General features: G+C 32.7%; 1 protein-coding gene and 1 pseudogene across 5 annotated transcripts; both read left to right on the top strand.

Annotated features, from left to right (window-relative positions):
- Positions 1-61,722: 61,722 nt before the first annotated feature.
- On the top strand, positions 61,723-269,792 carry Col11a1 (collagen type XI alpha 1 chain). Of its 5 annotated transcripts, none has more exons than XM_076863343.2 (68): positions 61,723-61,890; positions 62,376-62,571; positions 84,005-84,172; positions 89,795-90,008; positions 93,769-93,931; positions 132,434-132,562; positions 137,846-137,962; positions 138,548-138,640; positions 140,756-141,007; positions 141,670-141,732; positions 142,376-142,417; positions 143,406-143,468; positions 144,919-144,993; positions 146,193-146,276; positions 148,632-148,688; positions 151,387-151,440; positions 154,096-154,149; positions 154,269-154,322; positions 154,487-154,540; positions 155,680-155,733; positions 155,852-155,896; positions 157,814-157,867; positions 158,396-158,440; positions 158,700-158,753; positions 159,237-159,281; positions 162,842-162,895; positions 164,045-164,089; positions 165,699-165,752; positions 165,834-165,878; positions 172,051-172,104; positions 173,863-173,970; positions 176,625-176,678; positions 181,522-181,575; positions 181,710-181,754; positions 181,875-181,928; positions 182,060-182,104; positions 185,974-186,027; positions 189,877-189,930; positions 194,345-194,398; positions 197,848-197,955; positions 198,358-198,447; positions 198,701-198,754; positions 212,530-212,637; positions 218,611-218,718; positions 219,619-219,672; positions 223,070-223,123; positions 223,651-223,758; positions 228,279-228,332; positions 230,564-230,617; positions 231,819-231,872; positions 236,162-236,215; positions 236,598-236,705; positions 236,967-237,020; positions 237,579-237,632; positions 238,816-238,869; positions 249,467-249,520; positions 249,657-249,764; positions 250,244-250,297; positions 256,566-256,619; positions 257,504-257,611; positions 258,134-258,187; positions 258,296-258,331; positions 258,423-258,476; positions 260,147-260,396; positions 263,662-263,774; positions 265,133-265,201; positions 266,903-267,136; positions 268,120-269,792. In XM_076863343.2, the coding sequence occupies exons 2-68, from the start codon at positions 62,466-62,468 to the stop codon at positions 268,264-268,266; spliced, it is 5,418 nt and encodes a 1,805-aa protein (XP_076719458.1). In that variant the 5' UTR covers positions 61,723-61,890; positions 62,376-62,465; the 3' UTR covers positions 268,267-269,792. The 5 variants fall into 5 exon arrangements, with proteins under 5 accessions (XP_076719458.1, XP_076719460.1, XP_076719463.1 ...); XM_076863345.2 differs by lacking the exon at positions 61,723-61,890 and adding an exon at positions 62,130-62,160; XM_076863348.1 differs by lacking the exons at positions 61,723-61,890; positions 137,846-137,962 and adding an exon at positions 138,225-138,362 and having other exon boundaries at positions 62,139-62,571.
- On the top strand, positions 134,866-134,943 carry LOC143405390 (U4 spliceosomal RNA; annotated as a pseudogene).
- Positions 269,793-288,358: the final 18,566 nt, after the last annotated feature.

Raw genomic sequence — 288,358 nt, 5'->3', positions numbered from 1 at the left:
TTTTCTCCTCTAAGTTATTTTTCTCTTGTATTTTGTCCCTGAGATGGAAAGCTGATTAACGTAAATAGGGTTTCTCGAATGGGATATTATTGGGATTTGGAGTTGCATAATTCCAGGTGGAGATTAATCAAATGGGTGCTCTGTGCAGTATGGGGTGGTTATAAGCACACCTTGCCTCTACCTACTAGATGCCCTTAGCACCTACCACTCACGGAAGGCTGAAATGTTTCCAGGCAGTAACCTCACATTTAGCAATAAGTGAGACCAGGAGAAAGAACTACTGGGTTAACAAAAGACAGCAAGAAAGAAGGGAGGAAGGTGATGAAAAGGGAAGTGATCTCTGTACTTTAAAGGACCCCAGGCCTCCCCAGCTAACAGCTGGTCCGGAAGCTGCATTCTTCTGGAGTCCTGGCTTTCATCTCAAGGGCTTCTTCCAAAGGCTGTTTCTCTCTGTGCTCCTTTTAGCAGGGAGCTCTCCCTTCACATCAGGCTGCTGGTAGTGCCTGGGTAATTAATTCACCAACCCTTTCTAGTTCCTTAAACTTGTACACTCCTGTCAATTGTCCCTTTGTTAAACACTCCTCAACTGTAACCTGTGAAATAACTTATTTCCTGTTCAGTCCTGATTAAATATTGCACCTTTTTAGAGCATAGCTTTTGTGTCCAGTAAGCTAATAATTTTGCTAATTAGTTTCAGATATTTCTCTCTCTTAAAATGTATATTCAATAGAGCATTGACTTAGCACCATTTAAACTCCAATACACTCTCTACAAGACTCCTTTATAACTTTATATCTTTCTTTTTCTCCAAAGAAAACATCTGTCTTTCCATTCCTTTATATGTGCTTGAGTTCCTGAGCCACATGATTAAATAACCTCTTCACTTCATCCATATTCATCTCAAAAGGCTTTGGGTCAATTTCCATGTCTACAAGGAACATTTTTATCACCTCCGACCTGATTGAAGTACAAATAATTATTATTTCAGAATTAGATCTCTGTGCTACCCACACGGCTCCTCAGCTCTATGAAAATAGAGATCAGCTCTCATAATTTACTTAACTTTATCACAGGGCCTAATGTTGTGCTAGGCATTTGAATGATGTATAATAAACATTTATTGGGTTGTCTTTAAAATAATTTTATAAATTTTATACATTCAGAGATGTGTTTTTCAAATTGCAATTTTTAATCTTTTTTTGTAAGTACAATGATCATGTGACTTGCTTTAAAAATGTATTGACTATGTATGTAAACTGAAATTGCCCAGTGAATGGTTTAAAACAGCTATTTTTAATGTAAAATGTAAGAAATGACATTGTGAACAGTGGATACTAGGTAAAACACATAAATTTGAAGTACAAATACTAATTTCAAATTCATCATGTTTATTCTGAATTGCTGAACCAAAAAATTAAATTCTGTATTCCATCATATTGTATATCAAAGAAAAATTGCTAGAATAACCATTAGTCCTTGAACGAGCATTTGTTGAATATTATTATAGTTCTAGCAAAGTCGTCAATATATGACTTAAACAAATATAAAAAGTAATTTTTTGAAGAAAGTACAACCCAAAGAAAACTTTGAATATATTAAGTAATGCAATAAATCACTGCACATTATCTGATCATGTTTTATGTGATGAATGAGGTATGATAGTTGATAGCTCTACCAAGTAAGCAAACCAGTGTTGGAATACAGCATGAGTCCAGCCTCTGTGGAAACAAGATAGGGTTAGAATGAACATCAAAACTTTATGCAGTAAAATAATAAGAGGCCATTGTATGCAATGGAGGGTAAAGTAGAAGTGTGCCACCTAGGTGGTTCATGGAAGCTTAAAAGAAACTCATGTATTTATGGAGCATTTAGATAATTTTAGATTCCAAAATCATCTAGAAAATTATCGTTTTAGAAGGAAATTCAATATAATTCCAGGTGTGATCTGGGTTGGTACACAAACTGTAGTATGAATGAATTGGATTTGCCACAGTTGATCTTGAAGACAAAAAAAAAAAATCATTCATTCATGTATTTAACATACGTAAATATGTGTATGTTCTTGTGTGTATATACACATGTATAATTTGTTAGATAACCAGCACTGTTCCAGGTGCTCAGGATGTATCTAAAAATAACATAAATACTTTGATCTTATAATGATACATGCAAATTACCCTGGGTGGGCATGATTCTTACATTCATTTGTAGAATTCCTTTAGTGTGAGAAAGATTAAGAAAATCTCAGCTAAAGTCTCATACGGAAGTTTCTTATTTGATCCTAATCTGCTCTTAAATAATCTATTTCTGTTTAGCTTTTATTATTTATTATTTGTTTAAATTTTTGAGGTGTCAGTTGCTTTGGAAAACTCCAAAATATGGGAAACCTGGATTTTCCTGCCATTTATTTCCATTTTAGGGCTCCTTCCCCCTTTTATTTCTCATTAAGTTACTTTCAGTGGGAAGTCACCTGTTTTTAGGTGAATCAAGTTTAACAGAAATTATTTGAACAAAGAAAGACTCATGAATGTGGCTTCATTTAGAACCAGAAGCTCAGAGAACTCCACCCAGCAATGTGAGCAGCGAGCTTTTGCCAGCCAAACACCCAAGCAAAGGATAAAAATCGCCCCATTGCAGACTTCTGGGCTATGGCTCTCAGCAGGCTTCTGCTAGGCAGTTGCCTTATTTGGGCATGGTATGATAAAGCATTTGCTCTATTTGGAACTGGTGTGGTCAGTTGGTTGCCTCTGATTGGCTAAAGATCAACTACCTGTGATTGACTAAAACCCAGATATTTGTTATGAATAGGCACACACACACACACACACACACACACCCCTAACTTGTTTTTCAGTCTGCTAATATATAAGTTGTTTAGAAACTTAAAGTACAGAGACAGTCTCAGATATTAGAAAACAGAAACATTGTATTTTGCAGGTTTGAATCTTGAGTCTTCCAATTACAATTTTATATCTTGTTACCTAAATGTCTAAGCAAACAGTAGGAAGCTGAGAGTGTTGTTGAGGAAAAACCAGCTTGGGAGTACTAATTTTTCAAGAGACTGAATATAAAGCAAGGAACAGAATCGGGTAGAATTAATTGTTCTAGGAGTGATTACATACCTCTTCTCTCTGCTACCTATTGTACAACTTCACTGAGTTCTTCTTAGCAGGTATTGTATCTCAGGAGAAGGTTACAATACATAACAAAAACGGAAAGCTTCTTTCTAAAGGTGAGGTTTTCTAGAGCAGCCAGCCCATTTATTTTGTGGTAAAGATTACCATCACACATCCAGGGCTTTGCTTGCCTGTAGTCAATTTTTGTGGTTCCTGTAGTTGGAAAGTAATCAGAAGTAGGGAAGGCAGATGTTGGTCAGGGCTAAACATTATTCAGCAGCAGCAGTCTCACATGTTTGAAATCAGGCTGTGGTTTTTTCAGTTTGATTTTTATTGTCTGTTTGGACTAAAACCTTGCCACTCTTGTTGTGAAGCTAAGGATAATAAAGAGTAGTGTTCCTTAGCATCACATTGCTTTAATACCACACTGATATAATTAATGCCATCTGGAAAGCTTTCCAAAGAAGGAAAACATTGTGATGATACTCAGGAAAATTTCATAGGTCCAGGGTCCAGTCGATTTTCAAGACACCACCCTGAGAGGTTCATTAGCTGTAAAAGAAGGTAAAGCTTACCGTTCTGAAGTATTTACAGGTAATTCTCAATGACTATGTCAATGAAAGTCTGATATATTTTGCATGAATATAATATACAGATAATTCCCTGTTCTTAAATCCTTTTTACCAACAAGTGTTCACTATAAAATATTAACTTCAATAGTATATCTGTTTTTGAATTTTGTCAAGTAACATTATTTATGCCGCCTTATTGTGTATGAATTCTGTGACTTTGAATATATTAGCTAACCATTTACTTATCTGAGAATTGTTTTCTGATTTATAGGTTTGTGATTGCCAATAATCGTGAAAAGGCTGATACTTAACCCTGATTTCAAGCTTACATGTTATACCTTATTTTCATGTATGCTGGCAGAAGGTACATGATCAGTGGGTAAGAGAAATAGAAAAGTTTATTATGCACAACAATAATGGGAGCTAGAGATCATCATTTTCAAGTGCCAGTACCCCAAGTTTCAATTCACAAAGAGTGATGCAGTTTTCAAAAATCCAGGAGTAGAAGAGACTTTCATGTTGATATTTATTTAATCACCTAATTTTTTTAACAGCAGTGCTTCATGCTCATCTTCATTTTTTGCCTGTATCTATGAGTAAAGATATTGTTTTATTCAATCTATCCATATTCTTTTACCGAGAGTGGTGGGGAAATTTGCCTGGTTTTTCAAATTGAGGAAAGACACAGAGGGTCCAAGTGTTCCTTACAGACTTTACATTTATCAACATCTTTCCAGAAGTAGCAGGTGCTTGAGCCATAAGACCATAAGACTTAGTGGATTCTTCTGCATGAAAGTCTCACTTGTGGACTTCCTCTCTGTAGACCTAGGTTTTGTTTTTTTCCCCTATCTTCTAACCAAGCATCACTTTCCATCCATTTTCTGGCTACTAGAATTTTATCAACATGACATGTTTGTTCTTAGATTGATGGCCTCTCTTGTTATCTTTGTAGATTTATGTCTATTTCTGTTCCCTTATTGTTTTGATCAGCTTTTTTTGCTGCGGCCACTAAAAGACCTGATCAGAACAACTGTAGAGGAGAAAAGTTTATTTGTGGGTGCACAGTATCAGAGGTCTTAGTCCATAGAAAAATGGCTCCATTTGGAGCTAGAGGTGAGGCAGAACATCATGGCTGAAGAGTGTGGCGGAGGTTATGTGGCTCACATGATGATCAAAGAGCGGAGAGAGACCCCACTCTCTAGACACAAAATAAATACCCAAAGCCATGCTGCCCAAATGAACCACCTTCTCCAGCCACACCGACCTGCCTCCAGTCACCACTCAGTTAATCCCATCAGGGATGATTATCTCATTGATTAGATTAAGGCTAAAAGCTAATCCTTTCTCCTTGATCAAAACCCTTCTTGCATTGTCTCAAACAAAGCATGTAAGCCTTTTGCGGACACAATAACACATCCTCAGGTAAATCAGTTTTCAGGAGGAAACACAGCTTAACATTTTGAAGCATGTCTTCAGAATTTTGTGTTCTTAGATACTATGAGTGTTTTTTACATTCTTTAAAGTCAAAAAGTATTACTTTGTGAACACAAATCTAAATAAATGCTTCCAGAGTATTAAATTATTTTACCTTCAACGAAGATCTTGGCACAAATACATATTTTCTAAATCTTTAAAAGAACAATTATTTAATCTTTAGGGTAAATTTAATATCATGTGCTCTTTTTTTAATTTTTTTTATTGGTAGTTCAAAACATTACAAAGCTCTTGACATATCATATTTGGGGTAAAAATGGGAGTTCATAACCCACTTGAATCTAATGTATGAAATATGATATGTCATGTGATCTTGTGTAAAATTCTTATCCTGACTTCCTCCAATGTCTGGATTGGATATTTTGTTTTGTTTTGCTTTGTTTTTTTCTTCATGTGTAAGGCATTCATTGCTTTTGTGAAAATCCAGTGAGATATTACACATATTAAAATATTTGACTACAGTGATTTATATTTATATTTATATAAACATTAGAGATTATTTTTAAAAATTATAGCCAATTACATAATTTAATCATGCTATATGTATTCATATCATCAATTTGTTAGTTTTTGGTATACTATCCAATTCCTTGATATTTTTATTGTTATTATTAAATGTACTATATACAGTTACATCCCAGAGACTTTTAAAATTAGCTTAGCAATGCCAAATACACTGATCTTTGTTCTCATTTATTCCATTAGCATTTTCTTTCCAGGATTTCATTAGGTTTTGAAGTACATGTGGAATTCCATTTTAACAAATACCACTGTAGTGTCCAGTTCTCCAAGAAAATATTTTTATTTTCCAAAACACATGAAATAGGTGTATGAAAGTTCAAATATTATTTTACCAACTTGAATACAGCAATGAATATTAAATGGAAAACCCTATGCATTAGACATATTCAGACATCCTGTTTACCTAATGATATTTCAAATGCAGACATTGATGTTTAAGTATTAGATATAGAAGAAAATTGAGTGAAATAGCAATTGTCATTTAGTACCATATTTTTGAATTGTTTACTTTAGATTTAAATATATTCTTATATACACCTTTAATACTATGGCTGTTTTGTAGTTAGGAAGAGGGTAATTGACCCAGTCAAAGAACTGATGGTTCAAATGGTTATAAACCTAGAATTTAGAATGTGTGGAATTGAGTAATTGAGTAAATCTAAATCCAAAATGCAAAATGCTCTGAGATTTTTTATAACAGCTTTGTATCTTTTGTTAAATTTATTTTTATTTTTAAAAAATTTAATTTCTTAACTCAAGGTACACAAAATAGTTTGAGATGTGTGTGTATATGTGTATGTATTATGTGTGTGTATATATACATATTGTGTTGTGTACACACAATATATTGCATAATGATAACGACAAATTAATTAATATATTCATCACTAACAATGCTGTACACTAGATCTCTAAACGATCAATCTATCTGATTTCCTCCGTTTATCCCCTAATCCCTGGTACCACCATTCTATTCTTTGTTTCTATGAGTTTTACTTTTTTAGATTATATTTGCAAATGAAACTATATAGAATTTAACTTTATGTGTCTTTTTACTTTACTTATCATAATCCAGGTTCCTCAATGTCTTCATAAATGGCAGAATTTTATTTTTCTTTTTGTGGGTGTGTGTGTATATATGCACACATGTATACTTAAGACTTTATTAATTTATTTATCTGTTGACATCTATTTCCATGTCTTGGTTATCATGAAAAATGCTGCAGTGAATGAAGAAATTCACATATCTCTTTCAGTGACTAATTTTGTTTTTTTCATATATGTCCAAAAATGGAATTTCTAGATCATATAGTGGTTCCATTTTTATTTCTGAGGATACTCCATACTATCTTCCAGAACTCTGCTAATTTACCTTGCCACCAACAATGTGTAAATATATATTTTTAAAAAATCACATCCTCAAAATAATTCTTCTCTGTTATCTTTTTGGTAATATCCATCCTAACAGGTGTAAGGTAATATATCATTGTGGTTTTGATATTGTATTTGTATTTTCCTGGTTATTGGTGATGCTGTTCATCTTTCCATGTACCTCTTAGATATTTGTGCATCTTATTTGGCAGAAATCTATTCAGGCTTTCTTATCATTTTTAAATCAGTTTGTTTTTACATTTTGAGTTATATGAGTTCTTCATATGTTTTTATGTTAATGTCTTTTCTGTATATGGTGTTTCCCTTTATTTTACATTATTCTATAGTATACCTTTTCAATTTGGATGATTGTTTGCTTTGCAGAAACTTCTTACTGTGCTGCTGTTTTGCTTATTGATCTTGTTATTGTTGCTTATACTTTTGGTGTCAAATCAAAAAGGTTATTGCTGAGACCAATATCCTAAAGTTTTTTCCTTTATATTTTCTCTAGGAGGTTTACATATTCAGATCTTGCATCAAATCTTTCATAAATTTTGAGTTAATTTTTTGTAAATGTTGTAAAGTAGGACTCTAATTTGATTTTTTTGGCATGTGAATATCTAGTTTTTCAAATACTATTTATTGAATAGACTGTACTTTCTCCATTATGTAAACTTGAAATCTTTGTGGAATAATTGACCTTATAATATTTCTGAGCTCTCAGTTTTGCTTTATTGATGCCTCCAACTTTCTTCATCTTTCTCAAGATTACGTTTGCTATTTGGGGTCTTTTATGCTTCCCTGCAGATTTTAGGATTGGTTTACAATGTCTTTGATGAATACCACAGAAATTTTTATCAGGACTACATAGAATCCATACATTTCTTTGAATAATGTGGACATTTTAACAATATTAAATCTATCCATTAACACAAGACATTTATCATTTATTTGTGCCTTCTTCAATTTCATCAATGTCATATATTTTTCAGGGTTACAGATCTGTCACCTCTTCAGTTAAGTTTAATATTATATATCTTTTTAGTTTTGATGACTTTACAAGATAGGGTTATTTTCTTTATTTCTTTTTCAGATAGTTTGCTTTTATTTATTTATTTATTTTTTATTGGTTGTTCAAAACCCTACAAAGCTCTTGACATATTTCATACATTAGCATACATTAGCTTCAAGTGAGTTATGAACTCCCTTTTTTACCCCAAGTAGAGATTGCAGAATCACATGGGTTACACATCCACATTTTTACATAATACCATACTAGTAACTGTTGTATTCTGCTGCCTTTCCTATCCTCTACTATCCCCCCTCCCCTCCCCTCCCATCTTCTCTCTCTACCCCTTCTACTGTAATTCATTTCTCACCTTGTTTGTTTTCCCATTCCACTTACAACCTCTTATATGTAATTTAGTATAACAATGAGGGTCTCCCTCCGTTTCCATGCAATTCCCCTTTTCTCTCCCTTTCCCTCCCACCTCATGTCTCTGTTTAATGTTAATCATTTCTTCCTGCTCTTCCTCCCTGCTTTATTCTAAGTTGCTCTCATTATATCAAAGAAGACATTTGGTATTTGTTTTTTAGGGATTGGCTAGCTTCACTAAGCATAATCTGCTCTAGTGCCATCCATTTCCCTGCAAATTCCAAGATTTTGTCATTTTTTAGTGCTGCGTAATACTCCATGGTGTATAGATGCCACATTTTTTTAATCCATTCATCCATTGAAGGGCATCTGGGTTGGTTCCACAATCTAGCTATTGTAAATTGTGCTGCTATGAACATCGATGTGGCAGTATCCCTGTAATACGCTCTTTTAAGATCTTCAGGGAATAGTCCAAGAAGGGCAATAGCTGGGTCAAATGGTGGTTCCATTCCCAGCTTTCCCAGGAATCTCCATACTGCTTTCCAAATTGGCCACACCAATTTTCAGCCCCACCAGCAATGCACAAGAGAACCCTTTTCCCCACATCCTCGCCAGCACTTGTTGTTGTTTGACTTCCTAATGGCTGCCAATCTTACTGGAGTGAGATGGTATCTTAGGGTGGTTTTGATTTGCATTTCTCTGACTGCTAGAGATGATGAGCAATTTTTCATGTACTTGTTGATTGATTGTATGTCCTCCTCTGAGAAGTTTCTGTTCAGGTCCTTGGCCCATTTGTTGATTGGGTTATTTGTTATCTTATTGTCTAATTTTTTGAGTTCTTTGTATATTCTGGATATTAGGGCTCTATCTGATGTGTGAGGAGTAAATATTTGTTCCCATGATGTAGGCTCCCTATTTACTTCTCTTATTGTTTCTCTTGCTGTGAAAAAAAACTTTTTAGTTTAAGTAAGTCCCATTTGTTGATTCTAGTTATTAACTCTTGTGCTATGGGTGTCCTATTAAGGAATTTGGAGCCCGACCCCACTATATGTAGATCGTAGCCAACTTTTTATTCTATCAGACGCAGAGTCTCTGATTTGATATCAAGGTCTTTAATCCATTTTGAGTTAACTTTTGTGCATGGTGAGAGGAGGGGGTTCAGTTTCATTTTGTTGCATATGGATTTCCAGTTTTCCCAACACCATTTGTTGAAGATGCTATCCTTCCTCCATTGCATGCTTTTAGCCCCTTTATCAAATATAAGATAGTTGTAACTTTGTGGATTGGTCTCTGTGTCCTCTATTCTGTACCATTGGTCCACCCGCCTGTTTTGGTACCAGTACCATGCTGTCTTTGTTACTATTGCTCTGTAATATAGTTTGAAATCTGGTATCGCTATACCGCCTGATTCGCACTTCCTAATTAGAATTGCTTTTGCTATTCTGGATCTTTTATTTTTCCATATGAATTTTATGATTGCTTTATCTATTTCTACAAGCAATGCCTTTGGGATTTTGATTGGCATTGCATTAAACCTATATAGAACTTTTGGTAATATCGCCATTTTGATGATGTTAGTTCTGCCTATCCATGAACAGGGTATATTTTTCCATCTTCTAAGATCTTCTTCTACTTCTCTCTTTAGGGTTCTGTAGTTTTCATTGTATAAATCTTTCTCTTCTTTTGTTAGGTTGATTCCCAAGTATTTTATTTTTTTTGAGGATATTGTGAATGGAGTGGTTTTCCTCATTTCCATTTCAGAAGTTTTGTTGCTGATATACAAGAATGCCTTTGATTTATGCGTGTTGATTTTATATCCTGCTACTTTGCTGAATTCATTTATTAGTTCTAGTAGTTTTTTTGTAGACCCTTTTGGGTCTTCTAGGTATAAAATCATGTCATCCGCAATTAATGATAATTTAAGTTCTTCTTTTCCAATTTTTATGCCTTTAATTTCTTTCGTCTGTCTAATTGCTCTGGCCAGTGTTTCGAGAACTATATTGAATAGAAGTGGTGATAGAGGGCATCCCTGTCTTGTTCCAGATTTTAGAGGGAATGCCTTCAATTTTTCTCCATTCAGAATGATGTTAGCCTGAGGCTTAGCATAGATAGCTTTTACAGTGTCAAGGTAATTTCCTGTTATCCCTAGTTTTTCTAATGTTTTGAACATAAAGGGATGCTGTACTTTGTCGAATGCTTTTTCTGCGTCTATCGAGATGATCATATGGTTCTTATCTTTAAGTCTATTGATGTGGTGAATAACATTTATTGATTTCCGTATATTGAACCATCCTTGCATCCCAGGGATTAATCCTACTTGATCATGGTGCACAATTTTTTTGATGTGCCTTTGTATCCGATTCACCAGAATTTTATTGAGGATTTTTGCATCTAGGTTAGATAGTTTGCTTTTAGTGCATAGAATACAAGTTATTTTTGTTTGGAGATTTTACACCCTGTGACTTTACTGAATTCATTTATTAGAACTAAAAGCTTTTTGGTGGCAACTTTATAATTTTCTATAAGTAAGACCATAATGTTGGCAAACAAGTAATTTCATATTTTTCTTTCTAATTACTTCCCCCACACACTTTTTGTTGTTGTTGTTGTTGTCATGTTGCCCTGGCTAGTATTTCAAAAATTATGGTGAACAGAAATCAATACATGTTGTATGCAATAGCTTCCACATCGCAAGTACACTCTACCTTAAAAGCAGGGAGAATAGTTCCTCAATGTTGTTTTTCATGGTTATTATATCTTTAAAACATGGTAAAAAATGTTGTAATGCTAAATTCATGCAAAGGTGAGGTCTATATCAATTTATTTTGCACCCAGACAAAGTCAAGACAACAAAGTATATAATAGAATTGATGGTGTGTGACTTCTAAGACTAGCTCACGGAAGGCTCTACAGATTTCATTTTATTGACCACACTTCCTTTTGGATACCTGAGCCATTATGTAAGAAGTCCTGCAACCCTGAGGTTGCCATGTTATAAGGAAGCCCAAGCAATGGGGGAAGACCACATGAAAACATTTTGGCTGATAGTTCCAGCTAAACCCAAACTTAAGTCACCTAAGCCTAATAAAAAGATAAACGAATGAAAATGCCTCCAGATGATTCCAAACCTCTTCCAGTCAAGTCATCTCCAGAAATTTTAATCTTTCCATTTGAGACCTCAGAGTTCACAGAGCAGAAACAAGCTATCCAAAATGTGCCCAATCTAAGTTTGTGACTCAAAAATTTGTAAGCATAATATTATGGTTGTTGTTTCTATCACTAAACTTTGAAGTTTTTTTTTGTAATACTCGATATCAAACTAATCATAAGTCAGCAATAAAAGTGTTTCATTCTCTGCTATGTAAAGTTCAAAATTAGCATTGGATAATCTTTGGCTTAACCACTTTGTAGATCCAGGACAGAAAACAAAAATTACCTTTTAAAATCACAGGATGTACTGTAATGCTGTTATGTTTAATAATAAATGATTTGGACATATGTTTTTTGGCTTTATATAAACGTATATGCACCTTTAAAAATTATAGCTTCTTAGAAATATATGCACTTTATGATATGTGAAATAAATTATATTAATAGACAATAGAGTAAAAATATATCAGAATTTTCAACAGAGATCATCATGTATCACTTACAAGATAAACTTCGAAATGTATACGATATCATATTTGGAGATGAAGAGTGGAAATTAAGAGATGTTCCCCAAGATATAGCTTAGCTATTGGCATTTTTTAAATCTCTTATGTACAATTTTTATTTTGCAAGGTTTTCCTTGTCCAAAGTCTTTTTTCTTTTTCCCTCTTTTCTTGAATATTTGCAAACTACAATATTCTTTATTTTCAGAATGCCTTTATGAAATTATGTATATTTCGGGTATATTTATGTGGTAGCAACAGCAGCAACTACAACTCGATGCTATTTCCTTGGCAGGAACTAATGGAAAGTAAAGATATAGCTACTGTATTTAAAAGATATAAAAATTAGATTGTCTTTGGAGAGACAATGTTCATTCAAAAATTAAAAAAAAATATTTAACTAAGATTACTCACTTCTTTTTTGAATGAGACAAATTTAGTTAGGAAATTTTCAGGTAAATTTTCTGGCAACTAGAATGAATAAGAGTTTATGTTTCTTAAGAGAATACCAAATAAATAAACAAAACATTTTTACAGGGTCAGGCTGCAGATCAAGTTACAGGTTAGATATTAGCAATGATACACTCAGAAATTCTTATTGATTGGTAAGCCCATGGCAAGGCACCTTGATATATTGGAGTCTAGGCCATCATCTTTAACACTTATTCTAAGATATATTTAAAAATGCTTATTTCAACCTGGCCCTGTGGTGTGTACCTGTAATCTCCAAGATTTTGGAGGCTGAGGCAAATTCAAAGCTAACCTTGGCAATTTATCAAGACAAGGTCTCAAAATACATAAGAAAGGGCTGAGGATATAGCTGAGTGACACAGAACCCTTGAGTTCAATCTCTAGTATCCACACACACACACACACACACACACACACACACACACACAAAATGCCTACTTCAGGAAATACACGGTTATATTCAAATGAAAAAATTCCTGGACCTTTGCTAAATTTTAAACACATGACATCAGTTAAATTTTACCACACCTGTGGATAAATTTATTGTATCAGTTTTATCAGTGAGGAAATGAAGAGTATGTAATAGCTAATAATTAGTAATTTTTGTCTCACAGATACACAGCAGTTTTTGTTAGCTTCCTATTTCTTATAATAACCATATAAATTGGAATCATCTTCTTCATTTTGTACTTGAGGTGACTGAGGCCAAAAAAAGTTTGGATGCCTTCTCCTTAAGTATGTTTTATATATTAATGTTCTACAAGCAAACCTTTTGGGGAGAAAGAGTTTGAACCCAGATTCACTGACTTTAGAGGCTGTGTTGCAGTTATGGCTTTCAGTACCCCTGAGTTAAGATCTAGAGGTTAGGTAATCTGGCCAAGATTTCAGGGCCAGAATGTGGCAGCAGGGAGGGCTTGATTAAAAGTGTTTTGAATTTAAATCTCCAACATTTCTATGTTCTTTTAAGAATAAATCCCCAAATCTCCTTCCCTTATTACCCATTTTCACTCTTACTGTGTGTTCTTTGACATGTCTCTCAAACTACATATGAATTTGGTCTGGGACATACAATTTTATCTTGGCCTCATGTTACAGACCTAAAATTTTCTGCTGCTTCCCATTCCGGGAAGCATTTGTTCCTGTGGAGATTTACTCTATAGAAATTAAATCGTACATATAACTCTTCTGTCAAAAGCCTCACTAACTTATGGAAAAAAATGAGTTAATGTTGTCAGTTTTGCCATCAAAGGTTCTCTTGAATCTAATCATGTGTTTTCCACTTTCACCACCACTTATCTTCAAGCTCACATTATTGCTGTCATGAATAATTTATTTGCTCTTTCTTTGTCTCCAAAAACCTAATCTGGCACACCTTCAATCTGTTCCCATGCTAAAATAAGGGCAAAATTTTTGAAATGCAAATATAATTTTTACATCCTATTTAAAAATCTATTATTGGCTTTCCATTGCTCTTATAATACCTTGACCAAGAAGTTTTTACATCTTTCATCCCCTACTTATCAACAGAGCCTTATTACCTTCTGTTTTTCTCAGTCAAGATATACTAGTCTTCTTCCAGTTCTTTCACATCCCTTCCTCCCTCTAGCCATGTATTGATATCCCTTCTAGAATTATTTTCCTTGCTCTTTTTGCCTATAACTCCTACTCCCCCATGGATTTCATTTCTAATACCACCTGCTAGAGACACATACACTGTCCAGTTCAAATGTTCCACTTTAGCATTATAACAGCCACAGGTCTTGTACAGCTCTTATATTTTTGTGCATATTGAAATCTCTTCTCAAACAGACTGGGTACTTCATGAAGGCATATGCAATTTTTTTTTAATATTGGTAGATAATCAAAGCCTGGTTTAGTGTATATACCCGAGTAGGAACTATTTGATTGTTGACAAATAATAATGTTCCTTGATGAGATACCAATTTCAGTCTTATGGGACTGAAACTCATCATTCTTGCATCACAGTGCTTAGAAAACCCTCTGTGGACTCTCAGATGTGGTAAGTTATGAGGATATAGATATGCTTACCTGACCAGAACATTAAAAAAATGTGTACAATTATCAAAACATCACATGGCACTCCATAAATATGTACAACTTTGTGTGACAATTAATAAAATAAAAAATAAAGAAATATAAATAAATAATGCCAATGGAAAATTTTTATTTATACTAAATCCATGAGTTAGGTTTTACAGTTTATCAAACTAGCATTAGATGACATTTGGGAAGGAAGAGGATTAGTTGAAGGTAAGTTGAATCTCGAGACTGCAAAATTTACTGAAGCATTCATTCTCAGGGTTAGAAAAGTGAGCAAACTTCAGAGTTAATGCCTTTTTAACATTAGTGAGTTAGAGAGAAATGGATTCTTTCATCTCTTTCTATTATGTAAATAAAAGGCGAGTGGGAGTTCTAAAATTCCTAAAGAGCCACAGTCAGATTCAATTTCATGTTAGGACTCTACATGTAAATTAGGAATATTTATTTTTCAAAATATTGCTTGAATAAAAGTGGAAAATATGCTTTATTTACTTTTTACAAGTCTAGGTTAAGGTTTTTTTTCAGTATCTAAAGATTTTTTTTGTCATTGCTGTTCTCAATATTTTTTATTTATTCAAGCCATGTGACAAAAGAAAGGCAGGTAGAGAATAGATGTCGTAGTTGGGATGGGGAACTTCATCTTTTACTTTATTGAAAGTTATGAATAACTAAATGTGCAGCAAGATTAAGTGAACTCTAGATAGGGCAAAGGGGAAAAGCGGGGAGTGGAGGAGGCATAGGGGTAGGAAAGACGGTGGAATGTGATGGTCATCATTACCCTGAGTACATGTATGAAGACACAAAGGATGTGACTCTACTTTGTGTACAACCAGAGATATGAAAAATCGTGCTCTATAATTGTAATGCATTCTGTTGTCATATATAACAAATTAAAATTTAAAAAAAAATTTAAAAAAGAATAACTAAATGTAATGTGTCCAGATGTAATTTGGAATGAACTGAAAGCTTTCTCACTGAATATTTTAGATATTGGAATTGTTAAATTATTTTATCATCAATAAGTAACTCTGAAAGTTTGGATCTAGCTGTTCAAAATAAGGTACTTACAGGAGTAATTGTCTGGTACTTTTTTCCTTTAATTTGAAGGTGAGCAGCTCCTCTGCTACTATGTGGAGGAGAGAAAGGTGAGAATCCACAGAGAATGTAATAGAGTTAACAAGAATGCTGGATATGAGAGGTTTGTTTTATTCTGTTTTGTAATGCTGAGGAACAAATCTGGGATCTTTTGTATATATTCATCTACCATTAAGTACTCAATGACCTTTCAGTAGAGTATCCAAGAATGCATTATTCTAGTAAGGTTTTAATGACCAACCATCCTGGTTGTGAATTCAAGGGTTTTGGGGTCATGGATATTTAATGTGAATACCAGGACAATTCCAGGCAAATCTGGATAAATGGTCATTACTGCTATGGAAGACTAATTTGCCCTAGGCTAAATTCAGATCTCATCTAATAAGTTTCAAACACAAGAACTGAAGTGAATTATTTCAAAATGGCCATGTCACAAATAAAAGCTCAAATATATATATATATATATATATATATATATATATATATATACACACACACACACACATACAGACCCATAAATATTCTACACCCACCAACATAAAATTTACAATGTCTTTTATGTAGAGATAAAAATTAGAATGTCTGAGATGTAAAATAATCTAGACCTCCTGTTTTAGTTCTCACATAAAGAAAGCTTATAAATTGTCATGACAAAGCAGTATGAAGATTCCTCAGAAAACACGGAATGGAACCACTATTTGACCTAGTTATCCCACTCCTCAGCACATACACATAAAATCAGCATACTACAGTGACACAGCCACATCCATGTTTATAGCAGCCTAACAACTCACAATAACTAAAATATGGAACCAACTTAATGCCCTTCAACAGATGATGGCTAAAGAAAATGTGGTATGTATACACAATGAAATATTACTCAGCCTTAAAGAAAAATGAAATTATGGCATTTGCTAGTAAATGGACAGAACTGGAGAATATTATGCTAAGTGAAATAAGCCAATTCCAAATAATCAAAGGCCTAACATTTTCTTTTTTATTTTATTAATTGTCGGATGCTAATTCAGAGTGGGAGTTGGGGAGAATAAAGGTACTTTGGATTAGACAGAGGGGAGTGAAGAGAGGGCAAGTGGTATGGGCATAGGAATGATAGTAGAATGAATCAGACATTATTACCCTATATGCATATATGATTACATGACCCATGTAACAGTGCATCATGTACAACCAGAAGAGTGAGATGTTATACTCCATTATGTATGTTGTGTCAAAATGCATTCTATTGTCATGTATAACTAATTAGAACCAATAAAAATAAATAAAGAAAGAAATTGTCATCACTCCACTTACCATAACAAATAGCAAAAACTGGGAAAACTGTAAGTACTTTACTTGGACTGATTTCAGGGCACATAACAAACTTCCACTCTGAAAGGGAGATATGGGCACATTCAGAGAGATACATAAACTGACATCTGCTTACTTGAAGTAGAAGCAGCCCCTAGAACAGTAAGCTCTTAGGAACACTTATGGTGATTGTGACAAACTACTAGAGACTGAGAATGGACAAATGTGAAAGTGAGAAATTCCTTTGTGCCATAGTCTTACAGAGTCCCACCCACTCTCCTGGGCTTTCCCTCTAGGAACTCCATCAGGTTCTCACAATCAGAAAGTGATAAAGATTCCTGGTGGCCTTGACAGGGGGAGGTGAAGAGTAAGCGTCATCAAACACATCCACTGCCTTCTCCAACATAAAGGCCTATTTTCCAGGGGAAAAGACTTCACTACAGCACAATTCCAAAACCCCAGACCTGATGAAGAAATGGAATTCCTACCCCATTCAACCCCTCAACCCTCTGGTCTTTTCTAAATCAGAAAAATATAATCACTAGTAAATAAGTCTCCAAATACTAGAAAAAGGGAAAGGAGCAAGATCAACAACAACAATAACAACAAAATAACAGATATGTGCTGGAAGAAGGACACAAAAACATATGAAGGGCAGGGAGCTGCTGGGATTACAGGAGTGTAATCCCAGCAGCTTTGAAGGCTGAGGCAGGAGGATCGCGATAGCCAGCCTCAGCAACGGTGAGGCGCTTAGCAACTCAGTGAGACCCTGTCTCTAAATAAAATACAAAATAGGGCTGGGGATGTGGCTCAGTGGTACAGTGCCCCTGAGTTCAATCCCTGGTTCCACCCACCGCAAAAAAAAAAAAAAAAAAATGAAGGCCCTGAGAGGAGAGTTTACTGGAAGACTCAACTTGGCAAATATTGAGCACAGTCTTTCACAACCTGCACAAGTTTCTCTCTTTCACATTTGCCCACTGTCAGTCTCCAGTTGTGTGTCACAATTAGCATGCAAGTGGTTCTATAAGTTTAGGAGACCCCAGTACTACAGCTGTGTATTATAGTTGACTGCAAGTCAAAGACTCTCTCCAAGGTACTGTACACAGAAAGCTCCAAAGCCAAGAAGAGATGCTAATGGAATTTGAAGCCTCTGGTTCCTGTAACTACAACAAATATTATGTAGCCTAACTCCCAGCCAAATTAGTGTAAAAATTTACACTAAAAAGACAATTTTCTCAGTTCTTATGATGCAAAACAACATTTCTGACTATCATTAAAAATGAATAAGACAGGGAAAGAAGCAAGAAAAAACATAGACTAAATTAAAAAAAAAGCAGACTTGACTAAGATGCTGGAATTATTAGATAAGAAATGTAAAGTAATTGTGATTACTACTTTAAGGGTTTCTATTAGGAATCTCCAAAAGAATGGAAGAAATCTAAGATATCAATGAGGATATAGATATGGATATAGAAGAGATTTATTAAGGAAATTTACTTATATAGAGACTGAGATAGTTTATGTCAGGTCATCTTCAATCAGAAGGCCATGGGATTCCAGCAGTGTGATTCAGTGTAATTCCACAAATCTCACAACTAAGGGAAGATGGTGGTGAAAATCTCAGTCCAAAGCTAAATGCTTAAGAACACAGGGGGCTATAAAACTTGGAGTGCAAAGGAAGTAGAGCCTGGAGTTCTGCTATCCAATAGCACAAGAGGAAGGGTGTCCCAGTTCTGAGAGACAGTTGGAAAGATAGGAAGAGAAAGATTTCATCTTTTCTCCACCTTTTTCTTCTGGGTACCCAGCCCACTGTCTGGAGCATATACACATGAAGGTGAATATTCATCACTCAGTCCAACTAACAACCAATTTCCTCTGCAAACACCCTCACAGACACATGTAGAAATAATGTTTTATCAGCTATCCAGGTATTCATTAATTCAGTCAAATTGACACCTAACAGGAATCATCACAGGGCTCTAATTAAACATAAAGGAATAAATGGACAATATAAGAAGATAGTTAGATTAAAACCTTAAGAAAATGTGAAGAAATGTTATAAATAAAAAATAGTTACATAAATTAAAAATGTCTTTAATAGCTTCCTCAGAAGACTAGACATAGCTGAAAAATGAGTCAGTGAGTTTGAAGAAAAGTCAACAGGAACTTTTCAAACCAAAAATCACAGAGATCAGTGGCGGGAGGACACAATATCCAATAACTGTCAGCATATCACAAACTATAAAATACACATGAATAAAATAACATGGCTAGAAAAATTGAAAAAGTTGGCAGTAATATATAAAGTAATAATGACCATGATAGGATAGATTTCCTTGATCCAAGAAGTGCAGAGAACTACAAGGAAGTTACATACCAAAAACAAACAAACAACAACAACAAAACCCCCTACAAAAATATCATATTTGTAGTGTGTTATGTCTCCCAAAAAGATATGGTCAGTTTCCTACCTTCATTAGGAGTGTGTGTGTGTGTGTGTGTGTGTGTGTGTGTGAAATAGACCGAATGAATCTTTTTTAGATTCTGGTATCCCCTAATCAGATAGTGTTCTTACAAAAGAAGGGATATTTGGGTACACATGCAGGGAAGGAAGATTTGTCATGAATGCAGAGGAAACACACAGGGATAATGCCATGAGACCACACAGGCAGAGATTAGTGATGAATTTGCAGATGAGGAATGTCAAAGATTGTCAGACACCACAAGAAGCTGGGAAGAAGCAAGAAAGAATTGCTCCCCAGAGCCTGCAGAGAAAGGATTTCTCTGTTGTCAACTTGATTTCATAATTATAGGTTCTAGATCTGGGAGAGCATAAATTTATTATGTTTTAAGGAAACATTTTTTGGGCTGGGGATGTGGCTTAAGCGGTAGCGCACTCGCCTGGCATGTGTGCAGCCCAGGTTCGATCCTCAGCACCACATACAAACAAAGATGTTGTGTGCACTGAAAACTAAAAAAGAAATAAATAAAAAAAAAGGAAACATTTTTGGTACTTTGCTATAGAAAGCTTAAGAACTAACAAAATATCCTAATGGTAAAAAGTTCAATTCAAAAAGAAAACCTTCAAAGGATCCAGGTACCTTACCTATAAAGGAGCAAGGATAGGAATTATAAACAGAACTTTTCAAGAAGCATGCTGGCAAAAAGAGAATTAAAATATTTGAAGTCTTGGAAAAAAAACCCAACCAACATAAAACACTATATCCTATGAAATTATCTTTCAAAAGTGAAGAACAACAACAAGTGGGAGAGAAATAAGCACTTTTTTGGTTAAAAAAGAATCCATACTATTTTAATGCCAGTTTTTCCCACTTGATCTGTGACATTATTGTTTGTTGATATGAACATGGAGCAAAACAAACTCTCATTTTTCGTTATTTATTTATTTATTTATTTATTTTGTGGTGCTGGAGGTTGAGATCAGGGCTTTGTGCATGTTGGGCAAACATTCTACCTCTGAGCTACATCCCCAGCACTGAAACACTTTTTCTTGTTGGTAAAAATAAGTAAAAAATCAAGCCAGTTATTTTGTAGATATCAATAAAGTTATTCTACAATTTATATGCAAAAGTAAAGCATCTTGAAAAACCAGCATAATACTGAACAACAACAAAGTTTGAGAACACCTAATACCAAATTTCATGACTTATTAAACAGTAGGAATCAAGAATATATTATTTTTCACAGAAAAAACATATAAAATAATGTGACTGAACAGAAATTCTAGAAATAGACCACAATAGTCAGATAATTTTTACAAAGTTTTAAAGCAATTCAATGGGAAAAGGGTAGTTTTTTTGAACAAATGGTGCCAGGAAATCTATCAATATGCAAAAAAGTAGTACTAGAAACATTATTATATCTTACAAAAAATCAAAGTATATCACAGATCTATATTAAAGATACAAATATTATTAAACTAGGAAAACACTTGGAAGAAAGTCCATGTGACCTTGCATTTATTGACAAGATTTTAAATACAATATCAAAAGCATATCCATGAAGAAATAAAAATGTTTCTAATTTAGGCTTTATTAAAACTGAAAACTTTTCATCTGTGCAATACAGTTAAGAAAATTAAAAAGACAAGTCACAGACTGGAAAACATTTAAAAAACACATGTCTGATAACTTACTTGAATAAAAAAAATTGTTACAGCTCAATTAGTCTATGGAATAGATTTGAGTATACTTCTTACCACAAAAGATACACAGATAAAAGACAATGATTTTAAAAGATGTTTAACTTTTTTTTATTTTTTTAAGAAGTGCTAGGTAAAACAATAATTGCATAACATTATACACGTATTAGAAAGGCTGACACTATCTATTTTTGACAAGAATGTGAAACAGAAGAAACTCATTTCTTCTTGGCACAATTAAAAACTGATACAGGCACTATGAAGCACAGTTTGGCAATTCCTTCAAAACTACTCTTACAAAATAGTCCAACATTCGCATTCCTCGTCTTTTACTAAAATGATTTGAAAACTTATAATGACACAAAAACCTGCATAAGAATATTCATAGAAACTTTTTCATAGTTTTCAAATGCTGAAAGCAGTCAAGATGTCCTTCAATAAGTGAGTGGTTAAAGAAAGTATGGTACATCTCTATGGTGGAATCCTACTCAGCACTAGAAAGGAATAATTTACAAAATCACATAGAAGACATATAAATACATGCAGCCAAATGAAAAAAGCTAATCTGAAAAGGATATCTACTGAAAAGTCATTCAAAATGCATTTCAGAATATGGACATTCTGAGATTCCAGAACAGATGGTAAATAAATCAATGGGAACTAAGGGTTTAGAAGGGAGGTAGGTTTGAGTGGGTGAAATAGGACATTTTAGAGAATTAAAATATTCTGTATGATATTGGAGTGGTATAAAGATAATATTATACCCAGCGAAAAACTTATATAACTACACAATTAAAAAAATCAAACTCAGTGTGTGCAAATTAAAGAAACATTTATGAGACTGCAGGAACCTCAAGATAGAATGCAGAATGTGACAAAATAACTGACTAGGTTTCTAATAGGTGTGAAGAATTCTGAAACTACTGCTACTACTATTACTACTACTACTACTACACACACACACACACACACACACACACATTTATATCTGAAATACACAATTAAGGAAAATAAGACCCTATTGTGCATGAACAATGATAGGAATCAGGGATTCTTAGGAGAAAAGGTTCATTCTAGGGCTAAAACATATTATAGAAGAAGATCCTGGAGCATCTTCTAGGGCCAAAAATAGGGATGTGCTCAAAAAATATATATGGGGCAGGGTGAGAACAAACAATGGGGATTTGTCAAAGGGAAATATTATGTAATAAATGTTTGTATATCTTCTTGTATCATGACTAGAGTTAATCTGTCTCAACATTCAAACCAAAAACAAGCAACAACCAAAAGAGCTCTAAATAACTAAGGCAGGATAAACTGGAGCAACAAAATAATAACATATAACCTTGATATAAAGTGCTAAGAAGTATATCTCCATTTCGTCTTCCTCTAAACCTATAATTCCTGTCAAATTTTGTTGGAAAAATAAATCAGAAAAGTTCAAGTTGAAGAACCTTCTACAAAATACAAAATCGGTACTTTTCAAATATGTAAAGATCAAACAAACAAACAAACAAAATCATCAAGGAAAGTCTGAGAAACCATCATAGTCTAGGGGAACCTAAGGAGACACAGTAAGTAAATGTAGGGAGCTACCCTAGGTCAGATCCTCTAATCAAACACATGGGATTTAGTTAATAATAATGTCTAAATATTTGTGTATTCATTTTGACAAATGTATAAAACTAAAGAATGTTAAATAAAGGAACCTGGTTGTGAACTAGATTAGAACATTGAGTATTATTTCACAACTCTTCCACTGTTCCAAATTTTTTTTTAAGTTTATTTTGAGAATGCACTTGTTAGGATGAATGGCATATTATATATTTTCAAATAAATTATCAGTGAAGTTGGAAGTAATAAAAATAGAGACTCCCCTATAATATATATGTAATCTTCAGTCGAAGATGGAAAGAAGGGGATATAAAAAATTCTAAGGATGTAACAGCATAAAATTTACGATACTTAGGTTACAATGGAAACAGAATACTCAATGAACCACATTACAAGAAATGATGAATTTTTAAAGGTACTTAGAGATTAAAAGATATATTATACACAAAAGTAAGATTGCTAGTAGATATTTTGTTGCAAGCACTTCAAGTTGGGGAAATATCTTTCACATACTGACTTCAAGGAAAAAATGAGTCTAAATTTTTATAGGGAGTTAATATATCTTTCAAAATTAAAGCAAAATCAAGGGGTTTTCAAACAAACAAAACCTGTGATAATTCATCTCACAAACCCATTTTTTTCTAATTTTGTATTTCTAACAAATTACCACAAATATGACAGCTTATAGCAATATAGTTTTACTATCTTCTAATTAATCAAAAGTAAAATAATGAAACCTATTTTATTCTAACATAAATTAAGGAGATGTTAACACTAATAGAGACCAAGTCTATTTCATAAAGGAATTGAGATAAATTCATAAAGTCGACATGCAAGTCCATATGTCTAAGCACCTAAAAAAATAGAACTTCAAAATACAAAAGTAGGGGCTGGGGTTGTGGCTCAGTTGTAGAGCACTTCCCTAGAATGTATGATGCACTGGGTTCAGTTCTCAATACCACATAAAAAAATAAAGTTATAAAGAAAGAAAAAGAATTTTTAAAAATACAAAAGCAGAATCTGACCGATGCTAGGAAAAATAGGCAATTTCAAAATTAAAGTCCTAATTTCAATATTATTTCTTAGTAACTGGTAGAACAGTTAGATTTGTAGTAAAGACTTGAAGCAGTATCTTGATTAAACATGACATTTATAGAACATGGTATTCTACAAACACAAGAATGCTCAGTCTTTCAAGTGTACATGACTGATATTAAGATAGGTAATATTTTGGGCATAAAACAAGTTCCAAAAAATTTTAAAAGACTCAATTCATACAATATATTTAATTGATTATGCTAAAATTAAAATGGAAATCAAAACTGAAAATCCTTGAAATGTCCTCAAATATTTGGAAACTAACATGCTGCTAGTTAGTTTGCATAATGTATAAAGTTGAGAACGGTTGCACAATGTATAATATCAATTTTTATATACTAATAAAAAAGTAGAAATTAAAAGAAAATACCATTCTCAATAATATCAAAATAAATGAAATACATAGGTGCATGGCTAACAAAACTGAGAAAAATAGAAAATAAAACCAAATAACATTTATGAGAGAATAAAAATGACCTAAGCAAGTGATAAATACATCATATTTACTAGTCACATGATATAATATTATTGTCACATATCAAACTGATCTAAAGATTCAAACACAATTCCAATCACAACCCAGCTGTCTTTCTGGTAGAAATTGGAAAGCTTATCCTAAAATTTATAGAGAAAGGCAAGAGTTCTAAATAGACCAAAAAAATACTTTGAATAAAAATAAAGTTGGAATATGTTCTATCTGATTTCAAGGTTAATAATAATAATGATATCTAATAATAACTAGTAATAGTCAATACAGTCTCATTTGAACATTACCATTGATGAAACAGAATGGAGAATCCAAAAATAGACAAAATAGACAAATATATATACAGTTAAATTTTACAAAGACACAAAAACTATTCAATGAAAAACAATGGTCTTTTCAACAAGTTGTGTGATTATTTGCATATCCACATACCAGTCTGAAAAATCAGAATCATACATAACACTATATAAAAATTAATTCAAAATGCATTGTATATTTGATATATGTAATAAACATAAAAGTTAAACTATGAAATATCTAAAATAAAACAGAAAGTCATTGTGACCTTGATTTAGAAAATCATTTCTTATAAATCCAAATATATATATATATATATATATATATATATATATATATACACACACACACACACACATATCTGTGTAATATAAGGAGAACCATACTACAAAAAAATTATAAACAATTAAGACAAATGTTACAAACAATGAAATTAATTGGACCCATACTACTGATAACCATCTGAGATAGATCGTGACCAATTAAAAATAGTATTTAAAAGTTCATGGTTTTGATGACATTTACCTTAACTAATATTTATCAAAAAATAAAATAAAATAAAAAAAAATAAGTGTGCATTTAAAATACACCATCCTACTGGAACTTTCAAACACTGCTAGTGGAAGTATCCATTTGTGCAACCCATAGAGAAAAATGTTTTCACTGTCTACTAAATTGAACATACACACACTCTATTGCCCAGCACTTCTATTCTTGAATATCTACTCAACAGAAATTCAGATGGAATCACTTAGATATTAACATGTTTGTAATAGCCAAAAATGGATAGACCTAAATTTTTGTCATGGATAAATAAATTATGATAAATTTATAATAAAATATTATACAACAATGAAGATAAACAAACTAAAATTATACGCAGTTGTACATATAGATCTCACGAGTATACTAATACATGAAATAAGACACAATTAATATAAAATATAATATTTCATTCCTACCCAGTTTTAAAAAATTAGGTGAAACTAATTTGTGCTATTAGAAGTTGGCATAGTAGTTCTCCTTGAGGAATGAAAAATGATTAGAGGAGGCATCTTGGTTTTGTTAACATTGTATTCTTTACCTGAATTTTTGCTTATGTATATAATTTCACTTTGTAAAAAATTCTTGCAACTACAAATGGTTTATGTAGTCTATATTTGATACATAAATTTTTGAAAATTGAAAAAAAAACTCCACCACTACTTTGTATATACCAAAATCATTTGGTAAATGTAGAAAAATTCATACATGCTTTTCTTGGTATTTTGCCTATAAGAAAATTAAGATAATGGTCAAATTGTTCAACAGTCTGTTTTTAGTTTTTCTCCACTACTTACTAATATACACAAGAACATTAGTAAGTGGAAGAATTATACAGCATAATAGATTGGGCTACAAATTTATTGTGTTGAAATTTTGAGAAGAAACAAATTGAATTTGTTTCATCTAGCTGGCATTTAGTGAGATTTTCTTTTTCTGTTTTGTAAAAATGAACAAACATGAAACTCTCTTAAGTGTAGATTGAGTGAGTATTCATTGGGAATTCAAAAATTGTTTTGGTGTTTATTCTTCAAACATAATAAAATCAACAAACTTCTTACATCAGAGAAATACAATGACCAAAAACAGGAACAGTGTAATGTTTTCTTTACTTTTTTTTCTTTTCTTTTCTTTCTTTTTTTCTGCCCTTGGGATTAAACCAGGGCCTTGCTCATGCTAGCCAAGTGCTACCACCACACTCTAAGCCCAGTCTCTGTGTGTTTGGTATTTATGAGTTTTAGAATGAACCATCTTGGGCTGGGGATGTGGCTCAAGGGGTAGCACACTTGCCTGGCATGTGTGCGGCCCGGGTTCGATCCTTAGCACCACATACAAACAAAGATGTTGTGTCCGCCAAAAACTAAAAGTAAATATTGAAATTCTCTCTCTCTCTCTCTCATCCTCTCTCTCCTCTCTCTCTCTAAAAAAATAAAAATAAATAAAAAATAAATAAAAAATAGAATGAACCATCTCAAAAGACACTGTTTGTCATAATATAGTAAAGTAACACCACCAGAATCATTTAAAAACTCTTTTTTACCTTCAGAATGTTTCTGCAGTTGGATCAATTCTCTCATTCATTTCAATCACCTAGCCCAAGATCCCATCATCCCTCACCTTGAATTCTACAGTAGCCTTGGAGTGGTGCTTCCTGTTTCTGTCCTTAGTCTTTTGGCAGTCTATTCCCAATAAAATAGCCAGAAAAAAAATCTCAATCTTCCTCCAAGGTTACAGAAATGATAATTAGTTTGAAATATACAAAAGATCAGTTCTTTTCAAGGGTGAGGCTTAGTTTGAGGTCATTAGGTGATGGGGGCATTACCCTTAGAAAGGATTAACATTGGTGTCTTGGAGCAAGTTAGCTCTCAAGAGGGTAGATGATTAAAACATGATGCTTTTTCACATGCTTGCTTCTATTTGTCCATCATATTGTAATGTAGTCAAGAGGAACATTGTCATGCTGTTTAGATACTCCAGCCACCAGAATAACAAACAAAATTATCATCTTTTATGTATGAAATCACCTGGCCCAGAGTATCTCCTTGTGGCAACAAAAATTAATAAGATATTTTACCAGAGTCTAACTTGTATCTTTATCAAGGACTAACTAGCCAGTGGCTATGAGGGAAGCAAATAGTTGATCCTAGAACATTTTAACCATTCTGTCCCACCTTGGTGGAGAAAAAAAAAATTCATAGTCCAGAAACGCAGGCTCATTAAAGACTGAAACCCACTATAGAGCACTTACCCTCCCTTCATACCTCAGCGCCTATCATTGAAGATCTATTGACCAGAGTCCTTACACAATACCTCCTGCCTGGCTTTCACCAAAATACTATAATTAAAATTGTTAATTAAAATTGTTAAAGAAATGTCAAAGGATTCTTGGATTAACCTTTGGTTTGGCTTTTTCTAGGATGTTCCAAAAGAAAACAAATTGAGTGATAGTGTTGGGTATACTGAAAGTGGTTTAGATAAAGGAACATGAAATTTAAACTATAAATCTGTTAGTCGGCTCTTGTCACTGTGACCAAATATCTGACAAACATCTTTAAAGGATTAAATTGTGGCTCAGTGGTAGAGCGCTTGCCTAGCACTTGCCTAGCACTCCCAGGGCCCTGGGTTCAATCCCCAGCACCATATAAAGATGGATAAGGTAAAGGTATTGTGTCCAAATACATCTAAGAAATAAGTATTTAAAAAAAAAAAGATTTATGTGGGCTCACAGTTTCAGAGGTTTCAGTCTATGAAGCTTGGGCTTATGGCCGATGGAAAGGCAGAACATCATATTAGGGATCATGTGATAGATAAAAGCCAATAAATGAAAAAAATACAGATAGAAGTGGCCATCGTGTAGGGACCAATCCTTTACCATGAAAGCCTTTGGGGGAACATTTAAGATCCAACTCATAACAAAATAGGATAAATTAAGATAAATGAAGCCTGGTGTAGTGGCACAATACTAAAATCCCAGGGGCTTGGGAGGCTAAGGCAGGAGGATCACAAGTTAAAAGGCAGCCCCAACAAAGCAAGGCCCTAAGCAATTTAAAGGGCTAGGGATGTGACTCAGTTGTTAAGTGCCCCTGGGTTCAATCTCTAGTACAAACAACAAAAAACAAACAAACAAAAAAGATAATTAAGAAATTACTAATGGAGAAAAAATAATGAGATACAGAGAGTCAAGTTTTTTTGTGAAATTGAGTAAATTGTAAACAAATAGATTTTTGAAAAAGAGATGGAAAATATGAGGCTTTAACCAGAGATATGATATCTAAATTTGACTTTTGCACATTGAGAAGGTCTAGAATATCTCCGGAAATTTTGTCTGTAGGAATTAAGAGGGGAAAAACAAGTACTAATATTTATGTTTGACTATGTATTCAGTAGAGTAGTAGGCTATATTTCTTATGTGTATTTATTCCACTAAAGAAAATTTTGTTTGGTTTTTTTAAATATAATACTTCATCTAGACTGGATTTTACAGTTCTTCTGAAGAAGGCTGGGGGTAAAGTGGAGCAGAAATGATGAAATCTTCAGTAATCTGGGTGTGTAGCAGCAAAATAATGAGGAGGAGCAGAGAACCCAATAGTTCAAAAATTAAAAGCCTCAAATGCGCATAAATTTTTGTGCAAAAATGGACAATTAATTATCTGCAGGCAGTGTTTCAAAAACAAAGGAAATTAACTTTACCTCCTGGCCCCACGTCATGGAAATATCTAAGACCCAACATCAGTCAGGCAAGGAGAAGAGGACATCTTATGCCCAGGATGAGAGTGAAGGAGAATTTCCATCTTCCTAAAAGTAGGCTTCCTGGAACACAGGGTAAAGATGGTGAAGACCAGGAGCAGTTGGAGGATGTAATGAAATGTATATTTAGAAGGAGAATGAGCAAGGATACAGAAGTGCAGATTGTTAAAATGCCTGAAAGATTTTTGAAGAAACAGGTTCAGTGATTGTGTGGTGTATGGGTTATAGTGGCATGGTCTCTAAGGGCCTCAAGGAAGTCTTTTTTTTTTTTTTTTTTTTTTTTTTTTGTCCTTAACTCTCTTTATATCTATGATTGATTTTGTGGCCATAAGAAATAAATATGTTTCAGTTTGAGGTATTTGGAGAAAATTTTTGTAGAATTTGTTTGTTTGTTTTTGAAAGGTTTTGTTTTGTTATGTTTGCTTATTTGTTTTGTTTTGTTGAGAAAAAAAAAACAGACTTAGCTGGTTTCTGGACTGAGTTCCTAAATACATCTTGTGACTCAGAGTGAGAGATATTGACCTCATTGAACTACTAACCTAATGTCAATAATCATTGCATACCAATGATTGAAAAAAAAAAAGAACACTACTTTCCTTTTTTAAGTGACTCTAGTTCATTTTTGTATTACTTGAAAACAGAATAATTCTATCTGATATATTTCAGGATCTTCTTGGGGAGAGTTCATTGTTCCCTTTTTATACTTCATTAAGTAAAATTCCTTTTCACACCTGTCTTGAAGGAGGTACACATTATATTATTAATTATTTTCTGGCCTGAGCAGACTAAGCATTCTTCAAAAGTAAGGACACCATTACACTATGTTTGTGGTGCAAGACCTTATCATAATATTTGGCACATGATATAGGAAGTCGATAAATGTGTTGAATGAGTGAATAGTGAGTATAGTAGGGATTTAAAGTTTTATATCAAAGACCCACTTCTGGGAATTTTCTTTGTTTTCATATACATGGATATTATGACCTCTATTCCACTAAATGAAAATAAAAATTTAAAAATCTCTGCCAGGAGCAGTAGCATACACCTGTAATCCCAGAAACTCAGAAATCTGAGTCAGAAGGATCATAGATTCAGTTGAGTCTGAGCAATTCAACAAGACTCTTGTCTCATAATTAATAATGATAAGTACTGGGGATGTAACTCATTAGTAAATTACCTCTAAGTTCAATCCCCAGTACCAATAATAATAATAACAATAACAACAATAGCCGGACTCAAAAAACTGACCCAGAGACCTTTTATTGCACCTATGACATTCTTTCTCTGGGAATTTGGAATGTGGAATTTGGAGAAAGTGATATGTTGAATTGTGGCAGCAGAGTCATACTATTTACAGTACTCCAGTTGAATAATTCCTGAGTTCATTGTTCTAAGGATCAAAATCCACCTTAGTTCTCATGTTTCCTAATGCTGGGCTGATTACTTTCTGCTTGGATTATGAGAGATACTGATGATACCTTTCAAATAAATTTCTCTGTGTTTTAAATTAGCCAGAGGAAATACTTATTTCTTGCAATAAGATGAATTTCAGTAATTAGAATACAAAAAGTTATAGGCTGGATATGAAAGCACAGGGGTAATTTCCATATCTGGTGACTATTGCTCAGGGTACTTACAAGGGAACGTTAAAAAAAATAGAAATAATACATTTTTTAGGGTTTTGTCATAAAAAGTTGTGATCTGGGGGACACATTTAAAATAAAAGCTTAGCTCCAATTGTGTAGGAAATCAAACACAAGTCTCTAATACTACTTTTGAAAAGTGTTGATCATTCCCAATACCCAGTTCTCTGTAGGCAAATCCATATATGACCATATAAGCAGCTATCACTAAGCACAGGGTTTGCCAGGGATTAAGTCAGAAATAGAAGTCAAGAAACCGGGCTACAAGTCCCACTCCAACCACTAACACCACTCCCTTCCTATAGTACAGTTAGTGTGAAATCGTTTTTTAGGTTTCCCTTTCATGTTTGCAGTGAATTGAAGTAGGGTGGAAAAATTAAAAACAGGCCATGCACTAAAAATTCATTTTTCCCTTCCATTTAAGGATCTCAAAATTAAAAAAAAAAAATATTAAAATATTTTTGGAAATTAGAAACCAAAAATGTAGTTTTCTTCTACCAATTTTTTTTTGTCTTAAAAAAAATACTAGAGCACTTAGAAAATAACCAGAGGGACTTTTCATCTGAATATGAAATCTGACAACTTTTCATCTCTTTCAGAAATAGCATCTTTTAGAGAGGGACTATAAAGGATTTATTTACTTCAGATTCTTTAGCTAGACAAATCTTGAAAAGGTTATTAACTAATTTCTATGTTTTAAGCTATATTGAACCATTAGTTTGTTGTATGCTTTTAATTATTCCAGTATAAAGGTAAATTAGCATATTTCCAAGCAGAGAATTCAGAGGTAAAGGCAATTTGGTGTCTGCAGATTCAGTAATTCATGAAAGAGCCTCTTTTTCTCCTTCTATTTCCTGTTTTCGAACTTCTTCCACTAGCTCCATTCAAGCAAAGAGTAACACTGTGCTTCAGCTCAAATAGCTAAAAGTGACATTAATTATTTTATTTATTTACTTTTTGTTTGTTTGGGCAGCCCGCCTGTAGACAGTGGGACTTGGCAAACTCCGTTGCCTTGTGGATGTGCTAACTTTAATTTTTTTTCTGACAGAGATGATAACTTAATGATGCTAATTTAAATTAGACAGGAGGTATGATTCCTGGAGCACTGATTGAAAATATTTTCCTGAGTCAAGGCTAAGTGTTCAAAATAAAATTCTCTGTGTTCATATATTTATCATGTCTTGAAAACTTAGGAAGAAACAAGTGATTCAATGTACATTTTTTTTTTAAATTCAGCATTATACCACTATCCCAACAAAATCCATTTTGTTTTACAAAAAGATTGTGATATTTTAACATGCTCATCATTGCACACTGCTGCTTTTCTTAAAATGTGTCTCATGTTCCCATAAGTATGTTTATGCCAATGCTAAATAAAATGAATAGTCTAGTTAGTAGTAACTAGAAATTGCTTTTCAAAAAAATAATGAAGTCTCTTCAAACTAAATATTTTCATTAAAAAGAATTTTGTATGGAAGAAAAAATTGTGATTAAAACCAAGGATATGAAATTTATCAATCATGAGTAGTAATATTCAGTACATCCTGAACCTGAAAAGGGTCATTCTAGGGTATGGCCTTGATTCCCCAGGTTCATGCCTGGAGTAATTGACCTTGGTATTTCAAACCTCACATTCTTTTCGTTACCTCAGACCAGCTGAGCTTTCAAACCTTTGAATTCCTCTTTCATAATTTCAGTTCTTCATGGTGCTTTGAAATGAATATTTTCCAGAAATAGATCATTAGTCACAAAGAAAGGAGTTAGCTTGGTTTCATGGTCAGAGTTTTCCCCCCATACTTAGGTTGTCCCATAATAACTGATCTTTGAAGCAATGAAACTGAATTTGTAGGCTCACTCTGTCCTGAACGGAATTTTCCACATCCCCTTTACCTGCTTAGAATGTAGTTTCTGGTAACAGTTCTACTTTGTTCATTTTAAGGCTTACTCAGGAAGGATATATTTAATTTTAATATTAAATAATTTTCCATTGCAATTCATGCTTTTATGATATACTATAGTCTGTGACATATTTTGATAAGGATTTTCTGGACATAGTAAGATTAATTTGCCAATTAGAATATCGAGAAACTGTGAATTTATTAATGCAAAGATTTTGTTGTCCTATTTTTATTTTAAAACCCTGGGGGTAATTCACTGTGCGGCACATAGTCAGTCTGCAATGAATATTTGTCGAATGCTTGAATGAATAATAAATCAATAAATATTTCTATAATTTGACATAAATATTTTGATAATGTAGCATTTAGCCATGATAGTCCTTATTGCTGTTGGAAATATTAAAGAATTTACATATAATAGTTCTGAGCTAAAAAGGATGTTAAAGATTTTAAAAATTCAATTAACTTAGTTTAGAAATGAGAGAATAAGTATTAAATTAGCCATTGATGTTGAACAAATTTACTTATAGCAACATATTTTGAGGAACTTGTATTAAAATCCACATCTCTTTAAAAGAGTGTCTTCAGCCATAGGAAAGTCTTTCCCTTTCATACTTTATAATCTAGGAGAAAGTTTAAAGTTACCACAGTCTCACACACACACACACACACACACACACACACACACATACTCACATTTTTATAGGAAAATAGTTAAAGTCATGTTTCTTTTACTTAAACCATATTTTCCCAGTGACTACATACGAATAAAAATTCAAGTAAATAGATTTTTTTAGTTAAATCATATTTTCCCTTGACTTCAAATCAGTGTTTCTCAATCTTTTTCAGTCCAAGACACATCTATGAGCATGCCAAGGTAAATGTGGGAGAAAAGACAATTTTATTCCTTAACCTCATTAAAAGATAACCATGATATTGGTCGCTCCCACTATAAATGTACCCTACATGCATGAACACTCCTCCATTTCCTCCCTAAGTGTTTCCTCACACAGTTTACAAATTATTTTCTCTTTCTCCATCAAAGATTGCCAAAGTGGGATGGAAGAAGCCCATGACACCACCATATGCAGATTAATTTAAGGTTTTTCTTAAGTGCAGTTGAAAGTACTGACTTCATTTATGTACCCAGTTATACCCTAACACAAGGAAAAAGATGACCTCAAATTATACCATGGAAATGCAATAAACTTTTCAAATATTCTCATATGATGAAGGTAGTGATAGTTTCTGAAAATGTAATTAAAATTTTCCCAGATTTGATAACATTCAAAATGTACCTCTCTCAGTCTTACTTCACAGAGAAAAATGTGCTTTTGAATGAATTCTTTGTTTATCTTTTAAAGACCGTTTCATTCAGCTTATTCCTTAGAGTATTAGTTGAGATTTAACCATTCCAAGTATTAATTCTCTTATTAAATTTTAAGGTTTTCACCTAAATGTTATAGATTATTTAATACACAATTGTGTTTGTTTTAACATCATTTAATATTTTAAAGCATGTGTGATGGGATGGGTTTTTCCAGAGGATTCAAAATTCTTTCACAAGTACTCATTATTATTACCACATTAAGTTTCAACAAGTGTTTTCTTCTGTAAAGTAGTAAAAAAAAAGTTGTTATGAAATATTTTTTAAGATTATATATTTTTGGAGGTATATAAGATCTTGTATCATTGTATTCATTGCTAAGTTTTCAACAAGTATAGTTAAGAGGGCTTCAAACTCAAATCTTCCAGAAGTTACTGTATTTCAGAATTTAGAAATAAAGTAAGCACTTGCAGCTAGAGTACTTGGAGAGACAGGCAACATATGGCTGATGCCTCTTTTTACCCTGTTAGTCCATTCCCAAGCTCTCTTCTGAAGCTTTCTGTGTTCTTTTTTTTTAAATTGAGTTTTTTTTAAAATAAATGACAGCAGAATGCATTATAATTCTTATTACATGCATACAGCACAATTTTTCTTATCTCTGGTTGTATATAAAGTAGGTTGACACCAATTTGTGTCTTCATATATGTACTTTGGATGATGATGTCTATCATATTCCACCATCCTTGCTAATCACCTGCCCCTTCCCTTTCCCTCCCACCCCTCTGCCCTATCTAGAATTCATCTATTCCTCCCATGCTCCCCCTCCCTACCCCATTATGAGTCAGCCTCCTTGTTTCAGAGAAAATATTCAGCATTTGTTTTGGGGGGGATTGGCTAACATCACTTAGCATTATCTTCTCCAATGCCATCCATTTACCTGCAAATACCATGATTTTATTCTCTTTAATTGCTGAGTAATATTCCATTGTGTATATATGCCACATATTTTCATCCATTCATCCCCTGAAGGGCATCTAGGTTGGTTCCACAGTTTAGCTATTGTTAATTGTGTTGCTATAAACATTGATGTGGCTGTGCCCCTGGAGCATGCTGTTTTTAAGTCTTTTGGATATAGACCAAGGAGAGGGATAGCTGGGTCAAATGGTGGTTCCATTCCCAGATTTCCAAGGAATCTCCATGCTGCTTTCCATATTGGCTGCACCAATTTGCAGTCCCACCAGCAATGTATGAGTGTACTTTTTTCCCCCCACATCCTCGTCAACGCTTATTGTTGTTTGTTTTCAGAATAGCTGCCATTCTAACTGGAGTGAGATGATATCTTAGAGTAGTTTTGATTTCCATTTCTCTTATTGCTAGAGATGATGAACATTTTTTCATATATTCGATGATTGATTGTATATCCTCTTCTGAGAAGTGTCTGTTCAGGTCCTTGGCCCATTTATTGATTGGGTTATTTTTTTTTGTTTTTTTTTTTTTTTTGGTGCTTAGCTTTTTGAGTTCTTTATATACCCTAGAGATTAGTGCTCTATCATTATCTTATAATAGACAAAGGTGCCAAAAACTTGTATTGGAGAAAAGATAGCATCTTCAATAAATGTTGCTGGGAAAACTGGAAATCCATATGCAACAAAATGAAATCAAACCCCTAACTCTCACCATGATTTATGGTTGTTGATTTTATATCCTGCTACTTTGCTGAATTCACTTTCTAGTTCAAGAAGTTTTCTGGTGGAAATTTCTGAATCTTCTCAATATAGAATCATGTCATTGGCAAACAGTGATAATTTGAATTCTTCTTTACCTATTTGTATACATTTAATTTCTTTCTTCTATCTAGTTGTTCTGGCTAGAGTTTCAAGGACAATGTTGAATAAAGTGGTGAAAAGGAGCATCCTTGCCTTGTTCCAGTTTTAGAGAGAATACTTTCGATTTTTCTCCATTTTGAATTATGCTTGCCTTGGGTATAGAATATATAGCTTTTATGATGTTGAGGTATGTTAAGGGGTGATGGCCAATGTCTCACTCTGGGGTTCTTCTTCCTGTCGAGGAGGGTGTAAGCCACCTGAGAACTTAAGCTCTAGAACAATTAATGAAGAACAAAAGACAAAGAGTCAAAAATATATTTTCAAAAGGGGATCCCCTGATAAATCCAGTCCACATGGGAGCTGGAATTAAATGGGGCAAAATGGCTACAGTAGTTTATTTAAGGGGATACATCAAAGGCAGGGACAGGATTCAAGGGTAGAGTTTTGCTTCATGGTGTCTTGCAGTCAGCAGGTCGATTGGCACCTTGGCAGGTCACACCCATCTCAGAAGCTGTGTGGCTACAGCAGGTCACCCCATCTCAGGTGCTGTGTGGGACCTTTGGCAGAGAGAGGTAGAAATTCACAATGTGTCAGAGCAATTAACTAGAGGAAATGTTCACTGGTCATTCCCATATACAGATGTTTCTTTCTCTAGGCTTTAATGTACAGTGGTTCTCACAAAGCCCATGGATAGCTTGGGACTGTATGTTCCTACTACCCCTAGTTTTTCTAGTGTTTTGAACATGAAGGGGGTGCTGTATTTTGTCAAATGTTTTTTTCTGCATCTATTGAGATTATCATATGATTCTTGTTTTTAAGTCTAGTTATATGATGAAATATGTCTATCGATTTCATACGTTAAATCAACCTTGCATCCCTGGGTGAATCCCACTTGATTGTGGTGCACGATCTTTTGAATACGTTTTAGTATGAAATTTTTGCCAGAATTTTATTGAGAATTTTTGCTTCTATGTTCATCAGGGATATTGGTCTCAAGTTTTCTTTCCTTGATGTGTCTTTGTCTGGTTTTGGTATCAGGGTGATATTAACCTCATAGAATGAGTTTGGAAGAGCTCCTTCCTTCTCTATTTCATGGACTACTTTGAAAAGTATTGGAGATAATTCTGAGGTCTTGTAGAAGGTCTTGGCTAAGAATCTATTTGGCCTTGGGCTTTTCTTGATTGGTAGGCTTTTGATGGTGTTTTCTACAATTTCATTGCTTAAAATTGATCTATTTAAATTGTGCATGTCCTTCTCATTCAGTTTGGGTAAGTCATATGTCTCTAGAAAGTTGTTGATGTCTTCAATATTTTCTATTTTATTTGAGTATAAATTTTCAAAATAATTTCTAATTATCTTCTGTGTTTCGGTTGTGTCTTAGTGGTATTTTCTTTTTCAGTACAGATTTTAGTACTTTGACTTTTCTCTTTTTGTCTTCATTAGCATGGCTAGGGTATTATCTATTTTATTTATTTTTTCAAAGAAACAACTTTTTGTTTTGTCAGTTTTTTTAATTGTTTCTTTGTTTAAATTTCATTGATTTGAGCTCTGATTTTAATTATTTCCTGTCTACTCATTTGGTGTTCATTTGTTCTTCTTTTTCTAGGGCTTTGGGATGTAATGTTAGGTCATTTATTTGTTGAGTTTTATTCTTTCAATAAATTAGCTCAGTGCAATAAACTTGATTCTTCCTACTGCCTTCATACTGTCCCAGAAATTTTGCCATGTTGTATCAATATTCTCATTTACCTTTAAGTATTTTTTATTTCAACATTGATTTCTTCTACTATCCAATCATCATTCAACAGTGTATTATTTATCCCCATGTGTTAGAGTGACTTCTATTATTTATTTTACCATTGATTTTTAATTTTATTCCATTATGGCCTGATAGAATGAAGGCTATAAACTGTTTTGTTTATTTTTTTTTATTAAGAGTTGTTTTGTGGCATAAGATATGGTCTGTTTTGGAGAAGGATCCATACACTTCTGAGAGAAAAGTGTATTCACTCATTGATGAATGAAATATTCTAATATATCTGCTAAGTATAAACTATTGATTGTATTATTTAGTTCTACAGTTTCTTTATGTAGTTTTTGTTTAGAAGATCTTTCTGATAGTGAGTGGGGTGTGTTAAAAGTTACCCAGTTATTGTGTTGTGATCTATATATTATTTTATTCTTGAAATTGAGAAGGGTTTGTTTGGTATACATAGATGCTCTATTGTTTGGAGCATAAATATTTCTAATTGTTATTTCTTACTGATATATAATTACCTTTAGTAGTATGAAATGTCCTTCTTTATCCCTTCTTATTAACTTTGGCTTGGTGTTCACTTTATCTGAAGTGAGGATGGAAATCCCTGCTTGTTTAAGTAATTGATGAAAGTGATGTGTTTTTTCCCATCCTTTCACCTTCAGTCCTTGGATATCTTTGCCCATGAGGTGAGTTTCTTGGAGACAACATATTGTTGAGTCTTATTTTATAATCCAATCTGTCAGTCTATGTCTTTTGATTGATAAGTTTATGCATTAACATTCAAGTTTATTATTGAGATATGATTTGTATTCGCTGTCATTTTGAACTATCTTTGTCAGCATTCAAAAGTTTCTCAGCCCTGTCTCTGACTTCTCATGGGATTGCCAGGCACAGATCAGCCCTCATAGACCCATTCACTATCCATGGATGTGGGCTTCAGGTACCCTAGTCTTGGCCACACTGCAGTCCCAAAATTTCAACAGTTGCTTCAATTTGCAGAGAAACCACCAGGGATAAAATTACACAAAGGAGTGACCCTGAGAAGCAGCAGCAAGATGGTGGCCACCAGCACTCCCAGCAGGAAGACCACAGGCACAGCCAAACCCACAGGCACCCCAACACTGGAATTCTGGGTCTTAGCTGGAGTCCCCAGACTGAGGCAGCTGTGCCCAGAGATAGTGGTGGCAGCAAACCTACTGGCACCCTGCCCCCCAGGCCCTGGCCAGAGTTCCAAGATGGATGCAGCCATGTGGAACCAAACCTGGTATCTCCCTGGCAGCACACCTCTGGGTGGTAGTGACAGCAACAATGATGGGGGTCCGTGGCAGTGGGTGCTGTGGCTGCGGTGGCAGTGGCACCCAGAGATGAAATCTCCAGGTGGCTTCACTGTGGCAGCAGCTATGTCAGCAGTGGTGGTGTAGGTGGCAGACACACCCAGAGAAAAGACCAAACTTAAGTTTGGCCTTTTCATTTATCTCATAATTCTTGGAAATTCTATTCAGGAATTCTTACCATCTTCTCTACATGGTCAACTTTATTTTCAAGATTACATATTCTGTCTTCATAGCATGAGAAAAGACCCACATTTCCATTTTAAATGCACATTCAATTTTTTTTGTATTTATTCGGTTCAATAATAGAATAAAATAAATACCTTATTCAGATTCCTATCTTTTGAAAAGAAATCAGTACCTTGCTGAACAAAAGTAAGCTCAGTGAGCTAAATCCTGACTAAATTATGCTCTTGTTTCTTTGGAATCCTTCAATTTACTTTCTAAGGCAAAATAGTTACCTAGAGAGCAATTCCCCAGTGCTCTTTTAAAAGTGACAAACATGTCACAGCTACTTCTTAAGTAGCACTCATCTAATCATAAGTTTAACTAAATGTCTGCTTTATCATTATGAAAAAAAGATATCATATCTATGGAAAGTTAGCGGTTAATTCTGTGGTGCAAGACACTTAGCAATTTTATATTGTTTGGATTATACACAGTTCCTATAATTGGGAGACATTTATTTCAGGGGGAAGAAAAGAACACAGAGGTAGAGATGAGGATTAGACACAGATACATATATATGAGTTAGTATAGTTGCATGCTGAGCTGTTGTGTATGTGAATGTCAAAGCAAATGCATGGATGACACAAACTGATATTGACATCCATTTCTTCAGGAGGGCCTGCTGAGTGCCTCTGACTCTTGAGTTTCTGGAGGAGCTTCTTAAAAATTTGGAAAAACAGCACCTCATTAATCTAATGAAAGTGTCTTTTTCGGCCCCTGAGAAATTCAATGTAAATTATTCTTTTTTTACACTTTCCAATATTGTGTGGTGTTACTCCTATAATCTGCCAGTGGGCAGATTCACATGTGCTTTTATTGCAATTAGACAGATATACGAGTTGTCTTTGAGAAAGTTGATTTATAATTTGTAATTATTAATGTGGGTTGAGGCTATCTTGTCTTTCAAAACAGCACTTTTTAGATTGACAAGTCCACAGTATATATCTATGTATATGTCTGTGAGGGAAGAAAAAAGTTGATTTTTTTCTTAAATATGGATAGGTATAATAATATTTTTACTCTGAACATATAGAATAAATATGTCCTCTATATATGGGCATTTCATTTTAAATATTCTCTTTTTAAATATATAAGCACTATATCATTATGGATATACTTGATAGATGAAATAAATGTGAAATAGTCAAAATATAGTCCTTTGAAACAATGAAATTTATATGTGTATAAAGCCATAAATAATATAAAAACTTGCTAATAAAGCATTTTAAAATTTTGTGCTCATTTTAGTACTATTATCTTTATTATCATACTATCAGTTTAATTGATATTATACATTTAAATAATATTTTTATTTTCCCTAACTTCAGTGTTTGTCCAGGTACATGGTTTAAATTATCTTATATAATATTTTCCAGTAATCCTCTCTTGATACATTTTAAATTCTCTCCTAATACCTCTTACTGTATATTTTTTATAAAAACCTAAATCAGTTGTGACATTCATAGATTCATTGTCAAAGATTTATCAGTTTTCTGAGTAAAATTTGCCACAGGTTTACAGTGCTTGTACCTTATAACTGAAACCCAGAAAATCATTCTGACACTGTTAAATTTGATTCTGCTTTGAGAAAACAAACTTGGAATTGAACATTATTCTGCATGCCAGAAACATCCCCAAATTTGTGAGAAAATATCAGTAACTTTCAACTCAGTAATAACATATTTGCATACAGACCCAAGAGAAATTAATTTCTAGCTTTGATCATTTTAAAGTTATCTCTATTTAGTTGTTTTATTACATCTCATTTGCTTTATAGTTTCTAAATTTGATTTTTATTGAAAATATAGACTTTTTTTCATAAGAGATATACAAGTTAGGTGCATTTTTTCCAAGATCTATCTCATGTGCTATTTCCTGCCTGCATCTAAAAGCTGTCCACATTGCATAATTCAGTTTGCTGGCAGATTTGCTGTCTTCCAGAAAAGCAATAACCTATATATTTCATCAACAACTTTTTACTCTTTACTTACAGAAGTATCTTGGTGACTTACATACAGAATTTGAATATAAACTTTAATTTTTAAGTCATTTATAATTTTCTAAACATTTACATCATGTTTGAAATAATTTCATTTGTATAACATTTAATTTTTTCATGAATGACTTCACAGGCTCTACCACTTAAAGCCTGGCCATTTCTCAAAAGAATTTGAGGTTCCTACTGCAGTTCTATATCTTTGCCTATTTCACTTGAATTTTCTGTAAACTCAACATGAGTGAAGCTTAATTTGTCAGTATAGATATTGATATCGAAATTTGTATCATTGGAAAATTATTTAAACAATTTTAGCCAACAAGAATCTATTGGGTTAAGATATAACATATATTTAAAAGAGAAATAATTTAATTTAGGAAATTGATTACACAGAGTGGTTGATCTGTGAAGTTTAAGAGACATCCTAGAGATTGGTAGACACTTGAGGTATCATCCCCATTGCCAGGAATACCAGCAGAGAGAGGAGAAAAATTACCCTGGATTCTCCTTATGCTCTGTTCTCCTTATGCTCCTTATGCTCAACTAATGCCTGCTGTAGGGAGCAGCAACTAAATTGTGAGTCTTGAAGTGTCCTGTGACAGAAGCAATGCCTCTCTTGGGGACTCTTGTGCAGTAGGGTTGATTTGAGACTGCCCAGTTGCTATGCTGACACCCTGTTCAATAGGAGGTTCTGTGCTGGCCACAGAACTATCAGTACTTGACATTCAGGTTCAGACACCAGCTCCTCAGGGTTAAAAAATTATGGGTGCTAACTGATAATCATAATCAGACTGCTCATACTCATGACCTTGGTTCTGTCTACTTTGAAGAAACTTTCTCAACAATAATCCTTTTGATGTTTATATTTATATAATAAATGTGTGGAGTTTGTTATGTGTCACTACCTCCCTACCAAGGAGTAGTCAACCCCTGAGACCCAGCTTTTTCTTTATTTGTTTCTGTTTGTCCTTTTTCCATCCCTTCACCACCTGGTCCTGGAACCTGAATTGGCGTCAGGGCAGGTCATGACTGCCTGCCATTCATTAGCTATATCAGCCAGAACCTGCTGATAGAGGAGTTTGGGAAATGCTATCTGAAGAGGTCAGTTCCCCTGTGCAACAAAGAGCTGCCATGGGAATGATTCTCTAGACAAGCCAGACAGAACCAACAGGGACTGAAAAAAGAATCAGCTTTGGAAAAAATGAAACAAAGTTATACCTTCAAATTATACCAAATAGCTAAAAATCTATTAGAACTGATAAAAACAGTTCTATATGGACAAAGATAAGTTTTTTGTTAACAAATGCTAACTTGAAAATAGAAAATAGGAGGAGATTCCATTTCAAGTGAATATATGCTACTTTTTCTACCCTTAATTCCAACTAATAGGATTTATCTTGCTCTACTCCTAATTCTCTTAATACTATACCGTTTATGTTACCACTATGACTCATAGCCCATGAGAGTGATAAACACCAAAGGATACCCTACTGATAGATGGGAAAATCTTCCATTAAGAAGGTAAAAAAAAATTAAAATTTAGGAAAAATGGGACTTGCACTAAAAACTTACCATCCTCTTAGATTTTTAAAAATTAATTTTGTTTAAAAAGTCCCATTCATACTAAATAAGCTTATAGATTTACTATAATCTCAAACAAAATTTAGCAAAGTGGTTTTGAAATTTATCTGGAAAAATATAAGGGCAAAAATATCAGAGATATTAGTTTTTAATTAGAAATTATAATAGGGACTTATTTCACATGCCATTGCAGTGGAGTATGTACTCATTTACCCATGAAATACTTGATGAGCCCCTTACTAGACAATGGCAAGTTATATCTCAGAAACAAACAAACAGGAAATGTTTCTCCCTTCATAAATCTTTGAATCTATTGAAAAGACAGAAAATATAGGATCATCTAATAAGTAAGCAATATCATTACAGACTAGGGTAATTTCTATAAATTATAGGAATATATCACAGAATGACCAGGCTATATCTTTTGAGGAAGTGACATTTGAGCAGATTCATCAAGATGCAAAGTGAGAGTTAGACAGATTTTTGTATAACTGAGGAAACAACATTTTTCTTACTTCTAGATGTATGACTTAAGGCAAATGTCTTAATCTGTCTTGTTCTTCAGCTGAAAAATTAGTATGTTGTGGTAGTATCTTTCTCACTGAAGGGTTAGAAAAATAAATTTCGATGTGTGGAGTACATAAAATAGTGACAGAAATGTATTACATTTCAGTGAATATTGACAAGTTTTTAATAAGAAAAGTCATGAACCTTCATTAAAAATAGATATAAACAGAAAATTTAACTAAAAATAAATAGAATGAATAATCCCATTTTATGTACACTTCATTCCCATTGACCATTCAAAAATTTTAAAAAGTCACATGAGTTTGTTCTTTATACACATTTAAGTCATTCTATTTAAAACAATGTAGAAGAACACAATGAATTTAAAAATTTATTAAGTTTCAAATGTCAGAATGACTGCATGGGCATATCTTAAATCTTGGAGCAATGTGCATTTTAATATACTTAATGCTTATTAAGATATGATGGACACCAGTGAAATCCAGTTATTGGAACATGAATCAGGAAGCAGGAAATCTATAGTTGATTACAAATCTTCACACTGATTTTTTCTGGCTGGCACCTTGAAGCTCATTGAGGTTTTCATATTCTTATAATCAAACAATAAGTAAATAGTAAACATAATAATATGTTAGAAGAGAAAGTTTAGAAACAACATTTCTTAGTAAGAAATCCTTTGCATACTTTAAATCTGAATTGTAAACAAAGGTTTTCAATGGCTTTCCAAAAATAATTATTATATATACATTTGGGGAAATCATAATAGGGTGTTTAGATGAGAGTTGGAAAAATAAATTCCTAAGTGTAACAAGGAATGCTCATATCATTTGAGACCTGATTGTGAGATTTTTTCCCTTTGAGATTACTAAATCAATGTTAATTATAGGGGACTACAACAATACATCTTCTCTTCAAATACAACTGAATAATAATATAAAAAAATGAAAGGAAAATACATACATAGTTCATATATCATTTGGGATCTTCACTACTCTAGGGATCCAAAATGAGATGTATGGCAAATCCTGTGTGAATCGCATGTCCTTTGTGAGATTTCTGCCAATTCCTGAAGGCTGTCACTGTTGAGATCTCTCTAATAACAAGGAAAGAGCACTATTTTCCCATGGGCAACCTGTATCTAAGGATTCTATTGCAATAGAGATATAAAAGTCATACTAACCCAATTCTAAAAAATTTGTAAAGTCCATCCTTGCTCCAGCATTCCCTGGAGAATTATTTGAGTTCCTCCTTATATTGGCACTGCAGTTTAACAATTATGTCAGCCCAATCTTCAGGCCTTCATTTGTATAAAGTCTTTATTTTGAAGGAAGTCTCCAAGGAACATTCTATAAAAAAAAAAAGTCTCTGTTTAAATCAGTTTTCTGGGACCCTTATCTAGAAGGGCCAATATCAGAAGTGATTCAAAGAAATGGGAACTAAAATGGTATTTTTTAGTTGAATCAGCAGGTGGTTATGGTGATGAAGACCCTTTTGCTGGCAGTAGGTAAGGTATGATTTACCCCCAGCCTGATGTTAATGTTGTAATTGTTAAAACTTTTGCCTGTGATCAACTTGAATGAAATACTGGTGGGCATAAGTACCCTGTCAGGTGCCGTATCCCGAGCATATCAGATCAGGGAAAGTGAGAAATATGAAATTGAATGATTGTTATAAGAGGCAATTGTGAATTAGAAAAAATAAATGTCTTAGATGATTTACCACCAAATTAAAGATTATGCATGGAGGCCACATGGAAACAAAGTAGCAAATAAAGTGCTGCTTTTTCTTTCATTCTATGACAAAACAAAGAAACAACTGAGCATCAAGCCCAGCATATAAGAGTGGCAGATTTGCATAGGAATTTAAATACCCAAACTGGGAAAATGAGATATACCAACCAGTATCCTGAATATTAAAATGTTAGGTGATGAAGTGTAGGATGGGTACATCTGACTCAATAACCAAGGCGTGGCAGGTTGCAGCCAGAATGGCCTCCATTTTGGCCTGGTTCTGCTCACTTTCTGTAGTTTTCCTTGGCAGATGTTCCTTGTTACTCGTATCTCTTAATCCTGGGGTGGGGGTCTCCATTGCAACTTTGGCTTCTATTATGGTTTAGATATGAAATGTTCCCCCGAAACTCATATGCAAAATAATGCAAGAAAGTTCAGAGGAGAAATGATTGGGTTATGAGAACCAAAACCATCAGTGCATTAACTCACCAATATGGATAAACTGGGTGGTAACTAAAGGCAGGCAGGGTGGGGCTAGAGGAGATATGCCTTTGAGGTATATATTTTGTCCCTTGTGAGCTGAATGCTCTCTCTGCTTCCTTGTTGCCATGTCCTGAGATGATTTTGTCCTTCACACCCTCCAGTCATGATGTTCTATCTCATATCAGGCCCAGAACAGTGGATTTGGCCACTCTGAAACCATGAGTGCCCAAAATTTTTTTTTCCTCTTCTAAAATTATTGTTGCTAGGTCTTTTGGTCACAGTGCTGAAGTAACTGACTCAAACAGCTTCCTTCTCACAGCTTCATGCATTCCCCTTTCAGGAACTGCCCACAAAGATTCCAATCCTGCAATACAATGTGTGGCCTCACAGGCCTTCTTTTGAAATCTCAGTAAAATCTTCCATGACCCTTTAACTCCAGTATCCCACATTTCTGCAGAATCAGCACCATAATGACTAGGCCAAAGTCTGCTGCCAGGTCACCTTGGACTATGGCAACTGCAGTCTCTGAGTGGTTAGGCATCTGAGTCCAATCCAATGCTAGGGAAACAGCTTTCTAGGTGGCCTTAGCACTCTCTTCTTAAAGCAATGCCTTTCAAATAAGTTTTCACTTTTTGCAGCTTTGAGTGTATAATTGGTGTGTTCTTGCTGATTCCTGAGATGCTCTCAAAATCTTTCCTATCATATCTATGCAAAGAACTTCTCTTTAGTGGCAGTGATCTATTTAGTAATCTCATCTTCCTTGACCTTGGTTATACACATGGTTTTCCAGCCAAACTTCAAGTTTTAAAATCTTTCTTCTGGACCTTGTGCTCCCAATTCTCAAGGTAACCTGGACTAAAGCATCCAGCAATACCATCTGGCCATTCTGCAGTATATCACATTGGTCCCTTATATCCATAATATTATATTCAATTGAATACTCATGGTTTCACCTATGTTGAAGATCTTGATAAGTCATAAATGCTACATAGAATGGGGGATAAAAATATGAAGATTCAGAGCCTGACATATCAGTAAAGAGTTTCAGGGTCCTATTGCCTGTTTCATGGCTGGGCATCTCCTCCAAAGTAAAAGAATACTTATTACATATCATGCATTTCATCATTAAGAAAGAAGACAATAACTGTTGGTAAACAGTGTATTCCACACTATGGCTGCTAATCCAGTCAGCTTATTGGGTGATTCAAAAGAACGCTTACTTCAGATAAGGTTCAGAGCAGGAAAAGGCCCTGCAATACATCTAAGTCCTGATGCTTGGACTTTAGTACCAGAAGCCTTTATTGTATTAGAATATCAACAGTGGCAAAATATTCTGTGTAAGCCCTACTAGAGGAATATGGAGCTATTGGAATAGAAACACTCTTTCAAGATCATTCTATTGTATATTAATATATTCAAGAGTACATCCCCATGAATAAAGCACTAAAAGCTAATTAGACTAAATGACATGGCCAGGTGACAAAAGCCAGTATCTATAATTGGCTCCCCCAGTGCTGGCACAATGGACACAATAAACACAATGACAAAATCCATGATGTTGAAGCAATAATTAAAAACAATAATGATGAAATGAATGAAGGCTATGCATAGCCCCAATAGTTGCAGTTAACTAAGGCAGTTAAATTGTTGCTATCGATGATATCCTATCAAAAGCATGGCTAGTGCTAAACCTCAGAGAAACCAATCAGCATTTTGTGGCAAGTTGAATACATTATATTGCTTCCACTTAGAGTGGCAGCAATTAATCTTGATTGTATGACCTCTGCTGAACTTCTTGTATAAACAGATGTATGTAGTAATGTGCATATATCTCTCTATATACAAATATATACATATATAAATCTTAATACTAGATTTTTGTGTATTTTATATTAAAAATATTACAAGTATATACAAAAATAAATTTAGAAAAATGAATTGGACATAGATGGAATAACATTAAAATTTATTATTATTTCTTAATATTTCTTTCCTAATGTATTAATGTTTAGTCTAAATTATAAAAAATTAATGTCAGTGAGACATAATAGAAATGGATTCATTATTTTTGAAAATCTTTATATGTTGATTCAAGAAACATATAATATATGGTTATATTTAAATTATCAGAATACTTTGTTTCAATGTCTATAAGTGGAATAAGTCTACTCTCCCTAACAAATCATGGTGTTCACCCATCAGTCCTATCCACAACCCAAATAAGTGTTTTTCTTAAAATTGGCAATGTTCTTGAAACTCTCATAAAGTATTGCATCTTTGTTTTTAAATAAATTACTTCAAACTCACTGAACATCTTTTTTTTAATAAAATTTTACTGATTATAAAAGTGTAAAATTGTAGGTTTAATCCCAAACCATGCAAATATGGTTTCAGACACAGAAATTACAGAGTGACAGAAACATTTCCAAATGTGTATTCTCAGAATTATTTTTATATAGAAAATTCTGTATTAAAACACTATTTATTTTTTAGTTATCGTTCAACCATCTTCTTTACTTTGCAGTAGTATTTTAATGTGAAAAACTTTATTAAACTATTTATAAAACTGACCAATACTAATAGCCATTTATCATCAAAAATGTCTAGTAAATTAAAATTTGTTTGTAGGATGATAATAGAAAAAAATGTGTGATTTTAATTCTGCCCACTCCTCTCTTACATACTTTGCCACAGGTATTTTCCTGGTCACTTCCCATCTCATTATGAAGCATTATAATACATCACTGTATTTTGTGTGTATTCAAATAAAACTGTATTTATTAAAACATGTGGGTTACTGTTTTCTTATCATTTTGTGTTTGGATAAGTCATAAGGATTGCTTTGTGTATATTGCAAGCAAAAGAGAGAAAATAATGGCATATTCTGCAGGCTGCCATATTTTAGCCTCTTTTTAAATTTTCCACATTGATGGCAACTTGTGCTTCTTAGCTTCTGTGGCTGTACAGAAATTGCTTACTATGAATCATTCCAGGAATGATTATTTCATATAGTAAAAACTCTGAGCATAAATTAAAAACCTATTTTTTCTTTAATGTAATTTTTAGCAGGCAAACTAAAATAGTTATGCTTAAATATTTTTGTAAGTAATATTTTTAATTAAAGATTCTTTTAAATAATTCCCAGTATTTCTTTCTTTTACTGACCACATACATAAAAATCCTCTTTGATGCTTTATATTGAGACTGATTCTTCAAAAATCATAAACCGAGATGTTAGAAGCATCTGTACTTCCCTTCAATGGTAAAACTCTGGCACTATTAAATTTTTATTAATTTATTTTTTCCAAATCTCCAATAATATTTTCTGTTTCCTATAAGGTTTACTGTTAAAATTATGCATTTCAGAATTTGTGCCATATGCTTTCCTAGTAGAATTTTGGCTATATTTACTATAGCAAAAAGAAAAACATGTTTATCATGCTATGAACTTTTTAATTTGAGGTAAAATTTATATAATTTTTGGACAGGAACAATTCCATGGCATTTAATAGAATCACAATGTCATAAAACCAGCCATATCTATCCAGCTCCAAAATATTTTTCTCACCCCAAAAGAACATCCCATACTCATTAAACACTTACTCCTCATTCCTCTTTCTCTCCAGATGCTGGTAACCAAAAATATACTTGCTGTCTCCATGGATTTAACTCTTTTAGATATTTCATGGAAATGAACCAGACAATATGAGACATTTTGTGCCTGGCTTCTATCATTTAGCATCATGTTTCAAAGGTTTATTCATATTAGAATAATATGGTAATAAATTTACTTACATGTTGTTTCTTCATTTCATTTTATGGCTAAATAATATTTAATTTTATGTATGTATGATACTTTATTTATTCAGTCATCTCTTTTTTTTATCTTTTAACTATTGTGAATATTGCTACTATATAATTCTGTACCTGTTCCATTTCTTTTGTGTATATACTTAGGTTTGTAATTGCTGGGTTATATATGAATACTGGGAAACCAGCAAACTAATTCCCATAGCAGTTATAAGTTTATTTCCACCATGAAAGTTCTAGATCCTCCATATCATCATCAACATTAGTTATTTTCAATTTTTTTAAAAAATATAGCTATTCTAGTGGTTTTCAAGTAGTTTCTCATCATAGTTTTGATATATGCATTTCCCTGATGACTGATGATGTTGGCACACTTGTATGTGCTTGTTAGCTCTTTGGATATATTCTTGAGAGAAATGTTTACTCAAGTCATATGCCTATGGGAATATTTATTGTGTGTAAATGTTCTTTATGTAGTATATACTAGACCCTTATTAGATATATGATATGTAGATATTTTCTTTTATTCTGTAAGTTGTCTTCACTTTCTTGATAATGTATCTTTTAATGCATAAGTTTTTACTTTGATGAAGTTGGATTTTTTTCACTTTTTGCTTATGATTTTGGTATCATATCTAAGAATACATTGGTAAGTCCAAGATCATTAAGATTATGCCTATGTTTACTTCTAAGAGCTTTTATCATTTTAGCTGTTAAATTTAGTGGGTCCCTTTTAAGTCAATATTTGTTTATAAGGTAATATACAAATTTCTTATTTTGTATATGGCTATCCAATTGTTCCAGCATTATTTATTTGACAGATTATTCTTGGCCAAGTGCTATGGTGCATGCCTGTAATCCCAGCGGCTTGGGAGGCTGAAATAGGAGGATCTCATGTTCAAAGCCAGCCTCAGCAAAATGAGACACTAAGCAACTCAGTGAGATTCTGTCTCTAAATAAAATACAAAATAGGGCTGAGGACGCGGCTCAGTGGTCAACTGCCCCTGAGTTCAATCCATGGTACCAAAAGAAGAAAAACAAAGAGAAAAAGTACTCTTCTTGTCCCCATATCATTTCCACTAGTACACCTTATTTCATTGAATTTTAACCTGTCTGGGAGTTATTGAAGGACTGATGCAAAGTGGCTATTTGTTTATTTATTTTTATTTTGTTTAAATCAGAATCCAGTTTTTGGTGGTGGGAAGTAAATAAAAGTTCCACAACATCATTTAATTATGTTGCATCTTTCTTAATTCAGGCTACTTGTATTTCTGTAAATCTTGGTTTTGCAAAGATTTAACAAAATTGATTATGATAATTTTGATATAAAAAAGTTTTCAATTTTTCTGGAGAAATAGGCCTTTACACTTGGTTGCTCTGCCAAGTTTACTGACTTTTGATTCTTCTTTGAATTTTTGTCTTTATTAAAATTAAAATGTCAAAAATGTTTCTAAATGTGATTTGTTGAACTTCTGAAAACTGCTTAATTATCCCTAGAAGTTAAACATTTCTGACAAAACTGGAAGGTATTTTCCCCCTATTTTAGATGTTTAACTTACTAGTCTTTGAAAATTTAAACAACCAACTTCTCTTTGGTGAGAACTCTCACAGTAAACATACATTTTAATTGATTTGATTGCTACATATCCTATAGGGTATTTTATAAGACAACCCAGAGATAACTGGTTTACTGTGCTACTTACTATGTGAAATGAGTAACCTGTATGTTTCTAAATTCTCTTAATTCCTAGTCAATAAAACGCTAGAATTTTATTGCTGTCCTACTTGAAGTTACATGTGTATGTCTATCTTGTATATGTAAATATAAGAATATTCTTGTTCTTAGTTGAGCTAATTATAATTTCTTTTATTATTGAAAGAATAGATCTATGATATAGATCTACTGGTACATCTATAATCATTCATCATTCCTAAAATAACCACTTCAGAGAATTCAATATCTGTACTAAATTTTCCAATGTAGTAAAATTTTCTTTGTATTCCACTGTAATTATAGTTTAATATTTGTGGGAGAGTAATAATTTATTTTAATATTGTTACATGAATATTGATTTTGCTACCTATGCATTTTAATTCATTTTTGCATCATTTAAACAAATATTAATTATATTTCACTGTTTTTGAACAAAATTTTTGGGATAATTTGGAGAAAGAATATTTATATGAAAGAGCTTTCACAGCATTTGTATAGACTAAAATTTGACTATGTAAACAAAATACTAAAAAAATGGATTTGTTTGAAGTAGAAGATTGCAATAGTCATTAGGAAAATATAATTGACATAGATGATAGTAAAAAGTTGTAGACTTTAGAATTTGGGGGGATCATATGTTTGGGTATATTTGGATAATGCTAGTGACTGACCAGTCTAACCAACTTGAATGAGATAGATGAGATAGCAAATTTATTCTTTACTGCTTTTCTGTAACTGAAAAAGCGTTAGTTCAGAGTTTAGGAAAACACTCATAGCTGTAGCTCTTACTTTTCAACAAACTCAATCTAGTGCAATATTAAAACTGCAAACTCTGATTCAGTCTGACACTTGACCACTTATTTTGCTCAGGCCTAATTTGGGCTGGGAGATTTTAGTGAGAGAAGTTCACGGTTTTCTTCAATCTCTCTCTTTTTCCTTACTTCATAGCTGTTGAATAGGATCTCTCTGGTTTTAAAGATGGAAATGAAGAAGAGAAAAGAGACTGAAGATGTTTCACTTAGTTCAAAACTGTAGCCTGGCACTGATTTTCTCTAAGTGTGGTTGGTTTTAATTGGTACTTGAAAGCAGGGTGTTATGTAACATAAAACTGAAATACCTGACATTGGCTTTGGGACTTTAGCTGAGGGATGAAAGGATAGCAGGGAAATTATTTATAAAAGTTGGAACAAGAGTGAGCAAATTGCTAAGGGAAGCTGGAGAAAGGATTACCCATGGTGTGCTGTGGTAGAGAGTGAGTGAAGCCCATTATGTGCAAGAATTAGGAAGATAAAGTATTTTATTGGTGAGACAATAAAGGAAAAAATAAAGTGTCTTTTCTGCTCTCACGCATCACTCATCTCAACACATATGGTATCAGAGGTGTGAATATGTTTTCCCCACACATCAAACAAACTGTCAATTCTCTGTTGGACCCCAAATGAATATCCTACAATTTAACTCAATTCTGATGCCATCAACCCGAGCTAACATCAGATCCCACAAGTTAAGGGCTCAGTTTCTAAAGACTTCCCATTTCAGATGGAATTGCAAACTCCACATTGAGAGTAATGCTTCTGATGAGTGACTCTATCTTTGAGGTTCCTGCAACCATTTCTTGGGTTCAATTAATTTGCTAGAGTGGTTCTCAGAATTTTAATTATGATCATCAATTTATTACAAAAGAGACTCTAGATACAGATGAGCAGCTAAGTGAAACACATGAATGGGACAAGATATGTGGGAAGGAGTTTGCAGTTTTTGTATCCTATCTGGGTGTGCCATCTTCTAGACCTATCCATGTGTGTGTTTGCAGTAGTGGGGATTGAAGAGAGGGGTGCTTTATCACTGAGATACAAATTCAACTCTTTTTGGTTTTTCTTTTGAGACAGAGCCTCACTACGTTGATATGAGTCCGTAAACTTGCAACCCTTCTGCTTCTGCCTCCCAAGTCCCTGCCATTACAGGCCTGCTCCACCACTTGGGGCTCCATGTGTTCTTTAAAAGACTTTCAAGATAAGAGATGATCTTAGAAAAATCAAATAGACCATGTGCAGCAGTGAAGTGGGCCTCAGACTAAGTCAAGGCCAAATAAAGTCTGTATCTGTAAAACCTTTTGAAAACCTCATAAATGTTTAAGATATTGTTTTATGTAGCCTCTCAGCTAAACAAGGTTTTTAAGAGCATTGTCTCAGAAAGCAGAATTGGCCAAATTAGATAAAAGTCTGCCTGAGAAAAATTATGGATATGGCTTTGGTGAATTAAATGAAGCCCAATGAGATTGACAGGAAATTCCACAAAGGATTTAAGAAAAAATTTGTCAGCAAATATGCCACTAATGGAATAAACACACACACACACACACACACACACACACACACACACAAAAATATAGGCCAAAATGAAGGAGGCCATAAAAAGTTTTCATCTAAGCTGCAATCACAAACCTTTATGGAAAAAGAAGTTTTCTCAAGGTACATAAACATAACCCAGAGAGCAAAGAGCTGTGGAGAATAACAAATTATCAGACAACCCTCAGATAACATTCTGGTTGAATTTCATTACTTTTAAGGACTAGTGATTTCTGTGCCTTCTCATTCTCCCTGTTTGAAGGGGACTGTCTACAGTGAGAAACAGATGTCTTTTTAATTCACAAGTGTCTGGATTAAGAGGAGATGCATTGCCAAATCTTATCTGCATTTGAATCTTATTCAGATCAGAAGTTATTGTACTTTGAGACTGATGCCATAATTAAATGAGGTCTAGGGGACCACGAGAAGGTTGGTGCAGTTTACACCAGAGACCAGAGGGAGTACATAAATGACTTCCAAAGATGGCTACTGCTAATTCCCACCATGCCTGTACATATATATTACTGTTTTTCTCCCACTAAATCTGGTCTTCCCTTATTATTGGTTTTGACCTAAAGAATGCATCAGAGGTAAGATGGTGCCATGTCTGTGCCTAGGCTGGAAGAAACCTGCAGTTTCTAATTCTGTCCTCTTGAACCCCTGAGGTAATATTTAGAAAGCCTGACTGACCTGTGAAGAGAGTAGGGTCCATGCGGTGGCACATTTGTAGGCACCTCAGCAAAAGTGCTAAACATGCCATTGAATCCATCTCTTGTTTCAGGTCTAGTCAGGCCCCAGTTCCTTGCAGTTGTGTGAATGACCCTGGCTGAGCCTAACAAATGCACAGACTCATGAGAAATCATTTTAAGAAGTTGTTGTAAGCTCCTAAATTATAAGTTGGTTGGTTATGCTTCTTGGATAATTAACACAGAATGCTAATGGTGGTTCTTTTGTATTCTGAGATACTGGAATTTCTCATCTGTAAGTCCTTTTGACGTGAGTGATACTTATCCAGTGGTCTTCTTACAGACCCCTATTTAGATTTTGTATTTTATGGTACACCCCAAAACACTTGTAGTCAAAGTTATCTCCTTCCAGCACAAAGACTGTAAGTTCTGTCGGAGCCAAACTATTTGGCAACTAAACGTTTCTCCTTGAAGCAGGAGATAGGTGTACTTAGGAAAACGCCTCATGAAACAGCAATTCTTAGACTGCTCTCTTGGCAGCTCCTCCCTTCCTCAGCACTTCTCCTTTGTACACACTTCTACCCAGAACTCTTTCCTGTTTCCCTGAGCTCTCTCCTCATCGCTTTTCTCTACCAGTAAGTGCCCTAGCATTTTCTCTTGAGAGGTACAATTTTCTCCCATGCTGATTGCTTTGCTTGAAAAATACTTACCCTTTTATCTTCTAACCCATGAGATTTTGAGGAATAAAATTCTAAAATTCTCTAGCAATTCAAGATCCAGTCTAAAGTCTTAGTAGGAGATCTGGAATGTATGGAAGCAAATACATCCATAATCATGTAATGGAGAATATTATGCAGGAATATTGCTAAAAATTAGGGTAGAATACAGAATGAACTTGTTTAAATAACTAGTGTTATTTCTATTCTACAGTTAGAAGCTAAAAAAACTATTCATGTCTTCTAAACATTATAATATCCATCATTGAATGTATGAATAATGTTTGCATTCATTCAGGTATTTATTTGAGCTACCAAGACAATTATGTCTCTATCTATATGTGCATGTATATTTGTATGCATGTGCTTAAAATATTTCTGATCATCACATTATTAAATTTTATCTGTGTTATAAACCCAAGTAAACTTCTATTTAAGACAATACTAAAAATGTAGATTTTGTAAAATTTGTTTGCAAATTCTGGTTTCTTATAGAAGGTGACTTCCCCCCCCAGGTAATTAATTAACTAATTAATATGTTATATTTTTTTCAGGAATACAAATAAGGTTTCAGGATTTAAGACAATGTCCTATACAAATATTTATGAAGTAACTATCCCCATATATCCCATATTTTTTGAGGATAACTCATGATACTATTTTTGTTGTTAAATATGTTAACATGAAATAAACATAAAATTTTGGGGTTATCATTTGTAACTTCCAAAGTTGACATTCTAATATGAATTCCTTGATTTTTTTTCATATTGTTATCTACTTATGAAAATTTATCAGAAATCCTATTTTAGAAATAACAGAAAAGACAGTGTAGAGACTACAAGAAGCAGTTTATTTTTGGTTTTCAGAGTCAAAGTTTATGTGACCATAAACAGAAACTACAGAATCCTTAATGTCCTTTGAAGTTGCAGAGATGAGGAAGAGAAGAGACCTGAATTTGATGCGAGAATTTTGGTGAAATTCTTTTGGTAGAATGCAACTTTTCTGAAGTTTTGAACACTGATTTACCCAATATATCAATCCTTCTCTTGATTTTCCACACTTTAATTTATAGGCAGTCCAGGTGTTAAATCTCTGTTTTTGGTTTCTGGAAGCCCCATGATATTAACAGTAGTGTCCTGTGGTTCCAATCCAAGCTTGGGTGTCAGAAACACAGTGATTCATATTAAAGATCCAATGTTTTAAATTATTGGGGGGAAATAACTTAAATTAGCTCTTGTGTTTGAAAGCCCAAATTAAAGTGAGTAATTAACATAAAATGCCAACAAAATTAAATGGAGCACAATTAAAAGGGGAAACCAAGACACTGAAGACACAGTTTAGACGGAGGGTTTCTGTTCTCATTGAATTTTTAGTATCAAAATAAATAATCATTTCAGACTTGATATATCTTCTACTTCAAAATTTTAATGTTTTGGCTTAGAAGTTTTTACATAGAAATGACTCTTAAGGTGTTTTAGATATTTATAAAATATTAGCATAATTATGATTATATTTCTTTTTTAATACATTGAATTCCTTTTTTCTATTTTCTTCTTGGAAGGTATAAAATGATATGTACTTTCATTACTATGTTTTTTCATTACAAAAGCATACAAATTATGAATGAATTTTAAAATACCAAGTCAGTATGGAATTTGAAATTGCTCATCATTATATATCTTTAAAAACAGAGTGAGTTTTTCTTTTCATACAAACATATATCCATAGATATAACCCTTTAACCAGATCTATTGAAAATTCTAATGTATAAATATAGTTCTGACATTACCTTTCCTTATCTTAAGATTCATAGTACTAGGTATCTCATTCATTTTAATAGGGAACCTATAAAGATATAAGCTGTATTCTAAAACTGTAGCACTTACAAGGTCATAATTAATAATGAGAGAAGAAGTGAAAAAATATAAATGTTTTTCACATACTCTGTCTGATCCTGTAATTGTAATTTGAACTTCTAATGTCCCAGATCTTAACTTAAAACGAAGCTTGCCACATTCCTACCTCATAAAGATGTCATGGAAGCTAACAAACAAAGTATTTTTAAAAATTGCTATAGTGACAAATGTATTTTATTTTTAATAAAAAAAATGTTTTAAATACTGGTTGTTTTGCATCCATTTGTATGTATATGTGGTTTTCCAATCTTTATAGGTTAGATTGTGAAAATTTTTGACATAGTGTCTATTGTTTGTCCATCATTTGAATGTACAATAATTTTACCATACCAGATCTGGCAGAAAATAAAATATTGGGAGGTTATTACACATTGAGAATCTGCAAAACAAATTATGCTGAAGTTATTCAATACAGATGTTTTAATAATCACAACTATTTTGATATTCAACCATATTCACTAGCTTTAAATCTTATATTTGGCATCTTTTGTGGAATGTATAAGGCTGTCATATAAAAATAACAGAAATATGGAATATGCTTCAGAAATATTTTTTATGTGAGTTTTCAGATTTTTGAAGCACATGAGTTTGGTTTTAGAATTAAATGAATTCGTTTAAACGGTGGAGGCACAAACCAATTACATTTGGTTGTCTGGAAACAATATTTATTGTAAGTCAAGAACAGTGTCAAATGGCATTGGTGTGGATGAATCTGTGAAGACATGAGAGAGGTGGAAAAGAATATCTACTTACTTGAGAAAGTGTAATAATACATTTCTCACCTTGTTACCTTTTATTTTGTATATTATGAAATAGTGTCAAAGAGAAATTACTTTTGTGTTGTGATTTCATTGCCAAAATTAAATTGTAAAAATGTGTGAAATGGTTATAAGTAAATTCTTAGGAGTAAAAAGTAAAGAATTCCTTTACGTAAGTTTAAATCTACCTTCAGAAATCTTGTTTTGTTAGAAATGGCCAGTGTGAATCAAAACGTCATTACTCATAGCAATAGCTGTAAAATATCATTGTCATATTATTAGTGTGGCACTTCCTTTTGTGAGGGCATATGTTCACTAAAAGTTTACAATTCATTCTTCTGCCTCTACTAATAAAGATGTTAGTGCCACTTTGTACATCTCTCTCTCTCTCTCTCTCTCTCTCTGTGTGTGTGTGTGTGTGTGTGTGTGTGTGTGTGTGTGATTATTATTGGTACTGGGGATTGAAACCAGAGTCTCTTAAACACTAAACAACATCCCCCCCCTTTTTATATTTTATTTTAAGATAGGGTCTTGCTTAGTTGCTTAAGGCCTCTCAAAATTGCTAAGGCTCTATTTGAACTCAAGATCCTCCTGCCTCAGCCTCCTGAGCCTCTGGGATTACAGGCATGAGTCAACACACCTGGCCTACAAGTTTTATTATATTTTTAAGGATACATATATTTTCAGGACATTCCAAGAGCTATTAAATGTCAAACTTACTCATAAAGTAGAAAAAAAATATCTTGACAAAGGTTAAAATAACTGCCTATTTTCTAAAGTTTTACCTCGGGAATCACTCTATTCTCTCTTTTTCCCTTTTATCTCTGATTGGAAAAATACGAAAAAGAACCCTGATAGCTTTCTGTAAGTATAGCTAACTAAAGGATTCTAAAACTAGAGAGAGTGTACTTGACCACTTTGGTTGTTTTTTGAGAGTCTATTTAGATTTTATTTGATTTTAGTTTCTAAAATAAGAAGGGTCTATCATTTATAAATAAAAGGGGTCTGTCTTCTCTAAATTGGCTCATTCAACTTTCCAAGAGAATCAATTTTCAACTGAATATTCTGTTGTATCAGGGAAATTGGTCTAAATTTATGATCCTCTGAAGTTCTGCAAGTTATTTCAGAGTAAAGTTGAAAAAAAAAAAAAAAACCAATCATTACTGTGGAGTTCTTATGAGCATGGCTAGACTATGGAAATAAACTTCTCTGTCCCTTCTCCGTCCTTGCTTTCTACAATACAATGGCCCATCTGTGAGGTAAGAAGGACTAACTTCACTTTTAAAGAGACTAATTTCTACCACCCAAGTAATAGAAAAACTGTAAAATAAATGTCAAACTGCTTAGTCATGTCTTAAAATAATTGACCTGAAGTTCAGAGAAGGGTGAGAGAGGCAAACCATTGGTTAGAGTAAGACAGGGATTACATTCAAGAGCAACTTTCTTTTATATATTTTTGAGTTGTGCATGTGTTCTCCCTAGTAATATCTCATTCAGTAAGTCAAATTTGATGCAGTAATTTTAATTATGGTAAAGGATTTGAAAAAAAATGTCTAATTTCTATCTATCAAAAATAGAGAAGACAAAGCTTCAGAATGAGGCCAAGAGAACAAAGGTCAAGTGATTTAAAAGGTGACATATCATTTCTAACATCATACTACTTAACCTACTTCTTCTTTCCCCTAATTCTACCTGTAGCAATTTAAGGATTATTAAGTAGTTATCTCTACCTCTGATCCTCCAATACTGTTTGTATTAGGGCTGTCTAGCTATGGACAATATGTCTTCAATTTCCCTTTGGTCATTGAAGTTTCAATGTTTGAAACATTGGGTCTGAATCTGAGGCTTGTGATACCTACAGATATGTGAAGACATTAAGGGTAACCTGTGAGCTTTTTACAATATTTAATAAAGTTCTATGGACTCTGAAGTTTTTTTAGAACATGTAAGATTCCTTCATTGTACCTCTCATTCATTTATCAATCTCAGTTTCTATGATAAGTCTATGTGGACAAATGGTCAATTTAAAACATTTCTGCAAAGCAGTCACCAAATTTTTTTTTCTCTATTTTTTTCCATTTCTATTTTTTTAAGGCATGCAAATCAGAACTGATTTCACAAGGTTGAGCAAATATCTTTAAACATTGTTGACCAAATGGAAATGCATCACTAATTGTGCTTCAAACTAAATACCTATATCAAGGATATTATCATATCCTCTTACATTTTGATTTTGTGTATAAATAATTAGCAAAGACTGTCTGAAAGGTAGCCCCAGTCATAATTTCCCCAGAGTTCTCCAGTGCAAGACTGAAGGTGGCTGAGGTGGGTCTATTCTGGTTTTTCTCTGCTTCCTTTGTTGTTTGGTATTATCCTTCCCTTCATTGAGCTTACTTATCTCCTGTAAATTCATGGGCAGATTTCAGGGTACTCTAAGTCTGACAGCTGGTTACAGGTTAGAGAGGTTAGAAATAACTACACTTCACCATGAGTCTACTGTTTCCTTCCAGAGGCATTAATTCAGACTCAGGTTATGCCTAGCTGGGCAGCAGCCAGAGGAATTCAGACCACAGAGTACAGAAAGTATAAGGTGGTAATAACTCTATTCACCCAAGATGCTTTGCCTGAAAGGACCCTTTCACAAGCAAGGAGAAAGTCTGAGATGAAACCAGAAAGTAGTGTCTGCTAGATTGACTGCATCATTTCTCACTTTCTAAAATAGTATCAGGTCATAGAACTCTCAAAAAAATCAGGAGAGCTATTGAGAAACAATTTGGAACACCATCTCTATACATATGTTATAAGCATTGTAACTCTATTCAACTGAAATAAAAGTTTGAAAACCTCTCAAATATGTATTTCTAAAGTTGTAATCACTATACCGTTTTGCATTTAAAAGAAGACCTAGAAAATAATTTTACATATATAAAGAGAATTGAACAGTAAAGTCAGGTTTCAAAAAAATTTGGAGTCCACAAATATATACAAATTTTTCATTTGTGAGAGGATGAAGAGTAATGAAGATAGTAAATTGACTTATGTCCCATTGTAAAGTTCTTAATTTGTAATTATACATTCTAGGTTCACAGGACATCAAATTATTATATTAAATTATGTTAACAATTTGAGGTTGTACTTTGAAGAGCTAGTTGGTCATAATTCTTTGCAATTGATTTGAGGCATCCCAAACACCCTGCCAGCAACATTATAAAAATTTATTAGATTTTTAACCTGTGATCTAAAAGATAAACTGTTGGTGAGGGAGTGGTTCTTTGTCACAGAGAGTGACATTATAGATGCTTTCATCATTTATATGCCTCATATAAAAGGTTTTTCTAGTTGCTTTCCTCATTTTATATGCCTTAATTTCTGTTGTTGAACAATTTCATTTTGGTGCTCAATCGAGTCTCTAATGACTTTTCTTCCAGCTCTTAAATTATATGAAGAAAATATTTGATATAATCTAATGGGTCATGTGTCCTATCTTGGTGATTAATAGAATATTGGGGGCAAATGTAGAATGAAATATATGTATCTGGTAAATTCAGTTAAAGGCCATTAAATAGTCAAACGTCCTAAAAACTTAAAGTAGGACCTGGCTAAGGTTTCTAGTCTTTGTCAACAGAAAAATGTATTTATTCATTCAACACATTCTATTGACTGGTTAATGTATGCTGGCACTGTTACACATGGTTCTAGAAAATCTTTGCAAGAAATATCTGAGGAAATATTAAGAAAAGGAGAAGTCAATAGGATAGTGTAATTTAAATGTGGAATAAACGATGAGGTATTCTAAATTCCAGGTTTAAGAGGATTATCTTGAGGATGGGGTAAGTAAAGAGGGAATTTAGAAGCTTGTCTCTCCTCATTACTTTCCCTGTGGAGTGACCATGTTTTCAGTCCCTGAGGCCCAGAGGGCCAGGGCCAGGGCCAGGTGCCTTATTTGGAGCAGTGGGCCCAACCACTTGAGATTTTCTGCTAGTTGCTTTCTTTTTCTTTTCTCCTCCCTCTGTGCCACCCTCATCCGGGATCAGGACAGAATCAGCTGGAAAATTAAATTACTCACCCCTTAATGTCAGCTCCCATAAATTTCTTTCTCCTCCTCCCTCAGAGTACAGTTCAACTCTTTGAGGCAAGCCCCTGAATGAACCTATTGCTGAGTTTAAACAATTACAGAGAAACCTGTCAATCTCAGATGTTCAATGAGTTTATAAACTCATGGGTTTTGACCTCTAGGGTCTCTCCACGCCACCTTCATTCATTTCTTATTCTCGGTTTAAAAAATAGTAAAAATACTTGTCGGAGCAGTCAGCGCAATGAGTCCGCTGATTCCACGTCTGCCACACGGAGCAGATTTTTTGCAACAAGGATAAGGTTACTGCTGCCAGCCCAGAACTCCAGCGGTGTGGCCGATCAAACGCTGCTGGCCTTCTCCCCTCCCCCTCCGACGAACGAGAGGCTAACAGAAGGGTGCAAGTAGACAAGTAGCTGTTTTTATTGAATACAGAAGCTCCTTGAAAACTCCGTGTGCTCTGGGGGCTCTCCTGCAATTCCTTTCATTCCCAAAGTGCAGGAGCCAAGCACGCGTCCCGCGTAGCTCCCTCCCATTTCTTCTCGCCGATTTGGGTAGGAGAGGAGGGAGGAGAGGAATGGAGAGTTGGGGGGTTAGTTGGTGGGCTGGGCCTGCAGAAGTCCTGATTCTTGGGCAGAGGGAGAGGGGGGCGGGCTCCGGGCCTCCCGAGAGGCATGTGATTGGGTCTGACCCTCAGCCTGCTAGTCAGTTTCGCCCGGGGTAGGGCGGGTGGGGGCGCCGGGAGGGCGGGGAGGGGAGTGGGCGGAGGAGGGGGCTGCCCGGAGCTTCTCGTCCGGCCCACTGACGGCATGAAACCTTTAGGGGTACGCAGTGCTCTCAGCTTTTTGGTTGAAGCCCCTCATCTGCTTTCAGTCTGAAGGCAGGGCCCGGCCGAGGACGGATTGGAGGGTCCCAATCGGTGGGGCCAAGTGAGAGGGAGAGGAGGGGGCGAGAGACAGGAAGGAAGCAAACCATCAAATTTAGAAGAAAAAAAGCCCTTTGACTTTTTACCTCCTCTCCCTCCCCAATGGCTGTGTAGCAAACGTCGGCAATATATTGGAAGGGACGAAGTCGGTCTGCAATCGCAATTCGTGGGTTGAGTTCACAGTTGTGAGCGCGGGGCTCGGAGATGGAGCCGTGGTCCTCTAGGTGGAAAACGAAACGGTGGCTCTGGGATTTCACCATAACAACCCTCGCATTGACTTTCTTCTTCCAAGTTAGAGAGGTCAGAGGAGGTAAGGAAAATGGATTTGGGGGGTGGGTGGGATATTGCCGTCGGTCTTTCTCCTTTTTTTTGCGCCCCTCCCCCTTCCCCCTCAAAAATTCTCTTAAATAAAATCCAGATTGTAGCTGCCACCAGGTTGGAAGTGGAAACTGGAGCCTTGAGAGATGGATGTAGGCGGGACAGTAATGGGAGAGGAGGTAGGTAGCAGGGAAAAAGATCTGTCAGGCACAGAGCTGGCTGAAAATGCCTTTCGCCACTTTCCAGTCTCTTTGAAAAGGAGGAAAAATATTACCTTGAACAGAGGGGCAGTTGTACAAAGCTTTTTGTTTGAGGTACAGTTCTCAGACTGCCCTTTGAACAAATCTTTTGGTTTCTTCAGGTTCTAACTAGTGGGAATATCTTTTTAAGGGTGAGCTGAGGAGAAAATATAGAGAAAGGGTATAAAATGAACCTTGATAAAGTTCTTTGTCTGCAACGAAGTGAGAAACAGGCTGTTTTACTTTGGGGGATATAAGAGAAACCTGGGGGGAGGGATAAATCTGGAAGATTGAGAACACTTTGTGAGTGGTGTATATGTGTGTGTGTGTGTGTGTGTGTGTGTGTGTGTGTCACTTTGAAACGATTTTCAGCGGAAAACACTCCACAGATTATAAGGAAAGGGCTCAAGATAGGGAGAACACTTTTCTCTGAATTTCAGCCCCCTCCTTCTATGAGATCCTCCTCCCCCGCGCCCCCAAATACTTCTTCTTGCAGGTTGGACGTGCAGTTCTTTTGGAGAATGATGAAAGTCGCCAAGCAAATGGGGTGGGGGTGGAGGAATAGGGATTGGGAGGGAAGGGGAGGGGGCGTGGGGGGGTGGGAGGAGAGAGGTAAGGAAAAGTTCCTACGTGGCACCACCAAATATTGAATGACCAGACCTGCTCAGAAGACTGCAGCCCTGTCAGTACCCAAGGAGGGAAAGCGACTTCACTCCTCCCCTCTGCCTCCTCCCTTCCTGGCCCCTCCCTTTCCCGAAAAAGCATCTGGAGGCAGCGGTCCGTTAGGTGCTGTAGACTCGGCAGGCAGGCGAAAGCCTTTGGAGTTCTGGGAGCGCAAGCAATTTACAGTAGGAAGCAAGCTTTTTCAAAAGTGCGGAGAGAAGCCCGGGAATAGGAAGGAGGTTGGGGAAGAGAGGATAAGGGAGAAACAAATGAAAAAAAAAAAAAAAAAAAAAAAAGCCAGCCCCAAATGGGCAGTTTAGCAGAAACCCGAGCATGGTCCTGGGTCAGATGCCAAGATCTGAGCTCTCCCCAATGAAAGTTAGCGCTCCTGGAAGTCACACCCTGCCACCGCATCGGTATTCCTACTGCACGCTTTGGTTTTCACCTTCCAGAGTGTGGCAGGCAGCGCTAGATTACTCTTGCCTGTGAAGTTTCCTGGTGACTACAGTTAGAACTTCTAATGACGACTATATTTGAATTTTGAAATGCGTTGTATGGATTATGTTACTTCAATTCCACATTTTAAAGGACAAATAGGCATCTTTGAGAGTAGAATACATAAAAAATTTTGCATTTTACCTTTGGTACCTGGTCACCACTTGGATTGGTCAATCCTGTCAGCAGTTCTGCCCTCTGCTGGTTTTGTTTATTATTTGGAATTCAAACATCTGCCACAGTAAAAGGCCTCCTAAATTCCCTCTAACTATAGAGATGCTGGGAAAGAACACTTGATTAAGGAAGAATGGATATAGCAGTTCTTCTTCAGCATGTTGCACACACATGTAGACATGAGTACTTTAATGGCAGCTGTTTATTTAAAAATGTGAAAACTGAGAAATTCTTCAATGAAGACTGATGAACTAAATGTTCAAAGCACATTATTCTATGAATTTGCCAAATGGATTATTTAACTGGAAATACAGATTTTTCTTTCCACATTGGGCCTTCAGTAAAGTTCTAAGAATATCAGAAAAAAAAATTTCTATGCTTTCAATTTTTTATTTTAAAAATGGGTACATACCTGAAACACTTGTAAACAAACATCTCAGTAGCACACCAGATAAATGATAGAAAAATAAACTTCTGTTGTATAAAGCCAAGTAATATGAGAAATAGTGAAGTATAAGGATCAGATGCTGTTGGATTTTGCTTCTCATTTTTAATGAAATATCTTGAAAATTATATGACACTTTAGATATTCATATTGCACAATTTTAGCGTTTGGTATATTAAGACATTTGGTGCTTTTTGCTTTGTGAGAGGCATATTTATTTACATCTATTCTTGTTGCCTGATATATGTCCAAAAATAAATTATATTACATTAATGCTTAAAGGAGGAACACTGACTTCAAATTCCGAATCAATACATAAGGGAAAAATAAACTCAGTGTCAAGTACTAAAACAAGTCTTTATATTTGTAGTTGAGGAATGAGTAAGATTTTATACCAGTTTCTAAATAAAGGTATTATACTCTAACATCATACTATAACTTATTGATTTCCCTGAGGTGCAGTTGTGTGGTTCAGCTACTAAACCCCAAAATAAATTTCAAACAGTCTTTTTCATATAAAATTAGATCATTAGAGACTGAAAAAGTTCTGGGTTCATAATAAAGTTAAACTCTAAAGAAAATAATGCAAGAGAAATATCTTGGAAGTGAATGGATAAAATAAATTGATTTTGCATAGTCATTTAGTTTGAAAATCCAAACTAGGGAAACTTTAATACATATGTATTTAAAAATTTTAATCTTAACTAAGATTTAGTGTAAAAAGATTAGGTAAAGATTAGGTGGAATTTTAAGAAACAGGCATTTATATCAGCTTCAATTTTATGTTTCATATATTTGTTTTATCTCAGGACTGTGTGTCTGTGTGTGTGTGTGTGTGTGTGTGTGTGTGTGAGAGAGAGAGAGAGAGAGAGAGAGAGAGAGAGCGCTCACGCTAAAAAGACAGTTAGGCCATGACTTACTATAGATAGGACCTGAGATTTTCCTAGAATTTATAGTGACTACAGTATGATTGTATTAAGAAAAATGATTTTTTATATGAGTTTTAGCAGCTGTTTGAATAAGAGCTATCTATAATTGAATACTAAGAAAATTAATACCTAATTGAAGCTTTTTTAAAAAAAAATTAGAATGGTATTCAGCTTTTGGTAAGTAAGCCAATATATCTTAAAAAATGTTGATAAAATTTTAGAAAAAAATTTAGAAGGAATTTTGGTAGCTTGTCAGCTATTGGTACTAAACCTTGCTGAAGTGTTGTTTTGAGTGCCCAGGATCAGCAGGTGAAATGGTGCTGGCTTCCAGAGTATGTGCTAATCCAACCTTGCAAGGAAAGCAGATTTGTTCCCTTCGGTTACTTAATTAGAAATCAGTTACAAGATGGTATGTGTCTGTGGTAACAAATGCAGTATTTGGTAGGATTATTAATATTGTGTCTTACCATTTGTTTTTTTAAATTCAAACTTGATGAAATCTATAATAGAGAAAAAGTAAAGTTAAAAGTTAGCTCCTGGGAAATACCTCCCTACATGTGTTATGCAGACAGTGTGATTTTAGGTGGCACATACATTGTCAGTTAGTTACAGACACTTTCACTTAATTGTCTATTAGTTTTGAAATTGTTTATTAATATCTCAAAGTGACAATTTGCTTCATAGTATGAGGACTCTTTAGGAGATATCTGTAGAGTTTTAAAATTATGAAGTAGCAAAATGGGAAATGTATTTCTATAGAGTATGATTGCTTACAATTTAATTTTTTAAAGATTCCTTAGTTATTTTGACTAATGATTAAATTAGAAAGACTGTATTGTTGGTCAAGTTAAGTTAGCCCTAAAATGCAGCACAGCAAACCGCCTCTTTTTATATCTGTGTGTTGGCTTTTTATCCGATAAAAATGTGTAAATAGTTACCTTTCTTTTCTAAAAATGTTCTTGCCTGAGATAAGTTTTGCTCTGGCCAATTTATAAAAGCTCTAGTTTATTTGTCATTATCTATCAATTGATAACAAGAATACAAATCAAGCTTGGTTGAACCAGTTTGTGTAATAAAAAGATAAATCTTTCAAAGAAAAGGTGTGTTGATGAGATTTCTTTCTTGACAATGCTAGAGCCAGGAATTCTAGTAATTGCTTATCAATCCTAACTTCTCATTTACTAATGAAGAATCTAAGGTACAGAAGGTTGTTAGCTGAATATTTTCTCATAAAAATATAAGAATATTTTTATAATATTCAAAGTTTTTCTGAGGGTGTAGGGTGAAGATCTGTAATAGTGATGAGAAATAGCTTCTATGATACATGTATGAGACTTGATAGATTGACCGAATATTATCTAATGGTATGTTTGCTGGAGTTTAGGTAAATAAGAAGGTGGATTAAGAGAAAACATCTGATTTAATAAAAATCAGATAGATAGGGAAATAGTGTTACAGAGTGCATTTCAGAATACCTCAATTTTCTAAGTTTGGAGAAAGACAATTTTTGATCATTTCATCATAGAAATATTGTTAACATACCTAATTGATTCTATAAGGTTATATGCATCAGATTAGAAAGGGTAATAATTTCTGTTTTTTTTGTATATGTTTATTGTTGGAGTAAGAACTTAGGTTTTTTATTTTTTTTATTTTTATTTTTTAATTCTCTGTAAAGTTGTTGACAGAGGACCAGGTCTGAATTTGAATTTTCAAGAAGCTAAGAAAATAACGTATTTTTATAAACAAAGAAAATAAATGGTCTGATGTTAATTTTAGTTGATTTTATATTATATTTTATGTCATATAGCCTTGATTCATAAGTCAGATGATCATTAGGATGTTATGCACTCATTATGTGTTAACAACCATTTTTCTTATACATAGTCAAATTTAGAAAGAAAACAAGAGATAACTTAATAGTGCAAATTCCAATTGAAGTTTGTATTTTGGATTATCTAAGCAGCTGAAACTACATACCTTTTTTTTGTCAATAAAGGGACAGTTTATTTACAGGAAGTACTCTTAATGGATTACTATGATATCTGTGATGCTATCATCATTTCTGACAAATTTTATCATCACATATGAAATTATGAGGAAAGAAAGAAAATTTTTACTTTATATCTCAACATTTATTTCTCAAAATCCTACCGTTAAGAGCTAGTGTTTCTAATAAATTAAGAGTCGTTCCATCCTTAGGGTAAAGCAATGTCCTTAAGGTCCTGAAGATGATACTGTGGAAGCATTTACTATGAGTTATCGTGGGGATTAACAATTTATATAAGCATGGTGTTTTATAAATAATGAGGCATCTCCATCATTTCACATATTTTTAATGATTAGGTTTAGGTATATAATAGTCAAAATTTCACTGGATCCTAGATACACTTTTCTTAGCTCTCCATCTTTGGAGAAATAATTAAGGACAGTTGGTTTGTTCATTAGGAATTCAAGGCAGCTACAAAGTGTGGATTGCTGGTCTGCATTTCTGCTTTCTTTACTCCTTCATTTCCCTCATTTAATACTGGGGAAATGTGACCTGAGCTGGGAGTGGTGAGAGGAAACCAAAGTTGTTTTTTTTCTTTTCTTTCTTTTTCTTTTTTTTTTTTTTTTAACCATTGAAGCTTTCTTTGCTAGCAAAGAAGAAAGTAATGCAAAAATGTTATAAAAAGTTGAAATGTCCCCTAAATTCTCTCACTAAAGAGTCAACTTTAAGTGCAGTTTACAGTGCAGCTTTTAGTATACACTATTGCCTTCCTAAATTTAGACATTTTTCTTCTAATTTCTCTTATAATTTAATTCAAAATCTTGGTCTTTTTTTCCCTTTATTTTGTGAATTGCTTTCTACATTTGGATGCATGTAATACATTTCTTTTTCCTGCTTACAAACTGTAATATAATTTTATTTTACAGGTAAATGTTTTTTTTCTCCTTTCACTTTTGTTAGGATTGCATGAATAATACTAGTTTATAGAGAAGATGAAAGACAATTTTAAAGTGATTTAGCAAGTAATATCTATTTATCAGTTGCAGTCTTTGGCCTACTACTGACTTGGCTAGTGGTTCTTTAGACATTGGCTGATCACCAGACCTACTGTTATCTGGTAAAATAAACTCTTTGCTTGCTGTGCATGGAATTAGAGACAGTGCTATTAATTTAGGAGAAAGAACTCAGAGAAAAGAAAGGTTATCATATTTCAGAGTAAGAGAGCAGCTTAAATACGACGTGACAATTGAGAACTAAAACAAACCTGTGTAAAAGTGCTTTAGCACAATCAACTTTTGCAATCCCTGCAAACCTTCTTTTTTTTTTTCTTAAAAAGCATTTCTTTCTTATTTTAACCAAATTTAATTGCTCTTGAATGGCCTGGGACTGAACAGGAAAATGAAGGTCCCTATTCATAGAACTTGAGCTCATAGAGTATCAGTGGAAGCTTCCTTCCTCTGTCTGACTGGTAAACTGACATCCGGGCCTAAAGGAATGAATCTTAGACAGTGTGAGGCAGTTGGCTTTCCTTCCTCACTTAGAGTTTCACATACAACTTCCTGAAAGGATGACTGCCAGAAAGAGCAGTGGTTGCGATCCTTGACAAGGCTTGTAAGAATTCTAGTGCGTACTTGGTGCTCTTAGCTCTGCCGAAAACAGGATGTTGAAGAGATGTCTTTGGTTCTCTCTTGATTAGTCTAACAGTGGTGTGCTGGCTATCACTCTTCCTTTTGAATGCTGGTGAGTCTTCACAACACTTTACTGACTTTGAGCATAAATTGTCTGAATGGCTGGGCATGACACAGAGTGCCCTTCAGTGTGTGGCCCCTGTGTGTGTCCTATGACCAGACATTTCTCACCTCTCCAGTGCCACTCCTATTGACCCAGCACATCAGCCGTGTTAATCTCCTTGCTTGATTTTTTCCTGTCTTGGAATTCTTTCCCTGGAATATCTGTTCTCTTCCCATCCATCAAGTATTCACTTTCTCTCAATTTATATCTCAGGATTTAACTCAATGTCGCAGATCCATGAAATCTTTCCTCATATCTCCAGGAAGATACAGACAGTGAGAGCTAACATGAATACATACACATTGTGTACCAGGTTTTCTGGTAACTTCATAGAGAATCCCGTTTTGTTCTGACAGTTGTCTTGGAAATCAGCTGACACCAGAATATCTTTTTTACCCATGAGGGACCTGAAAAATAGATAATAAAAAGTTAATTATTTTGTTTAAAGTCACACAGTAAGTGATAGATCCTGGATTGAAACACAGATAATCTTGCTCCAGAGTCCTGGCTTTTAACCACTTTGATGTTTACTTTTTTAAAAAAATTAGAGCTTCATAGTTATACATAGTAGTTGGGTTCATCCTGATAAACTCATTCATGCATGGAAATCGATATCAGTTCACAATGCTCCCCTATCCGTCCCTCTTTCCCCTCACATCCACCCTGCCCTAGCCCAATCTCCTTTCTCTACTAGATTTCCTTTTAAACTGCTTTTGCACAGAGCTCTGGATTTGTCTTTTGAGGACTATGCTCTGGGGCCTAACATCGAAGCTTAAATCATGCAGCTGTAGCACAGTAAGCCTCATGTCAACCGTGTGAATAACTTGAGTCTACAAGGAGAGATGTAAAGAGGCCTTGGGAAAGGCTAATTTTACCATTCAGATAGCTCTTCATCCTACATTTAGGTTCAATAGTGGAAGCCATATCAACACTTAGCCATTTTACCAACAAACTGCTGCACAAGAGGTGAGGGAAAAGAGACAGGGAGTCGCTGAGAGCCATCATTAATTACTTTTGTTCCTTTGATTTATTTAAGAAGTTCATTGATGTGTCCATTGAAGTTCAAGGTATAGACTGGGGTTAACTTGGTTAAATTAAGTATCACATTCTATCAGAATTCATGGCAGGGAACATCAGGTCTTATTCTACTTTGGGGGATTGATGTATATATGTTTGCTTATTGCTTTCAATATAAAAATATCAGACCTGATTATCCAAAAATTATTTGGAATATCATCAACTAGGGGAGTATAACTGAAAGACACATAGCTTACACAAAATAAACCTTACAGTTTTAAAAAATTACTCATTTATATGCCAGCTTTCCTCTTGAGGTGGTTGGGTAGCTATAAGTGTGACTTCATTTTATCTGTCTCCCTAGTGTCTGTCACAATGACAGAATGTACAGTATATAATTGCTTTTATTTGGGTCATTAATTGTCTTTCTTTTTCACTAAGTGTACTGGAGCAAAGTTAAAATCTAATTAACTTGGAGTGATGTGAAGTTAAAGTTTGGGACCTCCTCTCATGTCATATTATTATCAGTGATTATATATCCCCTGCCCCCCTTTTCTTTACTCAATCTCAAAAGTAAATAAGTTGGAATTTATTTCTAGCTTTTTCATCTGGAAAAATGTTTTGGACATTCTCTCCAAAAATGCTTCTGAATATTTTTACCCATTTATATTATCTCTAAGATTGTGGTTTGCTGTAAGATATGAAGTGATATATGTGTGTGTGTGTGTGTGTGTGTGTGTGTGTGTGTATATATATATATATATATATATATATATATATATATATATAAAATAAATTATCATTTTCATTTTTACTGGTGAATGGGAAAGGAAAGTATAATTCAAGAAAATGGTAAATTTGAAATATTTTATTTAAAATGGCTAATTTGAAATATTACTGTCATGTAGTCATTTTTGAGTCTTTAGTTTGTGTGTATTGGAGTTTAAATGTCTGACTTTGCTTAATAACAGAGAAATGATGACCTACCTATGTATAATAATTTTTAAAAAGTAATTATTTGGATTAGAAGTAATTTATATAATCATATTATATTATGAATTAGTATCTTCAACACAAGTTTCAAGTGCTTATAACATTGATAGACAGTAGTTGTAGAATTGTTTTGAAAAGCTGGGCACAGTGGCACACACCTGTAATCCCAGCAACTTGGAAAAGTGAGGCAGAAAAATTGAAAATTTGGGGCCAGCCTCAGCAACTTAGCAAGACCCTCTCTCAAAATACAATACAAATAGGGCTGGGGATGTGGTTCAGTGTTTAAGCACCACTGGTTCAATCCCCACTATCAAAAAAATTGTTTTTATATTCTGTTCCTATTTTATATTTTAGTTACATCAAAAGCACCAAGATGTGTGCTTTTATCTATTTTAATGTGTCCAAAGTGCATAGAGCAAGCCATGTAATAGGCATTGGATAAGTCTTTACGGAAAGACTTATTCTTTAATTACCTAAACAAAAACCACAGATGTGATACATATGGTGATGTGTATGAATTGCTGTCCAGGTTTATATAAATACATTGAGCCTATTTCTGCTGAAGTTGTTATGATCTCCTAAAACCATCTATGTCTGGTTGCCTCCAGGCCACCTGTGATTCTACCTTGATCGTATTTCCAGTTTGCTGACCATTGCTTTTTCTCTAGACTTTATCTCCTTCAGGAATACTTCTCTGCAACCTTGAAGATGGGGACGTTGGCTTTGCACAACCTCCTAAAGCACACTGTACTTACCCCAAACTTGAATACTTATCACAGAATATTTTTGATGCAGTAAAAGCAGGAAACCCATCTCCTTTTCCTATGTAACACTAGCATTTAGCACCATATGTGGAGCATAATAGATGGAAAATAAAATGTTTGTCAAAAGAATTAATGAATGAATGAATTCATAAGCAAAGGCTTTTCACTAAAGAGGACAGGGAAATGATTGCTGGCTTAGAATCACAATTATTTCCAATCTTAACCCTGAGGATTTTGATTGAGTAGATTTTGAATGGAATCCAAGACTGGATGCTTTATAAAGTTATGTAGATAATTGGGAGGCAAAGCCAAGGGTTTATAAACCATCTGTAATAGAAAATAAATATATCCAAAAATGAGAATGTGCTTCACTTGTATAACGAGACACTGTGAGTTAAGTGGAAGATAATTATTGCTGTGTGCAAATCTTTTGATAAATACTGTATCACCAAACTGCATTGGCTCTGAAAGAACTGAATTGAGTAGTTCACTTGATTATAATACAGAAAATAATTTCTTTTAATCCTCGTCTCCAAATCATATAACAGATTAGATGTCAATGAACATTGTTCTTGTCAGCATGAAAACTGAATGGCAATATAATTTTAGTGTTTAGTGATTACCTCTTTAAAAACCTTGACTATTTTTAATCAGAAGTGGTGTACTTTTCAAACATCCACTCTCAACTGGCTGTTCTTTCTTTTCTTCACCATACGTGGAATTTTGGTGTTATTTTTGCTTTCAAATTTCTGTCTGTGTAAGTATTTTGTTATAACAAAATTAGGGATAGAGTATGTCAATAACTTCAGATTTTAAATGACTCTCACCATCTGGGAACCGCCAGTATGTTAGGTGCCACAGCTACAAAGACAGTATTTCAATTTCTGTTTTCATGGAATGTGAATATTGCTATAACAGAGGCATGAAAAGCTGATTAATAGAGTCAACCATTAATTTATTTATTGACAAATATTTATCAAAGTCCTCTTATGGACTTATGCTAGATTCTAAGCTCATTCATTCAATCACATATCCAGTTAGAGGTTATTATGCTAGAGGTTATTATGTGCTCAGACTAGTTGCTAGGCAAAGTTAGTCACAATCCTCCCTCATTGAATTTATGATCTACTTGAGAAGACAGTAATCAATCAAACAGTCATGCAAGTGCATACACAAGTATAATGCTAGATGCTTTGAAGGAGAGGTGCATGGTTTTAGAAGAACACAGAATAGAAACTCAGTAAGGCCGAAGAAGGCTTCCCTGAGAAATAACAATTGAGCATTGAATAATCAAATTAAGTGAGGAGGAAAGAATGTTCCAGGCAGTGACATGAGGGCTTGAAGCAGAAGGGCAAATGACTCCACAAAGGACCCGAATAAAGGACTTGAAAAAAGGCAGGCTGGCAAGAACAGAAGAAAAGGGGTATATGTGAGGTAAGGTTGGGGAAGTGAGCAGTGCACACATAACACAAGATCATATGGTTATATTTTTCTGCATGGCATGGAATCTCATGAATAAGTAGAAAGTACAGAAAGGCTGTTTGTTCAGTTGGCAGGGTCAGTGCATATTTGCTGCCTCTACGATCTTAGTTTATTGTCACCATCCGATCCTCTGACAAAATAATCAGGCTACTGGGGCTATGCTCCTTTTTCTGGAATAGTCAACCATAGTAAAATCACCAGGCGTTCTCAACAATTATAGGACATTTAAATTATACTTCATCATAGACTTGGAAGTATATAAATAAATAAGTAATCTTATTTATTTATATAAATAAGATATAAATAAGTAATCTTCCTATTTTATAAGGGAATACATGAAACAAAAGTATTTACACATTTATAAAAACTTGTAAGACAAAAAGAAGTGACTTAACATCTCTAAGTCTTATGTGACAGTTTTGGCAATTAGCCAAATTACAGTATCATAGGATAACATTTGTGATTTTTTTTTAATTTCTAAGGAATATTAGACTATGTTCTCTATTTTAATTGAGAAGACAAAATATTTATTGTAATAATTTTTAGGTCATAAAAATTTCCTTCAAGGGAAGACACATCAAATAGTTTTTAGGTAATACCATAATTAATTAATTACAGATTTGAATAAACTTTAACCTTTCTATCATTAATAATAAAGTTTTACTTAACCCAGATCTTTCCCCTGAATTATATATATACTTGCATAGTTGACTCTATTCAGTTGTGCCCTAGTGGTATTTAAGTCATCTCAGATTCCTCTCCTAAAACCTGTCTCTTTCAGTTTTCTCAATCTGTTATGGCAACACAATCGATCATGATGGTCAAGTAAAAAACTAGGTCAGCTGTGACTCTTTTTCACTCATAGCCTGTATTTAACCTGTGAGCAACTCCTGTCTGTTCAATCATCAGTATATATTCAGAATCTGACCCCGTACTTCAGTACTTCATTGCTCAGTCCAAGAAAGTCATCATTTCACATGTGGAGGATTGCAAGTACTTCCTAACTGCTATAGGATTCTGTTCTAGTGCCCTTTCAGTTTGTCTCAACATAGCAGTCACAGAGGTCTGATAAAATAAGTTGAGTGGGAAGTCTCTGTTCCTTCATTTCAATTTTCTATGAAGCTATACCTGCTCTGACAAAATAAGTCATAGAAACAGTTGATTCATATCACCTTTCCCCCTTTAACCTTTCAATGGTTTTCCATCTCACTTGAAATGAAATCAAATGTCCTTGGACTAATATAGTTCACCTTCAATAGACCCTCATTCTCACTTTGCTGACCTCACCTTTTATATCCTTCTTACATCTTTTGGATGAGACAATGTCTTCTTACATTTTTTCCAACATTCTGAGCCAATTCTTATGTTAGTTCTTTGCACTTGTTATTTTTTCTTAGAATCTTTTTTTTTTCAAAAACATTAAGGTATATGAGCCCCCTATGACTGTCCAGATTTTATGTAAATAATCTTTTTCAGTGAGTGTTTTCCTTGCCTTCTTTATTTGATATCACACTCCACACCTTTACAACCTTCCTTTGTGCTGTACTATTTAGATATTTGTACTGTATAAAAAATAATGATTTATTTAAGTTATGGAGATTTTGTTTTAATGTTTTACAGAAAATTTTGAATTAAATGTTGAATTATTTTATTTTGGAGTACAAATATTGCCTTAAATTATTTGGATTTTTAGATGCTGGCAGAATTTAGGTCACACATGTCTTATAATTCCCACAGCATAGTTTAATTTTTTAAAGTATGTATAATTTTCACATAGTTACCGTGACAGTCAAATCCCACATACAAAAACATTTTTCTTATTTGATAGATGCCATGGACTTAGATCCAGCTGTTCTAAGACATGGTGGCTGTAAATTGCAGTGCTAACTTTACTTTATTTCACTGGTTTAAGAGAGCAATGATGTTGGTACCCTGATAGTAGGTAGGAGACATTTTCAGCTAAAAGAACTAGAAAGCAATTATAATTACATATTGTCAAGGACATGTACCTTTATGCTGATGTTCAAGAAAAATTCTTTTATTGTTTCTTATTAAGGATAAATTTAGCATTGCCCTCAAACGCTGGATAGGTCAAAATTAGAATAATGAATAGTCCATAATTGGATGTGGATTCAAATGATTTTTGTGGGAGTCACTTTTTTTCATTAGTTCTATTTCAGAATATTTTACTGTTTCTTTTTTTTTTTTTTAAACCTTTGAACTGTGGGTTTCACTGTGAAATTGACTTTTTAAAGCTGGTATTTTCAGAACAGTGCAAATAGGCTTACCAGGTGCTTGATTTGAGAAATTAATCACAAAATTCATAACACTCCATGTTACTGTTTTATGTTGCCATTGTCCTTGACATTTTCAATTTGAATATTGGACACTCATTTTCTTCCAAGATGTCTGTCAAAATCTAGAACTATGAGATACCTATATTTATGATATTTGTATTATCTCTCTGTGTGTATGTACAATGAAATATATTAAGAAAACATAGTCTTATTAATGGCAATACATTTTATTTGATTATAAAACCCTATGGGGGAAAACTGAATTCTAAATAGTAGTATGGAACAGGTCCCATATCCAAGAGTAATTAATGTAAACTGTACAACTATGAGAGTTTCTCATATAACATTACAGTTTTCTAATGTATTTAATCAAGTCATTTTTTTCCATTTTGTTCTGCTTTGATGAAGATTAGATTACAGAATATTAATAATAATTCTGGCCATTGTAGCTAAAATGGTTGTATTGGGACATAGGAAACACCTATGATTTCTATTGAAATTATTTGCCCACATGATCTTATGAAGGTAAACTTACATACTCTTAATAGTGATATGTATATTTAAAATAAGTGAAAGAATAGTACCAGAGGAAATACTATATATTAAATTTTAAATTTTTTAATAAATAACTCACATCAGGGTTACTATGTTTATGTTTTATCAATTTCTATCAATGCAAACATAAAATAAAAGGAAAATGCTAATGGTATCAGCATAATAATTTCAATATGAGCATGCCCGGGAGATTGCTAAGCAATACATAATTTTCCTGCATAGCATGTAATGTACATTTAGAGATAGTAAACTGCTCAGTATTCTACTCTATTACAAAGGGATTTTCCCAAGAGAAAATAGATAACAGGAAAAAAGTTAATTATAGCTATGTGGAATTGTGGAAGTTACTCACTGAAACTACGTGTTCAGAAAGATTGAAGTTTCCAGGGAATAATTTTTTTTTCTTTGCAGTACTGGGGACTGAATGTTGAACTTGGGACATTCTTATTACTGAGCTACATCCCCAGGCCATTTATATTTTATTTTATGATCTCACTTATTTGCCCAGCCCACCCTTGAACTTGCAATCCTCCCACCTCAGCCTCCTGAGCAGCCTGCATTACAGGCATTATTTACTATGGGTTAGACACAATAATTAACTGCCTTCGAATTTTCTCAGAGATTAAAATTCCTTATCATATCTAATTCTCAAAGTAAGATTGAGTTGAGAAAACTAATTCTTGGTGGGGTTAGTAATTACCCAAATTCATACAGAAAATAAATCCTTAGCTTGGTTAGAATTTGGGCAGTTCAAACTGCAGAAACTGACATATCGATTGCTATTTATACACTTGTCAGATCCCAAGTTGTAGATTCTTTATCAAGAGATCTCATGATTTTGAAAGAGAGTAGTGCATTGCTAGTAGGTCAGTTACAATGAATAATCACTTTTCTCTCCTTTTCAGTCCTACATTCCCTATCGCATACCCACAGTAGTACTCTTGATACTCCCCTGGGGCAGCAAAGCATTTTGTGACTGGGCAGGAGATGGTTTAGAATCCTTTAAAAAATTTCCCTTCCTTTCTTTGATGATACTTTTCATATATTGCCTTTGATGTGAGGTATAAGGTGAGGGTAAGTGAATCTCTAAAATTTGAGACAACATCCACATTAGAAAGGCCTTTTTACACCTGTTTCTTATCTTACCTGAATTGAACTTGGAAATCTCTTCAAATTATTATTGGTTAACGTCACTTCCAACCTTCTTCATTTCCCTTTTAGATTGATGGGAAAGATATTTCAACTCAGAGGCTGGATGTAGCTACTCATTCATTTATTTGTGAAATATATCTCTATTGATTATTTTCTGTGTTTCAACTTCTATCCCTTGGCAGTATAACAGTGAATATGAATATCACTGTTCACTATCAGAGGGTTAACAATTTATCAGGGGAGACAAATGTTAATAAACTCTGAGAGAGAAAGAAATGAATTAAGTAGTGTGTGCAAATAACCAGAAATCATATTATTTTTTAGATTGTGTCCAAGACCATATTGTGCAGAGTCATGATTATAAAATTAGGAAAATGAAATAACGTGGTGTTATTCAAGGGGAATATAGGCTACTATGAGAGAGGGCCACTGCCTGGGAAAGTAAAGGTTTCCTAGAAAATGTTATACTTAGGTTTAGACCAAAACATTGACTAGTTCGGGATCTACCTGTTTTTATCCCTGGTTGCACATTATATTCAGCTGGGAAAAATTTAAAACATGGATGATGCTTGGGCCTCACCACAGTCATTCCAGTTTGTTAATTCTGGGGTGGGACACAGGCATATGGATGTTTTAAAAGCTCTCCAGGTGATTCTGTTTTTTCTTTTCTTTCTTTTTCTGGTACGGGGGATTGAATTCAGGGGCACTTTGTGACTGAGCTACATTCCCAGCCCTTTTTATTTTTTATCTGAAACAGAATCTTGCTAAGTTGCTTAGGGCCTGGCTAAGTTGCCCAGACCGGCTTTGAATTTAGGATCTTGCCTCAGTCTCCTGAGTTGCTGGGGTTACAGGAATGTGCTACCATGCCCAGCTCCAAATTATTCTAATAACAGGGTTAAAAAAAATGAGTCAACTATTCATAGCCAATGAAGGAAGATAAAGAGATTAAAGTACATTTTACAAACTGAAAGAAGTTTATTCCAATTGGGACAATAAATCTGGGGGTGAGGAGTGGAAATGTATGAAACAAATATTTTTGAGGCCCTGGTATGTCTTTTCTATTGACCTAGAGATGGCTTGCTTATGGCAAGTGAATTTATGACAGAGGTGTAATGTTTGTCCAGAGGTTTCAGTAGCATGGTACATCTAAGGAGAATTTGAACAGCTGAAGGTGTTTAATGTTGGTCTTGAACAAGAATGACTTCTTTCCTTTCCTTGAACTCTGTACCTTGCTGTATCTGTGTTGCCATATTGCCATTTCTTTCTTTCTCCTCTTCACTGATTAATCCTACTTAGCCTTTAGGACTTAGCATAAGAAGGTTGAATGATAAATATGTCAGCCATTGTGGGCCATACAAACTCCTTTGCAACTGTGCAGCACTGTCATACTGTGAAAGCAGTTATGAATAATAAATGAATAGTGTGGCTATGTCCCAATAAAATATTTATTTATGAATGCTGTAATTGAAATTTCATATAATTTTTTTTTGTGTGTATGGTTCTGGGAATTGAACCCAGGGCCTTGTACATGTAAGGCAAGCACACTACCAACTGAGCTATATCCTCAGCCCCAAATTTCATATAGTTTTAATATCTCATAAGATATTATGCATTATTTTGAGGTTTTGACTATTTACAAATGTAAAATCATTCTTATTTTATGCACCATACAAAGATAGGCAGCAAAAATATCTTAATCCAAAGGCATAGTTTCCCCAACCACTATGCCATTCGAAGACATTGTAACAAATAAAATTTTGTTCTGGCAGAAGCTCTTTGAGGTAAATATTTTTGTTATTCTCATTTTACAGATGTAGAAACTGAGGCACAGAGCCGTTAGGTAATATGTCCAAATCATATAGATACTAATGGAATTCAGAAGCAGCCAGGCTCTTTAACACCACGTCATGCTGTCTTCATTACTGTCATGGACGTGTGTGAAGAAGATTAGATGAGAAAATAAAGAAAAACAGTGAAAGCATTTTGAGGTGTTAGATCAATAATCTGTAGGGATGCTGATATAACAGGGAAAAATGACCAGAGGCCCACAACCAAAGTGATTGATGACTGAGTGAGGACATTCAAGAGTCAATGGAATGCAATAGAGAGGATATATTTGGACCTCAAATTTTTAAATTTTATGACCAAGCACTCCTGTGACCTTCAGAGAAAGTTGCTTCTAAATATTTCCACACATGTCATTTTCAACCACCATTTTATGTAGTTCAAGTGTGTGTGTATATGTGTATTTACAAGAGAGTAGGCTTCCAGAAAGTCTGCTTCAGTGTGGTAAGAGCACTGAGTGAGGGTGGAATTAGGGGGTAAGGAGAGATCATAAAGGACTTTATGCAGTGGAGGATGGAACTAGAAGGATAAGTGTTATTTTGGTTCAAGGCTCCATTCCATGGTCATTTGGCTCTATCATTTTTTGGCCTGAGGTAAGGCAGCGCATCATGACTACAGTATGTGGTAGAGAAAATCTGTCCACTTCCTGGCAGCTGGAAGCAAAGAGAGAAGGAGAAGAAGATACTGGGGTACCAAATTCCCCTCAAGATCATGCCCCCAGTCACTTAAATTTCTTCTACTAGGCCCCACCTCCTCAAGTTTCCAGTACCATCCAATAGTGTCTGTGAGGGACATTCAAGCTCCAAACCATAGCAAATGGCCTTTGTAGTAGAGTAATGGGCTCTGATGTACTGTTCTTCTATTTAAATTTACCAACGATGTGCATTAAAAGGCAGGAAGATATTATTGAACAAAATATACTGAATTGGATACGTCAGAAATGTTTATAATGGTCTTTGATATCGGTTAGAAACAGAAATAATGAAAATATTAAGGGCAATTTCAGAAAAAAAAATTAATTAAAATCTTTATAATATGTTCCTGTTTTTTACCATTTTTTGAGGAGAGATTTATGGTTTTGTATCATGGACTCCATAAAGAACTTTGCCAGACTTTAAAAGGAGAACCTTCATTTTGAATTCTGTACAGAGATTGTGTTTTTACCACATTCATTTCAGAGCAGAAAGGAACAAATGTGACAAAGTTTGTGCCCTTGGAAAAGGTCATTGTGTTAAGAGATATTATAGAGAAAAGGAAATTTGTGATCATAGGTCTGCTGTTTACCTATGCCTAGTTTTGACCGTGACCATGGGGCTGCATTGTTTTCTTCACTAAATTACAGACTTCATGGCTGTGTTCATGTCTGTTCTGGAGTCTTATTCAGCTCTGCTTTTGAAAATGGCTTTTCACAAAGATAAAATAAAATAAGCAGATAAGATTGTGGCTTTCATTAACGTTCTCCTTTGTAGTAATTTATATCCTGGAACATGAATTGAGTTTAATTTAAAATAAATATCAACATGAGGAATCAGTTAACTGGCTCAAGATAATTTTAGACTATTATGTGTATGTTGTAGGTCTTTTTTTTTTTTTGTAGTTTTCCTTGGTGGGTATAGCAGTGAGGGTGTTGCAGTGGAAAAAGCATACACTTGATATTTACATAGATCTCAGAACAATCTTGAATTTTCTCTTTTATTCTAAATTCTCTCATCCATAGCTTGGGGATACAAAAGTAGGTTTGTGAGGGTCCATGCCCATAAAGGACCTAGTCTAGTGAGCAGTGCATGCATATATTAGGCTGTCTGGATACGGCAGTTACTCTAATGGCTATTTTCTTTGTTTAATGATAAGAGAAAATTAGATAAGAAGAATAGTCAGGTATTCCACTGGCCTAAAAAATGGCCATTGTAAACAGGGACTAGTGAAAAAAAAGTTTCCAAACACATTATAGTTTTAAAAAATTCCAAAATTGAACTAAAAAATACCATACTTAGTACTGAGTTAAAGATTCCTCTGAAATGTCTGATTTCTATAAAAAACATTTTCTTTTTAAACTTGGAAAAATGTGTGTTCTACTGCATAGTGTATGGATTTCCATTCAGAAGCTTGATGTAATCAGTAGAAGGACTTCATTATTAAAGGAAATTATATCTATCATACTGTATAAGGCAAGTTATATAAAGCTATGTCACATGTTTGAAAATATAGAAGTTAGTATTTCTGAAAAAGTAATGAACTAAGGAAAAGATAAGATGCACAATGTTCACAAGCCCAAATTCAATCATTCATTCATGCATTCTATGCCAGATTGATAATTACTGTAAAAATATTGGTTGAAATTGTAATTTTCAAAGAATAAAATCCTGTTGTAGGTCAGCCTCTTCTTCATGGGGTATGCTAAATTAAGGTGATGGTATTTCCTGATTCCAAAATCAGTCCCATTTTCATGAAGTCATCCCAGAAAAAAATATGTTTATGAAGCAAATTGTGTTCTGAAATGTGATGACAATTCTATTCTACTATAACTTTTTCAATCAATAACTTTCATTCTTCCTTTCAGACACAAATGAGGCAAATAGTGCTATTTACACCTATATAAATGTAAATGATGTCCCTTACATAGTTACTGGAACATAAATAGTGTCTCCCCAATTAGAATTTAAAGATATATACTAGTCATTTTTTTTCTCCACTGTGACCAAAATACTTGACAAGAACAAACTTAACAGAGGAAGGTTTGTTTTGGGCACACAATTTCAGAGGTCTTAGTTCCTGGTTGGCCAACTCCACTGCTCTGGGCCCGAGATGAGGCAGAACATCATGACAGAAGGGTATGGTGGAGGAAAGCTGTTCAGGTCATGGGATCTGAGAAGCAGAGAGAGAGAGAGAGAGAGAGAGAGAGAGAGAGAGAGAGAGAAAGGGTGAGGTACAGATATAGTCCCTAACGCCATGCCTCAAGTGACCTAATTCTTTTAGCAATATGCAACCTGCCTACAGTCCATTCAGCTAACAGTGGATTAATCCAACCAATGAATTAGGCCCTAATCATTGTCTAAAAATCCCACTTATGAACCTTGATACATTGGGACTCATGCTTTCAACACATGAGCTATTGGGGGACATTCAGATACAAACCATAATAATATGTGACATAAGAACTATATGTAAGTCATGCTGAGTGACACATTGGTCAGCACATGGCCTACTTTCAATATTCTTTTTAGAACACATACAGAAAGCCTGTAATCATAAGTACATTGAGTAATATAGTTTCCAGAGTCCATTTTTATAGTAGTATTTACACAAATCAATTAATGTTTTGACTTAGTGGATTAAATAATGGATAGCTGTGGACCAGAGAATTCGGAGGTCAAAAATATCCAGTTTGTCCTTTTTTGTCTGGTGTATTTCATGTAACATAATGATTTGAAGGTTCATCTAGGTTGTAGTTGATTCCTTATTTCATGGTCTGTTTCCAGTGTGGTGGTGAGATAATTTGATGTGTCATAACTTAAATGCTTTCATACCTTGAAGGAAACCTGATTTCTTTCTACCTCTGGTTATTATGAAACTGCTGCAATTGGCATACAACTCTTCATCAAGTCCTGAATTTGAGCCTTTGGGGCATGTACCTAGTAGTTAAATTGTTGACGAGTCATTTTTACTTCTATGTTTAGAGAAATATTGTTTAGTTTCCTTTACATTAAGTTTCTAGAATAGGCAACTTCATAGGGACATAAAGTGGGTTATAGCTTACTACAGGTAGGAGAAGAGATATGGGAATGGGAAATTATTGCATGGTGGTTACAAAATTGCTGTTTGAAGTGATAAAAATGTTTCAGAAATGGATAATAGTGATAATTGCACAACACTGTGAGTGTAATTATGACTACTGAATTGAAGAATGGGAAATGTTTATGTTATATATATTTTACTGTAACTTAAAAGAGATGGTATAATATGCCACAAACCATTGAATTGTATACTGTATGGTATGTGAGTTTTATACCATTGAAGCTGGTTATCCAAATAAGACACACTTGGAAAAGGAAAGTTGAAGATTCCAAACTTATTTTATGTCGACTCTACACAGTAGTTGGAGATAGAATGAATTGGATTTGGGAAATGGATGCTTCCGTCAAAAGTAACATTAAATACTATAGGGCTACGTGGGGCCGGGGGGACTATCAATTCCAGGAGTTTCAGTTTCTACTGTGAAGCATAAAGCAATGTCATAAAATAACTACAAATTTAGAGGGTAAAAATCTATGTATAGATACCTAATATATACTCACACAGATACATGTACATGCATATATACATATACTATATAGACAAAATTAAATTTCAAATACACATACCAACACCTTCTATTTTGTGTATTCATAATTTTATTCTAGATTTTGCATTTGAGAATGTTCATATGGTTTCTATTATGATCTTTAACCCCACTCCATAGACACTCATCCATATGCTTGAGGAGGTATGGTAAACAGTAGATTTGAAGGATGGAATGACATAATATTTTCTGTATTAAAATATTCCATTTTATATTAGATTGTCTTTTTAATTATTTTTTAAACTTATTTTTCAGCTGCTCCAGTTGATGTACTTAAAGCACTAGATTTTCACAATTCTCCAGAGGGAATATCAAAAACAACAGGATTTTGCACAAACAGAAAGAACTCTCAAGGTTCAGATACTGCTTACAGAGTTTCAAAGCTAGCACAACTCAGTGCCCCAACTAAACAGTTATTTCCAGGTATGTTCAGTTTATTATGAGTCCTACTATTACTGCTACTGTTGTTACTACTAAGTCTCCTTCGACTATTTCTTTGCTAATGACTATTTCTTTTTACCATTCTATATAATACTCAATTCTAGGTTGAAATATAATTTGATCATATATCAGTTACCAAATACGTTGTGATCACCAAAGTGAGGAAATGAAAATAATTATTGCCAATCTTTTAATTCAGCACAATCACACAAAATTTGCTTATTTTAACACTTAATAATTCATAATTTCAACATGACAGAATGTGAAAGCAGCATTTTATGACTTATTCCATTTTTGTATGTGATCATGTAGAACTTTTTCATTGGGGAATTGGGAATTGGAAGGAGACCTTACTCTTACTGACTAGTTTGTTTAATAGGCATGTGGATTTAGACATAATTAATGTGTATTTTCATAAGACTAAAACTTAGTACTGTTTCTGTTGAAAGAAACACTTCTGTGGTAGATGTTAATTTTGCATTAACTTTGCATGCTATTCTTATCTGAAATATAATAAAAGCTAGTCACATCTCATAGTTACTGGGAGTTCTGGGACTAGAGATTTTCTAAGACTTCACCTAGCAGGGTTTCATAATGGTACGGAAAAATACATGATAAATAATTTCTTTTCTTCTCTGAAAGTACTAATTGATCTCATAACACTAATTATCTAGAAATTATGATACTGTGGGAAAAGGGAATTGAATGGTGAATGAAAATTTCTGAGTATCAAGTTTTCTAAGCAGATAGCTCCTTGCACCTACTTGCAGTTGATACATGACAAATTATTTATCCTTATAAGTTTAAGTTTGGTGTCCTAATCCCTGTTAAACAGAGTTAAACAGTTTCACAGATGCTGTCTGACTAGACCAAGTTATAGACGGATCAATAGTTAATCCACATTTTTTTCTCCAAGGCCAATATTTCATATATTGTCAAAATTTATTTCTGATGCGTTAGAATCTTCTCAGCAGCAGTTTGCAATTAATTTCTTCATATTGTCCTATACCTTCTCGATCTCAAGAGATTTAAATTTTCTATTTTTAGGTAAAACTTTTACTAACAGAAAGATATGAATCAAGGAATTAAACAATTATAAAACAACAAAGCAAACTTTTCATGCAAAGACATTTTAAAGTATATTTCATATATTTTGATTGTTCATTGAATTTTCCAATATGTTTTGTGCTTTGCTATTATTTGTGATAAACAAAAGTTACAATGTATATATAACAATGAAGCCTAAAATTTCTGACTTTAAAAATTAAAAATTAAGTTATAATATATTTTAAAAATCCAATTTAAAATTTTCAAATAGTAAAAGTCATTACTTTTTAATTTTCTATTGCATTTCTATTAGAAAAAGTGATGGGAATTTTCAAGAAAGAAAAAGTAGAGAAAAAAATAGACTAATGGAAATATTTTAGAAATACTCATGAAGTTATTGTTTATAATTTTTTCTATAATTGGGTCATTATCAGGGTCTGTTTATCTGCATTCCAGGATGATAGTTAGCTAATTTGATTAATTTTATATGTTATCTTGTTTTACTCATGAAGAAAGAAAATATTTTATGTCTATAGGATCTTCTTTCATTCCAGTTAACAGAATTTAACTATATGAATGTTTTTACTCCTCACATGATTGAGTCTGAGGCGTGATTCTAACAGTGAGCATTTCAGATAAGAGACACATATTATAGTTAACATCATGGAAATGATTACAAGCTTGCCATTTTGGAGGGTAAAGTTTTCTGTCCATTATGCAAAATGATAGTAAAAATTAGTCACAACAGATTACCATTAAAATATTAAAATAGTAAATATTAATTATAAAGCAGTAAAAAACATCTTTGAAAAATATATTTGGAATATACTATCATGCATTATAAGAAGATATAAAAGCAATTTCTTTTCTAAAGAATAAGCGGAAGGACTGGAAACTTTAGTATTCATCAATGGGGCAGTGAGAAGTTGTCAGTTGGATACAGTCATTAAAATATTCTAGTAAAATTAAGGTATGTGTCTTTCAAAGTCCCAACTTGAAACCTTTAATTTAAATTTCTGAAAATTGGAGCTGAATGGAAGCCCTTTAGAGCCCATGCCATGAGACAGACTCTGTACAAGAAACTTTACATATATTGATCTATATCTTTATAACAATCAGAGGACAAGTAATATTAAAATATTAAAAAGTTATTATGCCTTTTTCATTTCAAAAGTATTACTGGAGGCAACATTTAATGATCTTAAAAGCTTGGTTTAACAATCACTATTGAATTTGTTATACTAACAATATGTCAAGATTATTATTACACATATATATATGACTTTTATAAACACATACAGTAAGGAATAATAGCACTTTTTAACAAGTCATTTAACATGCTTTATTCTTAATCTATTTATATATTTCAAAATGTGGATTAAAATGTAAAACCCCATATTTTATCTTTACTGTAAATTCTCATCACTTATTTCTGATGAAATTTTACATTTTCAGTGAATGTGTTTCTGTTGTGGAACTAATATCTGTCTGATTAATTCACTAAGTTATGAACAATATTAATTATCATAGGAAGGAAACTAAGGTGGGTGTCTAGGTTAGACTGGAAATTTTGACATCAAGTCATGATTTTCTTAGACAGCTTATTTTATTTCTGAAAGGTCAGAACTTAAAGATTGCAATTAAAATCCTTAATGTTTAACTTTAAAATGGGAAATAGACATTTTAATGGACAGATTTTAGTGATTTGTATAGTAAGAAGCCAGAGATTTTCAAAAGTTAAGGTGCATATATTGGATGGTTAATTAAAATTTTCATTCTTTTAGTCTTGTATGAAGGTATTATTCCCTGGAATTCCACTTTCCCTAGATGTCTCTATGTAGACATTTTTATAAATGTCTAAAATAATGGATAAGGCATTATTTTCCACTAGCTCATAATATTTTAATATCAATTTATTTCACTGAATAAAATCTTTGAAAAATTTAGATGCAGTTACAATGTCTTGTTGTTCTTAGTATTCTGAAGTACTTGTTTGAAGAAAAAGTTTGTTTGCCATGGACCTTCTTCAATAATGAACTGGATTACCTAGCTATATAATTATAGTGTGAACTGGCATAAGCATTTTTTTGGGGGGTTACTGGGGATTGAACTTAGGGGCACTCAACCACTGAGCCACATCCCCAGCCCTATTTTGTATTTTATTTAGAGACAAAGTCTCACTGAGTTGTTTAGTGCCTTGCTTTTGCTGAGGCTGGCTTTGAACTCGCAATACTCCTGCCTCAGCCACCCAAGCTGCTGGGATTACAGGTGTACACCATTGCACCCGGCAGCATTTTATTAGTTGATTTGTTTTATTATCTTTTGATTTTCTTCTTATGACTACTTTCCTTCTATTGATTTTCATAAATGTAAAATTGTTTCTGTGATATTTAAATCCAATTGAGGGCTGAGAGTTTAGCTCAGTGGTGGAGTGCTTGCCTAGCAGGTGCAGTGCCCTGGGTTCAATCCCTAGTACCACAAAATTTAAAAAAATAAATCAAATTGAACAAAACTATATGTATAAACTGAATTGTAACTAGATAGATGGATTGATTGATTTGCTGTGATGCCATTGAAAATTTTTACACATTTTTTTTTCAATTTTGAGTTTTGTATTAGTTTCACTTAATTATATACATATATATTTTATACATATGCATGGGTGTATATATATATATATATATATGTATATACAAATATATGTGTATATGTGTATATACATATATATGAGATAAGAGCAGAATAGCCCACATTGATTGCTCTCTTGTGTGTGATATACTCTCATTTAATTTCCAGAACATCCTGGTGGGACAGATTATCTTATTAATGGTTTGAAAAACCAATTAAGAGGTTTTTCAATTATTTACCAAGAACACATAGTAAGAATGTCAAAGGGCAGAGATATGACCCAAAACCTTCTGCTTAATTATTCTATGCACATATTTTTAGTATAAAATGTATTTGCGTGGCTTGTTATTTTTCCTTCCATAATATATTTTAAATAATTTCCATTTAGTCAAACATCTTTCTGTTACATACTTTTATTTATGTATTTGTTTACTGATACTTGGGCCTGAACACTAGGGTGATTTACCATTGATCTACATCTTCAGCCATTTTATTTTCTATTTTAGAACAGGGCATTGCTAAGCTATCTGTTACATTCTTTTAAGTGGTTTCATAGGATTCCATTATGTAGATAATCTGTATTTTATTTAACCAGTCTCAACCATTGCAACCCATTGTAATATTTTGTCATTAGAAAGAGTGCTTTGATGACAAAATCATTTCTTTACATACAAGTGTCTGTAAATTCTTAGAAGTGGAATTGCTGATCTTCTGTAATTGAATGTGAGTGCATGACAGACACATACATAATGCCTTTATTATTTTATACTACTCCCTGTAATAGAATTTGCAATCAATGGATTGTACATGAACTCTTAATATTGGTCCAGGTATTATCTATCATACATGCACATACACCTGTTTTGCAAATGGACATATTTTTAAACTAAACTCATCTCTCAAATAATTTTGCCTGTTTTACTTATATGTCAGAGTAGTAAGAGTGCTGAGAGCCATAGCTAAGTAGGAATGACCCATGGCTGAAAGGTGATGGTTGAAAGGTGATGCCAGCAAGTCATTGAGATGATAATGATTATGTTAAGATGTGCATTCAATTGGAGATTAGACCCCTGCAGTCCTCCTCACCCTGCTACTTTGGAGCTCTCCAGGGACTCCCGGAGAGTTCCCATTGGTTGGGGAAGTGTGGTAGGAGGGAATTCCAGAGGAGGGATTTCCAATTGGGGTAGTGTGTGTCCCGGGAGAAGCCCTCATGCGTGGCATTCGCGGGAGTTTTGGAAATAAAGTTTGTTCCTGCTTGAGTGGTTTGTGATTTTGTGCCTGCCAGACTGCGGCATAAGAGGATTAAATTTTATATATATACACATATATATGTATATGGAAAAAAAGATACTATGTCTTCATGACTTTAGAATCAAATTAGCTAAGTACCTGATACTTTTTATTGATAAATATGTATGCTTCTTATATGTGAAACTGCATCGTGTGGTGTCAAAAACTGATCAAAACCTCTAACTTTTGAAGAGATGATAAAAAATAATATCTTTATATAATGTCATTAAAATGCCTCTTTTAAAAAATATATATATAGCTTTAGACTAGACACAGCCAGAAAATAGAGACCTTTTGCCACAATTAGTGCTTAAATAAGTGTTTCAAGAGTTACTGTTATGTGTTTGATATTGTATTGGAGCCATGATCATGTTTTCTTACTTTGAATTCAATTTCTAATAATCATTATGCTTTTAAAGGGTGACTTTAAAGTTTGCACATAACTTGGATCACTATTACGTGGGAAGTTAATAGAGTCATAGAGTGTCCCCCCACACCTACCTCATATGTTTGTTAAACTGTTTACTTTTTGAATTTAGATGATTCATTAAGGCCACATAGAAAGTTCAAAAATAATGCTGTGATCTAAGAACAATTTGGAAATATAGAATTTCTAACACATTGGACTTCTCTTTTCAGGTGGAACTTTTCCGGAAGATTTTTCAGTATTATTTACAGTAAAACCCAAAAAAGGAATTCAGTCTTTCCTCTTATCTATATATAATGAGCATGGTATTCAGCAAATTGGTGTTGAGGTTGGGAGATCCCCTGTTTTTCTGTTTGAAGACCACACTGGAAAACCTGCTCCAGAAGATTATCCCCTCTTCAGAACTGTTAACATCGCTGATGGGAAGTAAGTAGCCAGTGACCAAATGTGTTAGCTATGCTGAAAACAATACTTTCACTTAATCATTCAACAAATATTTATGAAGTGTGATACAGTTTTTTCTAGGGTCTGGGAATGAAAAAACGAAACAATGAAATGCCTACCTTGCATAATTTATCTTGCAGTCTAGGCAGGCAAAATATTTAGAAATACATTAATAAAGACTATATAGATATAAGTGAGACAGAAAAATAGTGCAGAGGAAAGGGAATGTCAGTGGGCAGAACAATTTTAAAAAGTAATGTCAGAAAAATCTCTGTAGGAATGAAACATGTCAAGGAGGTGAGGGACATGCCATGCTGAGAATCACAAGCATTCTGTTCTAGGAGGAGAGGAAGCCAATGCAAAGCCTCTGATTCCAATGTGTGCCCCATTTGTTCCAACATGGAGGAAACCAACATGGTAGGAGCAGAGTGGGATGGTGAGCATGGAAAAATTCTTGGGAAGCCAGATGGCATAATACATCCTAGGAGGCTACAAACTCTGTTCTCAGTGAAATAGGAAGTCAGTGGAGCATATTAAGTAGGGAATGATCTAATTTGACTTATTATTATTATTTTTTACCAGTAATAGTAATATGTGATCATAGAAGCCTTATTTAATAATTGATATATGTTCATACTGTTCTAAGCACTTAACACGTAGCTAAATTATTTAATTATTTGCAATCACTTTAAGAAGATAATGTTAATAAATATTACCGATAAGGGGACCAAGTCACAGAAAGTTTATTTGATTTGTCTAAACTCATAAAGTTGAAAGTGGCAGAGGTAGCTTTGGGATTTAGGTAGTTAGGCTCAAACTACAGTCTTCTGAAACTCTGCTGAATTCTGTGTTGTAATGATTGCCTTTTGCTTAGGGAGCCATTAAACACAAACAAATGTGCATTAAATTTTACTACACTTTTAATTGCTGTATTTAGACCCCTAAAATAGCTTTATCAGATGTAGAACATTTGGCTATAGACAGAAGAATAGGGAAGTACAGGTGGAAAAAATAATTCATATACATTGTGTCTTTGTCAGGACTCGATAGAAACCTGCAACTCTCAGTGCCAGAAAAAAATAGACTTTCACAAGTAATTTAAATTATTATCCTATAGAAAAGTAAAATATTATACCACATTATGTTTCTATTTTTGACCATTAGCCAACACCAAGGTAAAATTTAATTCATATTTAGTATTTGTTTAAGACATTTTTAATTCATCTTATTATTCAAACATTGTTTTACTTTGTCTTATTTATCCTTATTAGGACGCCTTCTTAATTGAAAAAATTAATTTATCATGGCCAGCATTCTATTTGAAAACAATAGGCAGTGCTTAATTTGAATAAGTTATTAAAATAAAACGTGGGAAATGCTCAAAAAACATTTTTATTGATTATCAAACAGAACAATAGTTATATTTACATGTATCACAGTGGTAAACTATTACTGACAGTATATTGGATTAAATAAACACCTTTCATTCATATATTCATTCAATCACAATTTATTAAGTGCTTACCACGTTCCGGCACTGTATTATTCATTTGATACTGTTAAAATGTGACATATTTGTTGAACCCAACTAGCATTACAATTTCAATGCAAAAATTATTGGTATTTAAGCACACTTTGATTTGTTAAACTACATTTCTCATGACAGGCTATTCAATCTGTAAGTATTTATCCACTACTTGACTAGACATCTACAGGGCACGGGTGAGGCCATGAATAGCCCATGTGAAGTCTCTCCACACCTGGAGCTTAAATTCTGATAGAAAAGATCAACAACAGAAGGGGCAAAAATACACGAAGTGCTGATAGTTCTCTGAATGAAAATAAATCCAAGAAATAGATGTATTCAGTGTACTATTTTAGACTGGGCAGTCTTTTTGATGATGTTGTATTGAGCAAAGTTCAGGGAGCAGGAATTGCCCTGAGGGGATGTGGAGGAAGAGGTTCTTGCAAAGTGGAGAACACTGGGGAGCAGCAGCTGGAAGGAGGCAGGAAGGCAGTGTGTGGTTGGGACCCAGGGAGTCAGAGTGTGAAAAGTCAGACATGAGATCAGAGAGGGCCTGGGCACCCTGTTATAGGAGTACTTGATAGCTTTTAGTAAGATGGAGACTTGATCTGTCTCATATACTAAAAGGTCGCTGTGGTTCTAAAGAGTGGAAACAGCAACCAGTTGGGAGGCTATGTGAAAGAGGTGACAGCTTGGACTAAGTTGAGAGACACTGGATTTTGTTTATACTTTGAATATAAGAACCGAGGAGAGTTTTCTGAGGATAAAAATGTATGAGAGAAAGGAAATAATGGAGAAGGGCTTCAAAATGAAGTGTTAATTTATTTTCTTTCTAACAGTATTTTGAATATTACGTGATACTGTGATTTTGATGTTTCATTATTATCACAGCTTAAATTAATTCAACAAAAATGCCATTTAGAGTTCCAATCAGCTTTTCACAGTTGAAGTCTTTTTTTGTTTTCTGCTAATGAAAAGCACATACCTATGACAGTAGGAATGGTTTAAGTTAAGACACAGGCAGCTTGGCATGAAGTATGTGTAAATTTTACTCTCACTGTATTAAGTGGCTCCTTATATAAATCTGCTCAATTCAAACCAAGCAGATGCCTATGCTAGTTGAATGTGCTTGTGGAAAGACCAAAGATTAAGTGTATATGGAAATATACTTGGTCCTCATCAGTAGCCATGCCAAGTATCATGAAACAGACATCTTAGGAAGGCTCCTGCAACTTTTTGGGTACTTTATTTTATGGATCTAGTCCTAGACACTTCTGGAATATTAATCTAGCCTCTTTTTATTTGAGAAAAAAAATAACATATAAACCAGAGTGGCTTGCAGAATCCAAGTGAGCTTCACTTAGTGGTTTATGTTAGCACCAGATATTGTTAATAAACTCTTCTTTTCACAATATTGCTAAGATACCTATGTTTCCAAAGGGCTGGTCATGTCTCCCCCTCTAAGCCTGTCATCACCATCCTGCATTAGCTGGAGCAGTAGCTGCAGAATGAATTGAGACTCTCCCTGTAGGCATGCACTGACTGCTTTCTTTTAGTGCTCCCACTTCCTGCCAAGAGTGGGAAGAAGGAGAGATACTGTGTCTCAGGCTTGGATCCTACCCACAGTAGTGATCTATAACTGTCTTGAAATTAAAGTGGGAAAAGAAATTGAAAGCACTTAAAATAAACGGGAATAAAGACAGTGCAGTGCATTGTGTTTTACAGTTCAAACGTTGAGTTGCTCCAGATGGAGCAGTCATTCAGTTAGAAGGTCCTTTTTTGTTTGTTGGTTGGTTTGATTTTTTTTTGTAGGTGGAAAGCATTTTCTTTGAAAGAAAGCATTTGTGTACATAGAAACTACTGCTTATACCCTGTCCCTTTCTAATCTCTATCAAATACCTTCATCAGGATGCAGTGAGATTATGCTTTTGTTGCTTCGACATAAAGTGAAGCAGAGAATGGGCATGTCCTTATCAGCGTGGACAGATCATCTTAGGCTGCTAGTGTTTTTTTTTTTTTTTTTTTTTTTTAGTACCTAGCACTATGCTGGGTAAGCAGTAAGTTGTCACGAGCGAAACAATTGATCCCTAAGCTTACATTTTAAGCCATTTCAGCTCACTTTTGTAATTTAAAATATACTGTATGTGAATAATGCTTTGGCAGCCAATGTTATTGAAGCTTACAAAAGAATTACCTGGATTTTTTTTTTTTTTTCAGGTGGCATCGGGTAGCAATCAGTGTGGAAAAGAAAACTGTGACAATGATTGTTGACTGTAAGAAGAAAACCACAAAACCACTTGATAGAAGTGAGAGATCAATTGTTGATACCAATGGAATCACGGTTTTTGGAACAAGGATTTTGGATGAAGAAGTTTTTGAGGTAAAAATAAACTTTTAAGCTGAATATTATTAAAGCAGATGAACTAGGTTAATAACAGTAACAATCAATATCTGTTATGAAGCAAAGTTGAAAACTGTAAAGAGTGACCCACTTTCTAATCCTGTGGGTGTAGCAGTGATGTTTTGTATTGTATATTAAGAGAATGACCAGACAATGGTGACTGAAGTGGCTGGGGAACCTTTACAGAGATTGGTTGATTTGAACACAGGCACACTATTCCCTGGGAGGGACAAATGGCTCTTCTCTTAGTACTTTGTATTATTTTCTTTGGAGAAAAGAACATTTTCTTCTCTTCCTTCTCTGGAAGATTAATTTCGAGAAATGTACAAGTCTTTATTCTGACTTGCTTTGTTCTTTGTGAGTATTTCCAAGGTAAAGTAAAGATCATATTGCAAAAAGATGAACTTTTAAACTTTTAAATCATAATTTTAAAAATAATATGAAGGTCATGGGAAGCAGTCTCTTTCAATTTTATTTCACTAATTATGATAATCACATTCTTTCCTTTAATTCTTTAATCATTGGACCTGGTAATTTGTGCTTTTGTTTTTAGTCATTTTTTAACAGAACAAACAGATCTCAGTCTTCTGACCTCATAAAGAGAAGTATGCACTCCTGACACATTATTCATTACTTTCATGATTCTTTTAACATAATTTCTGAGTCATTTAATTTTCAGAGTGAAACAGAGTAAAACTGTGCAATATAATATAGATCGAGACATGTTTCCTATGGGAGATTTGCTGTATTCTGTTGATGTGTCAAAATATATATATATATATATACACATATATATGCACATACATATGTGTACACACACATCTATACATACAGTGTATATTTGCATTGAAAATACAGTGTAAATTAGAGTATTAGCTAGGCTATCATATTCTTGTAATTATATACATAACTAAGGGTAAACATAAATAACACTCATGACATTTTCAAATAATTTATTTAGAATATATTTTTTTCTGATGTTTTTCACTTGTGTGTATTTAAGTCTTTGACTCTACATAAGATATTTTAATTTGTGATATGTCTGGATTAAATGATAAACTGATTCTGGTAATATATATTGGTAATGTAGACCCAGGTCATTCAATGTAATTCATTGATTGCACACACTATGATAAATAACTACTTATTAAGCAAATGAATATTATAAACAATTAGTATAATTTCCAGTCTTTTAGAATCTTATTTTAAAATTAGACTATCCATAAACATTTGTTTCACAGGCATAATGCATATTTTTAACCCCAAGATCCTTATTTTCCAGGATCATAAATGAATAATATAGGATTTCATTCCCTGGCCCCTGCCCTTTATTCCTCTTTCTCTCTCTGTCTCTCCCTCATTTAAATTTATAATACCATATACCATATTTTACATCCTAGAATAACTCCAATCATTTATCTGGAGGAGCTATTAAAACATTAAGAAAAAATAATTCTGAAGAAATTGTTTAATGGCACTTCTAGTGAATTGACAATGTGTGGTGAAAAGTACATTTATTAAACTGCTTCACATTTTGGAGTTTTATGAAACTCTTATGAAGCTTTAAATAGAACATTTATTTGCTAGGAAGCGTGAGTCAGTTTTTTAAAATGTAAATGAAGAGAGCACCTTTCACTATCAGATTATCCTCTACCATCTTTGACCAGATAAATAGGGAAACTTTATTTTTACTTAATAAACTGTTTGAAATGCTTTAGAACAAAATTCTTTTAATTGGCTGAAATTTTGTATTTGTCTAATTCACATATCCAGTCATCATATGTTAAATTAAGGTTTTATTTACTAAATTGTGTTACTGTATGGCTATATAAAATTTCTAAACTAATATAGTCTCTTTCCATTTAAAAATAGAGCATGAAGAGAAAAAATGATTCAAACACACAGACTTTTAAATTTGAATTAAATTTTCACAGCTTTTGTGAAATTAGCTCATCCTATCAGAATATAATGTTAATATATCCTGGTCTAAAAATTTTCTCAAAAAATTTTACTGTCATTTTGGTTTATGTTGTCATACACATATCAACTTTTAGATCTCTGTAAGTGAATATGTAGAAGTAAACTAAAAATGAAAACAGACAGAATGACACCATATACATATCATTTTAGTTTTTGATAACAGTTGTGATGATGAAGATGTTCTGATAACATCAATGTTTCATTAGCCTGAAAACTAGAAATGTCACTTTTTCAATAATACAGTAATTTGTATTTAGATAAAGATTTGTTTAATGCATTTAATTTCACATATATGCCACCCTACACTTCTGGAATGGAACTTTCATCCCCCAAAATATTAAACATGGCTATATTTAAATTGCAGTCTGATAACGTAAAAATTCATCAGTAAACAGATAGAAGCAGAATCGAAAATTTTAATTTTGACAAGAACAATTTACATGAAAATGCCAAGATGACAATATAGACCCATAAGGCATATTATATAATTTTAGCATATCAGAGTGAGTATATATGCTTTGATTCTGGAATGAGAAAGATCTGATTTTGAATGCCATCATCAAGCTTAATTTTCACTTTTCTCTCTGTAATTAATTTATATATGTTTCAATCTCTCATTCTTTACATGAGAAATATAATAGAATCTCCTTTATTAGGATCATGTAAAGTGCTTAAGGTATTAGTATGAATCTATGTACCTACATTCATAGGTAACACATAAGCAGTTACATGTATTAATTATGTATTAAGGCATAGTTTTCTTTATTATTATTACTTTTTAAATTAATTTCTAGCTATGGTGTTTCAAATATATTTGTATGCATTTTATATTGGTAACAAACAGTGACCCATGTTTAAGTCAAAACTCTTAGTTACCTTTTCCTGGGTTATTGCTAGTTTACAAAGTACATTGTAAAGATTGGGTAAATCTGTCCCCTAAACAGACATAGCTGAGTACAGGCCTTTATAAGTGGAAGATGGTCTGAGTGGGTGCACACTTTTATGTAAGCACAATGTGTCCAACCAACACTGATCAGAACTCTTGGTTTTTCCATTTGACAATATGCTGCAAAGATGTAAGGAAAAATAAAAACGAAGAACCACATTGCTTGTGTTTATTACCAATAAAATAATTTTGAAGACTTTTAAACAGGAAAATTGCCAAATAACAAGATATAGCCATTAGAACTCAAGTTTTCATAGCATCTGTTATGGTTTGGATGTGAGGTGTCCCCAGAAAGCTCATGTGTGAGACAATGCAAGGTTCAGAGAAGAAATGATTGGATTATCAACCTGACCTAATCAGTTAATTGATCCCTGATGGGATTAAGCCAGCAGTAAAGAGGCAGGTTGGGTGTGCTTGCTGGAGGAACTGGTTCAATGGGTGCGTGGCTTTGAGAGTGGAGACTCCCTATTTTTGCTTTCTGATCAACCAACATACGACTTCTTCCCTCCTCCACACTCTTACACCATAATGTCCTGCCTCATCTTGAGTCCTGAGGAATGGAGCCAGCCTCTTGTGGACTAAGATCTCTAACACTGTAAGACCTCAAATAAACTTTCCTTCCCTTAAAATTGCTCTGGTTGGGTCTTCTAATCACAGCAGAGAAAAGCTGACTAAAACAGCATCATTAATTTTAGTCTTTAATTTTTTACAAGTATCGAGAATCATAGCAGATTATTACAAGTCTTTTATATTTTTAACTAACATTTATGCCTTGGGGAGATTCATTCATTGAAACAATTAGTGAAATATGATGGCAATTAGATGGGAAAAGCTTCTTGATGAAAATTTTGCGTTTTTCCTTACTCAGAAAATATTTTTAAATTCAGTGTTTTTTTTTTTTTGTGTGTGTGTGTGTACAGTGTGTAGAAATCCATGCAGAGAAGTAACAATATATACAAGCTATGCTTTCTTTGTTTTTTTTTTCTTTTGTTTCTATTTAAATTCCTGGGATTGAATCCAGGGCTTCTCCCATGGTAGGCAAGTGCTATGCCACTGAGCTTTACACTCAGCCCTCAGCCCATTTTACTTTTATTTCAAGACAAGGGCTTGCTAAATTGCTCAGGTTGGCTTGAAATTGCAATGCCCCTGCCTTAGCCTCCTAAGTAGCTGGATTCATAGGCTTGTATCACCTGGCCCTGCAAAACTATACTATTTTGGTAGTTCTGCAAGACCTGAAAAATAAATAATGATAATGAATCGGTAAATCCTACCTTATATACTAGTAGCCATTCCAAATAATCCATTAAATTCTTATCAGGTTAAGCTGGGCCTCAGTAACCCAACCTGTAATCCCAGTGGCTCCAGAGGCTAAGGCAGAAGGATCACAAGGTCAAAGCCAGCCTCAGCAACTTAGTGAGTCCCTAAGAAACTCAGTGAGACTCTGTCTCTAAATAAAATGTAAAAAAGGGCTGAGGATGTTGCTTAGTGGTTAAGTGTCCCTGGGTTCAATCGCTGGTACAAAAAAAAAAAAAAGTCTTATAAAAAAAAATAAATAAAATTAAGAGTTTTATTATTGACTTGTGATGTCCTTTTCTCTTTCTACTGTGTAGATTTTCCAGTGGTACACGTTTTAAACATCATAAGACAGTAGATATGGATGGAACTATGTGGTAGGATAGAGGGAATTTTCCAGTATTCACATTTGCCAGTTTGAATGTATTTATATTCATGGCCCTTGAGAATTTTGTGTATTTTCCTATTTACATAGTGTTTTAAATAGTCATAAGTATTTTAATGTTTTAAGTGAAAAAAAACCTTTAAAATTTTGAGTCTATATTAATGAGAGATATTGGTCAATGATTCTTTGCATTTTTAATATCTATCAGAATTTGATATTACAATTATGCTGTCCTCATGCACTGAGCTGGACAGTAGTCTTTCCATATCTATTTTATGAAAACTTCTATGTATAATTGATATTATTTCTTTCTCCAATGTTGTATAAAAGGCCCTAGTGAAGCTGGGCATGGTGATGCACACCTTTAATCCTAGCAGCTCAAGGTGGGTTGAGGCAGGAGGATTCTAAGTTCAAAGCCAGCTTCAGCTAATTAATAAGGGCCTTAACCAATTTATTGAGACCCTGAGTCAAAATAAAAAATAGTGACTCAGTAGTTAAGCAACCCTGGGTTTAACCCCTGGTATCAAGAAACAAATAAAATGAATAAAAAATAAACAAACAAAAAGCACCAGTGAAAAATATCAGCCTGAGGTTTCTTTTCAAAGTTTTTTTTTTTTTTTTTAATTGCTCGCCATGGTGGCACATACCTGTAATTCCAGTGACTCTGGAGGCTGATGCAGGAAGATCAAAAGTTCTAGGTCAATATGAGCAATTTAATGAGACCCTGTCTCAAAAAATAAAAAGGATGGCCGATGTTGCTCAGTGGTAAAGTGGCCATGGGTTGAATGACCAGTACCCAAAGTATAAACATTAAAAAAATAAAATGACAATAAAAATTTGCCTAAAAAGGTGTTTTAACATACTCAATTTCCTTAGTAAATATATTTTGTTGATATATTTAACAGATCAATTTTAGGCTTACTTGATTCTTGACTATTTATTATATTTAACTTTATTTTTACATAAAATTTGGAAACAGAAAATTTCTAGATTCTCAAAGTAGAAGGTCAATATTTTAAGATTTATTTCTTCCCACTACATGAATTTTAAATTGTACATTATTTTTTTAAGTGAACCTATTGGAATTAGCCTGTTGGATATTCTTGTTTTTGAGCCCCTTTGTTTCTTCCTTTTGATTGATGTGAAGAGACTAATACTTAAAATACATTAAGAATTGCATTAAATGTTGATTTCTTATTGCTATGGCTTGATATAGGTCTACAATTTTTGTATTCTCTTTGCTTTCTGATCCTTTGTACATCACCCACTTCCTCCAACTTTTTTGTTTGTTTTTGGTGATGGGGAGATTGTTTGAATACATTTTAATGTTGTATAGTATTTTATCTGTTGGATTACTTTGCTAATTTTTAATTTGTGGTGAGTTTAAGAATTCCAAAATATATACTGCATTTTATGATCTATTTCTTATTTTATGCCATGATATATATATAATGAGAAAACCTTCCTTCCAGTCTTCTTCTACACTGATCTTTATAGTAGTTTGTTATATGTATTAGATATACATACATTGAAAATATCACTAGATGTTATAATTTTTTTTTAGAGAGAGAGAGAATTTTTTTAATATTTACCTTTTAGTTTTCAGTGGACACAACATCTTTATTTTTTTATTTTTATGTGGTGCTGAGGATTGAACCCAGCGCCCCGCGCATGCCAGGCGAGCGCGCTACCACTTGAGCCACATCCCCAGCCCCTAGATGTTATAATTTTTACTTTAAATAGTCATAAATATTTTAAGGTTTTAAGTGAAAAATTTCATATTTATCATTTATGTTAATCTTTCTTTATTTTTATTTTTTGGAACCAGGAATTAAACTCAGGGGCTGTCAACACTGAGCTACATCCCCAGACCTATTTTGTGTTTTATTTAGAGACAGTGTCTTACTGAGTTCTTAATGCCTCACCATTGCTGAGGCTGGCTTTGAACTTGTGATCCTCTTTTCTTGGCCTCTGGAGCTGCTGGGATTACAGGCATGCGCTACAATGCCTGGCTTAATCTTTTATTTTTATTTTTTTTTTATTTTTATTTTTTTAAAGAGAGAGTGAGAGAGGGGGAGAGAGAGAGAACTTTTTAAATATTTATTCTTCAGTTATCGGCAGACATAACATCTTTGTTTGTATGTGGTGCTGAGGTTCGAACCCGGGCCGCGCGCATGCCAGGCGAGCGCGCTACCGCTTGAGCCACATCCCCAGCCCCAATCTTTTATTTTTTAAGGTCCAAATTTATTCTCTTAGTTTTCCTGGGTATGAGATGTTGTTCTCTCCATTCATTACAGAAGGATGTTTTCACTGGCAATAGAATTCTGCATGGAGCGTCTATTATTTTAATATTGTAAAAAAGTTTCACATGCTTCTGACCTCTATGCTTTTGAACACTAAATCCACATTCAATTCATTGTTCTCATATACCATTTTTTAGCTGTTATCAAGATTTTTCTTTATATTTGCATTTTAGCAGTTTGGTTATAAATTAACTGGGAATGAGTTTGTTTGAATTTATTATTGTGGGGGACGTATAAAGAATATCTTAAATATGTAAATTAATGATTTTCAACAAATTTAGGAAATTTTTGGCCAATTTTTAAAGTGTTTCTACTTTACTGTGAAGTATTCCTATCTTTTCAGCATTGTATCTCTTCACCCCTTGGAGAAGAATTACCAGCTATTTAAAAATTTTTGAGAATTTCATCTAGTTTCTAGTTCATCTCGGAGTTGGCATCTGTGTATTGTCTTTGCTGCATGGTATTATCTCTGTACCTTTCTCAATGATAAGTCCATTGTATTCATTGTGGATCTTTTCCTGGACTTTCTGGTCTCCATTGATGCCTTTATGGTTCTCTTACTAATAAAGGCATGGTTCTCTTACCAATACCATACTGTAGCCATGAATGTTAACATTATAGTAAATATTGAAGTCAGGTAGCTCTCTTCATTCAATATTGTGACTTATTTGACTATTCTAGATCTTTTTCCTCTAAAAATTTAGAATCAGTTTGTCAAGATCTACAAAATAATATTTCGGTAGCTTAATTAGAATTGTGTTGAATATTTAGATTGAATTGGGGATAAAGGACATATTGAATATTGATTCAGTTTCCTATTAATGAACTTGGAATACTTCTTCAGATATTTTCTTTCATATCTTATCAATTTTATAGTTTTCATCATATAAATCATATTTTTTTGTTGAAGTCAAACATGCATAGTTCAATTATTTCAGTGCTAACAAGGGAGATATTGAGTTTAAAATTTCAGTTGCCAATTTTTCATTGTTTTTAGGAAAGTGATTGGCTTTTGTATATAAAATTTGTATATTACTTCAACCATACAGTAATCTCTTCTTAGCAATTTGTTTTTGTTTTTTAAATCCTTTTGGGTTTTCTACATGGATGATTATGTCATCTACAAATAGTTAAGTTCTTTCCCAATTTACATATATTTTATTTCATTTTCTTTACTTACTGCATTAGCTAGGGTTTCCAGCATGATTTTGGAAATTGAGAGGAAATGCTTGTCTTGTTTCTGATCTTAGTGGGAAAGTTTTGAGTCTCTCATTATTAAATATGATGTTAACAATAGTATTTTTGATTGATGTTCTTTTTGAAGTTGAGGAAGTTACCCTGTTTCTGTTTTCCTGAAGACTTTTATGGTGAATGCCTATTGGATTTTGCTAAATGGTTTCTTCAATGTATTGATAAGATTATTTGGGTTTTCTTCTTTAGCTCTTTGATATTATTATGTTAATTGATGTGCAGTTGTTAAATCAGCCTTTTATACTTGGTGTAAATCCCTCTTGGTCATGATACATAATTATTTCCATACATTATTTTTTGATTGTAATATTCTGTTACGGATTTTGGCATTTATTTTTAGGAGAGATATTGGTCTCTGGTTTTCTTTTTTCTTTTCTTTTGAGGGTTATCTTGGATTGAACTTAGGGGTACTTGACCACTGAGCCACATCCCCAGCCCTATTTTGTATGTTTTTAGGGACAGGGTCTCCCTGAGTTGCTTAGCACTTTGCTTTTTGCTGAGCCTGATTTTGAACTCGTGATCATCCTGCCTCAGCCTTCCAAACCGATGGCATTACAGGAGTGTGCCACAAGACCTGGCATCTGGTTTTATTTTAATGTCTTTATCTGGTTTTAATATTGAGGTAATGCAATTTCACAGAATGAGTTAAGAAATATTACTTTTATGACTATAAAGCCTTAACTTAAAAAAATATATTTCTTTTATCTCTTTATTCTGAAAGAAATTATAGAGAAATAGCTTACTTTATTCTCAAAATGTATGTATAATTCACTAGTGAACTTGTCCTGTTATTGTACTTGCTCTTTTGGAAAATTACTATTTTTTTAATTCAATTTCTTCATTGTATGTAGGTCTATTCATATCTTCTATTTCTTCCTGTGGGAGTTTTTCCATATTGTGCCTTTCAAGGAACTAGTCCATTTCATCTAGCATGTCAAATTTGGGGCATAGAGTTCTAAAATATTTCTTTATTATTCATTTAATGTCCAATCAACCTACAGTAAGTTTCCATCTTCCATTTCAGATAATAGTAATTTGTATTCTCTTTCTTTTTTCTTAGATATTCTGACTCAGGTCTTGTCAATTTATTGATATTTTCAAAGAACAAACTGTTGTTTTTAATGACATTCTATATTGAATGTTCTGTTTTCTATTTAATTACTTCTACTCAAGTTTAATTATTTCTTTTATTCTGCTTACTTTGTTTTATTAAATATTTATTTTTTAGTTGGACACAATAACTTTATTTTTATGTGGTGCTGAGGATTGTACCCAGGTTCTTGAATGTGCTAGTTGAGCGCTCTACCGCTGAGCCACAAACCCAAGATTTAACTTTCTCTGCTCTTCTTTTTTTTTAGTTTGTTAAGGTGTAAGTTTAGATGACTGATTTTTATACTATTTCTATTTTCTTTTTTTTTTTATTGTTGGTTGTTCAAAACATTACATAGTTCTTGATATATCATATTTCACACTTTGATTCAAGTGGGTTATGAACTCCCATTTTTACCCCGTATACAAATTGCAGAATCACATCAGTTACACTTCCATTGATTTATATATTACCATACTAGGGTCTGTTGTATTCTGCTGCCTAATGTGTACATTCAGTGTTATAAATTTCCTTTTAAAGTAAATTTCATTGTCTTTTCCATTTTGTCTTATTTTAGATTTTCTCAGAAGATTTCTTGCTTGACCTGTGTTTAGAAATGTGATTTTTAACATCCAAATCTTTGAGGAATTTACAGCTATCTTTCAGTTACTATTTTCTTGTTTAATTCCTTTGTTCTCTGGTAGATATTGAGTGATTTATATTATTGATTACTCAGCAAATATTGCTGTGACAAATATCTGAGGTAATTAACTTATGAGGATAAATGTTTATTTTGGCTCATGGTTTTAGATGTTGAAGTCCATGGTTTCTTGGCCCCATTGCTTTGGCCTGTGACAGGGTAATATATCATGGAGCTGGGAGCAAGTGGTAGAGAAATCTGCTTACTGCATCATGGTTGGGAAGCAAAAGTAGAGAGTAAAAGGAGCCAGGGTCTTAATATTTTCTTCATGTCCCTCCGCTAAGCTACACCTCTTAAGGTTATGATCAGAACTTTTGTACCTGGCCTTTGAGGGTTATTTATGATACAAACCGTAATATTTTTGTCCTCGGCTTCCAAAGGCTCATGTGCACCTCAAAATGCACAGGACATTCAGTTCATCTCTAAGAGTCACCAAAGTCTTAACAGTTTCAGAATTGCTAAACAAATCCAAATCCAAAGTCATGTCTGGGTCTCAAGACAAATTCCTAGCTGTCAATGTCTATAAAAATCAAAAGAGCAAATTTAATATGTCCCAGATAGGATGGCACAAATTAAATACTCCAATCCAAAAGGGAAGAAAAGGGAAACAATTAAAAATCGAACTAAAGCAAGACTGAAACTTAGTTGAACAAATATGAAATCCTATGGCTCCATGTCCAGTATCCAGGGCACATGGTGGTGGGGTGTATGACCTCCATAGTCCATGCAGGTGCAGCCCAGTGGTCTTGTTGGATAAAGCTCACATGGCCACTTTCTGGGCCTGGTTATGCTCATTGCCTGCAGCTTCCCTCAGCAGTCATTTCATGTTCCTGGCATCTCTAACCAAGTTAATATAAGACTTCTTTATTTTTAAAAAAATTGTCCTAATTAGTTATTCATGACAGTTATTCATTTTGACACATTATAAATAAATGGAATATAACTTCTCATTCTTCTGGTAGTACATGATGTAGACTTACACCGCTTGTGTAATCATCTAAAAACATAGAGTAATAATGTCTGATTCATTTTAACGTCCTTCTTTCCCCCAAACCCCCTCCCCTCCCTTTACTCCTCTCTGTATAATCCAAAGTACCTCTATTCTTCCCTAACCCCAGCCCCATTTATTGTGAATTAGCATCTGCATATCAGAGAAAACATTTGGCCTTTTGGTTCTTTGGGATTGGCTTAACTTTGCTTAGCATGATATTCTCCAGCTCCATCCATTTACTGGCAAATGCCATAATTTTATTCTTCTTTATGTCTCAGTAATATTCCATTGTGTATATATACTACATTTCCTTTATCCATTCATCTGTTGATGGGCACCTAGGGTGGTACCATAGTTTAGCCATTGTGAATTGAGCTGCTATAAACATTGACATGGCTGCATCGCTGTAGTATGTTGATTTTAAATCTTTTGGGTATATGCCAACGAGTTGGGTAACTGGGTCAAACGGTGGTTTCATTCCAAATTTTATGAGGAATCTTCATACTGCTTTCAGTAGTGGTTGCACCAAATTCCAGTCGCATAAGCAATGTAGAGTGTACCTTTTCCTTTACATCCTCACCAACATTTATTGTTGCATCTGTTCTTGATGATTGCCATTCTGACAGGAGTGATTTGAAATCTTAAAGTAGTTTTGATTTGCATTTTGCTAATTGCTGTAGATGTTGAACATTTTTCATATATTTGTTGATCGATTGTATTTTTTTTTTCTGTGAAGTGTCTGTTTAGTTCCTTAGCCCATTTATTGATTTATTTGTTTTTGGTGTTCAGTTTTTTGAGTTGTTTATATATACTGAAAATTAATGTACTATTTGTGTTGCAGTTAGCAAATATTTTCTCCCATTCTGTAGTCTCTTTCTTCATGCTATTGATTGTTGGCTTTTGCTGTGAAGAAGCTTTTGGGTTGAATCCATCCTATTTATTGATTCTTGATTTTACTTCTTGCACTTTAGGAGTCTTGTTAAGGAAGTCAATTGCTAAGCAAATATGGTAGATATTTGGGCCTAATTTTTATTCTATTAGGTGCAGGGTCTCTGTTCTAGTGCCTAAGTTCTTGATCTACTTTGAGTTTTGTGCAGGGTGAGATATAAGGATTTAATTTCATTTTGCTGCATATGGATTTCCAATTTTCCCAGCACCATTTGATGAGGAGGCTATTTTGCTTCAATATATGTTTGTGGTGCCTTTGTCTATTGTGAGATAATTGTATTTATGTGGGTTTGTCTCTGTCTTCAATTCTCTACTATTTGTCTATGTGTCTATTTTAGTGCCAATACCATGCTGTTTTTCTTACTGTAGCTCAGAAGTATAATTTAATGTCTTATATTGTGATGCTTCCTGCTTTACTTTTCTTGCTAAGGATTGCTTTGTTTATTTTGAGTCTTTTATTTTTACAAATGGGTTTCATGATTGCTTTTTTAATTTCTTTTAAGTATGTCATTGGTATTTAAATAGAAATTGCAGTAAATGTGTATAATGCTTTTGGTAGTATGGCTATTTTGACACCCTTAATTCTGCCTAGCTAAGAGCATGGGAGATCTTTCCATATACTAAGATTCTTTAATTTCTTTCTTTAGTGTTATGTAATTTTCATTGTAGAGGTCCTTCATGTCTTTGGTTAGATTGATTCCTAAATATTTTATTATTTTTTGATGCTATTTTGACAGAGGTAGTTTTTCTAATTTCTTTTTGAGTAGATTCATCACTAATGTATAGGAACACACTTGATTTATGTGTGTTAATTTTATATCCCTGCTACTCTGCTGAATTCATTTATTAGTTCTAGATGTCTTATGGTGGAGTTTTTTTTATCTTCTAAATATAGAGTCATGTCATTACCAAATAGTGACAGTTTAAATTCTTCTTTTCTTATTTGTATCCCTTTAATTTCTTTCTTCTGTCTAATTGCTCTGGCTAGAGTTTTAAAGATGATGTTGAATAAAAGTGATGAAAAGAGGCATCCTTGTTTTTTTCCTGTTCTTAGAGGGGATGCTTTCAATTTTTCTCCATTTAGAATGACGCCTTGGGTTTAGTATATATAACTTCTACAATGTTGAGGTATGTTCTAACTATCCCTAGTTTTTCTAGTGTTTTGAACATGAGGGGTACTTATTTTTGTCAAACGCTTTTCCTGCATCTATTTAGATGATCATTGATTCTTGTCTTTAAGTCTATTGATGTGATGAATTACATTTATGTATATCCATATGTTGAACCAACCTTGGATCCCTGGGATGAACTCCAAAGATAGTGGTGCATTATCTTTGAATATGTTTTTATATGTGATTTCCAGAGTTTTATTAAGAATTTTTGCTTGTATGTTTATCAGGCATATTGTTCTGAAGTTTTCTTTCCTTAATGTGTCTTTGTCTGATTTTGGTATTAGAGTGATACTAGTCTCAACATGAGTTTAGAAGGGTCCCTTCCTATGTTATGGAATAATTGAGGAGTATTGGTGTAAATTTATCTTTGAAGGTTTTGAAGAACTTGGCTGATAATTCTTCTGGTCCTGGGTCTTTCTTATTTTGTAGACTTTTGTTGTTTTCTATTTCATTGCTTGAGATTGATCTGTTTAAATTGTGTATGTCCTCTTAACTTTGTTTGGGTTACTCAAATGTCTCTAGAAACTTGTCAGTGTCTTCAAGATTTTCTATTTTATTGAAGTATACATTTTCACAATGGTTTCTGATTATCTTCTGTATTTCAGTAGTGTCCATTAACATATTTCCTTTTTCATCACGAATATTAGTAATTTCAGTTTTCTCTCTTTCTCTTCACTAGTATGGTTAAGAGTTTATCAATTTATTTTTTCACAGAACCAATTTTTATTGTGTCCATTTTTTGAATTGTATCTTTTGTTTCAATTTCATCTCTTATTTTAATTATTTATTATCTTCTACTGCTTTTGGTTTTGAGTTGTTCTTCTTTTTCTAGGGCTTTGAGGTATAATGTTAATTCACTTATTTGTTGACTTTCTATTTTTTAATGAATGAGCTCAATGCAATTACTTTTCTCTTAGCCCTGCCTTGACAGTGTCCCAGAGATTTCGATATATTGTATTACTATTCTCATTTACCTCTAAGTATTGTTTTAAATTTCATCTTTGGTTTCTTCTGATTTCCATTTTTCATTTAGTAGCATATTATTTAGTTGTTTATGTAGCTTCTATTTTTAATTTTATTGTTGATTTCTAATTTTATTCCATTATCATCTGATAGAATGCAGGGTATTATTGCTATTGTTTTGCATTTACTAAGAGTTGCTTTATGGCATTAAGATCTGGTCTTTTTTATAGAATTATCCATGTCCTGCTGAGAAGAAAGTATATTCACTCCTTGATGGAAGAATTACTCTAAATATTTCCATTAGGTCTAAATTATTAATTGTATTATTTAGTTATAATGTTCCTTGGTTCAATATTTTTTCTGCAGGGTCTATCCAGTAGTGAGAGAGCTGTGTTAAAATCACCATGTATTGTTGTGTTGTGGTCTGTTTGATTCTTGAAGTGGAGAATGCATGTATGTAGATGCTGCATTGTTTGGGGCATAAATATTTATGATTGTTATATCTTGTTGATGTATAATTCCTTTAAACAGTATGAATGTCCTTTTTTTGTCCCTTCTGATTAACTTTGGCTTGAAGTACACTGTATCTTATGTGAGGATAGATATCCCAGATTGTTTACACAATCCATGTGAGTGATAAGTTTTTTCCCAACCTTTCACCTTAAGTCTGTGGATGTCTTTGCCTATGAAGTGAGTCTCTTGGAGATAGCATATTTTGGGTCTTGTTTTTTAATCCAATTTGCAGTCCATGTGTTTTGATTGATGAGTTTAGACCATTAATGTTCAAGGTTTTTATTGAGATGTTTTGTATTCACAGTCATTTTGGTTGATTTCTGTTTTTAATTTGATTGAGTTCTCTTTTGATTGATTATTCCTTTAGTGTAGTTTTTTCCTTTTTTGGTTTTCAGTTGTCTTTCATTTCATCTTCATGGAATCTTTTATTGAGAATATTCTGTAGTGCAGGCTTTCTAGTTGTGAATTCTTTTAACTTCTGCTTATCTTGGAAGGTTTTTACTTCATCTTCAGATCTGAAGCTTAATTTTGCTAAATACAGATTTCTTGGTTGGCATCCATTTTCTTTCAGAGCTTAGTATATGTTATTTGAGGACCTCCTAGCTATCTGGGTCTGGGTTGAGAAATAGGCTGTTATCTGAATTGGTTTTCCCCTACACATAATCTGATATTTTTTTTCTCAGCCTTTGAGATTCTATCCTTATTCTGTATGTTAGGCATTTTTGTTATGATGTGTCTTGGAGTGGGTCTGTTGCATTTTTGTACATTTGTGGTTCTGTAAGCCTCTTGCATTTGATTTTCCATTTTATTCCCTAGGCTTGGAAAGTTTTCTGGTATGATTTCATTGAAAAGATTGTACATTCCTTTGGTTTGTATCTTCTCACCTTCATCTATCCTGATAAATCTTAAATTTGACCTTTCCATATTATCCCATAATTCTTGGAATTTTTCTACATGGTTTCTTACCATCTTCTCTCTGGGGTCATCTTTATTTTCAAAATTATATATTTTGTGTTCATTGTCTGAGGGTCTGTCTTCCAAGTGATCTAGTCAGTTGGTGGTGATTTGCATTGAATTTTCAATTTGGTTTACTGATTTCTTAATTTTGATTTCTGCTTTAATTTATTTTCAGAACGTCTATTTCTTTATTGAAGTGATTTCTCACCTCCTGAAATTTATCTCTGATTTCACTCCTTACATCGTCCTTTACGTCGCAGGTGATTTTAACTATATACATTTTAACCTCCTTCTCTGATAGTTAATCTACTGTGTTGTCAATGGATTCTATTATTTGAGCATCTTGGTTTGTTTGGGGTGGTTTTTTCCCTTGTTTTTCATGTTGTGTGTGTCTGCCCATCTAGTACTATGGATCTGAGGCAGTACAGATTCTACCTTATAGACTTACATTATGTCTGAAGTTCCAGTTCCTTACCTTTAAGGGGAGACAAATAATAACAACACCTTAAATAAAAAAGATCTTATTAAATCATCTACAGTTTTGTTGCAATAAACAAATGTTATATTCATGTCTACATTATTAACAGTAAGTTTTCAGAAGGGTTTGCAAATTCAAATGGTGGACAAAGAGAGAATAGATGTGGTGTAGGATGATGTGATATTTATGAGGAAAGAAGAGAGAAAAGTAGAAAATTATACAAAGAGTAAAAGAGGAATTAATAGAGATTGTCTGTCAGCAAGAAGAAACGGAAAAAGAAAATCCAGGGAAACAGATAAGTTAGGGGAAAATATATATATAATGTACAAATTTTAAAAAATGGAAATTTTAAAAGAAAAAGAAAAAAATAAAAGTGAAAGAATACACAACAAATGTGTAATATACTCTTCAGATATCCCAGTCCTCAGTAACCTGATGCATGAAAAATACTTGATGTCAAAAATGGTAGAAATATGAGAGGAAAAAAAAGGGATATTGATGAAAATATTGTTTCTGTTGAAGTTCAAAAGTTTCTTAGCTTCCCTTTTCAGAAGTTAAGTGTGGTTGTTTGGAGTATGATGCTAGTTGTACCTTCTGGATGGGAGAGGTTGCTATGGTGAGAGGGTTAATCCTGGAGGCAGAACTCCTGGATGGGAGATTTAGGCTTAGGAATGCTCTAGTTTCTTTGCTGGGTGCCAATTGGTCTAGAGATTTCAAGTCAGTGCTCATCAAAGGCCCAGCAATTGTGGGTCCATATTGGAAAACTGTACCCCAGGAATCTCCTTTGGGTTCCACTCTGTCACTGCACCCCAGGAATCTTTTTTGTGTTCCACTCCTATGGTATAGGAGGCTTTTCTTTGTCCACTGCTTTGCCTGTGGACCCCACAATTCCTGGTCTCTGATTCAGTCTCTGACTCAATGTCTCTATCCTCTGCCCATTTGAATGGCACTTCTCTCTCAGCTGGTCCTGCAAGCAGCGAGATTGGAAAGAAAGGGGAAAAGAAGGTAGGTTTCTGTGACCAGTATCCCCTTGTGTATACATCTCTTCACACTTGATTTTCTCTTGGTCATTTAGGTACATTCTCTGTCATGCAGTGTGGGTTTGCCCAGCTCATTTTTCAGGCCAGACTCAGGTCTGCCAATAATTAGCTTCCTTAGATGTCAGCACCTGCACTATGACTGCAAAATTGTTCCTTTCACTGTCCTCTGTGCATGCCACCTAGAGAGATGGTGGCTTCCTTCCTATACATAGATACAGTAGATACAGTAGCATAGTTTACTGTTTTTTCAAGCAGAGTCTCTGATCTCTAAGATCTCTTGACATGCCTCAGTCTTCCCGAGAATGGTGGTTCCTTTAATTTCTTTTTTGCTTTACGGCATTCATGTAGGGACTAATCTGGCTTGCACCTCCAGCCACTCTCACAGCTGTGGAGCTGGGGATCTTCTTCCCTTATTTTATCATACATGATCTCCTGAGTCCCTGATCTGTTTTGAGTGTCCACTATTAGATTTCAGTATGTCCCCCCTAATTCTTGATCATTCACCTACTTTGTTGAAAAGCTGCCTGTCTGCTTTTCTTGGTTTATACCATGGAGCCCCCAAGGAAGTGACCCTTCTATTTTTCCATCTTCATGCTTCTCCAATATTGTAAAACTTCTTAACATGCAAAAACATGTGGGGCAGACAAAACCAAAAGTCTGAGTTAAAAACTCCAAAGCAGCCCAATCATGTGAGGTAGGGGTGGAAATGCTTTTGAGAGTTTTACTTAAAGGGGCTTTATCAGGTTGTCATACTGAGTATCAGAGAAAAATACTCTCAGGCTTCTGGAAGGGGGATTTTGAAACACAAAAATGTCCTGTTCTTTTTAATAAAACATGTCCATAGGAGAAACTTTTATTCCCCCAATATTGGGAATTGAACCCAGTGATGCTCTACCACTGAGCTACATTCCCAGAACTTTTTATATTTGAGACCAGGCCTCACTAAGTTGCCTAGACTGGCCTTGAACCTATGGCCTTACTGCCTCAGTCTTCTGAGTCCTTGGAATTACAGGTGTGTGCCACAGAATGCATCATCATTAGAAGCCGTTTAATGAGTACATAACCTCCTAAGGCTTCATCAGAGCTTAAGCTAACTGAAAAAAGGGAAATACCCACACCAGTGAGTATTAATCTTTGGTGAAGAAAGGAAATACCCAACCAAAGTTCTCACTAGCATTCCACATGGAAAGGGAAATACATAAACCAAGCCCCCTCCAACCATAAAGAGGTAAGAGTGGGATTGAGAAGCATTGATCAAAAGATCATTTTATCTTTCCATGAGCTCAGGTTAAACAGAAGAGAAAGAGTGAATCCTAGCATTAAAGATTGCTCCCCTCCCCAATACTTTATTGTCACATAACTAAAGGCTTCCTTACAATGCCCCCTTTTACCCAGTAAATCGTGTCTATCCTTCAACAGAAAATTACGAGGCATACTAAAAGGCAAAACATACAGTTTAAAGGTAGCAAATTAGCAAGAAAACCAGTGTAGAATATGGTTGGAAGGTTGGAATTTACATACCAAGAATTTTTTAAAAACTGTGCTGAAAGCTTTAATGGAAAACGTGGATAACACGGAAGAAAAAAATGTAGCAGAGAGACAATAATTATAAGAATCAAATGTAAGAATTATAGGTAAAAATAGTGTGGCAGAAATGAAGGGTTTTTGATGGATACCTTAAAGGACTGAACAAAGCATAGAAGAAATTTCAGAGTTTAAGCATCTGAGAATAGAATTTTCCAAAATTGAAAATCAAAGAGAAAAGAGACTGAATATAAAAGGAAAACTCAAGGCTGGAGTTCTGGCTCAGTAACAGAGCATTTGCCTAGTAAGCCCAAGGCTCTTAAGTTGAATCAGCAGCACTGGGGAAAAAAAATAGAAAAATAGGATACTCTCTCTTTGCTTCCAGGCCATCATGAGATAAGCAGCGCACTCTGCCATGTGCTTCCACCATGATATACTGTTTCTCCATAGGCCCAAAATGAGGAGACCAAGTTATCTTGGATTCGAACATCTAAAATTATAAAGTAAATCTTTCCTCCATATAAGTTGATTTCTTGATTATTTTGTCACAGCAAAGGAAAGCTGACCAACTAATAAAAAAATTGGTATCAGGAAGTAGGGATGTTATTGTGACACTAACTGATCATGTAGTTCAGAAACCTGTGGTATTGCCTTTCAGGAGACAGTTGGGAAAATTTGGAGCAAAGGGTAGAGAAAACCTATAATACTGTAAGCATAACTTAAGGGGTGATTCTGGTAGGAGCTCAGACAATCAGAATTCTCATAGGTATGAAGATAGTAAAGGCTGTGCTCATGGAAATTTTCATGAAAGTGAGAACTTGTATGGGGGTTGGCTTACAGGCCATGCTCATTACTGGAAAAGAACTTTACATTTTATCCATGCCCTGAGACATTGTAGGAGACTGAGTTTAAAGGTGACAGATAAATTAATCTGGTAGAGGAAATTTCCGTGCAGCAAAGAATTCAGGCAGTGGCATGGACACTGCTGGCGCTTTTAGATAAATTTACTGTGAGTATTGCAAGCCCCAAACAGAGGAGAATGATCTGTGAAACTTCAGGTTGGCCAGAAATGGAGAACTTTTAGTTCTGTAGGCTAGAGAAGTATGGTTGTTACAAAAGTTAGTGTCATTATAAAGAAGCCAAGTCTGTTGTAGGACAGTAGAAAAGATATCTGTAGGGTATCTCAATAATCTGCAAAACCTCAACCATCCCAAGATCAAAGACTTTCCTTTGAGAGCCCAAGAGTACTCTGCTCACAGAGGATTGCCTAGGTAATTATTTCCCTGGGATTTCTTTCCCCATGTTCAGCCATCCAGGCGCTCAGAGACCATGTCAGTTTCAGCCAAGGGAGTCTGGCTACTGATTGAACTGGTGTAGAACTTGGCATCATCCATATAATCTTGGTCTTGCAGACATGCAGAATATAGGAGTTGTGGGGTCATGAAAGCTTCCATCAAGATTTCAAAGGGAAGCTCAGGAGGCACCGCAATATGTAGCAGGTTTGAGGTCCCTGCAAGCAGCCCCGGAAAGTATTTTGTGCAGTGTTGTGAGAGTAAAGGACAAGCCACAAGGGACAGAGACCCTGCATAAAGTGGGATAATAGTGTTATTTATATCCGTGCATTGCAATATTGAGTAGTTTACTTTTGTTTAAAAAATAAATTTTCGTTCATTGACCATTTTTGGAATTAGGTGAAACAGTAGATATGATAACATAGCACTCATATTTGTCTTTGTAAACACTCAAGTTTATAGTTTATTATTTTATAGTAGACTTCAATATGTGAAAGCAAAAATGAAATGTCAGTTTGGAATTGGACTTTATTACATACTCTGTCAGAGAAGCATGGAGTCAGCAAATAAAAACAAAACACGGAAGCTTTAAGTTTATTATGGTTGTTTAGTTTTCTTTTTGTCTGTAAATCTGTGGTTAACTTGAGCATTTGGAAATGTCGCTCTGGCTTTTAAAAAAATTGTTGAAAGCATTGTGGGGAATCAGTTTTGTGATTCATGTTGGTGTAATATATTAAGGCATCAAAGTTATTTATTTTCAAAATGTCAGGAAATAATATACCAAACTAAGAGAAATAATACATCATAGATAACAACATGAGATAAAATTTGAGAGTGTTGATGTTAAAAAAGTGTTCAAGTCTGTGAGTGTAACAAACACAAATTCAATGCTCAGTAGACACCACACACCCAGGTTATATTAAGCTTCAGCAACTATACTGCTTTAAAGACTCATTGGATTCACAGACATATTGGATTTCCTTAATATAAAACAACCAAATGTGTGTGCAGTTCTTTCTAAATGAGACCTCTTGGCTTTCATGCAAAAATAGTTAAATATATCTATAAGACATTATCTTGTAAAAGTATTTTCATAAAACATACGATTTTATTTTTCATCAAGTTTTACATTTGTTGGATTTTACTTGATTTGGTGTTAATAATCTATAGGAGATATTTAAGTTAAATTTGACTAATGATGGCATCTATACATAATAGGGTTAATCCTTCTCTGAGGGTTATCCTTAAACAACACTGAAAGGACCATCTGTTTTTGTCTGTTTGATGTGTAATTACATTTCTTATTGCTGCACACTGAGTTGGTCTGACAAGTGTGGTGTAGAACAACACGCAAAAATGTGCTGCATGATTTACGACCAACCTTCAATGATCTGTAATACATTTCCTCGGTTGTCTTTTCTAGAAGCTTCTGTTCTTTATTATACAACAGTTGTGATTAGTGTATCACTGGATTTTGTGCTACCAACAATGCATAATAAAGTGTCACATTTTATGTGGTCTCTTTTATAAATTTTGCCTTTCTATATAGGTTGCTCTGGGAAAAGGCCATATGTGTGCTTTTTTTCCTTTTTATGCTGAACTATTAATCTGCAGAATTTTATGAAAAAAAAAGCCATCTTGCATTTGCATTCTTGTTTTCATATCTTCATCACCACATTGCTTCATAATTATTTATGTCTATTAATGTATAACTTTCTCACTAGACTAAAAATTTCCTGAAAACAGGATTTATATCCTCTTTATTTAGATATATCCCAAGAGCATCATCAGACACTAAGTTTGGCACAGTGCTTATAACCAATGAAGATCCAAAACATTTTGTTGGAGGTATCAGGAAGTAGGAAGGGTGTAGATAGCTGCAGGCTAGCATATGCCATTTGAAAGTTTGATATTAATGGATTCTTTTATTGAAGCAGAATAAATATATTTTCTAAATCTGGTGCTCAAATAAGGGGTCTAGAGACACAAACAGTAATCAAAATGTTATTATCTTCCATAATAAAGACATCAAAATGTTCAAGGGAGGTTGTAACAACTGGATCTACAATAATGAAAAATAAAAGGACATTTAAAGATGAGAACACACATGTAAGCAATGAGTGCTTGGAATGAGCACAGCTGTTGTGAGAAGGACAATGTGGTTTGGGGGCATTGGGGGAATGACCTGGTTGGATGTGTAGGGATTTCTTTACCTTTTACATCAAGCTGAGGGGTTGAACTTTTAAACTGTGGACTCTGAAAAAATTTCTTTGAGTAATTAAACATCTCGACCTATTTGTTTGTTTGTTTGTTTATTTATTTATTTATTTATTAGTCTAGAAGAGGGAGGACCTGGCAAAAATAAGAAAATATGAAATATTTAATATGAACTCATGTGTGAGGTACTTGGAGTGGGAGAATTGAAGAGAAGTGTCTCACTTCTGGATGCTAATGTAGGTTAGATCTGGTAAGACCTGGGGACTGTTAGTTAAATATATCTATAAGATATTATCTTGTAAAAGTATGTTAGGACATGTGGGGTTAAGGGAGAGAAGAACTTAATGCCTTGTGTTCCTAGCACTGACATACAACACATAGTAAATAGATGGTATTTACAGACACAAACTGTTTGCAATTTTAGCAACTTTATTAAAAAAGCTTTATAGTAGTAAGAAGTTGTAGGATTATGCTATACAAAGTCTATTTCACCATCTTTTTTATACTTCCTGAATTTTATAGTAAACATAGAGAAATTATTATTAGCTCAAAGAGTTACACTAAGAATATGATTAGTTATTTAAATTACTATGTAGGTGTTTTTAGAACTTGATCTTTTAAAGGCATGATCTAATTCTTTTCTCTTCATAACAACTATATAAAGTTCTTAGAAGAGTGGCAGGTGTATAGTAAGTACTATTTAAATGCTGACATTTTAATTAAATATCAGCATTTTTGTTAAATATCAGCATTATGTGTTTCTTGAATAATTGAAAAAACCCTTTAATCGACATCACTGCTTCTGTCTTTCCCATTTGTTAGTCTGTTCTCCAACCAGCAAGCCTGGAATAGCAGCCCTATTTCTGTCCAACAGCACCTGACTAAAAGGACAAATGAGTAAATGAAATGTCACTCTTTGCTCATAACCTTTCGGTGGTTTCCCTTCTTGTTTAAAGTTCTGTTTCTTTCAAAAGTCTACATGGTCCTGTGTGATCCATACCATCCCTCTGCACTTCTAACTTTGTTCAATGGTTTCTTACCCTTTGCTCCCTCTGGGCCACAGGTAATCTCTTCCTTGAGAATATCAAACATGCTTCTGCCTTGGAGTAGCTCTTGCCTATTCGTCTACTAGTTCCTGGAAGTCTCTTCCTCAGATGGTTTCACTTTTTTTTTTTTTTTTTTTTTAACTCCCTTAGGTCTTCAGATAACTCTGTCTTCATGAGCCTTCATTAGTGAGTCAGCACCCTACTTACTGACACATCTCTCTTATTTATTCATACTCTTCATAACATTTGCCACTTTCTGATACACTACATTTTGCTAACTTTGTATGTGCCTCTAGCATACAAGCTGTAGCCAGGCAGGAGCTCTCGGCTGTATCCCCAAAGTCTGGAGTCTTGCAGGTGATGTAACAGTTTTTTTATTGAAAGAGAAAATAAATATGCCTCCTATCACTTATTAATTCTATTAAGTCTAGATAACCCATGGACAATAGAAGCAGTAGGCAAGGTCTATTTTTCTCATTCTGTTCATTTTTGTTTTGTTTTATTTTATCTTCTTCTTTTGGTGGAGTAGAACCATAATTAGTGCTTATCCTTCAGTAGGGAACTTGTTTGTTTGTTTTTTAACATTGATGATTTAGAAAGTATACCAAAAATGTGTCCTTTTATTGGAATTATTTTACACAAATGTAGGCGTTTTCTGTAATACTTGGTAAATGTGAAGTAGATATATATGCAGTAATATAGAACACTGCTCATTTTCATGAAACTGGTTTCTGAAGCCATGTTTGGAACTTTGTGGCTAGTAGTCCTGTCTGTGATTATGTGGTTTTTTTCATTCTTTCCTTTGAATTATGGTTCAGATGCAATCTCTGATGCATTTTTCAATTACACTAAAATTCTAAGCATTTTGGCAGCTTTCCTTTACCACACAAAATAGTTGAGAAAGAATCATTAACTGTGGAATGTTAGAAAGAAAACCCTGTGATGAAGAGTTACTGTCTTGGCAAATTCAGAAGTCTGAGTAGGCAGGAAACACAGATTTGAAATTAATCTTCACATAATGGTAGTCACTTCTTAAGAATTTTATGCCATATTTGGTATTTAATGTCAGGCTTCTTGCTGGGTGTGCAACCAATGTCTCTTTCAAGACCCACTATACTTTTCAGTAAAGCTCTAATATCAAGTATGAACAGAAGTTTTAGTGTCTGGATAAGTATTTATTGGAAAAATATAGAATTGCATTTTATTGTTGCTTTTATAGTGGCACATGTTAGTCTGCTTAGCTAAATGTATTTTTCTTTTTTTTTCTATCTACTTTTTCCCGACTTGACTAATAGAATAATGACTTTAAAACTCCTGAAATTGATTTTCTTTTGAACTTATTTTTGGAACAATTATAAATGAATTCTGTGGCAGCATTCCTTAAACTTGATAGTGCTGACACATGCATTGTCTAGAAATCTGCTATTCAAAAGTTTATATTCTCTTTTAATTGCCTTCAAATACACGATGAAAATACCTTATGTTTGCATAAATTTTATGTTTACAAGCTGCTCAAATGTGTACAAATTGTTTTAGAATTTTGGAGGAAATACAGAACAAGTACTACTATTCTTAATTAACATTGAAATAGAATCTTTTAAAAAAAATTTTTTTTAGTTGTGGATGGAAACAATATCTTTATTTTATTTAGTGATTTTTACATGGTGCTGAGGATCAAACTCAGTGCCTGACATGTGCTAGGCAAGTGCTCCACCACTACACTAAAACCCCAGCCCTTGAAATAGAATTTGTTAATGATGAATAAATTGTTTGCTTGGAGATCCATTCATTGAATGTTTGCTGAGAATCCAATGCATGTAGGCCTAGTCTAGGAACTGTGGAAACCAGAGAATAAAACGCCTGCTCTCATGAAGTTTATGTTCCTGTGAATGTAAATGAACAAAATAGATTGACTGGTTTAGTAGAGGAAGCCAGACTATATATTTTGCCTTTGTCTTCTACTAAAGACCCTGTACTTTTCTGCCAAGTGACTCACATACTGATTATATGAAATCTTAAATTTAATGTGTATGTGTGTTTGTAATTCCAATTTATAATTGGAAGATTCCAATTACTATTCTAGAGCCTTTAAAATAAGGTCTTTCTCCAACTTTAGAAGGAAGTAGAACTCTACTTAGATGGTTGCAGAGTTATAAGCAAGAAGGCTGAGAAACCTAGTGGTTAGCATTACCTTCCTTAGGGCAGAAATGGTGTTACAGAGCAGTACTAGTCATATTGGAATTACCATAGTGAAATATTGGAAGTGGTTAACTTATAAAGAGAAAAGTTTTATTTAACTCAGTTTAGAAAGTTCACACTCCAATGTGTGGACCCATTTAGTTGGCCTCTAGTTAATAGATGGTAACACATAATGGCAGGAAAGGATGTAGGAGCAAATTGTCACATCTCAAACTGAAGCAGAGAAGGGGAGAGTGACTGGGGTCCCACAATCTCCTTTGAGAGCACATCCCCAATGATCTGTAGATTACCCATTAAGCCTCATCTCCTCATCTTCTGCTACCTCCTAAGAGTGCCAACATGGGAACCAAGCCTTTAGTGTATAGTCTTTGTGGGGCATTTAAATATCCAAAGCTTAGTATTTTGCCCTTAACCACAATATGTCTCCATTCACTGTACAAAATGCTTTCATTTCATCTCCCTAAGTTCCAAAGTCTTAACAGTTCCAACATGGCTCAAAAAGTTTAGAACCAAAGTCTCTTCTGAGTCTCAAGGCAAACTTTCATCTGTGAGTCCTTGTAAAAGTCAAAAACAGCTTACATACTTGTAGTATACAATGGTGGGTCAGACATAGGGTAAACATTCCTATTCCAAAAGGGAGACATAGGGAAATAGGAAGAACTGACTCAAAGCAAGTTTGAAATCCAACAAGATAAAGGTTAAATTTTAATATTTTAACTATGCCATCTTGGATACATTGTCAGGAGAGTTAAGATTCCAAGGACCCAGGCAACCCTGCCTTTAGAGGTGTGCTGATTGTAGCCCGCATGAAGACTCTATCATGCTGATTTTACATGCTGTCTGTAGCTTTCCCCAGTGACCACTGCATGTTGCTGGCTTCTCTGTATTCCTGGTGTTTCCATTTTTGCTTCAATTTCACACCCACAACTTTAGTAGGGATTGCTCCATGTGGGACCCTCTGTAGGACTCAACCCTGCAGGGGCCTGTCAGTCCTCCAGTGGACTAGAGGAAGCTGCTATGACCCCATAACTCTTGAATTTTGCTCACCTACAAAACAAGCATCATATGAACATTATGAAGGTCTGCCACCAGCATAAGCTTCCTCTGGGCCCAGCTGCAATATCCATGGTGTAACTCATTGGCTAGCCAGAATATCAAGATGACCCTGGCTGTGGAGGGGGCTCCAGCACTATGTCATGAAACATTTTGTCCTAGAAGGTCTCAAAACAAATTTTGTACGTTTAGGCCTCTAATATTCCCGTGATGGGAGTGGTGGCCTTCAAGATGCTTGCAATTCTCTGAAAATGTCTTTTCTATTGCCCCAGTGATTAACATTACTAGTAATCTCTTCACCCTGCTTGTCTGCAGATTTACCTCCCAAACATGCTTTTTCTTTCCCACTCTCTAACCAGGCTGCAACTTCTAAATCTTTCCAACTTGCTTTCTTTTGGTCATTATAAATTTGACTAAAGCAGCCAGTAACACGGATCTATCGCCTGAATACTTTGCTACTTTGAGATCTCCTCTGCCCAATAAACTAGTTAATTGCTTTTATGTTTTGCATTCATGTCTTAGGGCACAAACACACTGCAACCAATATTTTTGTCATGGTGCCCCAAGAGAGACCTCTACTCGAATTACCAATAGAATTCTTGTTTCCATCTGTAATCTCATCTTCCTGGTCTTGTTCAAATTTCAATCAGCATTTTGGCCTTCTAGGTCCTGACCAGTATCACCTGGTATGTTCCGTGTACAGAATTCCAGGCTCTCTCTTGCCCTCTCCTCCAACTCTTCCAACCTGTTCTCATTTATCAGTTCCAAAGGCTTCTCTTGACTTCACTCCTTGGTGCCAATTTTATGTATTAGATAACTTTGTGTTATTACAACAAAAATCACAGTTTGGGAAGTTCAAAATCAAAATCAGCTGACTCCACTGATTTGGCCATTGGTAAGAGCAGATGGAAATACATCAAAGCAGAAGCATACACAGAGAAGGAAGCAATCTCAACCTAAACCAGAGTGGAGAGAGAAAGAATTCCCAGAGTACTGCAGTTCCTTTTAAGGCATGCCTGGTACCCACTCACTAGGTTCCACCTTCTAAAGGCTTTATCACTTCCCGAAATCACCAGCCTGGGTGCCAACCTTTTAACATATGGGTATTTGGAGACATTGGACAACCAAACTATGGCAAGAACTCAATGACAGCTACAGTCCTGAAGAATTATGCTCCCAAAGTGGCATTGATGGTCAGGGTTCCCAGCTTCTGTAAAAGCCAAGAAGTACAGGGGAATCTGCCTGATCCTTCTCTTCCCACTTTCCAAATTCCTGGTGCTGTCCTTGTCTGTACTATAAACCAATAGTCAGGTGATACTAAATCTAGGGGTTAGATTCTTTGGGCATAGGAAAAGAGAAAAAAGTACTAATTGTACGATTTAAAGAGTCATTCAAGAATACTAAGTATCCTTACATTAAGACAAAAACTGGACAGGTTTTTACAAATTATCCCTTTTATGCTATGCATTTTTGGGAATTCCTCTGATTTTCTTAGATAAAAGTCGTTGCAAGCTTCTTTCTTCTTTATAATTAGTACCTAATAAGTAGCGAAAAAATGTTTCTTAATGATTTTGCTTTTGTGTAAAATAATCTCACTAGGTATGAGCTCTTTGAGAGGAGTATCTAGGTCTTATTCACTTCTTTTCTTATAACTTTGAGTCCTACCTATAGTTTCAGCATGATATCTGACATTATAAACATTTGTGGGATAAATAGATAAATGAATCATTAGCAAACATTGAAGGATTCTGAAAGTAATCTATTAAATTACTTCTACAAATTAGAATTAGAAATTATTGGAAAAACATAATTATTTTCTTTAAAATGTATCTCTGTTAACTTGTGCTAATACATTAAAAACAAAGAGATAATTTGTTTTGTGAAACAAGGTAGCTTGTCTTAAAATGATATGGCACAGCACCTCCTGAAATTAGCAATGTTGTATACCAGGTCTCCTTTGTCTTCAACAAAAATTTGCTTTTTTCCCCCAAATACTCCAATTTAAATAAAGAATTATGGCTTTAGGTTTAAGCATGCCCCTCATTTTTGACTGCTCAATAGATGTTACTTGTTTGATGTACACACTGACTATGTTGTGTATAGTGAAGTTTTCAGATTTGACATTTAAAAACCATTTTTGTTTTTAATATTATGGGTAAAATATATGTCAGCTACATATATGTGTGTGAATGGCATATGTGTACATATATATTCTATAAATTCTCTTGGAAAAATTTTATAAAAATAGCCAATTTTGATTTATGAAGTTTCAATTTACTAAAAGCAATCTGTGAATAATTGTTAAATAGTAAAAGAGTGCAAAAAAGTAAAAATAAGGCACTATTTGAACAAACCTATTATTTTCTGGATAATATCATTTTATGTAAAATTAGAATAGTAGATGTATTGATACGCTACTGCTAACATTTAAAATTTTTCTGACAAATATCTTTTTTATAAGAGACTGAAAAATAGGCAACAAAAAAAGATAAAAACTGATAGGTAAAATATTGATTTCCAACTATCTGGAATACTTGCTTAGAGCAGTGAATGTGACAGTTCAATTGTTGGACTCTTTATGACATCATGAGAATAGTCTGTCATGTCCCTTTATGTTTCAAAGACAACAATTACTTTAAAAATAAGTCTACAATTCACTAACCAGTCAAAGGCTATGACTTTGACTTAATGTAAGTGTCAAATTCTAGTGTTAATTTTTCATGACAGGCAATGAAAGTCATGCCTACTGCAAAGGGCATTGACCTTTATGCTGACATTAGTTCCATGAACTTATCTTTTAAGTCCAGGTGCTAAAAGACAAGTTAAAAATAGTACATGATACATGTTTCTTTTCACATGAGTAAAATTTTTTCTCAAGTTAATTTAAAAAAAATAGGTTGCAAAATGATTTCCATTTACTTTTAAAATCCTCCTGTAGTTTTTAAATATTACTTTCAATGACACGTTTTGGACAGTAAATATTTGTAGTATCTATAAGAAGAATTTATTTTGGAAGGGGAGTCAAATTTGGAAAACACATTTTAAGTGTTATATAAAAAACATTGATATGAAGGCTTCTGTTATAATCTAAGAATCATGTCAATATTTTTACATATTTGCAATTTAAATTTTAAGAGTTTTCTAAAGAGGAAACCATGTTGGAAATTATATTGTTGAAGTCACTATTTATATTAATATAAGCTGAAAATGTATTGAATACTACAAAAAACAAGTATTCTGATTTATATATCTATAATTCAAATATAGGAAAAAAAAACAAAAAACAAATATAGGGATACATTTTTGTACTTTTTTTTCTTTGCATTGTTGACATGCATAAGTAGTGTTAGACTATAACAAATTAATATGGAATCATAAAACAAGAGTTGTTTTAATTTTTTACTAGTGTAATGAAAATATATTTGAAAACATCTGCATAATGTATAAACTTGATATAAATTCTAGTATAATTAATTTATAAAGTTAATTTAATCACTGGTAAATGTACTTAGAAACTCATTCCCTTCAAATTTTTCATTTAAACTTGGAGTCAAATATTTTCTTACCATGTTTAATTTCTATTACGTTCAGTTGTCTGAGGGATACAAAGGACACCATCTGGAGTAAAACTTGAATTCTTCCTATTTGCCAAATTAAATGAGACAATATTTCTACTACATTTGCTTAATACTGGCTGTGGACATAATTAGTTATTACTCTTATTGTAAATAAACAAATGTTCATTTTTGTTTGCTCATTTGCTATTTTCAGTGCTCTTTACTCAGTTATAAAGACACTTGTAATATCTCAGTCTGTATTAGTTCCAGTGCACAGTCTAGGCAAGTTCATCTTGTCCCTTCCTTCATTATCTATGCAGAAAGTTAAATTGCTACAGAAAGAGGTGTGGCTGTCAGAGTAAAGGGAAAGTTTCTGCTGATTCTTACTGATTCTTGTAATTTAACCTGGCTTTAATATTATCTGACAATCTGTAAGTAGAGGAAGAACATGGATGAAGGCTGTTTTCTAACAAAACTGAACTTATTTCATAAATGACATTGAATTGTTATTCTGCTTCTTACACTTAACATGGTTGACTCCCAAATCTTTTCCTTTTACCATGTATCTTTCTTTCTTTCTTTCTTTCTTTTTTTTTTGCTTGTGTTGCTAGGGATTAAATCCAGGGCTTAGTGTGTACTAGGCAAGTTCCCTATCACTGAACTACATTTCTGGTCCTGTTATGTTTCTTATTTAGTAACTGTTTTTGGTAGTGTACCATTACTCATTCAAGAGCTACAGAATTTCCCTACACCCCTCAATAACATTCCTGCATTTATCCTTGCAATCTGTATCTCACTCCATCATCAGCATACAGTCTCCAAATCTCAGATATTTCTTCATATTATCTCCACTCCACTATATGTACCCTTATCTGCTTCATTCTTGCCACTGCTTGACTTGGTTTTAGTTCTAAGAGTTATTGAATAATATTTCTGACTGATTCCATACTGTCTGCTTCCAAATCCTCTTCCTCTTTTTTTTTTTTTTTTTTGGTCAAAGTAATTTTGTTAAAATACATTGATCAATTCATACCATTGTTCAAAGCCTTTGAATGACATTCCATAACTTTCAGGATTCAGTTAATTGGTAAGATTTCCCTGAAATTGTTTCCTTGCTTAGAATTTTTCTAAATTTATGGCTTTATTCCTTTTACTTCCTACTTCAGTCCCCATCATCACCATTAATAGGTCCTTCTTTCCAGTTTTGCAGAACAATATACTCTTCTCTGAATTTGGCATTCAGTTTGATGCCTCAATAGATTAAAATGCTTATTCTGCTTAATGCTATTTCCCTTTCCCACTCCTCCTTCTAGTTATTTGCAAATAATCCATCAAGATATTTTAAATAATTATTTCATAAGTGTTTATTCTCATTTAGATACCTATGGGTTGCAAGTTAATTGAGACACAAAATTTAGAAGCTAGATAATTTAGAAGGTAGATCACTGTATAGAACAAAATTACAACTGTGTGATTAACTCCACTATTAAGGGGGGTGGGTGGTATAACATTTAATTCTCAACATTTCTAAAATTCATTGGTATACATAGTAGTTATTTGGAGTCTTCATAATCTTACCAAAAGTAAGTTGATCTCTTAGAATATAAGAGGTATCCATAATTAATATTAAAAGGTTACATCTTCCAATGTTCAGAGTGGAAATGAAAGTCTTATGGAAAAACAATCACTATTTGCTAGCTTGACATTCAAGAGAGGCCAAATTTTTCAGTTATAGTTTGCCATTGATCCAACACGTGCATTAGCTATGTGGCTGTATGTTAATTTCCTTTGCCTTTTTTGTGATCCTATTATGTTCAAAGTATATAATCTATCTACATGTCAGATTATTCTATTAGATGTAACTGAATATGACAGTTTATCAGAGCCTGGTTTTCCACTGATTTTTGTGGAGAGTCAACTGTTGTGCTGTGCAATTCAGTGGATGTTCAGTCTAGAACTGATGTCAAACTAGCACTAGTTGGTTCCACGCAAGATGAGGAGTCGAATGTGAAGATTAAAATTTTTAACATTGGCACATATTAGACCAGTTTTATGTAATACATCTTAATAAACATATTTTTTACATACACAGAAAATCTGAATTTTTTTATCTTGTGTATTTTATAGAGTATTACCTTTGTATTATTCAAAATAGAAGTAGTTAGGCATTACAGAGACTATCTATTTTTTTTTTTTTTAGAGAGAGAGAGAGAGAGAGAGAGAGAGAGAGAGAGAGAGAGAGAGAATTTTTTACTATTTATTTTTTAGTTTTCGGCAGACACAACATCTTTGTTTTGTATGTGGTGCTGAGGATCAAACCCGGGCCGCACGCATGCCAGGCGAGCGCGCTACCGCTTGAGCCACATCCCCAGCCCTACAGAGACTATTTAAATGTTTATGTAAAATAAATAAAAGTAAAATAAACGAAAAACTAAATGAATAACTAAATAAAGACCTGTTAACATGTATACAATATTATTTGGTTTTGAAAGAAATATATGCTATTATTTATGTCACTGGCATTGATAGAAAATGTGATGAGATGTTTTCGCAATGATATGACATTCAGAAGAACCTCATCTGTTTACACGGTTGGTTTCTATTTTGTTTTCTCACATTCTCTTTACTTTCCTCTTGTTGATCTTTACTGTCCATAGGAAAACACTGTAGTTAGACATAGCTGTAAATTATGAGGAATGTTATTGACTCTACCTTCATTTTGGCTTTGCAGATCATTAGAGAATGAGAATGCCTTTTCCAAGCTTTCATGCTGTAGTTGCCAGTTTTACTTGGTAACTTCACTCTTTTCTAGTTGTGAAGTTTTCAAACCACTATCGAATCTAAATATTTACAGTTCATTCAACCTGTCAGAGCATTCTTGTTTATTTATAGACTTTCTCACAACATTTCATCAATGATAGATTAATATAAAACACTGTAAACTATCTTCTGGGAAAAGAGTGGTGTTCATTTTTTTTTTTTTTTTTTACTGAATTTTCCAATTCCTTTCCACTCCTATATTTTATGACTAACTATGAAACACCTGAAATAAGATTTTATAGTGGAAAAGTTGGCAGCATTCCACTCAATGAAGTCAGATACCTTAAGTAGAATAGTAAATAGTTAGGAAAACAATATTCCTCTACACCTTTTAAGAAATGCAATCTCTATATAAAATAAGCAATGTTTTGCTTCTGTTTCAGCAATAGCTTTACCTTGTTCATCATATTTCCTATGTCATTAGGTATGTAATTCTAGAATTTTTAGCACTGAGAGGACCTTAGATATGATCTTCCAGTGCATTCATTTTAACTAGATGAAGCCTCACAAAGCAGTTAATGACAAAGCTGGGGAAAGTTTAGGAAATTGAGTTTCTAATTGATACCACCAGTGATGTCCTTTCTCAGTAACATACTCAATGTACTTAATGATGTCTTTTTGTTAACTTCTTTCTTTTTAACTTTTGTGATGCTGGGGATAGAACCCAGGGTCTCAACCATATCAGGCAAGCATTCTACCAGCCCCCTCATTATTATTTTCTTAAACAGCACAATGGAGAGCTATGTATTCATATTTCTCTTTATTATTTGTAATTGTCCATTCATAACAATACAGGTGTATCTGTATGTTTTAAGTTGATCAGTTGGTGTTTGAAAATGCTATTGACATTTTAAGACCTTGTATTCTATTGTTTTGAACCTGTCTAGAATCAACAGGCATTGTTAATGTTATATTCCCCGATATATTGATTTTAAAAAGTCAAAAAAAAATCCCAGAAACAGTCCTATTTGAATAATCATCTATATTGCTGATGAAATATGAAAATATTTTCTGATGGAAATGCTACTAGTATAACCATTATAAACCATGTGGTTTACTGTATGGATATTTGCTGCTTTAGCTTTATTTCATGTTATACTGGAAATTAAAGTGTTTTCTTATTTAGGTATTATATGACTATGCTTCCATGTTATATGTAATTTTAAAACACTTTGAGGGGACAAATGAATTAATTATAATTGAATGAAATGACTAAATAATTTTAATAAAATTTAAAAATCTGAGAGATCAGTGGAGAAATTTCTAAGTTTAACAAGATTTATCAAAAGAATGTTTAAACATTATAATATTTCATGTCAGTGATATTTTTGGTGGATATGTTTTTCACTTTTTAATTTTGCTACATTTTCTATTGATAATGAAACATTGTAGATGATATTTAGCAAGTAGTTGGCAACATTGATATAAAGGTCAAAAGATGGAGTAAAAAAAAAACGGGAGGAGGAAAACACTAAAAGAAAATAGTTGGAAATGAGAAATCCATAAAGGACTCTGGAAAGCTCCATCATTCTTCCGGTTATCTAGAAGACCTGTATACATGTCCAGGAAAGACTTAAAGAGGTCCTAATATCTCATGTTGCTGCCCTCAAAAGGGCACTTGAATAAGTGAGGTCTAAGGCACAGTTGTAAATTTTTAGCATGTGTAAAGGGTTCTCCAGTTCCCAGAATATCACCCTCCTGTGATATTATAGATTTAAAGTATTTAGGAAAATATCTGGCCAATCATTAGCTGATCATAGCCTAATTAAGTAGTGACTCTAGTAGTCAAGGAAACTAAGAATACAGACTTATAATCAACAACAACTATAAATAGAAACCACAATGGGCTCAGGATATGAGAGCACAAAATCTGATTTCCAGAGTTACGTTTTTAAACATACAACAACAGCAACAACAACAACAAATTTTCAAAATTATGAGAAAGGCAAAGAAACTGTAAATTATGTACGATGCAAAGGAAAACAAATATTAGGAACTGTCCTTGAAGAACCACAAATACTGAACTTTCACAACAAAGACATTAAATCAACATTATGTATACATTCAAAAATTAAAAGAAACCTTGACTAAATAACTTAATGTAAGATAATAATGTTTTACCAAAAAAAAGAACAGCCATAAAGATTGATATTATTTTTTACATGTACTAAACAGAAATTGCAGAGTTGAAAGTGTAATAACTCCAATTTAAAAATGACTGGAGAAGTTCAATGGAATACTTGAACTGGCAGAAGAATCAGTGAACCTGAAGATAAAACAACAGAGAATTATCTAGTATAAGAAAATTAAACGAAAATCATGACAAAGACATAGACAGAGTCAGAGACCTGTGAGATACCAAAATAGACATGGTAGAAGCCCTAGAAAGAGCAGAGGAAGGGATCAAAGGCATATTCAATGAATGAACTCCATGCAATGAGCAATCAATGAGATGAACAGAGAGCTTATGTTTTGGGATCAAATTTTTGCCACACACACGTCAGAGTGCTAATCTCCAGGATATATAAAAAACTCAAAAATCTTAACACCAAAAAATCAAGCAATCAATAAATGGACTAAGGATCTGAACAGACACTTCTCAGAAGAAGATACACATTTGATCAACAAAAATATGAAAAAATGTTCAACATCTCTAGGAATTAGAGAAATATAAATCAAAACTACTCTAAGATTTCATCTTAAGCCAGTCAGAATGGCAGTTATCAAGAATACAGACAAAAATAAATGTTGGTAAGGATGTGGGCAAAAAAGCACACTCATACATTGCTGGTGGAACTGCAAATTGGGCAACCAATCTGGAAAGCAATATGGAAATTCCTTGAAAAACTTGGAATGGAACCACCATTCGACCCAGCTATCCCACTCCTTGAGACCAAACAGCATAATACAGGGACAGAGCCACATGAATGTTTAATGCAGTACAATTCATAATAGCTAAACTGTGGAACCAACCTAGATGCTCATCAGTAGATGAATGGATAGAGAAACCTTGGTATATATACACAATGGAATATTATTCAGCATTAAAAGAGAATAAAATCATGGCATTTGCAATAAATGGATGGAGTTGGAGAATATCATGCTAAATGAAGTAAGCCAATCCCCAAAACATAAAGGCTGATTATTCTCTCTGATAAGTGGATGCTGACCCAAAATAGGGAGTGAGGTGGAGGCATGGGAATAATGGAGGAACTTTGATTGGGCATAGGGAAGGGTGAGTGGAGAGGGTGCAGAGGTACAGGAAAAATGGTGGAACGAGATGGAGATCATTCCCCTAGGTAGATGTAGGAGTTCGCATAGGGTGTGATGCTATAATCGTGTACAACCAGAGAAATGAAAAGTTGTGCTACAGTGTGTACAATGAATCAAAATGCATTATTAAAATAAATTATAAAAAGGCATATTCAATGAAGTGATAGCTGATAATTTCTCAGAATTGATGAAACATGTTAATCTTCACATCTAAGACTCCTAACAAACCCCAAGTGTGATAAACTTGTAGAAATCCACAACTAAACACTTCAAAACCAGTCACTCAATAAAGACAAAAGGAGAACTTTCAAAGTTCAAGCATGGAGTGATGATAATATATATGGGATTCTCATTAAGATTAGTAGCTGATTCTCACCAGATACCACTGAGGGCAAAAAGTGGTGGAAAACATATTAAAAGCAATCTTATACCCAAAGAACAATGCTATAAGCATCACCATACTACCTGACTTCAATATGCACTTCAAAATAAAGACCATGGTACTAGCCTAAAAACAGACATGTAGGCCAAAGGAACAGAATAGAAAACCAAGATATAAAACCACACATTTACAGTCAGTGTTCTACAAAGGAATCAATAACACATATTGAGGAAAGCACAGTCTCTTCAATAAATCATGCTGGGAAACTGGATGTCCATACTCAGAAAAATGAAACTAGACTTCTGTCTTTCACCACTCACAAAAATCAACTCCAAATGAAATACTTAAATATAAATCTCAAAGCATTGGAAGTACTAGAAGAAAATGCTTTCTGATATAGGTCTGGAAAGAATTTTGGGGATAAAATCTCAATAGCATCAACAACAAAAAAGCAAAAACCAACAAACATGATTCCATTGAACTTAAAAAGTTTCTGCATAACAAAGGCAATAGTCCACCAAGTGAAAAGACAACCTAGAGAATGGGTGAAAATGTATGCAAACTATGCATCTTAAAAGGGGCTAGTATCCTGAATATATAAAGAATACAAATAACTCAATAGCAAAAATAAAAATGAATGGGTTACGAAACGGGCCAAATATCTGAATAGACATTTCTTAAAGAAGACATATAAAAGACTAATGAGTGTATTTTTAAAAAATTATGCCATTACTGATCATCAGAGAAATGTGAATCAAAACCACAGTGAAATATCATCTAACCCCAATGAGAATGGCAGTTTTTAAATAGAAAGTAACACAGGGTGGTAGGAATATAGAGAAAGTGAAACACTTATGTAGTACTGGTCGGAATGTAAAATAGTAAAACTGTTATGGAAAACATTAATGGAGGTTCCTCAAAAAATTTAAAAGTATAACTACCATATGAGCCAGCAATCCTACTACTGGGTATATTTCCACAAATGAAATGAAATCAGTATGTTAAGAAGAAATTGCATCAAATTTATGTTTCTGTGTCCATAATACTATGTCCACTATGTTGTGTAGAATACTTTTTTCATGAACATTTGTGTATGTGTAAGTGAATATTGCAATATAAAAGTGCTATAAATTCTCTCCAAGTCCTCAGTTTTTGTCTTTTGTAATTTAAGATTCATATTTTTCATCAGGTTCTAAATAACTCCAGTTGATAAGAATGTAGGGAATGCTCAAATATTTTGAAATTATTAAAACTGGAATCAGGAGATCTATAAATCAGACTTTGTGCTCAAACCTAAAGGGACATTTGAATCTCTTCTGGGCCTGAGTATAATTCTGAAATTAATTTGATCCTTATCCACAGGTTTATATCAAACTAGGTTTATATCATAGTACATTAGACCCCTGTGAAAATACTCAGATAGCTTCAAGAGCCCAATATTTAAATCTTTCCTTTACTCACAGTCTCCAAGAACTGCTAAAATAAAAATTCTGTAGAAAATCCTGTTATTAAATATTTCTAGTATTTGTCATGTATGAAAACACACAGATTTCTGATATAACTTTTAAGTATGAATAGATACTCCATGTGTACTCCAAATGTGCCAAACCTATGCTTTTGTTTTTAAACCTTGGGTTTTTCTGATATCTACATTTCTTATCCATTTTTGTAAGAATTTCTTTTGGTAGCCCAACACAATTGTCGGATTTATATTTTTACTTAAAAAGTCTCATATAAGTTTGTCTATCAATAACAATTCAATATGTACTAATTTAGTTTTTGTGGCTTTTATTATTGAATTACATTCACTTTTACTGATATTTTCTTTGTTCTTTAAAGAGTTAACCATGAATGCAGTGAATAGAATTTTAACAAATTAGTGAATTACTATAGATATTCTGAACCAGAAAAAAGGGGACAACACCTTAATATTTATAACTAGTTTGTTAAATATGTTTCTCTCTCAGTCCTATAATTCTTCACATTGAAATAAAAGTGATTTTCTACTTCAGTTATTTACAAATAAAGTACAGATCATCTTAGAGAAATCTTGCTCTCGATGTGTGTACTACGATTTACTGACCATATCCATGTCTGTTTCTTTGTAGGGGGACATCCAGCAGTTTTTAATCACAGGTGATCCCAAGGCAGCATATGACTACTGTGAGCATTATAGTCCAGACTGTGACTCTTCAGCACCCAAGGCTGCTCAGGCTCAGGAACCTCAGGTAGATGAGGTGAGGAGTACAAGATCACCAGGTCCTCTCATTTCCCCGATATGCATGGCATCTTCAGTTTGGGGACTTTACTTACGTATTTAATTTTAATTATATTTTACATTATACTCAATAGTTTTGTAATATGTATAAGAAGAAGTGACTTAATGATACTTGGTAATTTTCCCTTCCTTATGCATTTTGTTCCTTAATTTTATTAGAACTAGAGTTATTTCACTTGTACATTGCATATATGAGTGTATTCCATTTTAGAGTATGATTTCTAATAGCTCATTTTTGCTCTTTAGCATTAAATAATTAACACAGCTTCAAGATAAAGGTAGTATGTCTTGTAGTATACTTGACATTCCTCAGGCCTTTGACAGTGCAGATGGGAAAATGGCCTAAGAACTATTTTAAAGTTTTTAGGCTTTGTTGAATAATTAGGTAGTTCTTCCCCCTCACCCCATTTTCACACAGGGAATTTAAAAAAAAGACCCAAAGTAAGGAATGTATGTTTTTATTGGAATTAGAACTGTTTTTAGTATATTTTTATAAGAATTATTAATTTGAGAAGGGGGAAAGTCTTAGAACAACAAAACTATTCTTATTTTAACTCAATAGTTTTTTTTTAACCTTTTAAATATACTGTAAGTATATTTTGATTTTTTTAACTAGTTAGAAAAGGTTAAGATATTTTGATTTATTGCTACTGTTGAAGTGAATTTAGGTTAGATTTTACAATAAAATCTCTTTAATATGTGTTTTTCCAACACTTGTTTATTTTTAAGGAATGATAGTGAATCTGTTACCCTAATTTTTCCATGACTTAATATGAGTGTTTTTTTGTTTCAAAAAGGGTATTCTTAACAAATCTGAGAGAAAAAAGAAAAATTACTGGATATTTTGTTTGTTTTTCTTTTCATAGTTTTTAAATGCCTTATGATTCACTAAATATATTTCCTGTCAAGTCCAACGTGATGGGTGAAATACCCTTTAGGTTTATGCTTTTGTATCTGACAGATTATGTGATGATTTAATATTAACATTTGTAGTATTTATTGTATATGTTCAAGAATGATAAGATTTATTTTATGCTTCTTTCTTAAGAAGGATAAGTCTTACTCTTTTTAGCAAGAGATATGGCTCTGATTTTTGGAAGAAGGAAGGTATGCGTTTTTAATATATTACCTTCAGGTGTTTTGCTCCCATGTTTTATTGCTATTATGTCAGGTAAGTTGAGTCAATTTACGTGAGGATAATTGTAATCAATCTTCTTAAGTTCATTGAGAAGTGATCCTGCCTTTTTCTATTTTAGTTGTTGAAATGCATATTTTCTATGCTGTTGAGATGTCAAACTTACTTTTTACTGGAAGCATTTGGTGAGAAACATGACACATAGCTATAATAGAAACTGCAAGAAAATCTGGTTGAACAAGACAGGAATAAACAACTTTTATTACCAGTTTTTATATGGATTATAACAAAATGAAAACATTTATTCATTTATTTTTTATATTGGCACTGGGGATTGAACCCAAGGGTCTTTTACTACTGTTTTACATCCCTAGCCCTTTTAATTTTTTTTTATATTGAAACGTGGTCTCCCTAACTTGCCCAGGCTGGCCTCCAATTTTCAATTCTCCTGTTTGAGACTCCTGAATCATTGTAATTACAAGAATGTAATTACAAATCAACTTTCACTTTTTTTTTCTGTAATGCTATATTAACATTGATACTTTGATAATAAGATAATCATTCTATACTAGTATTACAAAAACTAGTAAAATCAAATTAGTAAGGAGTCTTTATATTTATTTTGAAGTGTATCTATTATTATGTCATTATATTACAATATGACAATATTACAATGACTGATTCTTAGGTATTCTACCTAAGAAAAATGACTTTGCAAAATATTATTTGTCAGTAAATGGAGAACATAAAGTGCACTATGAAGCATGAGTAATACATATTGTAATTTGTGTTATTTAATATTCCATTAATAACTTTGTGAAATTGCATATATATTATTCTATTTGGATTAATAAATATGACAATTTATTTTGGAAACTAACCCGTCTGCTTTTTCCATCTTGTTTTTTCTAATTAGTATCTCTAAATAATATTCTTAAAATTTAATTGTTTGCGTGCTCAGCACATCATATTGTGATTACAAAGAAATATACAGTGTAGATAGAGTTCAGTTTAGTAATATCATCAAACTTAATTATATTTGAACCTACATGAGGCCATTTAAATAAAAAATCAACTAATATTAAAATTTAAATGCCATTTAAATATAAAAGCAACTAATATAAAAATTATTTATTCAGTGGCAGTATCATAGCCAATGAGGTTTATCTGAGGCACGATTATTGCTAATTGAAAATTATAGTTTGTGATATTCTTATCAGGTTAAGTTATCTTTTTGATTATAAGACATTGGATATCAGATTTATATATGATTTCTTCTTTTGGGGGGTTACTAGGGATTGAACTTAGGGGCATTCAGCCATTGAGCCACATCCCCAGCCCCTATTTTGTATGTTATTTAGAGACAGGGTCTCACTGAGTTGCTTAGCACCTCGTTTTGCTGAGGCTGGCTTTGAACTCCTGCACTTCCCACCTCAGCCTCCTGAGTTGCTGAGATTACAGGTGTGCACCACCATGCCCGACTGATATCTTCTTAATGTATGACACACCATAGAATGCCTTCTATGTAAAAAGCAAGAGTGATACTCTTTTTTAAAAGATGAAAAAGAAAAATGAAGCGAAATAAAGACCACCCTTTATAAAGAAATTTACATAATAAAATGGCTTTCCAAAATATATTACCTAAATCATCTTTTCACTGAATATTTATTATACATACTAGTTTCAATAAATGCACAGGTTTTTACTCAGAGCACTATTTTTCTACCAAACTAAGTGAAGGACAGAATTTAACATTTTCAGAAAAGGAGTCTTTCTCATCACATATTCTAATTTCTGCTGACCTATGAACAAATCAAGGTTGAAATCATCCCATCTCTGTACATCTTTTTGCACATATTCCTCTGTTTACGACAACCAGTTTTTTCTTCTACCTATCTCCAACATATCCTCTAACGTGCGCACAAAAATAGGCAATAAGGCTTCATGCATACCAGAAGTGCCCGAAGCCACTAACTAAAATGTGCTTTAAATCTGAAGAAGTGAACATGTTATTTCCTCCATTATTCAAAACCATTCTGAGAGTTCTTCCTCTAGAAGGTGTTCAAACTGAGGAGTGATTAGAAAGGTTAGCAGAAATTTCTTCTTACAAGAGAGAAACATCACATAAAATCAATTGGTTATTTGGTGGAGGTTTAAATATATATCGCTGAATAGCAGACCTCAGTTTAAAATGCGTTTAAATTGCCCATGTTTGAAATTGGGTCTTAGATCTTTACTGATTTTGGTTTTTTCACTTCATTATAGATGTATGTCATTCAGAAAAGTTTGTTTAATTTTAAAATTCTAAAGCATAAAATAGATTAGCAAATATTTAGTTTTCCCATATTTTATTTTCAGTTGGTGATCAGTAAAGATATTCAATATTTCTTACTTTAACACAAGTGACTATAGCTGTAGCAAACTACTCATTAGATAATATTCAATCTCCATTATGTCTACTTAATATGTAACTAAATTTAGTACTTAATTGCTTTAGTTAATAAGGTTACTAATAATGCTTACAGAAAATTTTCTAGAAATAGTTGGCATTTTACTTTACTTGCAAAAGTATGAAAAACCAAGGATATTTAAAATGTGATCCACATTCATTTTCCTAGTTACCTAATTTTATGTAAATTCTTATAAGAATGACATTTATTGAATTCATTGAAAATGAAGCTGTTATTACAGGGGTAAAATTGAAAATCTTTTTATTTATTTTATCAAATAAGAATTTTGACAGTCATAAAAAATACAAAAGGAACACCTGTTTATATTTCAATATGACCTGTAGCCGAAGGACCTAGAAAAGTTTCTCTAGTGAGGGTATTTCATTAACGACTGAATGTACAAAACTGACATGGGCTCACTTTCGTTGTGTCTCTTTGTATATGTGTAAAATTTGCACTCATTTGTGTAGCTATGTCAAACAGAGCTTATTGGAGGGCACTCTGATCACAATTTTCTCAAATTTTTAGTCAATCATTATTTTGTTGGCAGATTTGGTTGAGATGTCAAATTGGGTCATAACTAGAATTTTACCAAATATAGTACTTAGGGAATTACATGTAAGTGTCCTTTTGTATTCCTGTGTACATGCTTTAGAATTTTAGATCATTGAGTTTCCTGCTTAATTTTTATGCAGTATATGATTAATGTATTTGTAGTTATTTTGATGAGAAAATATTGATTCCTACTATCTATATTCTTGATAAAAAATTTTAATTTTAGTTTTGGAAATGAATACATTATTTTTCACACCATCACTATATGGTTTTATTTCATCTCCCTCTATTAAAAAATGATCCCTCTCCAATAAAATTCTTTAAAAAAGAATAATGTGGAACAAAATGCAATTTTTCAATTTCAATTTATTGACTTAAATATTATTCTCTTTTTTCGATAGCTAAAGAAAGCAGTAATTTCAGAGATTGAAATAATGTATTAATCATAAACATATCTAATTCCAAAACTTGTAATACTTTATAAATGCTTTGATTTTAGTTAAGTCTATGAAGTTAGAGATTTCCAAATAAATTGTAGAATTCATTATTTCATTGATTACAGTCTTCTGAAAATAATATAGATTTATCTCATGTCCCTTGATTCCTTTTCCTTCTTCCTTCCCCATCTTATAATAGATTTGAAAGTCCTTTCATACTCGGGAAGACTACTCATATTTTTTTAAGTATTTTGTTTTTAAAAAATTACCTATCAATTATTGTGGAATTCTCATACTGGAACCTTGTATAACAATTTTTACAAATCAAAACTAACCTAAATAATTCACAGGTATATCCAAGAACATAAATGCTATGTTTGGATTCATACTCAATAATTAAAAGTTTGAATTATTCAAAACTTTTAGTTTTCCCATAATCCTAACCAGGATTCTGCTCTTACAAACCCTGCTTTATCTCTCCTGTTATCATACGTGTTTAAGATGTATAATAATACTTCCATGTGAAACAAAATTACTTTTAAGTAACAGTGTTTCCCTGTTTCTTAACATTTACTCTAAGTAAAAGTTAAGAAGATGATTCCCGCTTTGTTAGTATTACTTGCAACTAACAAAATTGCCTGCTATTTTTTTCCTTTGCAATGTAGTATGCACCTGAGGATATAATGGAATATGAGTATGAGTACGGGGAGACAGAGTATAAGGAGGCTGGAAGTGTAACAGAGAGCCCCACTGTAACTGAGGAGACAATAGCACAAACAGAGGTAAAAACAAAGAGGCGTCTGTGTATGTGGTGTCTGCTCTTCGTCATCCTCTGGTTGCTTATGTCAGCTGTTTCTCAGACTTACCATGGACCTTTTATTCACCTATTTTCTGTGGAATAATAACAGATTTTATTCGACAGTCGTTGTCCTGCAGGGGTGCTGCCCGTGTGGCTTTTGCTTATTCTTTCTTTCATCCACACCTTTTATTTCCCCGTCTCACTTTATTTATGTTTCCATTCCATCTTTCATCACATTTTTACAGAAAAAGAAATCCAATTTCAAAATGAAGATGAGGACAGTGGCCACTAACTCAAAGGAAAAACTCAAAAAGTTTACACCCCCCAAAACCAAGAAGAAGAAAAGTTATCAAGCAGCAGCAAAAGCCAAACTAGGGGTAAAGGTAGCAAAGAAAAAGCAATCAAGATCTCTCCTAGATAAGCTGGAAGATCTCTGATCATGAGTCATAGTCTTAACCCAACTAGATAAATACTCATTTGGCTAATACTGTACCCCAATTAAATCACGATTTTTACATACTTGAGATGATTTTACATTTACTCATCCTTTTTCTTTTGAATTTTTTAGGCAAATGTTATTGATGATTTTCAAGAATATAATTATGGAACAATGGAAAGTTACCAGACAGAAGCTCCTAGACGTGTATCTGGAACTAATGAGGTAATACACACAGACAGCATTAAATCACAAGCCAACAGCTAAAATGTGTTATATATTTTTATATACTTTGCTCTGGGAGAATCCATAATCTCTGAATATTCCAAGTTTTTATTCTTTTACTAAGGCAACAGAAGCAATAGCATTGATTTACATTAATAAAATCCGATCATTTGAAGTCATTGTCAATTCAGGTTTTGCATGATTCTTTGCTTCATGCAAATGCTAAAATGGTCAAACTGAATTGGCTGCTATGATCTTGATTGTTTCTAGTGTTGAGCAAGCTTCTCAACATGTTGTGACAAAGACTAGTCACAGCATGATCTTTCTGTAGAAATGAAAATTGTATCATCACTTGATGCAATTGGAATTTTATTTCATCTGACCAATAATCATGATTTTTTTTCAACCACTGAGTCATATACTCACCCCTATTTTGTGTTTTATTTAGACACAGGGTCTCACCAGTTGCTTAGTGCCTCTCTTTTGTGGAGGCTAGTTTTGAACTCACAATTCTCCTACTTCAGCCTCCTGAACCTGGCCTCATAATCATGAATTTTAATGACAGGAAGCATTTTGAAAAAATGTAGTCTTAGTGGATTTTAATAGATATTTGTATTTTCAAATTTCTTGAGATTGTGATATTAATTATGATTAAATGATATATCTTAATCATTCCAGGATTTTATAAAAAATGTTTTAAATTTGGGTAGGTTATAAATCAGTCTTCCCGAATTCCGTATTGCAATTGCATTTTGATTATGAAAAAAAATCAGTATACAATTTAGTTTAACTTTGTTAAATATCTGGCATACATTCCTTTGAATTTTATAAAAAAATGAGTATAAGGAATGTGTGAATAATTTAATTATTTGAAATTTATATAAAACATGTCCCTATGAGACAAAAGTATATTACCTCAAACACAAAATTTTGAATAATAAATATTTAGGGTGTGAATGGATTTTAAGTTTAACCTAATTCCATTTCATCATTTTCCAGCAGAGGATGCTTTGATTGAAGATGCTTTTTTACCTTCTTGAAATTCATCCAGCTCTTTAGTCCAGGGTTATGAACATACAATATTCTGTGTTCTGATCCTAGATAACATACAACCTCTGTAGACAGTGCATGTACTTATTGAAGAGTACAAAAATGTTTTGATTATCGGCTATTTTTATTATTGATAACAATTGCTAAATTAATCTCTTATCCATATATTTTTCACAAGATTTTGTATACTATTAATTTATTTACTATTACTCTAATTATATCATTCACTATACCATAGATAAGTTATTTAAAAGAGAAAATATCACAAGATGAATTATATATTTGGACTTCATCAGAATCATGAGAAGGCATAGTATTCATATAAAATATATGATTTGCATTTATGCTATATAAAGCATTATTTATGAGAAAAAGTACATTCTACAAAGTTTATTTTCTGTATCACTGAGGAACTATCATTGATATGAAATTGATTTTTAGTGTTTAATTTCTACTCTAAATGAGATTATACAATAACTTTTTTTTTTACTTTGAGGACTATAATTTACATTTTATTTACTTTAATGAACTGTTTAGTGTACTACTATTTCTCTTCATACACAAAATTTTGCATAATTATTGCAATGATAAATCACAATTTATATTGGCATTAATATTTTAACCATGGGATTTAATATCAAGCTTATATGACTTATTGTAGCAATTTTATTTCATAATGATGTCCTATGAGCTTTGAAAATTAAGCATAGTTTTAGCTATATGAATGTTTTATTGTTCAAATCTTAAATTATAAAGTAAATATCAACTTGACTAACACAATTTTTTTTTCAATGGAAGCAAATATACATGGTGGATCCATGTGAATATTTGCAGGTTATTGGGAAAAGTAGTGCTTTGAAAGCAATATGCCTTTGTACATACCAATGTACAAATGTATTTCTTTCAATTATACTGAGAGGCTACCTTTCCAAGCCTTCAAATCTTGCTTAAGCAGTGATAAAAATCTTTTCATTGTCTGCCATCAAGCTGTAATTACAAATGCTTACCTTGCTTCACTAACAATAAACTTTATGTTCTCCAATTCCTTGTAACTTAAATTAATAGCCAAATCCTGTTGAAGACGTTTTCACAGAAGAATATATAACTGGAGAGGATTATGATCCCCAGAGGAAAAATTTCGAGGACACACTATATGAAAACAAAGAAATAGACGGCAGGGACTCTGATCTTCTGGTAGATGGAGATTTAGGCGAATATTTTTATGAATATAAAGAATATGAAGATAAACCAACAAGCCCCCCTATTGAAGAATTTGGTCCAGGTGTACCAGCAGAAACTGATATCACAGAAACAAGTGTAAGTCAGCAGTAGGCTCTTTGTCATTGTTTGACTTATTTTGGAGTGTTTTCATGTTCATTTTAATGTGTTTTCTGGTTCAAAGTACAGGTTGAGTTTATATATCAATTGTGGATACTTACTACTCTTAAGCCACCTTGATAGATTCTTCTTAATGGGAATCTTCAGCAATTGTATCTCAGGCCACTCTAATGGAATCTTCTTTAAAAATATAGTTTGATAAAATTGTACATAAAATTTCTCATCATTGACAAGATTAAAATATAGTAATTACTTTTCAGACTAGAAAGTTTGATTTCTGATTTTTAGTAATATATTATATAATAGACATAATTATATAATAATTATATAATATATATAATAATATAATATTTATATTAAAGTACTGACATTTCTTAGTGTCTTAGAACTATAATTGAAACTACAGATTTTTTTTCTTTCTATACTGTGTTTTAAAAAGCAATTGCTCAATCTCATTTTAAGAATTAGTGTTGAGGTTTATTTGCAGTATTGAAGACTTTAATAAATCACTGTTTTAAAAAGCACATATTTTAATAGGTTGGCTTAAATGCCTCTAAGTGATTGAATTCCTTTTTAAAAAAACTGAAAAAGCTTCATTAACATGAAGACATTTTGGGTGTCTTAAATTTTTCACTCAATAGATAAATGGCCATGGTGCATACGGAGAAAAAGGACAAAAGGGAGAACCAGCAGTGGTTGAACCTGTAAGTACATTTTAAAGGTTGGTGCAGTTGTTGTAATTTATAGTATGAACCGCCATCATCTTAAACTATTATATATGTTCATATATTATCATTGAGAATCCTGATGTCTAAATGGTTATAATTTGCTAAAAGTCCATCAGTAAGCCTTTTCTAACAAATGCAATTTCAATAAACCAAAATATTATGTAAATGAAATTTCAAAATTTGAAAGTGGGTGAATTTGTCTACTCATATTCTCTCATTTTACAGCTAAGAAGACCAAAATCTGAAGGGTTTAAGTGATTTTTCTGAGGTTTCAAATGATTTGGTGGTTGAGTTATAACATGACTTTAGTTTTTCTGATTCCCAATCTTATGATTATTTCCTCTAATTTTTGTAATGACAATATTAGAAATATATTATTGGACGTAGAGCTTATTTTGTCAGATCCAAATATGTGATGCAATGATATAAGAATATTCTTTTGAAAATTTACTTTTCTTTCTTTTCCTATGCAAAAGTGTTTGTAATTGATTTTATTTAATAGGAATGGGGAATTCACTTTTTAAAAGTCAATGGTTTAGTGTTGTCTTACATTCACTTAGTTAAGAGGTTGGGGGTTTCACTTCCCTGATCAAAGATTTTCTATCATTTTTTTTTACAGGGTATGCTAGTTGAAGGACCACCAGGGCCAGCAGGACCTGTGGTAAGTAAATGACATATGATTATTTTTTTCTTGATTTTTCAATGATTGAATATAAGATTTCTATTTTATTAATAGATTTTTTTTTTTTACTAAATTGAATATTGAATCCTAGGGGCAAACATTTGTTTGGAGGGTCTGGTGAACTGGAACTACCTTCTGATTTAGCTATCCAAGTGTTATTCTCTAAAGAACACTTGAATTAAATTTTGTTTTGAATATTTTTTTGCTTACATGTCTCTATATCTTGTCACCAATTTTCATCTTTTTACCTGAAAATTATAAAAGTTTAGGAAAAGGTCATTCTTTTTATCAGGGAGATATAATTATATTTCAGTGCATAGGTGAGAATTCTAGGAAGACTGTAGCTGTCTTATATGTACTTCTAGAAGGAATAATTATGAGATTCCATTGTCATTTCCTTATAAGGCTGATATCACTCATTGTGTCATTATTTTAAGGTAGTTGAACTGAATAGACCTTGTAACAAATCTTTTTTTTTTTTTTTAATGTGTGTGTGTGGAATTAATTATATTCTCATTTACTGAAAATAATATAAAATACTTATGCTTTCAAAGATTTACAAAAGAGAATATGAAAATGCCTACAAGCTAAATGTAAAAAGGGATTTCTACATTTTCAACTTAGCTATCACATATTTGAGGTCTAATTTTGTGAGTGTGCCATTTCTTCAGGAAGAACTGGGAACCAACTTCAACCTCAGGGACTTTACATTGGCATGTTTTCCTTTCCTGTTTTCCTTGGGACATTTGCCTCCACCCAAGAGCTGCTTCATAGAGGAGTAGTGTGCTAGCTACAAAGTTGTTCCTATATGTTGTCTTTTCACAGAAGCCTAAATAGGGCAATTGTTTGGGAGACAAGTTGATATTTATGAAATATAAATGAGCTGTTCTTTGATTTAGAAGGATGACTTTTCCTGAATAGTAAGGGCTCAGGAATTTGACTCAGACCATGGTTTGTTTCTTTGTAGGGTCTAATGGGTCCTCCAGGTCTACAAGGCCCCTCTGGACCTCCTGGTGACCCTGGTGATAGGGTAAGTAAAGGGTCCTCTCATTAAAAAAGGATATAACCACAGATTAAAGGAATTAAAATATATTCATTAACATTAAAATGTTTAAATTCTCTAACTTCTAAATGTTATTCTTCCTGAGGGTAGGAGGGTTGGGAGGGTAAGAAGTCTAAGAATTCAATGTCCTGTAACGTTTAATTAACCTTTTAAACTATTGTTTAAGAGTGAGGCTAAATAATGTTTATTTCTGGTAAAATTGGTATCATTAGTAAGCAGATTTTATTTTTAGTCAATTCTCATATCTCCATGAGCTCTCTACATTAGTTTCAGTTCTTCAACTTTGTATTGCAGACATTGCCATAGGCATTTATTTGAATGCTGTTAGAAAGAGGTAACCAACTTGAATTCTAGTCTGAAGATCAATCAAATTCTGGGTTCTATTACATAGTAGATCATTTGTACTGTCTGTCCAGACTCTTCTTGTACATTATCTTGTTTTTCTTTTTCTCATTCTTGAGTAGACACTGTTTTTGTGTAGTGTATATATATGTGTGTGTGTGCTTTTCTTTTTCTTTTGTTCTTTTAAAAACAATAGAGAGTCAAAGATGTGTACAATTTAAAGAAGACAAATATATTGTATTAGAATTTACCCCCTTTTCTGCTAAACATGACTTGACTATGTAGAAATAAATCTTGTTCTATTGCAATCTTATGGATATATAACTTGCATCTAATATACAAATACATATATATATACATATATATATATATATATATATATTTAATATTCTTTACATTTGCATACATATCTGTGTTCAGAGATATCATAGTCATAAGTAATTTCCATGTATGCATCCATGCAAGGACTGAATGTATTTTATCATTAAGAACTCAAAATAAAATGGTAATTATCTATAACTAAATTTAGCATATAAATCTTATGTTTAATTATTGATCATCTATATTAATAAAGTAACCACTTTTTAAATGATACTTAAGCCACTAAATATGTATTTCAGTAGTCTATGTATTTAAGTAGTCTATTAATTGATGATATTGAAGTATCTATTAAAGAATACTTAAACATAAATACTTTATCATTTACTTAAATTTTGTAACATCCAAACATTATTCACTTATTTTCCTCAGACTGATTCTCCCCAGAATACAAAGGAACTCTTTATCTTATATAGTTTACAACTTCAAGTAAACACTTAGCAGAGTTTACATCTTAATTATATATTAATTCTATATTAGTAAGCACACATTATAAAATGTTTCAAAACTAGTGCAATGAAATACCATCCTTTCTAGTTGTATTTACCCAAAGAAGATTAACCAACTCAGAGTAGTCAAATTCAAATGAGATAATGTAGTCTTTGGTTATTATATATTAAATTCTAATACATTTTATGATTTCTTTATTATTATATGATTGATTGCATTCTTTTGATTGCTTCATTTCTTTTCCTAGGGTCCACCAGGGCGTCCTGGCTTACCAGGTGCTGATGGTCTACCTGGTCCTCCTGGTACCATGTTAATGTTACCGGTATGTTTCTTTTTATTTTTATAAAGACAACTTGATATCTGGTCAACTTGTTTCTGAAAAATTCTATTTGGAATGCAGTCAAGTAAAAATCATTCTATAAGGCACACATAATTAATCAAACAGCCTTTGGAAGTTAAGGGAAATTTTACTACATAAAATCCTGGTAAATATCAATGTCAACAGTAAAACTTTCATTATTTGATTACACTTTTAGCAACAAAGTTTTTCTTAATATTTTTAATAATGTGGTTTATCATTAACAAATATTTCATATTTTACTTAATATTAATATAGTATTTATCACAATAAAGATTATAGTTACACCTTTTTATATATATTTATTTTAATTATAGTTGGACACAATATGTTTATTTTACTTATTTATTTTTATGTGATGCTAAGGGTCAAACCCAGCGCCTCACATGTGCTAGGCAAGAGCTCCACTACTGAGCCACATCCCCAGCCCTAGTTAAAACTCTTTAAAGAAGATTTATCTATAATGTCGTTATTCATTGCTCAAAAATTATGCTTTACCACAAGATTCTTTTCCAAATACTATGCCTTAATGCTATGAGAAAAAAATGTCCTAGATTTATTGATTTAAATGTAATAAAGTTTTGATAAAAATTATTTAGAGTGAAAAATTATCTCACATTGCATTTTGAATTAAAATTAAACAGAGCTTTATAATTTTATGAAGGAATACTAGTTAGGATAGTTTTCTTATATAAATGCTGAGGAATGAATTAAGCAAAATAAATATATCTCAAAATTTGTTTCTATATATTCATGGAAATTCAAAAAGTTTTGATCAATGAAACATAGATAGGTCTATATTTGTAACTGAAATTATGTAGGTATGACATTTTTACAAATGAATGAATACTATGGGAAGCATATTTGTAGATCAAAACATGATGATTCATTTCAGAGGTTATAGATTTTGAGATTGGTAAGGAGTTTGTATGCTCTTTTACTCTTTTACAACTGAAAATGTGTAGAGAGCTTCTATAAGAAGTAGAAGCAGGATTTAAAAAAAAAATTAAAACTAGGTCTTATGGTACATTGTGGAGTTAATTTGGATGTGGGGTAAAATTACTCCATTTTAAGTAAATGTTTTTTGTCTATTGGTTAGGACACCTAGTTTATCATAGGTGACAAAGGCCAGTTTTCAACTTCTTTATGCTCTCTCTTCCTAGTTCCGTTATGGTGGAGATAGTTCTAAAGGACCAGCCGTCTCTCCTCAGGAAGCTCAGGCTCAGGCTATTCTTCAGCAGGCTCGGGTAAGAAAAAATAGAAATATATTCCCATAACCAGATGCTGTGTCAAATTTTTGTGTGTATATGCCTATGGAAGATGCTACCACTATGAACAGAAGATGTTGAGGGCCACAACCAAATTAAGATGGCGCCTGGCAGTATGCCAGGAGGAGTGGTTTGTGAGTCAATGCCAGTGAGCCATTAAGATGATGAGGATTCCTTAATGACTGCTGTGTCTAGATGATGTCAATTAAGTTAAACTGTGTGTAATTAGTTGGGTATATGTACCTCTGTGGTCCAGCAGAGAAGCTGCTCCTGCTACCTTGGGTGCCCACTACTTTGAGTTCTTGGTTCCTGCTGAGTTCACTCGCAGTAAAGTAGTTCCTGCTTCAGCCTTCTAGTTGCTTGTCACCTCTCCATTGTTTTGCCCAGCCGGACTTAGGCAGCCCAGCTGGACTAGGGAAAGAAGACTTCTGGAAAGTATATAGAATGAACAAGGAAAGAATGCTAAAAATATATTTTTCTCATTGTGATACTTATTGATATTAAATAATGGACTCTTGCTTTATTTCCATATATAATTCTGTCTCCTACCATAACACTGAAAATTTCTAGTCTTTTAATAAAATTGATGAACTAATACCTAGTACTCCCCATCTTTCACATCCGATTTTTGTCTAGTGATTGATGGGTCACTAGATTAATAATGTTTGAAAGAAATTTGTCCCTCCTAACCTCTGGATTATTTAAAATACCGCAAATAATCCAAAAGTTATGTTTCTTCAGATACCTTGTATATGAAAATAAATTTCAAGTACGTATTTTCAGCTGTAATATTTATAACTTACAGTTTTTATAAAAGCCATTCAATATTTATCCTTTATAATCCTAGTCAATTGAAAGCTGCTACTATTCTTTAGATTTATAAAACAGATAATCACAATGTTTTTTTAATTAGCTGCACTATAATTAAAAAATAGATGAAAAAATCAAAAGAATGAATCAGGGAGGAACCAGAAATCATATAACACTTTAGTAGTTTTATTCATAATATTGGTTTACTTTTTAAGAAAAGGAGAACATACAGGTTTCATGGTTGGTATAGATATGGTTCATTTTTTAACCAATATAAACCCCTTCTATAGTAACATTTTATTCGACATCATGAATTTATGTCTGCGTAAAACACCTGAAAACATTAAGTGAAAGTTGTAATTCACTCTCAATATTTGTTTATGTATTTATTTCTTAAGTCTATTAATTTGAAAAAAATCATTATGTACTTATATCATGTTTAAAGATATAGATGTATTATGCCATGCTCTAATATTTTATGATATATCTAAAATATTTATGATAATTGATGATTCCTATGATTTATAAGTTACACTGTTTTTGAAAAAAATATAAGGTAATTATTTGAACTTAACTGTTTTGAGGCAATTGAATTCTTCATCTTATTTTTATAGGCTTGAAACACAGGCAGCAAGCATTATAATTCCAAATTTTTAGATATTTAATCTCAAGGATTAAGATGTATATTGTCAAAATTCTCATGGTGAAGTAATAGTGGAATTTTGGAGATCCTATTAGTTTCATCTCATGCATTATTCTAACCTGATTTTTCATTTATTTTCATCACAGTTTTACTTTTGATGAGTTTTGATAAATCTAAGACTCACCTTTTGTATCCACTAACATTCAAAAATAGCACATCATACTATTTTAACATCTATAAAATTTTTATCTGTTGTACTCTATGTCTTCCAGATTTTCAAGTGTGTTAATATCACACTAATAATGTACAGTATAACAATAGTGCATGTGATCAGAGATTTATGCCTCTGATTATACATAATAAATATATATTATATAGTATTAAATTTTAGATTTATTAAAAGAAATGTATTACATAACACTTCCTTTCCAATTCTGCTTTGTACTGCCCCACTTTACCATAATTTTCCCTAAAATACTGCTAGAAATATTTTGAAGTACTTCAAATAAAGTACTTCTAAAAATATTTTCTAAGTGATTTGTATGTACATATTTAAGAACAGTAACCTATACATTATTTTGAAGTGTACTTCAAAGTAGAAAATTGTCAGATTTGTTCTTCTTAAATCTATTTTAACTTGTATTATTGATTAAATTCTTTCAAAAAATGCTATGAAATTTTATGTTTCAATACTTTTTAAAATGTCTGATAGTTACTTAAGTCTTTTATCTTTCAAGAAACTTGCATTTCTTCAGTACACTAGCACACTTTCTAGCATGTTGCTTATGATATGTGTTTAAATTATGTGTTACTTGAGGGTAGCTTCTGCAAATAACAGATGTTATTTAATATGGCTAAACTTGATATATTTTACTTTCTAGATCGCTCTGAGAGGCCCTCCTGGCCCAATGGGGCTAACTGGAAGACCAGGTCCTGTGGTAGGTTACTCAAAAAAGATAATGCATGTTAAAATTTCCATATTACTAGTTCCTTGCATCTTCTGTCAGGCTTGTTCATACTCTGATTGGTGAACATATTGTGCTTGATATTGTTTCCATCTTTAAAAAATCATTTTTTATTCAACCTTGAAATTTTATAATACTTTATTTTGAAGAACTATACATTCAATGGTATGAGCTCATGAGTAACATGTTCTGATAATATAATTGATAGAATTCAAATTGTTGCATTTTTACTGTTGAATTTTTCAAAATGTAAGAAGGAATATGGAAGATTTCTTTTTTAAAAAATATTTTGTTTTAATTGTAGTTGGACATAATACCTTTATTTTATTTTTATTTGGAGCTGAGGATCGAATCCAGCGACCCCCATATGCTAGGCGAGTGCTCTATCGCTGAACCACAACCCCAGCCCCATGGAAGATTCTATGTCAAATAAAATATGGAGGAAATAGAGCTAACTTTAATTGCTTGTTATTGACAGGTTCATATAACTGCAAAAAGGCATGTTAGTGTTTTATATAATTTGGGGGCAGAAGAAATACCAGGGCATTTTATTAAAAATAAAAATCACTGAGTCCTGGAACTTGGGGACTGTGATGATATAGTTTGAGAGCTGGAACTGGTGAATGGTATTTTTCATGAGTGTCACAGGTTGATTCTTATGGCCAAGCATGTTTGGAAAACTCTGCCTTATGCTTTGTAATTTACAGTCTAGACTCTCTAAATTTATATCATACAAAGGAATTTCATGACAAACACAAACAAATGGATTTGAAGTAAGTAAAGACAGAGGAGCAGAAGCAATAGAAGTAGGTTATATTGGCAGTCCTTGGCCAGTCATTAAGGCTCAGCCATTTCATCACAACAGGTTGGCAAAGAGAAAACATTGACAATCATGAATACGTTTTCAATTTCAGTGTCAAGATCAATGCGTTTTTATGTAGTTTATCTCTTTGTTACGGAAAGTTTTCGCTTCCTGAAAAATTGTGGGATAGAAAACAATCATATTATGTCTTTTCAGTGTTTCTCTTCTAGTATACTTTGTTAAAAAAATTATTTAAGGCTTTCAGATTTCTACTAATTCTACAATGTAAAAAATAGTTTCTTCATTAAGATTTAGAAAACAAAATCTGCATTAATATTTCAACACAAATGTGTACATTCTTTGGCTGGAACATTATTTTATACAATTGTGTTTGTTGAGTCATTTTATGGACAAATGGAGATCTGTGCCGCAAAATATACAGAAAACAGGGACCAGGGTTGTGGCTCAGTGGTAGAGCGCTTGCCTACCATGTGTGAGACACTGGGTTTGGTCCCCAGAGCCACATAAAAATAAAAACAAATAAAATAAAGATATTGTGTCCATTATAAAAAAAAATCTATCAATCTATTTACTTATCTATTTATGTATCTATCTATACAGGAAACATAAAAAAATGTGCCTTTCCCCAATTCTATTATCAATTATTTTGTGATGTTCAGAATAAGTGTTTGAGCAAAATAATCATAGTGTGTTGAGTAGGGAGTGTGTATACACAGAGTATATAATACAGCTTACTAATTAAAAATAAGTTCATTTCTATAATTGTGTTTAATTCAGTATTAAGGTGGAATCCCAGTTTTTCTCTAGAAGAAATTCAGTTACAAGAATTTTTAATCAGATGCTTGAAAGTCATCATTCTTCTAACTTTCAAGATGAGAAAATTCATGTTAGAGTACTGTCCATATTTCTTGGGAATCATATCAGTAGTTATTTTACTTTAGAGCCACCAGGAGGCTCTAGGTAGCTAAGATCTTTAGTTAGTGTAAATTTAATCTTTATTTTGATGTACCCCATGGTTTAACAAAATGTATATTGATTTAAATAAATCATAAACGTTAAAAACATACAATGTAAACTTCTTCAGCATGAACCTAATTATAATCACCATGTTTATTTTTAATATTCTAATGTTTTTAGGGAATAAGAATGGCTCAATGTGTATTTTGAAAACTTGCACCTCATTCATAAAACAGGTTAAGGGTTTCTGTTAATGTGCCAGGTTTTTATTGCACTTTAAAAATTATGTAAACATTTGTACAAAGTGTTTGTTATAATGAGTTAGTCCCATAGGAAAAAATAAACCAATCTGGGAAAAAAATGCTTTGACATTATTTCAGCACAATTATAATGATAGCAATAGCATCTGTCCTTGGCATTTTATGACTGTGAAATTCAGTGTTTAAAAAATATCTGGCTATAAAAGCAGTAACACTTTGCCAAATCCTTATTGCATAAAAGGATTCAATGCATACTTTATTCAGTAAAATTTTTTGCACTAGTACTACTCTACCAAGTAGTGATAAATAATGCCTATGTATATTTCTAAGTGTTCTTGAGAGTGTACACATTCCAGAAATTCCCAATGCCATTTTATGAGGTTGGCTTTGGTGTAGTTACAAGTGAAATGCAGACCTTTATATACAGTTCACTCACTGAAATAAAATCAACATGCTGACAAGAGATGCACTTCAGGGAAAGGGCTTGAAGAGTTTAATGTTTTAATTAATGACATCAACTAGTTTGACAAGGTATATTCAGGATAACATTCATTTTAAGTGAAAATAGTGGGATATGAGTGATCAGAGAATTGCTAACTTAAATGATTATGCTTTCAATTTTTCTTGACAGGGTGGGCCCGGTTCAGCTGGGGCCAAAGGTGAGAGTGGTGACCCAGGTCCTCAGGTAAAAAAAATTAAAAATAAATAATAATAATAATTTGTTCTTTTCACTTATTTTATTATTGACTTTATTTTATCTTGTAAGATGTTGAAGTTTCTGCTGTTAGGAGTTAAGAATCTACTTACCTTACCTTTATGCTCATGTTACCTCTTCTAATTAAAAAACCTGTAGTGAACAATAAACTGTCAATAGCAGTTAATTTAAAGCATGTTTAAATTGTGGGTGGTAATATATTTAAATTGTAGGTGGAAACATATTTAAATTGTGGGTGAGAGCAGGCTTGAAAGTAATAGAACTTTAGAATTCTAAATTGGCTAGTGATGCTATAGAGCAGAGCAGAACAGTCGCAATAGTACTTGTATTGGTGGTGCCTCATACCTATGTTTACTGTGGAGAGTAAATTTAGCACAATGTCTCATAAAGGATATTTAATACATTTAAAAGAAGCTCACTTCAAAACCTTCATAGAAGTAAGGAACTTACTTACTTAGATAGTATTTAAATGGAACAAAATTCAAAGTATTATTTTTTCTTTAATGATATTAAATAGAGCTGTAAGGTTATGCAAATATTCTCAAAAACAGAAAAACAAAAGATGATGTTTATTTTTAATATATTAATTTTTAAAAGTAAATGCTTCCTGATCTATTCAATGAATATAAATTCACATTGGGCTGCAGGATCTCTCAAGTGATCATCTGTTGACTTTTTCCCTCTTTTAAAATTAATTTTATTTAAAAATATTATAAAGAACAACTGATTTAAAATACATTCTTTGTAACCTACCTCACAATCATTACAACAGATAATATTCTATAAAATAACTTCAAACCATTTCTTGGTATCACCCCTTTATAGTTGTATTCTCCCCTAACCCCAACCACTGATCTGTTCTTCATCACTGTAGTTTTAAAATTCACAAAAGTGAAGTTGTACTTTAGGTAACATTTTGAGATTGGCTTCTTTGACACAGCATAATGCCTTTGAGATTCATCACAGTTGAGTTCATCAATAATGCATTCCTTTTGTTGCTAACCAGTAAGTATTCCATTGTGTGGACACACCAGTTTATTTTAAAATGAGAAAAAAAATCCAAAGAAAATTGATAAGGATATTTGGCTGACTCAAGATGTGACAGCTTTCCTTTTCAGGCTTAGATAATATTGCCATAAAAGAATGGAAAACATTTGCAGCTTAACTTGAAATTGCATGGAAATATTAAAATGTACTACATGACAATCTAGCGATTGTATTCTTTTGAAAAATTTGTGAAATTTCTTCTTCTTAAACTCATCTCTTTAAAAACAGATGAATCTGAAAACATGCTATAGCAGTCTTTGTGGATTTCACAGTTTTTCTGATTCTCTTAAGTCCAAAGAGAGATAAGTGATATGCGAGGATCATTTTCATTTACAATTAGCAATATGTGTCTTTTTATTATTGTACTTTGTCTTCCAACTAGGTTCAGGGTAGAATCTTGAACAGTTTTTTTTTTTAAGCTATATTTTTGGGGGGTGAGTACCAGGGATTGAACTCAGGGGCACTCAACCACTGGGCCACAACCCCAGCCCTATTTTGTATTTTATTTAGAGACAGAGTCTCACTGAATTGCTTAGTGCCTCACTTTTGTTGAGGCTGGGTTTGAACACACTATCCCCCTGCCTTAGCCTCTGGAGCTTCTGGGATTATAGGCGTGTACCTATAACCACACACGGCTAAAGCTATATTTTTAACCTCTACTGACTAGACAATTTTAACTTTATATTTCTAGAATCAACATTTTGTAGCAATCATAAAAAATATTTTTAATTTTGAATGTGAATTTCATTTTTTGGCTACATTCATTACATAAAAATTGTTGAATTAATGTTGAAAAGTAAATAGTTAATTTAAAGGCCAATATAATATTCATTCTGAAACTCCATTTGATCTCTTATAGCTGTGTAGTAATTTACATTAAAACATATATCCTCCTCCTTATTGTACTGCTACTATGTAAAAGAGAATTTCTAATATTTAATATGCCTGTTAATGGATAGTCCACTAGCATTTTGTAGATAATTGAAGGAACATGTACCAGATACTGTGCTAAGCTACCGCAATATATAATTGAAAAAAATTTAGCTGGAATCTTTGGCAAGTAGGAATCTAATGGGTGATTCTGTTCTTAAAACAATCCAACATGATAAACTACAATGAAAGTCTAAATATCTAGGAGAGATGATCCAAACCTGAAAAGACAGATGAAAAAAGGTGGGGGGTTGGAAAGTAAAGATAAGTAGGGAGGGTGGTGAAAAGTGTGTTTAGTCAAAGGAAATGAGAAACCCATGATTTTGAAAATAAAACAAGTGATTAAGGGTACTTGTAAGATTTAAAATATTCTATTATAGGTGTTTTTTGTTTTTGTTTTGTTTAAATGTAATCACATGTCTACATTTATATTTAGTAGTAATTGACTTGCTTTTTGTAAGAAGCCATTTGGAAAAAGTGATTTTCTTCTGCTTTATCTGAATTTTTACATAGAAATAATTTCCTTGTGTTTAAATGACTAAGATCAAGCTAAGAAGATACCAGTTTCTAAAATCATCTCTCTTGAAGTTATTGAGTTTATTAACCAAGAATTCTACCATATGATTTAACTTTGATGTTTTGACATAGGGTCCGCGAGGTGTCCAAGGTCCTCCTGGTCCAACTGGAAAACCTGGGAAAAGGGTATGGCTGATTTTTATTGTGTGTTTTGAGATTTATCTGTAATGATCAGTTAGTTTGTTTTCTTTTACTTTCTGTTAGTAGGACTCCCTTTTGCATAATGCTGTTTTTGACACTACCAGGGTCGCCCAGGTGCTGATGGAGGAAGAGGAATGCCAGGAGAGCCTGGAGCAAAGGTCAGAAGTGCATATATTTGCATATTCAAATCTTGTATGTTGATTTACCCTTTAAAATTTTGTATTTTAAAATAAAATATATGGACATGAAATAATAGTTGACATCAAATTAGAGTACAGGTCTCTACTAGGGATGTGACAATGAGAATGATTATCATTTACAGGGAGATCGAGGCTTTGATGGACTTCCAGGTCTGCCAGGTGACAAAGGTCACAGGGTAAGATACATCTAATACTTTTTCATCAAGATATAAATGGAAAGTTACACTATGTTTTAGTATTCATGCACTTGGGCAAATCAGATAAAAATGAACTTAAATATTTGAGAATTACAATTATTACATCTAATAGATAAAGGGAGAAAGATACAATTATGCATGTGACATCAATGCAATTGTTTTTAGATACTAAAACAGTCTTTTCATGGAAACAAATTGAGGCATGATCTGAATGTTCAAGAATATGGATAAGATCACATTAATAAAAGGGAAAGGGTAGAGATTTAATTTTTCATCTAATATCTTAATTATTGCCTCACTTTCCTTCCTACATTTTATCTGTAAATACACACTCAAAGGAAGATATCTGTAGGTATTCTGTCATTAATACTATAATATACTGACTGTATTATTTCTTTGTGATGCTCTGAGCTTTCACTTCAATGGGAGACCCTATAATTTCTACGGGTAAATAAACCACTAAGCAATCCAATGGATACTTTTAGTGGGAAATTAAATGAAGAGACAGTTCCTTAAAAAAAATAATAAGCTTTAGATACTTTCTTCATCAGAATGAAGAATAAAGAAAGGTAAAGCAGCAGTTAGGTAAACGGGAGAAGAAAATGAAAAGACAAAGAAAAGAGAACCTTAAGAATTCAAGCAATATGCCTAGTGTATGCTAGAACATGTCAAGATAAATTGATATTTGATTTTAAAAGGGATCCAAGATTCTTTTAGTTTAATTGAGTTATGTGATTTAATATATTTTTAGAGGTAGAAAATATTAAATTAAAATCCTGAAAGTGTAGCCATATTTAAGACAATCTTACAAAATAATTTTCTCCATGCTTAGCTTGTAATAATAAAATGTCTGAAAATCATTTTAGGTATTTACTGTATTTGAGCCTTTTTGCATTGATAATTGAGGGAACATTTTCCCTAGCATACTAATACGTAAAACCAGTTAGAAGTTTCAATTTGTGAATTTTCTGCAACGTGTTCTGAGGAATACAAACACAGTGTATGTTCACCCTGTCTGATGTATTGGTGTATTTGGTTAGCTGGTTAGGGGGATGTGGGACAGACTGTGAACTCATGGCTTATGTCACATGCTAATCATGTTTGTCTTTATTTATTAGGGTGAAAGAGGTCCCCAAGGTCCTCCAGGTCCTCCTGGTGATGATGGAATGAGGGTATACTAAGACTTCATTTCTTTAAGACATGTTTCAAAGTAATATGTAAGAATGAACAAAGTAGCATTGAAATGATGCATTTTCTAATATCATTGCCCTCCCATTTTGTCCATGTCAGGGAGAAGATGGAGAAATAGGACCCAGGGGTCTTCCAGGTGAAGCTGTAAGGATTTTTTTTTCTTCATTTTTAAATAATCATTTTCCAGTTTGGGGGAAAATAATAACGTATGTTATATATGTAAAGGCAATAATAAATTCAGGAAAATGTTGTGGTCCTGCTTAAGCTAAGGAGACAATTATCATGTTAAAAAACAAACAAACAAAAGATACATTGAGCACCTGTTTTGTTTTAAAAGAAAATCTTAGATACTGGAGAGAAAAACATGTGGAATGTAACTATTGTTAACCAAAACCCTACCAAGTTCTTGTTGCTGTTTTGTTTCTTTTAAGTATCATCAATAATTCCATAATCTATTTATATATTTAGAATAAATGAATTTTGTTACCAGAAGAAACAGAAAAAAATGAGGGACTTAGTATATGGCAGATATAAGCATTATGTCATTTTTTTTTCTCCACCAAGCATTAATAATGGTGAAACTAAACTGGAAGGTTTACTCAAAGCTAGCTGATCAAACAACAATGACAAATAAACCACCTGGTCTAGAGAAAGTACTCCTACTCTTAGTCTTAAGCTGCTCCATTGTAGAACCTGTCAAATCAAAAATCAATCATTGTCAAGCATATAGGAGAAGTAGTAAATTATTGTACTCTCTATTCTAATATAAGGAAAAGGAAGGCAAGGATTTTAGGATGGGGAGAGAGAAGAGGAGGAGAAATCAAGTTTAAATAGTTATAATTTAAGAAATGTTCTATCAAGAAAATAGTTTCTATAATTTGCATATATAGCTATCTGCCTGTTTCTTTATTTTTTATTTTTTTTAAATTATTTTATATTTTATTTTTTATTTATGTATGACAGTGGAATGCATTACAATTCTTATTACATAGGAAGCACAATTTTTCATATCTCTGGTTGCATACTAGTATATTCACACCAATTCAGGTCTTCATATCTGTACTTTGGATAATAATGTCCATCACATTCCACTATCATTAATAACCCCATGCCCCTTCCCTTCCCTCCCACCCTCTACTGTATCTAGAGTTTGTCTATTCTTTCCATGCTCCCTCTCTCTATCCCACTATGAATCAGCCTCCTTATATCAAAGAAAACATTTAGCATTTGTTTTTTTGGGATTGGCTACTTAGCATCATCTTCTTCAATGCCATTCATTTACCTGCAAATGACATGATTTTTATTCTCTTTTATTGCTGAATAATATTCAATTGCGTAGATATGCCACATTTTTTTAATCCATTCATCAATTAAAGGGCATCTAGGTTGGTTCCACAGTTTAGCTATTGTGAATTGTGATGCTATAAACATTGATGTCGCTGTGTCCCTGTAGTATGCTGTTTTTAAGTCCTTTGGGTATAGACCGAGTTCCTTTATTTTTTTAGTTGTTGATGGACCTTTATTTAATTAATTTATTTATATGTCATGTTGAGGATCAGACCCAGTGCTTCGCACATGCTAGGCAAGTGCCTTGTCACTAAGCTATAACCCTTAGCTCCCTATTTGTTCCTTTGAATGAATGTTCTCTTACCTAAGTGAAGTAAATTCGAATCAGAGCACTGTTATTTTTAGTTATCTGATGCATAATAAGATTCAGTGTTGCCATTCAAATCCAAAAATGATACAAAAGTGCCTTATAAAAGTATTAAATTATTTGTTTATTTTAAAGATTCCCTAAGTGATTCTTATGTAAATTTTTATAATTGAGTGCATACAGTTTTTGTACTAAAGATTCACTGTTACAGTTTCTGGCTTTTAGGTCAGTCTAAAAACTAGATACTTACATTACATAACAATAGTAGTTAAATATCACTTTCAGTGTATTTGGAGAAGATGTGCAAATATTTTTACTCTAAATATTATATTGGAATTTTTTCAAGGAAGAGGCCTATTCTGAGGGCATCTCTCATGAGGACATGTTTTCTTTTCTTCTCTCCTTAGGGCCCACGAGGTTTGCTGGGACCAAGGGGAACTCCAGGACCTCCAGGGCAGCCTGTATGTACTGCTTGAAAAACATTCTAGATTTCCTAGAGAAAGCTTGTTGATAAACTCTTTAAACTTGGGAGAGTGTAAGATCTCTTCTTAATCAATCAAGAGTTAGCTACCTTTTATATTCTGTTTTAATATATTAAAACATGTTATATATTGTTATATATTATATAATAATGCATATTATATAGTATATATATAATATATATAATAATATATGTTGCCTATTGGGGTCATTCCCTTCTCTCCGTTTTTCATTTAACTTATCAGTCTTATGGATTTTGTGATAACTCATGAGCACACAATAGAAAATTATGCTAGATTATCTCGAAGGTGGACATGGATGGAAGACAGTAGGCCCAGCCTCATTTCACTAATTCTTAAATACCTACTTTTATTTAATTCTAAAAAGAATCTTTGTCACCCTTGGTTAGCATGTGTCATGTTATTATAGTAGCCTTTTTGAATTTCTGTTTCAGCATTGAGATTTTTTAAACAACTCTGCAGATATATATATTTTTTTCTTTATTGAAGGGTATTGCAGGTGTAGATGGACCCCCGGGACCAAAAGGGAACATGGTATGTAGCAAATATCAATAAACTCATCTCTGGAATCTGGGCATTAAGGAATTTTGCTGCTAAATTTAAAATAAACATTTATTACACCAATTGTGTTAAATATTTTAACTACTACTATCAGTAGTAGTTGCACTATTTTGCAGAAGATCTTAAGGGAAAACTGATTTGTGGACTACTTTTCAAGCTGAGGCAAAAAAACCCTCCAAAGCATTATCTTGCAAAAATGCCTTATTAAGGACTTTGTATTTTCCTATTACAGGGTCCCCAAGGGGAGCCTGGACCTCCAGGTCAGCAAGGGAATCCAGGACCTCAAGTGAGTCTATGTGATATAGTTCCTTTAAGACAATGGGGTAAAATAGTCTCTTTTCACAAAGAAATAGACACCTTCAAAACTTTCTATGTAAGGCTAAAGCTTTAAAATGTGAATACTAGAAAATAATTCTTATTTTTCCTTTTTTAAAAAAATTTAAACAAACTGGCACAGGCCCCTTTCTTCATTCAGCATTCTGTCATTCAGCATTCACAGAATGCCAGGATCAATAGCCACACATGCAGGAGAGTTCTGAATAGGATCACTTTACAGTCTCTTTGCAAAAAAAGTAGCTTGTGTAAAACTCCTCATAATGTTCTCAAACTCTCCATACACACACACATACATAAACATATATCTTTATGTATGTAGATACACACTGATTCTCAACTCATTTCATGTGCAATGGAGAGCTAATAATTTACTATTTTAATAATATGTTCTTGTGATGTGATTCCTGACGTGAAATAAATTCTTTTGAAATAGGGTCTTCCTGGTCCACAAGGTCCAATCGGTCCTCCGGGTGAAAAAGTAAGTTACTTTGTTATTCTAGTAATCTCTGATGAACGATTTGTGTTAACAGCCTTAGGCAGCTGTAAAGCAGGCCTTTTGTTCCTGATAAGATATCCTTACAGCACAGAACATAAGGAATTAATCTGAAGTTAAATCATGAGAATACAGTGTGGATAGAATTCATTCGTCTTTAAACTGTGAATGACAAAATTTTGCCTAGCTACCATTTAGACAGCTTCCAAATATGACACTCTCAGCTCTATTAATGTCAGAAACCTACTACCATGAATGAATGTTTTCTATTTATGTTGATCCTCTTTTTTTTTTGCCTCATTACTTGAATAATGTGATTGGGTTTGTTTGCAACAAAGAGTTTGTAGTATGATCTGATTAAGGAAAATTGTGAACCTGTTGCTGCCACTATTTTTCATGTATAACTGGCAAATGATGTCCTTGTTAATAACTCAATGACTGAATCAAAACAAAAATTAGCCTTTAATTAAAGAGACGTCTGATATTCCCATGATCTTCTCTATAAGATTCCCTGAGTACTCTATCCTGTTCACCATAGTTATAGCACAATAGTTAGCTAGATATGAGAATTTTTTATTACTGTTGTGTATTTCTATGAACATACCAATTAAAAAAATAAAACCTTTGTTGAGGTATTATTTATATACCATAAAATTCACTTGTTTCAGGTGTATAGTAAATGATTTTAAATTAATTTATACAGCAGTGCCACAAGCTAATGTTAGAATATTTACACAACTCTAGAAAGATTCTTGTGTCAATTTGCAGTCCGTATCCATACCAACAACTAGACAACTACTTTACTTTGTATAGATTTGCTTTTTCTGAAGATTCCATATTAATAAAATATGTGTATGAATATGATATATGGATTTAAACATATGGTTAAGAGCTATCTTAACTATATGCTGCTATTCTCTCTGTTCTGAACATATCCAACTTGTAAATTTAATGACAATCTTTTTCCATCAAAAGGAGAAAGGAACTGAAGAACATGAGGGAATAATTTTAGTTAAATTGCAGTCATGACATAGTTTTTGTATTGCATGTATATTAAAAAGTAAACATATTATTTTACCTTATAACATGATCTGGCTTTATCTTTCTTTATGATATACCATGATCTGGCTCAAGAACTTTGTTTCCCAAACCACTAATGAATAGTAATTTTTAATGGTTTCATAAGATAATAGTAATTTACAAACAATTTAATTAATGTGATATTTTTAATATCCAAGAACCATTATATATTTCATCTTAGGTTATTATAGCTTTTATTATATTTGTGACAAAATATCTCAAAGTTTAAGTTACTGAGTTAAAATGGATAAGACAGCTATATTTTTTCTGACATTTTTAATAAGTATACTGAATATTCCCTGTGATTTATGAGTTCAGAATTCATATCACTCATATGTTAATTGCTTTGAGCTCAGTACAAAATAGCATGACACAAATAAATATCCATTAATGGAAGGGACTTTGAAGACATGGATGTGGACTTGGAATCATTCAGACTGCAAGTTTGTCACACATTAACAGATAATAATATTTCATGAGGTTCATTGAGACAAAGAGGATAATGCATATAAATTGCTCAACACAGTGCATAGATGCACTCCATAAATTTTAACTATTTTATTAAACTCTAAACTAGATGACATTTATTTATTTTTATTCCTGCTTCTCCAGGGAAATATGAAGCAGTTTAAAAGCAGACAAAGCCCTCTGCTGTCACTGAACTTCCATTGTAAAAGAGATGGATTGATTTCAATTTTATTAAAAAATCATCTTACAGTGCAAGAGTTTTAATATTTCTTGTTTATCCTCAAATATATATCAACAAAAAGATCCAAGTATTGTTCACAGAGTTGTTGTCATACAAATAACACATCTCCAGATAACAATAATTAATGAACTTGTACTCTGTTTGGTAGTTACATTTTGTTCTAAAGACCAGTATCTTGAAAGTAAAAGGTAATTTAGTTGATACACAAAATGCTGCCATTAAATATTTAATTTTTTGTAATAATTATTATATAATGTTAAATGACTTGACTGACTATGACTTATGGATTGGTGAAGGGGATTGAAAGTTTTAAATCCTTTAAAAGAAAAGCAATTAATTTTAGTTACAAATTATATTTTTTTTAATTTGAAAGTTACATTTTTTTTACTTCCTACTGATTTAAGTGATGCTTTTCTGTAGTCAACATGAACACAAAGCTTATTTTAAGCACTGTCTGAGAATGAGAAATCTCTAAACTGTCCAGAATTTAGGCTTGCTGAAGTATCCCTGCCTTTTCAATTGGTTGTAAGTCCTGACTAATGGGTGGACCAAAAAGTCAATAATCTTAGTTCAGTACCTACTTTTCTTTTCCTTCAGTGGTGATGCTTACCATGTTTCAAACTTAGCAAAGGTCATGTTAAATAAAATTTGAAACCCTCTGTGGTTAACATGAATTAGAGTGATCTGTTGAACAAATACTTAATATTTTATTATTTGTTAATTGCAAATTAAGTTACATACTTTTACATAAAAGTAGATTTGTTTTCCTTCATGTCCTATCAATATCTTTCACACAATAACATATTTCTAAAAATTTCTTTATAATTAGTACATTTCATTATACTCTGAAGTTATAGTTATATGTCACTTAACAACAAGATACAGTTTGAGAAATCAATCATTAGGTCATTGCATTCCTATGTTAACATCATGGCATGTACTCACATGAAACCATATGGCATAGGTGAGTCACTTGATGTGGCCTCTTATTGCTATCAAGATGTGGTGAATAGATGGGTGAGACGTCCGCCAGCATGGTGCAGCATACTGTTTTAAAGTAATTTTTTTTATAGATAGAAGGATTACACTCTAAAATAATGATAAAAGTATGATATAGTAAATACATAAGCCACTAATATAATTAATTTATTATTATCTCAAATTATGTACTGCATGTAATTAAACGTACAACACCTTTATACAACTGTAAGCATTGTATTCTTATTTGATGTTACCAAAAATATGTGAGTAATGAATTGCACTAGGCATTAAGATGGCTATGTGAGATCTCTAGGTGAGATTGTTTCACTCCATTATAATCTTTATGGGTCCACCATTGAATAAATGGTCCATTATTAAGCAAAATGTTATGGGGCTCATGACTGTGTTTGAATTATCATTTGTTAACATCTTGTCATTGTCCTAAGTCAATGGATTTTTAAGTTGTAATTTCACTTTTATTCTCTAAGCTCCAATTTGTTGAGACATTTATAAACTAATTTGTTATTTTTAAAAAGGACTCATTTAAGATTATTATGTATGGTTAAAACTAGCATGTTTTTTACATATGGTAAATTTGGTTTTCATTTATACCATTTTTCCACATAAAATGTTAGAAAGTTATGTAAATGTTTACTATTTGTAATTAGAAACCATTGTCTCAAGAATATTTCTAGTACTATGTTGCTATGTACATAGTCAGAGCTTTTCATTATTTTTTTTTTAAATAAAATATTCCCTTTCACTGTTTGATTAGGGACCACAAGGAAAACCAGGTCTAGCCGGACTTCCTGGTGCTGACGGGCCACCTGTAAGTATTATTTACCTGGTCATTACATTTTCTATATATTATCTTCAAAAGTAGATTTTACATGTGTTTCAGAAATGATTATATGTAGTCTATAATAAAAGTAAAATGAGCCAGTAATTAAACATTGATCTTTTCAAAACACCATTTTATCATGTCACTTCTGAATTGCAAAATCTTTAATGAGCTCATAGTGGCCTCTAGATAAACTCATATTGGCGCTGTAGACCAGAACCTTCCAGAATCACCAACTTTTCTACTTCCTTATGAAGCATTAGCTCCTGAAAGATAGATCCACTCACGTTTTTCCTTGACATTCTTTAAATTTTCTGTGACTGTACCTTTCCTTGTGCTCACTTCTTTTTCTGCAAAGCACTTACTCATCCACTCTTTCTTTTTAACTTTTGTCCAAAAATTAACATGAAGCTCTAAAACATTTCATAATTTTCCTCAGATAATATCCTCAGACCTTTGGGATTTATTCTTTCTCTGGAAATGTATCAGTATTTATTATTTCTCCAAACATAGTAATAAATAATGTAAACATGCAATATCACCTTGTTACTTTAAAAATGTATTATTTATGCATTTTTTACTCTCCAGGCTACTTACTGTGATTTGTAAATATCAGGATATAGGATTTTGTCTTGCTTCTACTTCCCATTAAGTATGATTGTCATGTAGCTGTACATTTTTACTTATTGAATCTGAATAACTTGATTATTAATAGTGTTAATGTTCATTATTTTGCTCTATTTTCAGATTTTCTATTTACATGCTTTTCTTTGCTTATGAATATGTACATACCATCACTTGATTGATATGCAAAATATAAGGCAGATTAAAATATCTGTAAGACTCTAATTAAGATAGGTTTTAAATTGTTAATGAGCAATATATTGTTATACATGCTTTTTCAAATCTTTCTTAAAAGCATTCCATATTTCATGAAATACATATAATCTAATGACTCTTTCTAAATGCTACCACTTCCTATGTTATTTAAAAATACAAATACTGGCACAAAAAAGCTCAACATTTTCTAAAAAATAGAATATCAATTCAATAGTTGAACACAAAGGAGGAATTTCATAGTATTATCAACTATCGCTAATATTGTACCTTGCTGGTATGTATCTTTTCTATATTTAGGGTCACCCTGGAAAAGAAGGCCAGTCTGGAGAGAAGGGTGCTTTGGTAGGTTATTAAGTACTCTTTTAAGTGTCCTATCAACTTATGTTCAAGAAAAAAAGAAATACCTTGATTTGTTCAACTCTATAGTATATATAATTTTTTTTTCTGAGCTCACAAAGGGACAGGAGAATATTAGAAACTATCAAAAGTATTTAATCTCTTTCTATGAATATACTTTTAATTTCTGAAAACAATTTCCTAACATTTTAATATAAATGAAATCTCTATAATTATTTTTGATGTAATAAACAGGCATGGCTTGGATGGATAACTTTTAATTTTTTATGTTTATAAAATGGACGGTTTATTTCTTTTTAAAAATATATTTCCATAATCAGGAATAGATACATATTTGTATATATAGTATGAATGCAATAAATTATCATACTAATAATTAAATTGAACAAAAATTACTGAATATCATTAAACTGTATATGTAACTCCAGTTTCATATTTATTTCTGATAACTTTTAACCAAGAGGATATTAAATTTTAAGTGTAATGATTATCAAAATATCTAAATGAAAGCTTTTTCAATAAGTTAAGTAAGTGTGCTTAGTACTGTTCAGATTATAGCATCAGGGATAGGATCATTTTTCTTTAGAGTTGCTAGTTTTGAATTGTTGTTAAAATGGCATTAAAATTTCAGCATTACTGCAAAACGGCAAATTATAGATTATATATATTTTTTCCTTTACATGTACTAGACAAGCAAAGCCAACTAAGGGAAATAAATAATTTTGATTACATTATTCATCATGGGAATGTTATAATTTTATACAAAACATTATTAGAAATGATTGATTTTTTTGGTAGACAATGAGCACAATGAGCTTTTTCAGGTTAAAAATTTTTTATTATCTAATTCTTTACATTATTTTGTGTACATATATTGGACAATTCTGGTATTAGTCTGTTTTGTGTTGCTGTCGGAAATACTTGAGGGTGGGTAAAATATTAAAAAAAATATTATTTAGCTCACAGTTTGAGGGATCAAGATCCATTGATCCCATAAATTTGGCCTCTGGTGAGGGCCTCTTGGCTGCTTCCTGACAAAATAGATGGCATCATGGTGAGACTGCTTATGAGATGGAGAAATCAAATGTTGATAAATAAAGCAAGAGAGATTCAAGGGCCAGGCTTTCTATTTTATAGCCACCTACTCTCACAGAAACCAGCAGAGTCTGTGAGAATTACATCAATTTTTCCAATAGCAGAACTACATTAATGACTCCCAAGAAACTAACCACCTTTCACTAGATTCTTCTTCTTAAAGGTTCTACTCCTCTCAACTTTACCACTCAGGAGACCAAGTTTCTAGCACATGAACCTTTGGGGGAAAACTCAAACCTTATCCAAATCACAGGAGGTGTATGATTTTTAGCATGAATATGCAATATAGTGAGTTTAAGTGGGTAGTGCTAATCACATGGCTTGTTTTACACATTTAACTCTAGAAAAACAATGATAATCTATCCAAGAAATCTTTACCAAATATCAATAGTAGAAGAATACCATATTTTTGTAGGTTATTTGGTAAAATTATAGTATATGAATTTGCATAGCATTGTCAAAGTATCATACATTTAAATTGGAATGAATCATTTTTTAGGGTCCCCCTGGTCCGCAAGGTCCTATTGGCTACCCTGGTCCCCGAGGAGTAAAGGTAAATGTTAAGTTGGTTTCACATTATTTTTTTACAATGTAAAACATGTTATTAATTTAATATTTCTGATTTATTCTGTAGGGAGCAGATGGCGTCAGAGGTCTCAAGGGATCTAAAGGTGAAAAGGTAAAATTTAATTGTTAGGTGATTTTAATTTTTGTGTATATAGTATATAAAATTTATGTTTCTTCAACATGTGTTTCATGTGTTTCAAATATACTGACATATTAGACATATACATATTAGACAATGTGAGTCTAATTTTGCATACCATATCCTGGACTCTTAAACAAAACAAAACAAAACAAAACTTGTAGCCTAAGGAGAGGGTCCTGTATCCCTTTTTTTCTTACATGTATTTAACTTTGTAAATCAGAGTTTGCTACAGGGTTTGGGCAATATCCAGTTGTATGCACTACAGTTGCTTATTCCTTTTTATTCTACTAATAATCCCCAAATTCATAAACTAAAATGTATTATAAATCAACTGGGATAAGGGGAGGCTTTCCATGTGATGCCACTACACACAAACAAAAGTGTTAGCAAGGGGGAAATTAAATTAAAACCAGAGAGAGGTAGATGAGAGGGTGTATGTTGGACTGTATGTGAATATGGCATCTCTAATATGGCATATAGACCAGTTGGTTTTGGCTATGGAACATGAAATTCAGATTTTATTTTCAAGTAAATGTTTAATATGAATGTAGAGTCCCAAGTCAAAGATTATTTTGAAATATAAAGGAAATGGCATTAACTAGAATCAATATTGGATTAATTCTTACTATTCAATTACATAAAAAATTAAAACAATATGGAGCCTTGCAGTATAATATCTTAATATAACATTTAATACTGATTCCAAGGACAATCATTTATTTTTAAAGTCAAAATACTATGAAAAGACCCATAGGTAGCAGCAGGAGCAACAGATAGCAAGGAGAGATCTATTTCTCATACACATTAAAATCCATTTTTTTTCTAGAAAAAAAAAACAAACTACTGAGATGTAATAAAGGGTACCACTACATTGTCAGTTTTGTTCTATGACAAATGTGCAGTTTGAATGAGCTCTATGACTTGGATCGTGATACCATGTCATCCTGATCAGCAATGATGGTCTGTGCAATGTCCTGCTAAGCTGGTGGTAGAGAAGAGTGATGGTTCAGACAGGGTTAACTTGCAATTATTTGGAGGATGTCCATTTTTAAAAATGTTGTCTCCACTTGGGATTTTGTGACCTTCCTGGAAAGAGGGATAATTGCAAAGTAACAAGGTAAATAAAAGTATAGATAACAAGAAACATGGGAGGAAAAATCCACAAAGGAGACATATTGCTTGTATGTAGGAAATATCTTGAGATTTTTGGTTGTTTTGAGTAACATATCATTTCAGAAGAAATAAGTGTATATTGAGGAAAGTATTTAAAATTGTAAATTTAGAGTCAAAAGTGATGGATTCTGATTCAGTTTCCATACTAAACAGATGGGTAAACTGAAAGATTACTCTAACTGAGCCTCATTTTAAATCTCTAAAATAAGATTGTCCTAAAAAAACTAAAATGTAAATCTTAATGGAATTTTTAATTAAATTTAAAAATTTGTTTTAATTAGTTATAGATGACTGCATTTATATACTTTGCTATATCACATAGATGGGATATGATTTCTCATTGTTCTGAGTGTACATGTTGTAGAATCACATCGGTTATGCAGTCACATATATACATAAATCAATAATGTCTGTTTCATTCAACTATCCTTCCTATCCCCATATCCCCTCCTCTCTCCTTCCTTCACTTTTCTCTACCTTATCTAAGGTAAATCTGTTCTTCTCTTCCCCACTCTTATAGTGAATTAGCTTCTGCATGTTACAGAAAACATAAGGCCTTTGCTCTTTTGGGATTGGTTTATTTTGCTTAGCATGATATTCTCCAACTCCATCCATTTACTGACAAATGCCATAATTTCATTTTTCTTTAAAGCTGAGCAATATTCCATTGAATATATATATACCACATTTTCTTTATCTATTCATCTATTGAAGGACATCTACATTGGTTCCATAATTTAGCTATTGTGAATTGAACTGCTAAAACATGGACATGACTGTATCACTGTAGTATGCTGATTTTAAGGGCTTTGGGTATAGACCGAGGAGAAGGATAGTTGGGTCAAATGGTCGTTCCATTCCAAGTTTTCTGAGAAATCTTCATACTGCTTCTCATAGTGGTTGTACCAATATGTAGTCCCAACAGCAGTGTATGAATGTATCTTTTCCCCCACATCCTCACCAACATTTATTGTTGCCTGTATTCTTGATGATCACCATTCTGACTGGAGTAAGATGAAATCTTAGTTTAGTTTTGATTTGCATTTGTCTAATTGCTAGAGATGTTGAACATATTTTCATATATTTGTTAATCAATTGCATATCTTTATTCTGTGAAATGTCTGTTCAGCTCCTTAGCCCATTTATTGATTGGGTTATTTGGGTTTTTTGGAGTTAAGTTTTTTGAGTTCTTTATATATCCCAAAGATTAATGCTTTGTTGGAGGCACATATGGTAAAGATATTCTCCCGAAGTGTAGGCTCTCTCCTCACATTATTGTTTGTTTTACTGAGAAAAAGCTTTTTAATTTAAATCCATCCTATTTATTGATTCTTGACTTTACTTCTTGTGCTTTAGGGGTCTTGTTAGGGAAGTCAGATCCTAGGCTGTCATGGTGAAGATTTGGGCCTACATTTTCTTCTATTAGGTGCAGGGTCTCTATTCTAGAGCCTAAGTCTTTGATCCACTTTGAGTTGATTTTTGTGCAGTGTGAAAGACAGAGGTTTAATTTCATTTTGCTCCATATGGATTTCCAGTTTTGCCAGCACCATTTGTTGAATAGGCTATGAGGACTGATCTGGGCCTGGTCATCCCATGAGATATCAGAGACAGTTAATGCCATTTCCTTTACATTTCAAATAATCTTTGACAGACTTGGGACTCTACATCGCAAAGTGAGAAACTTTCAATACTGATGAAGATAGTTCAACTTTACATTGAGAGTTATTTGATTTGATTTGATTTTTCTATTCGCTAACATGTCTACCATATTTGGAACAGGGTGTTGTCAATGCATCAGTGTTTGGAGGATGATGATATATGGATGGTGTTTTGCATTTTTGTTGTATTCTTATATCTTTAATTTTTTCTCTTTGTTTATATTCTTCCTGTCACTTATCTGTTTTCTTTCCAACTTTTCTCCAATCAACAGCAAATTTGTTGGCTCTTCTTTCACTCTTCCTGTAAGTTTTTGCTGCTAGCTTCTCTCTTCCTCCCTCACAAACATCAAGTTCTACCCTACTTCCATTCTCTCATCCACCATTTGAAATTGTAAACTGTTTTAGAAAACTTTCTGTTTATACTATAGATAGTTATTGAACTCATCATTTTGATTTGATAAGAGAAAGCAGTAGATGCCTGAGTGGGAGCTATTAGGTTTAGGACTGTATAATGTTTATACAGGGTGCTGTTGATATTGCTCTCACCATTAAAAGCGAGGTGTTAGAAACCTTCAGGGACACTATAGGTTACAGGATAGAATTTGTGCTGCCCTAGATCCGTACTCTAGATGGGAAAACACATGAACAACATGACAAAACAATAGAAAAAATTTTAATGGTAAGAATCTTTTTATTTTTAAACTCTCTGAGGAATCATTAAGTCCTGATAAATTTTTAAGATACATTATTTATTTTCTTTCTCTGTATATGTAAAACAATCCACCTTATATCCCATTAGACATAAAGAATAAATCAGACATAAAGAATAAATTAGACAATTATACCATTAGATATTTTTTACTATATGATACGAATTATTATCAAAAGCTTAAATAGCAAGTATATACCTTAACTAGCATAGCATTAAAATTCTGTTTTTTTTTTTTTGTCTTAGATATTTTCCTTAAAACTTCTAGTAACACAGCCCAATAGACCAAGTGGTATTAGTGAATTCTTGTGGTACTCATCTTCCAAAACCATACATTTTTTTTTCCTTTTTCTGAAGATTACTTCAGATCTGACAATTTTGGTACTGGAAATATCAGTAATCTGTTATGCCATTTGTTTAAAAATTTGCCTAATGAATTTGAGTCATATATTTCTTTTCCTTAATTATGCATACTGACAACATAGTTTGAATGAAGTTGAATCCCATTGACTGGGTTCTAGCTCCAAGTAAACAAACAAACAAACAAACAAATAAGTCTGCCTGAAACAATCCTAGTGTCAGTTAATGATTCTTGGACGTAGAGTTCAATATTTCTTAAACTAAACTTGGCAGGTGTTCTTTCCTCCAGTGCAACTTCTCTCCAGGGAGAAGGTATGAAGACAACAGCTAATGGAAGTTAAGTGGTCATTTTCAACTCTTACACTTCAGCCATTGCTCCAGTTGCATTCGGTATAAAGATAATTCTGCTCCTTAAAAGGTCACTTCACCACGAAATGTGAAAACCTTATTCTGTTCTCCTGAGGAAAAGTTCTATTCCTGTCAGAGTTAGACAAGATAGTGCTTTGGATCGCTTTTTCTAGTTTTTGGTCTCACGCTCAAATTGCATGCTATTTGGTATTTTCTAAACATTCCCATACCTTGCCAAATTCCCATTGGGGCATGGATAATTTCCAAATGTTCCTTTGGTAAATCCTTACAGAGTATCATGGTTTCCAAAGTCAAAATATATTAGATACCAGAAACTCAGTGGTTATTTAGATATGATTCCTACCTCTAGTATTTAATGGAAAAGTGATTTGTGATCTACTCAAAACAGGAAGTCATGTTGTTGCAATAAGAAATGTAGCTAGGACACACTGAATGGACAGGTTAATTTCAGGAGGAAATGTTTGAGGTCAGGGAATACTTCATGACAGAATCATGAGCTGCGTTGTGAAGAGAGTAAAATATTGCCAGATTTACAGAGAAAGGAAAGGTTTTTCAGGTGTGTTATGAATGAAAATAAAATAATTTAGTTTTTCTAGAATGCAATCCAAAGATTTGGGTGGAGATAGAGGGGAGATTCAAGAAAAAAGTCTGAAGAAATGGACAAGAACTAGCTCAAGGTGTGGAAGAGGGCAGCTTATATTCATCATTACCTGTTTGAAAACATTGAGGAATATAAAAATGAAAAGTAATATGATCAATTTTGTGTTTCAAAGAGGTTATTTTGCCAGTAGGATATGGAGATAAATGTCTTTGTCCTTCCTAACCTTGTTCTCATAACCACACTAACGAGTTCTTTCCTCCAACTCTAAAACTTGTATCCATTTTGTGCTATCAAATAAAATGCCAAACTACGTAGCATACCTTCTGTCCTTCACATCTTGCCTCAAAAACACCAGCACCACCAGAATACCACCACCACCACCACCGTCACCATCATCATCATCATCATCATCTTCAACAACATCTTTTCTTTTTCTCTTTCCCATTCTACTTCATTTATACCAAAATAGCTACAGATGTTCTCCCTTCTGTGTTTTGGTTAAAATAAAAACTTCAAAATATCCCACAGTGCTTTTCAACATAGGAATTGCTCTCTTAATGTTGTTGAATACATGAATAATCATCTTCAAGAAAATTATTTTTTATTGAAATTAAAAGACAATAAAGTTGTTCATGAAGCTTCCAGATTTGAGTAGGAACAGCAGGAAATATTCCCATAGCCCCAATGTCTCCATGGCTAAAGGATGCCCAGTTTTCAGCACCTTTGCTCTGTGCATCCAGTGCCACAATAAGCAATTTGCACACACAGATGACATACTTTCTCCTTCCCATTTTCACCTGGAGAGAGTATAATATAGAGAACAAATTAAGTTAGAAGGCATCCAACCAAATCACAGGATATTAAATGCACAATGTAAAATTCTTTGATAAAAATTAGCAAATTAAGGGTAAAACTTTTTATTTGATAGAATAAGACTTTGTAAATCATGTTAAATGATAATTACTTTCTTTATGTAAATAGCATAAGATATATGTTATTACAGAATTACTTCTGTCATGAGCTACAGAAGACATGATGGACACATTTATGAAAAATTCCTTAATTCATAGCCAATATTTGAAGAAAGATTGGAAGATTCTGGGAATAAGGGAATAGGAACACAGATGGAGTAGAGAAGAAGGAGATTTCACATCTAGAATTCATAATTCCCAGGATAATTTCACCTAATAATCAGCACTCATTTTAGATAATCATATTTTAGATTCTTACACTGGTCAGACTAAACTTTTGTTTATTCCATGTATTTCTTAGGGTGAAGACGGCTTTCCAGGATTCAAAGGTGACATGGGTCTTAAAGGCGACAGAGTGAGTAAAAAGAAAATTTATACTAATACATAAAATTACATATTATACATGCATTCTAATCTTGAAAAATAGCAAGTACAGAATAAAGTAAAATGTTTCTATTAAGATTTTTCTCACTTGAGGTTTTCCTTGAATATCACGCATTTTATGTTTCTTAGAGATAGAATAGTACCATTTGTTTTCTAGACATTATCTTAAATTTTTCATTTCGCCTATAAAAGTACACAGGTGCATACTTTTCCAAACACAAAGTTCTCTACTAACTATATGTCCCAATAAACTCATCATATTTTGAAAATATTATGAATTGAAAATACATTTCAAATGTCTAACCTACTGAGTATCAGCTTAGCAGCACAATATAATGTGGAGTATCAGTTGTTATCTTGCTGGTCACATGTTTGGCTGAGAGCTGAGCCTCTCTACAGCTGCCCAACAACTTGAGAGAATATCAAACCATACATGACAGCCTGGGAATAGATGAAAATCCAAAATATGAAGTATGGTTTCTATTGAATGTACTTTGCTTTTTCCCCATGGTAAAGTAAAAGAATTGTGTTTTGAACCATTGTAAGTTGGGGGCTATCTGTATAATATATACTTTGTGTATATGTATATGCAGTCTCTGACTTACAATTTTTGACTTTGTGATTTTTTGAATTTATAATATTGCAAACATACAGTCTATTTTCACTCTCAATATAGTATTCAGTAAATTGCATGAGATACTCAACACTGTATTATGAAACAGACTTTGTTAGATGATTCAGTCAACTGTAAACTACTGTAAATTTTCTGAGCTCTTTTAAGGTAGGGTAGGATTAGCTGGGAATTTTTATAGCTTAGGTGTATTAAATGCATCTTGACAGGATATTTTCAACTCACAATGGATTTATTGAGATAACAGACACCATTTATTAAGATATAACAGACATATAGACACAGTTTTAGAATACAATTATCAAATTACTTTAAGTAATCTGACAGGCTTATTCTAAATTTAGTTCTTCTGTGGTAAACTGTGCTGCCTAGAAACTACCTGTCTGTAACTTTCATAAATTTTCAGTAGTTCTGAATTTCAGGTTCTAAGAATAAAATTTTTCTCTGAACATAAGCTCTAAAACACAACAATAAAAATAATATCATTCACTGAAAGCAAATTAGATGCTTTATTGGTAATTTTTTAAATAACTAATATGATAATGTACCTAATACCTCTGAGTGGAAAAACATACCGTAGAAGACTTTGGTTTCCTTCAAATTCACATAAAAACCTGTGTTCGGGATGGGAAACATTAACTTTGTATCCTAGTTCCTAATTCTTTAAAAATAAAAATGAAGTCTAGAAAGAAGATACTTTTTCTGTGTTTCAAATGATGATTTCCAAAGTAGCTTTCTTATTTATTCTTTTTTCTCTCTCTCAATCTCTCTCTGCCTGTGTCTCTTTCTTTGTCTCTGTCATATCTAACTCCACCACCATCTCTGTCATTCTCTATCACAGATGTCTCAAAAGCAAGTTAACATCATATATGGTGGCATCTGGCTTCTGCAGATTTTCAGTATGTGAAGTTATATTTAGTTGTTTATTTAGAAATGGAGCAAATAATGAAGTCTAACCCTTGCAAGCTTCCTTGTCAAATATAAAACATGAATAAACAAGCCAAAAATTGAAGAATCTAATTTTCCAATAGGTTAGCATCTCTGCCTGTTAGGTTCCACATGTTTTAAGTTACAAAATGTTATTTCTCTATACTTCAGGGAGAAGTTGGCCAAATAGGCCCAAGAGGAGAAGACGGTCCTGAAGGCCCCAAAGGTCGTGCAGGTCCCACTGGAGACCCAGGTCCTTCTGGTCAAGCAGGAGAAAAGGTTGGTGAAACTCCAAATGCACAGGTCCCCTGTGGAAGATGCTCCATTGACATTTTAAATACTTTTCATCACTGATGTCAGGAAGCTAAAGGGATCTATTACATTTCAAGTTGACCCATATACTACCCAGAGTATAATCATGAGAAGTACACATTTATCATTTTTCACTTACGCGTACTTTTTTGGTCCCTCTGCTTTCCTTAGCCATACAGGATCAACTCTTCCACATTTGATGCTGAGAAATTGAGAATGAGTAAAAGATGAAAGAGTTAATAAAAGATGTTCTCTGATTATTGTTTTGGATCAAGTAGAATCATTTTTGTCTCTCAAACCAAAATATACAGTGTTTTTAACCATGTATTTTCATAGAATAAATATTTTTAAAAATATTTATTTTCAAAAAAAATTTAATTTAAAGGTGACACAAGTTATCACTTGTAGTTTGAAGTATTCCTGGAAAATACTAATATTCATTGTTTTGAGAAACATTGATGGGGCTATATGTATATGCCAAAAATATTTACAATCACTGCATTTACATTTAAATGTAACACGAAGCAACATTAAAATTATATCTCAGGAGGACCATTTAGTGAATAATTAACTTTTCAAAATATTCCATGAAATTAAATTGAAAAGGAAAAAAATAGCTAGAAATATCTATGATAAGTATTATCCCATTATGTGCACTAAAGCAAAATATAATTAGATTCTTATGGTGAAATTGAAATGATTTCTCTGGTTTTATGAGTACATATGTCTATATTTTCTGTAATAAGCATGCTGTTTTTCTATAAGATAAAGAAGTTCCAGGCTATTTGAGAAAACTCTAGTATTTTCACCTCCAAACCATCTTGTCCAGAAGTAAAATAGGTTACATAGGTATTATGTGGAGATTGTGACTATTTAAATTAAAAAAATGTCATATTATTGGCAATCATCTGATATGACAATTCTACTGTTTGGCATTTTGAAAAATTTGCCATGTCTGAATTGATGAGCAGTACTGTGTTTGGGCAGTGTAAAGAAAAGATAAGGGAAAGATGAAGCCTCACCACACTGTTATACCCTTCTACTTAAGTGCTGAGTTGCCCACAGTTTAAGGATTAACCTGGAACTTTGATCTCTCCTCCACCGGACTCTGTCTTGTGTGTCTGCGGCAACAGCAGTTTCTGCTACCTCAAAATCCTTCATTTTTAACATTTCCTTATGTCTATATGCATTTACTGAAGTTGTCTATCACCATATTGAAAAAAGAAACACATACTGTCTGCAGTTATTTTTAAATAATTTTAAAATGAGTAAGAGTATACATTCTAATGTAGTAATTAGCGTAGAACATAGATAGTTTTGTGATCATAATTAGAGAATTTCATTAACCTTGAAATCAATGGAGTAAAACAAGCTATGAAACATAATGTATCCAAGGGGACATCATTATAAGTATGCTTCTTAGGGCTTGTTTGCATATTTTCCATCTGAAGACTGCTTATCTATGCAATGTTAATCATAACTCCATCAACTCTTTAGTTTAATCTATAATAATGAGGTCATCAACTATGTTCTTAATTTCTTGCCTTGCTTTATCCAGTAAAATGTTAATTTTGTTCATGAAGTTCTTCTCATCTTTTAATATTGCATGTACAATGCAATAAAAATGGTTTGTTTCCATTTTTAATTTTTTTAAGTGTACACTGGAAATGATACTTCAAGCTTGCTAACGTTTAAGACATCAGTGTATAATATTTTATACATTATGTATGCCTTTATAAGCATCTTATTACAGAAAATGATATACAGTAAAATTTTACATTTTATTCATTTATTTATTCCTCTACTTATATTTTCTTACTAATGATTTATTTATTAAGTAATTTCAGGGGCTAACATTTTAGAATGACTTTTGAAGCCTCTTATTATTGGTTTCACATTGTTATAATTCTTTATAGTTTATACTTTATTTTAGCAATTACAGATTGACCATAACCTCCTTGTACTAGTACAAAATAGTTATGTACATGGGTGTCCACTGAGAAGAAGTAACACTCCACAACATTCATCATTATTAGTTATCACCCTCAATGTGTAACAAATTTATTAACCAGCTTTATCCAATATTTGAATAAATTTAAAAGTTGCTCAAAATTTAATTCACAATATCTTTTAATATAGTTATTCATAGTTTACTTACTGAGAAAAAGTTAAATAACTCATCACTTGCTTTATATTTAGACTGTGAAAAAAGAAATAATTTACTGAAAAGATTTGCTTCTGTTAGAGCAATAAGATCTGAATGTACTTCCATCTTGAATGAGTATTTAATGTTGAAAAAGCTCATTTTTTTTTTGTTATGCCTTGGAGTTTAAAAAATGGAAAAGCTTTCTTTAGCTAGGATTTTATGTCCCCAAATAAAGTCTTATCCCTTACTCAAGAGATGTTAAATTATGCAACATTAAAGCATTAGAAACATGCCAAAAGCAACAATTTCCTTTTCCAATGGAAACAAATAAATGTTATGTAGATAAAATAGTGTAAACACTTGCTGATCTTCCTTTGAGGTGTACAAATATATGACTCTAATATTTAGAAAAATTATTAAAATTTTCACTGAAGTATAATTTTACTTATTTATTTATTTAATTTTTTATCTTTAGGGGAAGCTTGGAGTTCCAGGGTTACCAGGATATCCAGGAAGACAAGGTCCTAAGGTAAAATAATTAGCTTGAGTTTTATAGTTTAAATATAATAAAATATAAATATAAATTAAATAAAAATAAAATATAAAATATAATTCCACAAGTGACAATTGGGGGGGTATGTGGTCTCCCGAGTACATGGATCTTATAGAGCCTATGGGAACATGGATTGAAGGATTCCAGGACATAGCATCATGGAAAGAAGGCACAGTAGGCTACTTCCTTGTGTTTGGAATAAAGTCTCTTCCAAGGAAGAACATTAAAATATATCAAAGTCATCAAGTGGATGACATCTGATAGATGACAGCTTTTGATTTCATTTCTGTTGTTCTGCAGGCTTGAATTGCCACTTGATTTCTGTCTTTTATAGGGTTGGTATACATCTTTCACCTACCCTGTTGACCTCATTTTCATCAGTATTTATTTCCCAGAGCAGTTGTAACAAATCTCACAAACTTCGACCTACAACCAAGGAAATGTACTTTCTCTCCATTGTGGAGGCCAGAAGTTGGAAGTCAAGATATGTGCAGGGCTGCATTCCTTACCAAGCCTTAGGGGAGACTGCATCCTGGCCTCACCCTACACCTAGTGGTTCTGGGTGTCCTTTGGCTTCTGACAGTATTTCACCAGTCTCTGCCCTATCTTTACATGGTCTTTTTTCCTGATTGTCTATTTCTTTTCGTTGGTGTCTTATAAGGATACTGTCACTGAAATTAGGAACCACCTGGATAATTCAGGACAATCTCCTTTCAAGATTCTTAATTTCATTTGAGGAAGACCAGACATTTTTATTTTTCTCCTCCTCCTCCTCCTTTTTCTCCTCCTCCTTCTTCCAAATAAAGCAGAATTCACAGGTTTCAGAGCTTTGGACTTGGATGTATCTATTTTTTGGGAAGGGTCACTATTAACCCCATTATATCACATGAATCCCATTTAAAATTTTTTTTTAATCGTGGTTGGACACAATACTTTTATCTTATTTATTTATTTTTATGTGGTACCGAGGATTAAACCCACCGCCTTGCATGTGCTAGGTGAGCACTCTACTGCTGAGCCACAACCCCAGCCCCTGAATCCCATTTTTGAGTATTTGAAATATACATATTTTATGAAAAAAGATGGTTTTAAAATTGTGTTTTAATCTCCAGTACTCATTTTTCCCCAGCTAACCATACAATTTAGTGAAGACTGTAGTTGATTCATTGACTAGGTACATTAAGATAGTTTGTAAATGTTGATTATTAATATTGGAGGGTTCATTATATACTGTATATGTAGATGAAAGTCTCTATATTAATCTATTTCCCTATATATAGCACAGTTTGACCCATTCACACATAATGCATAAAGTAGAAAAGGAGAATCCTGATTGTATAATATTCTATTATACAATTAACATATATTTATTAATCATTTCACAGATAACTAGGGTGAGACAGAAATGTCCCTCCCCCAGTGAAAGGTAGACTACATGCAATTGTATAACTCATTGTCTAGTGATGACACTATTTTAGGCTTGTCTTGATTTTTCTTATAATTTTTGATAAGAAACACATATAATATTTTCTAAAATAAGATTCATAAAATTTATGATTTAAAAATAATACAAGTATCATTTAAATGTTTTCTAATACACTGAAATTTTGAATAATTATTTTGACCTTTTAAATATTATCTCTAATATATTGCTCTGACAGTTACCTTTCTTTCAAATGTCAACATTTTTTCACAAATATTGTAAGAAACTATTCACTGCAGAATAAACGGCCTTACGCTTCATGAATTCTTGATCTATTTACTGGGCTGAATTACAATTGTGGTGTTGTTTTGTTTTGACTTGAATACTTAGAAAACTGCCATAACATTACTTGAATGAACACAATTTTATGAGTTTATCTGAAATTCTGATTATTTTTGTTTCTTCTAAGTCATTTCTTTGCTTAGTATTCTTTGAATTCTTTTTATTAGAAAAATGCAACAGAATGACTAAATAGAAATATTTCTTCCTAGAGGAATCAAACGTATTTCTAATTCGATAACTTAAATGTCTGAAATATTGGCCTTTATTTTTTATATTTCTTTTCTGCATAACTAAATTTTTTTTCTATGATCAAAGAACTTTTGGGTTTCTCATTTCTAAAACAAAAGTTATGGGTGCATTAAAGATCAAAGATAGCCTCACTTTTTTTTCTATGTGGAAGCCAATGAATTTTGAATGGAATTAAGTCTTTATTATATTAAGAGTGAAATTTGATTGCTCATCTCTTTGAAGCAATTTAAGGACTATAATTAGACACTTTAATTTATACAGTGTCTTTGTAGCAATATAAACCATAATGGGAATTCAAAAGTCACACCATCGTATTTTAAGATGATAGCTATTTCAAACTGTAAAATCTCTTTCTGGATAGTATACTTTAACAATTCAAATGGCATTTAAAATAATTTTGAAAGTTTCACTTTTATTAACTGATATAATTTTACCATTAGTCTTTGACATTGTCGTCTCTTTTGTTTTTTTGTTTCTTCTATTTAAAAGCAGGTGATGCCTTTTCACAGAGTCTGTATTTTGTTGATAAGTCCTTATACAGGAAAATAAAGATACTATCCTCATATATTATAAACTGCTTAACTTGTGGATCGGACTCTTTGTGTTTATTTCCCACTGACTTCCTAGAGCAGAAACCATGTAAAAAAATAAATGCATTGAAAATAAATTGATCTATGGGAACAATTTGCTTAAATTAGTATTAATATGATTAGTTATCTGGTCAAGTCAAGAGAGAACTAAATATTTGTTCCCAGGTAAAATTTAATGAAAATAAATTTTTATATTTTCTTGTCAAATTCCTGAAATAGCCATACCGTAAAACTCTATTAGATGTAACCAATGTAATTCTGCAATATGTATTTGGGGTAAAAATGGGAGTTCATAATCCAATTGAGTCAAATGTATGAAAGATGATTTATCATGAGCTTTGTAATGTTTTGAACAACCAATAAAAAAAAAACTCTATTAGATGCACCTTTATCTGATTCTCTGTAGAGAAAGGAAAGAAGCTTCAAAAGCCCTTCACAAAATATAATTAGTTGAGACTGTTCCGCTAGTATGTGGAAATTTCATGTCTAACAATTGTCTTTAGGTTGAACAGAAGTTGACTCTAAAGTCATGAATCAGAATATGTTGATAAGTGGTGGGTTATTATTTTAAACATCAACTGCCTTAGGTCTTTACATACAATTTTCCTGATTTACTTTAATAGCACTTGTGGAAGAAATTAGTAGAATTCAACCTACTTTCTAAGAATGTAATATTCATCACTTTCAAATTTGGAATAAAGCTAAATAGTTATCTTCTTTCTGCATATAGGTAATATTTTATACTTGCCTGTTCTTACTGTACCTGTTTAAGAAACAGCTTCCAAGAATTCTGAAACATTAAAGTACATACCGCCTGAAGAGGTTGTTGAATGAGCAGATTCTTGGACCTTCTATCAGATTGTGTGTTTTAATTTCTGTAGATATGGAGTGTGACTTGCCAATTCATATTTTCAGCAATAATTAGATTATTCTCAGACAGAGGGACCACTTACCAGTTGGAGAATAATTGTTTTAGTGTAGGTCAGTACAAGTCAGTTGATTCCAAAACCCACAAAATTTGTTTAAGTCAAAGGAGATTTAGTTATATTTCCTATCTGCTAGAGACTTTACACATTATTGAACCTAATTATACAGTGGTCTAAACAGGAAAGGCAAATATTTAGAAAACCTCCAGCCATCTCCAGGGACTTATAGTAAATAAAATGATTTGAACCTTGATCTGTATTTCCTTATTCAATTATGAGGAGACTGGTCTCAGTCTTGATTAAAGAAATATCTGACAAGATGAAAAATCTGAGATTATACACAAGGTCAAAAGGAGGAATTTCAATATTGGAGATTATATTATATTTTATCTGTAAAATGTGGTCATGTGTGGCCTAAATGAAATAATGTTTCAGTGTATTTATTGCATTTAAAAATGATAATTGTATTATATGTTGTTATTATTAATTATTATTGTTACTCAGCATTCCTTTATTCCAATCTCCCTTCACTTTCAAAATACCTGTAAAATATGTGTTACTGGCCTCATTTTGCAAAAAAAAAAAAAAAAAAAAAATCATACTCAAACAGGATAAGTAATGTATGCAACTTACTTAACTGGTGCGTGACAGACAGAAACCTTGAATTTTTATCTTTGGAATATTAAACATAGTATTTAATTGTTCAGTACCTTGCTTTGTTTGGTAGTCACATTCAAGGGTCAAGTAGAAAACATGGAGGAAAGGTGGCCAGCCTGTATGACTTATAAAGTTCTAAAAGTACACAGATATTCAGCTGAAATGATATACATATGGATACAATAATGTTAATTCAGGAAAAACATCTTCATAAAGCCTCTGTTTTAATGTTTGACTAGTCATGCTTATGAAAATAGGATTTTTCTTTAGAGTCAAAGCAAGAATGTAGACTATTAAGTTAAAAATACATTTTACACAAAATTGGACTGCTGTTTTATAATAGGAGTTATAATTTTTTTATTAATTATTTGACTTTTGAAGTTAAATACTAAAACATGTTTTATTAATTCATGCTTTCAATGCTTCCAGGATTTCAGATGTCATTGTAAGTTCAATTTCAAATACATAAGTGGAGCTCATGTGGTCCCTTTAAACTTATATATGATTTTAATTATATTTTTATTTAAGTATTACCAGCTGTGTCAGAATTTCTGTTTTCCAAAATAATCACATCTTTTGACCTGCTAGTTTAAGTTATCATATTCACTGTTTATTATTTTTTATTATTTTAGGGTTCCACTGGATTTCCTGGGTTTCCAGGTGCCAATGGGGAGAAAGGTGCACGGGTATGATATTTAATTGTTTTATCCTGAACTAGCTAATGTCAGTGTCCTTGCATGAGAAACCATATTTCAACGCCAGACTTCATAATTTACTGTGGTATACAGCACATGGAAACGGTTTGAACTGTCTTTGGCAGGGAGTTGCTGGCAAACCAGGCCCGAGGGGTCAGCGTGGTCCAACGGTGAGTGCTTTTATTTAAAATAGTAATTTTCATTTGTGATTCAATTTTTCAGTATAATGTTTCTGTGCCTTTGGATTTGCTTGGAATTAGATCAGTTTCATGTTTTGCTCTCATATGCAGGGTCCTCGAGGTTCCAGAGGTGCAAGAGGTCCCACTGGGAAACCGGGCCCAAAGGTATTGTTGGCACTTGTTTCAAATGATCTTTGTTGCAAATTCCTTTTCTGGAGGATGCCATAACAAGGAATTAAAACTGATTTTTTCTTTTCTCTTCTCTCTCTTTTTTTTTTTTTTTTTTTTGCTTCTAGGGCACTTCGGGAGGTGATGGCCCTCCTGGTCCTCCAGGTGAAAGAGTACGTATGATTCAGTCACCTAAAATAAGATGAAAATGAGTACTTCTGCAAGTGTTTACACTTTTGGAAAAAAGTATCTGTATCCATTCATCCACAAAAATTTTGTTTTGAGTTAAAAAAAATCATATTCTTTAATTTACTTCGCCCTGCCAATATAAAAGCTTTATGAGTTATATGCAACTAATTTTATTAAAGAAATGAGAGAAATAATGTAATTGGCCTAAGATATTACTCTTAAACTCAAGCCAATGTAAATTTTTTACTTAAAATGTGCTTAAAACACCTATGCCCTTTCATCCACTTGTCTTGTTTTCCATATTAATACTCAATTTGTCTGTGGAGCTGGCAGCAAAATTATGCTGGTAGAATGCAAGCTACCAGTGGCCATTAAGCCACAATCAATATAAATTTAACTCAAGACAAAACATCTATTCCAGTAAATAGAAAAACTATTTAGTAAATTGATTTTCAATTGATATAAAATAAAACAAAATACAGATGAGCAAGCGTGCCCTTTGTTTGACTTTTTTGGCAAAATGCTGTTTTGCATGAGTCCAGATTTTTTTTTTTTAATGCTATCCTCTGTATTATAGTCAAAGATATTAGAATTATTTCTTAGTATCTGTAATAGCTTTTCATATTATATAGTCATGTTAGTATTTTTTATTAATTATTATTTGAAACTTAGGTGTTTTATAAAAGGAAAACTGAGAAAGAGTAGTTTTGTTACTTCAAAAAAGAAATTGTGAGTAAAACTTAGTTTTTATATATGACCAAAATGTGAGTACATATGATGTAAGAATAAATATTTAATTAGTTACTTTCTGATTTTGGCTCATATTTAATTTAATTAAACTTTCCTAACATTTCTCATTCTTGATGAATTATTCCCAAATCAAGTCCATTCCTCCTGCACCTTTTGAGTTAATAATGGACATATTTGATGTATTTGATGATTACAGTTATTCAGCACATTAGATTAATTAAACTGGCCAAATCACTAAACAAATTAGAATAGTTTAACAAATTGTAGCACACTGATCTTTGTTTTTAAATAATAGACTATATTCTCTTTTAGTGCTTTATTTATGCATTCCAGAATTGAAAAATCAGCATGTTTCTTTATAAGTAAATAATGCTTTTTGTTTTCTTTTTTGTTTGCTTTTTGTTTGCTTTTCATGGTGCTGGGGATCAAACCCAGGTCCTCATATGTGCAAATGAGACAGGTCCCCAGCTTATAAATATGCTTTCTATGTTTTCACATTTTAATTTGGACATAGTGGTTAGATCCAACAGTATGAATACTTGTAATTGTAAAAACACTCTGAGAGTGGGAAAAATACATTTTGAGAATCAAAGCAAAGGGTAATTTTGTCTTTTTAAAATATGAATCTAGAAAGATTCATTTTCAGGCTGGGGTGTGGCTCAGCAATAGAGTGCTCCATCTTCAGCACCACATAAAAATAAATAAAACAAAAGTGTTGTGTCCAACTACAACTGAAAAAATAAATATTAAAAAAATAGTTAAATAGATTTAATTGAGTCTGAGGTTACCAGATTTAGCAAAACAAAACAAAATATAACAGAACCAACATACCTAATTACATTTGAATTCTACTTAAAAAGTGAGTAATTTTGGCATATGCATGCTCCTTGTAATATTTAGGGGATATGAAAAACTATTCATTATTTGTCTAATAATAAAATTTAACTAGACACTAGATATATTATACAGTCTTCATACTTGGGTACAAACACAATCTTTACACTGATTCTTTAAACATTTTTTACCTTACCCAGAAACTATAGTAGTCCCTCTTTACCTGTACCTGCCATGGTTACCTTCAGGACTCTAAGGTATTTGAAATTGCAGATAGTGCCAAACCCTATATAAACTATGTTTTCCCCCCTATACTTTCTACATATGTATGATAAAGTTTATCAATTAAGCAGAATAAGCTACTAACAATAATAATAAAATAGATTATGACATACTCTAATAAAATTACCATCATCTTTATTCTTGTGCTTTGAGGACCTTATTTAGTAAAATAAGATTTAATTGAACATAGCCATTGCAATACTATGACAAAAATACTATTCAAATGGCTACTAAATGACTAATGGGTGTGTAGTATTTAACTACATTTACAATGTAAATGCCCTATGATTCTTTATGTTCCAGGTGGACTGAACCAAAGGAGATGAAATTTTACTATGTGTAAAATAATACATAATTTTAAACCAATGAATTGTTTATTTCTAGTATTTTCTCTTTCATATTTTCAGATCATAATTGATCACCAGTAACTTACACTGTGCAAAGTAAAATCAGAAAAGGGGATACTGCTATATTTGACTAATATAAGGAAAATATGTGAACAATTTTTTTGTGGAACTTCATAAAGCAAGCTCAATTTTTTAAACTTTTCATTGTAATAGTGATTTTGAAAATGTTTCTTAAATTTAAAATCAAATTTTATTTTAAAAGTATTAAAATTTTAAAAAGCAAATATGTCTGAAGAAGTTAGGGGAATAGAGAATACTGTAAAGCCTTAAAATACTATTTAAATTTTTTTTAATTTAAAATGCTATATTTTGTTTTCTTTTTTTATGATGTATATTTAAGAATCATATTTTCATAGTTTAAAGATAGTACAAAAACTTATAAATTACACATATTTTCTCAGTATTTTATTAATTTCATGTTGTATATTTTTTAACTATATAAATTTGATGAATCCTTTTCATTTCAGGATGAGATGTGGTAATAGTAAAAGCTTATGCTTATTGCAGAACTAGCATTAAGAATAGTAATGAAATTTTTCCTGAGAAGTCTAAACTGACACTTTAAAAGAATAAATTCTACTAAAGACCAACACTAATAAACTTTTAGAATGTAGATAAATCTTATTAAAACTTTATTACTTATTAAATTTTATTTATATTATCTTTAATTTTGCATATCTTCTTTTTATGAATACAGTTATTACATTCTGGCATACACAGAATTAACTTTTACCAATTTTTTTTGCCACCAACACAATCATCATAATAGAGTCTACTTCATGCATTTTAAAGATATGTAAATAAGAAAGTTGAATAATATTGTTAATTAAACATCAAGCCTAGAATAATATTATAAAAGCATATTTAGACTGAATGTTAATGAGAATACTTATACAATAAAGTTTTTTTTATCTTTCTACCAAAGAAGTTTATACATGAGTAAAATGAGATAGTAACATCCTCAAAAATAAACACATTTTATCTACAAATATTGAAGATATCTTTTATGATTATTTTGAGATACTTTTTTGCCCTTTTTAAAATATTTTTTGGATGCATGGACCTTTATTTTATTAATTTATTTATATGTGGTGCTGAGAATCGAACCCAGTGCCTCATACATGCTAGACAAGCGCTCTACCACTGAGCCACAGCCTCAGTCCCTTATTTTCCCTTTTATTTGTAACTAACTAGAGTCAGAAAATTTATGGAGTCACTTTTAAACATATTTTTCCTTTGGAGAAGTATGGCATTGAATTGAAATTTTCCTTTTATGAGTGTTTATAGCCAACATTCAAAGTAAAAAAAAAATCTGTGGAACTTATTGCTACTATTGTTCTATTAGTTTTTTACAAGAACTCTAAATATGTATAGTGCTCCTGTGATGTACAATTTTAAGTAGTAAAAAACTATTTTGCTTTTCTATTAGTACTAGTTATCATATCATAGTACCATAGTTTTGTCACTACTGCGAAGAAGTTGTATGTTGTTCTGTATTTTATCTGAATAAATAAGCCATAAGGCGTGGAGGTTTCTCTTTCCAGGCATATCATTAAGCTTTCTATACTCTTTACTTTCAGGGTCCTCAAGGACCTCAGGGTCCAGTTGGATTTCCTGGACCAAAAGGCCCTCCTGTAAGTGTCATAATTTCCTTTTCTTTCTTTATTTTATAATATTTTCACATTTTTTGAGAGTTGCAGTTTAAATTATGAGATGTAGATGTAATTAAATCCTTATAAAAGCAAAATTGAAAATAAAATGTAAAAGAATGTTTTCCATTTATGAATTCAAAGAATTTTAATATAATTTAAATACCTCTTATTTTGCATTGTTTTAAATAATATGAATATTATTTTGTCAATTACTTTAGACAATATTTATTATTTAAATATTGTACAATAAATACGTTTAATTATTAAATATTTGGTGTGTTGTAATTTCCCTGTTATCTTCCACTAGCAAATTACATCTTGCAAATGGAATTTTGCATCCATCTTCAATTATCACTTCCTAAACTTCTTCCAACATTCTGACACATTTATATCACATTGAGATTTATATGTTTTTATTATTTTTTGCTCTAGAATGCATTTTCTTAGAAAATGTAATCATAACATTTATTGACTTATATTCTTCTTATAAAATTTTGTTTATTATAATATTGTTTTGAATGTCATCATTAAATATTTTCCCAAAGTTAATTGAAATGCTTTATTTTTATATTTAAATATTAATGGGAACATAGTCCTGTTCAGTGGTTTTCTCTTTCTTTATCTTTTTTCCTCCTTTTCTCTCTTTCTCTTTCTTCCTTCCTTCCTTAATTTAGTTTCTTTATATACACTAGAATTACCTCACCCATCTGTCTAGTGCAATGGTTCTCAAAATGCTTGTTTGGGCCCCGTAGCAGCAGCTGCCCTTGGGATATTAGTAGAAATACAAAGTTTCACCTGATAGCCATATTTTAATTAGCCATACAGATAGTTCTGTTTCATAACAGTTTGTGAATCATTGTTCTAGCCTAGACTAGAAAATATCTTCCAAACTTTAGTGTGTATACAAATCAAATTGGTGAATCATTTATTTTGAAAAACCTTCTTGAATTAAAGGTTAACCATTTAGGTAATCACTTACTTTTTGCAATAATTTTAGACACTGCTTAAGAGTATCATTTTAACACTTAACAGTTCTGCTTTATGACCACAAACATATCAGGTTATTATCTATATTATAGGATTAAAGTGGATTCACACACATAGTTCTATTAATATATTGATATTTCCTGCACATAATGTCTTGCTCACTGAGTTGTGTTCCAAATGCAATATCATATGTGCAGTTTCACAGAAAAGTGAAAATGTGGTTTGTAAAGTGACTGTATATACACATTTTCAAAGGTAAGTCCAAAAGTATTCTGAAGCCATGTACATGGATCATTTAGCCAAAAGAAAAATCCACTTGAGACATATAGCCTTAACATTATTGTATTTCCTATGTTAGATATATTTATACATCATACTTATACATTTACATATTTGTTTACATTGTTGCAAGTTGTTTCCCCATGCAATATGATAATCTTATCAAAGAGAGCCATTGGACTCATTTTTCCTCAGACTTTTTCAGTTTGTTCTTTCACATGCCTTTTAGTTAAGTTTGGAGCCATTGATCATGCACTCATTTTATCTCTAAGAGGTATTAGAATTATAATAGATGCCTAGACTTTAGAAGCCCACAGTCTAGTTGGAGAGACATGGCACTATTAAGAAGCATTGCTGTCCCTGCTGAATAAAGTGCTTTGTGTACTGTTTACTATCCAGTGAAATATTAAAGTATGAACTAAAAATGCTTAACATGTTTCTGGTATAAGGTTTTATGAAATTTGGAAAAGAAATACCTTCATCTCTTTGACATAGAAAGAAGAAATTGATCCCAGTGGTTTGGGAGGCTGAGGCAGGAGTAAGTTCAAAACCAGCCTCAGCAACTTAGCAGCTAGGGTTGTGCTCAAAGGTTAAGCACCTCTGGGTTTAATCCTCAGTACCAAAGCAGGGGATAGAAAAAGAAAGAAAAAATTGAGGTGAGGGATAGAACCAGTCTCCTCCTACAGACTAATTACACACACACACACACACACACACACACACACACACTCACACAAAGTATGAGTGTTTGGAATGTTCTCTTTTGGTTCTTTTACTTTTATGTCATTTTTGCCATATTTGGAGAGTATACAGTTATCTCATTTAAGAAAAAGTTTAAATGATTAAAATTTATAGCATCATTATTATGAGGAACATTTATATTTGTAGGAAAAATATCAAATCTAGTGTTCATGAGGGTGTTTTCTCACTGGATAGTTTAAAAACTATTTGGAAGAGTTTTTTCACAGTTTGACTTCCTGTATATACACACCTCCCATTAGATGAACTTGTTTCCTCCATCCTTCATTAACTAAATCAAAGAGGCAGCCTATTTGGATGGATAAAAATTATCATTTATAAATAAACTATTTAGCAATTATTTGGCTTTATTTTATTGGGTAGTAGTGGAAAGCCATTATAGTTATTTAGGATTAATTGCCTAATATTAGTAAGTACATACTTAAATCAAGAAAAGTGGTGATGATACTGATCCTATAGACCATTAACTCTGTTGCCTTAGACTGTCTAGAAACACCACTAAAAATCATGTTGCTTTCATTCCAGGATATCATCATTAAGAACTAAAATCACTGTTTTAAAGGATTATAATTTTTTAATGAACATTTCATCTCTATCAGCAAATATAGTGAGATATTTAACTTTAATATTTACAGATTTGTTAGAAACGTGTGTATGTTTTATACTGATTGCAAAGCTCAGCATTTAAGAAGTGTTTTAGTTTGATAGGGAAAGACCAGACTCAAATTTATTATTCTTTAGCTGTCTTCCACTGCTTTTAGTAAATTTTTTATAATTATCTGAAACTGATATCATATTAATTCCATCTGTATCAAAATAGAGACAAAGTAGAAAAATTGTTTTTATTTGTTGTTTTGAAAACATGAACCTGGATGAAATCTTTTAGAATGAACTACCCATTTTTGTGTTTCACTTCTAAACTGAGGGCAAAACATCATCTTATATTACTCATGACCTAGTGAGAAATGGAAACATATGTAATATGTTTTAATGAAAAAATGTTGAAGTGACATCTAAGAATGTTTGGGCCCTTGGAGCTCCAGTTTTGTTCCTTGGAGAGTTGTTTGCTTTAAGTACTTAGTTAATTGCTTCATCTATTTCTTCAGACATGACAAAGATTGCACCCATTAGAGAAAGCAATACCATGGCAGAGTTGCTCTCCAGTACTTCATAAGAATTTTGCTTCCAAGAGGGTTTTTAAGAAAACTGAATGGGAAAAAGTGGCCCTGATAATTTCCAGAATTGAGCATAGTACATGTTTCCTTTACTTGAAGCGATTTTAGATGTAAAGTGCCTTTGTTTTTGTAAATTTCATTCCTTTTTCATTCTTGTCAGTTTGAAGTTTGGATCACCACTAGAGGACACTATCTTTCTCTATTATCCATGTTTCAATGCACAGGGAATTGGCTTACAAACATATCACACACACACACACACACACACACACACACACAAATTGAAGAATAGTTTTGTAAAAATAAAATTTTTTATTTTAATCATGTGGAAGAAAAAAAATAAAATGCAGATCTATGTAAACATTGTTTTAAAAAGATGCAATGAGATAAATTCACTTAATTGTAAAAGGTATAGAATTCTACATTTTTTTCTTTAATCTCAGTTATAGCTATAGACTTATGTTAAAGAGATACATGCCATATATAAAACTGAACATCACCAAGTATAAAATCAATTAGAACATCAAAATATAATGTCCAGTGAAATATTAGTAAATTGTCTAACATAATTCTTGCAGTCTATAATTAAAGAAATATTTACTTCATGGGTATTTAAAACTTGTGATTTCAGGGTCCACCTGGGAAGGATGGGCTGCCAGGACACCCTGGGCAACGTGGGGAGACTGTAAGTAACTGTTTCTGAGTGGAATTTTCAATCTATAGTACCTCATTAGTTCATAGAAGCTACTTATTTTAACATTTAAATGACAAGCTTGAGAACAATGTAGGAATGAATTCCATTAGACCTTTTATTTAAACATGAATAAATACATAAATAGACCAATGTTTGTACCTAAACAAATATCCTTGAAAAAACTGTTATGTTAATTTATTTAATCGATCTTATTGTTAATAATGGTACTTTAATAATGAGTTGATGGACAAGAACCCATTATTCTTTGGATGCTTTCATGATATCGTCACACATTACTGTAAGTCATGCACATAACACAGAGTTCTTCTTTCCAGAACTAGAGAGTGAATTCTGCTGATGTTACAACCATAAGGGTATAAGTGGTATGGAACTATTTCAAATGCTTCCTCTCTTGTTGAGTAGGGAAATGTAGATTGAAAAAAGTAATTTTGTATTATTTAGAAATGGAGAAATATAACGTTAAACAAATTAACTGAATAATCCATCTTATATACGATGATGATTGGGCACAGGAGAAATTGTTAACTCCTCCATGGCTTAAGAATTCTCATGGGTTAGTGATTTATTTTATCACTGTTATGAAACTACATATCTGAATGTACCAATGGTTTGTTATTCTAGCCAGAAATCCTCAAGGTTTGGCATATATCCTTGGAACATATTCTTGTTTCTTAATATTGGTTAATTTTATCCAGATTTCTTGAGAAAACCACAACATAGACTATCTTTGACTGCGTGGTTAAAAAATCACTTCAAGGCTTTCTGCCAACATGAAGACATATTTGGAATTGCATAGCCATATGTGTTAACAAATCTTAAAATATTATTAATTTTCTGCCATGAGAGAAACAGTCTGTCAGCAGCAACCCAATTCCTGTCTCACTCTCCAAGTGACAATTCTTAGTTTAACAGCTTCCTAATTTTATCCAGGCTAGAAATTTCAAAGTCTGGACTTTCCAAAGCTGAATCAAAATGATTTATAGTGGGACCAAAAAATAAAATTGTTTGAGTTTCCTCTTGGGAATGATATCTCCATGATGAGGAAAATATAGATTCTCTAAATAAGAATCCACAGTGAAATTTACACTCAAATTCCCACACAACATTCCCACTTAAATCTTGCATCCAGTCATTTTAACCATCACATTATTTCTTGGGAATAACAGGAATATTTTTGAAATTGTTTTTGAGGAAGGAATACCTAGAGCATTACCATTTTAAAATCACTTTGTCTTCAATTTAGTCAAGAGCTTCTGCTTTTCTCTGAAATAGCTATGTCATATATAACATCTGAATTTAAACAAAGAAGAAAAGAGCATATTAACTAATGCCTCTAGGAAGAATCCTTCTCTCTAGTAGTTTCTCATAGACAAAGGCCAGGATTATTTTTGGGAAATTATATTTCTGATTTCACAACCTCTTTTCATAGAAGAGTGAATCACCCTATGGCCAGGAACTGTTCTTTCTCACTTTATTTTGCTGCCTAGAATTCAAAAGATTTCTTTGCATAAGATCAGAATCTAGACTGGATAGGCTTTGTATATATGTGTTATCTTATTTCAAAGAGGAAATTATTTCATTATTTTTTAGCTTCTTCCACATTCATAAATTCAAGATTCATTTTGATGCCTTACATTTTCAAACTTTTTCAAGTCTCCAGGAAAAATCAGAAACAGCTCCTATTATAGTGAAATATCCCAAATTTGTCTCAGTGACACTGCTAAATCTAGGATTGATGCCAAAATTAATAAAGTCCCTTAGAGATTATTAGAATAGGAATTACATTTTGGTTGGGTCTTAGATATTCCAAGCTACCCATGAATATATCAAATTAATTTCTGTTTTTAAGGACTTTAAAAGGGCATCAGTTATTCTAAAATTAAAAAGTAAGTTTAGTTTTCTTACATAAAAATATCAGACAAGCAAACCCCATTCTGATCTGTAAGAATTCTCCTGTGTGTAGTTTTTCTGTACAATCTCTGGTGTAAATTTATCAGATACTTGCAAATGCAATAAATGTCTTGAATAAGCAGACATATGGGCAGTGCTCTCTTCCTGCTCTTCCAAAATCCATTACTTCCACAATTGGGCTAGCAGCCAAGCTTTTCTCTTTCCCCTTAGGATGCATGAGTGCAAATGTGGAATGTAAATTTTTCATAGACTTTCCTCAATGAAATATTGATTTTTAATCAATTAATTTTAATCAATTGTTAAATACACTTTTTGCTCTCACATTCACTAAGGAAAAAGATTTTAATATTTTTTAAGTTCAGAAAAGCATTTGCTCCTTCAAGTCAAACTTGAAGGAGAAGGGTGATCCAAACAAAGGGAACAGGTCATGCAAATGTATGATTCAGATACAGGTGAGAGGATTAGTGTGGGTAGAACCTAGGACACATTTTCAAAGCAAAAGATGTGACTGGAGTAGCAACAAGGTTAAGATTGTGCTGAACTTTGTCATCAATATTACTTGACATATGTTTAGCAATGAGTTGATTAGATTTGCTTATGTGAGATAGTGATTCTGGCTAAAAGTAGATAAATGAGTGAACCTGATTTGAAAAACTGCAATCATCAAAGAAAGAGATGATTGCAGTTGAATAACACAAGTCTACTGGGACATGAGAGAAGCTCAATGTTGAGAGTCTCTTAGGTGACACTCTAGGTTTAAATGACTGAGTCTGATAGCTGCAGGAAAGTGTGTGAACAGAAGATACTTCATTAATAAAGAAACAAAAGAAATAAAGAAAACCATAATTCAGAGAAGGTACTTCCAGTGAGCACCATGTTGGAAATATTGGAGACAGAACCACATACAATTGGAATGACCAATAGGCCCTTATTGAGAAAGTGTCAGGGTTTAACATAGATGAGTGTTTTAGAAATAGTTTGGAGCAGGTGGAAGAATGAATCATCATAGAGGTAAGAAATGTAGTCATGGAGGTTGTTGACAAAATCCAGGAGAAGTGTACATATTCATACCCACATATATTGTGCACATGTATATGTGTGTTTATATGTGTGTGTGTGTATATAATCTGAAAATATGATGACAGATTTCCAAACTTCCCAGTTGCTAAAAAGTTAAAATTAAGCAAACTGCTATTTGGACTATAAAATTCTAAATAAATTCTGTGATAATTTCACGCAGGATTAGTGGGTTTGGCTATTTAGAATGATAGCTCAAGTGGAACCCTGATAGTCTTAAGAATTATAGAGTTTTATGAGACTGGGGTTATGGCTCAGTGGTAGAGCACTTGCCTCCCACATGTGAGATCCTCAGCACCACATAAAAGTAAATAAATAAAATAAAGGTATTATGTCCAACTACAACCAAAAAGTAAATATTAAAAAAAGAATTATAGAGTTTTATGTTTCCCTTCTGATATAAATTATAATAATTATAAATTTAGATTTCTTTTACTTATAGAATTTTGCCATTACAAATAATTCAATCATAATTACCTGGAAGGTTGTGCTACAAATGTGGACTACTAGCTTCTTTTCTTGCTAATTTTATTATTTCCAGTTTTATTACATGTTACAGTGAACAAAACTTTTGTAAACACTGTTCACTTTATTTAATTTTATTCTTTGGAATGTTTTCCTCCTAGTTTTTTCTATCTGTTCTCTTAACTGTTGAATGTAACCTTACTCACATGAGAAAGCACTTTGTCTATCATAATGCAATTATACAGAATGAATAATCCACGAGTCTAGAGAAATGTAGGTACCAAAATAAATTCCCCAAAGCTTGATTTAGTAAAGGCATTCTGTTCACATCAACCAGATTCTATTTTAATGATTGCATTATTTGCAAGGTGTATTTATAACAATATTCTTTTGGGTTTTTAGAAAGAACATTTGTAAAAAGATGAAATGATTACTCATCATGCAAAGTATTCTCTTGTATATGCAAAACATGTATTTTTGTATCCTTTTATATTTTATGAGATTTTTGGAATGCATTAAAAAGAAATATATGTAGATCACTGACTATAGATTTATCTATGCATAGAGAATCAGTGGACTGTTTTAAAGAATGTCTAAATCATCATTTATTTCATCCATAAACATTGCTATGTTAACATTCTATATGTTGTTTGACCTGGTAGAACATGGCTAAGAATACATTTGTGCTCCAGCTTAATCATACTGCCTTATATTTTAGTATATTGAAAATAATTATTGCATTACAATGTGAAGCAATGAAGATAGCAAATTTTGGATTTTTAAAAGAACTGGAATATGTTAACTCAGATTTAAGCACTTGAGGTATTTTTAGCCAATAGTTGACTTTCTTTTAATAGTTATTCAATTGTCAAATTTTAATTTATGCTTTGTCCTTTGCATAGTTTTTACAGATAATACTTTGTTTCTTTAGGGATTTCAAGGCAAGACTGGCCCCCCTGGGCCAGGAGGTGTTGTTGGACCACAGGTATTTTCCTTTATTTTGCTAATGAGATATATTTTTATGTCTATCTTTTCACCTTAATAAGTTGTGTAACATGGATCCATGTTATTATGATTCCAAATGTTTAATTTTTAAATTTCAGATCACATTTAAGTATCTGAAGATTACCAACATCAAATGATATTTAGCAAATAACTCCTTAATTGAAGCAGGTTCTCATTTGCCTGTATCAATAAAAGAGAAGAATATATAATGAAAGTGTATCGGAAATTCACAATGAGTTTAACACTAAAGCCTAACCATGGCACCATCTATATTTTATGAACCCCAAATTCTTTCTAAAGAGTTTGTCCATTTAGAATTTAAAATTATAAAATGACTTCAGGCCTTTGAGTATCAATTAGGCCTAGAAGAATATGATAAAGCTCAGAATTCAACAATATTTATAAATTTTAATATTTGTAACTTATTACATGTTTTTAAGGGGTTTTGTCATCATAACAACAGTTATTCATATCAGGAATAAGTGTTATTTTGTTTTCTTGAGCATATGTGAAATATTGGTTAAGATAAGAATCTCTCTGGGGGCTGGGGATGTGGCTCAAGCAGTAGCGCGCTCGCCTGGCATGCGTGCGACCCGGGTTCGATCCTCAGCACCACATACAAAGAAAGATGTTGTGTCCGCCGATAACTAAAAAATAAATATTAAAATTCTCTCTCTCTCTCTCCCTTTCTCACTCTCTCTTTAAAAAAAAAAAAAAAGAATCTCTCTCAAGACAGGTGGCAGACAACTAAAATATTAGAGAAATATCCTGAATTATGGTATCACAGAGCTGCATATAATAATTAGTGTGCATAAAAAATAAAATTGTTATCCTTTCCCAAAACAATGGACTGGACAGAACACTTTTAGTTTACTCAGCAGGAATTTTACCCCTGGTAATAGCAAGTTACAGTAAAGCAAGATCAGTTGGAGAAATGTTTTAATTATTTAATTTTTTTACTCTTTTTCCTATTAATAATTTGTTCTCAGTACTTTGTAACTCATGTATTCACACATACACTAACATGCACATCCATAAATATGCATCCCTCCCCAGAGAAACAAAAACTACACTCCTTTTCTAAGAATTTGTGTGGCAAAAGCAAAAATGAAGAATTATTGGATTTCTTAATAATTTTATTTCAGAGAATAATTTCAAACCTAAGGGAAAATTTTAACTCTTGATTCTTTTTCCAAGGAAATACAGCATGCATGTCATCATGCATTTTTTTGGTGTGTGTGTGTGTGTACTCAAGGGTTCTTTTTAAAGATCTTCAGTTTTAATTATATATATATATACAGTGAAATCTATTTTTTAGGAAATACTTTTATATATGAATAAGTATATAAGTAATACAAATATATTTCAGTGTATACCATACATAGCAAGAGTATACATATATTAAGTATATATTGCATATTATATACATTAATCAATAATTTGAAAGCTTCCGCTGAAAATACTTTTACTTTCTGTTTCAAATAACTTCATAACCATTTTCTTTCGAAAAAAGAAAGAATAACTAGAGCATAATTCCTATTATACTCAATATCTCTGAGGAGAAACTGAATTAGTCTATCTAGAATGTAAACATGTTGGGTGTCTTAACTGAATATTTCAGGAACTGATACCTTTTGAAAATGTATCCCTGCCAAATGCAGACATCTACAATTCTGGGACCTGACTTGTTTTTTTTCCTCCTACTTTATGTTAAGGCATAAAAGTAGCAGGTATTTTATTGAGTATACATCTTCATTGATATATTTTTTCTATTATGAATGGAAATCCAACTATTTTAAAGACAATCTTAATTCCCACAGTGGCACATGCCTATAATCCCAGTGACTCAGGAAGCTGAGGCAGGAGGATCACAAGTTGAAAGCCAGCCTCAGTAACTTAGTAAGACCTGTCTCAAAATAAGAAAATAAAAAGGGTTTGCAATATGACTCCATGATTAAATACCCCTGGGTTCAATGCCTGGTACCAAATAAATAAATCAATAAATAATTGAACTCCCTGTTTTAAATGTAACTATATTTTCATGTTAGAATAAAGGGAGTGAGGTAATGGAAGAAATAGTTCATCTTTTTTTGTATAAATCTCTGCCCATTTTTGTCTCACTGATATAGCTATTTAATTAGTAACAATTTCATATCATTTTCTTGTGAATCCTGGCATTCGGATAAAAAATTATCTTTGGGAGAAAAACTTTTGCACGATAATAGTTGAAGACTTCCAGTTATTACATAAAGAAATATAAATCTAGAAACGTGTGCCAATATTTGGGGTACATGTGTTCTTTATACAAGACCAAAAGTTAAAAATATGTTGCATTTTTAGAAAAATAACAAGGAATGATATTCCAAAGCAACTTCAGTAACACATTCCACTGTATAACAACCTTAACATTTGGAATTTTCCTCTTTATATATCTTTAACTTAAATCCTTCATCTTGCTGTTTATTCTAAGTGAACATAGAGACCAGCTGGTCACCATTCCTTGTTTATACTTGATAGCTTGTTACACTCTAGGACCACAAATGGTACCAGTCAGGGGACATATTAATGACCTGACATTTTTCATTTTGGCATTTGCTGCAATTTAAGGGACCTGGCTATTTGTTATACCTTTGGCCTAAAGGAACTTCTGGCCCAAACTCACTGCTTTCAGGGGCCCCCTGCCACATTCCTTAGACTTTTTCAAATGAATATAAATTAGAAATAGAGAGGTCTCCAGTGCATGGAAATTCCAAAGAGAACTACTTGAGTTTTTGAGTTCCCAGGGTCTAGGCTTATTATCAAGTAGTGATTCAGTAGAGTACCTATCAATATATCACCAATGTCTCTTTATTGTTAAACTGATTTAACACCTTATATAAAAAGGGAAATGGCATGAAACTTCTTTTTTTTTTTTTTTTTGTACTGGGGATTTAATCAGGGGCATTTGATCACTGAGCCACATTCCCAGCCCTATTTTGTATTTTTATTTGGAGACAGGGTCTCACTGATTTGCTTGCCATTGCTAAGGCTGGCTTTGAACTCAAATCCTCCTGCTTCAGTCTCCCAAGCTGCTGGGATTACAGGTGTGTACCATCATACCTGGCTTCCAAAACACTTTTTAACAATACTTGGACTGCCCGTACACTGAAGCAATTCTAGTATTAAACAAGGAAAATATCTTTTTAGACTTCATGTATTTTTTTTTCTTTTGTACCCTTGGATATCCTAACCATGATTGCAAGAAATCATTTCAGACTTTTGTCAGATATGTCACTGTCAGTGTCTGATAAGAAGTGCTCTTTAGAACAGCATGAAAATAAAGGAAAAGGATAAACTTTTGTACAAGGGAGTAAGATATGTTTTGAGTATGCATTATATTTGTCAAAAATTAAAAGAGCAAACTAATGTGGTTTTGCTTATCTAATTCAGGGACCAACAGGTGAGACTGGTCCCATAGGTGAACGTGGGCACCCTGGCCCTCCTGGTCCTCCTGGTGAGCAAGGTCTTCCTGGTGCTGCAGGAAAAGAAGGTGCAAAGGTATGACATCCTCAAGGGCTTTTCTTAGCTCCAAGCATTCATTTGCTTTTAACTGTACTGCTTACCACTTCTCCAGAGAGTCTCTCTATTTTGTTAGTATTTAAATTAATGTCAGAAAAACATGTCAGGAAGATATTTAGTATAAGGTTATTATACTTGAAGATATTACTGAATAATGGAACAATTAGCTCATTGACTATAAAACTATTGATTTATACATATAAATCCTTAAATTGAGGTATTGTTATTTCATTTTAATGTACAGGACATTCCACACAAAATTTTCATTATTAAGTAATTTTTAAGCTTTCCTGAGAGCAGGTTGGAGGTAATTACAATTTTGTTCATACAAACGTGTGTAGAAATTACTCTTTATTGATGGATTTATATTATCTTCTTTAGGGTGATCCAGGACCTCAAGGTATCTCAGGGAAAGATGGACCAGCAGGATTACGTGGTTTCCCAGGTGAACGAGGTCTTCCTGGAGCTCAGGTATGATCAACATATAAATATGTGTGTGAATGGAAGTGCTTATTACAAGCATTTTTTTTTCAGAGCTTAAATAGAATCCTGAGTATTTAAGACAACATATGTAATCACAAGCATTTGATTATCATTGTATATATGTATATATGTTTGTATCAAAAAATACTTTCTGACTTTCTCATTTTATCAATCGTACATCTCCTTCCATTTATATTTAGTTCACATTGATTCATTTTCTTTGATTTTACACTTCTCCCAGGGTGCACCTGGACTGAAAGGAGGAGAAGGTCCCCAGGGCCCACCTGGTCCAGTTGTAAGTATGATGATAATCCATAGCTACGCTCTCTATGATTGCGAATCACAGCCATTCTTTCATTACTCTCCTGCTGTGATCTCACAGGGTGTAGGAGAGAAAATAAACACATGCCAATCAAATCAGTCAATGCCTGGTTTCTACTAATTGCATGCACTAATGAGTACAGAAACAGAAGGGTTTAGATGATTGGAAAATATTTGCTTCTGCTTCTACTTCTGTCCAGAGATATAAAGAGCTATTTTGCTTCTTACCATTAGCAAAGAAATAAATCATAATTATGAAGAATAGAAACTCATGGTCATGGAAACCATGGAGAAGCTGTAATTTGAATTCTTTTTACTCCATCTTTTTTCCTCTCATTTTAAAATTAATCATAAAATAAGATTGAATTGCTTATATATTATATTTAGTCATCATTTGCTACAAAACAGGCTTAATTTGAGATTCTAAGTACTTCATAAGACTCATATTTTGTTGGTGATATAAATAAACCCCATAAACATGAAAAATACATGCCATTTTATATATGATACATATTGATTTATTTAGTCAATTTAACATTATGAAATAATTGGCAAATGAGTAAACATCAGATTTTTAATCTCTTCTTTCTGATGATCATATGTCTAAATAAACTCCTTTGAGAACCATTGAATACAGTCTTCATGTTTTTCCTCGAATTCAATTTTATTTCTGTCTGTACTCTGAAAAGCCACTGTAACAGACCAAAGGCAATATTTGGTGGCCTTTTCTCAATCTCCATCTTTTTTCATCAGTCTGATTAGTGGAAAGTTGCTTTAAATCCCTTCTTAACTACCATCCGCAGCATGTTGAAGTCATATTAGTTCCACTTCCAAATGTTTCTTTATCCCTTTTCTTCATTTCCATCACCACACTCTGTTCAGATTCCTTTTGTTTCCTCCTTGTCTCGCAATGTCTTTCTTCTTGACTCCATTTTCCTTCACTAATCAGTCAGTTTTTAAGATCAGTTCTAAATTTTAGTTTAATGCACCTCCTTACCCATGCCATTCCTTTGCTTATACCTTTCTCATGACTCTACGCTGTGCCTTGAGAAATCAAACTCCTCATGGCTACTGGGTCATCTTTCCAATTTGATTCCAATCACCGTAGCCTAATTTTCCCCCTAATTCTTCCCCTTTAAGTCTACCCAGTCTAAGGTACTGAACATCTTCTTGTTCCCCAAACCACCTTGATCTTTTCTACTTTGAGAGAGTATAATTTATACTCTCATGTTCTACTAGGAAACTGCATTTTTCTCTTTCTCCTTGGAAAAATTGCAATTATTCATAGATGTAGAAATTTCTATGGATCATTTATTAGTGAAACTCCCCCTGCCTCAGAGTTCTGACTTCTGTTTTATAAATTATATTGGAATATCATCAGTTGCCTCTTTTATTACTCTGTGAATTCCCTGTATTACTTTGCTTATGTTCACAGTACAGCACCTGGCACACAGAAATCATTCCATACCTTTCAATTTAATTATCATAAAGCCTGATATAGGAGTAAAGTCTGTATTCCATAACTAATACTGAGAACACAGCAAGCATAGCATTTTTTAGGGTGATTGACATTATTCTTAGACCTGAAGATCTATAAATCATTCAAATTGGTGAAGATTTTTTAAGGAAAAATAATATATTTCAATGAATATATTTGACTTTTCATGAAATTTATAAAATCCTATGTATAAGATTGTTTTACATCTCTCACAATTTAGTGGTGGTAATGTTAGCAGGAAAAAATAGTTGAATAAGACAAAAGTTTTTATTTGGACATAAAATCTTCAATAACTCTAATAGAATGCAATCCATTTAATCAGACTTTCAGGTTATAAGATCATCTTATTTTAGGCATAAATGTTTTTTTTAAATCAATGATCATTGTTCTAGTGAAGTCTGAATTATAACTATAAGAATTGTTTTAAAATATTTTTTTAGGACCCATGCAAATAAGCGTTTTCAGGTTTTCAAAGCAACTGAAACCAATATATATGTATGGTGCATAATAAACCCTCTGGACATATAGTTTACAGAATATTTATTAGAAATTGTCCAGTTAAATATAGAACAACATATAATATAAAAGTAAATGTGCTGTTTATTTAGTTGCCTTCAACAAATACTTACATAACAATTACTAAATACTTTTTTCTATACAATTAAAAACCACAAAAGATGTCACTTGACTCAAAATATGATAAATGGTTTTGAAGAAAAAAGTCCCACTAATGATTAAACAGCACTATCAATTGATTGGTGATTAAAAGCCTAATGACATACAAATAATAGATATTAATTCTATGGGGGGAGGGAGAGAAGAGAAATCAGTGGAAAGGCCCTTCAACTTGGCTTTACAAACAAAGCACACAAGATTACAAAAACATAAGAGAGAACACATGAGGAAAGGGATAGAGTGTTTGAGGTCGTATCTAGTTTTACTAAAGTAGGGTAAGCTTTGGGAAGAAGAAGTAAAATTTTTTTCAATTCTTGCTCGGAACTAGGTACTTAGCTAAATATTTTGCATCATGTAAAGCTAAAGCAGAAATAGAATATGGTATATGATTGCTGAGGCTCTAATATGGTAAGTGGGAGTTAATTTGAAGACTTGACATCTTTGGAGCAAGTGGATTAAATAAATAAATAATGAATAAATAAAATTTTTAGGAAAACAAGCTTTTCCCTTAGTGTAAAATATACAATGAAGATGGGAAAGGCTAGATGGTTGTAAACATTCAGGGGCTAATTTATAATACTATAGTGAGCCCTTGACCAGGCAAGTGGGGAGTCACAGCACTGTGCAGATGTCAACACAGGAAGGCAGAGTAACAGCACTTTTTTTTTTTTTTTTTTTTTTTTTTTTTTTTTTTAATTTTGGACATGGGCAGTGAGGAAAGACAAAAACCGAATGATAATGTCAGGCTTGTGTTTTTGAGGGAATGACAGTTTAATGTTGCCTTCCAAACCTAGAACCATTTTGCTTCATCTGTATCAACAACAAAGGGAAAATTCATACATAAAAATTTAAAACCTCATGGAAGTTACAAAAAATGTTTAAAGGTTTTTATCCTTTATTAGTAGAAATGTTTCTCAAATACTCACTTTGACTTAATCTTGAATAACTACTTATTCTGACAGTAAATTTTCATCCGATTTTTCAAGCATAAACCAATTAAAGCTATTCCCCAGTTGTTGGAGGAGGATGCACTGAAAAGAGAGGCAACCTTCACGGGAATGGGTTTCCAAAACTGTGGCTATGATCACAGTAAAATATGGAGGAGGGACTCAAGCTGAGGATTCCAGCCTGTAACAAGTGCCAAACAAGCCTCCATTGGCTTCAGTTATAGCAGTCATTCAGTCATGTGCATGTGGAAGTAGACTTTGAAAAAAAATTTATTCCAACTGACAGAGATTAAAGCAAAGCAAAGCAGAGCAACAACAACAATAACAACAAAAAATTGGTCTTCTAGATGCAAACTCTAACCTATCTAGAAAATTTGTTTATGTTAATTATCATTTTATAAGATTTGATAATGTGTGGTTTTATTTAAAATGAAGGAATCAGGAATGATGATTTTTCTTGGCAAAAAAAGTAACAAGTTCTGTTTTGTGATGTTAATCAAAAAGATAACAGTGGGATAGTAGAGGGAAATGTCTGATCTGTTGGGGACAGATCTAAAATTATAAGTCTTAATAGGAAAACAGCATAGGAATATTCTATAGAACTCCTTTGTTTTATAATGGGTAGGTCTGATTTTATATCAATCTCACATTAACTTTACTTTAGGATATTGGCCAAGTAATTGTAAGTACAGAAGAAATGCACAGAAACAGAGAATGTTGGAGATTTAGCAGTTACTCACATTAGGGGAAAGAAAATTAAAAATTGAAGAATTGTCTAAGGAAAAGAATGTGAGTAAAGAAGAAATGGGAAATAAAAAGGAAATAGAAAAAGAAAACAAAATATTATTGAGAGTGCATTCTTCCAACCCTTGTTTTGGGTACTATATATTCATTATATTCTTGAAAATTGACATGGTCATATTATTGCATTTCATTATTAAGGCAAATGATCTTAGACTTAGAGAAGATAATTAGATTGTATAAGTTTAAAGTCCTTTATCTGCAGATGAAATTCATGATAGCTCATTACATAAATTCCTTTCTAGATATGTAGATCTCTCACTCTGTAACATCTCTTAACTAAATTTCCCCCTCTCTTTTCCTTCCTCCCTCCTTTTTGATTACATTTTTCCAAGTTGTCCTGACATTTCTATACCCTTTTTATTTACTTTTATTTTTATTTTTTTGGTACCAGGGATTGAACTCAGAGATACTTGGCCACTGAGCCACATCCCCAGCCCTATTTTTTATTTTATTTAGAGACAGGATCTCACTGAGTTGCTTAGTGCCTTGCAGTTGATGAGGTTGGCTTTGAAATTGTGATCCTCCTGTCTTAGCCTCCCAAGCCACTGGGAATACAGGCGTGTGCCATCACACCCGACTTCCATACCCTTGTGAACAATTTTGTCTAAAATAAGAGTCAGAAGAGCTAATATTCCAGATAACTCGGCTTTAATACTCTTACAGTTTCCCTGTAACCCATTGACTGTTTGAATGATCAAAGACTAAACTGCTTAAACTATCATAGCAAAGGTTGAGTCCCTAATGATTATAGATGTTTTTCATGTGTCACAACCATGCACCCTAAACTCTGTATCCTATCTATGTTTTCTAATCCATAGAAAGCGAATACAATATTTGTAATCATCCATCTATCTCTGTGTCCATCTGTTTATTCACCTATGAATATATTTTGCACCTGTTCTCTTTATTCATAATTCATTCAGAAATAAACAGAGACCAGAGAATTTGCATCACACTGTTATCACATTCTCTCACACTGGGCTTACTAAGCTCTGCCTGGTATACATGGAATGCCATCGTCTTGTGTTCAGAAAGAAGGTGAAGCATAAAGACATGCCTAAAGACATGTCTAAAGAATATGCTTGAGAATATGGGAGATTGCTTTAGACAGGATCCTATCTGTAAATATCCTCAGAAGAAATCTCTTGATAATCATAACTTTAAAAGTATTCATTTTAAGTCTGCTTTTATAGAATTATTTTATTTTTGAGTGGTTTCTTGTATAACTATTTTTCTTTCAGTTGTTATGAATTGTGAAATGCAGAATTTCCTTCTTCCTTTGGCTTGCAAAAATCATGGAGTCAAAATTAAATCTCAATAGGGAAGATGATGCCTTATTATCATTTTTCTAATCTTTTGAAATACTTATTATAAAAAGTACAAATTGTGTACATATTTTAATATTATTTATTATGTTTTATTTTTATTATTTTTTAACTTCTGGATAAGATCCATTAAATTGACTTTATAACTCATCAATGGATCATGGCCTACAGAGGGAAAATCGCTTGTCTGTAGGCATGTTTAGATTGTTAATATTTTTAGCTTCATATAAAGCCAATAAAATGTTATTTGCTTACCTGTCTTTCATGCTTACCTGTTTTTTACTTATATCCTCTTATATATTATGTATTCTCTGTAAACTACTATAATTTTTTTTCTTTTGGAATGACAATATATCTGAATATACCATCTATTAAGATGAAGTTATACAGACTTTTCCTACAAAGAACTTATGTTTTACTGAGGATGACAGATAAGAAAAAAAATAATAAGTATTAAGTGATAAACTAAAAGGCCAGAGAGACAAAATTGAAAATAATGCTTTTTGTCTAAAAGAATTATGTTGGAGTTGGAGCTATAAATAAAAAAAATCAGTTTTATCTATGAAAAATAATTTTTGTGTGTGCTGAATTTAGTCTTGAAGTTCTCATTGCTGTTTTGGTCCTGTTAGGAAAGAACAGGTATTTTAAGACTATGGTTTTCTAAAAGATTTTGCTACTAGGAGTAAATGTATATTGAGAAACAGTTCATAGTTCTTGCACTTAAAAAAAATTGCCAACAGAGTTCTGTTACTTTGTTCTTTTTAAGTCAAGTCAAAATCAAGTGCTCACTATATGCATGATGTTGTATCCAAGAACTGGTCATAGATGCCAGTCAAAGCCTAGGCAGGACTACTGATCACAGGAGTTTAAGCACGTAGTAGGTGACTTGTTACACACAAGAAACAAAAAGCACCAAGGAGTGAAGAATGAGAGAGGCAGGCAGTGCAGCACTTTCCTGCATATTGAAGATAAACTGGGGAAATATTTTGTATGTATATAAACATGCCATATGTGCAGATATGACAGGTACAAATTCTCAGCTTTAACTTACCCCCTCTATTTTCCTAAAGGAAAATCAGGAGAACGTTTTCCCTAAGTAATGTTTTCTCTGTATCTTATGATATGAAATCATCTCTTTACAACAGTTTTTTTTCTTTAAAAATATGACTAAAACAAATATGATAGGGTGGTTGGTAAAGCCTTTTATCTTTATATTTCTTTCCTTCTCCTGGGAGTGTTAGGATTCAATATGGGGAGAATATATTAAACAAATAGCTGCTAAAGGGTAAGTGTTCAGTATTTCTCAACTGAAATACTGTGATAGCCATTTCCTATAACTTCTCTTTCATGGTTTCCCCCCGAAGATTCTAAATCTGTTATATTCTTCATATGCTATTATTTCATCTTGGTGTCTTCTCTTCTTTAAGAGCTTACATTTATTTCCTTTCATAATTACTATTTCTCTTCATTTTTCCCCCCTGCATCCTGTTCCTGGGAACCTTCTTTGCACTGACAAGGGAATAGACAAGGTTTCAGAAGGATGGCACCTCCTGGCTTATTGGGTCATATATGGTACTTTTTATGATAAAGCATACCTTCTTGTGGCCATAACATTGTGGCCCAGATTGATCTCAGTAAGCCATTCTCACATTCAGCTACGGATGAGAGACAGGTAGAGCCAGGGTTGGAGACCAATGACCAAAGGTTGCATAACTGCATGACTTTGATCATTCAGAATTTATGCTTTAATTTCTAATAATGTTTGATATCTCATCTAAATTTTTGGCCTGTGTGATCTAAAATATATCATTTGAAGAGTAGAATTATATCATACTAGTCTTGCCATGAAGGTCAATTTGGCCTTAAAATTGACCTACTTGAATAGCTCTGTATTACAAGAACTTCTTATAGAAGCATCTTATGTTTATGCTTCTATTCTCCCCATAGTAGATACATGCTAAGTGAATGCTAATGAGATCATTTGTCTGTTTATCAGTTTCATTTACTTTACAGATGCTCCTCAGAATATGAAATACACATATAAAATAACTGATAAAATATCTATACTATATTAGTGTTTCCCTCTGTTTAAAGCATTTGAAAAACAGCCCCTGTTTTCACTGCCCCAAGAATGTAGAATGATGTTATTGTTGCTTGTTTTGTTGTCATTGTGAGGAAGAAAAGACTGAAAATTTAGAGAGGAGGTTGCAGAAGGAACTAAAACTAACAATCTACTTAAAAAAGGAACTAAATATAGATATTTAAATTCCTCTTTTTTGAAAGCGTGATCACTTTTTATTTGAAAATGAGAAAAAAAAATCCTAAGTTTTCCATAGTGGTTATTATTGAGTACTCAAATATAATGATACTGTCATTATAATATGTGTAATTCAATACATATTAAATTATTGCCTTTACAAAAGGTTTTTGAAAATATTTTTCAGGTTTACAACATGATGTTATGGGATACATTTAAATAGTGAAATTATTACTATAATAAATCGAGTAACTTTCTATCACAGTTACTTTTTTATGACAAGAGCAGCTGAAATCTACTTATTTAACCTCAATGCATAGTACAGTGCCCTTTTATTAACTTGAGTCCTCATGCTGGGCAGTAGATCTCTTCACTTGTATATCTTACATATTTCCTTTTAGCTCCTGTATGAAAATGCCACATCATAAAAATAGTGCAGATATTTAGACCTTAGCAAGGTCATGTAAATAGAACTTTTAAATTGTCATGTGTCCATTGGTATTTATATCACAAATTAGGAAACTGATATTTCTCTAGATTTTAACCTTTCTTGAAAATTCTTTCCAGTTTAATACTTTTAATATGTAAAATAATCATCATCGCTCTAGGGGCAAACACAAAAACAGTTTAATGCTGTGTGGAGAAAGTTCCCCCTCCCCCACCTTACTTTAACAATACCATATTACTTCTTGGATCTTAGTTATCTCTTCTATAAAATTTTACATATACAATTATTTGAGATTATATAATTATTTAAAAATATATAGATGCTTATGTATAGTTTTCCAACATCTGTTGCATTCATACTTTAAGACAAGAATTGTTCAAAGAATTTCAGGTGTTATCAACATATTAAATATCACACAAGCCTCATGATTGGCTGTGTCCCTAATTTATTGGTTAGCAAATGACTTTTAGAGAATTTGCTCAAGATCAGAAAGTTAGTGCTGTGACTCTGGAACAGAAAAGATTGCACATTCAATTGATACACTTACTTAGGGCCTGCTGTATTCCAAGTGCTCTACTCCAAGTGCTGGAATCATTGACAGAAATACGCAGAAGTTTCTACCTTTGTGGTTCTGATCATTGTGACTTTAACCTGTATTTAAATCTAAACATACATCTTAGACATAATTTTTCATTTATTGCACAGTTGTAAAGCTTCTTATTAACTGTACAGCAATGCAAAAATTTTATCATTATACATGTCTACTCTTTATGAAACATAATTCATTTACAGTGCAGGTTTCTCAAGGGCTGGTGGTACCTATTGTAATATATTTTGTATCTCCAGTAAGTGTCACTAGAGAGTGGATCCTCAGTATGTTTTTTATTGAATATGTAAACTGGACCCTCTTTTAATATTGGATTTAAACTTCAATTTATAAAAAGAGACAGAACTTCTCCAGTGGTTCAATTGAGATTAAAGGATTCATAAGTCTTATTCTTTTAAAGTTGGCTTGGGAATATTTAAGATTTGCAAATTTTCTATGTATCACTTGCTTAATCAGTAGGTACCATCAGAGATTTTCACTTTTCATTTATTTATGTATAAAATAAAATCACTGCAGAGCATGCTGTTATTACAAATATCTAGGCTTATAGAATATTTGAAATAACTAGTAGGAAAGGAAATTGAAATTGTACTTTGGGGCACAAATATACATTTTAAAAGTCTCTTCTTGTTTTCATCATTTGTTTCAAAGTTTATGAGCTGTGACAAGATCATGAACAATATTTTAACTACAAAGAGGTAATATATTTTTGTTATTAATTTTAATGCAGGTTTCACAGAAAGATGGTAATCTGAAATTTAATCTTATGAATGCTTCAAGGGAGAAATTAAAATAGTTATGCTTTGTAATAAAAGCATAAAATATCTACAAACTATACAAACTTGCATAGATTCAAATCGGCATTTCAACTATACTTGAGACACATTAATGCAATTATTTGAAATAGCTTGATTAACCTTAAATATTAAAGATACCTCATTGTTAATTTAATATGCATTCTTTTTTAAAGAAAGAGCCATAAATTATTTCCTTGTGACATATCAATCATAATGCATCAAGTTAAGGCAGCATGTATTTCTTTTAATTCCAGTACCACATCTTTTTAGGGAAAACACACAATCAACTCTGTTATTCTGCAAGTTTTTAAATTTCTGTTGATTAGCAAGAGAGCTTTTTAAAAAAATCTAGCAGGTGAGCTTTTATAAAAATATAAATGCATATCACTGATTTAATTATGTTCCATATTTATTGCTATTGTTTCTATTATTTAATGTACATAGTACATATTTTACTTTTTGGTAATATCAAAGAAGAGAGTGGGGATATTTTTTAAAAGGAAATTTAGTGTCGACTGCTATGCTGATTTATTTAGAAAATAATTGTAGCAAAACTGAAATACTATATGTAAGGAATACTTAAAAGTATTTTTCTTTTCTAATTCTTAGGGAAATACTGTTTTTTGGTTAAAAGGTTTTTTACTTGTGACTAAAGAATGGCTGGAATTTTTTTGATAGTAAAGGAAAATACCAAGACTTCTCACATCAGGAGATAGTGTAACCAAATATTCAGAGATAAATTGGACATACTGTGTAAGTAACAGTGAGAAGTGTAATACTAGAAAAAAATACTTTTCACCTGGAATTCTAAAACATAAAGTAAAAACACTCTTAAGTATTTGTGTATGAATGTTTTTATGGAAAGATCAGGATAAATATACTCTGAAGAAGGTGTATTTACTCAAGTAATTTTAAACTCAGCATCAATAAGAGAAAGATTTAATTTTTCAGATCAGGGCAGCAATGTGATAAAAGAGCCTCATGGTGTCTTAGGTAAAAGGTTTGTTGAGTAGTTAGCCAAGCTTAAAACAGTTCCTTGGTGGTCTTGAAAATGGAGAAGAACTATTTGGGTAAAGGAAAGCACTTTTATCCATTGAAAGTGTTTATAACCAATTTGAACTTTAAGGAAGAAGTGGCCTTAAATGGCTCTATTTCTTCTACTTATCAAAATTTAACACAATACGTACGGGTTATATGGGTACAAAGAGAGTCAGGGAAAAAAATGTTCCCCATTTATAAAGTCCTTAGTAGGTTATTTTGAATTATACATGACAATAGGATTCATGTTGACATAATTATAAAAGCATGAGATATAATTCACTCTAATTCAGTCCCTAATACTTCCTCTTTCACTTTCCTCCTTCCTCCCCTGTTCCCTTCCCTCTACTGGTCTTTCTGCTACTTACTTAGTGTCTTGTGGATGTACATGGTGATGAGATTCACTGTGGTATGTTAAAATACCTTACATATGAAAAGTACTTTGCACAGTTATTGTTACATTTTAGGCTTGAAAATCAGAAAATAGCAAATTTTCTTTACATAATCATCTTCTTTCTAGTAATCCTCTTTATCTTTCCATTCTCACAGTTGTCCACCCCCATAGCCTGTGGTGATACCATAAAACAACAGAAATGAGAGAAAATAATATTTATTGGATTACTTGGGTAGACTTTCAACATTGGGGTTTAGACAGGATTAAAAACCTAATGATTTTATGCCTTGATTTATCAGAACTGCATCTCTTTTTGTATAATCAATTACAAATAAAATATCTCATCACTTATATAGGATGCATATTTTATCTTTGAAAAAAAAACAATGGGTGGTAATCCTTTCCTGAGGTTTACAAGTGGAATATTAAAATAAAAGATGTCATACCTTGTAGGTACATTGATCAGTTTTTCTGATAGTGAGAATTTATCTTAAGGGGTTGTCAATTGTAACCTGAATGAAACAGAATAACCCTTGTTGCATTATATATTGTATTTTGTTGATGTATTTCTATTACCAACAAAGGAGTATATTACCAACAAAGGAGTATTTTTATTACTGAAACCTTTCTCTCATTTTATTAATTCAGGGAATATCTGTGCATCTCACTGCTCCTCCCAATTCCTCCCTTTTCCCTGTCTCTGTTTGGTTTCCCCTCTAATAATTAGCAGCATATCTTTGAGCTATTTTTCATTTAGAGGTGCACTTCTTGACACTGAAACACTCCAAAGACTCTGCCATCATTATTTCTCTTCTGCACTGGCCTCTGCAGTCACTCATCAGAACTATGCCACTTGACTTAACAGATAAGCCACTTCTTCAAAAAATTATTTTATTATTATGAAATTAAAATAATATAGATTGATAGCACTTCAGAAGTTTATTACTTGAAAAATGCTAACTTATGTTTTACCTTGTAACTGTGTATGCATTTTTAGTATTTGGGATACTTGATTGGTAAATATGTACTATTTACACAATTTTTTCATTATTATGCAATATGAAGACTATTTTCTAGATTTGTCTTTGTACATGTACTTAGAGCTCAGAAATGTCATTATTTATTTAAGTCCACATCTAATTTCATAATTTCTTTAACCATAGTTTGGCAAAGTTTCTCCAATTATTTCTGCATCCCCATGTTTAAGTTACTCCATAGTAATGATAGTGGTTCAATTAGTCATAAATCAACAGAAATGAGAGAAAATAATATTTCATGGATTACCCTATCTCCTATAAATCTGTATCCCTTTCATTTATTTTATTTAATTGCTATATTCAGACAACTGGCTAGATAAAAGTACTGTATGTAGCTTGTGAATTTATTTAGAAAAATAAAGTCAGGAAATTAAGAAGTAAATTTACTTGTAATCTTTTTGTAATCAATGAGGACTTGGTGAAATTGAGTGGGTGCTGAATTTAAGGACATTCCCCAATAATGGTCCTTGGAAATTATTGATGTCCTCATCAGAGAGCAGCAGTGTGTGTGGGGGGGTCCTATGGAGAGAGCACTGAACAGAGTCCAATGTCGGAGTTCCCTCAACAACTATGTAATCATGAGGAACTCTTGGAGCCTCAGGTTCTTCATCTTTAAAGCTCAGATGCTGCCATTGCAGGATCAATTCCCTCAGATTTTGGAGAGAATAAAATGACAAAGTGAAACAAAATAATTTGTAAATTTTAAAGCATATGGAAATATGAATCATTGGTTACTATTTTCCTTATTGCCATCTGTAATTAATTACTTATATAATAAAATATAAATTAGAATAAATTCAGTAATTCAAATTTATATAATAGAATGATTTCCACAGTAGGGGAAGTATAGCACTAACAAATAAGTGTTAAATAATGTTTTTCCAGGTTTTATAAATAATTGATTATGAATTTTAAAATGAAATTATATAAAGATACTAATTATTAGGTAAAGGTACTATATTATCTCATGGAACGAATGAGCCCATTTCCCCATTTTATTCAATTATAAAATAATCTGATAAATTATAACAATCACCCATCTAAGAATCTCATCCAAAGGTAAAATACTATTATATTAAATAAAAATAAAAATAGAAAGTATATAATACTTAAGCTTTACATAACTTAGCAAATATTTTTAAATTTCTTTTATCCTTCACTACTTAATTTTTTCATAAATTGTTGAAACAGAATATGAAAACTATAAGGTTATTTTTTAAAAATTTTACATATGAGATATTTTCAAAGCAAATTAGTTTTTAAAAATGTGGTATCTTTCTTAGTCAGTTTCACAAACCTAATCAGATGTGAATTAATAAGGCCCAATGTTTTCTAGAGAATTCTATGATAAGTTTAAGGCCTTCTTCTCCAGGAAAAAATTGTAAACTTTGGTATAGTGATTATCAAACTTTTCTATGTAAAAGTTGTACTTGAAAATATTTTAAGACATTTTTTGAAGGCAATTTTTAGAATTAGAAATTCTAATTTAGCAAGTTTGGAGTGAAATTCTAAAGTCACTTCAAGAAATAATAGTGTAAGGAGTGGATTCTGCCAATTTTTTATAATATACACAAAGAAAGCTTATGAGAGATTACATTGGATAGATATTTTATAGAGCATTGTACACAATTGCAAACACAAATTTAAAAAGCTAGCATCCATAAAACAGTAAATACATATATAATTTTGAAGTGGTTGTTTATCTCATTAGTCTTTCCTAAAGTCAACAACTGAATATTGGAACAAGAAATTCGTCTCCTGAATAGTGGATACAGCTGTTCATATTTGAGATCTTAAATTTTTCTAAAAGTTCTTTGTATATTTTTTACTGGACTGTAAAATGCCATTGTTACCTAAGTGACTTAAGGCAGTAATATTTTTATTTCCATTAATAACAAAATAATTATTTTCCTCTGTTCTAGGGCTCACCAGGAGAACGTGGATCAGCAGGTACTGCTGGCCCAATTGGTTTGCCAGGGCGTCCGGGACCCCAAGGGCCCCCTGGTCCAGCTGGAGAAAAGGGTGCTCCTGTAAGTAATGTTGAGGAGAAAATACATTAAAATACTACCTTGCACAAGTTATTGCTTTTTATTCAAGAATATTAGCTCTTCCTACCTGACTGTACTCTTCCTGTATATGTGCCTGGCATATCAAGACACCTCCTTTTATATTTATAATAGAGGAAATTTCAAATTCAATTAAATGAGGTGACATTTTCCCACACTTTATGAAACCCTAATATCTGTGAGTGAGTTGGATATTATTAAGTAAAAATCTTCTCATTTTGCTCCTTTTTAAAAATAAAATTGGGAGTTTTGATTAAAACTAAACCTTGCTGCTTTTTATTAGAAAAGTATGAACTTTTCACACCTGTTATGATACAACTTCAGTTTCAGTCATTTCTATAATCCATAAATGAATCCCATAGAAAGTGGCTGTATATTTGTAATTTGAGTTTTGATCTCAACTGAGTGAGATGCAAGAACTCTGACCAATTATTCAGGGTATATTTATGGTTTTAAAATTTGATATTTTAGTGATGAAGGACTTGTGGTTTAATTTATGTTTTTTTTTCTACTTTACTTTTTTCCAGCTTTTGATTTAATCATATTTTTTTGAAAGAGCATTCTCATTTTCAAGATTAAAATACAGCCTATTTCAGTAAATGTAGATGAAAGGTGCTGGCTAAGATCTCTCAAAATATAAGTTTAATGCATTTGTATACCTGTAAGTCTCGACATCCACAATTCAATTATAGTTAATCCTCAGCTCTAGCAAATATATTGCATTTATTGTCCACATATTTTCTCTCATTACTCTGTGATATTATTCAGAGTTTCTGACTAGGTGCTGCTGTAAGATAATATCACAGACTGGGGAGTTCATAATGAACAGAATTTGGATAGCTTCATGGTTCTACAGGCTGGGAAGCGCAAGATCAAGGGGCCACATTTCACAAGAGCATCCATCCTACATCATCACACAACAAAGAGAGTTTGACAGAGAGTAAAGGGGGACTGAACTCCCTTTTATAGTAAACCTAACCCTGTGATAATGAATCCTCCCCTGTGACAACATTGATTCCTTCACTCCACCCTCATGACACAATTATCTCTTGTTGGGCCCTACCTTTCAACATGGTGGCACTAGGATCAGCTTTCCATCACATGCTTTATTGGCAAACATTTGAATCATAGCAGTTTCAAAATAAAGCAGTTTTTTTTCCCTTTCTCTTTTGCTTTGCTTTCCTCTTATTTCCTTTTCATTCTTTATTTTCTTTCATCCATTCATTTATTCATTCATTCGTTTCTTCCTTCCTTTTTTATTTTGATCCCTGTAATCCAGAATAATAAAAACCAGAAACATTTAATAACACCTGTGTTTAGAATTATGGGGTGGCAGAAAAAGCTTTTCTAATATATGCTGAGAAATTTTCTTTAAGCCTTACATTTTAGAATTGTCTCTGCATGGAGGAGATAAAAAAAAGAAACAGATTCAAGCCCTTTGATAAAAGTTCATTGAGAAATCTAGGTCACACATATCTTGGCATAATACAGTAAAGAATGCAGCTTTGGGATGTTCATTCCATTTTCTTTTATTCAACAAATAGCTATTGAGAAAAACTAACCACTAGACACTGTGTTAGGTAGTATTTTTTTTTTTTTTTAGGGAGGTGTCTGTTTAGGGACAGTAACAGAAAGTAATTCCAAAATGTTAGGTTAAAGGACCCATAAATATTCATGCAAACATGCAAAGAACTAGTAAAAAATGTTGGAAATATTGACCAAAAGGTTAAATGCATCCCTTATATTCCTTCCTTTTTCCAAATATAAGTTTTGTTTTTTAACTACCACTCAGTGACTTTTGTTATAAAAATGTTATGTAATTATCAGTAGGTGTAGACTTTCATGACAAAATGACAACATGGGTGATATAGAAGTCAAGCACATTCCCACTCACCCAGCATCTTGGAAAGGAAGAAAGTGGAAAACAAGAGCCATGCATATCCACATGACCCACTTGGCAATAACTATGTCCCAATCAGCATCCCTTAATTATCAGATTAGAAACTCACTCAGGTGGGCTAGAGAATGGTGCTAAAAACCTCTTCCAACTTACTGCATTGGTAGAAATATTTTGATAGGGATACTGATCCTTAGACCTATAACTGCATTGGGAGGTTATTACACATAAGAATACAGATAGGAAACTGAATTGTTTGTCTTCGCGAAAACCAGCTGTAGAAATAAAGGGAAGCTAGATTTAAAACACAGTGAAGTTACTGCATTAACCATAAATGAATTATATCCTAGGAGTTAGAAGTTTTGGAAAAAATTGCTCCAAGTACTTATTACAGTATCAAGCATATATATATGAAATTGCAGAGAAAAGGGTAAGGGCCAGGACTGTAAATCTATGACCCATTTAGAATAAGAGCAATATTTAAAACCATAATATTAGATTACCTTATGAGGCAATGTTAAGAGAGAATAACAGAGAATTCATTCTATGGAGAATAATAATGGATGTTAGTTGTAAAAGGATTCAGTAAGAGATAGAGTAAAACATCCATGAGTGATAAGAAAAAAAAAATGTGTGTATACATATCTCCAGAGGCATGCCATCAAATAGGCCCTGAGAGAAGAGTTTCTTTTTGTTCAGTGCTTTAAAAGGTAAAGAATACTGAAAATAAAAAGAGCAAACAGAGGTACTGGGATTTGACCCATTGGACATTATGACCTTATTGTAAATGCAGTGGAGTTCAAGGAGAAAGTGGATTCAAGAGACTTGGAGTCAGTGCATGTGGATCACCTCAAGAAAGCTATGTAGCAATATGTAGGGTGAGCAGCAAATAGAAGTATTAGTAGGACTGAATGCATTGGCTCCTCTTGTTATTGTTTTGTACACACATTTACCTCCTTCACTAGTAATAAGAAAAGAGTCAACTTAAAATTTAGGAAATTGAAGAAGTCAGAGCAGAAAAAGACTACCAGCCTAAAGCTGATCAGAACTGGGATGTGCATTCATCGCTATCATTTATTTAATTCATGATTTCTGCCTAACATTAGAACTTCTTGGCCACAGGAAATCAAAGAGCTGAAACTCCAAACCTTGGTTCTTGTGTTCCAATGAAAGAAAATTTAAAGTCGGACACCAAAAATCATCAAGAGACATTTATTATATGTGAAAGTAAAGTAGAAGCATAGTGAGGCTTAAAAGCAGAGAGCACTCTCAAAAGAGAGAGTAGGCTGTTTTCAAGCAGAGAATGACAAAGGAGACAACCTTGTCTCCAAGTTTATTACTGATAGATGTTTACCAGGATAACTGGGGACCACCTTCTCTACTCTTTGCTAATCAGGCATTCAATCCCTCCTTCACATTGGGAGGTGGAGTTTGTGACCTTAGTTGGTTTTCTCCGGAACTATCATGGTGGCCATCCTATTTAGGGGGGCTTCATCTACAAGTCAATCCCATGTTAATGTGGGCACTGGGGTCAATAGCTGGTCAGAAGTTACCTTATTGTGTCTGCACTGCTAAAAGAATATTCCTTGCAGAGAGTTAAAGACACTTAGAGCCATAATTCCTAGCTTCACATCAATATCAATGGAGTCTGTCAAGAGTTAGTCCCATTAATCCATATGTTTTGATGTATTTTCCCATTAGGTCCTTTGTTTTTGCTTATTTTTTTTTTTAATGAATTAACTTTGCTTTCTTCTCTAATTTGGAAGCAGTTTAAAAAACCCTAACGTAATTTAAAGAACACTTGTGACCTTGCCTGCATTTCACTGCTCATTGCTAGCTACTATCTAACACTGTTTCCTCATTTCTGAAAAGAAGATAATCACAGTATTTTGTGAGGATTAGGTGAAATTATTGTTTTAAAGCATTTTCCAGAAATTGATATGTTTTTAGTAAATAATCATCATTATTTACACCAGAACTTTTATAGAGCAGAGTGAAATAATGATCTCAAAATACATACATAAATTAACATTTGAGTAAGTAGAGATGGATTTTGCAAATTGTGATTAAAGTTGAGGATGTGCATATAGGTTAAATATAAGACCAGGCCAATTACAGGGCCTGAAGGAGTGCAACTCACTGTCGGTTTTTAAGGTAAGATTTAGTATTTAATGTAACCAGAGGGGTATTAGTGGTGAAATAAAGACTGACTCTTAAGGATAAATGGATGTTCCAGTAGTTGTGTAGGTGTCAGTCTAAGAGATGCATAAGGAGGAGAAGTGATGTCATTATGAGGAACTGTGAGTGGAAAATCTAAATTTAGAGTGCCATAGATTGCGGAAGGATTTTTCTCAACTTCACACAGACCAGGAACAGAAGAAATAGATAGCAAGTGACTCCAGGCTGGAAATTACATGTGCTATCATGAAGGCAGATGAGGATAAATTCATCTTAATTTGCAGTCGCCCTTGTACAAAACAATTAACTTTACGAGTTAAAGTTAGCAGGAGAATCCAAATTAAAAGGAAATATCTAACTTGGCTTTTGAGTGTGAAGTAGTGAAGTTTAGTAAAAGCAACACAGCACATTTTATGAGTATAGATAGGTTTGAACTATAATATTTTATTGAGGGATTTTTTAAAAAAAAAGTCTTCAGAATGATGTGAGAAGTATGTTCTATAATAAGTTTGTCACACATTTTGAAAACAAAAACATATTTAAAAAGTATCAACAAGTTACCTTTGTTTAATAGTTATTTTATTTTAGTTGGCATTAATTAATTAATTAGATATGGTTGCATCAGAAGTAGAAGCCACCAGTAAGCTTGGTCTTTCTCTTAGGAACAGCAACAAGTAATTGACCTAAGAAATTATGTAATATGATCTGATTCTCTGGTTACAATGTAGAGCATGGTTTGAAAGGAAGTAAAAATGAATGTAGGGGAAAGCAGTGAGTTATTTCAGTAATTTAGACCAAGGACACTGGTACTTAGAATTCAAGAGTCAATGACAGAGATAAAATGGAGAATAGATAACTAGGAGGGCTGGTAGTACAGCTCAGTGGTATAGTGTTTGCTAACATGCAAGGCACCAAGTTTGATCCCCAGCACTGGGTGGGACTAACTGGGAGACAAAGCAGATAAAAGTCAGTATAAAGGGCAAGAGATGGATGGTGGGGGAAGTTTGGAGAGGTGGGCAATGTGAAGGCTGGACCTAATAACCTGTAGATGGCCAGCTGATATAAAAAAAGAAAAGGGAATCACTGAATACAATTGAGAATACAGTGTTATGCAAAACCTATGAAAGTTTGACTTTTAGGAAGTAAAATATTTTAAATTCTGAAAGGATGTTTTCTGGAAAGCAGAGGTAGTTTTTATTATTAAGACTTTTTTTAAAAAATTACACATTGCTTGTAAATAAATGTCCCTGTCAAAAACAAACAAAAATAAAAATAGGAAAAACTACCACCCTTGTCGTTTTGAATTAGGAAAAGTAGCAATGAATTAAAATACCAAAATCCAGAAAATCCATGACAGGTGTGTTAAAATAGGAAAGAGTTACATCTAAAGCCTATTGTGAAGTTGGACATAGAAGGAAGTGGATTTTATGATTTTTTTTAAAGCCTTATATCTTCTGTATAGCTACTTCAGTGACACTAAAGAAGAGTTGAGGTTCAGCAAGTTTTCACAAACATCAGGCATCGGATCCGACTTGCCAGTACTTACTTAGAACCTATGTGTCTGAGAGAAAAATTTCTCAGTTGAATCATAATTACTTCTGTGGACCATTGCTTAGATTCATAAATAATTTAAAAGACTAAGTCATAAAACGATATAGGGATCTTTTATGTATGTTATCATTTGCTGCTTGAAATTTTTTTTTCCTTAGAAACATTAAACAATTTCCTTGTCAAGTATAGGAACTAGGTTATATCTAGATTATATATATATAAATTGTAACTGCACTTAAAAATTGTAGCATAAAGCTAGTTGTTAGGTTTGTTAACAACAAATTAATGATTTGTTTGATTTTTCAATACAGGGAGAAAAAGGTCCCCAAGGCCCTGCAGGGAGAGATGGAGTACAGGGCCCCGTGGGTCTCCCAGGACCTGCTGGTCCGGCTGGCTCCCCTGGTGAAGATGGAGACAAGGTCAGTGTCCAATATTTTATACAACGTGTTTGAAAGGTTAATTTTTTTCTCAAATATTTTATAATTAGTCTAAGATTGGATGACAGGTGGAAGGTGATCTTTATCAAACTTTACCATACCTTCCACATGTTGGAAAGTTTTATTTTAGAGGTTGAAAGCTAGTATATCTTCCATAAAACAGTATGTGGGATACAAATAGGAAAATGAAATAAGAGGAAAGTAACAGTAAGTAAAAATAGTAGATGCCAACTAATATTTATCTTAAAAAATTTTTCTGAAATGAATGTAAAATAAAAATAAATACCTGCATATATTTAGCACTTGCATCTTAGATATTATATAATAAGACTTAAGAATGAGTTATATACTGAATTGACAATTATATGCTCTCTTACTAATATAAGTATATAATATATAAGTAAAGACTTTAAGCATTTTATTCCAAATGCAAAGTTGTGTTTGAATTTAATAGATTTTCTAATATTATTCTAAAATGCTATAGAAAATTTGTGAAACAGCACATATTCAAAATGTGCATTATCTTACTATTTGAAAAACTAGGATTAAAGCACTTTTTGATTAATGCAGGGTTATTTGTCTCTACACCAATGTGTTTCCATTATCATTTTACAGTGGGATATTTGAGACAAAATCAATTTTTTAAATTCTAAATCCAGTTGCAATATTTCTCCATGTTAATCTGACTTTTTGTCTATATGTTTGTCAAAACTACAAAGCTAAACACACAGATCCCAGGATTATACATCTTAAAACAGTGATGTTAAATGCTAACATGGAATTGTGTTAAAGATAAAATGTAATAATTCAATGATAATGATAACAATGCAACGCAAGTTACCATGTTACAAATAAACTTTCACTTAACTCTCTCAAATACAGGGTGAAATTGGTGAACCAGGACAGAAAGGCAGCAAGGGGGACAAAGGAGAAAACGTGAGTTTCCAGCTGCTTATTTCCAGCATCATTCATTTAACAGCTTTTACTGTTTACCATGGATAGTTTCCCATAATACTATTTACTTACCTAGCCAAATGTTTATAATATCAATACTTTATTACCTTTGTGTTATATCATTCCATAATGCTGTACAATTCTGTGAGGTCTTCTGCTTATGTCATTAAGTCCAGTATGATATTTGTAGGTTATTTTCAAACTCCACTCTAGCAATGAAAGAGTACTGTAATGCAATAGCCAGCCTGCTTTTCCATGTGGGAAATACTATGCAAACATATGCCAAATTAAATACCATTCCTGTGGTCTTTACCTGTATATAAATTGATAAATCTGTTTCCATATATTCTAAGTGCTTATTTTGGAATATTTTTCTTAACAAATCTTGAAGCTGGTGAAAGAATTTCTGTTGTGTAGCCAAATGGTGTGTTCATTCTTGCCTCTCAGGCTTTTCTTACTCACTGTTTACCAGTTTAAACCCTATTTGAATTATATTTTTTAAAATTTCCCTTCTTCTTAGATTAAGTAAGGTAAGTGATAATATCTCATGTACTTTCCCTCTGCATTTATTCATTAATTCATGCTCTTTAAAGAGCATCTACAGACATTTAGTTCTTATTTTCCTCTTTTTCTTTCTTTAAGTGTTCCATATTCTGCAATAAGAAGGCAAGGTGGGGAAGTACAAAGTAATGTTCTACATTTGTTATTTTTTCAACTAGTATAGAAGTTTACATAACATTCTAGAAATTATATTCTATTAAGCCACGACTCTGTCCTGTGACCCATTTATCATCCTGATGCTTTTCATGTTTCAGTTATTGCATACCTTAAAACATAACTTCGAACAAAGTTTTTTTTTTCTTTTTAGAATTGATTCTTAAACTGAATAGTCACCAAAATCCAGTGTGATGAATGGTCCTAACTAAAGAGAATAATTTGTATCAAAACAAGAAGCAGCTTTCAGATAATGCAATATTTAACCCATCGTTAGTCCTTCATGTATTTCTATATCAGGAGAACACAACCTTAGTGAGTGATGGGCAACATTGATATTCTGAATCTATGCTGTACAAGTATCACAGGAAATTGTGTATGGAAACCATATGCCTAAGTGTGAGGCAGTTGCTATTGGATATAAATTAAAAGTTCTATTTTAGTAAATTACCTTTTCTTAGGTTTTGTTTAGATTTCTTATAGATAAGTAAATACAGTTTGTCTAATTAGAAAACCTTATGTGATTTCCAGAAGCCATGTTTGAAAGGTTTTATTTCCTCCTTAAAGCTATAATTAAATATGACTGGATGACTATAAGCCAGAAGTTCTGAAAAATTTTTGTCTCAGGACCCTCGTAGATTTAAACACTTTTTAAGAATGCCAAAAAGCTGTGCTCCATGTGGATTATTATACTATGAATTAAACTGAGAAATTTTAAATACTTACAAATTGATTCATTAAATCTAAGAATGATAATCCCCAGGCAGTTTTAATGAAATATAGCTATATTTCCCCCCCCAAAAAAAATATATAGTACAAAGAGTAGCGATGCCTCATATTTTGAGGGTCTAGATTAATAGAAGAAGCTATATCCTCAAATGTGCTTCTCACTGTAGTCTGTAATGATAGGTTGTTTTGGTTGAAATTCAGGCTCACATATATATGAAGTTGGAAAGGCAAGAGTGTTTTGAAATCTTTTTTCAGATGATGTGGGGTATTTTTGATTCTACCTCAACATTTGATAAATCGTAACTTTTCCTAAGGTCAATTGTGGTATGGAATTTGCTGTCAAATCAGTGAGCTCCTTATGCTATTACGTTTTTATTGGTCTACCTTGCATTTGAATGACTCTTTTCCTCATATATAATTTTATATCATCCTGCAATGATCATTTGAAAATTATTGGTTGACTAAGTAAGATCTTCAAAGTATTAACACGTTACTTTATACAATATCAATAATATCAGAAAATGATTTCAGATTGGGCAGCAGTGAGGCCTGCAGTGGCAGATATAAGATTTCAGAATTCTAATATTGCTTGAAAATTTCAATGTTATCTTTGATGCATTTATAAATACTGTCAGTTTTTTTTTAATTCACAAACTTCCTTTATTTTCATCACATCTCTGCCAAATTCCCAAGTTAAATAATTGCAATCTTACTGTTTGTCTTGTCTTTTTAAGTAAAAATAGAATTCCATATAAAAAGTGCTGCCTCAGCATCAAATCAAACTACAGTCCAAGTGCCTTTTTGAAAGAGGCGTTGTACTTCAATATATAACAAAAGAACTTTTTCCTTCAGTTTGGTCCTATGAATATCAAAGGACATGTGCTATTTTTATGTGCTATTCCTGACAAAAGAAAGTCAATATTTAATAAAATGAAGGATGATTCATGCTTCATCAAGAACATAAACATCATTTTATGATGACAGAGTTCAGGACTATGAAAATATAGTTATTGCTTTTATAATTTGTAGCTATTGACATGATGATTGTTAAAGTCATCAGCAATTTTATCATCATTAGTGCATCATTACTGCAAATGCCTAGACTGTATAAAAGATAACATCGTAGTAGTGTTTTTATATGAAGAATTTTGAACTGGAAGAAAACTCAAATGGTCTCAAATACCCTTAGTGGTTTGCAGACAACATTTTTGGAATCTTTGCTGTAAGCAATCTTCCCCAAAGGTGGTAACCATAGAATAAAATAGAATTCAATGACTCTTGATTGCTTTCATATCTTTTATAGAGCCTGACTAGTTTTAATGCAAGAAAATAAGATAGCAAGGATATATCTATGCAAGTAAGGCTCATAATGCCTTTGGAATCTATTGTTCAAAATAAAGAGTCCAATATACTTGATATATAACACCAAGTTTGTGTGTGTGCTCATATTAGAAGTTTGAAATTTTCATGTATCTAAATTACATACTATCTCTAGGGAATCTTCAGAATTCTCATGTTTTGTTAGAAGTTATTACATAGACAAATTTTTCATGTACTATTCCTGACCCATACATTTTCACTAAAGAAATCTGGTATTGTGAAAAAATTTTAATGTGAACCTTCGACTTGATGTATATTAGTGTACAAATCTATTTTTTACATATCTACCACATATAGATGAGAAGGCTTTCAGTAAGTGTCAATTTAAAATTGACTCCAAATATGAAATTATGGATCTCCAAGGAGTAAAATAAGCAGCAGTTGACAGTTCTAAAAGTGAAAATTTTCTGAGTAATGTTGCTGTTTGTCCAAAGGGTGTAGAGAGGTTTAATAGACCTTGATCAGTCAAAGGTTTTGCTTTTTTATTGCAAAGGTTTTGCTTTATATAGGATTTTCTGGCTACTGTTTTAAATTTACTGGTCTTTATCTCTCTCAGGGTCCTCCCGGTCCTCCAGGTCTTCAAGGACCAGTTGGTGCCCCAGGAATTGCTGTAAGTATTCCATTTTGTTCAACCAAGATCTCCTTCGTGAAATTTATGAAATGTCACATAACCCAATGATTTTTTTGTGTGGTAATGTTTTATTTGTATGTTTGACACTGACTCACAGTTAATTTTTGTATGGTAATGAGTTCTATTTGTATGTTTGATATCGGTCATGTTTAAATTATATTGCATAGCTAACCAAGCTTATCCTTAGAACAAGAAAAACGTGACTTCCTTTCAACCTAGACTATAACTAGTTGAAAATAACTTAATATGTAATACATTTTTCGCTGTTAAAAAGCTTTTGCTTCATTCGTATGTATGATCAACTCACAATCAGCAGTACTCCAGAAACATGAAATGTTAGCAACATGAACAATGACACGTTTGTAGCAAATAGTGGGAATTTAGTTTACATTTTACTTTGGTTATTCTCAAATATATCAGCTTTGAACAAATTGCAGTGGAGACATTTTATGACTCGTATCATAATGGTTTTCCAATTCATGATAATTTTCCTTGCTGCTCCCTAGGGAGGTGATGGAGAACCAGGTCCCAGAGGACAGCAGGGGATGTTTGGGCAGAAAGGTGATGAGGGTGCAAGAGGTTTCCCTGGACCTCCTGGTCCCATAGGTCTTCAGGTAAGTGGTTCTCTAATTGTTTACTCCATCATTTCCACCTGGTTCTTATGTCAGGTTCACCTAGTGGAGGCAAGAAAAGCATCTTTCCTTGTTTCTATGTAAGAACAATATTTAACTATAATGGTTATTTTACTCACATATATATCTGAACTTCAACTGCCTTTTACCAAGTATTCTTAATTTTTCTGAACATGTGTCAGCCTGATTCCTGTTTTTGCAGTACATTTAGCTCTTAGGCTAAACACCTCAGGTATTATAACACCCCTTTCTTCATTCCTATATTTAAAAAAAATCAACTACATATGTACAAGTCTGATAATTAAAGGTAAGACATTAGAATGGTTGTTTCCTGGGTCTTATAGCAGAAATTTTAATAATTCAGGTAACAACAAACATTCAAAAGTATTAAGAGAAATAGCACACTACCAACAAATAGTAAGATAAACAATAATAGGTAGATTAATAGTAAACCAATTAAATTTTTTTTAATTAAAATAATTTGTGTTTTATGAAGCATATCTGGGAAGGAAATATTATATTGCAAGACACTGTAGATGAGAAACTTTTATTTCTGTAGTATAGATCTTACAACTGGACTCTTCTTGGCCATCTCTATTCTGAGTATGATTCGCTTTCCACCTGATGTTCACTGATCCCTATAAACTTTGCAACCGTCTGGTCTTTTTCCCCTAACTTACTCTATACTTACTATTCTCTACATATCTAGTGATTCCTTGTAAGATTGTAAAGATGTTTTAAATGGAATTTAGGTAATGTGGATGTTGCTTGTGCTCAATTAGCAATATTAGAAATGATACATTAAGTCATCTGGCTTACCGTACCTTTTAGAATTTGTGAAGTCATAAAAAAAGTATATGCAAGTGAAATTTGTATATATTTAATCATCTTTATTTTCCTAAATAAAATCGTAAAAGTATTGGATTTTGGTATTAAATAGCTTGTTATGTACATAATTGTACAAATTACATCTTGTCACATAATAATTTTAATTTTAATTATAATTTTAATTATTATTGTTAAAATAGGGGTTTTTTTACTCGTTAACATGATATCCTAATTTTCTGCTTCATTTTAATGACAAAATTTTTTTATGCTTGAAAAGTACAAAGCTTTACTTTCATATTTGTTGTGTTTGACATTTTTATAGTTGTAAATAAATAGTCATGAGTACTACTTACAGTATGTGTGAGAAGTACACATATTTGAAAACAAGAAAGCATTAAAACAAGGTCACCAATGGAGGTGTTACTATTCAATTTCTGTTTTTGTCATGTATGTGATTACTCTGAATTCTGTAAGGTTGTAATTTAGGAACTTGTGCTCTCATGGTTAAAAAAAAATTGCCTTGGAGTTTATATTTATAAAATTGCCACTATTTGCTTCAATAGAAATTATCACCTTTTTCACAAAATAAGAAAAAAGTGTTCCTTGGTGAGGATGACTCAAGAAATCAATTTATTAAAAAATTGTTCATATTGTCCCATAACTACATCTTTAAATAGGGATATTGAAAAAATGCTAATGTAGTTAATATGTACACAATTACATCTATCCTTTAATTGATTCTTCATAGAGTTAGGAGCAATCACAATAGACATTGAATAAAATTACTTAATTTGATATTTATTGTTTATCTGCATATGAAGAGAAAGAGAGTGGTTTTTTTTTGTTTGTTTGTTTGTTTGTTTGTTTTGTGTGTGTGTGTGTGTGTGTGTGTGTGTGTGTGTGTGTGTTTCAGAGAGAGAGTTTTTGACCTAAATTCATTTTTGGTGTTTCACTGAAGTGGCAGATGATTTTAAATTCACAAACCCTACAATAGAACCTCTCCATGCATAAATCACTCCCTTGGAGAAAGTTAGGACATATGAAAACTGATTATCACTAGAATGCCATTAAGCACATTTAGTTATTTGCTGAAAGAGAATTTTGCTTATTATATCTCTATTAATTTCAACAATAAAAATATTATATCTTAACTCAAATTACAATACAACTTAATTTAAAATATTTTGATTTTTTTTTTATTTGGAGGTTTCTGTTGAACTGATCATAAGCCTAAAATAAGATGACAATATAAAATGTACTTGCAAGAGACAAAAAACTATTAACATATTTATGTAACATTTAATATGGGGATTTTCAATCAAATGTACTATATATTAAAATTATATATAAACTTGGACTAAAGATAAAGAATGTGACTTAATATTTGTAATGTTTTTAAGAACTTTACATTTATGTTGCAGTACATACTTCTTAAGAAAATTGTCTGAAAGTGAAATATTTGTTTCATCTGTGTTAAACTTTACTTGCATGTTTAAGTATTTAAGTTCTTTCTGCATAAATGAAATGGAGTGTCTGAAGTTGACGACCTTTGAATCTAACATTTTAGTAATCTGCCCCTGGTGATTTTGCATAGAGTACTATCTAAGAAACAATACGTGGTTACTTCTTTGTAAAAAACTTAAATATTAATTCTAGACACTGCCTTCAGAGCATGGTAACAGCTTAGAAAGCACATATAGCAGTCTCGTTTCTTAGATATCTTACTAACATTTGAGGGAAACAAATTAAATCAGTATATATATATATATATATATATATATATATATATATATATATATATATATGACTGGCCATTATAAGTCAGTAATTAAGTTTTACACATAAAATGAATATATACCACATTTTAAAAGTTTACAGATATATTCAGTAATGTACTCTTTCCTGCGGGTCATGTGGAATTAGCAGGTCATAAAAACAATTTCAGGGTTATTACCTGCATTTAAAAAATGAGATAGAACAGGATATGGTAAAATAGAATAAAAATTTCAAAGGTCATTATCTATCAAAATGGTGAACATTGCCTTTTGAAATTCATGGTTCAGCTACTTTGCACATGCTTGCATGTGTGAGGATTATAAGTAAATATTATTGTGGGTCAGGGTCAAATAATTCACAACCATGGCAGTACTGCACCAAAATCAATCATTTTATTAAAATACTAGCATTTATTTAGATATTTAGCATTGTTTATATTTTTTGTTAGTTAGAATACTTCTGAAATACCATAGTAAAAACATTAAACATAAATTTTGTGGATGCTGGAGGAAGAGGTCAGTGGTAGCATGATTGCCTACCATGTGTAAAGCCCTGAGATTGATCACCAGCACTAAACAGCAAAACAAACAACAAACAAATCCATGTTTGAAATGCAAATATTGTATACAAATGACTATATCACCAAAAAGTTTAAAAATGAAAATAATTTATAATCTTACAATTGAAAACTTACCATAAATTTCTGTCCAACAACTATTATACCTATTTCACATACATATTCTACAGTTAAATTTATACCATGTATCTTCATTGGTATTTGGCTTTATTATTATATATAGTATTCATGTTTAGAATATTAGTATCAAATTAACAGTAGTATACTATTCTATCAGTTTGTTTATGTAGCTATTTTTCCTGAGATTAAACATTTTAAATAATAGAGAATTTCCAATTTCACAGTCAGTATTACAAGAAACTTTTTTTTTTTTTTGGCTTGTTTCTTTTGATTTGTTTGCTTTCTTAGGTTTCGTGCTTTCACCATTTATTCAACAGTATTTTATTGAGATCTTAGTTTTTGTTTGTTTCTTTGTTTGTTTGGCCTCTGCCAGTTCTAAGGAAGAAAATAATTGACACTGCCCAAAAGTAGGCCAAGATTATAAGTATGTAGAGGAGTCACACAGTCATGTATATAGGTATACAATTCAAGTACACACAAGTACTGTTGTGATAAGAGAGAGAAAATATAAATTCTTCTGCTAATTGAGTAAGTGATATGGAAGAAGTAAAATAATTTTCACATAAAGATGGTCAAGTAAAATTTGAATCCAGCCTATTCTAGGTTTATACTGTAACAGAATTTCTCCTAAAGCAAATGGATACAGTGGAAATTAATTTGAGGAAACAATGTATAAATTTATAATTTTTATCATCATGTGAATTTTTTTAAGATTCAGAGATGAATTAACAGGCCCAAACTTCAGAATATATATATAATATTGAATATATATTGAAATATCAATTTTACAAAAGAGTTTTTCAAAGTGATACCTATCTATAAAAACCTCCCCTAGATGAGATATTCTGAAATAATCTGGGATAATATTTTACAGAAGATTTGTACCGTGGCAATGTTATTATATCCAATTCATTAAAAAGGTAGAGTAAATGGATAGGTGTTCATAAATTCCAAAATCATATGATGTACTTAGTTATAGTAAAGAAAATTGAACAATATATTATTGAACAAAGCACAGATTTTATCTGTAAATGTAGGTATAAGATTTTATCACATGAGAGCAAAACTTCCATTATAAGTATTTTAACAAATGTTAGCTTCTGCATTTTAATTTCCATGTATTTATCTTACTTTATACTTAATTCGTGACTTTTGAGAAGATGTATTGAGTGGTTTTTATTTTTGTACTACGTTTTCCTAGGGTCTACCAGGTCCACCTGGTGAAAAAGGTGAAAATGGAGATGTTGGCCCCATGGTAAGTTTGTATTTTCTACTTTTTGATGACTATTGTGAATCTCCACACTGTTAATTTCTTTTTAAAAAATTTTCGGTTCTTTTTATTTATACATTATGTTATGATTCATTTGGACACAATAATAAAAGCTTGGAATATATTATATGATGCTCTATTTCAGTCCCCAGTATTTCCTCTTTCCTTCCCTCCTTCCCTTGCCCTGTTTGCTTCTGTCTACTGTTCTTTCTGCTGTTTACTTTTACTTTCAGGTTTTTGCTGCTATTGTTAGTACCATGGGTTTGTACATGACAGTGATATTCATATATGTCCATAGGAAAGTTAGGTCAGATTCATTCCTCTGTTCTTCCCTTATCCTATCCCCTCTCCCTTGTCCTTTTTCTTCAGTCCTGTATACTATAGGGATGCAGCCACATCAGTGTTTATAACAGCACAGTTCACAATAGACAAGCCATGAAACCAAAGTATCTCTCAACAGATGAATCAACAAAGAAAACAGTGTGTATATATACACAATGGAGTTTTACTCAGCCATGAAGAAGAATAGGTGGAACTGGTAAATGGGTGGAACTGGAGAATATCATGCCAAGTGAAATGAGTCAGACTGATAAATCAAAGGTCTAATGTTTTCTTTGATTTGTGAAAGCTAGTCCGAAATAAGTGGTGGTGGTGGGGAAGACAGGGAGGAAAAGAAAACTAGAAGGGGGACATTCCATTGAAAGAGAAGAAAGATTAGTGTACTACTAATTTCTTTATTAGAATTTATTGATCTGCACAAAGTAGTCCTAAAGACAATGGTGCTTTCTGTTTTACCCCTCACCTTTTTCCTACTCTGTCTCCATCTGCAGCCATTAAATATTGATATCATTATTTCAGCTATATCTCCTTTTCTTTATTTCTCACCTCAGAATAATATTGTATGCATGTTTGGCCTTCATATGTTGTTACTTTCTTACCTTTATGTCTTTTATAAAGATGCCGTATTTTAGTTGCTTCTTAGGCTTTAACTTTGGACTTTGATGTGGAGCAGCATAAAATAAATAATAATCATACCAGATTTGTATAATTAGCAATTGTTGATGGATAATAAGATTTTCTTGTAATACTTTGAAACAAATTATAAATTTAATAAAGAATTCAGTCGTAATTAGCATGATATGACTTATAACTATCTGCATTTATTAATTCTGACTTTCTGCCCTAAAACCTTAAACTAAAATTTGAAATGCATATATTTGTTTATTAAGCACTAAGTTTGATAAGAAAATAATTTGCCAAAGTAATTGAAATCTATAATGAAATGTTATAAATACATTTCATAATTGCTCTTTCCTTTCAACATTGCCCCCAATTTTTACTTTCTTGAGAAAACAATTTTGATAATTTCATACCTGTATGTTAGATTTTATTCTCTTTAAGGACCACAACCAGATTAAGTAGAAGAAATGTGGAATAATCATTGCTGATTCAAATAGCTGGTTAATAAAACTTCCAAGCAGCATCCAATATGTAGCAAACTACTCTTTAGATATGGTTGCTATGGTTCCAGGAATCATTGATATGTTCTCTCTGACCTTATGGTAATAGAGAATACTAGAGAAACTTTTCAACCATGGCATTAGAATAAACTAAGACCTTTAAAAAAATACCAATGGTATTCACTACAGACTGTTTTAATTAAACCTTGAGATAGGGGGTTGACTATCAGTATTTCAATATTTAATAAAAAATACCTTAGGTAATTTTAATGCACAGCCAGGAAAAAGAAACTTTGGGGACTACAACTAAAGAGTGATTGTTATATCCATGTCACATACACACACATGATCCAAATACAAATTAATAAAAAAATCAAAGTGCTTTTATTGAATTAAAGAATTCTAAATGTAGTCAAGTGCCTTTTTTCTCTTCACCTCATGGTCCCCTTATATTCTAGTATGTTGTTACATAAAATATTGCCAGTTATATTATGAATACATCATATTAGATGGTAGCAACAGGCTTTCTTGTCCTATTTTCTAATCAAATTGATTTTTTAGTGAAGGACTGATTTCTTCACAGATATGTGTGAAGGATTATTTGTTATCTGTCAGGCACCTTAAAACCCTGATATGCCCAACTGACTATGATTTCATATGCTTCAAATTTCTTTTAATTTTCTTACTCACAAAATAAAAATGTTAAATATGCATTTGAGTTTGATTCTTATAAATTTTATTATTCATCTTTTACAGGGTCCACCTGGTCCTCCTGGCCCAAGAGGCCCTCAAGGTCCCAATGGAGCTGATGTAAGAGCTGTCAAATATAATGCTGATCATTTTGAAGTTACTTAAGTGTTGGTATTATTTCCTGGCAGATGTTTTCTGAGATACAATGGAGATAATCATGCCACTGTTCAATGTTAGAAGTGGATGAGAACTCAAGGATCATTTACTCACTCCACTTCATTATTCAGAGAGAGAAACAGGCTTTCTAGGGAACAAATATAAAATAGACACACAGTGCACATTCAAGATATGTTTATTGGTTAGTGGCAAATACTACTTGTGTTATTTCTATTACGGTGAGCCACATTGTTCAGATCAAAATACTTTATGCCTTGCATATGATTACTGTTCAATAAGTAGTTGCTGAATCTTTCAAACATAAGCTTTATCTTTAACAATGGCATAAGGGGATGGTTTGTAGTTGCCTTTGCACTAGTGTATATCTGTATCTTTACACATCTGCCCAAAGTCTTTTATTTAAAGGCTTTGGATTTTGTATTCTTGGTCTATAAAATGTGTCAGAGTAGTATGTGCATAAGTGCACCTCTTACTATCTAAAATATTTCCTCTCAATTGTATAAAAAAAGATATTCCTGAAATTGACATTGGTTCAGTGTTATAGGATTGGGAAATGTCAAGCCATATGTATCTTATTGTTATTATTAATCGTTTCTGTGTTTTGGAGATCTCCTTATTTTGTGTTTTGACAATGAAGATGTCTGCTTTGCTCATTCTTCTGGCTGGTTTTCTTTGCTTTTCCGGGCCTGCTTTTAATTCTAGCAGGACAGAACTGAGTAAAGTAGACCAGAAGTAATCGATCTAAAAGAGCGGTTGGTTTTCAATTCCCCCTAAGTAATTTCAAGACTAATCATTTATAAAGGGGGTATTTTTCATATGGATTATGTAATACATAACTAGAGTCATAGTTTTAATCTACCACAAAATCATCCTGTAAAATTTACCTGACTTCCAGAGTAGAGAGATCAAAATTTTGTTCTAAGTGTCAACTGGAATGATCAGACCTGCAAAGACTACTGCTCTACATTAGAAATTCTGGAGAATTTGAAAGTCAATGTGCTATATTAAATTATTTGCTGTCAGTAAATTTGACAACAAAATTCTAGCATATGTTTCTGTCTCTGAGAAAAACTAGATATATATTTATGAACTTATGTTTCAACACAAGAATAAGGATAACTGTATTACCTTTTCTACACTAAAGGGACCACAAGGACCCCCAGGATCTGTTGGTTCAGTTGGTGGTGTTGGAGAAAAGGTAAGAAATTTAGTAAGATGCCATTTGAAATAGCTGAAAGTAAGAGCTTTTGATAATATTGTATACTTTTATATATTTTGATAATATTGTATTAAGTGCTTCTAATTTAAAGGGATCTTTAAGTATTTTACATATAGTTATATGACTTACATGACATCTACTCTGGTACTTAAACACATTAAAAGTTAAAGTACTTTTGAGATATCATGTTTTTGATTGCCAGATATTGTACTGAATGCTGTACATGGGTTATTTTCTTTAATCAATGCAACAACTTCATAATGATGGTGTCATCATTATCCACCTTTGAGAGCTGGAAAGCTGAAACTAAAAAATCTTCAGTAATTTCATCAAAGTTTTTTCATTTGAAAATATGATACTCCACTCCATGAATTTCTGATGGGAGTTCAGTCTCTAGATAGTCATAGGACTGAACATAGAAGAGATTGTTCAACGTAACTGACTTAAAAGGGAAATAGAAATGTTCATGACACAAAAGAATTAGTCATTGATTTTGTCATGTTTTGAGTTATATTTTCATTACTAATAATATGACCTGTCTTTGGCACTTTTCAAAATAGTTAGCATATGCCAAAACATCCAGGTTTGGAATAGCTTCCTTTTCTGATGAACATGATTTCATTTTAATAATTTTCTCTTCTTTTATGAAAATGTCAAAATGATTCACTGATTTTTTAAAAAATTTGTATTCATGCTCACTTCTTAATAGAATTATGAAGAAAATTATCATTGGTATTTTCTTGATTTAAAAAATAAATTATTTACCAGTTTTGAGGAAAGAATTGTATTTCATAGCAGAAAATATTATATGGTAAAAAGTTTAAATTTTTCCTGAATTTGATGATTATTTAAAGATATCAGATTTATTCCAAACTTTTAAAAGTGATTCTGCTTGTCTGTAATAACAATGGCTTAGGAGGCTGAGGCGGGAGGATCACAAGTTTGAAGATAGCCTTGGCAACTTAGCAATGCATTAAGCAATTTTAGTGAGATCCTGTCTTAAAATAAAAAATACAATGACTGAGGATGTGGCTCAGTGGCTAAGTGCCCTGGGTTCAATTCCTGGTACCAAAAGGAAAGAAGTGATTCTGCTCCTTGACCTCAAGTCTTGACACATTTTATCTTGTATTGAATTATTAAAAGAAATTCATTGATTTTAATTAAAGAATTTGAAAGTGCTGGGGTTGTGGCTCAGTGGTAGAGCATTTGCCTTTCATGTGTGAAGCACTGGCTTTGATCCTCAGCACCAAATAAAGATAAGTAAATCAAGGTATTATGTCCATCTACAACTAAAAAAAAAAAAAAAACAATCAAAAAAGAATTTGAAGCTCAGAAATAAAATGTAATAACAGAATGTGATATTTTGATGTTTACTTTAGAAAATTTATGTGATTATTCCAATAGATTAATTACTTCATTGGAAAAGTTTGTGTTAGTGCATCAATGGTGTAGTTTATTTGAATATCTTTTTTATATTTTGAAATTGAAAGTCGAGTGTTTAAGTTGTTCTGGTGGTTGGAGGGTGGGATTGAAAGAGCATTTGTCATTGAGGTCAGTTGTCCTAGGAGGAAAAGCTTAAGACAATGCTGATTTGTGGATACTTGTGTATCAGATCAATGACATCAGCCTTGACCCTTTTCTTTGTTACACTATCCCTTTTTGGTTCTAATGCTGTCTAGTAGTATTCGACTCAGCTGTTTCAGCTTGTTTCCTAAAGTTTCAAATACAGGGGAATAGTTTTAAGTTCTTCATTGGCTTCTTTTATGCTTTTTCTTCTGTGAAACTCTTACAGATAGACACTGATGTTTGGAGTTCCGAGGAAGTCCCACACTGTTTCCGTTTTGTTTAAAGCCTCTGTGGTAGCACCTTACCAACTATGAGTTTTATGAGAATGATTCACTCTAGTTGGTGATTTGAGTTTTATGTTTTAAATGTACCTGATTTGAAATTTGTTATATGACAAAAGAAAGTTCTAATTTTGCTCTTTTATTATATTTCATTTTCTATGTGACACCAAACAGTATAGAAATAAAACACTTGAATCTTATTTATTTATTTTTTTATTTTTAGAATCTGCTATATATTATAGATTTCTGACATCATCTTTCATTCTGGTTGAACATATCCTCATTTATATTTTGGAAACTTTATTTTCAGTCATTAAAAATGAAAAATAGAAGAAGGCAGTGTCTTTAGTCATTGTGTGCTTTGGGTAAACATATTTAACATGTTCATGTAATGTATATTTACCATAAATAACTTCTGAACTTTAATAATTCCCTCAAAAGAGGATATTTTCTTAATATTTAATATGTCTATAGCTCTGAACATACAAGCAAGAATTATATAGAATGAGGTAAAAAAGGTTATAAGACATTACACTTTCATAAGCTAACACTTTATCATATACCAGTTCTCTATCATATACTTACATCAAGTATTATTCTTTAGAATCAGTATTTTGTAATCTTGTTGATATATTCCCTGTGGCATTATTTTACTCATTTGTAATTTTGTCCTGCCCACTTTCAAAAATTGAAACTGAGGTATTTCTAGAAAATATTAATTACATCTTATGGAATTGCTATATATATATTGTGCATACTTGCACAATAAAGGTAATTTTCATATGTGTTTCTGGACAAATTAATATTAATGTATTGTTCTTAAATTTGACTTTATAATTTAAAAGATCATCCTTAAATAGTAAAAATTATTTAAAACCATCTCTTCACTGCCTATCATTTTCTATATTTAAAAAAATGGAAGAAAGGCTTATAGAATATGTTTAACTTTACAGTTGACAGGGATTTAAAAACCTATAGTAATTTGACCGCTAATTGCCACCTCTGCATTATTGCCCTAGCTTAATATGACACATAAGAAAACATTTTGTACAGGACCAACATATTTTCTATATTCTAAATAAATATTATATGTATACCATATATAAAATATTTAACATAAGCATTTTATAGTTGATTTGAATTGCAAACTACTTGTTTCCATTCAAAGGTATGAATAATCAGCTCATAAAAATATTACTATTATATATCAATCCATTAGACTGAGATAGCACAACAATTTCTTTCTTCATAAATAATACAAATGTAATATTTTACTTGTAAGGTTTATCCACAATTCTGGAAATACTTGCTATTCACCTTGAGAGTTGAAAATTTACACACACTAACTACTACTGATAAATTTCTTGAAATACTTGATGTCTTCCACAATTATGCAGATAACATAAGGAGTTAAAATATATATATTCTCAAAGAGTGAGAATTTTGTACACAAAATAGTTTCCTCTGTGCTTACATTTAATTTTCTACCCTTGAAACCATTGAGAAGCATGGAGTTTGTGCTACAAATATTGGAAATACCAGAGTTTAAAATTAAAGGAAACTAGACATCATGTATCTTTTTCAATTTAGACGTACACAGCCCACTTCAGAATTGCTAAGATCTCTGATTTCAGAGTTGGTAGCACCATGATTATGAGTGGAAATACAGTGCTTGAATGTATTGTATTATTTAAACGATCACTTTAGCATGTTGTTATATTTTTATGTATTTCTCTGTGTGAGGCATTAGCAACAGGCTTTCATAGCTAAAATCTACATGTCTAGAAATTTATTTATTATTCTACTAAGCTAGAAAATAGCCATCCATATCTAAATGAGATCATAAATGCTATGAAATTTATTACAAGTGTATTCTCAAAGGGAGCAGTTTTAGTTAGTATCTAAATGCCTTCTATACCTTATAATTATAATCTTTTTCTGTGTTCTCTTGATCTCTATTAACCATATCCTATAGGATTCATAATGTAGTCTCAAATTATTAGACGATTTGTTATGTTAAAGAGAAAGTGAATTCATATTTCAGTTAGAAACAATTTGAAACTTTTAATCAATAAAATTGATTATAATGTAAATATTGGTGCATACAAGTACATGATTTGTTAGGAAGCATGCATATTTGTTTGGTGGTAAGCTAACTTGATGTGCTGACTATAATTAACCCATGAGAATTGTAATATCAAGCCTATGTTGTTCTGTCTCCTCATCTGAAAAATAAAAATACTGAATTTATTAATATAAAAAGTTCCTTACAGTTATTCAAGTTTTTCTTTGTCTTTTTCTAACCAATAAAATAATGGAGTGATTACTCTCAAATGTATGATCGTAACTGAAGGCAGATTTACAACTGCAAGATGTCATTTCTCTGCTCTAATGATTATTTAATTTTTTTTTTCCTCATAGGGTGAACCTGGAGAAGCAGGGAACCCAGGGCCTCCTGGAGAAGCAGGCTCAGGTGTAAGTGTCATCTTATTGTCAATGTAGCATGTTAGTTGTTTGGAAATTTCTTTAAAGCATTTTGAAATGTAACTTAACTACCAGTAATGATTTAGGTTTTTAGTTTCCCTTTCTAACCCATTAAAAGCAATCAGAAAGGCAGAGACTTAATGCTTAATACCGTCACATACCCTAGACTATTTCCATTCACATACAAGTTGAGAAAAGATAATATTTGCCCAAGTGAAAGCATTACAACTAATAGCCGTTGACTGGATACATTCTGTTATACTTTTTACAATGTTCAAAACAGACCCCCCCAGCAAAGAATTGTGTGCTTAATATGCTGAGGTTAAAAACTGATTTAAAGCTTGTAAAGTAACTATTTTCTTATGTTATGTAGGGTCCCAAAGGAGAAAGGGGAGAAAAAGGAGAAGCTGGTCCACCTGGTGCTGCTGGACCTCCTGGTGCTAAGGGGCCACCAGGTGACGATGGCCCCAAAGGTAACCCGGTGAGTGAGTTTAATTCCCTTTAAAGTGGCATTTATGCCAGACTCACTTTTGAACTTTTTATAGAAATATTAGAAAGCTGGCTAGTGAAGCTGACTTTTCTTCATTTCATATGTTCATAAACATTCTGAATTAATTTTACTTTTAAGAAATTTTCCAGCACAAGAAATATTCTCCTAGACTTTGCCTTGACTTTACCCTTTTAAATTTCAAATTTTCATATTCTTTCATTTATTTATTTTTCTTCAAAAACCTCCTTTTAGGGTCCTGTTGGTTTTCCTGGAGATCCTGGTCCTCCTGGGGAACCTGGCCCTGCAGTAAGTATTATGGAAAAAAATTTGAATGATTTTGGTAGGGATGTTTGCAGTGTTTCTCTTGTTAATAAAGAAGATTCTTCATTACTTAAATGGATTTTCAAAGACAGAACAAGAAAGAAAACAAACAACTACAAGAAAATACATGTGATATTATTATTATAGATTATTATTTCTACATATATGATTATGATTACCTATTACTAAAGTTGCAGGGCTGTTGTTTTTCCCTGTCTCTTTTATAATGCAAATCCGATCATCTACTGCACCATATCTGTTCCTGGTGAAAGGATGAACTTGCCTTTCACACTAACTGCCTCTTCTTCCTTGACTTATATCAAAAGCATACTATATTTTTAATCTCATATAGCAGCAGTTTCATTTATCTTTATGGAGATAGTAAGAGGCACCACAGTCCTAAAAGAAAGTAATAGTAATTTTATTTGTCCCTCTGATAATTTATCTCAAGAACACACTAAGATAGTCTATTGAACCTTTTTTCCCTGATAAAATGAAATGTAGTGAAAAATGTCTGGATTCATTTTCTCTTGCTGATCATAGGGTCAAGACGGTGTTGGTGGTGACAAGGGTGAAGATGGAGATCCTGGTCAACCGGTAAGAAAGCCCATTAAATTTTTTCTTACTCATTACACACTCAAGTTATTTTAAAGCAATGATCAACCTTTCAAAAGCACAGCTCATTGTGTGTACTTTTTTCCAAAAGAAATATTTGAATTCCAGTTTAATCTTAGAAGTGTTTCTCTTTGAGATGTATCAAAAATATAATCAAAGTCCTCATAATAAAAACTACAGTCACAGCATACTAATGATTTGACATACTATATCAGATTCAGTTATCCATTCATTTGTGTTAAATAAAAATATCTTTTTTGTATCTGTTCTTGTTAGGTATGCATGACAGTAGAGTGTATTTTGACATATTACATATACATGGAGTACAGCTTATTGTAATTAGGATCCCATTCTTGCAGTTGTACATGCTTTGTAGTTTCACTGATCATGATTCATATATGAACTTAAGAAGGTTATGTCTGAAAAAAAAAAAATAAGACTGAAAGGAAGAAAGCCTCCTTAGTAACTTATCATTAGCATGAATTTGTTCAATTACTAACTTAACTGAACTTAGCATAATATAAACCTGTTTTTTTAGTTTTTCATCTTTCAATTTGTGAATGGCAGTGTGTGCTTTGACTACATAGGGTGGGTACTAAGTTAAGTAGCATCTGAAGATAACTGCAGTCCTATCACAATTTTGTCTCTAGAACCATATCCATAAGGTATTTACACTCAGAGATGCAGGCTTCTACCGTGTAGATGAGATTTCTGGATCAAATCTCAGCATATTATGAATACCTGGGCATCGCAATGCTAATGCTATATAAGTAATTTAGAGGTAAAAGTTTCATAGTTTCACAAATTTATGTGATTATGAGTAGAATTATTAATTGCATTAGTCTATTAATTAGTATACTGGTTGAATATTTGCCAAATAGAAATTAGCATTTTTTAAAAGGACAGAGTTTTACGTAGAGGGAATCTGATTCACTCTCCTTTAGCTTTGAAGATTACCATTAGAATTTATCAACTTCATTTGTAGATATCTGGAGGAAGTTTAGGTATCTGAAATTAAGCTGAATTTTTTAAGGAAAAAATAGATTTGTGGAAATGAGGAAACAAGATCTATTTAAGTATAGGTTTTGAGAAATTATATAATCCATAAGAAAATTTCCAATTTCTTTAACGGTGTCTTTCATATGTAATTTATAATTATTTATAGGGTCCTCCTGGTCCATCTGGTGAGGCTGGCCCACCAGGTCCTCCTGGAAAAAGAGTAAGTTTTTTTTTTGTTAATTCTTCATTTTGAAATATCTGTTCTTTATTCACCATGTATTTAAACTTATGTATGTAAGTTATAGGCAGTATGTTCTAAGGATACTGAAAAATGTGTCAGAATACTTACTAAAATAGAAAACCCTTTAACCACTTCAATATCATGATGAAAATAAGAAAAACAGCTCTGATTTAGGGAGTGCTTAGTACTTTCCTCAGTGAAAATATAGACTGTTATAACAAATTCCAGTGGTACCCTGAACATCAACTCCTGGAGTACCATGTGGGGATAAGATGTCAATACCCTATAGTGGTAGCTTAAAGCATTGCAAAAACCTTCATGTCATATCAGTAAAATAATCTCAGGAATCAGTATATAATATTATATTGCTTTACATGGTCAAACTTCTCTTTCTTGTGAGTAAAAATTCAAAGGAATTTTCCTGAAGATCTGTACCAACATACAAGTATGTGTTGTTGAAAATATTGACTGCAGAAGAACCTGGATTTTCAAAACTCTTAAACTAAATTTAATTTGCTTTTCTATTTGATTAACATAATAATTTTATATATAATGGGGTACAGTATGATATTTCAATCCAGGTATACAGCATGCACCAATCAAATCAAGGTAATTATCATTCCCTCCCCTCATCATTTATGGTTAGGAAGTTGAGGCTCCTCTCTTCTAGATCTTCACAAAACTGTACATCAGCTTATTATGAACTATATTATGATTGTTATGAACTATAATCCTCCCCCTGTCCTGTGCAACAACACTACAACTTATTCCTTCTACCTGTGTCTGGGACCTATTGTCCAACCTCCCTTTACGCCTTCTCCCCTCCACCCTGCTGAGCCTTCAGTAATCACAGTGTTCAAATTGGCTTATTTTAGCTTTAGAGAGAATGTGTGGTATTTGTCTTTTTCTGAGTCTGGCTTATTTCACTTAACATGATGTTCTATAATTCTATCTATTTTCCTATAAATGACAATATTTCGGTTTTTTTAATTTCTGAATAATATTCCATTACATATATGTAGCACATTTTCTTGGTCCATTCATCTTTCTGGGAACACTAGTTTGACTCCATATCTTAGCAATTGTGATTAGGATTGCTGTGAACATAGGAGTGCAGGTATCTCTTCAGTACGCCGATTTCATTTCATTTGGATATATAAGCGGAAGAGGGATAGTTGGATTATATGATAAATCCATTCTTTTTAATTTACTTTAAGGAACCCATATACTAATCTCCATAATGACTATACTCAATAACATTCCCATGAACAATGCATTAGAGTTCTTTATTTGCACATCCTTGAAGAATCATTTATTTTTGTCTTTTCAACGATAGTCCATCTATTTCTAATGATTTGCAATTATTATTTTGATCTCCTCTTTTCATGTATTTGTTTTCCATCTGTATTGCTTCTTTTAAGAAATGTCTATTCAGACTATATGCCCACTTTAAAAATTGGATTATTTGTTTTTATGCTGTTGAGATTTTTGAGTTTCTTACAAATATTTTCTCTCACTCTGTTGGGTGTTTTTCTATTCTGTTCATGGTAGTTGCCTTTGCTATGTAGAAGCTTTTGGTTTGATATAACATCATCTGTCTATTTTTTGCTTTTGGTTCCTGTATATTTGGAGTCATATAATAAAATGCCTATATAAATGTCTGGAAGTGTTTGCTGATGTTTTCTTCCAGTAATTTATGGTTTCAGTTCTTATACCTGGGTCTTTGATCCATCCTGAGTTGATTTTTATAGAAATTGAGAGAGAGAGGCAAGTTTCAGTCTTCTACATGTGTATATCCAGTTTTTTTTTTTTTTTTAAAGACTGTCCTTTCTCCCAGCTCTGTTTTTGGTACCTTTCTCAAAAATCAGTCAGTTGTGTAGGATTATTTCTGGGATCTCTATTCTATTTCCACTGGTCTATGTGTCTGTGTACAAGTACTATGCTGTTTAGGTTACTACGGATCAGTGTTATGTCTTGAAATCTAGTATTGTGTTGCTTTCAGCATTTGTGTGTGAGTGTGAGCATACACATGTGCACGTCTGTATGAGCACATGTATGCACGTGTGTGTGTGCTGTTGTTTTCAATATTGCTTTGACTATTTGTGGTCTTTGGTGGTTTCATATGAATTTTAGACTTTTTTCCACTAGTTCAATGAAGAATATCATTGGTATTTTCATAGGGCTTGAATTTTAAATTGCTTTGGGCAGCATGTTTAAGGTTATTCTTACAATCTATGAAAATGGGAGTTATTTCCTTTTTTCTTTTTTGTATCTACTCATTGTTCAGAGATTTTCATTATAGAGTTCTTTCACTTCCTTGGTTAAATTTATTCCTATGTATTTCATTTCTCTTCATAATAATTGTGAATGAGTTTGTAGATTTATTTCTCAGCCAATTTATTATTGGTATATAAAAAGATTACTGATTCTCACATGTGGTTTTTTAATCCTACATCTTTACTAAATTTATTTATCATTTCTAATAGTCTTTTAGTGGAGTCTTCAGATTTTCTTTTTTTTTTAATATGGAATCAATCATACTGTCAGTAGAAGGAGGTAATTCAACTTCTTCCATTCTTGTTTATATACCTTTCATTTCTTTCCCTTGCCTAATTGCACTAAGACTTCAAATACTATTTTGACAAAGTGGTGAGAGTCGACATTCTTGTTTTGTTCCAGGTTTTAGAGAAAAGGCCTTCAGCTTTTCCGTATTCAGTATAATGTTGACTGGGTATTTAGCATATATAGTCATTGTTGTTTATGTTAAAGCAAATGTCTTCTATACCTAGTATGTTTAGAGTTTTAATCATGTAGGGACATTATTTTACTGAATATGTCTTTACATTGGTTGAGATGATAATATTATTCTGATCATTCTGTTGGTGTGAGGAAGTCTGTTTGTTGATCTGTGGATGTTGAAGCATCACTTGATCCTAGTGAATGACCTTCTCAATGTGCTATTGAGTACCATTTGATAGTATTTGGGGGTGGTGATTCTTATACCTATGTCCATCTAAGATATTTGTGTTTAGTTTTTGTTGTTGTTGTGTTCTTGTTTTTTGTTTTTTTGTTTTGTTTTTAATATGGATAAAATGCTAGACTGGTAGAGTGAGTTTGGAAGAGTTCCCTCTCTTTCAATTCTTTGAAATAGTTTTAGAAGATGTGGGCTTAGTTTTACAAAGGTTTGGTAAATGTAGCAATAAAGCCATCTGATCCTGGGCCTTTCTTTTAGGGGAAACTTTATTACTGATTCAATCTCATTACTTGTTCTTAGCCTGTCTTGGTTTCCTGTGTCTGTCCTTTGTTTCCTGTTGTACCATTTTCATAATGTAACAATGTCTATAGACCAGCCTCTTGTAGCACCTAATAATTTTACATTAGATTGCTACTGAAAAGAAAACAATTGATCTATCAAATGTATCATAATTAACATTTTCTGTTTATCAAAAAATATTAAAGAGAGATGGAAAATAAAAGATCTGTTAGGAGAAAATATTTCTAACATAGAGAAACTTGTAAAGAATAATTTTTCAAAATATGTAAGTATTTCTTTCAAATTCTGAAAGAAAATATTCCAATAGAAAAAAAATTAGCAAAAGTCACGAGAAGGCGTTTGACAGAAATGCCCCACAAATACACAAATGATAGATATGATGTTGTTGAAGTCAGGGAAATACGTACTGAAAATCACATAGAAATAACATCCTATATTCACCAATTAACAAAAATCTACTCTTGCCAAACCAGATGTTAGAAAAGATGTTTTTAAAAAACGAGGGGGATTATCATTCACATCTATTCTTTGTTAATTTGTAAAACCACTTTAGAGAAATAGTTCTAAGTTACCTAATAGATTCTATTCAACTATTCCTACCAACTGGTAATCACATTTCTAGGTACATATCCTACATTATTTCTTGCACATGTTTACCATGAAGCACATTTAAGAATGTTCATATCATCTTTATTCATAATAATAACAATAGAAAAGATAAATTAATTATATTCATAAACAAAAATATTTCATGGCAGTGAAAATGAATATATTAGAGATGCTTCAATCCAGAAGGTTGAATCTCAAAAAACCTGTGAGAGAAAATATATTACCAACTTAAAGTGATTTGACTTATATTTTCTGACATTATGATGGTGTGAAAAGTACAGTCAGTATAAACTGGCCTTCAAATATTGAATTTTGATGTTTTCCTAGGCTAGTGATACATCATATACATCATAAGAGAGTATCATGCTGAGCAGCTGCCAGTGAGCAAAGGACTGGTACTCTACCAAGCACTGTATTGCTAAACTATAATATTCAACAGGTCAGGTATACTAAATGCATTTTCAATATATGGTATTTTCAATTTATCATGAGTATATTATAACAGAATCCCATTAGAAGTTGAGGAGCATCTATATATAAATGCAAAATATTGAAGTGCAAAATAATATATTTCAACATTTTGCTTATATAATGGGCAAAAAAGGTAAAACATGGTTAGTATTCAAACTACATGGTAAAATTAAAAAAATGATAAAACAATGATTAACAAAAGTTTAGGATGGTAGTTATTTCTGTGGGAGAAAGTGCATTGTAATTATTCAAAATAGCATATAGGAAGTTTCTGATACTGAGTTGCATGATGTAATGAATTTGTATGTTGAGAACCTAAGATCATAAAGTTATTTAAAGTAATAATTTATACAAATATGATGGGCTATCTTAATCTATTCTAGTCACTTTGTTAACAAAATTAGAAGGCTGTGTACCCATGAATTATTAATGCTATGAGAAATATGGTAACTATGCATTGCTTACAATGTTTTTCACATGCATTTTGATATGGTAGAATAAGCACCCTTAGGTCAGCACACTTTAACAATAACATGAAGGTTTTCTTCATTTAAAATGTGACATAACAAAAAAAGTGGCATAATTAAATCTGACCTGAAAGTTGTTTAACACAATGTGCTAAATTGTTTCCTATAGTAGGTTAACATAAAGTGCTATGCACATAACTGACTTTATCAGTTTTACATAGTAATCCATTTTTTAGACAAAATAAAAGGTATTTTGATGGTGTGAAAATTGTTCTAACAATAATACCCTTATTACTAAAAGTATGGTTTGCTTTGTATAGTACTTGCGATTGATTAATGCTTGAATTGTTTTAAACTACAGCCAAACAAACTGGTTGATTTAGTCAGCAGTTCTGCTTTAGCTTAAATAGGTGCTGTTAGCTATAAAAATGAAAGAACATGAGGGATTAGTATTACTTAGTTCTTTTGCAACCTGCAAACCACCATCTTTCATATCTTAATATTAGAAACCAATAATTTAGAATGCAGTTGCATTAGAATCAGTCACACCCAGTTTCAAATCTGTTTTGTTACCAAAGAATATGATATATGATAAGTTAATTTCTTTGAGTCTCAGTTTTTTTTTTCATTTATAAAGTGGGCATAATAACTAAGTCCAAAGTGAATGTGAGGACTAAATTAAATTAATATCCTGTATATTTAAAGAAGCAAGCCCAATGCCTACATTTTTTAGGAGTGCAGACAGTAAGATGTTACTACCAACATTGAATAAAAGTTTCAAATTGTGGCATTATTCATAGATTTATTTATCAGTAAATAAAATATATAGGTGAAAGATTAAACCATTTCTAATTTTGCGATTGTGTAATTTAAAAGAAAACTTATTAGCAACAAGTAACTTTATAATAGGTTAGCTTTGTTTCTTGCTAAATTTTTCTTTTTCTTTCTCATTTCCATTTTATAGTGATCAATACTCAGTTGAGTGGTGCATGTTAAAAATAATTTAAAAATACTAATGAAATGCATTTTCAAAGTACAGGATATTGTAATTCTATTGAAATCTATACATATTTAAATTATTTATTCCTTCATGTAAATTCACATAACATATTACAAAGGAATTTCCTTTGAGAACAATTGCAGAAAAGGGGATAATTTAAATTCATAAAACTGCATATCAACATATTTTATATATAAACAGAGATATGAAAAATTTTGATATATATGTGTAATAAGAATTGTAATGCAAAAAAATGTATAAAGGCATTAATTTGTGTGAACATACTCTATATACAAAGATACGAAAAATTGTACTCTATATGTATAATAAGAATTGTAATGCATTCCACTAAAACTAAAAAAAACTGCATATATTTTTAATAAAATAGATTTATAAAATAAGAGAGATTCAGTAGAAATTTGATAAATAATAATGTGATTAAACAGAGTTAACTGAGAAGAAAATAGTTGGGAACAAGTAATATGTATTGTAAGGTCATTCTTTAGACTACACTATACTACAAATGTGTGAAGTCACTTTTTTTTTTAATTTGGTCAAATGAATTGTTTTGCAATCTATTTCTCTTCAGTCCATCTGGGACAGGTAGTCTTAAGTAAGCTTTGCATGTATTTTATGGATCCTATCTTCAGTTTCCCTACATTGGAGGCAACAGAAAGGCAGACCAATAACAATTTTGCTATAATATATAGCATAAGTAACAATTACTAGAAACATGTTCAAAATATTATCATTTTTCTGGGAATGAATTTGACAAATAAATGATAATAAGACTTCCTAATAGAATATTGATTGTAATACTTTGAGTGGCAGTGATACAGAAACAAGATTCTGATAGTTATTGAACTAGAAAAATTACATTATAATTTGTAGTCCATGTACCTTAGGTCCTACATTTGTAATACTGAAAAATAAATATCTCTTTCCTTAAGGCACCAGAAGATAGTACAGCTCACATCAATAAGCCTTGGAATTTTGATGCACAAGTGATCATTACAGCTAGTTTCATGTCCCCTTTTACTGAAAAAAAAAATTCTGGAACTAATTAAAATAATATTAACCTTATAATTTGAAAGTACACATATTAAATGGAATTTTAAAGTACAGCTCATATTACCAAAGGAAAGCTTACAATAAAAATCAAAATAACTGCTATTATTGAATACAAAGGCCAATAAATCATATATATGCATACATGTATGCCATATATGGTAAATAGACATACATATATAGTTTGAGCATATATAAGTGCACACACAAATACACATAATGCATATGTGTGTTACTATATGTATTGTTAACTTAAATTTCAAATTGAAATGTTTGCTTTTATAAAGGCCCTTGAAAAATTCCTTTATTATATAAAAATATAGGTAGAAAAATAAATTATAATGATAAAATGCATTATAAATTTTCTTAAAATTTCTGTTCAGTAAAAAACTATGCCCTTTGAGGGTCATTACATAAACAAAGTGTGCATTTAAATTGGGTGTCTCTGCAGGGTATATACCTCTTTCAGAGACAGTCAAGAAGAATATTAAAAGTTCTTAAGAATCCTTAATTAAATTGATTTTAACTTTACTTTTTAAATACTCAAAATGTTAGTGTTTTTAATACTGCTTAGGAAAAACTGTCCTAATGTTTTCTCTTTTGTGACTATTGTGGATTGAACCTGGGAGTGCTCTACCTATAAGCAACATATGCCGCTCTTTTTTATTTTTTTTTACTTATTTTGAGGTACAGTCTCAAAGTTGCCCAGCTGGACTTGAACTTACAGTCCTTCTGCCTTAGCTTTTTGAGTAGCTGTTATAATTTTTTAATGTGTAAAATAAGAGCACTTGTTCACTTAATACATACTTAAGTGTTCTAATAGCACTAAATTCAGCAGTTAATTTTACTAATATTTGAAGTCAGAACCTTTCTCAAGTTCTCCCTTTCTATACATTCCCTCTTTCCTCCTTGCTTCTCAAACCCCAACATCAGCATGCTTCCCAGAATTCTGCCCCTGTGACTCACATGTATGCCCAGACTCTTGGCTGACAGTCTGACTGAACTACTAGCAGTTCTCTGAAGAGCACCATATACTTGCCATTCTATGCCTTTGTGCTTTCATGTAAATGTTCAGAAGGTAAACTGTTCTAAGGAAGCATCCCGCGCTGTCAGGTTTAGATCAGATATTTAATTTTTAGGAAAACTTTCCCTACTGCCAAACTGGATCTGTGTACCTGTTTTTCAAACCTATCTGGTCTTCATTTATTTTACAGTATAGTCTATTTATTAACTTTTATGTCTGTCTCTGTAACTAAATTTTGGAAATTCCCTTAGGATTGCAATTTTATATTTTATTTGTATTCACCATGCATAGCACATTTCTGGAACATAAGTAATATTTAAATATTTGTGACATGAGTGGAAGAATGGATAACATATAGGATATATTATAAAATATGAATAATGGAAAGATGATAATAATAGAATTTTATAGGAAGTGTATTTATCACAGATAGGAAAATCTGTTACAGCAGCAAATGCCAGAGAAGAATTAACGAGGGCCTCTTGTTGCAAACCTGAAAAATAATCAAGACAAGAATTTTTCTGTGTGCATTATACTAGTCTATTTTGTGCTGCTATAACTGAATACCATACCCTGGGTAATTTCTAAGGAATAGAAATGTATTTGTTCATGGTTCTAAGACTGGGAAATCTGAGACTGATGAACTGCATTTATCAAGGGTCCTCTTGCTGCATCACAATGGCAGAAGGGCGGGGATGGAAGAGTATGAGAGAGCACAAGGAATGAATCTCACACCTGGAGTCCTTTTACAATCAGTATTAATCCACCCACAAGGATGGAGCCCATTAGGCTCCACCTCCCTGTGGTGTTGCATTGCTGAGTTTCCAACACACACTTTTGAGGGGATGCATTTAAATCATAGGAGCACTATGAGTTTTTTCAAAGAAAATTTCCAACATTCCTAGGAAAAGCAAGTCTGCTTTCCTCCAAGTCTGCTTTTTTCTTAAAAAGTAAAATTTTTTGTCATTTGGGAAAAAATGAAATGAATAAATTAAAATGAGAAAATAAATGGAATTGTTATTTAATAAGGACTCACACAGTGACAGTTATCTTTACACATACAGAAAAAAAGCCCCTTTGGGTGGAAAAACCTTTATTTTAATAATAATTTTGTTGTTGTACTTTAGTTATGTTAAAACTCTCTAGGCTCTTCAAACTCAGATTTTATTTCTCTCTCTTGGCATAAAGGGTATTTTTTTTTTCTGTTTTTACATGCAGGATGGTTTGTGTTTTAAAAAGCAGCCATTGATAAATCTATGGTATAAAGTTCACATATTAAATGTAATCTTTTGAGTTTAAGACTGCATAAATTTACATCACTAATTTAAGAAAAAATATTTTTCATGAATAAGGAAAAACTTACATTGAGCTTCATTATTTCTGTTTTCAAATTAATAGTCATTATGATTACATTGAGTATTATTTTAAATATCACACCAAAATAATTTATGGCTCAACATTTAACAGTGAGAAAGATTCAGGGTTTATGCTTTAATGCAAAAATATACTTGCATAAATAATGTGAAGTTTATATGTTTTGAAATGTTATTTTATGCATTATTAAGAGCATATTGCTACAACCTCAAGAGATGACTGTATAGAATTTATACATTTCTTATATTGTGATTGAGGCACAGTGAATGTCAAATGAGGTTACAGTTCTGATACTGAGAAAATAATTACCAGTGTTTTCTTCACTGATTCTCCGAGATAAAATGAGTTCATGGAATTTGGAGTTTGATGGAGTGTTTGATATTCATTTTAAATATGAATTTAAAAGACGTGAAAATCTTGCCTGTATTCATCATTAGAATGTTATTTCAATAGCTGAAAAATTTTAAAAAGTAATTCCTCATTCTTTACCTTATTTTCACCAAATACCACAACATGGCTACTCTCTCCAACTTCCAGCTTCAATCTTGGTTAATACTTTTAAGCGTAATCATTGATAAAACTGAAGTGAACAAATGGAAAACAAGAGGAATTGGGGAAGAAATAAAAAAGCAAGTTCTAGGAGATCACCAAATTTTTTATTTAATCTTCCCATATATATGCTTTTGTATGACATCTTGAATGTAGTACTTTTTTCTAATTTTGCTCTAATGGTAGTTTTTAAGAAGTGATACTATTTTTTAATGTTACTTATTTCTATGAGTTACATAGTTCTAGAGAATGAAAATACTGTGTTGACCATCATGATTATAAATGTTTCTTCAACCAGGACATGTTCCTTTAAAGATGTGTAAACACATCCAGATGTTCTTAGATTAAGAAGGGGTCCACTCTTAAAATATACATAAAGATGGAAGCAAAATTTAATATTCAATTCATCGCTAATAATTCAACATAATAAATGATGTGAGTATTTATACTCAATAGTAACTATCTTACTTCATCCGCATTTTTAAACACTTTATTTTTACCATTAACTTACATTGGCGCTATATGATTGTCTGTAGTCTACCCTGTGTTTTATTTTTAATATTTGGGGTGAAAGCTTGTATGTGAAAATCATTTTAATTTTCCACCTTGTGTTTGAAACTTAATATCAATAGAAAACCAAAAATGTATTAGTCTGTTACTAGTTAAATTGGAGTATTTGTAAGTCAGTCCAGAATTGCAATAAATGTGACACATATTTAACTGCAGTTTTATATTTATAGGGTCCTCCTGGACCTGCAGGTTCAGAGGGAAGACAAGGTGAAAAAGGTGCTAAGGTAAAATATACTTTACAAATATTATGTTTCAAAATCTTATAATACATTAAATAAGCATTTATTTTCAATGTATTTTAAAAGAGTAAGATGTATTTTTCTGATTATGGGTGCATTCATGTATTTTTTTTTCTAATAGGGAGAAGCAGGTGCTGAAGGTCCTCCTGGGAAAACTGGCCCAGTTGGTCCTCAGGGTCCAGCTGGAAAGCCTGGTCCAGAAGGTCTCCGGGGAATCCCTGGCCCTGTGGTGAGTAAGCATCTTAGCTGAAAAATGCTGCCTTGAAAACAGCATTTTATTTCTGGAAAATTATGAGTTAAAATGTTTCTGACAGCATATTTCATAAGTTATATTGAGAATGTTTTTGTGGCAATTCAGTAATTATTATGTACAGACATTCCTACATATTTAAGTATGTCATTTATTTAATAAGTTCATGGTAAAATTCTAACTTGCAAAGGAAGAATAGGGAACTAAACCCTAATTTCTCAATGACATAAAATTTCTTTGCATGCCTCTGTGCACACATATGTATGTGTGGCTGTACTGCATACAGACAAGCACATGGAGTTGAAATTTTAAACACAAAATTGCTCACAGTATTTGTAGATGTTTTTCATGTAGTGGAATTCACAGGGGATGTTTGCTGTTTTCCTTTCTGAATTTCCAAAATTGAAAAAAAATACATAATCATTTATTATTAATAAAAATATGATTTTTTTCTGTAGGGAGAACAAGGTCTCCCTGGAGCTGCAGGCCAAGATGGACCACCTGGTCCTATGGTGAGTAGCATCTTTTTCTTTATTTAAAGAGAGAATTACTGAAACAAAATTGTCTACACGGCAGAATCCTGAAATTTTTAGATGGTAACTTGGTTTGTACTTGATACAATATTCAAGGAAGTATATCACTCATACCTTAAAAAATTCAAATATGTCTAACTGATAGATACATGGAAAAGATGCCACTTGATCACAAGAATGTTCCTTTTTTTTTTTTTTTTAACCTTTTGGATGAAAAAATTATTTCCCCTCAGAATAAAATGCCACTAATGGCCTTGCCAGTCATTTTCCTAGTACAGACAGTTCCCGCCAAATGCATGCAATTAAACTTTGCTTCCTGGTACTTCATTTAAAAGAGTAATGTTAGTACAGGCTTACAGTGACTCCTTGACCAAATAAATGGTTCTTTCTGTGAGACATATAGGCTGAAAGATAAGACACTAAACCCCATTAACAAAAAAAGATATGATTATAACAACATTCACATTTAGTCTCTATTATAAACATTATGTGCAAACAATATGCTTGAGAAATGTAGTCAAGCAGTGATTGACCAGCATACTATTCAGAGATGCATTTTATTCTAGCATGTGAATTATCCTTGCTAAAATTTGGGCAGAAAATGAGAAAAAAAGACTTGTTCTTTTAAAATTATTGTTCGATAGGTGACTTGTTTGCTTTATGCATAGTTCAATTTCACAATACAGTTATTTTAACTTCACTATCCAATAATAGTTATATTAAAGGATTAATGAAAACAGCAAGCAGTGTATGTTGCACTATGCAAGTGTGGTAAAAATTGGTTTAAATGGTCAAGTTCCTCCATATAGTAATTTAAATTAATCATTTCATTAATTTAATTATTAAATTCATCAAACTATTAAATAAATTAATTGTTAAATTAATAAAAAATTTAGTCAAAAGCCTCTTGTCATGGATATATTAATTATCTCAGGTGCCTTTATACCCTAAAACCATCAAAACTCAGATTCACAATCATAATTATTCAAGAGGGATTCTGGCCATTTTTTTTTTAAGATGGCACAATTTCCCCTCAGATACCTACCAAGTATTTCATAAATGTTAAAATATTATTTTAAACTTTTGCTGAAGAAGTTAAAGATTACTTATTTGGTAACTGAATAATTACTACCAAATTGTAATTGACTTCAAGCTGGAGATTTTCAACTGGGCACCTAATCTCATCAGCATAGAAATAGGGTCCTGGCTGAAAGAGGATCACTCCACAACTACACTACTTAGGAAATACTCTCCTTAGATTTGGTAAGTGCCTAACTGCACAGGGTAAGAGCCTGGAAGAAAAAATACTCTGCCTTAATGTCATCCTAAAATTTGCCAGAGGTTCTCTTATTATTATTTCAGGTTTTCCAATAAGTATGCTGACCTTTCTACAGATGAAATAAAAAAAGTACCATGCTGAAGACTTCCTTTGGCTAATATTAAAAATAAAACCATCAGGCATACCACCTGTTTCCAGCTTGCAAGTTTGTACTTCTGACTCATAAGCAAATGTAAATTTAGAGTTCAAGGGACTGAACAATCCTTTTTAGAAACAGTGAAATGATGAGCCTCAGAAACAATCAGCATGGGCCTATTCAATTCTCTGGCTGCTGGTTTTGTCAGAGAGTCTTATTTATGATATAAAAATACTGTAACTTTTTCTTAGCATCAGTTGGCCTTCGGTGTGATGTCTAATCTCTATGAAAATGGTACTAAGTCTATGAGGTGAGGATGGATTGAGCTATTACCTTAAAACTGCTACTTTTGGCAATTTAATGAGGTTTTTCAATTCAACTAAAAATGATTTATCTTAACAGGTAATGTTTTAAGCAGAGTGAGAAGTGGTTTATCATGGTTACTGGTTAAGATCATTGACTAAATCCAAACTCCCTATTTTCAAATATGTGCACTGCCATTTACTTATGGGATGATAATGGAAAAGTTGTTCTTCCTTCTTCTCTTTCTCTCTAGTTTTAGTTTATTTATAAAATGGGATTAAGAGCATCTGTTTCATGAAATGGCATAAAATTTAAATGAGTTTAATTTAGTTATTAACATCTTCTACTTCCTGGAATTTGTATGCCTGTTAAATGAGTTATTTTTATACAACTTAAACAATTGATGGGTACTACTAACATAAAATAAAGAATTAAGTGAATAAAATAATGATCAATATTTTAAGAAACATCAGTTGTGTCTTTTTAGTGAAAAGAAACTAATTTCACCCCAGTTTATGTGTGTGTGTGTGTGTGTGTGTGTGTGTATGTATGTGTGTTGTCTATACTCTAATTTGGAAGATGTTGACTGTTAGAGCAAATGCAGAAGGTCAGCATGTACAGTTATACTTTTGGCAGTTAGAACATGTGACAAGTACAATAATCAAATCAAGCAGAGGATGGTAAGTATACCCAGAATAAAACCATTTAAATAATTGCCAATAAGGATCCTTCCCTGATTAGAAATATAAATTATGAAAGAAGGAAACGAGAGGTATAAATGTGAATAAGATGTGGGAGATAGAGATTTGAAAACTTACAGTTTACATTCAACTCAGAAAATAATTCACATAAAATTGCTTTGAATATACTTTCTACATAATTTAGTTTTTCCTCATTACCTTTTTAAATATGTTTGCACAAGTATTCAAGTCTTGAAAAATTCAGCTTGTTACTAGAGTTCTGCAGCTATCTATTGGGTCACCTTTCCCCTTGTAGAAGCTGCCTGTAACATCCTACAGCAAAGTTCCAAAATTCCACTAGTCAAAGCTACCTAGGTCTTCCCATGCCCTAGTGTTTAAATCCAGTTTAGCTGTTCAATAAATCAACTTATTGAACTTGGTTGGCTTTCATCTTTCCAGATTGGCTGGTACCTAATTAGACAATTGAACTCTAACAGATGGTCCATCCAGCAGCAGCATAGATAATAGTTTACCATTTTTATAGGAACTTTATGGAGACAAATTTTTTTAGAGTGAAATTAACAGATATCAAACTCTAAAAATGATATTTGCTTGTTGTCTTCTCCACTCTGTTGTCAACTTGACTAGAGTTTTGTAGAAGTGCTGTATATGCCTTTTACTTTAAATAGCAAAATACAAATGATAACATTTAACTTAAACCTCTACATATGCATTAATTCTATACATGTGCATATATACCCAAGTGTATATACACAGACATATATGGACATACGTACATTTAGAATCCCCATATGGAACTTAGGTCACAAAAGTAGAAAATGTAGGCACTAACAGAGAAGAAAAGGACGATGATGAGCCTATGTAAACAACTATGCTCTTATTTTTGCTTTTAAGTGGAACTGGTGGTTTCTTTAGTACATTGTGAAAATTAAATGTGAATTAGAGTGTTTTAAATAGAAAAATAATGGTAACTAAATTCTTATGGCTAGAGGTCAAAATTAGTGTGATTTAGTAAATTTAAAAATTGATATTTATTTGATTTTTGGAGGCAAAACTATCATTTAGTTTTAAGCTTTTGTTTTGCTTCATATTCTTTTAAAATCATATTCATTCCAGTACAACTGAAAAATTATTCATTATTTATCTTTGGACAAGTTTACTTAATATTATTATGTATTCTTTCTTTTCACAAAGTGATAAATAAAATATCTGATAGCATTATTTTTCAAACATAAAAGCCTGAATAAAAAGTAAGATGGGTTATTGAATTATAATTTTATTTTTTTGCTTTAATGCTACATTTAAACTCTAAAAGGGGATGAGATGCTTGGCATTTCATAATGATTAAACAGGTTGAAATAATAAAGCATTTGCTTTCCACTAAATTAAACAATATCTCATGATTTTATCTTTTAGAGAAAGTGTGGGATCTGCAGTTTCTTTAAGCTTCAGCGCATTAGAACTTTGAGATGCAGATCAAGCAAATATTCCATAAAGCATAATACTGCAGGGGGAATGTTTGATTGTGTATTCTACACACTTAAGAATGTATGGTCCCTGTTTTCCATTTCTCTTTATTGCATATGAATTATGTATTTCCCTAGGGGTTTTCAATTTACAATGTCCTAAAGAGGAAATAGAAAACATGTAATTTGGAATAACATTTTTATATGCAGAGTTGTTGTTTTTTGATATGTTCCAAGTTCAGAAGGATATTTATAACTGCTCTCAATATCATAACATTATCAATTTCTATTTTCAGCTGATAAAAATACAAAATTGATTTTGCTTGGCAAATTCATCCATAGATAAGTTTGTAATTTCATAAGAACTTATTAACTTAGAGGGATTAATACTCTTTTCCTTTAACTCCTTCATGAATAATTTTATAGAAAATATTTAAGATGAATTTGAAACACAGTGTCTAGTATATTTCTTATGAAGCCTGAAAACTAGAATTACTATTTTCTTTTTTTATTTTAGCTTGTACTATTAGAATAGAAGGAAAAAAAAATAATAGGTACCCATCTATAATGTAACTAAAGCTAATGATCATAATTGACATTTGTGTTCTGCTTCACTGTTTATCCAGTATTTCATAAGCCTGATTTTTCTTTCATTATCACCATATTAAGACATAGTTACTTTTATAATATTTTTATGAATAAAGCTCAGACTTATGAGATATTAGACTTCAACATTTGTGACTATGACAGTGATTGGGAATATTGATGTCCAGCCGAAAACATCTTTATCAGTTTTCCCCCTTACAGCAAAATTTCTGTAAAGCATATTGTATACATGAAAGTTTGCATATAAAATGAGATGTGAAGAAAAAGCATATATAGATAGCCTCTTTAAATAATTTTGGGGCTTTTGTTTTTGTACTAGAGATTGAACCCACGGGTGCTCTACCACTGGGCTGCCTCCCCAACACTTTGTACATTTGATTTTGTGACAGGGCTTCAGTTTCATATTTTTAACCTAGAAAATGTATGGATTTTTAACTGATATATATCAAGTATAACCAATATTCTTAAATGTTTCACATACATAGTTCCTTATTACAATTACAATTTTTTGCGGTGCTAGGGATCAAACTTATGATTACATTTTTATTAAAGTGATTTTCATAGGCTTCTTTTATGCTTCTTTGTTCTAATACATAGTCTGACCTCTTATACCCTAATAGTGACATAAGCTGTCTAAATGATTGCCTGATTGCTTCCTTTACCATTTATACTATTTTCCTTAAAATTTGTGCTCTTGGGGCTTCCTATAAAACATTTTTTTAATAGGCTCTTGAGCATTATTTTCTTTCACCTGTCATTTCTGATAAGACTAGAAAAAAAGTAGGTACAAATTATGTACATTTAATTATAAAATCGTTTAGCTAGTAAACTAAATAAGTCATGTTTTATTTTAATATACATCGTATCCTCTATGTGCTCTGATTTGTATATTGATTAACTGGATTTAGGGTCTGATACCACAGGGCAATGTTTTTAAGCTTTAATGAGCATCAGATCTATGAAACGGATTATGGGATACCACACATTCTGGTTCTGTTGATCTGCACAAAGTCTAAGAATTTTCTTCCTAATAAGTCCATAGGTGATGCTGATGCTAATGTTTGGAGGACAGCACTTTGAGAGATCCATTACTATAACATATTTTAGTGTTCTTTTTTGTTGTTGTTCTGGGGATTGAACCCAAGGCCTTGCACATACTAGTCAAGTACTCTACCACCTACCTGCACCCCTGTTGGGTATTCCAATCTAGATGAAAGGTCAATGTCAAAATCCACTCTTAGGATGTATTTAAAAGTGAATAGAGAATTTTTTATAGTCTTCTTTTTGTCTGTGGTTTAACAAAGCAGCATGATTGTTTATGTTAATACAAAAAAGAATCTAACTTAATTTACATAAATTTGTTTGATGATTAATTTTCTTCTCATTAGAAGAATATTGTTAGACACATGCACATTTAATACTGCATATACTTTGCCTAAAGTATTTTTGTCTGTTAATAGAACAATGTAAGGAATTTGTCCATTTTATATCAATATCCACACAAACTATGGCATATTTCTCAATTCGTATTTATTTAATCAGGATTATGAATATTATGGTTTAATGTTATTGTCACAGATTAAACCAGGATGTGTTAAATATATACATTTACATGGAATCCTGAAAAATAAACATTGATCATTATGAACTTTTTTTAAACTACATAGTTCCCAAATTAAACTAGCTCTGTGATAAGTAATATGATTTTTATATTTATGCCTACTCTCAATGTGTTTATTTTTTTCTTATTATTTAGGGACCTCCTGGTTTACCTGGTCTCAAAGGAGATCCTGGCTCCAAGGGTGAGAAGGTAAGAATTTTTTTAAAGTGTGTTGTTATACTTTTGATGTACTAATAGCAGAAGTCATTACTTTTGCAGATTAAAACCTCTCAAAAGGAAATTTCGAAAGATAGCTTTGTCATTCTAACCATGAAAAGCTACAACTCTCAGCTTCCCAGATGTGTTTATAGAAGAGAATGTATGCAAAGTAATGGTGGAAAACGAACCAGAATCCAGTGTTGCATCTTCTCAGTGTGCCCTTTTAGAAACCATATGGAGAAAGCATATGGTTGTACTAAAATAACTGTTCACAAGATAAACAGATGGAATACCAAAATGACCACTTTTATGTTTTGAAACATAAAAATAATTTAAACTAGAAATATCTTTCAAGTAGTAATCCGATCTCCAAGAATTTATACTGTGTTGCACTAAGTAGAGAAAACAAGCTTGTTTTTTTGAATGGCATTAATATTGTTTAGATTATTTTTAAATCTCCAGATGTTTTCTTAAAACTGCAAAGTCTCTGGAGAATAGAAAACATTTCATATTAAATTAGATGCTCATTAAAATAATGAGTTTTCCGTTGTTTATATCATCAATATTACTTATCGATATTGTTTTTTAAGCTGAATGATCCTTACATGAAACATCAAAGATATTTTTAGAAAACACTCAGTTCCGTAACATACCAAACCCCTAACAAAGGTTGCACTTAATGTTAAGTAGTAAAAATCCTGTTAAGCAAGAAGAGAGGGAAGATCTTTACATTCCATTTAGAAAGGTTATTTAAATGTATTTTATATACATTTAAAATTTTTATTTCATGAATTTAATGTGCAAATCTTTTATGATTAGAGTTTACTAATGGCTCTAATTTATGTACTACTAAATTTTTTCCCCCTCTTCCAAAGGGCCATCCTGGTTTAATTGGCTTGATCGGTCCTCCAGGAGAGCAAGGGGAGAAGGGTGACAGAGGACTCCCCGGAACTCAAGGGTCTCCAGGAGCAAAGGGGGATGGGGTGAGTAAAAGCATGAATGCTTCTTTCTCTCTTCCAATCGTACACACACACACACTTCACATATTTCTTTAAACATGACCAAAGAAGTACTTTAGAGCATCTTTATTGGAGTTTATTTTAATCAGTGGTATTTTCAAATGATGTTGATTTGACATTAAAGTAAATACATTAAAAATGTGAATTATTAAAACCATAACAATCATAGTTTAGTATTTGCACAACCGTGTTTTGAATCCTCATCACATGCAAGTTTATTCTGAGTGCTGCAGGGATATAAAATATATATGTACATAACCTTCATACTATAGATATTTATCTAGTATCTCAATATCTATAGACAGTACACCAGGTGGAAAAATTCAGATTACTTTATAAAAGTTATTTCTTAGCTTCACAATGGAAAATTTTAGGCTGTTCTTAGGGGTTTTTTAATCTCTACTTTTTGGAATGTGTGTTTTTATGCAAAGAATGGAAATGGAATTGCTGAGGAAAACTCATTAAATCAGATCATTCTCCCTCTAGGGAATTCCAGGTCCCGCTGGTCCCATAGGCCCACCTGGTCCTCCAGGCTTACCTGTAAGTACTGGACAAAGCAATCTTATAAGTCACAGTTAAGCTACGAGTATAACAAAAAGGTACAAATGCTCTAGATTTTTAATCTGTGCTTTTGTCTGCATTTTCTAGGGTCCTCAAGGTCCCAAGGGTAACAAAGGCTCCTCTGTAAGTGCTTCTCCCTTTGACATTTTAATTTTTGAGTGAAGTCCATTAAATTACTTTGTTCTCCTACTTATATTCACTCTTTTTCTAACAGGGACCCGCTGGCCAGAAAGGTGACAGTGGTCTTCCAGGGCCTCCTGGACCTCCGGTAAGTGTATGTTGACAAGAATGATGTTCTGATAACTTACATCTGGAGACTGGCAGTGATTTGTTTGCAACTATAAAATGGATGAAAACTATGTACTGTCCAAGGTTCTGACTTTATAACAAATGTAACAATGTCAACTAAGTAATAAAGTCTACATGACAAGACCTATGAACTGATTTGACTCTTTAAATAGAGGAAACCTTAATTACATATTATAATAATCTTTATTTTTTTCAAAAGAATCATGATTTTTATCATACTTTAATGAATCCAATTAATTGTATGCCACAAAGGAACATTTACCTGACTTTAGGAATAAAGATAAAAGTTCAGATGCTGGGCATTGTTTCTCTGTATCATGTAATGATAGTAATAGAAACAAAAATAATAACTACCATTTATAAGTACTTATATTAACCAGACTTAAACACTACTAAAAGGTAGAATTACAATATATAAGTACGGGAAAGAATACTTAATCTTCTTTCCTGAGTTAAAATGTTTCCAATTACATGTTTACTAGTTTTCTAAGACTACCCTGACAGCATACCAGAAGACTGAGTGGCTATAAAAACAGAGTGTATTATCTCACAGTTCTGGAGGGTAGGAGTCCTAATCAAGGGGTCAATAGGGTTGTTTTCTTCTGAGGGCCCTGAGGAAGGATCTGTTCTGAATCTCCTTTATATTGTCTTCCCTCTGTGTGTGTCTCTGTGTTCAAATGTTCCATCTTTATAATAATGCCAGACATGTTGTATTAGGGTCCACCCTAATGACCTCATCTTAACTTCTGCATTTCCCATGACCCTATTTGAAAATAAGATCAAATTTCTGAGGTATTAAGAGTTATAAATTCAACATAGAAGTTATTCCAATGTTCACTTTAACCCATAGCAATGTGGATTAAATATTTGGTGTGGTTCTACTTTTACATAAACATAAATTGAAGTCTGATTACTTTTAAGTGTTAATTTATAAAGATATAAGTAATACATAATGAAGCACACTAATATTCTGTTTCAGAATATAAATTTTTGTGAAATGTAATACATTTTATTAGATAGTGTAAGAGCTTTAAAATGATGCTCTAATCTGTAGAGACATTTTCGGGGGAGGGGAGGCAGTGGGTACTAGAGATTGAGGGGGGTGCACTTAACTATTCAGCTACATCCCCAACCCATTTTTTATTTTTTGTTTTGAGACAGGGTCTTGCTAAGTTGCTTAAGGCCTCACTAAATTGCTGAGTCTAGCCTAAAACTTGCAGTCCTCCTGTCTCAGGCTTCTAATTTTCTGGGATTACCAGTGTGAGCCACTGCGTCCAGCTGAGACTTTAAAATATAGTTCTAGAAATAGTGTGTCAATGAGGACTACTCAGAAAATCAGAGAGTAACATACATAACATGTTAATAGAAAACTATGCTACAATATGTACATAAAGTGCCAGAAATCTGACTTGTGCACCTACCTCCATATTTCCACCAGATAATTTTTAAAAGAAATTACAAAATTTACATATATACATATATATGTGTATTTATTCATATGATTTTTTTCATGTATCATTTTGCAACTATTGAAAAGCTAAACCAACTGTAATTTCTTATAAGCTGGAAGAATATTTTTTACTTTATGGAACACTCACATATTTTATACCCACTTTGTCTTCTTTACAGGGTCCACCTGGTGAAGTCATTCAGCCTTTACCAATCTTGTCACCCAAAAAAATGAGAAGACATACTGAAAGCATGCAAGCAGATATAGGCGATAATATTCTTGATTACTCCGATGGAATGGAGGAAATATTTGGTTCCCTCAATTCCCTAAAGCAAGACATTGAGCATATGAAGTTTCCAATGGGTACTCAGACCAATCCCGCCCGAACTTGCAAAGACCTGCAACTCAGCCACCCTGACTTCCCAGATGGTATGTTAATAATACATGACAAAACAAATGTACTGAGTTGCTAAGTTACTGAAGTGCATTGTGAGCTCATTAATTCTAATTAAATGTTTAATGTACTCTCTAAATAAAACTAGAGCAAACAATTACTAATTCTACTCTTGTAGACAGAAAAAGTCATTTATATTGTGTAATTCAAGGTCTTCTTTGGAAAATCCTTGTCTGTTAAATAAGGTTTTCATTGAACTGTGACAAGATGATTTTTGGATAATGATTGCTCACACAAATGCACTTTGCCTTATAAATAACTCAGAATGGGTATTATGTATGCATACATATGTGCATATCACCATACAATTGTTACTAAGTTACTTTATATTAATATGATTAATATAGTACATTAAGACAATCACATTAATATTAATTAATATTTGCATGACTTTGATCAAGTACTTTACACTAACATGGATAATCTGAATATGATTAAATAGCATAACATGAACATTTGATCTATCAGTTTAGCAAAATTTGATGAACAGAATATTTAAGAATTGGGATAACTTGCAACAAAAATTTTTCTTTCATTGATCCACAATTATCTAGTAGAACTATTCATATTTTGCTTAATAATTATAATCAGAATACTTTCTTTTGCCTAGAGCTTGGAAAAACCTATACATATCTATTTTTCTGAGAAGGAAAAGTTCAGCTAGGCTTAGATAGTTGATTAAAGTCATAAGTACTTAACTAACAAGGGGGTAGATATTTATGATTAATAAATCTTCCCATCGATACTGAAATACTTTACCTCCCTTTACTTCTAAGAAAATACTGCTTTTCAATATCATCAAATAATGAATTTAATAAATTAGATCTAAATAACACAGTGAAGATAGGAAAGTCTAAATTAATTCATATATAGCCACTATAAAGGGAAAATATCATAAAATCTTACTTTCTTAAGCATAGCCAATTAAAACTAAAACACAGCTAGTAGTTAAGGATTCTGTGCAAATTGATAATTCAGGGTCTTCCAATTTGTGTTTATTTAAATGAAAAATACACGTTTAGATCTGTGATTTATAAAGAGATTCTTACTTTTAACTGGCATTATGTACACAAAGGATTTAAATAATTTGGCTTGAGCCTGTGCTAGAAAATTTTCCCTTCTATTCACAAATTAAAATATACTTGACCAATCAACGAATTTCCACTGAAGTTTTTATGACATTTAAATGAGAATACAGAGAATACAGCTACATAATATACATGATTCTTATACTTTAGATCTCAATGAATAAAGTAATCATACAAAATTGAAAATTAAATGTAAAAGATGGCAGCATATACTGAATTTGAAAGCACATATGATTTAGAACCAGAGAATTTTAAAAAGTATTATAAACTTTAAGAGTGGTAATCCCACTGTGGGCTGTAGTTTCCAATAATTTCTCTGTGATAACTAGCTTCATTACTTTTAAGTGTGACATCAAAGTAAGGTTAATTAATTAATTCTTGAATACTGCCAGGTGCTGTTTTTCATACACACATTCATAGGTGAACAGAAAAAATAATGTTCTTGACCTATTTATTATCTAATGGTAGAGATAGAAAAACGAAAAATATTAGTAATAGCATATTATGGATAGTTATATGAAAAGTGGGTATTTATTTATGTAGGGGATGAATCCATCTTGTATAAACTCAATATTAATATTGTGGATATGACATTTAAGCTGAAACTTTAATATAGACAGTCACACTAAGAATCAAAAGAATATTCCAGGCAGAAGATGCAGCACATTTGCAAAGCTTTGAAGAGAAGATTTTGATGTTTTCATGAAATTAAAAGAAGGCAATTGTAGCTGAACAATAGTGAGCAAATTGAAAATGATTTAAAGTGTTTTTGGAAGAAAGTAAAATGAATTCAAGAGAGCTGGTTAAGAAGCTCTGGGACTACTCTGGACAAGAGGTGACGGAAGCTTCATTTAGAGATATGGCAGTAGAAATGACATATGGGTAAATTGGAGATAAATTGAACATAGGATCTACAGGATATTGATCCATTTATTAAACAAAGATATCTGAATAATTAAGCTATTAACATTATTTGAAAGACTATTTAATAAAAATGTTAATTCCATAAAGCAAAATAAAATTTTTCCCATATAATTCAAACAATATATTCTTTAAAAACATTAAAATATCAAAGACAGCATAGTTAGCTCTGTTGATAAAATCTTAGATATGATTTTTGTTCTCTTGTATATTTTTCCTGAGAATTTCAATTTGTTTCAGATATGTATGTATTAGTAGTGTAATTGTAAAAAGTGTGAATGTTTTTGTTACCTGATAAACAGTAGAAGCTATTAACTATTAGAGTACTTCCACTGTTTTCATATAGTAGAAGATAAACATTGAATGAAGTTGGAGTTTTGAGAGTTCCAGTACTAAGCTAAGCTACCAGAGCTTTTAAAATTATAAGTTCAAAATCGTTGTATTCACATAATTCAAATTCACATTTAAAATTAAGTTTAGAGCATGATGTGATAGGAAGAAAGCAAAGTAATTGTCACCTGTTTATTAATTTTGTCTCCTAATAATTCTTGTTAACAAAAACCATTCTGTCAATTATTCAAAGAATAACTTTATGTTACTCCTAATCTTGACCATCTTTATTCACCTAATGCCAAAATATTAATCATGATTATTCACATGACAAAATTCGTTTGACCACATTGCATTAATGGCATTAATAGCAGGTCACATTTAAATATATAATGCAGTTCTCCTTCTTAGGATCAACATTTACTACAAGAAGTTTTTGTGTAAAATAAGGTGAAGGTATGATTTCTGTGGCTAAATAGGTACTCCATCGTTACAGATGAATAAATTAGGTCAAAATGGATTATCTCACATTTCTGAAACAAAGTACTACATAGTAGATTTGGGTTCAACTAGATCTGATTCCATTATACATGTAATTTATTACACATGGATACACAGGATGTTATTATTTGAAGAGGTAACAGATTAATACCTAAAAGTGATTGGTATGATAAGACCAAAAAAAAATATTTTAGATATGGTTCCTTTACAAAGAGTTGAGGCAAAAAAGAAAAGGTCACTCCAGCTAATCAAATATATACCCTAATATGCCTAAAAGCATAAAAGTAATGAGATCTATGAATATTGACTTTCCTTATTTCTCTTTTTAATAAAATTTGATTCTCATACATTTGGTATTGTTAATGAACTTGTGTATGACCTGCTTTTTCCTACTTTCTAGGTGAATATTGGATTGATCCTAACCAAGGTTGCTCAGGAGATTCCTTCAAAGTTTATTGTAATTTCACATCTGGCGGTGAGACTTGCCTTTATCCAGACAAAAAATCTGAGGGAGTAAGTACCAATCTGTTTTGGTGGCGAATGTTGACAGTTCCTGCCATGTTTTTGCAATATTGAACTAAACAGGAAAATTATACTGTCATATTTTCATTTATCTGCTTTTCTTACAGGGTAATTAGAGCATTTCATTTGCATAAACATGAATAAGGCACCCAAGTGATGCATAGAGTTAACAAATACTTCTTTCCTTTATTTTTTGCCCAGATGTATTCTTTAGGCACCTGCTTGCTCTCTAAAACTCTATGGTTTTTCCATGACACATCACAGCTGAATCTCAAATTTTTGTACATATATAGTATTCTTCTGCCCAATTATCACATGGTAACACTCACAGCTGCATATTATACTCAAAATGAAAAATTTTATAAAGAATTTTTCTTTTACATAAAATAAGAGCATTCTGTACACTTATATGTTTTAGATGTTTAGTCCCTTCACACACACTCCATGCTTTTCACCTAATAGTATCAATGTACTTGAGTTACGTCTTTAAAGCTACATGCAGATCATTAACAGAATCAGAGATTTTCATTAGCATAAGTGCATTTTTCCAAACAATTTCTTTAGAAAATGGCACAGGCTCCTAGAGGTAAAGGAACTCCATAAGACAAAGCAAATAATTTTATGTGTGATTTATCTTTTTAGGAGAATATTTAAGTTGGTAACATCAGAATGATATATTATGGTCAGGAGACAAAGCAACTTCCATCTTCCAACCCAACTTATCACATGGCAAGGCATAATACACCTCCTCTAGCCCCCAAAATAATCCATGGCAAAGGAAAATTCTGCCCCTCACACTGATTATTCAGATTTCCTAATGATAAAGCCTTATAAACTCATAATTTACTGATCTTTACTTAATAATAAATGCAGATCTACAAGGGATTCTTTATATTCCCAGAAGAAATGATTAGTCTTACTTTCTACCAATGACTCTTCTGGGACAGCTCACCCTTAGTTACTGGAGAAATGTTTTCAGAATGCTTCCTTTGATACACAGTGCTGTTCCTTGTCTTTTGGGGTTGATGCTGGCTGGCATTTGGAGGATTTCTTTTGTGAGAGATTACCCGAGAGTTCTAATGATGTCCCCTACAGCTCTTAGTCTGCCTTTACCAAGTTATCTCTCCCCATTTATTTTTAAACCACTGAAGAGATCATGAAAAAAATGATTCAATATTTATTACATGCAATTCATAGGATCTAGCTCAAATGTTGCTCTTTATCTCATTTTATGTATATTTCAAAAGCTCTTTAGCTTCTTAATCTTACTAAAATTTACCCATATAGACAAAAAAATTATCATTTATAATATTTGCCTAACTTTTAATTTTCCTGTTCCTTTACAATAGGTAAGACTTTCATCGTGGCCAAAGGAGAAACCAGGAAGTTGGTTTAGTGAATTTAAGAGAGGAAAATTGGTATGTTATTACCTCAGCATGAAATGGTTTATTTCAAATTCCATAAGCCGAGCTCAAATTATATAACTCTTGTGTTCTCCAATTTGCTCCACCTAGCATCTCTTAGACCACTATGGTATCCTAAAGCAATTTAATTTGTTTTTGTATCAAAATAGATGGAAGTACTGAATTTCAAGTTCAAGACAAAGTCATCATAAAATGAATTTTGCTAAAAATATCAGCAAAAGTATTTAATATCCATTTAATATCTTTGACTATCACTATTTCATTTCCTATTTGCTTGATCTCTAGTTTATTCTTTGGTTTTCATTTCATGAAGAACTTTTAGCATGTACGATTATTTTTTCTGATTGTTACCTTTGGGAATATACTGAACAAACCTACCTTTTATTTGTATTGTAAGCCAAATTTACATATTTCCATACAATTACCAGTTTCCCTTAAAAATTTTGTAAAGATATTTTAAGATTGTGTCTTAGTCTAAATTCATATTAAAAGTCATTTAAAATATGTGTTTAAATTACTTTAATTAGGAGTTAACCAAATTAAAGTGTTTCCCACTTATCCAAATAATTATTCAATCAATTAATATTTTTTAAAAATGCTATTATTTTCCACTGATGAAAATTCGTACATTTATCATTACTATATAAACATACATGTTAATGACTTATAATTTCCTAGTTTAGTATCCAGGCTAGATATTACGCATCCAAGCTACATTCTTATTTGTGTATGAGTGTAAAATATACACAAGTAGAACCCTGTTTGTGTTTGTTTTGTGAAGCTTTATTTTCCTTAGAGTTCATTGCCAAAGTAAATTTTTCCCCTAAACTCACGAGGCTCCTCAATATCTCTCTGTTAATCAGTAAGGAATAGATAAAGTTTTTATAAGAAGAAAAGTCAGATCAGTGCTTTTGTATTGCCTTCATGTATAAATCACAGTGAATTTGTAATGTTTTTTAAATTTAGGTTTATACATTTCTCTTAAGCTCAGTGATCTCCATTATGCCCAACAAAAATTTTGTGAAGATGACATAAGACAAGTCTTAATAATTTACATTTAAAACTATTTTTCTGCTATAAATACAAAATAGTATTGACTCAACAATTATTAATTCCTATTGTCTCTGCCATTAAGCTGGGTGCTGGTGATAAAACAGTGAAAAAAAAGCATATATATAAAATCTGAGAATGGACTGAAACTCTGCTTTGAAAATTAGAAGACCAAAACACCTTGGAAGACTATAGCCCCAAAATAAAAAGTACAGGAGCATGATCAAAGAACAAAACCAGTTAACCTTTGCATCACACTGAGATTCCTTGGTTTTCATTGTTTCATTATTTTACAATTTAAAAAAAAAAGATATGAAATATACTGAAGTATTTCCTCAAAGCAGAATCATTTTTATTTTTCTGGCAGTGTTTTCTGATTAGGAAACAATAGACATTGTGATTTTGTCAAGGATAAGCAGTGGTTAGATAGAGTAAGTGAGTTGGAGATAGAGACCTGAGTTCATAAAATCCTGTCTCTGGGTCTTGTAACCCTCAATTCTCACTTTTTCTCAGTGGGTTACAAAAGGGCTGTGGATTCATCTACATCCTTCCAGCATCAAAGTTCACTGTCAACAGTGATTTATTTTTTCATAGCATAAAAGAGAAAAAGAGTCTTTATGTGTCTTTTTATTCTTTTATTCCCAGCTTTCATATTTAGATGTTGAAGGCAATACCATTAACATGGTGCAAATGACATTCCTGAAACTTCTCACTGCCTCTGCTCGGCAAAATTTCACCTATAACTGTCATCAGTCGGCTGCCTGGTATGATGTGTCATCAGGAAGTTATGACAAAGCACTTCGGTTCCTGGGATCAAATGATGAGGAGATGTCCTATGATAACAACCCTTACATCAAAGCACTGCATGATGGCTGTGCGGTGAGTGAAATCTCTGCTTGTCTTCTTCACAGATGAGAGGCAGCCTCTAACAGCCTCACTTTAATTCTAAGCCAGATTTCTCTCAATGGCTGTCAGTTATTAATAAGATTTGATGCTTAACATTGACATATTAAAATACAGAGTTTTCAAAACCACTAATGTTCACACACAGATATGCACACATGCAGACACTCTGAAATATACAAAGATACATTTTTGAAGACATAACAGAAGGTAATCTTAGATAGGTGCTTTTTAATTGTCACTGTGTTAACAGCAACTTAGGAAACTACTATCATTTTTGTTATCTTTATCCTCTGGAACCAATGTTCATGCACATGGGAATTCCATATACTAGCAATTTGCTTTGACTAAGTGTTGATGACTGAAGAGATAGCACAATTGCAAAATAAGAGCACCCATGATTTCAACAGAATGAGTGGGGTACAAGTAGAACAAGAAAGAGAACACAAATCAGGTTATAGATGCACAAGTCCTGGAAAGCATTCTAAATAGTAGTATATTATTAATATTTATAAAAATTAGCATATGGCAGTAGAAATGTTTCAACTTTTGTTATGATTTTATACTGTATTTGACAAGAGAATTTGACCATCTATATCTTAATTATAATTAAAATAATAAGGATGTACTACTTATATTATGGGATCTAGTACCAGCATCAATTTTTATATTAAATTGTATTTATCAACTTAATTAGTTTTAAATGTGCAGTATGTTGGATGATCATAGTTGAGTTACTACAATTAAATATTAAGCATTATTGTTAATATTCAAAATTTAAAACTGAATGTGATCCTCCACTCATAATAGCAAAAAGTTATCACACAATTTTTGGCAAATTTGGGATTTATTCTCTTCTTTCTTATCTTCTAGCCTCCTTTCAGAAGCTTAGGAGAATAACATGTGTTTTAGCAATATTAAATTATCATGTAATTTTTAATTTATGCTTAATTTTACAGTCCAGAAAAGGCTATGAAAAGACTGTGATTGAAATCAACACACCGAAAATCGATCAAGTACCTATCATTGATGTAATGATCAATGACTTTGGTGATCAGAATCAAAAATTTGGATTTGAAGTTGGTCCAGTTTGCTTTCTTGGCTAAGATTAAGACGAAGAACCTATGAAACCAACAGAAAATATACCTTGGTGCCAGCAATCCATTTCATGCCACATGCAAGTTTTGAATAAGGATGGTATAGAGTACAAATTGCTACGTATACTTGTACCATTTAGGAAATACTGATGCCCTTGAGGGGGCAGAATCATGTGAAAAGAGCTTTGGAAATCATAAAGAAATAAGGTAGTGTGGCTGAGATGGAAACAGGGCTGATTCTTAATTCTCGACCCTCATCTCTCCTTTTCCTATTTGGATTTCTTTGGTGCTGTAGGAAAAAAAAAAAAAAGACAAAAATATATATTCATGAAAAAATATGGTGCTCATTCCCGTCCATCAAGGATATGCTAAAACAGTGTGTTTAATAAATTGTAATTATTTTATGTACAGTTCCATACTGTTATCTATATGTCCATTTCCAAAACTTGCACGTGTCTCAGAATCCCATCTGACTCTAATTTTATGACAATTGCGGAACTATGATGGCAATAAATATATGTATTACAAAAAATAAAGTTGCAATTTCTGATGTCTCTATTTCCCTTTCTTTGATTAATAATAAAATGCCTTTGTATATATTGATGTTGAAGAGTTCAATTATTTGATGTCGCTGACAAATTTCTCAGAGGGCAAAAACTGGAAGACTTTTGGGAGCACACTCCAATCAACTCTCTGCCGACAGTAACTTTAATGAATTTCAGCCAAAAATATCATGCATTTGGATGTTTTACTCAATGCTATACCTCAAACTATTTCTCCTCAGAATCCAGGATTTCACAGGATACTTGTATATATGGAAAACAATCAAGTTTATATTTTTGAACAGGAAAATATGTATGAGAAATATTTTAACAAATTGATGCCTCCATCAAGCAAACAATCTTATGTACATTTTTTTCTCTATCTCATTGTTTCGGTGTGCTTCAAAAAAGCAGGTTTAAAGATGGAAACTAAGCAATTATTTATGAATTTGTGCAATGTTAGATTTTTAATCAGTCAACTTCTTGAATTTGATTCCAAGTTGCATATTATAAAAGTATCAAATATTATTTTACCTGCCCAACTGATACCATTTCTTAACTTTCAAGACATCATCCATCATTTGACCAACCTGATAGCTAAATAATACATGGGTGGACTGTTTTAAGCCATACTTATTCAAGACAATTGAAACATAATTTTCACTAAGGTATTTTCTTTCAGGTAGCTTGAAACAGCAATAAAATTTAAAAATTACAAACTGAACTTTGTATCTATTTTTAAGTAATATATGTAAGACTTGAAAATAAATGTTTTATTATTTCTTATATGAAGTGTAAAATTAATTGATACCAGATTCCACTGGAACATTTTCAACTGATAATTTATCATGAAAGAACATACCTGTAATATTGAAATTAAAACGTGAACATTTGTCATTCAGAATTTATTTTATTTTTGAAATTAAGTTTGTAAATGTCCTTTCAAGAAGGGAGTTTTGAATCGCATAAATAAACTCAAGTCTTGTCTACCTGGATTGGTCATTCTCTTTTTTAAATAGGTTCCAAATCATTCTGGCTTTTCGTTCCCTTTCTTGACCATCCAGATTAGAATACTTTTGCACATTTGAATAAGCATATTAACCTTCAGAGACAAGTGATTTAAGTATTGTAAAATACTAAATACTACACAAAATACTTTAATACTACACTCAAGATAGATTGTACTTAAAATTTCAAACTTTTTTCTTGTAATTAAACATTTTACAAAGCCTCAAAAATGCCTTTTCATTCAGCATTATTATAAATGCCTCCCAAACATTTAATTTGAAATAGTCTCTAATTCATACATAAAGTATTTATTTTTGTCGGGGGAGCCTATACACCAAACACTGAAAGCATAGCAACAATAGAATATTTTGCAGATTAACTTGTATCAGAGATGCATTCTTATTTGTCTATTTAAGCAAAAGAGCCTTAAGTTTGGCACAAACAGAGAATGAATAGATAACTGAATGTCTTAGGCTTTTCTATTCTTTTTTTGTATGGATCTGATCCTCTGCATAATGTCAGATTTTCTTTCTCTCCCCTATGATTGATTTAATCTGGACAAAAGAAAGTTCAGTTGACTAGAAAAGCACATTAGATGACATTTTAGTAGTAGCTTAGCCTGCTTAAGTTATTCATGTGAAAAATACAGAGAACGATATTAACCTTACAGGCAGAGATGGATCATGGACCTGATTCATATAAAATTTGGTATAAATTTAAGAAAAATATTAAAAATACAAAATATAACATGAATGAACCAATATTACAACAAACTATAATCTTTTAAAAATGACCCATAACAAACAATATTGGGAAAACAACATTATTAGCTTTCTGACCTACTGATGTGGTAATTGTATCTTATATTTTTGGCTGCAATCTCTTTACCTCTTCACAGAAGAATTTTATAATTTAATTTCTAAAATAAGTTTGTCTAACATGTTAGACCAAAATAATTTTTTTTAGTAATAGCTTTGCAATATTTTAGTTTCACATCTTGTTATTGGGAAGTGTTATAAAAGATCATTTCAAGATTTATGTAAAGCTCTTTCTTTCATATATGCACTATAAAACTCATGAAAGTTAACCAGACCAGATTCTGATTCTGTACATTTTAAAGTTTGTCTTGCCTCTGCTGACAATTAAATTCATCTGTTGTATACCAAAAGGCATGCAAGCCATGGCACAAACTTTGCCTTCATATCATTTTGGTTATCACGACATGTGATGATTACTCTAGAAAACTATTCCTACACTAGGATTGCAGGCATTGCTTATACATAAAATTAACTGCAAGCCAAATTATTATACCCCATATATTACATGAACCCCAAATAAACAAATCCCTTTTTGAATTACGTCCTCACTATTTCCTTCCACACTATCCAATATAAGGCAGGTTAGCAAAGAGAAGTTGGGGTAAAGAGGGAATGTTCTTAATCGATCATGGTCAAAGTATTTGACATTGGCAAATGTTACCAATTATATGATCATTTGAGCATATTTTTAGGAGGCTTTTCAATGTCTTAAATGGTGCCCAAGCATGAGAATTATACTGAAGCTTGGGTTTTATTGATTTCATATTAATCTGCATGCTGGATAATTGCAAAACATATGAGTTAATTAAGGGCCTTGTTCTTATAAAAGATAAATAGTGGCTGCTACTGCTCCAGTTTTCTTATAGCTACTATTATCACCACAGTATAAGATCCTTTCTAAGATGTAGCTAATAACACAAGTGCTGCCCACTTCACAGAACTATTATAATGATCTAATGTTTGTAAAGTAAAACCCATACAAATTGCATGAACACAGAGGCCCAAATTTTCACACCCTCATATACAATCTTCACAAAGAATTAACAAATAATACACATGGCACAAGTCTTTTTACATCCAGGAAAACCAAATTCACCAGACATAGTTTCTCGTGTGTGTGTGTGTGTGTGTGTGTGTGTACTAGAACATGTTTTGCTCTTAGAAGGATGAGTAAAAGGATGTCTCAATTTTTATATTTTCCTATTCCCATCTCCCTATATTGGCTGCATGATTAACCAATATCTAGTGTGGCTGCAGCCCAGAGATTCATAGATTGCAGGAAGATTTACAATAAAGTATTTTGCAGAAAGATATCCTGCATGCTGCATTCCCAAGTTCAGCAATCAGTACCCAGCAACCCCTGCAGGATTCTCACTTATTTTCATTCAAGTAAATCCATCAGTCAAATATTTATAAGGAGATTGGTTAGGGGGGAAAAAGTAGGAGAAAACAGTTATGGACCCATGGTTAACTCTGCCCTACAAAAACCAAAAATTGAAGTTATTTCAGAAATATTTCACATTCCTAAAACTGGGACTTATTTTATAGTAACCTTATAATGGCATTTCTGCCTAAAAACTATTTATATGAAGTTATGTAGAAACACAGATTCCTACTTTACAGCACCTCTATATGTCTATAAAGAAATAAAGATGTAGTTCTTCCTTTCCATAATGCAAAAAAGATTTTACTTTTATCAAACTAACAAGTATATCCTATGTCATAGTGGCAGGTCTTATTTCAGTGCCAACCTAAGGCCTAAGATGAGTCAATTAGCATGTCAATTACACTACCTTATGAGGGTCTTGTTGTGAATAAAATGCTTGACTGCCATTTGTTGGCTCACAGAAGAGAATGGTTATTTTGATTTCAAAAGAAAATTCATATGAAAAGTCAGAAACGTCTCTTATCAACCCTATGTGGGATGTCCACACTTTAAATTTAAGGGAGCAATTGAGTTCACTAAGAATTTTATTTGCAGGTCCCTCAGGTTAGCATAGGGCAAGGTATATATAACGAATTTCTGAACAAGTTTTGGCATCTCATCTATTGTAGGATAATAAAATATGTTTGTAAATCTTTTAATAAGCATTCCCTTAATAGTTCACATTCTGTAAGGTAAAATTTATTTTTAAAATCTGCACTGTAGATTTATGGAACTTTTAAGTTTCTTATCTGTTAGGGACAGACAGATGAGGATAGTGGGGACACAGGTTAAGAGAATAATTCTATAAAATCAGCCCCACTGTGCTGACTCCCACATGTTTTCTTTTTCAAGAAGCAATTTACCTGCAGTCCTGCTTGGCCTAAGTGGACAGGGTATGTCAGATTTCTTAGCAAACTACCTTCTATCTGAAGAAGAAATGGAGCCCCAAAATAACAAAGTTGATGAGTGGAAACCAAGTTAACCTGAAGGGGAAGACTGTTTTGTAACCAGATCCTGAAACTCTGGTAGATAAGAATAGTTCCTTCTAACCATAAAATCTATAAAAATGTATGGTTAAGAATCCAGTTGGAACTGATAAACATGAGCCCAGGTGATCTAAAGTTGCCATCACAGTTGGGGCTTAAAAGTCTGGTGTCATCTTTCTGGCAGTCAAAAGTTAAGAGGTGGACCTAGGGGGGACTCTCTAGGAATTTCTCTGGGATCCCAATCAAAGTAGGCACAGGTAGGCACAGTAGCACATACCTGTAATCCCAGTGGCTCAGGAGGCTATGGCAGGAGGCTCACAAGTTCAAAGCCAGCCTCAGCAAAAAGCAAGACACTAAGCAACCCAGTGAAACCCTGTCTTTAAATAAAATACAAAATAGGGCTGGGGATTGGCTCAGTGGTTGAGTGCCCTGAGTTCAATCCCCAGTACCAAACAAAAACAAAAACTGGAGTGCAGGAGAGGCATACTGTCCTGAAAGTTCCCATGCTCTTCCTTAAAAATGTCCTATTTCCCATTTCCTGTCCCTTCCATAAACTCATTCATGTTGCTCTGAGCCACATGTCTGAAATCTTTCTGACCTGATCGCAAGAATCAGGACTTGAAGCAGCTCTCCACATTGTCTTGGTTTCTAGAAAAAGCATCTATAATAATCTACTTAGAAAGAAACTGGGGGAATTTGTTAGATAATACTATCTAGTTATCTTCTCATTACCCTAGATGCTTTTATATCACTATTGAAAGAAATAATAGGAAGAAAATAGTAACAAAATTTTTTTAAAAAACCTTTAAAAGTCTTAGTTATTTAAGTGAAAGTGGAAAAGTGATATAAATAGCTTTTTTTGGTTAAATAATTGAAAGCCTTTTTTAAGTAAAATTTTACGTAAATATTTTTCTCAAGACATAGTCATGGAACATCAATACCAGAAAACTTGAGGGTATTTAATCATTAATAAATCAATAGCCAAGTATAGGATGTAGCCCCACCATAAGTACAGGTTTCATTAAAAAATAAAGAAAACCAGCCAACTTAACAAAAGAATTTTGATATCAGTTTTTTACCCTATATCCTTATTTGCATCTAATAGAAAAGACAAATCCATCATATCTAAAAAAAAATAATAATAATATTAAGTTTCTGATGAAAGATTCAAGGACCTGAAAGACCAGCATAAAAAGCTGGTATGTAAGTGTACTTCCAGAAGAAGCTGGTCAGCCTCAATATTTATAGAGATTGGATATGTGTGGAGAAGGAAAGCCCCTTTACATAAGAAATCTATGAGAGAATTCCAGAAGCATACATAATTTGACATGAAGAGGACAAGAAGTCTGATGTTGTGTCATGCAGTGGAGAAAAGAGCATCGTTTGTGGCTAAGAGTTAGGTTTAGGTTAAAAGGATTGAAATTTAAACAAGGGAGCCTGGTTATATGCATAAGATAACAAACAGTGTTGGTTTCTGAGAAGTGCAAAGTCCCAATGGAGTTAAATTGACAGATTATCCATACTAGGTACTCTATGGTGAGTGGATCTGAGAGATGAGTCAGCTAAAGAAGACCAAGACGGAGTGCCAAGGAGTGGCTGCAGAAATTCAAGTGAGTAGCAATACAGATTTGGATTGTAGTAATAATAACTGTATGATTTAGCATGAAGGAACAAGCGTAAATCGATTTAGAAGGAAAAAAATGACTATTTTTTTATTGCTCAAAAATATTCCAGAGTCATTCACTGGATATATCTTACAATAAGTAACAGTTTCCTAGCCTTAAAAAAAAAACATTGATATGGAAAATAAACCATATCTTTATTAAACTCTGAAGAGTCTAAAAGAGTGTCTATGAAATATATTAGATTGACTCAACTCGGTTGGCTTTTTGTCTCAAGTTTTTTCTCATATAGTATTGCAGCGTTACACACGAAAAGAATTTGCCATTGCTAAAATAATGTAGGTTCTAGTATTATGAACAAACGCCTGTCCCACATGTAAATAAAATTTTGTGTATATTATCAACCATGGAAGAGATTCAATAAATTATAGTTATATATTCTTGCCTGTTGATGCTGAATTTTCATAAGTAAAAATAAACACATAAAATAATTAGATGGGAAGTCTTAGGAATAATTTACTCAATGGATATGAAAAATAGTATCTAGGTAGAGAAAGATGAGAGCAATGGATCTACTCAATAAACATTACAATACACAAATGAAGAAATTACATCTGTGACTCTGTTGCCTGCCCTTCCAGTCAACCTTATTATAAGTAGATAGTAACTGCCTCTATTTTCTTAGCCACTGTTTACTCTTCAAGTATAATGAATTCAACTGCTATATTTTGAAAATATTCAACATTACAGGCAATAGTGTTTTCACTAATCTAAAGTGCATTTTCTTGTAGCTAATGACTCATGGTGTCAAGATCAGCTCCCCTTCCTGAATTCCTTTTTTATTGGCACCACCATCCACAGCATTGCCAGGGCAAAAGACAGCTGGAGTCATTACCAATTGCTTGCTATTCTTTCGAATTAGTAATCCATTTTTTTTGTTGTTGTTGTTTCTTAAACATCCTTCACACCTGTTCCTTCTCCTCGTCTGCATTACCACTGACCAAGTTTATATATGAATATTTTTCACCATAGACTTATAAAAACTTTCACTTCCTTTCCACTCAAATCTATTCCTCATCTTGAGAAGACTTTACTATTTAAAATGTAGATGTAAGCTATTTGTGGTCATGTATAAATTTCCTCAATTACTTCCCATCACCTGCAAAATTTTCTGTTTTAAAATTTTAACAAGGCACATTGCACAAAACTGGAATAACATTTTGCAAACTGAGACAGATTCTGATGTGCCCTGATATGTATTATTCCATTTGGTGGTATTGTGTTTTATTTCAGAAAATATTAGTTATATTCATTGAAAGAACCCCCAAGACAGTGTAACCCAGGAGGAGGGAGGAAGAAGGCAAAACCTTGATCCTTCCTCAATAAATCCTTTCCTAGTGATAAGACAATCCCTGGGAAGGAGGCATGAAACATTGATCCTTTCCCAGTAGATTCTTTCCCAGTGACAATGAAGCCACATGTACATGTCCTGTTGAAGTCTCCAATGATTAAGTCACCTTGCAGTGTAACTTTTTAAAATCCAAACCCCTCTTGTAACTGGTGGGCATTATTAACCCAGAAAGTAGGTAAGCCTGACTGATCAACTCTGCAGCTGAATAAATGGCATCGCTCTGATTTATGAGGTCTGCTCCGTCTCCATCATTTGTGCGTACACTCATTAAAGTAATAAATTATTTACTTTTGAAAACTTTGGCCAATGGAATAAATTGTAAAGAAAAGCTCTTTAGTAAGCTTTAATTTTTTTTTTTTTTTTTTTGTACTCAAACATGAATTAGTTCCCAGTGAATAGCAAATCCCTGACTGATTAATATGAGCATAGGAAGACCTAGGTAACTGAGCTCTTTCCTAGTGTTTCACTCTGATCTCCTAAGTCTAAGTACACTGTCACTTGACATTGAACGAGTTAAATTGTGTGGCTATTCTGAATATACAGAGATTTTTTTTTCAAAAGAGTATGTTTAGTTCAGTGGTCTAACCAAAATCAATTATTAAAAAATGAAAATGATCTTATTGTTTACAGTGAGGGAATTGGCTTTTTAGAAGACATATAGTTAAGTATATCTGTAGATTGAATAATATTGAAAAAGTCAAGTTTAGAAAGTTCAATAATGTGGGATTTAATTTCTAATGTACTTCTGAGTGAAAAAAAATCTAAAAGTCTAAAAAGTATCCTCTTATAGGTGATTTTTGCATATGATTAAGAGAAATGTTACTTCCCCTCTTTTTTAGGCTTTTTGATCATCTCTTGTCTTTGGGAACAAGTTGCACAAACACTGTACTCTTGTCATGGAAATTAGTTCTTTGCGTGTAAAATTCTCATTTGTAACAAAAAGGAAGAGATGAATCATCAAATAAACAAAAAGTTAAAAACAGAAAAAATTCAAGCTAATTCTAGTTAGCTTCATTCAAATAAAGCATCTGGAGGCAGACTCAGAGGTGGTCCTCTTGTATACCATGGCAGTTAGTATACAAGACTTCCCAGTCAGAATCCTTCACAATGATGCAAATCCTTGTCAAAATCACATGCATTGTTATTGAAATCATTAGGATTCCTCAGGGCTGCAAATTGTCCCTAAGTAACACATCTGCTTAACAAAAAGAAAGCTGATATTAAGATGCAAGGATCTTTGGAGAATCACAAGAACCAAGGAACCAAAGGAGATTAAAAAAAAAGCACTATATACTGTATACATCCCTCCTCACTCACTAATTTCTACCTAAAATTAATCTTCTGGTTTGATTAAATGCTTGGTCTGAAAAGAGCACTTTATGAGCAAAATATAATTTTCTAAAGAAATTTGGTGCTAAATGCTAAATATATTCACATATCCATGTACATGTAGATGAAAGAATATTGCCTAATTAGCAATAGAGATCTTTTAAAAAATAAGTTATGGTTGCCATTTTTTATTCTTAACATGACCGTTAAACTACCCAAATATTAAAAAGTTTAACTTAATTTCTTGTTATTCATATCCATTGAAGTTAATTGTGCAACGTATGTGTATCACATATTTATATATCTATATATCCATATAGATTATATATTCCTGAGATATTTACTGATGCCTTCATAGTCTTAATATATGTGGATGGGTTCTCTAAACTTCTGTTATAAGAATCTTCAATCCTCAGATGGCACATCCTTTAAGGCAATTTTAAGAGAATTTAGACTAGATTAGACACAGACATAGGAAACAGTAAGAGTTTGGCAGACAGTCAAGGAACTAAAGAGAAAAAATGTTTAATCTGGCTTTATCCTTAATATGCCATGGGACTTAAGCATGTAGAAATCTTACTGAAAGACCAAAGTGATCCCATGTAAGTTTCTATCATAGCAAAAAGCTATGTTGCTCTTCCTGGAACAGGGAGTCTTTGGTATTTATATTTTAACCAATCATGTGGAGCAATGACTTCTCATTTTTCCAAAACGTCTAACCATGACCACAATTTTTATAGATTTTTTTTAAACTTGTTTTCCACAAAATGGACTAGGAATATGTTGATAAACTGATGAGGCAAAAAATGGCTTAAGGAAAATACTCATTTCTGCCATAAAAAAAAAAAATCACTCTAAGAATATTATTAAACAGAAAAGTGTTATCTATAATATTTGATAAAAAGACAAACAACTCCTTAATTCTCCTTATTCTCCCTTTTTTTAATTCACAGATTTAAAATGGTTTTTATAATTCACATATTATTACTGTTGTAGTCTAAGCTCCTTCATAGATCCATTTCCTGACTCTTCTTTCTTACTAATTGCCCACACCCACACCCTACATATGCACACAAGCACTTCTCTAGCTGCCAGGTTTATTTTCCTAAATTTACACAATTTAAACAATCTGAATTATCTCTACCACCATAATGTGGCCTAACAAACAATTGTAATATTTGATCCTCTGAATGATAAGTAATTTTTTATCCTTCATGAGTTTATGATTAAAGGGGAGGCTTTTTGTGGCCAGGTCCAGACTAGACTGATCTTGCTTGGATTCAGTCATGTGTCTATGGCAATTAGAAGTCAGGCTGCGGGCTGGTGATCAAGATGACCTTTCCTGGGTCAGATTTCTTTCACAAGGCCTCTCTTCTTCTAGCAGGTTGGACCAGGCTTCTTCAAATAGCCATCACAAAGAGGAGAGAGACCTGGCAGGGAAGTGCACACGTGTAATCCCAGCAGCCTGGGAAGCTGAGGCTGGAGGATGGTGAGTTCAAAGCCAATTCAGAAAAAGTGAGGTGCTAAGCAACTCGTTGAGACCTTGTCCCTAAATAAAATACAAAATAGGACTGGGGGTGGGACTCAGTGGTTGAATGCCCCTGAGTTCAATCCTGGGTGGGAGGGAGGGGATTGCAGAGGAGAAGGAAAAAAGACATTCATTTGAAGTCCAGGACCAAAAAAATCAAAACTACTACATTGTTAAGTTGTTTACATTCGGTTTGTCAAAGCAAGACATGAACCAGAAGATACATTGGAAAGGAGAAATAGGTCAACCTACCAAATTAAAAAAATCGACAAGTTGCATTACAATGTGCACAGAGTGAGTAAAAGATTATAATGATTCCTGGATTTTCCCATAATCTCCGTCAATTTTCTGCTCACAAACTATGTATTTCATACTCTGATCAAATACAAACCCTGTTTCCAAAATTTTAAATCCCAAACCTACTTTCATCTATTCTAACTTCCATTTTTCATTTGATTTAACCCACTTTTTTATTCTTCCTCAATGTGCTGAGTCAGATCACCTACTCACTCTGATACGAATATGCCTGGTATTTTTATTCATCTGTACTCTGTCACTCAAGCCCCATATCTTAAATGTCTTTTTTTTTCATGTTTATTCAAATTCTGATTTTATTAAATATCATTTGCATTAATCCTTTGCTCCTATTAAAGCCTCAGATGTTTTCTGATTACTCTAATAGATATTGCTATTTTTATTTTTGAATTTTCACAGTACAAACATGAGTTATACACAATTGCCACTCTTGGTTGTGTTACAGGGCTAGGTACAGAGTTTGGTTGTGTTACAGGAAACTGAGCCAGCACAAAGACACCCTCCCCCGAAACACACACACACGTTTCAAATCCCGATTCTTGTGATCAAGTCAGAAAATGTTCAGACATGTTTCTCAGAGTAACAGGCATTAGTTTATTGAAGGAATAGGAAAAAGGAAAGGGAATACTCTCAAATGAGAAAGTGGATCCTCTTTGAGAGGAGAACCCTGTGCCTCTCCTGCACTCCATCCAGTTTTATTGGGGATCCCAGAGAAGTTTCTAGAGAGTCCTCTCCACTTCTTGACTTATGATGTCAGATTTTCAGGTCTATACTGCCTCAACAATAATAGGGCATTTTGGACTGTGCTGACCAGTTTTAATTGAATTCTGAACCATACATTCTTACAGATTTTATGATTCTGAGCAATTACCCTTTGTCACTGAGTTCTGGGATCTGGTCTGTGAAAAGGTTTGTAATGCCAGATTCCTGGGACCCCAGTAGACTTCCAAGAGCCGAATCCAATGCAATCACACAAGAGTCTTTATTGCAAGCTGGAGTCTGGACTCACAACCATTTCTGACGCAGCGGGTCCAAAGAGTGAGTCCAGTCGTTTGTTCAGTGAGATTTTATACCTTTGGGGGGATACTCTATGTGTCACAACATCACATAGCAATCATTTCATACTGTGGGAAAATCAAACAACAAGTCTTAACATTGATTAGCACATTCACTGTCAGGAACAAGTTGGGTAAGGGTGATTGGTGAGTTCAAGAGGTGGATACATTTGAACTAATTGGTTTAAGCCGTGAGGAGTGTACTCGCTAAACTACAGGGTTTCCTAACATGTTATCAATCACAGAAACTACTGGGAGGGTCACCTGGCATTTCAGGTATTTTCCCTGTCTCCTGTAGATTGGTGGTTGCTAGGGGGTTGCTATGGGTCATGGTCAGGCATTAGGCCCATTCTGTGGCCTTCCTGGGAGCTAGCATAACTAAGTCAGAAGATCTCTCCTGTTATTTACAGACAAACAACTCAGCAGGGTGGCTATGTGCCTAGGAGTGCTCTGTGGGTTTTCCAAGGACAAGGGTCATTCCTTTTCCCTTTGGATAGGCCTTGAGGTAGAAGCTGGTTTTGTTTTTAAAAAATGGAGTCACATCAGTTTTTCAGGTTCACAAAATTCTCCCTCTTCAGGGTATGTGATTTCCTCTCATCAACATTGTTATTTCAGGCATGAATTTCTCCTTCAGATAACAGGTAGTGTGCTGAGGAAGATAACATATCCTGTCCAATTAAGTCATGCAGGGCTGCAGGTAAATTGCTTCTTGGAAAAGAAAGCATGTGGAAGTCAGCATAGTGGGCCCATTTGAAAGAATTATTCCCTTAACTTCATGTTCCCATCATTTGCATCTGTCTGTCCCCAATCAGTTGCATATTGTTTGCATCACATACTGCAGTGAATGTTAGTTTAGTATACCCAATCAGAGTAAAAATGTGTATTCTTTACAGTATAAAATTGACTCTAAGTATATCATTGTTATATTGTTGGTTAAACTGCAGGATTTAAGTGTATTTGGAGATAGGGTCTTTATAAAAGTAATCAAGTCATAATTGTGGATACATCCTTTCTTTTCTTTCTTTCTTTTTTTTTTTTTTTTTTGTGTGTGTGTGGTGTTTATGTTTGAAGGTAGGGCCCTGTACATGTGAGGAAAGCACTCTACCAACTGAGCTATATCCCCAGCCTAGATACATTTTTGATAGTTCTTATAAAAATGGGAAATTAGACATAAAGATTAATACAAAAACAGGACAGTGTGAAGAGACACAACAAGAAGAGAACCAGCTAAAAGCCAAGAAGAGAGGCCAGAAGATTCTTTTGATTGCTTTCATGAGAAATCAACTCCAACAGCATCTCCATTTAGAATGTAAGAAATATGTCTCTACAACTATGAGATAAATTTCTGGCCAATCAGTTGCAACACAGTTTTAAAGAAGTCCTAGCAAACTAATATGAAGAATTTATCAAATATTTATTATTAGATTTATGAAATAGAGAAAGACTTAAGAATATTAATAATTCCATGTTCTTAACAAAACAAAGCTTAAGCGAATTGCTAGGAAATTAAAATTTATGGATCCCAAGTTCCCAATATTAAAAAAAAAATTGCTTCCAGTGTTGATTATCCAAAATTAAATTATTAACCAGTAAACTAATTATGTTACCTAGCTCATACCTTATCTGTGAGAAAAGGAAACACCTGCAGCAGGAAAGAGAAAAACTGACTCAAATGTATTGAATTTGAAGAGCAAAGCGGGCTGTTTTCCTCAGTGCACCTATAAGACTGTATTTGGTGGTCAGGTGCTAAATGTTTATGAAATCTATGAAATTAAAAATTGAGTATAAATTCTCATTGCATTTACAAGGGAAATAGGTTCAGCTGAGAGACATCTACATTTATTTCTTCTCCTGGGAGTCCAGTGGTGAGTGAGACAGACATATCTCTTATCTTTGTGACTTTAATGATAAACCAGGTACTAACAAAATATTTAAAATATCATTCACAACAACAACAACAACAACAAAGGCAACAATAATGGTGATAATAAAGAGTAATGAATCTTTTGATCGGCAACATATGGGGACCTGAGGCAATGGATGTGAGGACTCTAACCTTCATTGGGAATCCAAGAAAGTACCATTGGTCTGAAACCAGAAATGTGTAGAGATTTTCCATCTTGACAACAGTGAGAGAGAGAAAGTACATGAAGAAAAGAGAAAAAATGATTAAATCATGAATCTGGGAGGAAAAAAAAAATATCTTGGAAGACCAAAAGACTGAGTAGAATTCCCTTTCTTTTGAAGTATGATTAAAAAAGCTCGTCCCTCCTTAGCTCTTCTCTTTCCACACCAGAAAGTTCTCTGGTGTAGTTCTTAAACTTTCTATGAACCAGACTGTGGTTTCTGCAGCCGGCTGCCTGTCCTGTCCTGGCCTGGCCTGACACATTAGAAACAAGGAATAAAACAGGAAGACATGCCTCAGAGACTTGCTTAAACTTCTGCAGCGAAGAGAAACACAGGTCTGACCACCAAAATTGAAAACCCAAAGCAGTACTTCAGAGATAAAAACGGCACCAGAAATAGAAGCGAGCAATCATCAAGAGAACAATTTAAAGCACCTGGTGATGATTTAGTCTCACAGCCCAACTCAGGCAGAAGAAAATTCAATATTGTTCAATGAAGTAAATAAAGTATTGAGGAAAATAAAATCTCAGGGCCTAAGATAACAATACTATTGATGTTTGCAGTGTCTGTGTGACAGATGCTCTCAGGCTGCCCCTACAGAGGAGGCTGCACAGCTATACACCAGCTTGTGCCATAATAAACCATTCACTATCGACAGACTCATCCTGAGGACAGAGAGATTTGGGCAGATATCCTGTGTTCTGTTCTTTAGGGGAGCCCTGCCCTACTGCCAGCAGTCAGCTGGACAATGATTCTTTGAGCCAGGGGGAGCGGTTTGCCAGATGGAGCTCAAAAAAGATGTGAGACATGATTTCCCCATAAGTAGGTCTTAAATTGGCCTCATCTCCAAAGCCACCCAAGGGGTATTAATATGAACCACAGGAGGACTATTTGCATGATAACCCCTAGCATCTTCTGGAAAAATCATTAAAGTGATACAGCAAAAGTCCTAATGTGAGTACCAGTGAGCCAGATTTGGCTCTCAGACCTATACTATTTGGACTGAATAATATTGGCTCACATGTATCTCCTTTTTTTTTTTTTTCTTTTTAATTAGTTGCTAACCTTTAAAAACTTGAATTTCTGGCTTCTCTTGAAAATTCAGAGGATCTAATAAAATGAAAACAAGTGCCTATTCCATCTTGTCGATAGGGCATGTGTTCTTTAATTTGCTATATCCTCCAGGACTCTCTGTGGTTGTGCTTATATCTGGCTTGCTTCATGTCAGTTAGCCCTTCTAGACATTTGAGTCTTAAACAGAGGACTGATATCTTAGACAAATAAACACAAAAAGGAGGTTGAAGATTAGAGATGAGAGAGGGAACTTGTTCTCCAGGGGGGGAAAAAAGCCATTTCTATGAGAAATATATTAATAAATTCAACAGAAATTGGGTATATCATAGAGTTATCTAAGAAAGGGAGCAGAATCTTAAAAAGAAGAGGGGAAAAAAAAACAATCAGGGACATAAAGCAAGATGTCTTATGGGATGGCTTGCACTCTTTACCAGAAAAATGAAGTAGCCAAGAACATCCTACTAAAGTGACGTCTTTATCTAAGCTAACCTGCATCAACAATCTCGTCTGTGGCTTGATTCCATCTGATAAAAGCATCATGAGGAAACATATTCTGGAAATGAGTTGTTCTGTAATTTGGGATTGAGCTATCTCTGGTTTAGTTAGTTCCACATCAGATGTCTGAGGAAGAATGTGGGAAGTGTTGGTGCCAGAGACACAAAGGAGAAAATATAACCTAGCTGTATAAGAAACAACTGAAGCATTATACTTCACAGGTCTTGGTGATACTGCTCAACGATTGTTATTCCTTCAGGCCCTGACAAAGCCCCCATATGAGCTCAAAAATTACAAAGAAACCTCAGAAATTTTGAATTCAGACCTAGAATAAGGTGAGCTGCTCACTCTTCTTGGTTCCTGTGTAAAGGTTTGTTGCAATCTAGAGAAAATTGCTTATGCTCATCTGTCTGTCCTCACCAACACCATCAAGGGCTAATATTTCTGAGAAAACAAGCACAATGCATAGACTGTAGCTTGACTTTTTCGTAGAAGCTGAGAAGATGAACTCAGCTGATGTTGCTGAGAATCATGCTCCCGGACTGGAAAGCCCATGCAGATCTCTAGCACCTGTGTTGAAGATCTGGAAGTGATGCTGCACCAGGCCAGTGTTTGTTTTATTAGGTTTCCCTCAAAGACATTTTGAGGACACTGAAAATGAAATTAAATAGGGTTCTCTTTTACTGGCCCTTTGTGTAAAAATAGCAAGTTTGGGTTTGCCCATTTTATCTGTCATCTGTGGACGTTTCTGGCTTGTCATTGTCTTCAACTATTAAGTATATGATATATGTGGAACAAAGAAAACCCAAGTGTAGCCAGGCTTCATAATGCATGCCTGTAATTCCAGTGGCTCAGGAAGTTGAGGCAGGAAGACTGCAAGTTTGAGGCCAGCCTTAGCAACTTAGTGAGGCTCTAAGGCAACTTAGCAAGACCCTGTCTATAAATAAATAAATTAATAAGACTGGGGATGTGGCTCAGCAGTTAAGTGCTCCTGGGTTCAATCGGGTACAAGCGGGGGAGGGAGACCTAAGGGTAATGGGTTGAATAACATCTCCCCAAAATTATGTCCACCTGGAACCTCAGAATGTGCCCTTAATTGGAAATGGTGTATTTGTGCATATAATGGAATTACGATGAGTTCATACTGACTAGGGTAGACTATGATTCAATGTGACTAGTATTGTTATAAGAGAGAACACATAGGTACAGAGAGACAGAGATTAAAAAAAAAGAAAGAAAGAAAACTGTCACTATTGTAGATGATTTCCAGTGTAGAAATTCCAAAGGCATTGTTTTATTTTACAAAAATAAAACAATCTTTGAACTAATAAATGTATTTAGCAAGGTTGAAGAATACAAATTAACCTATAGAAATTATCTCTACTGCTGTATGCTAGCAATAAACACATGGATACTGGAATATAATATTACTTAAAACTGTGAAGAGGACTAGGAATGTAGCTCAGAGGTAGAGCACTATTCTAGTATGCACAAGGCCTGGGTTCAATCCCCAACAGCGCACACACACACACACACACACACACACACCAAACAAAACTTCTAAGAAATGAAATGATTATCTGTAAATCTAACAAAATGTCCTCTGGGTTAGTAAGCTGAAAACTACACAAACTGATGAAAGAAGTGAAAGATAAAAAAATGAATAATCATATTGTTTTGATGGATGGAAATGTGAACGTGGTAACACAGCCAATTCTCTATATCTGGACATATAGACTTAGTTCAATATCTATCAAAATCCAAGAAAGATTTTTGTAGAATCACACTAGATTATTCTAAAATGAACATGGAAAAACTAGGCCTCTAGAATTGATGAAAAAAAATTTAACAAAGAAGAACAAAGTAGAAGAATTGGTCTACATGATTGCAAGGCTCACTATAGATACAATAATCAACACTGTGTGGTAACAGCAGAAGCACAGACAAATAGATTAATGAAAAAGAATAGAAAACACAAATAGACACAAATTTGACCCGTGGAATTTTGACAAAAGTGCAAAAGTAATTCAATGGAAGAAAGACAGTTTTGTTTTTTCCCCCAGCCGATGTAACTGGGCATTCACAGTCAAACCTCAAATGATTCTTGTTCCAAGTTTCACATCTTATACAAAATCAGTTTATAGATTATGAACAAAAAATATAAATCTTTACAAAGGGGAAAGAAAAAAAAAATGGGAGCTAAACTTTGAGATCCAGGGGTAGGCATGGAGTTCATGGACATGATACAGGGGACATGCCTTTCAGCCTATTAGCCCCAGTGTCCCTTGCCAGGCTCCTTCAGTGTTACTACTATGAAGTGCTTTAGCCACTGGCTGAAGACCAGGCTTAACTGCATAAAAGTTTCCCAGGCCACTTCAGACTTGAAACAATTCTGTCTGCAGAATGTCCACATGATCCGCTGCTGACTGGTGCATCTTCAACCACAAATCCTTTCACACCCCAGAAAGTCTGTTCCTTTTTGTAGTCAGATGAATCCTTCAAAGGTTTTCCAAACCACTTCTTAGGAAGCAGTGAATTGAAGGGAGCTAAATTTGAAGTCTGCATGAAGGCTTCCTTGTAACACATGTGTCATAACATCCAAACTTCTGCCTTTCTCAGTCCTTAACATTTACCTCCCTGAATTCTCATAATTTTGTATTCCACAAGGGTAACTATGTTATATGCCCTGGCAGCAGTTTGCAAGAAAATAATATATTTGAAAAACCTGTGAATCAGAAAGCAGCATGATGCATCAAAAAGGACAGATTGAACAACTGGTTTTCATAAAAATCTTTGCTTTGTGAAGATCCTAAGAGGATGAAAAGTCATAACGTGAGAGAAACAACATTGCAAGTCATATATTTAATGAAGAACTAGTATCTCAAATATATAAAGTACTCTCAAAACTCACAAGTGAGAAACAATCCAATCAGATAATGGACAAAAGACAAAAAGAGACATTTTATCAGAAAATGTGAAAGCAGAAATAGGCTCTTGGAATATGTTCAACATCATTAGCCATTGATGAAATGGAAATTAATACCATAATGAGCTGTTATTGTGCATTTAACAGAATGATTAGATAATATTTATAGTTATAGTTATTAATTATTGTTAATATTAATAATATTTATAATAACAATTTATTATTATTATTATTATTGTACCACCTAAAAATACTGACAGAGATTCCCAGTAATTCATATTTTGCTAGTCTGAATTTAAAATTTCACATCCAAATTCTATTTGATATTTTTTTAACAAAAATTAAACATGCAACTACCAAACAACTCAGCAATTGCATTCTGTGGCACTTATTAGAGAGAAATTTATACTTGTGTGCACAAAAGTATTTTTACACTAATGTTTGTAGCAGATTTTTTATAATTGGCAAAAAATTGTGAACAACACAGAGGTCTTTCAATGGGTGAAGATATAAATAAACTATGGTATATCCACTCTGTGGAATATTCTTCAACAGTATGAAGAAACAAACTATTAATACACACAATGATTTTGATAAATCTCCAGAGAATTGTTCATGAAAAATAGTCAATCTCAGAGACTATAATCTATATATTTCCATTTATATAACTCCATTGAAATATAGAAATGGAGAATAGATGAGTGGTTGCCAGGAATGAAGAAAAAGGTGTGAATGGAAATGCCTTATTTTACCATATACTTGTCACAGATTTTGTGCCAAACTTTTTTTGCAAATTTGTTGCAGATTTTATTCCTTTTTTTTCTCAAAAAAAAAATGGGATGCATCTTCATAAGAGGCTTTTTAAAAAATTATTCTGGCATAACTTAAAAATCATTTGTTACTAAACTGTTTTTGGAGCAAGGTTAAGATGCACAGAGTACTTGTGAAGATATGTAAGGATGGTGGTGACAATTAGGTGGTGAAGTATAACGAATATGACTGTCAATAGTTAATATTAGAACACTCATAGTGAAAGAAATGTTCTGCAGCTAGACTATTTCAATATCAGTGAACTGGTTGTGATGTGGATCTATATTTTTACAAGATGTTACTGTTAGGGAAAACTAGGTGCAGATTCCCTCTGTTTTTTTTTCTTATAAGTGCATATACACCTAAATTTATAGTAAAATAAGCTAAAAAATTAAAACTTGAAGTATTTATACAAATGAATAGTAGTTATGTATTTCAGATTTAACACATAATAGTATAAAGAAATAAAAATCTATAGATCCACAAAAATCCATAATCCTTCCTCCTATTTTTTACATAAGTTTTTTTCATAAATATGAGTATGCATACGTTTATGAATACAGGTGACTACAAACTATAAATAATATTGTTTGTTTAATGAGTGTGGATGAAATGCCAAATATGAACAA

The sequence above is a fragment of the Callospermophilus lateralis genome, chromosome 7, assembly GCF_048772815.1.
Source record: "Callospermophilus lateralis isolate mCalLat2 chromosome 7, mCalLat2.hap1, whole genome shotgun sequence".
NCBI lineage: Eukaryota > Metazoa > Chordata > Mammalia > Rodentia > Sciuridae > Callospermophilus > Callospermophilus lateralis.
The sequence above is the reverse complement of the archived record's forward strand: the minus strand, read 5'-3'. Positions and strand labels throughout refer to the sequence as shown.

Bases quoted from the DNA above. Each gene is read 5' to 3' on its own strand.
- Col11a1 (XM_076863348.1), top strand. From the start codon at position 62,466: ATGGAGCCGTGGTCCTCTAGGTGGAAAACGAAACGGTGGCTCTGGGAT. The intron at 223,759-228,278 runs GTAAGTGGTTCT...ACGTTTTCCTAG, and splicing joins CTGGTCCCATAGGTCTTCAG to GGTCTACCAGGTCCACCTGG. The intron at 258,188-258,295 runs GTAAGTACTGGA...TGCATTTTCTAG, and splicing joins CTGGTCCTCCAGGCTTACCT to GGTCCTCAAGGTCCCAAGGG.